General features: G+C 54.7%; 9 protein-coding genes and 1 long non-coding RNA gene across 21 annotated transcripts; 4 read left to right on the top strand and 6 right to left on the bottom strand.

Annotated features, from left to right (window-relative positions):
* The first annotated feature begins 26,070 nt into the window (after positions 1 to 26,070).
* C9H15orf39 (chromosome 9 C15orf39 homolog) lies at positions 26,071 to 36,838 on the top strand. Of its 2 annotated transcripts, XM_054213868.1 has the most exons (5): positions 26,126 to 26,185; positions 28,848 to 28,968; positions 30,382 to 33,562; positions 34,085 to 34,118; positions 34,338 to 36,838. In XM_054213868.1, exons 3-5 carry the CDS (start codon positions 30,442 to 30,444, stop codon positions 34,339 to 34,341), a joined length of 3,159 nt encoding a protein of 1,052 aa, XP_054069843.1. In that variant the 5' UTR covers positions 26,126 to 26,185; positions 28,848 to 28,968; positions 30,382 to 30,441; the 3' UTR covers positions 34,342 to 36,838. The 2 variants fall into 2 exon arrangements, with proteins under 2 accessions (XP_054069842.1, XP_054069843.1); XM_054213867.1 differs by lacking the exon at positions 28,848 to 28,968 and having other exon boundaries at positions 26,071 to 26,185; positions 34,338 to 36,837.
* Positions 36,839 to 39,052: 2,214 nt separating this feature from the next.
* Positions 39,053 to 42,888, bottom strand: LOC128914632 (uncharacterized). The gene is made up of 3 exons (XR_008468368.1): positions 42,645 to 42,888; positions 42,119 to 42,261; positions 39,053 to 39,114 (listed from the first exon to the last, which is right to left on the bottom strand). It is a non-coding gene; the product is annotated as an uncharacterized LOC128914632 (long non-coding RNA).
* Positions 42,852 to 44,527, top strand: COMMD4 (COMM domain containing 4). The gene is made up of 8 exons (XM_054213883.1): positions 42,852 to 42,971; positions 43,055 to 43,126; positions 43,219 to 43,284; positions 43,512 to 43,551; positions 43,626 to 43,745; positions 43,893 to 43,973; positions 44,050 to 44,226; positions 44,336 to 44,527. The coding sequence occupies exons 1-8, from the start codon at positions 42,969 to 42,971 to the stop codon at positions 44,374 to 44,376; spliced, it is 600 nt and encodes a 199-aa protein (XP_054069858.1). The 5' UTR covers positions 42,852 to 42,968; the 3' UTR covers positions 44,377 to 44,527.
* A 72-nt stretch (positions 44,528 to 44,599) lies between these two features.
* On the top strand, positions 44,600 to 49,802 carry NEIL1 (nei like DNA glycosylase 1). 4 transcript variants are annotated; one of them, XM_054213876.1, is made up of 10 exons: positions 44,600 to 45,152; positions 45,284 to 45,403; positions 45,574 to 45,652; positions 46,444 to 46,488; positions 47,381 to 47,492; positions 47,627 to 47,751; positions 48,259 to 48,286; positions 48,819 to 48,880; positions 49,049 to 49,262; positions 49,441 to 49,802. In XM_054213876.1, exons 1-10 carry the CDS (start codon positions 44,734 to 44,736, stop codon positions 49,458 to 49,460), a joined length of 1,224 nt encoding a protein of 407 aa, XP_054069851.1. In that variant the 5' UTR covers positions 44,600 to 44,733; the 3' UTR covers positions 49,461 to 49,802. The 4 variants fall into 4 exon arrangements, with proteins under 4 accessions (XP_054069851.1, XP_054069852.1, XP_054069853.1 ...); XM_054213877.1 differs by having other exon boundaries at positions 47,381 to 47,480; XM_054213878.1 differs by lacking the exon at positions 46,444 to 46,488.
* A 377-nt stretch (positions 49,803 to 50,179) lies between these two features.
* Positions 50,180 to 66,268, bottom strand: MAN2C1 (mannosidase alpha class 2C member 1). Of its 2 annotated transcripts, XM_054213869.1 has the most exons (26): positions 66,167 to 66,268; positions 65,630 to 65,755; positions 64,906 to 65,029; positions 64,011 to 64,081; positions 63,589 to 63,766; positions 62,914 to 63,103; positions 62,333 to 62,439; positions 62,050 to 62,160; positions 61,575 to 61,667; positions 61,075 to 61,191; positions 60,216 to 60,311; positions 59,764 to 59,909; positions 59,180 to 59,303; positions 58,548 to 58,669; positions 57,649 to 57,734; positions 56,950 to 57,120; positions 56,574 to 56,656; positions 56,308 to 56,402; positions 56,079 to 56,183; positions 55,732 to 55,888; positions 55,016 to 55,159; positions 54,808 to 54,917; positions 54,108 to 54,187; positions 53,834 to 53,979; positions 50,860 to 50,963; positions 50,180 to 50,778 (listed from the first exon to the last, which is right to left on the bottom strand). In XM_054213869.1, exons 1-26 carry the CDS (start codon positions 66,256 to 66,258, stop codon positions 50,661 to 50,663), a joined length of 3,096 nt encoding a protein of 1,031 aa, XP_054069844.1. In that variant the 5' UTR covers positions 66,259 to 66,268; the 3' UTR covers positions 50,180 to 50,660. The 2 variants fall into 2 exon arrangements, with proteins under 2 accessions (XP_054069844.1, XP_054069845.1); XM_054213870.1 differs by lacking the exons at positions 65,630 to 65,755; positions 66,167 to 66,268 and having other exon boundaries at positions 64,011 to 64,232; positions 64,906 to 65,033.
* Positions 66,269 to 68,651: 2,383 nt separating this feature from the next.
* SIN3A (SIN3 transcription regulator family member A) lies at positions 68,652 to 102,911 on the bottom strand. Of its 3 annotated transcripts, none has more exons than XM_054213863.1 (21): positions 102,783 to 102,911; positions 95,243 to 95,463; positions 93,473 to 93,649; positions 91,936 to 92,042; positions 91,180 to 91,462; positions 88,579 to 88,830; positions 87,937 to 88,089; positions 87,436 to 87,594; positions 86,190 to 86,279; positions 84,608 to 84,726; positions 82,608 to 82,818; positions 80,375 to 80,491; positions 79,413 to 79,651; positions 78,046 to 78,229; positions 77,289 to 77,862; positions 76,588 to 76,757; positions 75,313 to 75,486; positions 74,380 to 74,472; positions 72,900 to 72,994; positions 72,167 to 72,374; positions 68,652 to 69,612 (listed from the first exon to the last, which is right to left on the bottom strand). In XM_054213863.1, the coding sequence occupies exons 2-21, from the start codon at positions 95,429 to 95,431 to the stop codon at positions 69,382 to 69,384; spliced, it is 3,825 nt and encodes a 1,274-aa protein (XP_054069838.1). In that variant the 5' UTR covers positions 95,432 to 95,463; positions 102,783 to 102,911; the 3' UTR covers positions 68,652 to 69,381. The 3 variants fall into 3 exon arrangements, with proteins under 3 accessions (XP_054069838.1, XP_054069839.1, XP_054069840.1); XM_054213864.1 differs by lacking the exon at positions 102,783 to 102,911 and adding an exon at positions 99,250 to 99,426; XM_054213865.1 differs by lacking the exons at positions 68,652 to 69,612; positions 72,167 to 72,374; positions 72,900 to 72,994 and adding an exon at positions 73,001 to 74,256.
* A 4,361-nt stretch (positions 102,912 to 107,272) lies between these two features.
* PTPN9 (protein tyrosine phosphatase non-receptor type 9) lies at positions 107,273 to 121,442 on the bottom strand. Its single transcript, XM_054213871.1, has 13 exons — positions 121,054 to 121,442; positions 115,850 to 115,993; positions 115,282 to 115,371; positions 115,063 to 115,187; positions 114,198 to 114,303; positions 113,490 to 113,600; positions 112,439 to 112,767; positions 110,262 to 110,355; positions 110,085 to 110,154; positions 109,488 to 109,566; positions 109,100 to 109,250; positions 108,783 to 108,990; positions 107,273 to 108,462 (listed from the first exon to the last, which is right to left on the bottom strand). The coding sequence occupies exons 1-13, from the start codon at positions 121,084 to 121,086 to the stop codon at positions 108,236 to 108,238; spliced, it is 1,767 nt and encodes a 588-aa protein (XP_054069846.1). The 5' UTR covers positions 121,087 to 121,442; the 3' UTR covers positions 107,273 to 108,235.
* Positions 121,443 to 122,646: 1,204 nt separating this feature from the next.
* SNUPN (snurportin 1) lies at positions 122,647 to 134,389 on the bottom strand. Of its 3 annotated transcripts, XM_054213881.1 has the most exons (9): positions 134,220 to 134,389; positions 133,922 to 134,072; positions 132,180 to 132,284; positions 131,957 to 132,053; positions 131,336 to 131,433; positions 130,928 to 131,005; positions 129,028 to 129,108; positions 124,475 to 124,826; positions 122,647 to 123,127 (listed from the first exon to the last, which is right to left on the bottom strand). In XM_054213881.1, the coding sequence occupies exons 1-8, from the start codon at positions 134,369 to 134,371 to the stop codon at positions 124,497 to 124,499; spliced, it is 1,092 nt and encodes a 363-aa protein (XP_054069856.1). In that variant the 5' UTR covers positions 134,372 to 134,389; the 3' UTR covers positions 122,647 to 123,127; positions 124,475 to 124,496. The 3 variants fall into 3 exon arrangements, with proteins under 3 accessions (XP_054069856.1, XP_054069857.1, XP_054069855.1); XM_054213880.1 differs by lacking the exon at positions 122,647 to 123,127 and having other exon boundaries at positions 123,151 to 124,826; XM_054213882.1 differs by lacking the exons at positions 122,647 to 123,127; positions 129,028 to 129,108 and having other exon boundaries at positions 123,149 to 124,826.
* A 279-nt stretch (positions 134,390 to 134,668) lies between these two features.
* SNX33 (sorting nexin 33) lies at positions 134,669 to 140,514 on the top strand. Of its 3 annotated transcripts, none has more exons than XM_054213874.1 (3): positions 134,669 to 135,105; positions 135,584 to 137,418; positions 139,482 to 140,514. In XM_054213874.1, the coding sequence occupies exons 2-3, from the start codon at positions 135,978 to 135,980 to the stop codon at positions 139,733 to 139,735; spliced, it is 1,695 nt and encodes a 564-aa protein (XP_054069849.1). In that variant the 5' UTR covers positions 134,669 to 135,105; positions 135,584 to 135,977; the 3' UTR covers positions 139,736 to 140,514. The 3 variants fall into 3 exon arrangements, with proteins under 3 accessions (XP_054069849.1, XP_054069848.1, XP_054069847.1); XM_054213873.1 differs by having other exon boundaries at positions 134,669 to 135,026; positions 135,540 to 137,418; XM_054213872.1 differs by having other exon boundaries at positions 134,669 to 135,026.
* Positions 140,515 to 147,778: 7,264 nt separating this feature from the next.
* CSPG4 (chondroitin sulfate proteoglycan 4) lies at positions 147,779 to 176,108 on the bottom strand. The gene is made up of 10 exons (XM_054213862.1): positions 175,945 to 176,108; positions 162,005 to 162,168; positions 157,381 to 160,962; positions 156,612 to 157,091; positions 156,012 to 156,188; positions 152,422 to 152,620; positions 152,093 to 152,227; positions 151,769 to 151,923; positions 150,710 to 150,893; positions 147,779 to 150,317 (listed from the first exon to the last, which is right to left on the bottom strand). The coding sequence occupies exons 1-10, from the start codon at positions 176,030 to 176,032 to the stop codon at positions 148,405 to 148,407; spliced, it is 7,077 nt and encodes a 2,358-aa protein (XP_054069837.1). The 5' UTR covers positions 176,033 to 176,108; the 3' UTR covers positions 147,779 to 148,404.
* Between the last annotated feature and the right edge of the window lie 36,457 nt (positions 176,109 to 212,565).

Consider the following 212,565-nt stretch of genomic DNA (forward strand, 5'->3'; position numbering starts at 1 on the left):
CTTTAGAAGAGAACGAGGTGTGGGGCGATGAGCGAAGGAGCCCTCGTGTTCAGAACCAGGGCTTTGTGCAGGCTTGGCAAATAGGCGCTGCCAGCCTCGCCGCCACCAAACCGGGACGGCCGGGCTCCGGCAAGCCACCGAGGTCAAAAGAGGTGTCAAGTGATGACTTCCTTGAGGTAGACAGATTGACATCACCGTCCCTCATGGTTTCGTGTGTGTTTCAGATTCATGGAGGAGGCCTGAAGCGCTGCTTGCGTGCTTTTCCTTTTCCTTCAGCTCTCCTGAGTACAGGGACACTACCTCAAAAGCAGCGTGGGCAGCAGGGCGAGGGGGGGATTCTGCCCCTCTGCTCTGCTCTGTGAGACCCCCCTGCAGTGCTGCCTCCAGCCCTGGGGCACCAACAGCAGAAGGACACGGAGCTGTTGGAGTGGGGCCAGAGGAGGCCCCGGAGATGTTGGGAGGGCTGGAGCCCCTCTGCTGCGAGGAGAGAGCTGGGGGGGTTCAGCCTGGAGAAGGGAAGGCTCCAGGGGGACCTTCCAGTCCCTGAAGGGGCTCCAGGACTCTGGATCAGGGAATGGAACCATAGGACGAGGTGGAACGGTTTTAAACTGAAAGAAGGGAGATTTAGATGAGATATTGGGAAGAAATTCTTTGGTGTGAGGGTGGTGAGACAGTAGCCCAGGTTGCCCAGAGAGGTGGTAGATGCCCCATCCCTGGCCACATCCCAGGCCAGGTTGGACGGGGCTCTGAGCAACCTGGTCTGGTTGAACATATTCCAGCTCATGGCAGGGGGGCCAGACTAGGTGACCTTTAAAGGTCCCTTCCCACCCAAACCATTTTATGAGTCTATGATTCTCGGATTCTTTGTAAGCCGCCTGCTGATTTTTTTGTTTCGCTTTCCTGTGAAACTCTCTGATGACCGAGGCAGCATCCCCCGTGCAACCTGCTGCGTTGCAATTTCATTCATCCTGCTTAAAACTGTTTCTCTCAGTGGACAAACAGCTGGGACAAAAGCTCAGCTAAGGCAGCACCCTCCTCCTTTTCTGCACCGAGACCGAGCCTCGCCTGGGCTCGGATGTGGCCCTGAGCATCTATTTCTCTGGCTGCTTCCTCCCTGCATCCCAAACTTGATGTGTGATCCCTTTGCTGCTTGGCTTCGTGACGTGGGGGAGGAGGAGAAGGAGGGAGATGCCGTGGTGCCATTTTGCATCCAGATGGTCTGGCTCCAAGCACGATGCTTTGGTCAGGAGCTGGCTCCCAAGATGTCAAGTCCCTCTTCTGTCACTTGGGAGGGGAGGTGCATCATCCCATCCCATCCCGACCCATCCTGTCCCATCCCAACCTCATCCTACCACAGCCCCATCCCATCCCAACTTCATACTTCCTCATCCCCATCCCAATCTAACCTCATTTTACGCAGGTCCCATCCCACCCTGGCCCCATCCCATCCCAACCTCATCCTACCCCAGCCCCATCCCATCCCACGCCTTTGTCCTGGGAGCTGTACATGAACAGATTGCAGAAAAACTCAAAAAAAACCCCAAAACCAAAACCCAAGTGACAAAACCTCCCCGCTTTTTGACTTTAAGCAGTCATGTCTCTGTGACGCACCTGGTTTTGAGAGCCTGTGTGCGGCGGCTTCGCACCCCGGGGCTCCGGATTTGACACCCGCCTGCAGCGAGCAGGGTGGTGGGGTTCGCACCTCCACAGCCCGCCTGGGGAGCGGGGACACCGCCTGCTCCCTGTCTTCGAAAGCGCAGGGCGGCAGGATGAGGGTTTGTTTTCTTCCCTGACCGCAGCGGGGCCAGCTGCTGGGTGAGGGCGGTGGCCGCCGGAGGGTGATGAATCGGCGTTGGCAAGTGAGAACGTGGGGTGCTCACGCAGGTGGGCTTCCCCTGCCCTGGCAGAATTAAAAAATACCCAAAGAAAGCCCTGAGAAGCAAATCTTCATGTTGATTGTAAAACTGATTATAGGTTATATAGAGATTAGAGTGGGGGATTACTGTTATACTCGTGCAGGGCTGGAGCCTGGTGTGGTCCTGCAGCCCCCAGCCCTGCCTTGCTCCCCATCCTCACCCTCGTGACCCCCCTCTGAGTGATGGGCAAGTGCTTTTTTTAGTGGAAAAGGGAGGTGGTTGTTAGGTCTCGGGCTCCAAACTGCTGCCGTTAGCAAAGGAACTGCTGAGCCACCTGTTTGTAACCCGCTGTGTCACAGAAAGTCGGGCTTTGGGGTTTATCCTGTTCACCCCGGGCTCGCAGTGTGTCCCATTCAAAGCCACAGGGCCGGGGGGCTGAGAAAGGTGCAGGGTGAGCACCGGGTGTGGGGCAGAGATCACTCTGAAGTCACATATATTTGATTTTTAACCTGCCCAGGGGCAAATCGGGGCCTTTGGAGAGCCTTTCGCAGCATCAGCCACTGTCTTGCTTCCCCGTCACCCCTCCCTTGACGCAGGCGTGCAGCAGCATGTGGGTTGGTGTCGCATGGATGGCTGCTTGCATTGAACAGGGGACGATGCCCCCATCTCCCCAACGTCTCGTTTCCCAGCCTAAACCCTGGGGGAGCCGCAAACCCTGCTCCCCGTGAGCCTCTGGCGAGGTTCAGCAGGTCCCGTAGCCCCGCGGGTGCCGTCGGCAGCCCCGAGGACCTCCTGGGCTCTCCAAGGGCTCAGCGCTGTCCCTGCCAGGGGGATGCTTTGAGGTTTGTGGGTTCAGTCTCTTTTTCTTCTGGCTCATCCAGGCTCTTGCTCCGCTTCCCCCCAGGTGCCAGCTGTTTCTGCTTCAAGCAGAGCCGGAGGAGGGGTTCCGAAGGGATCCTGGCGGTCCCAGCCTCTGCCCTCCCAGTTTTCCTTTCCATTCACATCAGTTTTCCTGCCTCTCCAGCCCTCCCGAGTCGGGAGAGGTTACAAAGCGGCTGAGCCGCCCTAGCCTGCGATAAGGACAGTGCCGAAGGACCCGGCACAGACTCCTTGGCACCAACACCGCCGATAGCGTGGCTTCGGCGGTGACAACCTTGCAATTAAAACGTGCAGGTGCAGCGTTCTTGCCCTGGCCAGCAGCTTTGGTGGACAGGTTAAAAAATTGTTTCGGGGGAGTAATTGAACTTAATTAGAAGCTTGGATTCCCCGGGGCTGTGATGCTCAGGGTTCCTCTGCTTGTCGGGAGTCGTGCAGGGGCTGAGGATGCTCGGAGATGCACAGAAGGGGGAGAGAAGTAACCTGAGCGGGGCGGTCATTCCCTGCTAGGTCTCACCCTGCTTGGCTTTTTTTTCACGGGATGTCCTGTCATCCTTCAGGTGGAGACGGGGGTCTGTCTCTGCGAATCCCAGCTGTGGTGTTGGACCTCGCTTTTCCAATTCCAAGGATAAAGGGGGGCAGAACAAGGGTAAAGCCTTCATGCTGGCCAGGGAGGTGGCAAATAAAGGTGACTGTTAGGCACGTAGTCATCGCGGTTAAGATAAAATCCACCTGCTCCCAACCACGGGCTCCTGGGCTCTCTGGAGGCAGTACGGAGAGATGGGCTTTGCTCTGGAGACTCAAAAAATGGGTCTCCATCGCGTGTGATTGCAAAGACCCTGCAGCCCGGCGTGCTTCCAGCCCCGGCACCCATGGCTCGCAGCCTCCAGCGAGTCACCGACGGCTGCTGCCAGCTCCAGGCTGTGGATGCCAGGGGCAGCCGGGGGTAGCCAGAAAATACCCCCTCCCCGGCATCCTCCCTCCGGCACCGCCGGCACAGCAGGCAAGCGTGCCAGGACAGGCAGCGGTGCTGCCCCATTGCCGAAACAAGGGAAATCTGTGGCCTTGGCGGGGACCGAGTGCAGCGAGAAAAGCTTTATAAAAAGGATTTCTTTTTGCAGGGCTCCTTGCATGGCTGGAAGAGCCTTTCCCCAGGAGAGCTGTGCCCCCGGAGCAGCCCAGTCCCCCATGCCTGGCTCTGCTTTCCGTCTCACTTGATTTACACAGGTTGCTTGGGTGGTTTATAGCTTTGGAGAAATATGATTCACAAACTCAAGCATGATAAGGCTGGGGGAAGAAAGAAAAGCCACGTCAGCTTGAAGGAATGTGGCCGGTAGAGAGCTCAGCCCGCGGCTGGCAGAAACCCCAGGAGGGGCGGGGGGGGATCAGGCATAAAACGGGGCAAAACGGTAACACGTGCCCGAAAAAATAGCTGGAAACTACTCATTCCCGCTGCAGGAAAGCACAGCTTGCTTTTCCTGGGCTTTTCGTCCCCCAAATCTGCTGCCGCTCTGAGGCTGTGCGACAGCTACGGGCACAGCTCAGCCGAGCAGGGGGATGCTTCGTAACTGGAAATAATTTACAACCCGAGCTGCTGTTGTGTTTGCCCAGTGCCAACTGTACTCCAGACCCTCCAGACTGCTGTGCCGCTTCCTCAAGGATGAGGAAGGGCTGGGAGCAAGCTTGCATGAGTGGGAAGCGAGGGGAGCGTCATCCCTTTGTCCCCTGGCTCTGCTGGGCGGTGCCATGTGCCTGCCGGGTGTGTGGACGGGGAAGCTGACGCTGTGACGAGGTTTTCTTCCCCCACGGTGGTGGTGACGGGGAAAGCCCTGACCCGGTGGCGGGTCCCTGCTGCCCTCGCGAACGTCGAACCCTCTGCCTCCTGGCGAACGTGGCTCCTTTATAAAGGCAGCAAAATTTGGCTGCGAGGGGAGATCGCGGCTGATAAAGCCGGGGATTTGCATGTTGGAGAGACCTTTGGCTCCGGGATGGGGGTGCCGAGGTGCGGGCAGACCCCTGCCCCTTGCTCCACTCAGGGATAACCTCTTGATTATCCTGCCTCCAGCCTGCCCTCGCAGCAGCCCCTGGGAATCACTGCATCCAGCACATCCCCGGGGGAATCCTTGCGTCCTGTGCATCCTCAGGGGAGCTTCGGCCTTCAGGTGCCCCAGGGAGGCGGGACAGACACGCCGCGTTATTCATGGCAGCGTTTTTGCATTGGTATGAAATTGCTTTGAGGGTGCGGGCAGGGTGTGGACCGCAGCGAGGTGGGGGCAGCTGGAGCGCCCGTGTGTCCCCAGTCGACGAACCCTGCAGGTTGCTTCAGCAGAAAGTCAATATTGACCCTTCGCCTGTGTTTGCAAGCGTCGGCACTAAAATTACCGAAAGCAGAACAAAGCCCTGCGCTTCCCTGCAGCGCCCGCTTTGTTCGCCAATTCTTTAAAAAAATAATAATTGCATTTATTAGGGCTATATTGGAAGTCAATGGTGTGGGAAAAGCCATGGAGAAGCAGAGCTCTACCTTCTGCTCTGCTTCTTATTTCTCCCCCCTCTCTTCATGCCCTTGCAGAGCATCCATCCTCCCCCAGAGCATCCACCCGAGCAGGGGGGGAGATCCCGGCATGGCTGCAGCATCATCCCCCATCCCCACCCTGTTCCCAGCTTCTCCGAGGGGACCACAGCTCGGGAGCCGGGCAGAGACCAGTGCAGGACATGGGAACCAGTAGCACCCCTGCGGTTTAGAAACTGGAAATAAAAGCTGAAGTGGTTTGAAGGCTCAGCCTCCAAAGGGGGAAGGTGGTGGGGGAGCGGAGGGGAACCAAAACCCATCAGTGGAGGAACAGGCGGAGGGGCAAAGGAGAAGTGAAAGCAGCTGCAATCACTGAAAGGCCCGATGTGAAAGAGTGGGAGCGCTATCTTTGGGGCTTTCGCTTCCCTGTCTGGGCAGGTTTTCTTGGCTTTGGTCTATTTTTCCCCCTCCCCTGGTCTCTGCTCATAAATTCCTCCCTGGGGAGGGTGGGGTTGGTGTCACTGGAGGTGGGCATCCCATTTGCTGTTGGGGCTTGGAGAGGAGCGAAGCTGGGGGCTGCTGAGCATCCCTGTAGTGGTGGGATTTGGGAAATACCACTGAGCATCCTTGCAGTGGTGGGGTTTGGGGGGTACCGCTGAGCATCCCTGCCATGGTTGGGTTTGGGGGGTACCGCTGAGGATCCCTGCCACAATGGGGTTTGGGGGGTACCAATGAGCATCCCTGCTGCGATGGGATTTGGGGGGTACCAACAAGCATCCCTGCCATGGTGCGGTTTGGGGGGTACCAACAAGCATCCCTGCAGTGGTGGGGTTTGGGGGGTGCCAATGAGCATCCCTGCCATGGTGGGGTTTGGGGGTACCAACAAGCATCCCTGCCATGGTTGGGTTTGGGGGGTACCGCTGAGCATCCCTGCTGCAGTGGAGTTTGGGGGGGTACCAACGAGCATCCCTGCTGCAGTGGGGTTTGGGGGGTACCTCTGAGCATCCCTGCCATGGTTGGGTTTGGAAGGTACCGCTGAGCATCCCTGCTGTGGTGGGATTTGGGGGGGGTACCACTGAACATCCCTGCTGTGGTGGGGTTTGGGGGGTATCCACTCCCTACCACATCCCTGCCGAAGATGTGGCCTTCAGCCATCCCTATCACCGCAGCCCCCATGCTTAGTTTTGGGCAATGAAAACCCACAGGTACAGGGATTTAAGCCCAATTAGCAACCCTGATTAAAACAGTGTGTTCACACACCCACTCCCCCCGCCCCCCGTAAAGGGTGAGTATAACTCGGCCATGACCTCGGCTGGGGTGTTTGACCGCTTTCTGCCTGGGGAGAAGCCAGCTGTCCTCTGCGGGACCCGAAACTGGGTTTAAAGTTAAGCCTGGGATTAGAGGCTGGGCTGAAACTCTCCGGGATGAGTTTCCCCTCCCCGTCCTGAATCAGCAAAGTGGTTGCATGGGGGATGCTGAGAGCAGACGAGGGGTCTGGTGGCTCACAGGGGGCACAGTTTTGGGTGCTGGGAGGAGGGAGCTGTGGCTGTGGGCCTCAATGACCAGCCGTGAGATGATGCCCTGTATCCATCAGCTGAGCTGCAGGGGGACAGAAACATGGTAAAACCTGTAGGGTAAATCTTTAGGATGGTGTCACCCTTCACAGGGGGCTGGACCAGGTCCTTGGTGATGGAGGATGCAGCGCTCCAGAGGGTCAGGTTTGTTTTCTCTCCTGGGTGCTGGGGAATTAGTATGTATTTATTATTAAATACCCCTGCTTGCATCGCAACAAGCACCTTGGAGGGAGCCGGAAGCTCTGAGCCTGGACTCTGCCCCTCACCTCCCAGCACGTGGCTACTAAACATCACCTTTGGCTACCAATGAAGTGCGCAGTGCTCGTTTGGTCCTGCTGTGATGGGAGCTGTTTGCAGGCTGCTCACACCGGCCCTGTCATTGGAGAGGGGGGTGCGGGGAGGGGTGAGCAGCTCTGGTGAGGATGCTCCAGGAGGAGTCTTGCAAAATACACTGCTTTTCCTTGGTATTTTTCCTGGCCCCTGGTTTAGACAACAGCTCCCTGCTCATTCTGGCCTGCTGGTGTAAGGCGTAAAGGCCAAACCACCCTGAATCTTTAAGGCAAAGACAAGCATTCGCCGAGCACAGGGTCTTGGGGGAAAAAAAAATTAACATCCATCCCAAATATACCCGTCATTTTTAGCCTACTTCAGGATTTCTGAGTTTAAAACACCCAGGGCCTGTCCTGCTGTGGAAGGAGCATCTTCATCCCTGCAAAATCCCTCCCCAGGGATGTCTGCCCTCCATTTAAAGCCTTGCTTTTCTCTTCCCACTCCTCCATTAATACTGCTGGATTAATCTGGCCTCTGCATTCCCTATATACCAGCCTTAAATTCCATAATTAACAGGTCAACACAGTCAATCCCATTCCAGAGGCGGAGGAACCAAGACGGGGCGGGAGGTAGTGACTTGCCAGGTCCCGCTCCGCATGGGGAAGGGGACGAAGAAGGAAAGGGGTTGGGGGCTTTCCCTCTGAATTCAACCAACACAAGAAAGAAAGAATAATATAATTAAGGGGGGGGGAAATGGTAGAAAAGGTGAAGCCACTCCCTGAAACTCAACCCCTTTCATCCCGCAGGAGCTCGGCAGCTAGATCACAGGCGGCGTCGCTGGGTCAGATGCTCTGGAGCTCTTCCAGCCCTGGCCGGTGTTTAAATAGAAAGGTTATGTACCTGGGGAGATTTATTTCATCTTTTAATTGGTTGTTTGTTTACACGACTAGGGAGCTTTTTGCTAATGTTTGCTTGGCTGGCTCACTCGGCTGCTGAAAATCCCGGCCGGCTGCATCCCAGCTGGGCCAGCGTGCCGGGGCCGGCTCCCTTTTGGCTCCGGCTCCTCGGCTTTTCCCGGTGAGCCCCGGTGCTTCCCCAGGAGTCCTTCCCACCCCCCCCTCCACAGGAATCACCAAGTCCCCTCCGGAGCCAGCATCTCTCCCACTGCACCCTCGCAGGTGTGCGGGTGGGAAGGTTCCAGATGGGGGTCCACCACCCCAACATCTCCCCTCCCTTCCCTGCTGGGCAGGCTGGTGGAAAACAGGAGCAGGGTTCCTTCTGGCCGTGGAGGTGGTGGAGATGGCCCCTCCCAAGCTGGGCTTTGGGGCTCCCCCTCTCCCGAGCATCCTGCCAGGCCCAGCAGAAAATGAAATTGAAAATACCGTGGTGATGGGTTTGGTTTTTCCCAAGCGTGTGGTAAGGTCTTGGTTCTCCGCTGGTCTCAATCTGCGCAAAGCTTTGGAAGAAAATCAGTTTTCTTAGAACTGTCGAATCATGGAATGGTCTGGGTTGGAAGGGACCTTGAAGATCATCCAGTTCCAACCCCCCCCTGCCCTGGGCTGGGACACCTCCTACCAGACCAGGTTGCTCCAAGCCCCGTCCAACCTGGTCTCTTCCCCTTCAGCTCTTAAGAAAAGGGTCTTCGGAAACAACTGGTGAGGTGCAACACTCCTCTCGTACCTTCTTTGTTGGTTTGATCCCATTTTATGCTCATTTTTGCCTTTCCATGAGCCGGGGGACTGCCTTGGTAGGCATGCCCAGGCAATGGGCGCCCAACAGCCACGTAGGTGGGGAGCTGCGGTGTGAGGTGCCCTCAGGCTCTCTGGCAGAGTGGGTGTCTGATGGCAGAGGTTTCCTACACTTCATCCTTGGGGGGCAGTCGTGTGGTTCGGGGCGGGGACCCTCTTTCCTTCCCCATCCCAGTGTCGGAGCCAGCGGATCCTTATCTCCTTTGGCACGTCTCCCCGGAGGGGAGAAGGGAAGCAATGCTCCTTGGTCCCTGACAATAAGGAGCAGCCACCCATCCAGATCAGTGGCGCGAGCTTGGAAGCGGTAGCCTCGGGGGTGATGGGGAAGCTGCAGACAAAGGATGGGGAATCACCCCCACGGTGAGGTGACATTGGCAAGAGCCCCCTGAAACGCAGAAGGCAGAGGCGAGTATTTCTAAGGCGGGCAGGTTTGCTCGCAGCTTCTGCGGCTGATGGCCATCTTCCTGGCAGGGCAACTTGCCAGCTCCTGCCTATGCTCATGGAACCCGGGTCAACGGTGGCCACAAATGTTTGGGAGGAGCTGATGGGTGTCACTGCGGGAATGTGGGGGTCTGGTGTATTTTCTCATGGTTTTTGGGGGGTTACAAATGTGTTAACGTCTGTTTTGCACAATCAATCCATTTCTCAAACTTTGCTCCCTGCAAACAACTGGAGATGAACGACTCTTGCTTAACCAGGTAAATCAGAGCTACCTCTGCTCCCCCAGCCTCACCAGCCCCTTGTGGCCAGCTCTTTTCTCCTTCTTCCAATGAAAGTCGACATCAATAATGATTATTAAAACCATGTTTCAGAGCAGTTTATTGATTTCTCCTCTGGGATTTCTTTTTGCTCATGGACTTCTAACTGCTTCTCACAGGTGGTACTCAGATGTGTTTCCAGGTGACTTGGAAGAGTTCTCCAAGTGCTGCCCGCAATTTTTTTGGGGAAGGAAGATGATGGGGATATTAGGGAAGGTGATGGTGTCTCCAAGCTTTGGTCCGTATGGCCATGGAGTTGGCTATAGGGAATCCTGTGCTGCCTCCCCAGGCCATCCCAAATCCCCCAGAGGTGAAGCCAGCAGGACACAGTGACCCAGCCCCAGGCCACCTCCTGACCCATGTGGCTTGGCACATGTGGAGCATCAAGGAGGTCAGACCGGCCATCCAGGAAGCCTCTGAGGTATGGTAGGAGGACCAAAAGCTATGGGGAATTCTCTTTTGCTGCAGGGTGTTGGGGAGGGGGCAAATATATCATGAAGTGGTGGTGGGACGGCCACTGCTACACTGGGCAATGGAGCCTTCTCCAAAAAAATCATCATTGCTCTGGGATGAAAGGTCTTACTGGGGCTAAAAGGTCCCATAGAGACCGAGGTGGGCTCCTGAGATGGGGGTTACCTTCTGGAGAGTAGATGGGACCATGCACTGAGTGTAGCTCTTCTGCCAGTGCTGCGCTTTGATGGGAAAGCGCTGGGTTTTGGGACTGTGGAGAATGGGGAGACCTCAGCCAGGATTTCTCTGAGCTGGGATTTACATACACCACTGACCAACTCACGAAAGGTCTGGAAAGCCCAGGACCTGCCATGCCTTGCAGAACCACCAGGCTTCTCCAAGCAGCATACGCAAAACCCAGCCCGCTAATTGCCCACCTGGGGACAAAGCTTGGCATCTGGTCCATGGAGGTCCCCATCCCGCGTGGTGTTATGGTACCCAGGAGTGCCCCGGGGAGACCTGGTATCCTGGTGGCAGGGAGGGGCTCTGCTTTACGTTTTAGCAGCCAGAGACGAGGGGCTGGGTGTACACCATCTCTCCAAGGCTTTGCACCTGATTTCTTAGGTCAAAGGCATCTCCAAGTCCCCAAGGGTGATAGGGATGAAGCTCCTGGTGGTGGTAGCTGCTGTCCATCAGCCATGGGTGAGAGCAGAGGTGGCTGCAGCTCCACTGCCAGATCTTGGTGTATCTCCCACAGCTTTGCTTGGTTGCTTGCTGGGGTGACCACAAGGTGTCCCGACACCCTCATGGGGCACCAAAACAGCAGCCCTTCCAGCCAGCCATGGTCCCACGTTGTTTAGCCCTAGGTGACACCTTGCCAGGGCCTGCACGCAGCTCCTTATCAAGACTACAGTTAGCTCCAGTGCAGACATCCTGTGACTGTGATCCTGCAGACATCCTGCGACTGTGATCCTGCAGACACTGTGATGGGGAGGTGGGGAGGACCAGTCAGGAATATAATGGCAGAAACAAAGAGCGAAGCCAAGGCTGGTCAAAACTTGCCCTCTCCAGTACATCTCTCCAGCAGCTTCTCGTTGGGATGGTGCAATCAAAGTACTTGACCAAGAAAATACCTGGTAAGTGAGTTTGTATTGCCGTGAAAATCAAAGGCAATGTGTAACTGCAGGCGACGTGCAATGGCAAAGAGAGATAATAAATAAATAGGGGAGGTAATTAGAGATCAGGCGTTCCTGAGTGCTCTCAACGTGTGGATCTCGCCGTGGATGGTGGGAACATCACAGTCAGGTTCTAGCTTTTACAGGTGTGATTATGTCACTCACCCTGCTGCAGGGCTGCCTTAGCTGCGCCTTGGAGGACACGGGGTTGGGATAGTCTCCACATTTCTGGCTGCTGAACAGGACTAAAGGAGAACAGGCAAAGCAGGAAAAGGTCATAAGGAAGCAAGAAAAGGAGGAGGAGATCCCTGGGTGTCATCGGGGCAGCTTCTCCAAGCCTCGTCGATGCAACGTGAGCCCTTTCAAAGGCTGCCCAGCCCCACTTGGCAGCTTTTGCTCAGCTGCAAGCCTGGTGGGGCTGGACGCGGTGGGGGCAGCCCTGGGAAGTCCCCAGGGACTTCAGTGGCATCAAGGCTGGCTGCCAGCTGGGGCTGGGGAGTCACCCAATCCAGGGAGAGATGCTGAGTCAGGGCCAAGCTGTGGTTCCCTGAAGGGATCGGGTGGGAAGGGCTGATCCAGCTGCTGGAGATCAGATGGCAGCGGATATCCCCCAGGGAGGGCTCAGCCATGGGGTAAACCTCCTTGTAACAGGTTTCCATGACCTGTAAGATGATGAGGACATGGGTACCATGAGGGGGAGATGCAGGTCAGAGGGTCATTTCAGCCCTAAGCCCTGAGCAGCCATCCCTCTCCATTACCTGGGGTGGTAAAGCCATCCTGGACCAGGAGCATGGCGTGTCCCTTCACCACCTCATTTCCAACCATCTTCACTGAGGGTTTTAGCAATAAAAGCTCTGCTGAGCGGACCAGAGGAGCAGCAGGTAAGCCCTAAAATCCCCATCCCAGAAAAACAGGGATGGATAAGGAGGGCTTGAACTTCAAAGCAGTTGGCTCGTGGGACCTCCTCTCCTGTACAAGGCTGGAGAAGGTCCCACAGCCCCAGCTTTGGGCCCACATCCAGAAACAACGCGGTGGGCACAGCCAAGAGCTTCACTCATTGGTTTTGGTTTTTTTTCCCCTCTCCAGGCATTGAAAATTGCTGTGTGGGTAGAAGGAGATATGGAGGTGATGAATGGCTCTGCTGTGTTTGCCAAGCAGATGTTTTCTTTTTATGGGCACCAAACACCTGGGCTTGCCCTTTCTGGCTGGAAGAGTGAACTCTTCTAAAAAAACTGTTCACAAATACTAGCAAAAACTGGTAGTTTCGGAAGAAAACTAGGAAGGCTGGAGGTGCAGAGCTATGGGAATGGAGGGGAGAGACCGGGCTCTCTTCCTCCAAGGTATGTGATGTCCGTGTGCTGCTTCTGTCCCAGCCGAGGAGATTTTCCAGTGACCTGGATATAAGCAGGGCACCCTTCATCTCTCCCATCGGTCTTGGCTCAACCACCCCACAGCCCTGCAGCACGGGAACTGGGTCGGTTGAGCATCCCTGAGCCCAAAGGCATCCGCTCAGACCTTGCAAAGAGCCCAAGGGTGTCCCACACCTTCCCTGCTGCACCTTCTAATGAGGAAAATGCCTGCAGAGAGGCGTTGGGAGGCATCAAAGGACGCAGGTGCAAGTCCCGCGGGGGACCGCGCTGGGATGGATGCTCCCAGGTCGCGGGGATGCTGCACCCAAACTGAGAGCAACACCCAAGTCTCAGCTTCTCGGTTTGCATGTTGAAATCAGGGGTTTCCCATAACAGGAGGATTGCAATGTTCCCCTCTGAGTCCTTGGAGGAGCAGCGTTTCGGCTGGCTAGCCTTGTGGTCTGTGAATCATGCCCTGGCTAGCAGAAAGGAGATCTTCAGGGCTTGCTCCCTGGTCATCTATCCTTCCATCCATCCACCCATCCCCGAGTCATCACACCAAACCCGAGGGGTTGCTGTCACCCCAAACTCTCTGCCAATGCTGCCTTCCTCCCTCTGGGTGGGGTATTTTATTTCCCAGGAGATGAACCCCCTCTTCTGCAGGAACACCAGCCATGGGCTCACTTGGAAAGCCTCTTGCAAAACCTGTCATTGCAAGTTGAAACTTGAGAGCTTGTTTGCTCCTTGGCTTTGAAGCATTTCTTTACCATTGCTGTTTGCAGGGCCCTTGGTCGGGTTCTCAGGCTGTTGAAGTGGTGGACGTCTTTTGTCTCAGTTTAGCTGCTTCTTTGTGCCATTTGGGATGTATTTGTAGTTTCTCGTGATGCTTCTGAGAAGCAGCTGTTGGGCTGCAAAACCTCTCTCCCATGGGCTGTGATGCACAGATCTCGTCAGATCTGAATTTCTAAGCAAAAATCGATATACTTGGTTTTAATAGCTTTCTGTTTCCTTTCTTAAATGATCTAGCTGCTGCTTCGAGGCATTTCAGCTCCAGCAGCATCCCATGGCGAGGAGTTCCCCAGCTGAACGCGCAGCCTCAGTTCACCTCTACTGGGGCAGGGACCTGGCACCGGAGCATCACCAGTAATTTTCCACCCGACTCCACGCTGGGGAAATACACCCAGGCACGGAAAAAGCCTGGAAGGGAATAAAGAAGACACTTGGCCAACAGAGCTTGGCCATCTCCCAAGTCAAGGAATGGCTTCAGGTTCATCTCCAACTCCCCATCAGCTTGGCAGGCTGGGCTGCCTGGGCTCTGCGTGGGCTGTGGGCTCCCTGCGGCACCCCCCTGTCCTATATAGGGGACGGGTCAGCTGCTATTTTGCCAGGTAGCCACTGTGCCAAATCCCTGAGCGCTCCTGCTCCGACAGCTCCCTCCACCCGTGGACTTGGGGCAAGGTGAAAAGGGTGGAAAAAAATCTCCTTTTTGGTTTTCTTTTTTTTAATTATTATTAATGGGTTCGAAGGCTGCCTTGGGAAGGAGAAGAAAAAACTTGGCTCTTCTCGCAGCCAAACCCCACCAGAAGCCATGTCAAGGGCAGAGGGTGCAGAAAGCTTGGGGAGAGTGGGGATGTGGTGGTGGTGGGAGGGAGGCTGAGAGCAGGCCCTTTATGAGACCGTGATGGCCCCAGCCAAAAACCGCATTAGCCCAATGAGTGAAATGAGGTTTTTATGAGGGCAATAAGGCGTTTCAGCATGCCGGGGCGGTAATTGCGTGCCCGGGGGCTCTGCGAGGAGCTGCTCATTCTCCTCCTGCAATATGGCCCCAGCCTGGGCAAGAGGGTCCAGACCGTTTCCCAACCTCCCCGCATTAATCCAGCTTACCTCACCCGTACGGCAATAACCATCGGGACCCATCCCCACCTCCCGTTGCCAGCAGCTGGAGAGCACAAGATGTTCCCAGACAAGGCTCCCCACACCCTGTGCGTTCCCCTGGCAAACAAGGGAGGCATCCCAAATCCCACAAGCATCCTTCCCCTGGCAGCTCCCCGTGGCAAACGCCCTTGGAGAGCCGCTGTCCCCTGCCCGCCTCCGTGAAAACTCTGTGCAAAGGGTGATGAAACAGGCTGTGAAAGAGATACCAGGGGCAGACATGACCGAGGTCTGTCATATCATCACGAGGAGTCCAGAGAAGATAAATGAGGGGTGATTACTCACTGCCTTTTGTTGTGTAAAAACTAGGGCCAGCAAACACATCCAGCACCCGGCAGGTTCAAAGCAGCCCAGAGATGCTTCTCCACACCATTAAGCTGTGGAGCCCTTTGCTGAAGGGCAGCATGATGCAGAAGGCTGAGGATGGCTTCAGAAAGCAAATCCTGTAAGAGAAAGCCACCCAGGACACAAGGCCCATCACTGGCTCGCTCTGCTGGGTGCTACAAGGGGTGCAGAAGCAACTTCTGTTCGCCGCCGTCTTATGTTTTCCCTTGGTCATCTGCTCTGGGTTGGGGAGCAAAAAAAACCCACCGGTGAGGTGGGTGGCACATCTGCTCACCCATGCTGGTGCCCTGGTCCAAGACACAGAGCAGCAGTTGGACACATTGCCAAGGGTGGGCTAAGCCCCGGGTCAGGGCTTGCAGCCCTGAGCCGGGTCAGGAGCAGGGGAGGGTTATTCGCTGCTGGTGGAGATGAGGGAAGGAAGATATTCCCATTCCCAAGGTGGCCGGAGGGAGCTGGAGCTACTAGGATTTTACCCCATGGGAGGAATGACTCAGTAGGAGCCAGTCACAGGAGCAACCACAAAGATTGGTTATCGGTGGAAAATCTGTCTCGTGAGGGCATCAAAGCAGCTCCTTGTGTGCCAAAACGAAGGGGGAGGGAGAGGAAAAGAGGACAAAGAGCTACTGTGCAGGGTGAGGAGGGGTTGGCGGCCACCAGCCCCCAGCTGGGACGGTACAGAAGGGGATTGAAAGTCCCATGTCCTTCCACTGAAGAGCTCCTTCTACCCATGCTGACAACCCAAGGGCTGGGTGAGCTGGGAAAGGAAGGTCTCACTCTTCGACAGCCCCACTGAAGTCAAGGCAGAGCCAGGCTACGTGTGTGTTATTCACCTTGAAACTATGTGAGTAAACAGAGAAGTCTCCTCTTCCTGGTCCCACCTTGGCAATTAAGCTGCGTTTCTGCAGGCTGGAGGAGACGAGCCCTAATCCACCCCCAGCAGATAAAGGGGATGGTCTTGCCCTCTCCTCCGGTGAGACCTAGAGCCAAACCACCCAGGAGAGGAAAAACATGTAGCTCCAGTTAGTCTCCTGCGACATCCCCTCCTGCATGGAGCTCCTTGAAGATGTCACACCAGGAGGAAGGCAGCCCTTTCCTGCCGGCTCTGATGGTTTTATCGCCTGTATCTCACTCAGTTTTTGTCGCTCAGGAACAGCCATGCTCACAACTAGCCCTGTGGTAGGAGTGTGAGCGGACCAAACCAGCTGAGAGACCCAGCACCAGCCAGGAGGAAGAAGAAGAGATGGCCTCCCCAAGAGAGTGACCTCCCTGCCAGCACAGCAGAAGCCTCTGAGCTCTGGAGTCTTGGTGGACAACACCGCAGCCATGAGTCCCGTTGGATGCTGCACCCTGACACCCTCCACCCTGGCCCTCGGGGTTCCTGCAGTAGCTCTTGGGAGGCCTCCAGACCCGTGGCTCAGTGCTGCTGGCAGCAGCTGAGCTTGGCCCTTCTCTAGAAAACCTTCATCCCTCTTGGTGTCCTCTTCCCTATCAGTGCCATGTGTTGAGGATTCCCAGTGGAAGAGGAGAAACCACCCTGCTCCGTCCTAGAGGAGAGAGAGCAACCCCCAGAGTGGGGCGGGAGCCAGCCCAGAGCTATGAAGCCTTGCAGAAGACTTTGAAGGGTTTCCAGCCTTCCTGAGACAGCAGTTTCTGGAGGCAGAACTAGAGAATAAAATGCCCGAACCCACCACAAAGCCACGCAGCTGCCTGTCCTCCAACACCGGACAAAGGAAGGTGGGAGACATGGCAGCAATGCCATGGGAACACCCCAGAGAGGGGAACCCACCTCTGACTCCAGCCGGGGGGGGAACCAACAATGGTTCAAAGACTTTGGGAGCATCTTGATGTATCTGCGGGATACCCGTGGAGGCTGGATGGGCGGGAGGCAGCTCACAGGTGGGGGTGGGAGCTGCACATGGGTTCACAGATGCGGGCTGGCCCCAGTGAGCACCCAAGCACACAGATATCAGAGATAACTGGTGGAGAACGGAGTCTCCTAACCACTCTCACACTGGGAACCACGCAGAAATAAATCAACAAACCGCCCACGGCCTTTAGGGATATGCAGCAGCATACGCGCCACCCGCTGTGGCACAGACACAACTCGGCATCCTCGACCTTTGCTGCTGGAAACCTCTTCCAAACCTGACCCGTTGAACGAGTCCCACCTTGTGGGTCTGCTGCGCCAGCTGCAGACTGCACCGGAGCTGGGAACTGGGTGGCATTGGAAACCAGGCCCTTTTTTCTTTTATAGCTATTGCCAGCTGACCTTTCAGGCGGATCTGTCCCTGGGCATCTTCACTCCCTGATCTCACCAGTTATTGTCAGTGGAAGGGAAAGGAGCGGATGGGCAAAGGCGGGTTGGAGGAGGGAGCGGGGCAGATGTCTGGGAGGGTCTGGAGCTACAGGGAAGCAGCTCCTGGGTTGGGAAGCGTAATGCCCAGGCTCTTGGTCAGCCCTCGGGGGCTGTATTCTACCCTATCAACTTCTGCCTCGGTCTCCGTGTCCCGCGGTTCCCAGTGAGCGGCTCCGTGTGAGGTGCCATCCCCTGTTTCCCCCAGCTGTGTAAGCCGGGTTGCTGGGGGGCAGAAGGCACCGTGATCCTGCTGCTGGCTGGGAAGTGCCAGAGATGTTTCCACCTCCTCCATGCCCCTCTGCCTGCCTTCCCAGAGGAGGTATCACCAACCCCGGTGCCCTGAAGGCAGCAAGGAGCTGAAAAACCTCCAGCCCGGCTGGCAGAGGCCACCTCCATCCTCCATTCTCCATGGAGAAAGCAACCAGCTGCTTACTGTGGACCCTTGTAAACACTTTTCTCCTTGCACTGGGCAGCAGTCCTTGCCTCCGTTCTCAATGAGGACCGTTTTGTGCCATGTCATGGGGTCTGGTCCAGGTAAAGGGGGGCTGTTCAGCTCCATGGAGGGGCCAGTCCCTCAGTCCACCCATCCTCTCCCAGCTCCTTCAACAGCAAAAAAAGCCCAGGGGGCCGTGCAAGCCAGAGCTGCCTCCTTACTCATCGCATCAAGTCCACAGGTGGCATTTCTGAGGCAGCCAAACCACAAGTTTAGCCAGAAATGCAACCCCCAGTTGCTATTGAGAGCGTGGAAAGCGTCAGAGAGGTCGAGGGTTTCTCTCCGGGAGCGAGCCAGGCAGGCAAGCTGCAGCCACAGCTGGGAGGAGGAGGGCAGGAAGGTCCGCGTGTTGCTGAGGTTCAAATCGGGTGACCTCAACCAGGGTGGGAAAAAAAAAAAAAAAAAAAGAGGTAAACAAACTCAACAAAGACTCTGTAACTTCCTCGGGCTGATCTCTTGCAAGGCTCACCCAGAGTTACATCATGGTGCTCATTAGGTGCCGGCAGCAGGAGCCCGCAGCCCTCCTGGGACCCCCCTAGCCTCTCGGGGTGCTCTGCCTCCTGCCCCTCGTCCTTCCACTGCCCGGGGGGGGCTGAAGCCAGCAGGGGATCCCGTAGGAATCGGTCCTCACCCGAGCCCTTGGGGATCCCATGGAGAGGAACCCCCTGCTCCTTTGCCCAAGGGAGGCATGCACAGCACCCCATAGCCACTGCACAGCACCTCATAGCCCCCGCCTCAGCACTCCATGGCCACTCCACAGCACCCAGTGGTCCTCCCTCAGCACCCCACAGCCACTGCACGGCACCCCATGGCCACTCTACGGCACCCCGTAGCCCCTCCTCAGCACCTCATGGCCACTGCACAGCACCTCATAGCCTGCCCCCCCAGCACCCCATAGCTCCCACGCAGCCTGGCCACTGGTGGCCACTAGTAAGTGAGCCCGTTTCCCTCTGGGACAGCAGGTCCCTGGGGATGGCTGTTGCTGTGGGAGGATGCTCAGGTCTCCACACCGCTCGCTGTGGTGGAGAGCCGGGCACCAGGGCAGCTCTCAAGCATCGCCATGACCCTAAACCACTGATGCGGAGAGCACCGAGGGGTAAGGGATGATGGCTGGAAGAGCCTTCAAAGGTCTGCACCTTCAAAGGACGCAGTTTCTTAGCTCGCTGAGAGCCTCCCTGGCAGCTACGGCTCCAGAGCCCTCTGGGGTGTAGAGGGAAGGGGCTGGGCAGCCACCGTCCCCGGGGACGCGGGGACCCCACAGCCAGGCCAGGAGGGGATGGCACCCCAATCTCAGCAGGCACTTGCAAGCAAACAGCCATCACAGCTATGCCAGAGAGGCCGGCTACCCCAAAAAAAAGCCGGAAAGCCTGCAACCCATCGTCCCTGCCTGGCCCCGGGCAGCCCTAAATCAGGCTGGCTTGGGCGCAGGGGCACCCCAATGCCGTGCCAGCCAGCGACGGCTCGCTGAGGTGCTCTGCCCTGTGTCACCTGCGTGGCCTTAGGAAACAGGGCCGGATGGGAGGGATAAAAGACCAGTGCGGTACTCAGGGCAGCACCAGGGGAGGATGGGGAGGTGGCTCTGCTGACTTGTAGGGTGCAGCAGAGCAGAGGCAGGGTGATAGGCGGAGCTCTGAAGGGAGGGTTTTTCGCCCGGCTGTGGGGTCAGGGCTTTGGGAGGCTGTGCTGGCCAGGCTGCTTCCTGCTACGGGAGGAGGAGAGGGGTCTCCCGCTCTCTGGGGGCTTTGGGTGACAAGCCCAGGTGTCAATCCCTGAAGGACGTCGTGCTGGTACATGGGAGAGTGGTGGGAGCAGGTCCCCCAGGGGGACCTGGCTTGATTTTGGAGCCCAGGCAGGTGTGGGGTGCTCGGGCGTGGGCCTGGCTTCTCTGTGTGGGTGCTCACCCTTGTGCCCCCATGGCTGGGATCTGCATGGCTGCTGCTAGCGAAAGCAGAGGGCGGCTCGGCAGCTTCCCCGGGCTCACTTCTTGCCCACATCCAAGCCTTTTGCAAGACCACAGGTGTCACCACGAAGCGCTGAGCAAGTTGGTTTCCCTGCCCTGCCTGCTTCCCTCTCCTGCCTCCTAAACAGCCTGGGGGTGTCCCCGGAGGTGACGGGAGCTGGGTGCCCAGGGGACAAACCCGGGCAAGGGGGCTGTGCCTCCAGGCTGGAAGGGCAGGTCGAGGAGGTGGCAAAAGGAGGGGAAGTGCGCAGGAGAACCCCCAGACCAGCGACCTCTGCTCCTGAGTGTGGGATTCCTGTGAAAACCCTTTCCTTATGACCTGGGAGGCTCCTCCTTCTCCCAGTGCTGGGGAGATGCCATGCCGTGGGGCTACCTTGGCTACGTAATGGGTGGCTGGGTTTGGGGTTGTTCCCTTCCCACAGGAGGGGAGCGGGTGAGCCGCCCCAGCACCCATGTCCTGCCCTACAAAGGAGCAGGGAATGTGTCTGGAGCATCCCCGAGGCTGTCCCAGCCCCAGGACATCCCGCGGTTGGAGCATCCAAACACACCAAGGTCAAGCCAGAATGGCTGCCGGGCTTCAGCACTGGAGCCACAGGCTTTCACGGCCCTGGTTGTGTTGCAAGAGTGATTTTCTTTGGCTCCCGACGAGGCTTTGGATGGGTTTCGTCAGCCTGTGAGCCCCTCTGAGGGGTGGGAATGGCCTGGGGACGTCCCAGCAGGAGGATTTTGGGCACGGCGCTTGGCAGCCTCATCCCATCACGGATGCAGCCGGGCTGCTGCCAGCCCCGCTCCAGGAAGCCTCCCCTCCACCGAGGGAGCTGTCAAGAGCCCTAATTCATCGCCTCTCCAACTGCCAAGTGGTGGCTTTGTGCTTGCCCTGGAGAAATCAAAGAATAAAGCAGGGGAGAGGCGGTGCGGTGCAGGACCCGTACAACAATCTCACCACAAGCTCCTTCACCTGGGATGGGTGGCAGTGGTAGGACCCAGGGGCTGCTCGGCCTCTCCCTCCCCATGCCCTCCCCAAGGGTTTTCCCTCCTTTACTGGGAAACAAAAGGCAAAAAGAAACACCGGGGCTTTATTATTTAATATTTTTTTTAAGCTGAGGAACGGGGTGTGAATGCAGAAGCAATAACTCAAGCCAGGGACGTGGAGCTGGAGAGCTTTCAGCTCCCAAACCTGACCCGAGCCTCAGCAGTTTGCTTGGGGCTGCTCATTCATCCGTGGGGTTACGTTTGGTTTTCTCCCCCCTTGGAGAACAGGATTCATTCTGTTTTCAAAGTCCCTTGGAGAGCAGCTCGCTGAGGAGACAGTTTAGCAGAGAAAAACCCTCTTGGCTTGCTCCCACCCTGGCTGGGGCAGAGAAACAACGGTGATTCCACTGCCGGCGCGTAGCTGTTGCCCGTCTTCTGGGTGTGAAGGTGATGTTTTATGTCCCTTGGGAACTCGTACCCACTCCACTGTTGCTGGGGTTTGGTTATCTTGTTATCTACAGATAATTATCTACAGATAATGAGATACCTACGTCTATGGTTTGCCAGGTCTCGTCTTTATTGCTTTCCTGAGGCAGTGAGTCGTGCAGGTTGTTTTATTTTAGTTGCAAATAACTAGAGGCCCTGGTGTGACGTAAATCAAAGTTTTGAGGAAGGTGAAGCTGGCACAAGGTTGGGCAAACAACTGGACCTGCCCATGCCTTATTTTCTGCTTAAATCATCCTAAAACATCATCGCACCCTGGGTGGGAGAAGGTGTAAAGCCATCCCCTGCCACCAAACAACACCCCACCCACTCCCCATCCCCCCACCCAGGGCATTTCCCAAAAAATCCCAGCCCTCAGAGCATGGGGTTTGACTTCCAGAACTGAGAGAGATGCAGGAGCAGGTGCTTCGGAGGATGCTCAGGTCTCCTCCCCTCTGGCTTGGAGGGAGCTGGCAGCTCTCGAACCTTCAGTCCCATCTTGGCACTGAAATAAATGCTCAGGAGGAGGAAACCCTGACCTTTCTCTCTCCTCGGTGAATGTGTTTTAAACTCAGATGCCCTGGAAAGCTGTCGGGAGCCTTCTCTTACAACCCTCCGTCCTCCCCCCGCCACAGCTCCCTCCCTCTGTCCCTGTTTTCCACCGCTCGCCAGAGCCAGGCAAGACCCAGCTCCTCTCCTCTGTCTGGTCTGAGCGTGGGGAACCAGCGAAGTGTAAATTAAGACTGTCTGTACAGCTCCCTTACTCCAATTAGCTCAATAATTAGAGCCTCATGAAGGACGTGGCTGCCTCCAAGGATATCTCCAAGGCGAGAGCTACTAACGAGGCTGGGGCGTCCCTGGCGGGAGCCCTGGATACCATGGGATGGGGTTGAAGCCACCTCTTGCCTGCTTGGACAAAGCGATGGGTGTCCCAAATTCCCCATGGTACCCAGGGGATCTGCCTTCATCCCATCCGGGACCTGCTCTGGATGCAGAAGTGGACCCCATTGCCCTCTCCCCTCAAACGGCTCCCTGGCCAAAGAAGAAATCCAAAACCTCCTTGGGCTCTTGACGACACCAGGGACAACAGCTGCCGAGACCCAGAAAAGGTGGGAGCTTCTCTGCAGACCCCACAGCTTCCCCCCAGTGAAGCATCTGCAGGGTCACTGGTCCAGCGGGCACCTCTCGTTATCCACCTGGGCTTTGGTGGGATAATTTGAAGGTTGCCAGAGGATTTGAGGAGGTGAGAGGGGGGTTTTCTCATCACCACATAAGCAGCTAGTGCTGTTCCAAAGCCTGCCCGGGTACCTGGAGTGAACCTGGGGCATTTTTGGAAGGATGCTGTATTTAAAAACTCGGTGGCTGTAGTGTTTGTGGGTGACGGATGACCTTTAAGCCTCTCCGTGTTACCAAGAGATTAGCTGAAGCCCACCAGCTCTCTGAAAACTTGGGCACAACTTTCTCAGGAAGAAAATCAAAGAGGAAAAAGAAGAGGGAAAAGGAATAAAGGCAAGATGCTCCTGGACCCAGCCGCCACGGGAAGAGGAGACGGGCCGGGACCTTGTCCCCTGGACACGTCTTCGCTGTGTCCGAGAGCTGGGTACCCCAAAGCCACCCCTCACCCACCTTCCCCATCATTTGGACCCCTCTTGGTCTGCATCACTCTACTGCCCTCCAAAAGTGGGTTAACTCCCTCTGAGAGGCTTAATTAGCTCCAGGGCAAATTGGGGAGCATGAGCTGGGCCAAGAATCGACCCTTTTTGGGGTACGGGCAAGGTGGCGCGGCTAGGGAGGGAGCCAGACACCCCCATCCCCGTGCCTGCAAGGGGTGAATCCCAAGGGTGGGGTGCCCCACCTGGGGTTGCCGGCGTTCGGGGGCCCCGTCCTGGTAATCTGCAGGCAGCAGGTTTCCTGCGGGCTGGGAGGGAGCCCGAGCAGGGCAAACCGCAAATGGAATCGCCCGAGCGATCAACCCGGAGATAGGATGCTGTCACCGCCAGGGCTGAGAAGCCTCAACCAGAAAACTGAAAACCACAGGGCCAAAATTTGACTAATTCAGGCTAAACCCTTGCCTGCCCGGGTCAAAGCCCCTGTGGCCGCAGGGCTACCTGTGCTGGTCCCCATCAGCCGGGCCCCAGGGTGCTCGCCCACCACGGAGGACGCTGGAGGGGCAAAGAGTTTCAGCCGTGTGCCCTGGCTGCATCCGAGCTGGGAATCGCTGCACATCTTTCCCCAGAGGCCATTTTCCCAAGTGCTTACGCCTGTAAAAAAGATTTAAAAAAATTCAAAAATATTTAAAAGAAAAACCAGGAAAAAAGTGTTTTCTTTTGAGGCCAGCGTCCACCGCGCTCGTGGCGCTCGGCAAGGAGCGGGTTTGTTGCCGCTGGGCCAGTTTTGGTGGCTAACGAGGAGATGAATCACGCAGGAAGTCGAGAGAGAAGGAAATTTGCAGCAAAAAGAAGAAACCAGAGCAGGTGGTTGCTTGGAGGACAGGTAGAAACCTCCCTCCCCCCCCCCTGCCCCGGCTTCCCTGCTCTGGGGAAACGTCAGCCCCTGAGTTATTTCAAGAGGGAAACAATGAGTGTTTTAAAATAAGTCATCGTAAAAACAAAGCACCCTCGAGAAACTAGAGGAGGCTGCCATGAAAACCTCACGCCACACGTCACAGCGTTTAGAAGTCTTTTTAGGAGGAAAAGGATATTACAGAAATTACAGATTTATTTTTTTTAAAAAAAAAAAAAAAGCCCCATCAGACCGAAAACCGGGGAGATTTTGGTGAGATTTGGCTTTAAGGGTTCGGCTGACCGACTGCCAGCAGAGGTGTCTCCATACACAGAGGAGGAAGGGTGTTTCTGGCGCAAAGTTGAGCGCGTGCATTAACCAGCTCAAGCTTAAAGGGATTATCTGCCGCACAGAGTGAATTGCACTTCTGTCCAGAGAGGGAAAAATTAACGCTGATACGTTTTTATGACCGTGACTCCAAATAATTAGCTTTACTATCCTCCCGCATGCTCCTTTTAATCAATAATAACCACTATCTATTACATACTAATGTAGAACATTGAATAAGTACATATATAATAATTATTATAGAATTGCCTTTCTGTTTGACCAAAGAAAACAATCCAGCAGCTCATGACCGATGGGCTCCAGACAAAGCAATCATGGGTAAATACCAGAGCTGAGGGACTGGAAATTCAGAGCCAGCTCCTCCCAACTACTTATATTTTCTTTGCAGGAATCAACTGCTGGTGCCACAAAACTGCTATAAATTAAATAAAGACGTAAGGGAAAAATAATGGTTGTGAGGCCGAAGAGAGGAGAATTCAAACACTGGCTTCTTGGTCTTTGTTCCGTAAGGTCTTTAATCACCTGTATTTATAATTAGGCACATTCCTAAACCCGGTGCTGAACTGGGGCCAAAAAGAGGGGGAGCGGCTTCATACGCCTCAGTGAGCTGGGCCTGGGGGAGGTCCCTTATTAAAATAATCCACCTAACCTGATCAATAATCGTTGCATCGCCTTTACGTTTAGTAAAGGTAAAGCTCATTCTTTTGGGGAACCTCCAAAAGAACCCTTTTCCTCCCCTTTCTCCTGCCATCTAAACGTGCTTTGGAGGGCTCGGCTTCCAATAAAACCATGCCCAGATGATGGGGTTTTGAGGCACCTCCCTGCCGTGCAAGGAGCAACTTGGACTATATTGGGAGAAAAACCTATTCAAAAAGCAGGAAGCTTAATTTCTCACTTGGAAGGCTTGATTTTTCCGCTCCCGAGCCTCTGCCACTGCTTCACTCCGTGGCCCTGGGCACCTCACTTCATCTCGCAGCATCTGTGTCACTGGGTTAATCGTATTTACGGTGGCTAATTATTAACTGGGGAATGTTTGCGCAGACCTTTTCAGACGCGACTCCTTGCATAAATGCTCAGTGTTAACACCGGCAAATAGACTTGGGGCTGGACCCTTTGTGCCATGGGGGGGTTTAAATCCAGGAGAAGAGGCTTTTCTTTGGGCTGGGGGGGCTAAGAAACCATCCCCGGCCCAGACCATCAGTGGGTACCTCAAGTGTCCCTCTGTCCCTGCGTAGGAGATGGGGAAGAGTTTCTGTGTGGATGGCCGGACTTATGTCTGGCCGGACCCAGACCCTGCGGCTGCATCCAGCCCCCCCACGCCAGTGGGGTCAGGTTGGGGGGACATCCCTGTGCCGGGGCTGCTCTGCAAGGGTGGGGTGTGTCCCTGTAATGGGGGCTACTGTTTAATAGGGATCCCCACGATGCAGGGACTGCCTGCAATGGGGGCTCTCATTAATGAGGGGTCCTCCCTAATGGAAACTGCTGAAATGGGGGCTCTCCTTAATGAGGGGTCCCCTCTAATAGGGACCACCTGCAATGGGGGCTCCCCTTACATGGGGATCCTCGCTAATGGGAACTGCCTGCAATGGGTCTGCCCTTCATGGGGAGTCGCCCCTAATGGGGACTGCCTGCAGTGGGGGCTCCCCCCTGGTAGGGGCTCCATACAATGGGGGGGGTCTCCTTAATGGGGGGTCCTCCCTAATGGGGACTGCCTGCAATGGGGGGCTCCCCTTAGCTGGGAGTCCCTCCCTGCGTACAACGGGGACTCCCGTTAATGGAGCTTCCCTCCAGGGCAGGCTCCCCATACGGCTACTCCACCATAAGGGGGCGGGGGGGGGGGGGGGGGGCTTGCTGCAAGGGGAACCCTTCCATAACAGGGGTTCCCCGCCGCGGGGGTTCCCCGTAACGCGTGTGGTGGGGGATTACCCTGTACCGAGGGTCCCCGTTCCCAGCGCGACGGGCAGAGCCCCGAGCAGCTCAGCGCACTTGTGGCGGGCTGGGGCTGGGCTGTCCCGTCCCGTCCCATCCCGTCCCGTCCCCTCCTCCAGCCAGCCCACACGCACCACCCAGCCCATCTCCTCCTCCTCCTCCTCCTCCTCCTCCCACTTCCTCCGCACAATGCGGGCTGCCGGCCGAGCGGGGTACCGGCACCAGTCGCCCCCCCGCCGCCGAGCCCCGCGCCCGGCCCCGTAGAGATGCTCCGGGGGAGGCTCCACGCCGCCGCCGCAGGTGAGTGCGGGGCCGGATCCGCTCTTGGAGGGGAGGGTTGCGGGACGGGGCAGGGGAGGACATGCCGGAGCCGGAGAGATGCGGGGCGGCGGGGAGGGGGGGTGGTTCCGGGGACCCCTGCCCGCACCGTACCCCGCTTGCCTTTGAGCTCCCCTGGGAGGGTAAAGCTCCCGGCCGGGGGTACGCACTGCGGGAGGGTGGCGCCCCCCCCCCCCCCCCAGCACACTTTCCTGAACCCTCGATTAACGCAGCTCATCTGTTTCTCGTTGGGCGATGCAGGAAATAATGGGCTTCAGGCTCCGGTTCCAGGGTGTTGTTTTTTTATATCCATTTATGGACGCTTTAGATCAGGCGGCTGATGCACAACGTGTACGCGGGGCCAAACGCGCCTCCAGCCCCCCCCCCCCGCCGTGCAAGAGCAGAAACTTTGTGCGAGGGTTATTTTGGGGGTGAGGATAACATCGCCCGCGCAGATGGGGGGGTGGCTGGGGCCGTGCGGAGGGGACAGAAGGACGGACGGTGGCCGTCCAGCCCCCAGCCGGCGGGTGCCTCGTGGCCGGGCGGGGGTGGGGGGCCATGCGGTGTGCCCGGGGTCCGCCAGCACCGGGCTGCGTGTCCCTGTCCCACCGCGGCGAACCTGGGGTGGGACGCTGACGGGATCGGAGTCCGATGGGTGCGTTCGTATCGCTGCATCCGAGGGGTCTGAAGCCCTAAATATCCAGATGCCATTTTGGAGGCAGCGGCTGTGGCCTTCTAGTGGCTGCTACATGTTTAATTAAGTTTTCTTTTATATATATATATATTGCTGGGGAGGGGGTGTGTGTGTGAATAACAAACCGATTTGCAGTACGAGCGATGGCTTGCTGCACGTGTTCGGTGAGGAGACTGTCCCAAAAAGCAGCTGGCTTGGTCCGAGTGGAGGCTTCGGCTGGGCTTTTGCCTCCCTTCGGAAAAGCTTGGGACCTGCAAACTTTTTTCGAAGAGGGATACGGTGTGAAATGAGGGAGCTGTAATTGCTGAGGCCTCTTGGTTGCTCCCCTAAATGACCTCAATGTGGGGGGGGGTGGGGGGGGCGGGAGCCTTGCCGGCGATTGCATCCAAACCCACCAGAGAAATGGGAAAGGTGACCTCCTCGGCAGGGACCCAAGGTCCCCGCAATTGTGAAACTGGTATTACAGCCAGACAGGAAACCTCCTTCTTACCGGGAGAGAAGTCCACCCGCCTCAAGGTGACACGGGGAAAGCCCCGTCCATCACCAGCCCCCTGTTGCAGGACCCCGGGGGGGTGCCTTGGGGGCTGCGGGACAGTTGGAGACGCCCCACGCCAGCGAGCTGAAGAGGCTTTTGAGTTTTATTTCTCGATTCCTGCCGGCTGGCTGGGAGTTGGCGGCTGTTTCTTCACATCACGTGGCGATTGAGGAGGCGGGAGGCTGCGATGAGAAGCTCCGGCTTATTACCGCCGCGTTTAGGGCATCGCATCCTGGGGAGGAAACGCTGGGGAGCCCAGTGCGGCGCCTGACTGCCCCGGCAATAACAGACACGGCTGCACTTGTTCGGAGCTGTCGGAGCAAAAAGAGTCGTCTGAGCCATCCCCGGCGTCCTTGGCAGGCCAACGAGCCCCCGGTGGAGGGGGGGACGGGAACCGTTCCATGCCCTTTCAACATCCCAAATGCGGCAGATAAAGCTTGCTGTGGCCCGCCAGCGCTTATCGGGGAGGTTTCACCTGCGCGCAGCAGGGTGGCACGTGCTTCTTTTCATTTGGTTGTACTTTTTCTCCCTCCTGGGCCAACCAGTACCTGCTGGGAAAAACCCCTGTAGTGAAGAGGGGAGGGGAAGAAAAATACAAAAAAAAAACCAACAAAAAAACAACAACAAAAAAAGAGGAATAAATCGGTTGTGTTTAATCCACCCACTGCTTTCCCCAGCCGTGGGGTTTCAGTATCACGAGCACTGGCCACACGTGGTAGTGTTCACCCAGCCATCCTTCCGGCCGTGATTCCTGGGTGCCCCTTTCGTCCCCACGGACCGCGGCGGGGTGGGGAGAGGAGAGAGGAAAGGAGGGCATCGTTGCGCTGGCTGCAAGGGAATAGTCCCAGAGGGGAAGGGCTGATGGTGACAGCAAATGCAGAGCTCTTTTCTTGGGTCTCGGATGGCGCAGGTGTAGGGACGGCCCCAGAGTATTTCATAGAAAGAGGGAGCCCATTAGTGCCTTCACCCTAATGAGGTTCATGAGCTCAACCCCTATCAGACATCAGAGAATCCATGCGCCTGGCTCTGGCAGCCACTGTGGGATGACTTACTCTGTCCTGCATCCCTCCAGCAAGGCTGGAAGTCGGAGCTGGCCGCCCGCTTTCCTATTAAATGGGTGAGAAAGGGTGTTCCCGAGGGGAAAGGTCTCCCTGTAAGGGGGTTACGAGGACTTTTCCCTCCCTTCCACCCAAAGAGGGGTCTCCGCTGCTGCGGTTGCAGGCAATTTGGAAAGGCCATGATTGCGTTGGCACTGCTGATGTGCCCGGAGGCATAACCCGGTCCCGCGGTGACAGCGGGGCCGGTTGCACAATGACCCCGACCCCGCAGGTTTTGTAGACTGGTGCATTTCGGGGAAAGGGGAAAAAACAGCGAGGAAATACCGGAATTCACAAGAACCCAGGTTTCTGTCCCAGCTTGTCCACCCCGAGCATCGTCACCACATGGAAGGGATCCCACGCCTGCATCTCCCGCGCAGCATCTCCCCAGGGGATTGATTCAAACTCCACCCTCCCGAGAGATCCCTCTCGGCCGCTGGTGAGTGGGGAGAGCTGGAGGGAGGGGAAAATAACCCAGTTTGGGACCCCGCTTCTGCTTCGCATTTTCCTAGCCAGGGTGTAAGGAAAGCCCTTGGCTTCTTTTGGCGGGGAGGATGACGTGGCAATGTGCAGCCGGCTTTTCCTCCTAGGCACAGACCCCAAAATATCTCAGCCAGCAGCTTCACCACCGTGCCGGGGCGAGGAGGGACGGTGTGGTTTGACCTGTTTGGCCATGCTGGGGAGAGGCTGGGTGGTATCTGGCCAAGCTGGGGGGATGCTGGGTGATGCTTGGCCGGGCTTGGAAGGCGCTGGGTGACATTTGGCCATGCTGGGGAGATGCTGAGCCATGATCCAGCGGTGCTCAGGCAGGCTGTGGGGCTTGTTTGGGTCATGCCCATGATGCTCAGGTGATGCTGAAGGGATGCTGGGTGGTTGTGCAGTGATGCTCTCGGGGCTCAAGTGATGCTCAGGTGTCTCAGTGGGATGCTCAGGAGCCACTGGGCAGCACTGGGGGGATGCTGGGTGATGCCAGGAGATGCTGGGGGGATACTTGGGATGCTGAGGGGACGTGGGGCGATGCCGTGACGGTCTGCCAGCTCCACCTGCTGGCATGCACTGCCTGGCACTGTGGGCCAGCACCCGAACCCCACTGCAGCAGCAGCAGCCCAAAATCCGAAGAGACGCCAAGGCAGAGGGTCCCCCTGAGCTGCAGGCTGCTGCATCGAGGGAAAAAGCCTCAAAGGAGCCGGAAAGGAGAAAGTGGGGCCAAAATTTGGGGCACTCTGTGTTTGTGCCTTGCCATGGGCTGCCGGCTCTTCACCTGAGCTGACCCGGCTTGGTTCCCTGCTGCCTGCAACAGCCACTCACTGAGGCTTGGAAACAAGCACTGAGAGCTTTTCAGGGCTTTTCCAAGGAGCCGGACAGAGAAATGCTCCGCCAGCCTGCCAGGATCCCACCTGCTGGCTTCGGGCTCCCCCCTGGCTCGTGCAGGGCTGCAGGGCCAGCACCAAGGGAGGGGAGCGCCTGAGCAGATCCCTGACTTCTACGCCGAGGATCGGATGTTGCTTCTCAAGCAGGGTGGGTTGGGGTTTTTTGAGGATCTCTGCCGGGTGCCGGGAGGATTGGAGAAGGGAAGCACGTCCCTGTTGCCCTTGGCAGAAGCTGCCTGGGAGACGAGCAGGGCTTTCCATGGCTCCCCTCCTCTCCTTTAGCCTGCCAGTGGGATGCTGAGCATCACAAATGAATACGGAAAAGCTGCCCATGAAAACCAACACGCTTTCTGCAGCCAAGTGGACTTTTGGAGAGCTTTCAGCAGACCCTGTCATCCCACGCCTTTCCTCCATGGGCCGAGTGCTTTCCGTGGGCACTTGCTTTGTTCACGATGTATTTTCTCTCTCTCTCTCCCTTTCAGGAAGGCCAGCTCACCTCTCCCGTTGCACGCCCTGGTCGGGACACCAGCAGCAACGTATAAATGGCCTCAAAACGTCACGTGGAGTCTCTGGACCCCATGATTTTCAACAAGCTACCTCGGCTGGAGATGGAGCCTGCCGCTGGCTTTCCTGTTGGCCTCTGCAAATCCAGCCCTGTGCCCAACCCTGGCTCCGAAAACCATTTCAACTACAAGGGTTCCTACTTCGCCTGCCCACTGCAGAGCCCCGACGGCCCCGAGCAGCCCCTGGGGCACTGGAGCCCAGTGTCCGCTTACCTGCACTATGGTCCCAGTGCTGGCAGCCAGCCCGTGCCGGCAGAGGGGCCGCTGGCGAGCTGCCTGCTGTACCGCCCCGAGAGCCTGGGCACTGGGCTGCAGCCTCCAGCCACCCAAAAGAGCAAGGACAGCCTGATGCGGGAGCTGCTGATGGCGAGGGAGAAGCTGCCCAGCCCCTCGCCAGCTGCGGGACACCCTTTCCCGGTGAAGAAACCAGTGGCGGTGAACAAGGCGGCCCCCCTGGCTGTCCCCAAGCCTGTGTACAGAGCCCCCGCCTGCTTCATGGAGCCCAGGGTGGCCCTGCCGCTGGGAGCCAGCATGGAGAGACTGGGGGATGCAGACTGGGCTCTGCCGGCCACCGCCCCCGCCAGCCACCCCCTCCAGCCCGGTGAGCCCCGCGGCAGCGCTGGTCTGCACAAGAGGGGTCCCCGCTCTGAGCCCAGCCCCCTGCCACTTCACCCCAGCCTGGCGCTGCCCACGAAGGAGAAAGTGGGCTCTCCGGTCGCCTTCTCCCCCTATTACGCCGCCTTTGAGAAATACAGGAGCACCCCCTTGCTGGAAGTCGGCTGCCCCGCTGCCCACGGCCAGAGGAATGTGCCCGAGGTCCCCAGCCTCAGCCTGGACCCCCGGCCCAAGCTACAGCCCCCCGCCACCAGCATGGCATACCGGGAGAGGCCGCTGGCATGCTACCCGCACACCCACTACCCGCTGCCCCTCCAGAAGGCACCCCTCCTCTACCACCCCCCGCCTCCCACTGTGGAGCCACAGCCCAGCGCCTACAAAGGCTTCAGCTTTGCAGGGAGTGGGGAGCCCTTTCCCAGCTCTTACCTTAAGCCCCAAGCCTCACGGAGCTTCTTCCCCAGCCCCTTGGACACCTACGTGCCGAGGGCAGGCAGTGCCAGCACTGTGGCATCACCGCCCACCAAGCTGGAGGTGCTGCCAAGGGATGCGAAGCTGCCGCAGCGAGCTGGCTACTTGCCAGTCCCTGGCTTTGCCTTCAGCCCCAGTGACACGGCCGTATTGGGCACCTCCTTCACCAGCATGGAGCCAGGCTGCGAGCGGCACCCGGTGGAAAGTCCTCATGGGCAAGTGGCAGCGAGGCACAACAGTGCTTTCCAACCTGTCTGTGCCCTGGAGAAGGTCGCCAAGGGCTCTGGCGAGGCGTTTCCTAAAGGAGAAAGAAGCTGGGTGAACCAGAGCCGAGGGGAGCAGGACCCCCCTTACCCTGGGAGGAAGACGAGCAGCCCGGCCCCCCAAGAGACCACCCGGGGGAAACCACTGGCTCCCATCGTCGTAGGGAATGGAGATGCCTGCAAGGTCAAGGATGCAGCCAAGGACCTCGTTCCCCCTTCTCTGGACGCCTCCCCCCCACAGGGGCTTAAAGCCCCCAGGAATGGCGAGTTTTCTCCTTCCTCCCCACCCATGCCAGTGATCAACAACGTCTTCAGCCTGGCACCTTACCGAGATTACCTGGAGGGGACGAAGGCCTCAGCCCAGGTCCCCTTCTACAGGGAACATCTGCGGGGGGACCCCCCAACCCAAAACACGGGGGGCCGCCAGGATCCTGCAGCCCTTGGGGATGTCTCGGTGACGTCCAGCCTGCTGCCTGCAGGGACAGTGTCTGGCCAGGCGCTGAAGACGGGCAGTGGCATGGTCCAGAGCCAAGAGGAAAGCTGTCATGGAAAGGTCTCCGAAAAACCAAAGCCTGTGCCCCAAGAGCTGGGGTCTCGGGAGGGCAGCCCTGGTGGGGTGGGGAGCGGGGAGCCAGCCGCTGAGGACATTGTGCTGGACCTCAGCTTGAAGAAGAAACTGGTGAAAGCTGGGGAGACCCAGGGACCTGCTGGCCATGCAGAGGGGGCACCAAACAGGGAGGATGCAGAGCAGGAGAAAGAGGGTCCAGGGGGGAAGGTGAGGGCGGGAGAGGGGGCCAAACTCGGGGGGCTGCCCTTGCTGATTGAGGTGGGCTCTGGGGACAAGAGCAACTTCCAGAGCTCAGCCACGTTCATGTTCAAAAAATACAAGATCCTGCGCTCCCGCCCGCCCGACGCTGTGTCCCCCCAGCCGGCCAGCAGCCCCTGCGCCCCCCAGACCAGCCCACTGCCACCAGCCCCCTCCGGCAGCATCCCTGCACTGCCGCAGACCCTCCCCGCCTCCCCGCCAGCCAGCAGCCCCCCAGCCCCACAACCCGGCCCTTCCGCACTGCGGGGGGCTTGCCCAGACCCGGAGCAGCCCCGGTTGCCCGAAGCCCGCCATGTGCCGGGAGAGGAGAGCGTCTTGCTGGCCGGGCAGTGCGAGCCCCCTGGCCCACAGAGCTCTGCTGGCCAGTATTTCAGCAGCCTGCACGCCTTGCTCTGCAACGTTATTTCATGCTCAGTGTCCAGGTCCTCCCCGGAGATCCTGCGGGAGTGGTTGAAGAAGGCAGAGGTGGTGGAGGAGCTTGGAGAGATGCCCAAATCCCCTCCCAAACCCAAGAATGGCTCCAGGATCCCTGAACCTCAGAAGCCCACGAAAGGCAAAGAGATCTGGTTGGCTTTCCAAGATGTGCCCACCCTCCTCAGCAACCTGCTGTCTCAGCTGGAGACTTTCATGTTTGCTCGCAAGTGTCCTTTCCCCCACGTAGTCCGAGCAGGGGCCATCTTCATCCCCATCCACGTGGTGAAGGAGAAGCTCTTCCCCAAGCTCCCCGGGGCCTCCATTGACCAAGTGCTGCAGGAGCACAAGGTAGAGCTGCGCCCCACCACGCTCTCAGAGGAGAGGCACTTGAGGGACCTGGAGCTGAAGAGCTGCACCTCACGCATGCTGAAGCTCCTGGCCCTCAAACAGCTCCCCGACATCTACCCAGACCTGCTGAACCTCCACTGGCACAACTCCATCAGGCAGCAGCTCGGTAGGTAGCCTGTCATCTCCCATGGAGGGCTGGTGACACCAGTGGGTCCCTGGGACTCTTTCAGGGAAGGTCCAGCCACATCTGCCTCCTGGATGCTGCTGTTTGGTGGGAGCATCCATTGCTTGCATGGTCCCTCAGCACCCTTGTTCTATGAAGGGTTCTGGGGAGCAGAATATTTAGCTTTTCTCCGTGGGTTGTCGAGGGACAAAGCTTGAGTTGGAGGTGGTGATCGAGCTGGGGGTGCTAGTGGAGCTGGGGGGATTGTCATTGCGCACCAGGGTGAGAACAATCATCCGTGGGATGTTGAGGAGGTGGTGGTCACCTCCAGGCCACCTCTCCTCCTCCAAGGGCTGTGGGCCCGGGTGGCTTGGGAACACGCTGGGAGCAGGGCAGCACGCACCCTACGTGCTGGACCTGCCACCCACGGCTGTCCCGTCCCACCAGTGACAGTCCCACTGCTGCTCCCCATCCTGATGCCCTTTTGCCGCTCAAGGCCATTGCCAACACTTTGGTTTCTTACAGGTTCAAGCTCGCAGGCCGGCCAGCCCCCCTCCAAGTAGGTAACTCTCCATATGTGTGCATTTCTGTGTAGGTCTGTGAAGGTGGTTATGTATTTGTGTCTTTGGTGTGACAACGGGAAGTTTGGGGAGGAGCACACGTGTAGCCTCGCTGCCTGGGCTGGGCTGGAGGGGGGATTTGTGGCCGGGGACTGGGGGTTTATTCGGGATGGGGAGGTGAAGACCCTGCCGTCCCCAACCACTCTTCCCTCTCCCAGGTAGCCCTGGCGTGAAGGCACTGAAAGCTGATGGCAACCGATAGCCATGGATCGCAGGAAGGAAAAGAAGGCACCAAGGAATGCGGCACGGGCAACAGCTGAGCTGCCCGCCCACAAGGACAGGAAAGGGAAGGTCCCCCTCGCCCCCAGAGCGGGGTCCCCTCTGGCAGTGACGCAGATGCCAAGACAGAGCAGGCCATCACCAGCAGACCTGCAGGGAGATGCTTGGCTCCCAGCGCCGGGGCGGCTGCTCCCGAGGATGGGGACAGGGGACAGGTCCTCCCAGGATGCTGGTACCTGGAGGCCACCGACGCCGCAGGGACCCTCTGAGGATAACGCTTGGTGGCAGGGCCACACGAGCCAGAGATGCTCCACAGCCGCAAGCAGGGATGGCCTGCATGGTCCACTGGCCCCAGCATCCCAGCTGGGATGGGCTCAAGCCCATTTCGGGGCTTCGTTTCTTTTAATCCGTCATCTTTTAACGCGTCTCCCATCTCCATCCACAACCAGCCAGGCTGGAGCCGGTGAACTGGGGAGGGAATGGTGGGAGTCCCAGCAGAGCTGGAGGGCTGGGCCAGCATTTGTGCCCACAAGAGGAGCATGGAAATGGCCACGCCGCCATCCCCAGCCTTAGAGAAAGGCTGGCTGCTGCAGGGATGCTTTCCCACATCCCCTCCTCTCTCCTCTGGCTTGCCTCTCCCACTTTATACACGCTGTTCCCAACAAACGAACCTTCCTCCTGGTTTTTAATCTTCATACTTAACACAACGTTAAGGGTCAAGGGAATCACAACTTCTGTCATTACAGGACTGATTTTTTTGTTGTTTTACATGAAGACATTTTAAAAATGTTACAAACTCACCTTTATAAGGAGCTGCTGCCTTCAGGTTATGTGTTGTTTTTTTTTTTTAAAAAAAATATATAGTAATTTATACTTTTTTTTTTTTTATTTAAACTCAACAGCTTCACCTGTTTACTGTGCTGGACCAAGGCAGTGGGAGTGATGCTATTCAGGTGGAGAGTTTTGGTCCTGCTTGTAGCTGGAAGAGGCTGCAAGAAAGATTTAAAGACTGTTAAAGAAAACCAAACCACTTGACAACACAGACGCCAGCCGTCCCAAAGGAGATGCTCATTTGGGGACAACCCGTGATGAGTGACAAAGACATCACCCCGGCATGACCGGAGGGGCAGGAGAGGGGAGCAATGTGGCAAGACCTTGGAAGGAGAGATCCTTTCCGTCCTGCAGTCCCTGAAAGGCTGATGGGCATCCCGGGAGGGATGTGGCAGCCAAGGACAGACAGACGGACTCGCCTGGTTTGCAGCAGTGGTTCCAGCAGAGGCCTTACAAACTTGACACTCAGGTTTTGTTTTTTTTTCCAGCTGATGCAGGGTGTGGAGGAACAAAACGAGGATTATTGCTATTATTATTATTATTATTATTTATTTCACTACAGGAAATATTTATTTTAAACTAAGAAAACATGGAAAAAAGAGGGGGAAAAAAAACAAACAACCCAACCCGAACCATACCATAGACTCTTTCTAGCCCAAAGGTGTGTTTGCCAGCCCCAGGAGGCAGCAGCTGCCGTGTCTCCTGCGGGTGCCTTTCTGGTTTTCTACTGGGATGTACTGGCCGTGCAGGGGACAGAAAGGGGGGACTCCGTTGTTCTTGCTCTCCCTTGCCATGCTGGCTCTGCGCATAGTGTTGCAAAGCAATTTGGAAAGCAGTGTTTGTTAATAATACTGTAATTTTTAAGGTTCCAGGGAAGAAAGTTCCTTCGCTTTATTTAAAATTTTGTAAGAATACGAATTTTAAGCAGTGCCTCGCCTGATTAAAAGGGTTTGGCTCATTTTCAAATATGCCGTGCTTCAGTCTCTGCTCACCGGCATGGCCACCACGGCACCTTTCTGGGGACGGGGGTTCCCAAATTGGCACCCAGCACCTCCTGGCCGGCTGCAGGGAACCAGACCCCGCTGGAGATGCACTTCCCTGCTTCTCCCTTAGCAAGGCTTTTGACACTGTCTCCCATAACATCCTCATTAGGAAGCTGAGGAAGTATGGACTAGACGAGGTGACAGTGAGGTGGATCGAGAGCTGGCTGAGTGACAGAACCCAGAGGGTTGTGATCAGCGGCACAGAGTCCAGTTGGAGGCCTGTAACCAGTGGTGTCCCTCAGGGGTCAATACTTGGACCAATTTTGTTCAATATATTCATTAATGACCTAGATGAGGGGACAGAGTGTATCCTCAGCAAGTTTGCTGATGATACCAAGCTGGGAGGGGTGGCCGACACTCCAGAGGGCCGTGCTGCCATCCAGCGTGACCTGGACAGGCTGGAGAGCTGGGCAGAGAAGAACCAAATGAGGTTCAACAAAAGCAAGTGTAGGGTCCTGCACCTGGGAAGGAAGAATGCCAAGCACCAGTATATGTTAGGGGCGGACATGTTGGGAAGCAGCTCTGAGGAGAAGGACCTGGGGGTCCTGGTAGACAGCAAATTATCCATGAGCCAGCAGTGTGCCCTTGTCGCCAAGAAGGCCAATGGCATCCTGGGCTGCATAGGGAAGACTGTGGCCAGTAGGTCGAGGGAGGTCATTCTCCCCCTCTACTCTGCACTGGTGAGGCCACAACTGGAGTACTGTGTCCAGTTTTGGGCTCCCCAGTTCAAGAGGGACAGGGAACTACTGGAGCGAGTCCAGCGTAGGGCAACCAAGATGATTATGGGACTGGAGCACCTCCCTTATGAGGAAAGGCTGAAAGAGCTGGGACTCTTTAGCCTGGAGAAGAGAAGGTTGAGGGGGGACCTGATTAATGTTTACAAGTACCTAAAGGGTGGGTTTAAGGAGGACGGAGCCAGGCTCTTTTCAATGGTTCCCAGCGACAGGACAAGGGGCAATGGGCACAAGCTAGAACATAGGAAGTTCCGTTCAAATACACGGAAAAACTTCTTTACGGTGAGGGTGACAGAGCACTGGAACAGGCTGCCCAGGGAGGTTGTGGAGTCCCCTTCTCTGGAGATTTTCAAGACCCGCCTGGATGCAGCCCTGAGGGATGTGCTTTAGGCAATCCTGCTCTAGCAGGGGAGTTGGACTAGATGATCTCTAGAGGTCCCTTCCAACTCTGAAGATTCCGTGATTCCCTGCAACACGCCATGAGGAATGTTCCCAGCTCCTCTGTCCCATCATCCGAGGGCTGGATCCGGTATTCGACCTGCCACAAGTATCCAGGGGTGGAGGACCCACATCCCGGCGCCCATGAGGGGTATGTCCTGAACCTCCCAAGTGACAGCCTGGGAGGAGGGTTCTGCTGGACGTGTCCGTGCATCCATCAGAAATGGGGCAGGAGAACGGTGGGGTACAGCAGGGCTGGCACTGGTCCCTGCCTGCGGCTGGGGTGGCGTGCCCTGGGATGATTCGTCCCCGAGACACCCTGCCCCCTCTGAGCCTCCATCAGAAGCACAAAATCCGCCTGGTCCTGAGAGCCAAACATCCCAAGTCACGTTTTTCAACCCAAATTACTTGAGCCCAGCAGGAAAATGGCACTGCCACGACCTGTTCCCTGCAAATAGGGCATTTTGAGGAGCATCCGTGGTGTTTGTTTGGGGCTGGTGCTTGGGGACAACCTGCCTGGAAAAACAGGCGTGCTCCCTCCTTCCTCTGCCAAGGGCTTAATGAGGAGCAGAGGGAAGATAGGACCCCTCCACCTGGGGGAGTGCTAATTAGTTAGTGTGCTAATTGGAAGCAGCTGGAATGGAGCCATTCCCCTGGGAAATGGGATCAAAGTGGAGGGGTGGGGTGGGTGTTTTAGAACTCTTTTCTCTTTGGGTCCTGGTGGGTGGAAGTCTTGCTGTCTCTGGTGGGGCTATCTGAGACAAACTGGGTGCTTTGGATGGGGAATGAGGTCATGTCTGAGACCAAGGCTGGTGGGAGCAGGAGCATCCCCCCCGGCACAGAACATCCCCTCACATGAAGGACATGGACCTGTTGGAACAGGTGCAGCGGAGGGTCATGAAGATGCTCCTAGGGCTGGAGCCCCTCTGCTATGAAGACAGGCTGAGAGGGTTGGCGGGGGGGTTCAGCCTGGAGAAGGCTCTGGGGAGACCTTATAGCAGCCTTCCAGTCCCTAAAGGGGACTACAGGAAGGATGGGGAGGGACTCTTGATCAGGGAGTGTAACGATAGAATGAGGGGTAATGGTTTCAAACTGCAAGAGGGGAGATTTAGATTGGATATTAGGAAGAAATACTTTCCTGTGAGGGTGGTGAGCCCCTGGCCTAGGTTGCCCAGAGAAGCTGTGGCTGCCCCATCCCTGGAGGGGTTCAAAGCCAGGCTGGACGGGGCTTGGAGGAACCGGGTCTGGTGGGAGGTGTCCCTGCCCAGGGCAAGGGGGTTGGAACGAGATGATTTTTAAGGCTCCTTCCAACCTAAACCATTCTATGATTCTATGACCACTGAGCCATTCCTGGGAGGGAGATGAGGTGATGGGCAGCCCATCACCCTTTTGGGAACAGCTTTAGAGCCCTATCCTCCTCACGTTCACACCTCATCCAAAGAGAGGTCTCAGATGGCTTTATCTGGAGCTTCAGACGTTTTCAACCAGGGATCCCCTGGGACGATGACCCTGGGGAGGGAGCAGAGCCCCTCACAAGACCTGTCCGAACCACTTTGCTAGGCAAACCCACCCCTCTCCATCTGTTGCCCCAGGGCAGAGCTGCATACTCACATCAACTTGAGGACATTTGCCTTCAGGAAGGTCTCATGCGTGGGCAGCGTTTGGTTTAGCTGGAAGAAAGAAGCATCTGTTAATTGAGAAGCTTTTACAAGCTCCCCTATGTGAAGGGGGCACGTACAAGGAGGCATGCCATAAATACAGCATGAATTCGGCTCAATTTGATGCAGGGAGCCAGGTTTGCCCATAGTTGTCAGCTCAGCTGGGGTGAAGGCCTCTCCAGCAGCTACAGGGAGGTGCTCTCTGGCTGTACGGGGGTGCTGGGAAAGGACAGAGTGAATGGAAGTGGACTGAGCCATAGTCTGTGAGCTGAGCATTTCACTAGCCCTCCATGGGAGATGACGGGCTACCTACCAAGCTGCTGCCTGATGGAGTCGTGCCAGTGGAGGTTCAGCAGATCCGAGTGGATGTTGGGGAGCTGCTTGAGGGCCGGGAGCTTCAACATGCGCGAGGTGCAGCTCTTCAGCTCCAAGTCCCTCAAGTGCCTCTCCTCCAAGAGCGTGGTGGGGCGCAGCCGGAACCCTCGGGCCCCTTCTCCGAGGCACAGACAGGTTGGAAAGCACTGTTGTGCCCCACTGCTGAGGACTTTCTGCTCCATGCTGGTGAAGGAAGTGCCCAATATGGCCATGTCACCAGGGCTGAAGGCAAAGCCAGGCACTGGCAAGTAGCCAGCTTGCCGTGGCAGCTCGGCATCCCTTGGCTGGGAGTGATGCAACAGTGGCGGCACTGCCTGCCCTGAGCACGTAGGTGTCCAAGGGGCTGGGGAAGAAGCTCCGTGAGGCTTGGGGCTTAAGGTAAGAGCTGGGAAAGGGCTCCCCACTCCCTGCAAAGCTGAAGCCTTTGTAGGCGCTGGGCTGTGGCTCCACAGTGGGAGGCGGGGGGTGGTAGAGGAGGGTTGCCTTCTGGAGGGGCAGCGGGTAGTGGGTGTGCGGGTAGCATGCCAGCGGCCTCTCCCGGTATGCCATGCTGGTGGCGGGGGGCTGTAGCTTGGGCCGGGGGTCCAGGCTGAGGCTGGGGACCTCGGGCACCTTCCTCTGGCTGTGGGCAGCGGGGCCCCAGCAAGGTGGTGGAACAGTGGAACTGCAAGGAGTGACATGGTCCACCAAGAGCCCAAAAGTTCCCTTGCCCATGTGCTGGCTGCAGAAAGCGTGTTGGTTTTCATGGGCAGCTTTTCCATATTCATTTGTGATGCTCAGCATCCCACTGGCAGGCTAAAGGAGAGGAGGGGAGCCATGGAAAGCCCTGCTCGTCTCCCAGGCAGCTTCTGCCAAGGGCAACAGGGACGTGCTTCCCTTCTCCAATCCTCCCGGCACCCGGCAGAGATCCTCAAAAAACCCCAACCCACCCTGCTTGAGAAGCAACATCCGATCCTCGGCGTAGAAGTCAGGGATCTGCTCAGGCGCTCCCCTCCCTTGGTGCTGGCCCCGCAGCCCTGCACGAGCCAGGGGGGAGCCCGAAGCGAGCAGGTGGGATCCTGGCAGGCTGGCGGAGCATTTCTCTGTCCGGCTCCTTGGAAAAGCCCTGAAAAGCTCTCAGTGCTTGTTTCCAAGCCTCAGTGAGTGGCTGTTGCAGGCAGCAGGGAGCCAAGCCGGGTCAGCTCAGGTGAAGAGCCGGCAGCCCATGGCAAGGCACAAACACAGAGTGCCCCAAATTTTGGCCCCACTTTCTCCTTTCCGGCTCTTTTGAGGCTTTTTCCCTCGATGCAGCAGCCTGCAGCTCAGGGGGACCCTCTGCCTTGGCGTCTCTTCGGATTTTGGGCTGCTGCTGCTGCAGTGGGGTTCGGGTGCTGGCCCACAGTGCCAGGCAGTGCATGCCAGCAGGTGGAGCTGGCAGACCGTCACGGCATCGCCCCACGTCCCCTCAGCATCCCAAGTATCCCCCCAGCATCTCCTGGCATCACCCAGCATCCCCCCAGTGCTGCCCAGTGGCTCCTGAGCATCCCACTGAGACACCTGAGCATCACTTGAGCCCCGAGAGCATCACTGCACAACCACCCAGCATCCCTTCAGCATCACCTGAGCATCATGGGCATGACCCAAACAAGCCCCACAGCCTGCCTGAGCACCGCTGGATCATGGCTCAGCATCTCCCCAGCATGGCCAAATGTCACCCAGCGTCTTCCAAGCCCGGCCAAGCATCCCCCAGCATCTCCAAAGACCACAGAGGGACTTACTACAGTGGGATCTCGTGTCTGGTCTTCACCCCCAACCCTGTGTTTTTTGGTTTGGGGTTTTTTTTTTTTTTACGTTTTGTGGCAAGAGTTAGCAAAGAAGCAAAGAAACGGAGGAAGAGAGCATGGAGATAAGATAAAAGCCTTGCCCACAGAAGGGGAAACAGAGCAGATGATAACTGGGGAGACTTGGGAGGGTAGATAAGGGACTGGAGTGTGGTGGCTCCGCTCTGCAGCATGACCACAGTCCAGAGCTGAGCTACACACAGCCCGCTTTGGCCAACCCCATGCTGTGCCCTGCCAATTCTCCCAGCTGTGCAGGCAGAGCCCTGACAGACCATCTACAGGCACAAATGGGGGGCACACCTCACCCAGCCAGCCAGGTGGGAGAGCGGGTGCCCCCACCCAGCTGCAGCTCTCCCCCCACACCCCCAGACCTGCCTCTCCCCAGGCCCAGCTCAAACCCAGTGGTTTCCCCCCAAACAGCAGCTCTGGTCTGATTGAGCGTGCTGCACCCCTCTGCCGTTCACTCAGGTCGGGTTTCTTTTCCAAACTCCCCCAGTTTCTCGCTTTCCAGGGAAGATGCCACTTTCCCCAGCTCCTCCGCACATCAGAGGCTGCAGGATGAAAACCTCACTGTAGGGTTGGTGCTTCCCTGGGGGCAAGAAGGACGCTCACCTCCCCGCTTGCGCACTGAGCAGCAGCTGCATGGCTGCCGGATGAGATATTTCAGGGGCCTGTGCCCAGGAGGAGAAGCCGGCTGCACGTTGCCATGTGGCACCCCCAAAACAATCCAAGGGCTTTCCTTATACCCTAATTAGTATGCGAAGCGGGAGGGGGGTCCCAAACTGGGTTATTTTCCCCTCCCTCCAGCTCTCCCCACTCACCAGTGGCTGAGAGGGATCTCTCGGGAGGGTGGAGTTTGAATCCATGTCCCCGGGGAGATGCTGCGTGGGAGAGAGATGCAGGTGTGGGATCCCTTCCACACGGTGATGATGCTCAGGGTGACCTTTATGGCTGGGCTGGAGGCCTGGAATAATAATATAATTACACATAATAAAAACATTATTTTATTATATTATTATTAGCATAATGTACAATGATAAATTAAACCCAGCAAAGTGTAAAAAAGTGCGCTAAAGCCTTCCCGGGGTGGGTGCTGGCCCCGGGGCCGGTTCCCCTCACCCTAAGTCCGAAACTGAAATAAATATGGTAGGGCTGGAGCTGCAATGAACATCGCGGGGCAGAAATACGGAGCGTTGGGCTGGAGCTGACAGGACACAGAGCTGGGGCTGAAATAAAGGCACTAGAGACAGGGCTGGAATATATTCTGTGGGGCCGGAGAAGAAACGACACTATAGCTAAAATAAAGATACAGGAGCTGAAATCGGCGGTGGAGGAGGAAATACAGACCCTGGGGCCGGGGCGAGGCGATGCCGGGCTGGAGCGTCCACCGGCGGGGCTGGGACAGCGGGAGCTGCACTAGCCCGTGGGCGAGCCGGAGCTGTGCCGGGGGTGGGGGGGGTTCGCAGGGCCAGCACTAGACGGGAAGCCCCCGCCCAGCCCGCAGCCGCCCCCTCCTGGCCCGGGAGGGAGGCAGGAGCTGGGCTAGCCGTCCCCTGGAACCGCTCGCCCGGGCTGTTGCCGGAGCGGCCCCGGCCGAAGCACCACCCGCCCGGCCGGGAGCGGTTCCGGGTCGCGGAGGCGGGGTCTGCGGCGGCGGGGAGCGGCGGCGACATGGTGGGACGTGGGAGGGACGGGGACGGTAGCGGGGACGATAGCGGGGTGGCGGCGAGGTCTGACCCCTCCTTCCCCCCCCGCAGCGGTTCCGCTTCTGCGGAGACCTGGACTGTCCTGACTGGGTCCTGGCCGAGATCAGCACCCTGGCCAAAATCGTTAAGTGCCCGCCTGTCCCCCCCATGTCCCCCCCCCTTGCCCCGGGCACAGTGCTCACCCGCCCTTTGTTATTCCCCCCCCCTCCCCGCAGTCCTCGGTGAAGCTGAAGCTGATCTGTGCCCAGGTGCTGCGGGACCTGCTGGGGGAGGCCATGGAGGTGAGTGGGACCCCCCCCTCCCCCGTGTTGTCCGTGCGTTATAATTAGCAATATTACCGACTTTCATACCCTTAACACAAGCCTTAGCAGTAATAATGCTACCAGCCAGCCCTCGCAGTAATAAGATGGATGTTAATTGTTGGTAGTTTTAATACTAAAGTAAGAATTGTTAGTGTTGGTAGTGCGTTACTTCACTGCGGTACCTGGTGTTCGCTCCTCTCCCGCAGTATGAGAAGATCCTGAAGCTGACCTCGGATGCCAGGCTGGGTGAGCGGTGCTGTCCCATCCCCGAACAGGGATCTGTGCTCTGGAGACGGGAGCTGACCCTCCCTCCCACCCAGAGTCGGGGGATGTGAAGGCCACCATCGCTGTCCTTGGCTTCATCCTCTCCAGCGCCGCCAAGCACAATGTGGATGGCGAGTCCCTGTCAAGCGAGCTGCAGCAGCTGGGGCTGCCCAAAGGTAGGGAGTGGCCCCTCAGGGTGGTTATCGCCGGCTGGGCCTGGTGGGATGGCAGCTGTGCTGTCCCCTCCGTCTGCGTTACCGGGATTTGGCTGCAGCAGCAGCGTGGGTGGTTTTCTTGTCTTGTTTCTCATCCCCATCGTGCAGAGCATGCCGGCGGGTTGTGCCGGTCCTACGAGGAGAAGCAGAGCTCCCTCCAGGACAGGCTGAGGGCTTGCAGCCTGCGACGTGAGTGTGGCGTGGGGGGAGGCTGGGGGGGTCTCAGGGTGGGGGGCCCGGCACGCTGACTCCTGTCTGTCCCCAGTGAGCCGGCTGGGCTCGGTGGGCTGGCGGGTGGATTACACCCTCAGCTCCAGTGAGCTGCAGGAGGTCAACGAGCCCCTCGTGCACCTGAGCTTCCACCTGCGGGATGGGGAGCGCGGCGGGACGGCGGCCGTCCCCATGGCCCTCTCAGCCTACAAGTTCAGGGTGCTGCTGGCAGGTGAGGCTGGCGGAGGGGTGGCAGCTGGGAGTCCTGGCCCCCGGGGAGGCAGGGGCGGCGGGGGGGGGGATGCTGGTACCCCCCCACTGCCTTTTCCATCCCTCCTCAGAGCTGAAGCAGGCCCAGGCCATGATGAACACCCTTCTCTGAGATGCCAGCAGAAGGAGCAATGGCGGCGCAGGACCCAGTGGGCCCGAGCGTGCCCTGGCGCTGCCTGACTGGGGAGGGAGAAGCCGGGGGCAGCCCGTGGTGAGGCTGTGGCCCGGGGGGGAGCCGCAATAAAGGTACCGGTGACCTTGCCGAGCCGCGTCCCGCCTGTTTCTCCCCTCCGCCGGCCCTGCCCCGCAAGCCGGGCGGGCCCGTCGCTGTGGCGACGCGGCGGGACTACAACTCCCGGCGTGCATCGCGTGCCCGCGCGGCTAATGGGAGGGCGGGGGAGGGGCCTGGGCGTGTCCCCATGCGGCGGGGTGGCCGGTCGGGCCGCCCGGAGCCCTCCGGTCGGCGGCCATGCCCGAGGGCCCGGAGCTGCACCTGGCCGGTCGCTACATCAACGAAGCGTGCTGCGGGGTGGTGTTCTCGGGCGGCGTGGAGCGGTCGGCGGTGAGCAAGAACCCGGAGGTGCCCTTCTCCAGCGAGGCCTACCGCATCTCGGCCACCTCCCGGGGCAAGGAGCTGCGTCTGACTCTGGCCCCGCTGGGCCCCGGAGAGCCCCAGGACCTCGTCTTTCGCTTCGGCATGTCGGGGTCGTTCCGGCTGTGCCCCGTCGCCCAGCTCCCCCGCCATGCCCACCTCCGCTTCCTCACCCGGGAGAGTCCCCCACGCGCCCTCTGCTTCGTTGATGCCCGTCGCTTTGGCTCGTGGCGGCTGGGGGATGCCTGGCAGCCAGGCCGTGGGCCCTGCGTCCTCTCCGAGTACCAGGCCTTCAGGTGAGCACCCTGCCAGCCGTGGCCCAGCCCGCGGGAAGGGCCTCCCCACTTTGTTTTGGCCGCTTTTACTGTGTGGCAGTAGGACGGCCGTGCCCAGGTGAACCTGCCTGATGGCCTGTGCCCTGTTGCAGGGAGAATGTGCTGAAGAACCTGGAGGACAAGGCTTTTGACAAGCCCATCTGTGAGGCCCTCTTAAACCAGAAGTTTTTCAATGGAATTGGGAATTATCTCCGCGCTGAGATCCTGTACAGGTAAGGTGGGTTGAGCACCAGCTGACCTGCTGTGGACGTTTGGTCTTCCAGGAGTTTGCTAGAGCTTGATAGCTCCTCAGCTAAGCCAGCTGGGCCTCCTCCCCTGGTAGACACGGGCAAGTGCCAGAATCGAGAGTTCTGGCTTGTGTGTAATAGATGGGCTCTCTCAGGTTGAAGATCCCTCCCTTCGAAAAGGCTCGGACTGTGCTGGAGGCCCTGAAGGATCAGGAGCAGGCGAGGAGGAAGAAGGTGAGGAATACCCGGTGCTTTGAAATGGGCTCGTTTCCAGACAGATGCCATACCAGGCATTTGTTTAGCTGTGGCCCTGCAGGATGCCTCAGCAGCTCCATGGGGTCCCAGGAACCTCTTGCCTTCCATGCAGGGAGTTTGACTGAGCTGAGAAGTCTTCCTGAGTCCAGTTTGGGCTCAGCAGCAGTGGAAGTGATTCAGTTTGCTTCCAGCCCCTAGTCTAGGCTCAGCCCGGCTGCTCTGCTCTGTCTCTGCTTTGGGCTTAGTTGGGTGCAAAGCTCTGGTTTGGGACTGCAGTTTCAGGCTTGTTCCAGCCCAGGGTTCGGGGTCAGTTTCAGTTCGTGTTTGGTTCCTCGCTCTGATGGGGCAGAACATTGTCACGAGGCCCTTGCGGAGCTCGCCTAGTCTCTGCTCGCGCTGCTGTTGGGAGGTATTTGCTGCAAACTTGCTGAGGGTGCACTCTATCCCTTCATCCAGGTCACTGATGAATATATTGAGCAGGACTGGACCCAGTACTGGCCCCTGGGGAACACCACTCATCACTGTCCTCCAACTAGACTCTGTGCCCCTAATCACGACCCTCTGAGCTCTGTCTTTCAACCAGTTTTCAACCCACCCCACCTCCATTCATCTAACCCATGCTTCCTAAGCTTCCCGATGAGAAGGCTGTGGGAGATGGTGTTGAAGTCATGCCATCGTAGCAGGCCATCAGATTAGTCAGACATGATTTCCCCTTGGTGAATCCATGTTGACTACTTCTGATAGCTTTCTTTTCCTCCACATGCCTTGAGATGATGCCCAGAACAAGCTGTTCCACCATCTTTCCAGGGATGGAGGTGAGGCTGACCGGCCTGTAGTTCCCCCGCTCCTCTTCCTTGCCCTTTTTGAAGACTGGAGTGACGTTGGCTTTCCTCCAGTCCTCAGGCACCTCGCCTGTTCTCCAGGACCTTTCAAAGATGATGGAGAGCGGCCCGGCAATGACTTCTGCCAGCTCCCTCAGCGCTCTCGGGTGCATCCCATCGGGGCCCATGGACTTGTTGATAGCCAGTTTACTTACAGGATCCTTCTCCTCAAACATTTTACTGTCCTTTGCCATAAACACTCATGTCTGAGCACGTCTGCCCCTCCAACGGAGCGGCAAATGGGGTGCAGCAGTTCTGTAAACTCACGTGTGTGGCATTTGTTCACACGTGGCTGGGCTGATGAGCTGTGACGGCTCCCCAGGCACATGCCCACGTGCCGTGCCAGCACTCGGAGGCACCTGGCTTCTGCTGTCTTAGGATGTATTTGCTGTGGGTGAAGAGGAAGGAGCGAGGGAAACAAGCACCTTGCAAGTTTAAAATCTCTGGGGAAGGCTGTAGTAGAGCTCATGGCTGATCTCGCGGCCTTGGGGGAGGGGAGGTGGCTATTTTAAAGGAGGCTGAAAACAAAACATGCGACTTGAGGGCTGTTTTTACAAACTGCCGGTGTTCCCATGTGCTACCCTGCTTTCATGTCTTTATAGCTGTGGGGAATGGGCTAATGCACAGTTTGCAGCCTTGGTGGGGTCTGTGGGGTGAGCTTAGGGCTGTCACATGCTGTGGCAGGGCACTCTGTGGGGAGTGTGGTAGCTCAGCCTCGGGAGGACGAGAGGACATGGGGAATTGGGCTGCTGTTGGGGAGGAGAGACCCCAGTGTGGCTGGGGCTGCTGACAGGTGATTTCCCTCCCCTTCTCCCTGCCCCTGCAGAATCCTTCCCTGACGCTGAGCAAGAAGCTGAAGCTGATGCGGGAGAACCCAGATCTCCTGGAGCTGTGCCACACCGTGCCCATGGAGGTCATCTCGGCAGGTGAGGCGACAGGTAACAGGGACAGCTCAGGGTGGTGGGGAGGCCTGGGCTTTGTGTTCCCAGCAGCAGGAGGCTGGGGAGGGCACCCTGACACCATGGTCACTGCTTTCTCTCTGCTCCTGTCCTTTCCTTCTCTCCCTTCACAGAGAAAAAGCTCTTTGACCCAGACAATTCAGATAACTACGCGGCTTTCAAGAACTGGCTGCAGTGTTACTTGGTGCCTGGCATGAGCTCCCTGCGTGACCGCAATGGCAGGACCATATGGTTCCAGGTGGGAGTCTGGTGTCACTGCCTGGGGCTGGGTGCCCCTCAACCACTCCCCCAAGGGGACACCAGCCCATTTTTCGCTTGGCAAGGACCCCAGCATTATGCTGTGTCACTGGGGGTCTCCCTCTCCTCCAGACTGCTGGACGTGGAGGGGACAATGACCTTCTGTGTGGTGGCCAGCTGGTCGAGGGATGGCGGGCAGTCTGGAGCAAGAGGGGCTGATTGTGGGAGTGGGGGGCTTGGGTGGTCTGGCAGCCCTGTCCCTCCCTCCTGTGCCCTGCGTCTGGGTGAGGCACTGTGGTGGGGCCTTGCAGAAGGAGCAGGGGCTGATGGGGGAGTCCCCACGGCACAGGGCAGGCAGAGCAAGCCTGATTCTCCCGGCTTCCCAGGGAAAAGTGGCTTTTTTCCCTATCACTGTCACGGCTGTCGGGTAGAGAGGGGGCATAGATTCTGCTGCCACTACTTGCAGAATGACTGTGCCCCAGTCACTACTCTGTCACCTTCCTTGCAGGGAGAGCCTGGCCCCATGGCTCCCAAAGGTGAGTGTCCTCTCTCCTCCCCGCGGGACTCACTCTTGCTCCAGGAGGGCTGGAGCCTGGGAAGCCCCATGCTTGTTGCTCAAGGGCACGGGGGCAAATGCAGGAGCAAAGCCCCTCTCCCTGGGGCGCTGGCAGGCCTATGATGGCCAGTGGCACTCGGGGACAGAGCCCGCTGTCCCCAAGGCTTCCTACCAGCATAGTTGCCTGCCTGGGCACAGCCATTGCATCTGCAGGATGATTTTCCAGGCCAGCACCTACGTCCCCTTCCATGCCTGCCAGGCTGGGAGCCGGAGGGTGTGCTCTCCCTGGGGCTGCGAGCCTGAACTGAGCAATGTTTTGGCAGGGGTAGGGGAGAGGAGTCCCCCTCAAGCCATTCCTCCACCCCAGTGCCAATTTCTCAATGCTCAGCTCATGCATCACCTGGGACAGCATTCCTGAAAGGTCACCGTACCGCAGCCTCTCCACTGAGGTGCAGGCACTCTGACACATCTCCTCCTCACCCCGTCTAACTTGGGCGCGTCTTCTCACGCAGGGCAGGCATCCCGCAAGAAATGCGCTCAGATGAAGGCAGATCCCAAGGCTCCGATCCCCAAGGTAAGAAGCTCTGTGGTTGATGTGGCTCCTGCTGGGTCTAGAGGCTGTCCTGTTCCCCAGCTCAGGCTGCTCCCGAATTCACCATGGGGCTCCTAACCTGGAGTTTCTCATCAGCCGGCAGTCCAAGCACATTTTTGCTGCTAAGGTCCGGCTCTCATGTCCACCCAGGTGACCATACATGCCTCGAAACGGCGCCCTAGGGCTGCAGCGAAACCCCCGGAGCCGGCTGCAGCGGAGGAGGAGGAGAAGGTGGCTGACGGGCCGAGGAAGGGACGTGCTCCTCGTGGGAGGAAGAAAGCGACCACCACTCCGTCCTTGTCCAAGCCTGAGGTGCTGGTCAAAGCCAGAAGAAGCCGCCGGACAACTGTGCGCACAGGCAGAGGTGAGGCTGGCAGTCTCTGCAGCTTTCAAATGCACAGGCAGGGGCTGTGGGAGTGCTCCCTCGTGTCAGGGAGATCGCGGGGATGCCAAAGGGCAGGAAAGGGCGCAGCAGGGCTTCAGAGGGCAGGACCAGGCAGCCCCTCACCCTCTGACTTCTCATTTTCCTCTCCATCTTGCAGGTGCAGCCCCTACTGTGTGAGTGCCGCACGCTGCCCTTCTCTACAGGGGCACTTTAAGAGCCACAGGAGGAGCTTGGGTTAGCACTGGGGAGAAATGGGGCTGCGCTGTACCTGTGCTCACGTCCGCTTGCTACCGCTGCGTCCTGCCAGCGTGGGAAGAAGCTGGGTTTGGTGATTGGCCTGATTTATCCAGCGTCCTCCTGCTGTCCCTAGGCATTTGACGGGCATAAGGGCCATGGACCCTCCCCCTCTGCCTAAAAGCGGATTCCCCCCCTCCTTTCTTTCTTCCCTTTCTGGCTGCTGCCTGCATCCCTGAGAAGGCTGTGTTTTTAGCTGACTAATAAAAGTATTTTCTGTAGAAATCACCATGGCCTTTTTGTGCCAAGGATAACCCCACTGTGCCCAGCCTCTTCCCCAGAGGGGCTGGAGCAGGCTTCCCCTCCACCTTATCCCCACAAAATTTATTCAAAGTCAGGCCGAACAGGGCCCTGAGCAACCTGATCTAGCTGAAGATGTCCAGCTTGTTGCAGGAGGGTTGGACTAGATGGCCTCAAAAGGTCCCTTCCAACCCAAAGCATTCTGCAATTCAAAACACAGGTACGCTCTGCCTCCCCAGTCCCAAGAGCGAGATCCTGTGAGGAGGACGCTAAGACAGCTGCAGCTACAGTAGAGCCCCTGGGAAGAGGCAGATCAGTGCAGTTATTTGGAAATAAATTAAGAAAACAGGCTGGAGCTTGTTTTTGTGTAATTCTCCTCTTTACTTGTGTTCCTCTTCCACAAGGGCACGACGAGAGGCAGGCGAAGGGAGAGGGAAATGACTGTAGTGTGCTTTTACAGTTGCTGCTAGAGTCTGGACAAGATGAAGGCCATGACGCAGGTGCCACTGTGGAAAGCTGCTGCTCCCCAAACCCCCCGGGGCTGGAGCAGAGCCCAGGCAGGGACAGCCAGCCTGTCCCACAACCCTAACCCACACTTTGGCTAGCTGGGAACTCGCTCCTCTCCAGTTAGGCAGGCGGACAACTGCCCTCTGTTCCTGAAGAACGTGGTTGTTCTCAAGCGCTGCTCTCCAATGGCTGTGGGGGACAAGGGGGAGACTCTTCCCTTCTCTGGAACCACCGCCTCCTTGCAGAGCTCTTGGGACAGGGGAAGCCTCAGGCTGCAATTTGAGCTCAGGGTGTTGGTCCAGGTCACTGCCGCGCTAGCAAGGGCGACTGACGGCGTCACTGCCTCAAGACCAAGAGGATGGAGAGCACATGGAAGGGTGTGAAGGAAAGCCTGACACCCCGCTGCTCCAGCGGCAGGCAGCCTCTTGCAGCCGGCCGCTCCAAGAGGTCACAGCTGGGGAAGAAAGCAGCCAGTGAGGCCAAAGCGAGTGATCTCCACTCCCCCCACATGCCCAGCCCTCTAACGTGGACTTACAGCATTGCCTCCTTAACGGGGAGGGAGGTCTGGAGCCAGGCGACAACTGTGCTGCCATGTGCCTCGTACAGCCGCACCACCACAGCTTCAGGTCTGTCCTCAGCCTTTGGGGGACACAGCAGACAGGAATTCAGACCAACAGGACCAGGCGCATCCCACCCTGCACCTTGGGGTACAGCCAGATGCCGGAGATGGCGGCCAAGCGGCTCTGCCCGTGTGCACGTGCCTTCCCAGCCTGCCACTGTGCAGTGCTGACAACTGTGGCTGCAGCACCCACGCGCGGATCTGGGTAATACTGTGATCCCTGGTGCGAGTGCCTGCCCAGGCTGGCAGAGCGGGTGCTAAGCCCCCTTCTCCTCACTGAGCAGGACATGCAAACCAGAGGGTTTCCGCTCAGCTGAGCCTCCCCAACACAGCTGCAGAGGAAAAAGCAAACCTGTGTCCTGGTTTCAGCAAACCGGGACTAATTTATCTTCTGTCGCTTGAGAAAACTGCACTTTTAGAAGACTCTAGTGTCTGAATTTGTGATAATATTCACTTTATAGCTAGCTGTAGCATGCGGGTTTCAATGTCTCGGTGTTTTTGAGCTTGCCAGGTGCAGGGATGAGGAGGAGCGAGACCCGGGCACTTGACCCAAGCTGCCAGCAGGGTTATTTCATACCATGAACGTCACATTCAACAGTAATTAGAAAGTTTGCTGAGAAGTTCCCCCTCTCCCTCGATGGCTGCCATCCTGAGCACTCCTCACCCCGGTGCCGGAGCCCGGAGCCCTTCCCTTCCTCCCGAAGCCACAGTGCTCGCCATGTCCCACATTTCACAGAATGGTAGGGGTTGGAAGGGACCTCTGGAGATCATCTAGTCCAACCCCCCTGCCAGAGCAGGGTCACCCAGAGCAGGTGGCACAGCAACGCGTCCAGGTGGGTTTGGAATGTCTCCAGAGACGGAGACTCCACCACCTCTCTGGGCAGCCTGTGCCAGGGCTCTGCCACCCTCAAAGGAAAGAAGCTCCTTCTCATGTTTAGGTGGAACTTCCTATGCTCAAGTTTGTGCCCGTTACCTCTTGTCCTGTCCCTGGGCACCACTGAAAAGAGCCTGGCCCCATCCTCCCAACACCCACCCTTTACGTATTTATAAGCGTTGATAAGGTCCCCCCTCAGTCATCTTTTTTCCAGACTGAAGAGACCCAAATCCCTCAGCCTTTCTTCATAGGAGAGATGTTCTGATCCCCTAATCATCTTGGTAGCCCTTTGCAGTCCCCTCTCCAGCAGTTCCCTGTCCCTCTTGAACCAGGGAGCCCAGCACTGGACACAGCACTCCAGGTGCAGTCTCACCAGGGCAGAGCAGAGGGGGAGGATGACCTCCCTCCACCTGCTGGCCACACTCTTCTTGATGCCCCCTAGGATGCCATTGGCCTTCTTGGCCACGAGGGCACATTGCTGGCTCATGGTCATCCTGTTGTCCACCAGGACTCCCAGGTCTCTTTCCAGGTCAGCCCCCAACTCTCCAGCCTGTCCAGGTCTCTCTGTATGGTGGCACAGCCTTCCAGTGTGTCAGCCACCCCCCCCAGCTTTGTGTCACCAGCGAACTTGCTGAGGGTGCACTCTATCCCTTCATCCAGGTCACTGACGAATATATTGAAGAGGACTGGGCCCAGTACTGACCCCTGGGGACACCACTTGTCACTGTCCTCCAACTAGACTCTGTGTCCCTAATCATGACCCTCTGAGCTCTGTCTTTCAACCAGTTATCTATCCACCTTACTGTCCATTCATCAAGCCCACTCTTCCTAAGCTTCCCGATGAGGATGCTGTGGGAGACCGTGTCAAACGCCCTGCTGAAGTCAAGGTAGACACCATCCACTGCGCTCCCCTCATGTATCCATCCAGTCATGCCATGACAGAAGGCCATCAGATCAGTTAGACATGATTTCCCCTTGGTGAAATCTGTGTTGACTACTTCTGACAGCTTTCTTTTCCTCCACATGCCTTGAGATGATGCCCAGAACAAGCTGTTCCACCATCTTTCCAGGGATGGAGGTGAGGCTGACCGGCCTGTAGTTCCCCCGCTCCTCCTCCTTGCCCTTTTTGAAGACTGGAGTGACGTTGGCTTTCCTCCAGTCCTCAGGCACCTCGCCTGTTCTCCAGGACCTTTCAAAGATGATGGAGAGCAGCCCAGCAATGACTTCCGCCAGCTCCCTCAGCACATGTCTCCGTCTCTGGAGACATTCCAAACCCACCTGGACGCGTTCCTGTGCAACCTGCTCTGGGTGACCCTGCTCTGGCAAGCGGTTGGACTAGATGATCTCCAGAGGTCCCTTCCAACCCTACCATTCTGTGATTCTGTGACTTTTGGACATCCAATTGACCTAACTGATCTCTCACTTGATCCTCCTCCACCCAGGGGAAGTCTTCCTCTTTCCCCGTTACTTTCCCCAAAGCCTGGGACTCCTGAGGGCTGGGCCGAGCAGTAAAGACCGAAGCAAAGAAGGCATTCGGTAACTCCGCCTTCTCCGCATCCTCCATCACCATGGCTCCTGTCTCATTCAACAGTGGGCCCACAGCTTCTCTAATTTTCCTTTTGCCTCCAATATACTGGTAGAAGCCCTTCCTGTTGAGTTTGACATCCCTTGCCCTTTGCTGTCACCTGCTGGGAGTGCACAGCTTCCTGCTGATGGAATGGGCTGCGTATAACCCTTGTATGTTTTATATTGGTATTGCGATAAATATTGGTTCTCAGTGTTATTATACTTAATTATCTAGTCTTATTCTATTACATCTGCTTACATTTCAGCTCTCGGGTTTCCTTGTTTTTTCCCTAGTTCCCCCTCCCGGGTGAGGAGGGGTCATCGGATGATAGAATAATCGTCTAAACGACAACAAATTGTTGTGGGTTCCTCAACCTGTAACACCACGCTTAACAACAACAGCAGCAGCTTAACCCGTCTGTCCTTCCCGCTTCTGCCCCGGGGACTTGCCTGCTTGACAGTCTCCAGCACAACCGCAGGTGAGCTGACAGAAAAGGCGCTCCAGGCTGGGCACTGAGCGGAGCTGGCTGTGACTGCACGGAGGGGGAAATTCAAGTTGTAGGCACACTGGATCACACCAGCCTCCTGGAAGGAACCTGCAACACAAGAACCTCTAGCCAGGCTCTACGCAGGCACAGCCAGATGTGCTCACCAGATGTGCTCACCAGAGCATCCCCCCCGAAGCTGCATGTCCCCACTGGACCCAGCTCTGCCCATCGCTCACCCTGGTGAGGCATCACGGCATAGGTGAACTGGTGGTGCGCAATGTCTGCCGTGGCATCGGGGTACTTGGGTGCTCTCAGCCTAAGGCAACAAGATGTAGGTGAGACCGGTGTCTCAGCAGCACCTTCTGTCAGCCCAAGCCTGACATTGTCCCTCTGTCACCCAGCACTGTGACAAGACAGCTGCCTCCCTGTGCTACCTCAAGACTGTGCCCTGAGGTGGAAGCCAACGTGCTGCTGGTTTCCAGCAAAAGCAAACAGACCCCGGACAAGGTGTCTTGGAAACTAAAAATCTACGTTTGAAGGGTGTTTTCCTGTGAAACTTGTGGCTGATGGACTCAAACTGAAATACAGAGAGTTTCTCTTAGCTTTGCACGAATCTGTAACTTTACCGTTTCTTCCCTCTCCTCCAGTCTCCCCTCCTGGGCTGTGTTTTAGCCAGCAACAGAAAAATTACACGGTGCAAATGATCTCTCTGATCTCTCCTAAATTATCTACGAACATAACTCATAGCAATTGCATTATCTTAGTCAATTGTAATTAAGTCAGCCAAAAGTTCTCAGACAACAGCTAGCTACTAAAACCAGACCATTTCCTTATTAACTACGATCACGTAGGGCCAGGCGTTGCCTTGACTTCCAAGAGACACTTCAGAAGGCAAAGTGACTGCTGCAGCTCCCCCCTCAACCCAACCCTACTCACAGTGAGAGGCTGAGGACATTCCTGTGGGCAGATGCCCCGTATTTGCAGTCATTCAGCAGCGCCACCCCGAAGCAGTGCTCGGAGAGATCCAGCCACTTGTGAGCCCACACCTGGAAGAGGTACCAAGGGCCATCTTCACCATACAGAGCGACTGCCTGGGAGCAAACACAGCCCCACCGCAGGAGGACCAGACCATTTTTCCTCTGACCTCAAATCGGGCCCAATCCCATGACGTGTTATAGTGTGTTGGCCGCTGCAGGTGTCCAAACTGGATCTCGTAGGTGGCGTTTGTGCTCCGGACCTGCACAGGGAACTCCACCTTCAGGAACTTGTGAGCCTCCTTCCACTCAACCTAAATGTTGTAAGAGAAGGGCATCATTAGAGGGTAGATTTAGATTAGATATCAGGAAGAAATACTTTCCTGTGAGGGTGGTGAGCCCCTGGCCCAGGTTGCCCAGAGAAGCTGTGGCTGCCTCATCCCTGGAGGGGTTCAAGGCCAGGCTGGACGGGGCTTGGAGCAACTGGGTCTGGTGGGAGGTGTCCCTGCCCATGCCAGGGGGGTTGGAACTAGATGATCTTTAAGGTTCCTTCCAACCCAAACCATTCTGTGATTCTATGATCACTATGAGGGGCTGACAAGCAGAGGCTGCACTCATCCTTCCTTGGTGTGCAGCAGCCAGCTCGCACCCAGGCTGGACCGTGTACAATTAAAATCACAGTAGAGTCTGAACACAAATGAACTGGCGGGTCTCTCCAGCCCTTGTCCCTCAGGCTGCCTGTCCCTAAGGCAGCGGAGGACAGGCAGTGGGGGGCTCCAGGGAAGAAAACAGGAGGGGGAACGTAATTCAGACGCCAGGTTCAGCTCCCCAGTGCCCTGCCTGCACAGCACAGATGTCTGTATTGTGCAGCAGCCGCTGGCCAAACCTGGGTCAGGAAGCGGAGGTACGGACACACGGCATCCAGGATGATCTCCTGGGTTAAGGTGCTGCTTTTCCCAATCCGCAGAGAAAAGCTCGCACTTCCCCGCAGGCCCCCAGCCAGGGTGATTTCCAGAGGCTTCAGCAGTGTTGTCGCTGGCTTCCTAGAGAAAGGGGTAAAGGCAGAGCCTAGCAGATCCAGGTTCACAAATCCCAATCCAGCCGCCCACAGAGCGGGCACTCCCTTCGCTGGAGTGAAAGCTCTGTTAGATTTTGTTACAGCAAGGACTGACGGGGAGGCAAGAAGCTCAGAGCAAAGACAAAATCAAAGCGTTGCATGCACTGCTCCTCTACCTGGTTTCCAAGTGATAATCCATCACATCCCAGGCATCCCAGTACAGGGGAACATCATCAAAGAGTGCAAACTGGTTGGCATAGCAGCCATCTGGGACTGACTCTCTGGAACAAAGTGGAACAGAGAAACAGCAGTATAAGAACTGGCAGTGGAGAAGGGCATACAGTGAGAAGACGATCCGAGAGAGGTTTGAAGCACCCAGTTCCAGTAATCGGGTGAAAGACACACCTCTCAGAGTCCACCAGCCGAAGCGAGGTCAGATGCCCCATCGTGTCCAGGCAGACTGCAATCATCCCATTCTCCATGGTAATGGAGCCATCCTCCTGGAGGGAAAGGACAGAAATAGATTTCACAGACCTATACCTGCAGGAGCTGAGCATCCCAATTGCAGATCTAGTGTGCGGACTTGCTGCGTGCTGGATTCTCTAGATTTCTCCCCAGTCAAGCTTTGATGCAGGGTACACCGATCTGAGGACAACAGCCATTGTTCTTACCTGTTTCCTCACGGCCACAGGCTGAGCGGGCAGCAATGGCTCCCTCACTATAGCATAGCCCATGCTGGGGACTGTCACCAGAGCTGGAAAGCAAAGAGGTTCTGTTCCAACATCTGCCCCAGACCTAACCCTAAATCACACCATGCTGCCCTGCTGCTCTCACATCAGACCTACCGCCTCCTTTCATACCCTCCTCTTCTTCTTTATCCATAGCTCAGGGAGAACTTGAAGTGGGGTAAAGTCCCAAGGAGGGATCTGACAAGTCAGTAAACCCTCCCCAGGCCAGGGAGCAGCAGAGTATTTCTTTGACAGCTGTCTCTGTCTCTGCCCCTGGAACAAATTCTGACACATGAGTCACCCCCCGAATTAGACATACCTAAAGTCTCTGTTCCAGCTGGCCCAGTCCTGGAGATCACCTCGGTCCGCTCCCAAGGCAAGGTGTTTAACACAAGGGTGCTCTCGGCACTCCCTGCCTTGGGTTGCAGCAGGTCCCCGCATAAGGACTGCACAGCTTCCTCCTGCAGCTGAGCACCAGCCCTGCGTATCTCTGAGCAATAAAAAGGCCTGAGTTAGATCCAGCCAGGCCATTTCTCACATCTGAGAGAGTTTCTGGAACTCCCATCCAACGCACACACACTTTAGCTACTTCCAAGATACAATTACTAATTATTATTAATTATTATTATCTATTAGTAAATAATTAAAGTTTATAATTATTCTTAACTTTGTCGTTACAAGATTACAATGAGCTATGCCAGCTCAACTGGAAAATCGTGGTGCTATAATAGAGTAAAGCTACTGCAAGTGCCTGTGGGCAGGCAGGAGCAAACCTTTGCTAGGGTCTACCCTGGCATGCCAGCAGCAAGCAGAGAAGTCAGTAATTCGGGATGTTTTTTAATCCCTTGGCTCCCCTGCTAATTCCCTGCTGAGTTAGCGCTATTACAGACACACACCTGCACAGGTTCAACCCATAGCGCCTGGCAGTCCAGGATTGAAAACCTCTGCAGCCCCACAAGGCAGGAGCCAGTGTGTGCTCTCACAGACAAGTGCCCTCCTAACCAAACTCCCTGCTCACCAGCGTAGTATTGCAGGGCATCCTCAACCACGAGCTGGATACAGCTGCCTGGCAAAACATCATGGAATTGGTTCAGCAGCAATAACCTAAAACAGAAAACAGAAACCAGGTGAGGAAGCAGGGGAGAGCAGCAGATTTGTTCTGGTTTACTAAGCCCTGTTTGCAAGATGGACAAACTTAACAATTGTTCCTTATCCCCTCGTTAACAAACACTTGAGAGAAAAGGATTTTTATCTGTAGCATCCTCTAAATCCCTTTATGTTAGGACTTGTCAACTGTCATTTTAGCAAACCACAACCATGGGGAGTTAAGAGCTATTTTTTTTTATCCCTTGGGGCTACCAGATATATTGTTGCACAAGTTCAGACAAGTCCAAACTCAGAGGAATATGCTTAGATCGGAAACAAAGCTTCCAGCCAGCACAGTAGTGTGGCTTCAGAGCTATCTTCCAACAGGAGAATCAAGCAAAGCACTGAAACACTTTCCAGGTGGAGCCCTGATCAGTTTATGGAAGGGGTTGTGTACACACAGCACGGCAGTACCGAATCTGCAAAGGTCCCTACACCCTAACTGTGCACCACTCTTTCACTCAATCAAGAGGCAGCTCAAATGAAGACAGGTTGTGGTCAGTCAGCCTTCTGGCTCCAGCTGAATGGGGCTGAGAGATAAGTGACCAACTCCCACCATCAGACCAATAACTGCCCACAACAGTGCGGTCCGACTGGTCCAGGCTAATTTTGGTGCACTGATAGTAAGGATTTCTATCCAGTCTCAGGCAGGGACAAGGAGCTATTGGGGATGAGGACTGGTACCTCAAGAGCACCCAGCTCTCACGTTGAAGTCCCCAGCCCTCACCACATCCTCCCCTTGGTGCCGCGAGTGCTTCCGTACACCCTCACCTCCAGAGCCGCTGCAACTGGCTGGCAGGATACTGGAACGTTCTGCTCCGTGCCAGAGCCAAGGTGCTGAGCACTTCGACATCGTGGAGAATTCGCTCGCACTCCCGATTCCCCTTCTTTATCTGGTGTCAAAGCAAGGAGAGGAGAAAGATGCTTAGGAAATGGGTAGCTAGGAGTGGATCTCTCACACCAGCAGCAAAAGCCCAGCTCCAGTGCAGGAAGGTTGGCTGTTGTAAGTGTCATGAGTTTGCCACTACCAGTGAGTTATATTTTGGCACAGATCAAGCTGAAACTCCCAGCACAGGACATAGCTTTCCCTGTCCCTTCCTCCCTTTCTTCTGGCTCTTCATCCAAGCTCTGCAACTATCTATCTATCTGCTGAAGTGAAGGATGTGGCAGCTATTGACCAAGGGAAGCCCTGCTGTGTCCAGGCTTCCTTCTCACCCCTTCAAGAAAGTCCAACAATAGATTTGCCTTTTGGAGTCCTGGCTACAAGCTGGCTCCCACTGTTGAGACCTAAAGGGCACTGCCCAAACCCTGGAGCCACCTGAGCAGTAGCAAAGAGAACTAGGAATGACCACCTTCCCTGGGGGCCGAGGAGACCGCTGTCCCCATCCCACACGTGCAGTCACCTGGGCCTGGGTGGTATACGTGCCGTTGTGCAGCTCAAGGAAGAGCTCTCCCACCCAGGTGCACAGCTGTGATGACTCCTTCTCCAGGACAGAAAAGAGTCGGTCGGGAGTTGAGATCTGAACCCTGCAGGAGAGACGCACAAACAGCCAGGGGAGAAGCCTGTGGCACAGCTAAAGGTGCATCCCAACCAGAAAGGCAACAGCCACAGAACCGAGGCCTTGGAAACCCCAACACAATGACACACAACCTCCTCCTACCCCTCTCCCACTCCACGCTGCTTGCCATGGGGACAGGGACATTCCCCAGGTAGGGACTGACTGCCAGGCGCCGCTGCTGTGCTGGCCACTCACCCCACGGCTCTACCGAGGGCTCGCAAGTAGTCCACAGCTGCCCCACATACTTGTTCTTGCAGTCCTTCATGACGGAGAGACTCTGTCTCCCTGACAATCCTTCCTAGCGCCCTGCTCACCCCGCTTGCTCCCTGCCTTCCTTCGCACACCTGTTCCTTTGGCCGTGCTGAAGGCCAGGCCCGGCTCAAAACAAGTGCTCCCGCAAGGGGGGAGGGAGGGAGCTCTCCTCTCACCTTGGCAGCCCATCTGTGTCACTCATTCTCTTTATCCTGTCCAGCATTTTCTGCGTGGGGCCCCCTCCTCCATCTCCAAAGCCGAAGAGGAGAGCGCTGTGGTTCACACGTCCTTTGTCCTTGTTGTTCTTCACCGTTTTCAGCATCTAGAGGGAATTTTGGACAGCTGCAATCCCCTGGTGCCCAGCCCCAGCTCCACACAGAAAGCCGGGTCAGCCCTTGGGGTGCAAAGACCAGTCCTGCCCCTCTTCCCCAACCCAAACTGCCAAAATGAGGCACAGATGCATCTCAGAGGCGGTCAATTGACTGCCAGGCACCCAAACAGCCTCTGACCACCAACGCTGCCAGCTATCCCGCTCCCTTCCCAGGCAGTGCCCTCACCTCGGAGCCTCAGATCCAGCCCTGAGGGGCTAGCGCCGCACTTCAAACACGGATCTGGCAACCTCACTTACCTCCTCCACTTGCCCATGCATCTCATAGGAGTCACCAGGGGGAAAATGGGTCAGGACTCGGGAACCATCAATGCCTTCCCAGAAAAAAGTGTGATGCTAGAGGGGAACCAAAGGAAAGCATGGTGTCTTGTACAGACCCCCTATACCACACAGTGCCAAAATGCTGAAGCACAGCCCCATTATTCCCAGGAGTTCCCAAAGAGAATCTCTGGTCATGCTGGTATCAGAAAGAGACAAATTCACCCTTAGCTCAGGGTTTCAAGGCTCCCAAACTCATCTCCCACAAAAACGTGTGCATGGAGGGCACACTTCAACCACATCAGCACAGAACTCGTGCACTTAAAGCCCATGTTTCCTTGCAAGCCCTGTCAAACACAAAGCCCAGCACCTTCATCACCAGGGAAGCGCACAGGGGACAGGCACCTCTGAGCCCACTGAGGATTCAAACTGGGCCTTCACTTTCTCTCCACAGGGTTGCAGGATGCCCTGACAGATCAGTGCAAGAAGACAGTTGCACAAGGATAAGGAATGCCACAAGGGCAGGGGACAGCAGAGGAGAGGCTGGATTTGCTGTCTGTTAGACCTACACGCAGGTCGCAGCTTCACATCCGAAAGCAGAAGGAATTTGTAGTCCAGGGGCCCATCTGAGATCTCTAACCATGTCCTTCCTCTCCCCTAAAGCCTGACAGGACATTGCTACCACCACAAACTGCCCACGTCTTTGAGCTTCTGGAAAAAAAGCCTGTGTCAGCTGAGTGGGAGGACTGGCTCGACCTGTGCAACCAACAGGCCCAGCCCTGCAGATGGACTCCAGCAACCGCAAGTCCATCCCCTTGGCAAGAAGGGAAGCACAGCTCACCGGGAAGGTGTTCACCAGGTTCCAACTGAGCTTCTGCGTGAGGAACCGCCTGATCCCACAGCCACGCATCAGCTGGGGCAGCTGGGCTGAGTATCCAAACGTGTCCGGCAGCCAGAACTAGGAGCAGAGGTGACAGCAGCAGAGACATACGCATGAGTCACAGTGGTCGCACACCACAGTCTGAGCTCGTGGAAGTTTTCTCGGTAGTCAGGCTCTGAGCCCTTCTTGCAGAGGGAAATGAAGATGTGCTAGACAAGGAGCAATTCTAGAGACCTGCCAGGGACCTACAGGCAATATAACCAAGGCCTGGGCCTGTGCTAACTGCCATTATACATGGGGGAATCCGTATTTACTCAGCACAGCTTTAGCTGCAAGAAGCAGGCCAACGTGAGGCACCTGAACATCACATATGGAAGGCAAACCAGGGAGAAACCCTCACACATAGCAAGAGGTGGAAGGAGATGGTGAACAAGGAAGGTGTGCTGGAAAAGAGCAAGTACCTCTGAGCAGATCCGGCCAAACTGCTCCTGGAAAAACTGCTGTCCCTGGAGGAACTGCCGCACCATGGACTCCCCACTGGGCAGGTTACCATCCTGGGGGGAAAGCACGGGGAGTCAATGCAGCAAGTCAGGTGCCGGGGAAGGGGAGGTCTTGCGAGTGCCCCATTCCCACCGTCATCCTGACCTGGCAGATCACAGGGAGGATCTGAACAGAGCTCTGCAGAGGGCGAAGGGAGGAACAGAGCTCAGCCAGTCCAGACCAAAGCTCCTTTCTCAGGGAATGAGACAATTTGGGGGAGGGATGGTATTTTTGCTAGGCTAGACACTGCAGACAGCTACTGTTTTCTGGGCTTGGAGACATCACCAACCAGACAGGCTCAGCAAGGGCTCTGCTCTGCCCCTTTCAGTGTCAGGACTGGTTCCAGAGGGATGGCACAGGGAGGATGCAGTGAGCCAGGCTCACCATGCTTCTCACCATTTCCACCCAGGTGCCTCCGACGGGAATGAACTGCCCCTTCGCCACGAAGTCCTGAATCTGCGCGTAGAGTCCGGGATACCAGCTCCGCACCCACTCGAACTGCTGTGCCTGCCAGAGCGCACAGATCTGCCTCAGCTCCCACCACAGCTCCACACTCATGTCCCTCCCCTCTGTGGCTACACAGGATGCTCTCAGTGAGCCCCCCATCTCGTTTTGAGTCATGCTGGAGAAGCAACAAGCCACGAGCAGAAGGAGAGCTCCCCAGAGGGAGATCACTCACCTGGGAGCAGGTGAAGGTGAGCTCTGGATTGCACTCCATCAGACGGACCACCGTGACCCAGCTCCGAGCGCACTTACGGATGGTCTCCTCATATGGCCACAGCCAGGCTGTGGGGACGGAGTGGTTATTATTCAGCATAAGCTCCTCTGGGAATGGGGCTATGCTGCCTTTCACAGATCAGCTAGGGAAAATGCTAGGGCAAAATGCTGTCCTACAACTAAGTGTCTGACAGCAACACGGCCTGGGGCCTCCAACTCCCACTTCTCCTGCTGGCTTTCTGCTGAGATTGAAGCCCTTCCAGGGACTGAAAACTGAGGGGTGAAGTCCAGCAGGTGGAAGGCAGTGGTCTGTAATTCATCCCTCATCACCAGCGCGGCATCAGTGCTCCAAATGGCGCAGCTAGCCAGACACACGTTCCCCTGCCTTGGTGACAGATCAGCTCTATGGCAGCACAGAGGTCCCTTTCCCTTCCCTCGGGGCACAGTACCCAGCACCTGGAGCCTAACGGCAGCCAGCTCTCCCCTTAGGCAGCGTGCCCTGACCTCCAGGTCAGCAGAGAGGGAACGCTGTGCTGCTCTCACCAGAGTCAATGTGGCAGTGACCCATGGCATGGATGGTGTGCTGGCTCTCGCCATTCCTCTGGCTGAAGATCGTCGCAGCCAGGTCACGGGCAGCAGGGAAGGTGGAGGGGTCCGTAACATCACACACGTTGATCATCTGGTTGGCCGTGTACAGTGCCTGGAAACTCCTCTGGTTTTCCTCCCCGAGGAGCTGGGGTTGGGAGTGATAACAGCTTGACTCTGAGCTCAGCACATCCTCTGGCTCAGGCCAGCTCTCTGTACCAGCTTGGATGCTATCTGCCCAAGGGAGAACCTGCTACCTCCTTCCAACATCTGGCTCTGCCAGTGGTGACAGGTAAACACCGTGTCCCTGCTTCACAGTTACAACCTTGTTTCTTTGCTCATTTGCCTTCTAAAGCCAGGTTACACACACGCCCATCTCAGGGGGTGCTGGTCTAACAGATCCTGCCCTGGAGCAGAAAGTGGGTGAAAAAACCCACCTGTGGCTTCTCTCTGTTCAGTTGTCTCCTACTATAGACATTGTCAATTTTGCTAAAGTAGCAGGACCAAATATTTCCTCCTCCAGGGCCTCCTGGTGGGAGGGGACAGGTCATGGAATGGCGGCAGAAAGGGTAAGATGAAGTTGTGGAAGGAGGTGGAAATGGTGAGATAAGGGAAGAGAATGAGCTCACAGACCTGGGCCATGCCCAGCAGTATTTCCAGATCCACCAGCAGCTCGTAGACATCCCTGTTGAAGACGACCAGCTCAGCCTTGCTCAGGGTGAACCTCCTGTCAGGGTCCGGAGGGGCGATCATACTGCCCTTGCCAGCCCCAAAGAGACCATTGCAGGCCAGCTCCACGTACAGCGTCAAACTGCAGAGACCAAAAGGAAACCACTAGGGAGCAGATCACAAGGAGCTGGGAGATCAACTGGGAAAGTCCGTTTCTCTCCCTGGGGTGGGTTCGGCCCAACCTGAACAACGGACAGAGCCCCTGAACACCGGACACTTCTCAGAGCACCAGGGCGCAGGCAAGAATGTTTCACCCCATCCTCTTAGCTTCAAACAACACCAAGCTCCCCCAGTGGAGAGGGGCTCCGGCAAGGCTCACCACCCACCTGTGGGGCTCTGTCGCTTTCAGGCTGCTTGTCAGGATGTAGCTGGTCTTCTCACCTTCCTTCGTCAAACCCTGCAGGGGAGGGTGGCACATTTAACACAGGTCTTCAGAGGTCCACGATGGGCAGGACAAAGCCCAGCTGGATAGAGGAGTCTGGTCCCATGTCTCATGGGATGGAACAACTGGCTTGGAAGCTGCTGCTGCCCCAGCAGTAACACAAACCCTGTGGACGCCACCATAGAGCAGGGCAGGGCTGCAAAAGGTCACCTGAGCCATTCCACCCCCTCAAAGCAGGACTGAAGTTGACCTGTGTGACAAGAGTCTGTCCCACTGCTCTTTACAGCAATGGAGACTTAGATCTCAGGCCCAATGTTTGCCTACCCTTCTTCCAAGACAGACTTGCTAATGTCTAAGCAAGGGATTTTCAGCTGCTACTGGTTGGCAGACCAGAATTTTAACTCCTGGCGGGGGGCAACCTCTAGAAAACAGACTCAGACCCACTACTAAGGCTTGCCTTTCTGGGACGAACTTTGGAAATAGCCCACAGACCCTCTGTGGTCCAACAGCACAAACCACGAGAGTAGTCCTCTCTCCCACCCCACGCATCAGACTTTTCACAAACACTACCCTTCTCTGCACAGCAGATTTTTCCCATATTTAAAGACAGCTCTCCTATTGCCTCAGAGATTACAACTCGAGGCTAAAAAACCTCCTCATGTCCTCCTCCTGACCTGCAATTGTTCTTGGTTCACATACAGACATTACTCCGAGAGTGCATAATAAACAGGAGGGGGTTTCTTCTACTGCCCCACTGCAGAGAGGTAAGGGAGATAACCACTCTGCACATAGCTGAGCGCCTGGCACAGCTGGCACACCCCTGATCCACACCTCCTTACCTGGACAGGCTGGGCGTCGCGCCACACCATGCCCTCCCCATCGCTCTCCCAGATGAAGTGCACTTCCCGCCCTGCCCATGCCAGGGGGATGCTCAGCTCTACCTTAAACCAGCACGTCTCCCACCTGGAAGAGAGCAGGCAGCAACCTCAACCCACCCCATGGGAAGCCACAATTCCTCAGAGCCTCCATGGAAAAAGCAGAGTGAGGACTGCTCACAGCCCTTACGGCAGGCTGGTGCCCAGGCTGCAAGGAGGCACAGCAGCCCCAGTGGGTGAGTAAGCTCAGAAAGCAGCACACAAACCCCGTCGTGCTGGCCTCACACCAGCCTCTTCTGGGACTCCAGAGAAATGGACAGCAGCATCGTGTCTTTGACAACAGCTAGGAAAAAAAATCCCAATCTTCTCCCAGCCCTGAGAAAGCACACAGGTCCCACACAGAGGCAAATATTAGTCACAACCATGGCTACAAACAGGGGCTCTCAGCAGAAAGAATCAGTGAACCTGGCCTTTCACTTTTTTTGGAATCATACACATCTCAGTCAGTTCCCTCATGGAATCTCCCCAATGGCTTCTAGGCAGACACCTACCTAAAACACCAGCGAAGAGGATTATCATCTCATTTCTTCGCCATTGAGAGCTTGTGAGGAGCCACACAAACAAGTAGCTCTGAGACGTGAGCTCCAACCCCACCGCTGTCATGGTACCCCTGAAACGTGGTACTTACGTGGGCCCGAAGGAGTCTCCCACTTTAGCTGGTGTGAATTCCTGCCTGACAGCCTCATTGTACGGGATGCGCCGCGGGGTCTGGAAGCAGGAGAGCGATGCCGGCGGACAACGATCCCCAAAGAGCCTGCAGTCGGAGACCATTATTAAAACCGGTCCTGTGTGGACCAGCCCACAGGGGGTGTGTTTGGGGGGGGGACTGGGATCACTCTTGTTTCCCCAGCACGGCTGTATCACCCTGCTACCACTTAACACCCTCACAACATTAACTGAACGACACAGCAATAATTTGCCCTGCTGAAGGGGCTTGTTGGAGCCACCCCAACCACGAGGGCTGGGGGCAGAGGCGACTGTGCCAGCGACACCCTGAGGCAGAGCTCTGTGCTGGCCCGGGGCGTGTGTGTGCTTTGCTCACTAAGACGCCCGACCAGCAGCAACCCGGGGCTAGCAGGCCCGGGGACGGCGCGGCCCACCCCCACCTGCTGCCAGCGCCACGGAGAGGTGACGGAAGGGGAGGGGAAGCGATCCCACGGCCCACCTGCCCCGCAGGTTGCAGTCGGTGAAGTAGGTCTCGGAAAGGAACTTCTCCACCCGCTCCAGCGCCGTGCGGCGGTGCTTCAGGGCTGCCATGACGGCGGGCGCGGCGGGCTCTGCGCAGGCGCGCGGGGCGGGGCGGCCCTGAGGCGCGCACGGTGTGGTGGGCCCTGGAGGCGGGGGGCGAGGCTCGCTGCCCGGCATCCCCACTTCCAGCGGCGGCCGCCTGCCGCGGCTCGGGGAAGCTCACCGGGATGCCTCGCGGTGTCAAGGGGCTGTCCGGGGAAAGGGCCGGGCCCGCCTAGCCCCGCCGAGGTGAGCTCGGGTGACAGGGCCTCGACCGGGCCCTGAAGGACGGCCGGGCCCAGTCCTTCTTCCAGCGGGCCTGGAAAGGTGCTCCCGCGGATCGTTGTTACTCACTCTGCCGGCTTCCTGCCCTCCCAGCTTCTGGAGGAAAATAAACGGCTCGTTACTGCCTCCCGCCAGCACCAAACACCGCACCTTTTAGTAAATTAATGGGAAACGGGAGGCAGAACCCGAGCAGAGGCATCTCGTGTCTCTCTCCTTTGGCCTCAGCGATCCTGCACCCACCTCTTGTCCTCCCTACCCCCTTATTTTCCGTAAGTGCCCTGAAATTTCATTGTGTATGATCAGGAAGAAAGGAAGAATCTGTACACAATGATTAGCCCTGATATTTTAATGGAAATACTGCACTACAGTCAAGTTTACAACATTTGTATAGAAATCACATGGATTTGTGGGCCGAGGATCACATTACAGAATACAAAAAGCAAGTTCAAATAAAAAGAGAAAAAAACCCCAAACCTCTGCTATTGTACAGGCTGGGAGCAGAGCTGGGATGTCAGACGGAGGCAGAGGTCTCCCCACACGTATCCCGGGGATCCGTGCCAGCCCCCCTTGCGCTCATTGACATGCAGGCACAGACTCCTGGGACAAGACACCCACCAAGTAGCAGCAACTGGTACTTCCAAGCTGGTCAAAAGTCTAAATTACCCCAAGATTTTTTGCTTCCAGATCACCTTGAGCATACAACAGGGAAATAAGGGGGAAACAGAGAGCAGAGGAGTGTGCCTGAAACCTTAGAAGTGGAAGAGGACACGCAAGAGCCCCTTCCTGCCCGGTTACAGCAAAGGAGGAAAAGCAAGACAGGTAACTTATTGCTGGCAAACTGTGAGTATTCCCCACTGGGCTCTTCCCTCTCTTTCCTTCTCTCCATAGGAGGCTCCCATTCAAGATCTGCCTGCTGCACATTGGCTGCCAATGAGTAGTGGCCCCTCAGGGCTGTGCACTTCCAGCCCATCTCTCCCAGCTGCGGAAGGGCCAGTGAGGCACGCATCCCCCTCCACACCTGCTCCCCAGCCTCTCCCCGAGGAGATGACCTGCCGTCTTGGAAAAAAAAAAATAAATCCTTGGGAGAGGTTTAAGCAACGGCAAAGCCCTGCTCATGTCTCCCCAGCTGTCCCTGGTGCCGTTTCAGGTGCCTTAGGACTGGCAGCATGGGTTTGTGCAAAGGAAAGCTGCCTCCTTTGAGGAGGAGAAACAGTGCAGTTGTGTCTGTCGTGGCTTACGAAGTCCGTGGCGACTTCTTTTTTTTTTTTTTTTAAAAGCGGAATCTTCCCCCGTGTTTTAAATATCTGCCAGCACTAAACTTCTATACTTAAAAAAATATATATATCCCATAGGTGGATTTCACTAGCGAAACGCAATGAGACCCGCCCCATCCCCTCACCCTTCTCTTGCACGCACACATGCACCGCACACAAACACACACGCAGAGCAGCTCTATCAAATACTGGTTTGGTACTTCAGATGATGTTTTCTCCAATACTGAGAGGGAAAAATACATCAGCACAATCAACCCCAGCTAAGTAGCTCAGCAACACTTCCCAAAAGTGAAGGTCCTTGGAGCTGGAAGACTAGGTGGATAAAAATTACCCACCAGGAAAAGCAAAAATTAAAAAAAAAAAATTAAAATTATATAATATATATTTATATATCTTAACAGGCTACCTATACCTCGGTTGTGTTAACCACAAAACGCACACACTGCCTTTGCTTTTTCCTCTCAGATTGTGAAGCCAATCATACAAAAATGGTTGGATGCACCATCCCTCCCCTTCCCCACCCCAAAAACTGCATGCTGCACGGTGCCTTTCAGACCAGGAACAGGGCTGTGGGTGAGCGAGTGTCTTTCTCCAGTTAAGAACAAAGACATTATTTTTATTTACAAAAAAAAGGAGATAAAAGTTTCCACACAAAAGCACTACAATGGTAACTCCCTTTGGTAAAAAGTGTAATAAATGTCTCAGTCTGTCTGTCGGTACTAATTCTCAAGCTACCTGGTACTATGGTACACAAGAAGCTAGTACAATTATGCTAGCACATCAAGCATACTTCCTTTAATAAAAAAAAAACCAAAACAAACCAACAAAAACAGAAACCAAACCAACAAAAAAAAACCCAAAAAATGGACAATTTGTACATTTATTTACAAAAAAGGAGGGGAACATGTTAAAATCGTGTTGTTCTCTGTTGTGTGTGTGTACGTACATGTGTGTGAAAAGCTGGTGCATGGCACTAGGAGAGACTAGTAAACAAGCAGGTACAAAAAAAAATAAAAATAAAATAAACAGTTCCACTGGCACTAGAAAGGACAGACCAATCTGCACGGGGTGAGTCCAGCCTGGGAGGGTGGAGAGGGTGGCGAGAGGAACCCAGGGTCAGCTCCATGAGGTGGCGTGGGGCTGCCCCATGGCCCCACGCAGGAGCGTTGAGGGAGGAGAATCCAGTCGCGACAGGCACCTGGGGATTTAGGGACACATCCAAGAGGTCCGGTGGTGGAGAGCCTCCAGTTTTCTCTTCCCTTGCCACCTGGGGCCTCTGGGGAGTCAAAGCCTCAACACTGCTGGTGTGTACGAGCTCATCGTGTTTCTCTGGGATGGCTCAGTTCAGAGAAGGGTCCTTCCTGCCCTCCGGGGACACACGCTGAAGTCAAAGGGCCAGTGGCCCGTGGTCCCAGCGGAGATCCGTGTCCCTACAGGGAATCCCGCTGGTGACAGGTTGTACCAGCCACGCACTAGTCAAGTGGCCACGTTACGGAGATACGCAGTGAGGGAAGAAAGGCATCTTCCTCCTTTCCTTGATGCGCGCACACACACACACACATCTCCCGGGCTCTTCTCTCACCCCGGGGGAATTTTACGGTGTCTTGAATATCGTGCCATATTTGACGCGGTACTTGTTAATGCTGACAAAGTGCAATGTCTCTGTGTCACAGGTGGTGGTGCAGGGCACCAAGCCCTCCAACCCTTCACCCATTAGCCACTTGTTTGTCTCGGCTGCCATTTCGCGGGGCACATGCTCCTTGGTCCATTTGTCCACCCAGGCCTGGAACCGCTGGTGCAGCCGCTTGCTCACTCTTTCATGGGACTATAGAAATAGAAAGAGATGTTAGAAAAAGGTGTCTTTGGACCCCAAAAATGCAGCTTTACGCAAAGCTTGGCTGCCAGTCAACACAACCGAGGGGATCAATGATCAGAAGGAATTTGTAACGCGGACATCATCCCTTGCTAACATCAGAGGAAAAGCTCTGATAAAGGCCCCTGGGTCTCCTCTCCAAGACAATTACAGTGGCAAAACAATCTCAGAAATACTACCGAAAAGTTTATGCTCTTTGTTTAATATAGTGGCTGTCAGGCTGGGGACACAGAACATGCCCTGCAGGAGCCCGAGAGCTGCACGCCCAGCACAGAGTCCCTTCCGCACTGCCTCCTCCTGCTGCTCCTCCTCAAGCGACCAGGAGCCAAGGTAGAACTGACCAGGCAAGGCCCGCTCTTCCCAGCCCTCAGGGTCTGCCTCCAGCCCTGCATGGAGGGGCACGCTCTCAGGAGAGAGCAAGCTCAACGTTACACATGTCAGGGGAACCAACTACAGAAAATTACGAATCAGGTCAGGTCTAGAAGGTCTGAGAACCGCTGGCTTAACGGAAGCATTGGGAGAGGAAAAACTGCATGCATTTTTGAGTAAGAGCATCTGCTTAAGGAATGTAAAATTAAGGACAGATGGCTTAGAGCCATGGCTTGAAAACCATGGCTACAGTCATAATTGAACAACATTAAATCTCAAGATTAAAACTTATGTATTTTATTATTTGTTTTGTTCTCCTCCCAAAGGCGGACTGCTGCTCAGTGTTAACTGCTAAATCCAATAGATATGTAGTTCAGCGTAGCTTCTGCAGCTCCTCCGGTGTGCTTCAGTAACCAAGGGGCTGTGCTGCATGCTATGTATCTAACAGTTCAATAATTTGACTTATGTTCAGATTCTCTGTGATAACACTGGCATGCAGTATCCTCTTATGAGATAACTTTTCCTTGAGGTTTGTGGCAGTTGAATGGGATAGATGGAATTCAACCAAATGCCTCAGTATCGGCATTTCAGAGAGTCATTACCGAAATAAAACACTCTCATCTGGTGTGAACACAAGTTTAACAAAATTACTTTACAACTAAATAACTAACAACGATAAAACCATTATTTGTACTTCATCAGCAAGAAACAGATGGTAAGTAGTTGTTTTAGGAGTCTAAATACACAATTAAAAGACAGCCGTGCAGGATGATTTACTGGGCAGGAAGCAGCGTGCACCTCTCTCCCTCACCTCCCAGTGAGTTTCCTCAGTGCTTCACTCAGGAAAGTGAACAATTTAATAAAGTGAACACCATCTCTGCAGCTATAGAAAAGACTACTGCTGGCATAGCCTCTTGGGTTCCTCTGCTTCTAGTTGGTTCAGAGAGTAACTTTTGCCTGAATCTAACAGGTTTCACTTTCTTTCGCGTTCTAAGCAATGGCATTCTGCTTAACGTTGTGTTTTAAATAGATTATAATAAAAGCGTAGTGAAGTATTTCAAACCTCAAGCCTAAATAGCCAAACTATAACTGAGGTTTGCTCTTAGAGCTCCCTGGTTTTCTATATTGGATGGAAATATTCCCATGGGATGAGAAAAGTAACAAAGCGTCAAAGCTTTCAGAGGACAAAATCAGCTTTCTCCCACTGAACCCTTCTGAATTTGGCTGATCTGGAGTCACAGGCTCTTTTAATCTTGAATAAACCCCAACTTCTACAGCTCAAGAACAGCCGGAGAGCCAACACTTCCTTCCCTTTCTGCATCTCTGCTCCCCTGCCTCCCAACTATCCCCATCACATCCTCCTTCCCTTGCCCCAACAGTTACTTTTGGGCACAGAGAACCAAAGGCAAGTTTAAGTAACTTCAAAAAGTCAAATTCCAATGTAAATCAGCAATCATGAGCATTGACTGCTAAATGTGAAATGTCACAGACCCTGAGGTCCAGAACTTTCAAGCCCTGGAAATATACCCATGGGGATTCTTCCGTATGGGCGACCTCACCACTCCCATCCTTGCCACAAAACCCAGCTTTTCTCCAGCTACTGCCACATGTTGACCGTGGGGGGCGGGGAGCAACCTGAGAACTCCCACTCTCTGTGACTGTGGGGACATGACGAGGGGATGGTAGCCAGAGGGATCCAGGGGGACAGAAGGCATTTGATGCCCTGCACTCCGATTCCTCTTTGGGGAAGCCCTGGAAGAACAGGTACTCTCACATGTCACCCACAAGAACACGCAGAAAACAGGTCTTCCCTAAAACAGGGAGAACACCACCCATGGGAAGTACCTCCTGGAAGAAGTTGGAGAGCTTACGGTTGACACCACTATCCTACCACAATAAAACTCTGGAGAGAAGGGAGGAGAGATGAGAAAACAATGAGAGAGACTTAGAGGTGAAAGAAGAAAAGATTACACCTTAGGAACATTCAGAAAATCTTTAGTGCCTTGGAAGGACAAAACAGCACACCATCCTCCTGGCAACACAGACTGCTAAATGTTACCAACTGGGATCCCCGAGGACGTTTCATCTGTCCCGGGAAACACCAGCTGCCCACCCCAGTCCTTCCGCTCACTCCTACCTGCTGGGCTCGCAGCAGAGCTGTCCTCCTGTACATGTAATCCTCTGATTTGATCACATACACCATCTTGTAGGAGTTCAGTTTGAATTTACACTCCAGCTTGTCCAGGCTCTCCACGTTCTCCATGGACTTCTTACTGTTTCCCTCCTTCCCTTCCTTCTCCTGCTGCTCCCGACCACGCTGACACTTACGGATCCGTCGCAGATTCCTGCAAACCAGAGAACCTCTCTTGGAACTTGTGCTCACTCTCTGGCACTACTAGTTGGACATAGCTGGTGGATCTGTGCTGGCTCCTTGAAAGCCTGGCAAGCAGCTTGGAGCACAACTGCCTGATGCAGTCATTCAGGCTCAGACCCCTACAAGAAGTCAGCTCGCTTGGTTTATCTTATTTCTGAAAATTTTATTCCAACTCCCTGCTCATGCAAAGCCCTGATGTGGCACCTGCCGTTTTCAGGTAGAGGGTCACTGTAAACCAAGCCAGGACTGCCAAAAAACCCCAATGTGGCAAGTCACCAGCCCTCCCCCTCTCCCCAACCCGTGGACCATGCCATCTCTTAGGATGAAAAGCGGCACGGTACCTCTAAGCCACGCTGCCAGGGTAATGGCTTCTGTCATAGCACTAAAATAACAGGCGAGACTGACCACCAGCACTGCGACAGATCACAGCTGCTCTGCCCTCTACGGCCAGACACAGTCCACCGCGTAGGGTTCACGGCACAGACCAGCCACTCACCTCGGCAGGAAGACCGGTTTCTGGGCCAGGTGCTCCCGGAGCTCAGGGGAGGTAGAATCGGAGTTGACGTACCGCTCCACGTAGTCTGACCAGCGCTGGAAGCGAGCACAGAGCACAGATCAGCCACTGCCTTCCCACCAAACAACACAGGATGGTTAAGGAGGCTAAGCTGGAAGTTCTACAGACAAATACAAGGCTGCTTTTGAAGGCTCTATGCATCTTATCCCCCAAAAGGCAGGTACAATGTTCCTCTATATGGTTTTGAGGGTTTGCTAATTGTCCTGGTTTGAGGTAAAACAGAACCAACTTTCTGTTCAGTAATTTTACTTCTTAGCTAGGCCTCTTGTAACTCTCTGAAATTAACAGCATATCGGGCAGAAAAGTGTCCGTTCTCAGAGGGATAAGACCAATGTTTACAGTTCATGCCAAGGAATGAACTCTACTCTGCCCTGGTGAGGCCGCATCTGGAGTGCTGTGTCCAGCTCTGGGCTCCCCAGTTCAAGAAGGACAGGGAACTGCTGAAGAGGGAACAGCAAAGGGCTACAAAGATGATTAGGGGACTAGAACACCTCTCTTACAAAGGAAGGCTGAGGGACTTGGGTCTTTTCAGTCTGGTGAAGAGAAGGCTGAGGGGGCATCTTATCAACACTTACAAATATGTAAAGGGTGGGTGTCAGGAGGATGGGGCCAGGCTCTTTTCAGTGGTGCCCAGGGAAAGGACAAAAGGTAACGGGCACAAACTTGAACATTGGAAGTTCCACCTAAATTTGAGGAGGAACTTCTTTCCTCTGAGGGTGGCAGGGCCCTGGCACAGGCTGCCCAGAGAGGTGGTGGTCTCCGTCTCTGGAGACATTCCAAACCCGCCTGGACGCGTTCCTGTGCCACCTGCTCTGGGTGACCCTGCTCTGGCAGGGGGGCTGGACTAGATGATCTCCAGAGGTCCCTTCTAACCCCTACCATTCTCTGATTCTGTGAATGGTATGCAGAGAGGCTCTTGCTTATACTTATTGCTATAACAACCAAGGTCAGCTAATTTCGTTATCTGCCCTGTTGGAGGGTTGGAAATGGAAAAGCATAGAGGGGTCCCACCTGTGGGAAGGAGCGGACAGGACAGGTGACCCAAAATTGACCAAGAGGGGTATTCCATCCCATCTGCCCAATGCTCAGTATAAAAGCTGAGGGATCAAAGGGTCAGCTCTCTTTCTTCAACGGCTGATGTCCGAGGAGGACCCTGTCTGTTCATCTGCCTTTGATCCCAATCCATGTTCCCGACTCCAGATCTGGAATCCGGTTCACATCCGTTGCTGAGTCCAGTCTGGGACTTCCCCAGTGCCTGACGGTGATGCCATCCTGGGAGCTTAATACAGTTTTGTATATACTGTGTCTATTTCATTATTTTCTTTTTATTTTATTATTAATATTTCATTAAAGTAATTTAGTTCCTTCTCAACTCCTAAGTCTCTGCACAAGCAGCTCTCACCTCTGCTTCTACAGGGTCATCCGAGTTCTCCTCTTCTGTGTCCAGCAGTTCAATGGTTAACTGAACTTGACCTCTGCTCTGAATGAACATCAGCTGTAAAGAAAAGGCAGAAGGGACTTCAGTAAGGGTTTCAAATAGAAAAAACAACCTCCACTTCTCACTGGGGCAAAGGAAGAATGAAGGAAGCTGGCACAGTTTTAAGGGAAAAAAATGCTGCTTCCCACATGCCTGACAGCAAACGGAAAACACTAGCCAAATTGCAGTCTTTAAGGAACAGAAAAATTGTAAAGCTTTCCGAAAGCCTTCCTTTTTGTTGTTGTTTATGGGGCGGCGCGGGTCCTTCTGGAGCCCCCCAAATAAGTTTGAAGGCAAGAGAAGAGAAATTATACAGGCAGGCTTTTATCCAAAGTACTTCATTCGCTCAGAAAGGGGCTGACCACTTCCCGCACCTCAGGCGAAAGAAGTATGGATTTGATTAGCACAGCGTACCAGGTTTATTTAGCAATGTATGCAGTCAGCAATGATTTAACGCCCCATCAGTATTAGCAGATCTTCCCACAGTCAACAAAGGTTGAGACACAAGCTAAACGGGAGAGTTTGAGTTAACAAATTAAAACCAGTGACAGCAAAGCGGTCCATATGATACAACTCAAAGATGTTATGATGCACAAGGAATATTCATTGCTGTTCCAGGAAATGTATTTCTGCTTGAAACGTCATTTCCAAGGGGCCCTTACAGAAGCATTAACCTACATGCCAAAGGCTGGGAACACGCCACCAAAACTTTCAATTTTCAGAGCTACAGAAAGTCCTCAGGGTTCTTGGGTGCCTAAACAAGGCTCCTTTTTTAAAGGACTGGTGCCTCTCCCGTCTTAAAAGGCATCCCCCTCGCTGCTTGCTGCTTTTACACCACGTTTCACAGCCCGGCTTTACCTTGAAACAGTTCTCCTCTGACATGAGCTGCTCAGCTTTGCGCTGGTAGGCGGCCTCCAGAAGCGTACGAGAAGACTGGGAAGCGAGAAGACCTCCTGTTGCTCCATTGTTGTTCTCCGACAGGTAGAGGTCTGTTACCTGCACGCAGATCTCATCGCTCACGATGTGCTGGAGCTGCAAAAAGGAAGAACACAGGGAAGGTGTTCATCAGGGAGTCTGCTATGGGTCCATCAGCACAGAACAGAAAGAAACAAAGATGTAACCGCGGGTTTAAACCCAAGCCAAAAAAAAAAAAAAAAAAAGGCTGAAAAAGCAGGAGTTTAAAGCTACATTTTTCGTAGTTTCTTACAGTTGCAGATGATCTCTGCTGCTATGTAAAAAACACAGTATATCTTTAAAAATATTAGCAGGTGGCAAAGTACAGCTAACTCGGACAAAACCTATGGGCAGGGAACAACCTCAGCAGCAGGGGAGGAAGGGCTAGAGCACCGTGACATAGTATATCTCCTCCACAGCAAGGTGCCGCTGCTGTGTCTGAGCAGAGATGGGAGGATTAATATCAAATCCTTATTTTGTACAAGTTTAAAAATCAGAAGTCACTCGACTGTCTTTCAAATTCAGTTCATCTCTGGACTGAAATATACAGGGCTTCTGAAAAGTAGCACTACCCATCTGAAAGAGGAGAGGCCTTTCAAGCCATTCCACTGCCGGTCCCTTGTGTCTGTTTTTGTTCTTTATGCTACAAAAAGGCACATGAAGAATTTTTTCCCTTGGTCACACATTCTTCCTACCAGCCCAATAAAAGAAGTAGAGTTGAACAGCCAAAATGAGCTACTCAAACAGTCAGATAAAAGAGACAAAGCTTTTCAGAAAAGGCATGCACGGCTCCTACAACACCAGTGAAAAGGAAAGAAATTACGTGAAAAAAGAATTAAATGGCATTTAAAGGTAAAGCAAGATTAGCTCTGGAGATGCTTTAAAATTGAATAGTGATATCCTAAAACCTCTGGAAAACAAAGGGAGAACTCTCTATGCAGAGAGAGGATATTCTCAGTAATTTAAATACAGCAGAAATTACCTTTTACCGTATCTCATTACACCAGCGTTAGAGCTGTGTTAAAAAGACACCCAGAATTTACCTGTTTACCCCTGAAATTACCCATTTAGGCATACAACATTCCCCTCCAATGTGGGTCTGGGCTCTCACTGCAGCAAACATCCTGGCTACTTTCTGTACCTCGGACCATCCACCCTCCAGCCTTTACTGGCAGTCACCTGTCGAACAATGCTCTGGATCAGCTTGTCCATGGTAAAGGCGATATAGGCGTGAATGGTGAACATTTCGCGCAAGGAGTCCTCGTACTGTGATGAGTCCATGTTCCCATCCAGGAGATTGCGCACCATGTCCAGGAAGGCTGGGTAATAATCCTCAACATCAATGTCCACTGCAACGAGAGAGAATGGGAGAGATGAACACACCATCCCCAGGAAGGGTCGCTTTGAGTTTTGGTCCTCAGACTGCCCAATCAAGCTGAAGAGTTACTGGAATAGACTTAAGTTTGTCTTTTATAGACATTTAAATGAGTTCTTTTAAGGCCACAGGTACTTTCATAATCTCTTGGTTTCTAGCTCTAGCCTCCTCCATGAGGCCTTTACTTCTGAAAGACTTTTAAAAAAGTTTTTAGTTAATGAACTCAAGGATACTTTAGATACCAAGTGTAAAATGAAAGCTCTTACGAAATAACTGCTGTATATTACCATTCTGCTATTCCAGCCCCATGTACCCCACACCTTCCCCTCTCCTCCCTCAATTCAGTGCTACCCAGCGATGATAAAAGGCGATGTAGGCATATCAGAGATACCCTTGTCTTAAAGGGCAACTGATGTAACATGCCTGAAGATGCCAAGTAAGCCCTGTCAACGCACTACGACTAGAAGTATGTTTCTTCCCCAGCCTCCCACCAGAAGGCACTCACTAGGCTCCTTCAGTCGCAGCTGGATGGCAGGACTGTCGCTCTTGTCTCGCTTTATGCCCAGCACTTCCCTCTCCCACTCCCTTTCCCGTGTCTCCTCTTCGATCTGCCGCTCGGCCTGGGTGCAGATCCTCAGCAGCCGCAAGCACAGGATCTGATGCAGCCGCATGAATATGTACCAGTTGCTGTTCACGTAGAAGAGATTGTAGACCTCATCCATGCCCCGCAGCTTCTGGGCTGTCGTGTTGTTGAACATCAGCTTGGTTTTAGGAGGACTGCCCCCAACACCATTGTGCTTTTTTGCAGCCCCAGTTGCTTCATCCACATCCATTTCCTCCTCTTCCTCCTCTTCCACATCCGAGAGTTCACCTCGCTGAGCAAACAGCAGGTCTGGAATGAAGTGATACATGATCTGCTTGATTTTGTACTTGTCCTCTTTCTGGATTCCCGTCTGCCGCTTCACATGGTGGATGATGAGAGAGGCAGCGTCTTCCAGGATCTGCTTGTCTTCATAGGCTAGTGATAGGTGTGGGCCTGTGGGGACTCCAGCATTGTCTTCTGAAGCCTGCTCTTGCCTCTACAAGTGAGAAACACAGCACGAAAATTAGTCCCAAACACCTCTCTCCACACAGGACCCTTTCAGAAAGCTCTGCCAGTGATGCAGACCTCCTCTCTCATCAAGTGGTGAGGAACAGAAACTGAAACTGAGCTTGAAAACTACAGAAGCTTGAGGGAAGGAAACTACTGGTGACCTTCTTACCTCATCATAGATGCTTTCAATCTCATTGAGGAGACTCTTTGACCTCAGGACCTTGGTATCATTCTGCTTGAAGTTGATGCCCTGGTGGTCCAAGGATTTCAGGTAATACTTCTCATTCTGCTCTCGCCAGACTTTATTAAATCCTCTCTGGGCTTCTCGCCACTCTTCCTCTTTCATCTTTAACCTTGGATCAAGAAAACAAGAGTGAGCTAAGAGGTCTACTCTGAGCATATAAGGAAGACCTAAGCCGATGGTTCCTGGCCAGCGCTGAGAAGAGCTGAACTCCTTATGAAACAGGGATAAATGAAAGCTGTCCCACAGAATGGAGCTTCACAGGAGGGGCACCCTGCACACGCTCTTCTGAATAAACCCCTCTGGGCTTCTCTTGTGTCTAAGTAACACAGCTCAGGAACAAAGTAGCTTCAAGGCTTGTGCTTCCCCCTGCGGCACACCAGGACAGCTAGAAGGTTTAGTGTCCCTCTAATCCCGCTGTCAGGAGCAGGGAGAGGGGCTGAAGGGTCAGGAGAGCCACAAGAGCTGTCCCAGCTCACTCAGAAATCCCAAGAAAGTCGTGTAGCTTCAGCTGCTGAAAAGGAGTGACTTAGTTTGGATGATTAAAAAAGTTATCGCCTTGCAGCAACACGAGGTTCCTGGGAATGGACTCCTGAACCTCAGACTCGGTATCTCAAGCAAAGCAGCCCTGATGCAGCTCAAGACCCGTCTCACAGGAAGAGTGTCCCTGCAGCAGGGTAGGGAAGCTGTGACCTTGCGGGTATCCTGGGTCAGGCTGCTACCCCCACCTCTCACAGCCCTGAAACACGGGAGCGACAGCCCCACAGAGGCGGGAAGACTATCTCCTCCTTACACGTCTCCTCGAGCTTCCCCAGGGAGCTGCAGTATCCACTCCTTTTCTTGACCAAGGAAGGGCAGGTTGACAACAGAAACTGGCCTGGGAATCTGCGGGCAACACAGCTACCGCAATCTGAGCCCACAGTCATGTCACAGCTGCGGGATTCGGAAAGGGATCAAATTTAGCCCTGGATCAATCCACACAATACAGTTTCCTCATCTTATACATGATGCTGACATCGGGGAAGAAATAAGGTTTAAGAGGAGAAAACAAAAGCTCAACATCCCTCTGGCTGAGCTGGTTAGGTTTGTTTCAGAGGGGTAATTCCCTCTTTCCAGATGATTATTATGAAATATAGCAACTGACCAGAACATAAAATGCACTTCCTAAATTACAGCCTCGTGGAGGTCACACCCTTTAGGGGCTGGAATTAGCTACTTTTACATAAGTCTGAATCACATATAGTGCATTATCCTTCGGCAGAGCCCCTGGGACAGAGTGCTAGAGCAGTCGGTACCTTTTCAGTACAATGGGAACAGCCACAGATGGGTTCTTTCGAAGTCCATCAATGATGTCGGCTGCTTTGTCAGCATATATCCTCTGGAGAGCCTTGCGGTGGATCACCTCCGAAGTGCCACCCAGAGTGTTGTCCAGCCGGAATTTGGCCTGCTCCTCGGCAGACAAGCGCGAGAGTTTCTTTTGGATTGCCTCAAGGACGCGGATCGTTGCCAGGTTGGTCTCCAAGACAACATCCAGCTGAAGTGAACAGTGCATTAGCCATTGTTGAATAGGTAAAACATGATACTTCACAGAGGCTAACATTTAGGTGACACGAAATAAAAAGCCATGCATGTTTAACAAAATGTTCTCAAGCAGCGGTTTCCATGTTCAGCTGCTCTAAAATAATCCAATTATATTTCATCTGCTACCTAGATAATACCGCGTAAGAATTTAAAGGCTACCAGAATGATAGTGTTAGGAAATTACATTTTCCACCTGGGAATAGAACACAATTGACAGTTACTCTACAAAAGGATGGGCTGAATCTGAGCATATTCAGGTAATTGCCAAGCTAACTTCCATTTCAAGTCAAAATGTCAATCATTTAACATCCTGAACGTATCACTTTCCGGATTATAACAGGGGAATGCATGTTCTTGCGCGCTACATGGGCAGTAAGAACAGAAAAGATGCATCAATTATATGTTGGCCATTGAAAGATTTCATCTGGAGCAGTGTGAATGAAGAGCTATGCACAGAAAGTGAGGGGCAGGGTCAGTAGCTTGGAGCGAGAGGTGGTTACGCAGCCGCTGCTTCTTGCATTAAGAGAACACAAGCTTTTATGCAAAGAACAGGTGACAGACACACAACAAATACAGATTCTAAGAAGCAGTATTAAAGGTATAATTATATCAAGATCATTAACTGTTCACAGAACCCCAAGCTTTCCAAGGCATGAATCAAGGAAAAACAATTTACCTCGAAACGCTCATCCTCACACCTGTAGATGTGCTCTTCATATTGTGTCTTCTTGGAGCTCACAAATGTGGAGTCTTCGGACCAGGATGGGAAGGACACCCAGGTGTCATTTAAAACCTTTGAGGGAGAGAGGGGGAGACAAGATCAGCCTTCCAAGGCGCTCCACTTGGCTGTCTCTGAGCCCGGTCTTCTGACATGAGGATCTAATTCCCTCGGAAGTAGATCCTCCTGTCAGAAGGATTCGGAAAAACTGTGTGTCCTTTCCAAAGCCCAAACACCACCTGGCATCCTCAAAAGAACCCCAAACAGCCAGAATCAAGATGTCCAGGCAGCCTGAAAAATTCATTAGCTGGAGCTGGGAGAAAAAACTGGCAAGCGAAGAGAAAAAGAAAGGTGAAAGGAGCTTTTCCATTACTTCATATTAGTCAACTGCAACCAGCTGGTTCATCATGTGTGTGATTCACCACCGACAGCACTGGGTGGTCATCATGTCAAACACAACCATTAGACAGTACATGGTTTCTACCTCCAAATAAGGCTAATTGGGTATATAAATCCATACCCCAGCAACACCTTTCCTGACAAAGCGGCTGAGCACCTGCAGCTTTCACCACCTCCAAAACAGGAAGAGAACATTCAGGAAAGCCTCAAAGAGGTCAAAGGCAAAGAAACAGAGATTTTGGCAGGCAAGTCAGTCCTGGTTTTCTAAACCTGAAGCTTGAACAACTGAGTCATTAGATTCTCACAGGAAGAAAAGTTCATAACTGCATCACACAAGACACTTTTGAGAGATATGTCAGGACTTAGATTAAAACAAACCCAAATTTACAATTGTCTCTTGCCCAGGTTGTTTTCACTATCTTGCCACCACTGCAGCTGAAAACACTTATCACCACTGCTAGCTTTGCAACTCAGTCACCCACATTCATCCTCCTCACGTCTCAAGGAGTACAAGGACACAAAACCCACGATGATCCCAAATGGCAATCTCCTCACTACTTGTTGCAGGTGCCACTGCTGACTGCAGTCGCCCAGGGAAGGGATTTCTGGGGCTTTCCCCTCCCCCAGTGAACACCCTTAACCAACACGTTAATTAACTGGCATTCAGCTCGCTCACTTCCAAAACATCCCCTTCAATACCAGTGAAGGAACAGGATCAGCCAGTACCGTTCCCACTTTGATCAAAAGGTCATTACAGTACATTAATGACAAAGTACATCTGATGCTGCAGCCCTTTGTCAAGAGACCAGCACTGACTCTTGACCAAGAAGGCTCCCCTGTAGGGAGCGCATCTCCCAAAGCAAGGCACCATTTCTCAAGACAAAAGGTCGTCTTTGCTTTTCAGGCAGAAAGAAAGAAGCATGCGAGGAATATGTGGGAGAATCTGCCTACAGAAAACGTGATTTTAAGGTTAACCTTTTAAGGTTGGACCAGAGACAACTCTGAAAGGAGACTAAGTGGGAATTTGGGTAAAAAGGTAGCAATAACCTTGAATTAGGTACTGCCTTGTAAAAGATCCCCAAGATCACATTAAGATATACAGAAAACTAGTTCTTTCACTTCCTACTTCAAGTTCTTAAGTTTGTAATCTTCATGTTCTTTTCACACATTACACTACATGAAACATACATATCTAATGCTCCTACATTTTATTTAAGTAAACACCACGACTATTTGGTTGGGTTTTTTTCCAGCTGTTCCCCCTGCAATGCTTTATGCAACCCTTTCACAAGCACCACTGGAGAAGAGCGGATGCCAACCACCAAAGCTGTGTGGGTATCGCATCTCCCAGCCAGCTTCTGGCATAACCCATTCCTAGACTGACGCCCAGCCCTGTGCAATAGCTTCTGGCCACGATCCAGATGTTTGCAGGAGTGCCAAGCACTTGCTCACCACGAGGAACACTTTGGGGTGTACTCACCTTGGGCTCCAACACATATATGATCCCGAGCCAGGACAGTACGCCCGCACACACCTGGGTGCAGGACCGGAGCTAACCAGGCAGCTGCCTGGCCCCAGCTCCATGCCCAGCGCCAGTTTTGGGGCACAGGCAGCAGCACAACTCAGCTGGACGAGAGCAGAAGTGTCCCAAAACCCCCTGGAACCTTTTCAGCATAACGCAGGGATACAAAATAAATTCCGCATCCTGTTCCACTCCTCCTTGCTCCATCCCTCTGAGAAGGCCGGGAATAGCCTTCCTCTATCATGCAACTCCCAGCCGAGAGCATCTTACCTCTTTACACAGTGGAGTCCGCCCCGTGCACTTGGGTTGCTGGTAGCTCTTGGGTAAGGCTCGATAGCTGGAGCCCAGTCTTTTACAAGAGGCATAGTCTATCTCCATGGCAATCCCCTCGGTGGCCCGTTCCTTTGGATACGTCTCGATGTGAACAGACTCTTTATACCCCAGAAAGTTTTTAAACCAAGTGAACAATTCTGGGAATTTCCTAAAAATAAAATGGATGAAGTGAAAAAAACTAGCTAAGCAGAAATCAAACAGTGCTGAACTGCAATGCTGAGGCTACAGTTGATTGCTACAGACAGCCTGTGTCCAAGAAGACCCTCTGAATGACCAGTGTGGGGAGAGAGGATCCTCTCTGCTCAATCCCACTTGCACAGAGCCCGATCAAATGGAAAGCAAGTACCTGTTTGTTGATCAGGTGGTGGATTGCTCTCTCAGTGCAACTAAGGTGCTTTAGAATTACCTCCTCATATTGCCAGGGATACAGAGAGAAGCACCGATATACCCTCCACATGCCTCCTGCATACAGTCCCCGCGAGACAACTGACAATCAAGGCAGAGCAGACATAGCTTTCACTCCAGGGGCAGCACTTGTTGCAGGATCCCATCTGGGTCTCCCAAACTACCCCAGCAGCGAACGCAGGCCAGATGCCTACTTGTTTGCCAACATCCTTAGCCTTAAAACAGACCTTTCCTTTCCAAAAGCAGCAAGAAGAAACTGAAAAGCGCTTCCATAACTACCCGGCAAAACACTTCAGTGCTGAGCAATCGCTTCGACCAGCGCTGCCTCCCCCAAATACACAGACCAGCACGAACTATGAAGAAGCCTTTGCCTGCAAGGCCCAAGCTCACCTGCTTGCATAGTTTCCTGAAGAATTTATTAGTCTGCAATACTGCATCTGTTCAACTCCTCTTATCTCACGCAAAGCTCCGGCAATATGAGGAACTGAACCTGGTACTGAGGCTAATTGAATCACCGCTCATTTATTGCTTTTTCATTACATGACAGAACGTAACGTCCAACTTCAGAGTAAGAAAACTGTATTATACCTTTCGCAATACAGATATTCATCCTTACGGCTAGGAGTACAGACAGTAGATGGGAGAAATGCAGAATTTTTTGTCAAATATTTCGCCTATCATAGCTAAACACAGCATCTTGCTGGTGCCTGACTAATTCCAGTGGAGCTACGGAGAAAGTGGAAGCTCCTTGGGGCAGTTTCTTTGCACAGTAGCCAGTGTAATGGGGTCCTGAACCCAAATTTATGTTGCTATTGCCTTCTCCCTTGGAACCAAGAATTCAATTAGCAGGAAGAAGGAACATTAATCTTGCTGCCTAAAGTTGATGAGAGGATATCAGTTGGTTTTATCTGATACAGAGTTGTTCTGTACACTACTAGCAATTATGGAAGTCATAATTACTATTTAAACTAGAGTATTTCTTATTTTTGGCTTCATGACATAATTCAGCTGCTTTTGGGAAACTTTAGTGAGTTTATATCAGCACTCTTTTTTTATATGACATTTTGTATGTAATTAGACAGTCAGTCTTTTCTCAAATTAAATAATCTGTGATTCTAGAGTAAGAGACTGCACTAACAAGCTGCTAAATAATTCTGGCTGCTCTTCTGAAACAGGAAGACACAGAGCAAGCAGTACCAGCACTGCTCTTGAATGCCACCTGCCGAGACACAGCTAGGAATCCCTCTCTCACCTCCTCTCAGATAAGGAATAGAAAAGGGAAGTGCGGAAGAGCAGGAAGTTGGAAAGAAAACTGAAGCAGGGCCCTTATTGTCTCAGATGTACTTTGCAGCCCCAAGAAACCAACGCCCGTCTCCCTGAGTGGTGTTCCTCCTCCTCCGTGCCACGCACCCACACGATATGCATTCCCCTGAATGACCACAAAGGTTAGCGTTTCTTTCCTGGCTTTCCAACTGAAACAGACCAAGCAGATTAAGCTTCTCACCTCACGTAAGGAAATGGGTTCCACTTACCCCAGGAATGGAGAAACGAGCTGCACGAGCTCAGCCCGGGAGATCACCTCCTGGTTGAAAATAACCAGGCAGCGAAGGAAGTTTTCATACGCTTCTGTGCTACGCAGAGCTTTGCGGACCTTACAGAGAGAGGAAAAGAGGAACACAGTTGCCGTCAGGGTGAGATCAAGCTGTGTATGCTATTGCTGTCCAGGAGACCTGGATTCAACACTGTGCTTCCCACCAATGCACAGAGATTATGCATGGAATAGGAACGCAAATCTTTAAGTGAGCTGAACAGAGGGTAACTTGCCCCGTACACAGGGCCAGACAAACAGGTCCTGATGTGAGCCACCTCTGCGCTGGGTATGCCCTGCACTATCAGCACCCAGAGCTGAAGAAAGGAGTTAAAAGTGAAGAATGAAATCCCTCAAAAAAATCCCTAACAGATGGATTACAAAATGCTTGAATCATGGACAACGTCAGTCGTAACTGCAGCACGACAAAACCCCCCAGGCTGCCTTTAAACGCTAGAGAATATTGCAAGTAGGGAGCAGGGGAGAGAGACCTGTGCCCTGGGTAACACCGCTCCAGCCCTTGCCTGTGTTACAGCTTGGGTTATCACACAGAATGCAGCTTCTGTATCCCTTATCTCGACAGTACGAGGAAACCGAACAATTCATCCCAACACCATTACCTTTCCCACAAGAACAAAAGGCATATACGCATCAGACGGAGATCTATCATCATTAAGATATTCGTCATCACAGTTATAATTCTGCAGCAGGGATTTCTAGGTTTACTCATGTTAACACCTACACATCTTCTGAGCAATAGATTGGTTCCCAGTTACTACTAGCTGGTCTACAGCATGCTGCAAAACGCACCACATCACCAGGGAGCAACCAAGACTTTCACTGACACATGAATATTACTTAAAAGGCCCGTTTACATTCACTATACACTCCCCTCTGACCCATAAGGAAATGTATGGACATCTTAGGGAAGACACCAAGGTACTACTTGAAAACATCCCACACATCCTTTGTTTGTTCTGTGTGGTAAACCAGCAACAGGTAACAACTGTGCAATTAATTAAGATTCATCTCTTAGGGAAAAAAAACCAAGCAAAAAAAAAAAAATCATCGACATGAATCAGCTGCTTTGTAAACTGAGCTCCCACGCTGCAGGCAGCTGGTTGCGGATGGGTACAGCAAGCTGTGCCAACGCAGTAAGACACGCCACACACATCAGCGCTTATAGACAGGGATTTCATAAAGGTGAAAAAAAATTGGAGCGTGCCTTACAGGAAAAAAAAAAAATCCCATTCCTGCAAATAAACGGCATCGGCAGTGAGTGAAAAGCTGAAGAGTCACCTCTGGGGAAAAGACACAAATATCCACGTAAAAAAGATCACCAGTTGTCTTAAAAAATTCAACAGATCTGACTTAGAGGTCACACAATACATCTGAGGTCGCGCTGACAAATGTTATCAGGGTGATACATACACCACATACTTGACTGTGATAAAAATCCAAATGTATACACGCTAAGAATATAAATCAATGACACGAGATGGCTTTCTCTGAACCTCGCTTCTCACCTTCTCAAAGAAGAGAGATTCTGTCCCCACACCATGTTTGCTGGCTTCCGCCAAAGACTGGTCTTTTAAACCAAGCAGCTTTGGTTTCTTCTGTTAACAAAAGAAAGAAAGGCAAGAAAAATTAAGAAAAAAGGGCTGTTCAGCAGAGCAAATTGCTATATTTTGATTATCTATCACACAAGGCTTTTCTCTTCCTGACCCCACCTTTTGCTTTCAAAGAAAAGAAAGGTGGCTTTTTTTTCTTTTTGAAGGAAACTTGCATGAAAGTGTGTCTCGCAAGTTAATCTCTTAAAGGTTCATCAGTAGCATAGAACTCCAAATATTTTTAATACACTGTTGCATCCTTTTCTGTAACTAGTTGATTGAAACAGTCACTGTTTGTAGCGTATCTCATTTTTCTAACTAGATTTCAAAATTACCAAAATAGATCTGTTTTTTTTCCTATCACTCACCCAGTTGGTTAAGTCTTACACCTCCCTAAAATTAGCATATTTCTTTTTCTCTCTTGCATTCCACTGCAAGAGCCTTTATTTTCCCCATACCATACTCCACACCCTCTGAAAGCTGCCTCCAAAATGTGTTTCATTTAAAGGGGAGCAGAAAGTGCAGAAGGGGAAGTAAATCACTGGATTTAAATGATATGATCAGGCATGCTAATGCTTTTCATGACAAAGCAAGATACACCACCTTCAAAACAAGCAGGCCAACTTGCCTCTAATTCACAAACACTAAACCACCTGGCCACGAGACCATTTGTATTATGCTACAAAGCCTCGCTCTCTCAAAATGTGCTGGATCTGCTCCGAGTTCTACTACAACAAAGCTTTCAGGCACACCTTTATCTTTCCCTCAGCTTATCTTCCCACGTGGCTGAGAAACACCACTATGAGTTTTGGACAAATTTATTTTGCGACTTTACCGAGACTTTATGCACCAATACAACTCCTCCCAGACATTCTGCAGCACCCTAATAAAGGGGGGAAAACCGTATTTTTTCCAAGCCAGTAAAGTAACTATCGCTACCCTTAGGTACAGATAACACCACCAGTTTGTGAAAATTCGAGACAAAGCCTTGTGCTTAGAAACAAGGACTTTAAAAGTTTTCTTTAAAGGCAAGCGTTAGTTTCTCTGTTCTCAAGCTGCAGCCTGTGCCACAAAAAATTGCACAGACTTGTAAAACGCATCCTGCTCTGCCACAGGCTCCTAGGAAAAACAGGGCTGTGGAAGGAGCATCGCATGCTCTTACCTTCACCGGAGGGGTTGCTCCAGTTCCTGAGTGCCGTCGGATCTGACAGCCATTCTGGTTGGGTCTTTGCTGTTTGTTGTTGAGCTGTGGCTTCTTCACCGTGCCACCGTGATCATTTCTTACCGATTCCACTTTCTCTGCAGTTGTCTTACTTAACAGCTTATTTAGAGACAAACCCATAAGATCATTAGAGCTGAGTTCCACACATCCAGGCAAAAAAATATGCCTGCTCCTCCTAGCTCTAGATGACCAATGTATTTTACTGCAGTTATTGCAGTCTTAGAACAACCCTTTTAGGCAAAGGGATTGTATTTAAAAGACAAGTTATGGCCAGAAAACAGTGTCTATCACCCTCACCCCATTCCCACACTCAGGAAAAGATCACTCCAAAAAAAACCCAAGAAACAAACAGCAAAAGCACATTTTTGTGAACTCTGGCTAGATACCGAAACAGCTTTCCGCTAGGTATTTCAGTTCCAACCTATCTCCAAGACAACTCACCACAGAGCTGTTGGCATCGGGCAGGAACTGCCCAAACTCCGAGAGCAGATCCTCCTGGTTCTTGAAGAGGCGAGCCACCTGCGCGTACACCTCCTGCTCCGTCAAAGCTGGCGTGTAGTTACCTCCTGCCTCCTTGGCATTACGCTGCTCTTTCTGTCATAGGAAAGAGGAGTGGATTCAGAATAAAGGACGCAGGAACTACTTCAGTGACAAAGGAAAAAAAAAAACCCTCAGTGATATAAAGAATGAAATAGCAAAGGTCTCAGCATCCTAATTAAAGAATCATACTAAGTGCCCAGCTGGCCATGGACTAGTAGGACACTGATCAAGAAAGAGGTTTCTTTACTTTTAACATAGTACTATGGGCACATTGTCTCTTCCTAATCCATGCTCATGGAAAAACAGCAGATGTGACTTTTAAAAAGGCATTTCAGATGCTTTCAAGTAAAGATGGTGGACTGAAATGTATTATTTCATGCTGCTATGCCATCTCCTAATTTGCAAGAACTCTGCTTAGCTTGCTGGCCAACGCTAATCCAGCAGGAGACCTGAATGCAAGCCTTGGAAAGGCAGAGTTAGCTCCCATGGCAAAGAAAGAGAAATAACCACACATATACTCCAGTCTGCACTGTGAACACCCACCTGATATGTATGGAGGATCTCCAGGAAGGCTTTGTAGATGTCTGGCTGTCCCTGGAACCGATTCTTTATCTTGTTGACATAGTTGATGGCATGATTAAATTCGACGGGCTGATTGTTCTGCAGGGATGGTGTGGTTCCCAGAGAGATTGTCACAGGCGTATGAGGTTGAACCGGCGGTGAGCGTGGCGATGCATATGGTGGAATCGGGGGAGTTTGCTGGCTGGCAGGAGTATGTGCCTGCAACTGTGATGGCTAAGAAGAAAATAAGCCATGTTAGAAATTAGCAGATTACTTTATGTTTGGAATAGAAGCACTTTTATTCCATTTACGGACCACATCCAGAGGAAATAACCCAGCATATAACTGTATCTGATGCCAACGGTGGAACAACATGGATTCAACAGAGATATCTCTGCGTTGGAATACCACAACTGGATTAAATCTCCTGCTACCACATCCAGTCAAGCAATTTCTTCCCATTTACTGGCCCTGGACAACTTCTGCTGCACTTCCTTAAAAGACTGACCTTTTTTACCTGCTACTAAACCATTATTCCCTTTACTGGTCTAGGGAATTTTAACAATATCTTTCCTAAACTCAACATTTCCTACTGGTTGTCTAAGCAGAAACTGCTGTTAAGAGTCAAAATTAAGAAGTACCATTTCACAGTCAGAGCTAGGTTTTCAAGATTAACAGAAGCACAGGTAGACTAAGGAGAAGAAAACCATTATCCAAAGCAAATGAATAGATAAATATTTAGTGGGCCAGCAGAGACTACACTTCATCAGGAAGACAAAACACCAGGCCCATTCAAGCTGTTGTTATTAACAGTTGATTTTCCTTGCTAATTGCTTTTGACTGAAATCTGATAAAAGACACGTACTGTCTCAAAAATTTAACAGAGCCAAAATGCATAGGTATGGCTTACTCCAACACTGCAAGTTATTTTGCTCCTAGTGAAGAATTCTGGGATGTATAAAGACAACAGCAAGGGAAAACTGGAATTTCTTTCAATATTAAGACAAAGAACAAGCAGATAAGGCTCTCAGAGTAATTATTTTGCATAGCCTTAATAGACCCCTAACAGCCACAGGAAAATTTAGCAGCAGTTCTGAGGTGGCAATTTTAAATGCAAATGGAAGTACTCGTTCCTGTCACCTTCCAAACTTTAACTCTGCATAATACATGTTTTATCTACCCTGCGAGTAGTGAAAATTGTCTTAGGATGGCCTATTACAAGATCCTGCCTTTCCTTATCTGCCTGGTAAGGTAATCTCACCTCAATATGTACCACGTCCATGTCCCTCAGGTTCATTTTAAAGTTTCAGCAAAAAAAAAAGTTCAACTCTTTGCAGGCTGGTGACACAGGGAGAAAACCACTTAGCCCACAGTGATGAGAAAGAGACTGCTACCTCTTGCCTTGAAAACAGCCTTGAAATATGGCACAGGTAAGTTAATTCTGGAATGTCTTCGCTTTGCAGTTTTCAGCTTTGCAAATCTTTTAGCACAATTTTTGTTTGCCATTTCTGAACAGGAGGTTGCAAGTCCCACCAATGTTTGTCTAGAGATCATCTAATTGCCACGTTTTAAATCCTGCTGCTTTCTAACCACATCATGTGTCCCCCCACCTTTTCTTTTTCTTTTCCAGTCAATTGTTAGCTAATGGTACAGTTTAGACATTAACCCTTGACTTTGGGGATTCTTTCCCTCCCTATGGCTCTCAAATCTTTCCACATTTAGAAGCTAAAATACATGACATTTTATGTAGAGTGAGGTCCTTGAACACCTATTATCCTATTCTGTTTCCAATTGCATAAAATACAGGACTGTAGCATCTGGATTACATGCTAGAACCAAGTCAAATTCCCTTAGTTATTGGAAGGTCACAGTTTCAGGTGCACAAACTGATACCTAAAGATATCACGGTCATCTTGCCTGAACTCTTGCACTTTAGATTTTGCCAATAACTCCTGTACCCACTTGGGTGATGGCTGAACTAGACTCTTTTACAAAAAATGTCAAATCTGAAAACAAGACTTCAAGCAACGCAGAATCTACCAAAGAAGTAATCAAACTCTTTTATACTAAAGGCTTCATTGCCCCAATTATCTGAAACCACACACACACTTTCACCACAAGTGCAACATCTTTCTCAAGGCCTCTGTTTTATGGGTAATTTCTTGGGACTTCAGTTATTCTGAGACAATATACACAAAAGCAGGCAGTTCAACATGTGCCCAACACTCTAACTAGGAAGCCCTTCTTGCAAAGTCACATGCATTTCAGGGACCTTTTTCTCAGGGCTGCTGGATCACTTCCCAAGTAATGCACGTACATCTTTCAGTTCCCCACTGAAAGCAACGAGGCTTTTCCAAACCCTTACGGTGACTTATTTGAATTATTGTCAGATCAACCAGGATGCATCTGGAAGTTTGAAAATGAGAAACTAACCCAGCATCAGAAGCGCTACACACGCAGGTTCACAAATACTATGAAAAAGCAGTGTGGGAGCTCCTTTTTCACCCTCTAGCTCCATACCAGTTTCAGCTGGAGGCAGCATGATCTCTGTGTTATCAGTGTATGTCATTCAAAGCCTCTCACCTTACTGATTTTGGCCGGCGGTGGCTGTGGTGCTGGCTGTGCTGGTGTTGGGGTTGATTGCGCTGAAGGCTGCGACTGATGCTGTGCCTGGGGCTGCGGCTGGGGCTGCAAGCCGTGAGTGGGGATCTGGTGAACCTGCCCTGGTGTTGTCACGTTCACCATATCATTCGTCTGCACCTCTATCTTGTAACCAGGCGGCAAGAAGGTGTTGAAACCCATGATCAAGTCTGGGTGGCCCTTGAAGAGCTGCGATACACGGCTGATCACTCCTGGAGTGTCAATACTGAAGAAGGAACAAGATCAAAACGTCACAGTCCTTTAGGATCCTTTCAGTGGCACACTGAATTCTCTACACAAGAATTTGCCATTAGAATTTTTACTGTATCATCTCTAAGGGACAAAATGAAGCAAAACTGATTCCTATAAATACACTGCTGAACTTAAGAATGACATAAGAATTATGCTACTAGCCCAGACAGCATTTCATATCTATGAGATCTAGTTCCGAGTCTGACCATTATTAATGGGCAGACAACCAGACAAATCAGCTATCAAGGCTGATACTTGTGAACTCCCACTCTAAGCAGAAAATTGAGTAGAAATGAAGGTACACATTTAACTTTCAGAAAAGGAAGCACAGAACTGCTTTTATACTACTGCTAGAGCTGTGTTACTTTGCACATGGAAGGACAGAACTCCCATGCCCACATACACTCTTTCTAACCTGGAAGGAAGAAGCAAAATGCAGCTTATTACCTTTGAGATTTAAATTCTTTCATAATATCCAAGAAGTCATTGTAGACCTGTGGCTGGCTACCAAACTGCAGCTTCACCTGGTCAAGATAAGACAATGCATCCTCCACCTGGGGACAGACCAGACAGGTTTTATGAGCAGAGAAGATTTTATTTCACCTCCCATTGTTCTGCAAAGCACACATTATTTGAAAACACAGCTGTTAGCCCTGAGCCTGGGCAGGGAATTAAGGAACAAGAGATCATGAGCCTGGTTAGTGTACTACCAGCACCATCTGAATAAGAGATACTCACTCCCCGCTCCTGGCTCACAAGATAAAACTGTGCCAAAAAGAAACAAAAAGGAAAAAAAAAGCAACACAGATCAGCAGAATTACTCAAGAGAAAGAAAAAACCATACTCCAAATTTACAATCACTGAAGTGACTGCTAGGATAAACAGAACTAGACTGAGTATTTTTCCTGCATTCATATGTGGAAATTATTATGGAAGTCTAAGAATAAGCAGAAAGTGGAAATGACATATTCAGTGTAGTAGATGTCTGCCAGGTACACGCTTGCACTTTTTTCTAAAAGCCAGACATTTCAGTTCAACATATAAGGATTTCAAAAACGGCAACTGTGGGCGGTAAATTGTTTTACACCTCAAATAGCAAGAAGTTTATGAACCGTTCATGTACCAACATCCAATTTGCAGATGTACTGAAAGAGCAGCCACAGAAAAAACAAGAGCTCTGGGTCCCCATCACCTCTGACAGCCAAGCCACACGCTCATCAGCTGCAAAAGCTACACACAGGACCTCTCTTTTGTCTGAAATTAAACGACAGCAAAGGCAGAAAGACTATCACATATTGCCCCAATCTCGCATCGGCAGAAGATTTGCCATCAATGTCACTGGGAGAAAGAACCACGCACTATGAAACCATTTTCAGAGGTCTCTAGAAATGAAGCATCCTACATTCTGCAAAAGGAAAGGGCCTCTCGCCCAACCAGGCAGTGGGTTCCAATCGAAACTGGAAGAGACTTGCGCCGTATTTGGAAGAGACTAAGAAATAGGTGTCAATTTATATATATGTGCCTTCTTGCTAGAGCTAAACCAAATGTAGTCACTTCAATGGGTTATTTTTGGTGGTGTTTTCTCTTTTTTTAAGGCTTTTACAGCACATAATCCGAGAATAGAGCCTTCCTTACTCCCAAATTACTCCCACGCAACCACCCACATAAGCCATGTGTTCAGAAAAGCACTAAATGATTTGGCAATTTAACCCATTCATATGAAAACCCTGATCAATACTTCCTCCTTTTCCTTCCTGACCCTGATCTTTTCCTAGCAAGTCCATTTTTTATTACAGTATTGAGACAAACACTGTAATGAAAGGGGGTAATAAGGGTTACAGCAGAAAGAGAAGTCCCTTTCTGCATTCGGTCCTATGAACAGAAGGAGCCTTGCCAAGAAAGCTTTTAGGAGATCACCAGCTGGCTTTGCAGGGAGGTGTCCCCTAAACACCATATAGAAAAAGGGAGCAATGCTTGGCATTACCTTGAGCCTCTGGAACTGCTGCTGTCCCTGCACAGGCACGGCCGGCGGGGTGGGGTGAGCATGGCTCTGCACCACCTGGCTCCCATGGGGCTGCACCGGCGCAGTGTGGTGGTGGCCGCTGTGGACAGCCGCGATGGCTGGCCCATGGCTGCCCGAGCTCTGTGGCACGGCCGACACCTGGCAAGGCAAAGAGGACATCACATATATGGCTGCAGCTTCACGGCCGCCTCTGCTGGCTGCACGGGACACAGCAAGATCTTCCCGGACCAGGAGACACAAGTGAAACATTACGGAAGCAGAACATGGTCAGTTTGAACTTAAACCACAGCATGAATGCTGAGACTTACTCAAAAAATATGTTTTGTTTTCTTTAACAATGGCCTAGAGAGATCTAAAACCAAAAGAAGACAACTCTCATCCTACACTCCAAACAGAGGAGAGTCCTCTCTGCAAACACATTACAAACGCAGGTTCTCACCAGCCTGCAGAGTCACTGCTCGTCTAGTCACTAACACTAACGTAAAGACCTGCAAAAAGAGCATAAAATGGGATTTTCAGTTTGATAAAGGTTCTCTATCTTCTCTAAAAATTAAACCACTTAGCATCACAAGCAATAACTGGAATGAACGACTCTTAAAGAGCTTCCACTCTCTTGAAGTCAAACTGAAGCTCTCTGGCCCCAGCAGACTCAGGGGAAAACTCAGCTTGCAATCTCACTTAGAAAATCAGGGAAAGGAAGAGAAGGCATGCAACTTTTCAGGCCTCCTTCATATATTAAACCAGAAAAGTTTCAGTCTGGAAAAATCCATTAAAAGAGCCTGTAATTTTTTTAAAAAATTACTTTTTATTTCATACAAACTTAGTTTTCCATTCAAGCCTCTTTTAGATGGGATATACTTTTTTAATCCTTCTCGTGAACAAGAAAAGATTTGCTTGCTGGTCCATTCAAGTTCTTTTTAGGAAGGACCGCCAGCATAAACACACCCTCTTCCAGTCCCTGCCTGCAGGCTCTTCAGCTCTGCGGCTGCTACTATCAGCATGAACATCCCTTCTGCAGAAATAAGGAAGAAGCTGCATGTAAAATTAGGCACCAGACAGGGAGGGCAGCTCACCAGCAGCACAAGCATGGAAGATGCAACATGACAAAAACATGGCAAAGACAAATAACACAGGAACTGCTTTCCTTGGGATGTATCTTCAGTGCACTCTTAAAGTACATTTTTTTCTCTCCCCAGCTGACAGCTCCTTGCAAAGAAAGCAAGAGAGGGAAGAGTACCACCTGATGACTCTGGGGTAATGTTTTCTGAAACATTTCAATTTTACTGAAAGTCTCCAGTCCAAATGTGGGTCCAATCCAGTCTGTTAAGCTTAAGATCACCCAAGATACCATATGCCAGTGACAGAGCAACCATAAGAATAAACTCTTTACTGGTGGAAAAAAAAAAGAAAAATGGAGAAAGAGCCCTGCACACACTTGCCTCTAGGAGACCAAGATCTGAGAGAATCATTAAAAGAATCATGTTCAAAAAAGCACACCACATGTGGTTCAGGTGGCTCTGAACGTGAATGAAGCCAACAGTCCTAAAGTAAGTGCTTAAAATGAGATGTACGCTAAGCACATTGTCCAATCTTGGTTTCTCTTTAGGAAACCCTGGTTACTAAAATAAAAGCTTGTCTCAAATACAGAATTCTGTGGTGAAATGACACAGTGCTGGCTGGTCACGCAGCAGGACTGCAGCCAAGATGTGGCTAAGGGACAAGGGCACGCACCTGGTAGCTGGGAGTTACGGAGTACTGGATGCCCGTGGCAGACTGCATGGTCTCCGAAACCGCCTCATATACTGGAGGTGCTGGGGCAAGCACACGGTGCTGGTGTTGAAAAGCTTCAGTGCTGCTGGTGATACGCCTCTGCTGCGACGCATACACGGCTGACTCCTGCTCATCCAATCGCCGCTTCATGCTGAACTCATGCTCGGGAAGCACTACAAAACCTGTTAAAAACAGACCAATTAACAAATGCAATTGATTCATCGCTCCCTGCCAGGGCTGTGGACGCGAAGTTCACCAAGAGCAGGTAGGGCAAGTTTCTGGATATTCATTTAGGTTACTGATATCTTGAGATAGGAGAGTGGAATTAAGATTCAGCTTTCTACATGAAACATACAGCTGTGTTTTATCACAAATAATAGAGCCTTATTGTTAGAAATAAAGTACTCTGCTTAAAAGTTAATTATTTTTTCAGTCTCACTTCAAGGATGTTGCTAGCATGGGCACCATAAGCACATGCAACCGCTGAGCCCTGCAAAGGTGACTGAACGCAGTATTTGAACGCAACAGACTAGGTTAAGTTGTGTTACCTACACACAGCCTGGACGAAGTTGCCTACATTTAAAGCAGAACCTCCTGGAGAGTCTGGGCAGGATGACAGCCAGCTCTGAGAGATGCTTTAAAAATGTAGGAGGAAGAGGAAGGAGGAGGCAAAAAGCAGGATGCGTAGTCAGCTTTTGAAATCACAAAGCCCCATAGTAAAGCGTTCACCATTTAATACACATAAGACTGGTGTAACCTCAGGGAAACCCACAGACTCACTACACCGGGAGTATTTTGGATACCATATGCCACACAGCCGTAGTCCTCCCAGCATCCTGGCCCGCTCACCAGCACCAAGCTGAAGAGTGCACAGGAGAGCAGAGCTCACAGGCTCCATGGCATCCTGCGTGCCTGCCAGGGCTGCTGGCAAGCACTGATCAGCAGCTGTCCCACTTATGCTCCAGTACTTTGTCTTCTCCAGCACGCAGGCATGTTCCTGCCCTACTCCAAGTTGTCTTTATGCAACTTAATTTCACTTCAAATCTGACAGGTGGTTTTGACACTGTCCCACTCCTAAAAGCGCCATGAATTCTTTGCTCTGATTGAACTACTCACCTACTCTTTTCTGCAAGCAAATTCCAGTGCTGTTTTTTTATGCATCAACAGTTATTGCCATCCTTGAGATCTTATCTGCTTTTCATGAGAGCATTAGGTGCTCAAAAGCACCAATTTAAGGTGCTTGATGGACAGGGAACAGAGCAAAACGCACCCTCTTCAGCCTCTAATTCACCAGGACCTCTCCAAAGCAAGTCCTTTTCAGTTCCAGTGCAGTTAAACATTGCTAACGTGAACATACAGATAAACAAGAGAGAATGAAGGTCCCCCAGAATAATGATACAATAGCCAACTGAGCCAATTCTTATCCACCAAGTCAGGACAGCTCTTCACAGACTAAATCCATCATTAACGAAATAACCCAAAGATCATCAGTGTGTATGAAATATGTAAACGGGAACCGGCAGGACAGAGGTTCAGAATAGATCAAGGTGGGCTTGAAAACACAGGCTTTGTGCAACGAAACATTTTTCACCTCTGCGTACGTCTCTACTAGTCTCTACTTTCACTTGGAAAGGGCTGGACAAGAGGGAAGATGACTTCATTTCTTTTTGGAGTTGCTTTTCAATTTTAAGCTCTCCGAACAGAGTCCTGTACCAGGTCCCCAAAGCACTGGCACGTAGAAGACAGCTGGCAGAGGCAGAGGAGGACTCCTCACCCCAAGGAAAGGAGAACGCTCGCTAACTGAATCTTATTTACAAGTTACCAAGCCAAAGTAGGTCTGACTTACAGCATTCTATGATTCTATGAACTCCGAAAGCAGAGGAGCACACTCCAGGAGCTCATTTTGCTAATGGTGCCTGCATTGGTTGTCTTTTCATTCAGCTGGTCTCTGCTGACAAATAAAGAGCTTGACAGGTTAACCTGGAGCTGCTCCCCTCCAGCACAGCCCACGTTCAGCTTTGGAAAAACATAGAGTTTTATGCTAATAGGGCTGGGACTAAACTGAGCAATGCCGGCAAATCTGGCCACGCACCATCATCCCGCAAGCAGAGCTAGCCAGGATTTTGCATGACAATGGCTGACTGCATGAGTAAAGTCTGGGCAAAGCTTTGGTGGCATCTACTTATAACCCGCTCACCAACTCAGACACCCTTCTGCTCTAAACACTGGTCCCCCAGCCAGTCCTTCCACTTTCTTTTGATGTCCCAGGCTGGTTTGCCCCTTACCCTCTCAACGGTGCAACTGCTTTCCTTCCCTACAGGAGCAAGCAAGAGCTGCTGCTTTGCAGTCACCTACACGCAGTATCCCCAAAGCAGGAACATTCTCGAAAAAAAAAATCATGTGTGATTTACTATAAAGAATAAACAAGTTAACTGATTCCAGCAGGCTTAACACCTGTCTGCAATAAGGGGTGTGTGCGTATATATATCTGTCTATGTATACATGGTGTATATGTGGTGTGGTGCCTATTAAGTGTCCCAGTCTTGTGTCTTACTTCCCAAAACAACACTCCACACTTGTTGCTTTGGATGGACTAATCAACCTTTAACGCAGAGGCTGTTTGAGGACAGAAGATGGCTGGAAGACTCGTGTGCCCTTATGAGGATTAAAATGCCACCTTAGGCTGACTGAGAAGCCTTTTCCCCACGGAGCCACTGAACAGCTCAGCCCTGTGAGGCTGTGGAAATGGTGGCAGCACTGAGGATACATTACCACGTACACACCAGCAGCATGAACATCAGTTTTTGAAGCTCCTAATTCTCACAGACCAAGTGAGCAATCTTCCAGAAACCCAGCTTGTTGTACAGTCAACATTAAGCTTCTGTTTAGTGAAAATTAAAGCTCCTGTAGGTTTTTCTTCCCTATGAATTCCCCTCACCTCCGCTAACAGAGCTTGAACTCTGCTTCTATCCAAGCACTGTACCTGCTTGAACTTTAAAATTTCATATCATAGTCAATATACATATAGTAAATATTATAGGCAACAGTCAATAGCATTAGTCAATATTCCTAGGTAACACCTTGCTAAACTCCTTCTTAGGGTCTGCACCCTCTGTGTAAGAGCAGCTCGCAGCAGATGACCACTTAACAAAGATTACCAATTCTCAGGCTTTTTTAATCCTAGTAGAGATGACTTCAATACTCTGCTGTACCTAGACAAAAAACTAGTGACCTTAACTCTGCATCCACCACCAGCAAAACTCTGCAGAGAGGGGGAAAGCTCTGAGAGACGCGCAAACCAGCACCAGAGCAGAAACTTGTCTGCATCCTGCAGAAGAAAACACGATAGTGAATGCTCCAAAGGTCTGTTCATTTCCTCACTGAGGTCCTGCTGATCTTGCTATGGCATCTCCCAGGGATCCTCTCCATTCAAAAGCTGGAGAGATCTGCTGTCCGGCAAGTCTTATGCCTCCTACCTCCCGCCAGACGGCCGATATGGAAGACAGACTCATATCAGCCAGCCACCCTCCACCGAAGGTACAAACAGTACAACGCTTATTTTATGTTGTCTTCTCGGAAATATAACACACACCTCTGGCACAACTTTATGGCCTTTTGACTCTAAGATCTAGAAAGCCCCAATTCAAATTGTATCATCTGTAATCTTAATTTGGGGGTGGGGAAGAAAAAAGGTCAAAAAATACAGCAAGGACTGCACAAGACTTTCCCTGGTTAAAAGCGTTAACCCAAGGCACACAGGAGAGATCAGCAATAACTGAACAGACTGAGTCCACGGAAAACTGCACCCCCTTTCCCCAGCACCATTTCTACCCAAACTATCTTTTAACTTCAGCCAGAGTACACCACATTCTGCCTACAGGAGGATGAAAAATACACACTCTTTATTTATTCTTCCAAGGTTTTTAGTGTTCCCCCTCACCAGGAAAGGACACCACATAGGAACACACCTCTGATCTTCCCACCCGTGCTACCTCCCAGCTCACCAGCTGCGCTCAGTGCTACAGGTAGTATGCATCAGGCAGACAAACCACAAACGCATACAGGATCCTTGGCTGGTAAAACAAGAAAAAAATTTTAAAAAGGTATGCTGCACCTCAGTAACGCCACGAGGATTATGAAATTCTCTTCCCGCCAATCTCGTCAGAGGATTTCCCCATCCATCTGCCTGGCGTAAGCCAGTGGGACCAATAAACGTAAGTGGAGCGCATCCTTTCCCCTCTGGTACCGCAGAGAGGAGAGGAGCAGCAGCGCTGACACAGAAAGAGAAGGAACAAAGCAGGGACAAGTCTGGATTCAGCTGATGGAGCAGGGCATGGCTCCCCTCCCGCCAGCTCACCCCCTCACGGGAGAAAGAGAGCCCAGGGACTCTCCTCATCCCTCGCAAAACTGCCTCTCTTGTGGCAGCTTTCTACCAAATAAGATGGCAAAAATCTGCATTTTTTTAATTTCAGGTTTTCCAATCAGATAAGCAGGGTCTCTGGCAGTAGAGATCAGCTGTTAAATAGGTGTCAGAATCAAAAGCAAAAAGAAAAAGGCAGATAAAGATTAGGAAGAAGGCAAATCGGGAAGGTCTTTTGCCTGGGCACCTGTTGGGACCACAATACGCCTGTGGATAAACACCATCTTCAGGAACAAGCTGTGAAAACACTGGTCAAGATCATTTTGGTCCATGCAGAGTGAGGACCCTTCTGAAAAAGGGCAGGGAAATCCCATAGCTGCAGACAATGTGTTTAACGCACGCGGGGGCTTTTTAAAAGGTTTCCTTTTGAGGGAGAAAGGACTCAAGACTTGGGAGCAGCAAGTATAAGTCTCCGCTACAGCTCCAGACACTGGAGCCATCACGGATATCCTGCAGGACAAGCCTCCCATAGGATTTTGATGCTGTGTATCACGGTGCCTGCTAGAAAGCAGACAGCTTTGGTTCTGGCAGCGCTGCTGGCTGTGCACTAACCCAGCCACACGACTTCCAGAACATCACCCAGCTTGTTCAGCACTCGCTGGTATATTTTTTGCACAGTGCCACACAGCCCACATCCCTCGCCTGTAACATAGGAATAAGCCCCCAGCCCCGCTGCAGAGCGCACATCTGTGACTGGAGAGCCATTCCAAAACGAAATGAGAAGTATCCAAAAGAAAACGATGCTGGGAAAGCATCACACAAAACTCTCAGCGCAGTTAGGAGAGTTTTCTGCAAGATGACACGGTGACAGCCTGCAGATTACAGGCCAGCAGCCACCACAAGGCAGACGGGGCAGGAGGAAACCTGACTTGTGTTCATCCAGAGGGGTCACAAGTTGGTAGGAGACTGATCCATGTTTGCTAAAGCAGCACATGGTCTGGGCATTCAACTCCACTGCAAAGAGACACTCCAAACCGAACTTTACACTTAATACAGAAGTTAGCATCATTTTGCCCAGTTTCCCCGAGTATCCTTTCTCCGTGCATGGAGAGAACTATCAGAATACTTTATTTTTTTTAATAACAAAAAAAAAAAAAAAAAGAGATGAGACCCCACAGGAGCTGAAAAAAAGCAGCATGTCTCCAAAAGCACACCCCTCGCCTACCAGGCTGAAATGACAGCTATTACGGGATTCTCTTTTCTGTTCCAGCTTTAACAGCCATAAAAGCTTTCCAACACTGGAGAAGACCAGAACAGCAATCTGGACAGAAAACGATTCATAAATCCTGGAAACGTAAATGATCTGCCTGCCAATTCCAAGGCAATGATCCTGGCTCCAAGACCCACACGTGCCAGGAGCCTGCGCGGAGGGCTCCCCCTGGCAATCCAGACTGGGGAAGGCGGGGGGGTGGGAGTGGAGAGCATCCCCCTTCCCCACCCTGCTTCCAAAAGCAGTCTAAATCACACAGAGTTTCCCCAAACTTTAGCAACTTACTGCCATTTTATTAGGCAAACTACCACTTCGAAGCTTTTCAAACCAGTTCATGCCAAGACTGTGTGTTTTAACCAGCCGGGTGGGTGGGAGGGAGGAGGACAAGACACTTTGGGGTGAGAAAGCGTGTATTCCTTTTGCAAAGAGCACACCGGCCTGAAAAACCGCTAACTTCACCCGGGAAGGGAAGGAAAGACCCTATAACGTGGTATTTCCTTCCCTGGAGATCCACCACGGGCTGACACTAGGCTGCCAAGGCACTGTGATGCAATGAAGGAATTTTACAGGTGCTTTAACATCACTATTGTGCCATTAATACTATATAATAAAATGGCACAATATTTTAGAACAACGTATACCTCTTTGAAACTGTATTTAAAAATAATTTTACATGCTAGGATGGGTAGACTGAAGTGCAGATAGAGCTGTACCAAAATAAGTTGGGCATTTCCCACTTGTTTACTGACCCCAAGCCTTTTAGCACAGCCGACAAAAATAAAAGCAACCAGTTAGAAAAGCATCATGCGGGGTCAGGTCACCCTTAAGCGCATGAACTATGTTTTGATTCCTCCAAGCTTAAAAACCCACGCAGAGCTCGAGGCGCCGAGATGGCTATTTTAAATAATTTCTTTTTTTCTTTTGAGTTTTGTAGCATTTTAGTGGTGCGAATCAACGCCTTTCTCCTCGGACGCACCCTTACCCATCAGTGCACGGCCAGGAAAACAAAAAAAGGCACAAATACGAGTACACGCCGGGCAGGCTCCTATTTTTAAAGCTCTCGGGACCCTTCCTGCAAACCCGGGAAAAACCCGAGCTTAGTTTCCATGGATGTAGAGCAGTCTGAAGAATGACAAACCGGAGCTGGAATATCAAGCGCAAAGTCTCCGACAGGGTTTCCAGCCAGGGAGAGGAGAGGAAGAGTCAAAAAGGACTACTAAAAGGGGTTCAAAAAACTTAATGCGGATCCCGTATATATTTCTATATATATTGCTCCGGCCGGTCCTTACGGCTCGCTGCGGATTTAGGATGAAAAACTGCAATGTTGAGGGGGTGTCTGAAGAGCGACGGGGTGGGGTGGGGGGCGGTCCGGCGGCGGAGCGGGACCCCAAAAACCCTTTTCACCGCAACTTCTCCGGCAAGTTGGGGGCTGAAGGGGCGGGGGGAGGCGGGACCCATCGCGCGCTGCGACCGGTACCGGGAGGGCAGGAGGAGGAGGCGACGGAGGGGGGGAGGGGGGCGGTTCCCGCCGCAGCACCGGGGCGGGAGGAGGAGGGAGGAAGGGGGGGTGGAGGGGGAGGGAGGCGCCCGCCTCGCAGCGCGCCCAGCGGCCACCGCCACGCTCCGCCCGCCGCTCCCCGCCATGCCGGGGCCGGGACAACCCCCCCCCCCCCGCCCCCCTGCCTTCCCGCCCGCCCCCCTCACGGCGGGGCGGGGCACGCGGCGCGGACACCGGGAGCTCCCCCCCTTCCCGCCGCCGCCCCCCCCCCCCGTCGGCCCCCCTGCCCCTCCCCCTCCGCCGCCGCACGGGCGCCAGGCCCCGCCCCCCACGGATCGCACCGGGCCTGTCCCCCCGTCGCCCCTTCCCTTACCTCAAAGCGGGGCCCTGTCTGCGGCCGAGTCTCCCTCACCGTGAGGGGGCGGCGAGGCCCTCCCGGGCGGGTGGTTCGCTGAGGTAAATAAGGGTGGGGGGAGGTGCCCCGCGCCCCTCCTCCCGGGGGGGGGCGGGGGGGGGGGGCGGCGGCGGAGGCAGGGGCCCGGTCGGGGGGTGGTGGTGGAGATGGAGGGAGTGGGGGGGTAAGATGGAGTAACCGTCGCTCGGCCGCCGCGGCGGAGCGCTGCCCGCTTCTCTGTTCCCCGGGAAATCCCGCCCCCCCCCCTCCCCGCGCAGGGTGGTGGTGGTGGTTGCGGGGGGGGGGGGTGGGAAGCGCTCATTGGGCGAACAGCACGCCCATCAGCCCGGCGGACAATCGGCGCCTCGGTCCCGCCCACCTTGCCCGTTCCTATTGGCTGCCGAGGCCAGGAAGGGGATGTGGAGAGGGAAAAAGGGGGGGGGAAGAGGGGGGAGCGACCGCCGAAGAAAAATGTCCGTATAAGCAACGCGCCCCGCCTCTCGTCCCGCCTCCTCCGCCACCCGATTGGCGGAGGACGAAAAGCTCCAGCCAACCAGCCGGGAGGAGGGGGGGAGAAGCTCCGCCCAAGTCCCCGCCTCCCAACGGCTAGGCCACGCCCCCTCTCTGGGGAGGCCTTTTGTGGAATGTTTACATCGGCCGTCTCCCGCCCGCGCGCTCTCTCACGGTTCCCCCCCACCGCGCCTCCCGTCGCCGACTCCCCCCGCCTTCTCCGGCGGCGGGGAGTGGGGGAGAGTCGGCGGCGGGAGACAGCGGGGAGGGCGGGGGGGAAACGGCGCTGCCTTTTGTCCCCGACCCCTTCACTTCCGGGATGGCAGCGCCCCACGTGGGGCGGGTCGGTTACACGTGCGGGGGGGGGGGGGGGGGGGGGAAGACACACACGCACGCACGCACTGGGGGGGGGGCTACCTCCGTGCCAGCCACGCCTCCCTGGCGCCCCATTGGCCAATAGGAGCGTGGGGGCGTGGCCGCTCACACACTCACCCTCCCCGCGCTCCCTCGCGCGCTTCCCGCCTTCCCCCTCAGCGCGGTGGCGGCGGGGCCTCCCCTCCCCGGTGTGTGGTGAAAGTGAGCGGAAAAGCAGCTGTTACCTACCCTCAATACGCAGGCGAGGAACCCTGAATGGAGGGGGAACTCCCCCTCAGGGGGACGGATTGGCACCCGCCCTAGTTATCGTCACGGCCGAGCCGCCCACCGGGGGCGGGGGGGCGGTGGCGGCTGAGGGAAAGACCTCACCGTGGAAGGCGGGAGGGAGCTGATCCAGCCCCTGCCGGGGTGGGCGAGCGCTGCGCCGTCCCCTTTGCCGTTGCTAAATCACCAGCTTGAGGTAGTGGGGTTTTAAATTATTATTTTTTAGTTATTATGAAATATTTTTTTTTCTAGAAAGTTTTGGAGGGAGTTGCTGGCTTCCCCTCGGCTGCGGGCCCCCTGCCTGCCTTGAGACCAAGACTAGAAGAACCAGGCCTGGCCTCAGATTACCTGTCATCAGACCTGCTGGCCGTCCAGAGCACATGGAGGAGGGGGAAAAACAAAAACGCACACGCTCTAAGCTTCTATTGAAATATGTATTTCAAGCATCTTTACTCAAGCAAAGTCTGAAACTCTTGTGGTTTTTTCCTTTCCAGCTGCTTTTCCCCTTCTCAGCTCTGCTGAGAGGCCAGGACACGCAGCCACAGCAGGGATCTCTCTCGCCTCTTTGGCTGGGAGCTGCAGCTCAGTTTGGCTGCTAAAAGGTCTCTGGCCAGGGGCGTTTGAACCTGCACGGGCTGCAGTGCCCTTGGGGATTGTGCCCAAGCCCAGGATGCTGGTGGCAAGGAAGCAGGAGGGCTGAGAAATGAAGTGCTCCGGAGCCAGGCTGTTGTCGCAGGGCAAATTACAAGCACTAAAGCAGCCATTAGTGAGGCAGTGTGCATGCAGCCAGGGAACCCAGAAAGCCACATGAGACAGGTGGGCACAGGGATGGCATTGTCACTTTAGGGTTTCCCTGCCATGGGAGGGATATTTCCACAGAAATCTGTATTTCTGCTGCCAAGCAGGACCTGTGGGCATGGGAAGGAGTGAGTGCAACAGAACCTCGTGTTGTGCAAAAGGCCCGCAGGGGTGTGTGTGTCTGTGAGCTTTTGGGTTGTTTTTCCATGGAAAACACTTAACAACCCTTTCCTCCACCTCTGACACAGATGGGATCTTCATCCCTCCTCAGAGGACACTTGGCACCACCTGCAGCTTTTGGCTCCAGACCCGACACCCTTCTGAAAGTCCCACTGAGCCAGGGAGAGCCACTACTGACAGTGCAGGCTTGAAAAGAAACCACAAACACCCCCTTTCTGCATGTGTGTCAACAAGAAAGCCCAGCTGGGGTGAAGAACATATTAACAGTGAGGATGGAGGGCACCGGGATCCTTCCTCCCGAGGATGAGGGGCTCTCTCGGATGCTGGAGCCACCCTCCAATGGGTGCAGGGAAGAGAACTCGAGGACAGCCTGAGCCGGAGGAACCACTCTGCAGGTTGGACTGCGTGGGCTGATGCTGCTCAAGGAGCACAGCGGGGCAGAAAATGGGACCTAGAAGAATGGGACACTCCGGCTGAGACAAAACTGCTCCACAAGCAGGACAGTCGCAGCTCCAGGGATGTTCAAAACAGCCAACTCTCGCAGAGCCACGGGCGCTGGGGTACACAGCCCTTGGAGACAGATGCCCTGCTGCCTCCTGTTCTTTTCCAGCCATCCAGCCCCCACGGTTGGGCACAACCGAACCTGTCCATGCCTGGAGTGCAGGGGAAAGCATCCCCCTCTGCCATTCCCAGGAAGGCGCTGGCCTCCTTGGCTTTTTCAGACTCCAGCTGAGCAAACACAGGTGTTGCTCTTCCCACTCACCAGCATTTCCTCTCCCCCAAGAACCTTGCTGGCAGTGGCTGCTCTGCTCTGAGGCACATGCTCTCCCACTGGCTTTAGGGCTTGATTTGCACCAAGCCGCCTCTTTTTTCCCTAGCTGCGAAGCCTCAGGCTGCTCCGAGACTGGCATTGTTTGCACCTGAAGGCACTGGATAGGGCTGTCAGCCCAGGAGCTCACCAGCAGCCCAGCCCTGCCCAGGTATTTTTGTGCCCCAGATGCTTGCTCAGAGCAGGTCTAGGCAGCACGGGAGCCATCCCATCCCCCGCCAAATCCAGCAGCAAAATGTCTTTTCCCAACTTGTTTTATAGCATTTATTGCAGAATGCTCCCAAACATGGGAAGACAGCGGATGCTCCCCCAACCACAGCTGTAGGTGCCAAGGAAATACCGCCAGAACTGCCCAACAATTCCATTCCTTTAATCTCTGCTACCATCCCTTGAGCATTACACGTAGCAGCAATAGGACCAAGAGTGTCTTCTTCAAGTTAGCAGCCGCCCCATCCTTTTGCTGTTGGCAGCATTTGCCTTGGAGACGAACCCTCCCAACTGCCCTGAGACCACCGTGAGGCAGATCCCCCATCCAGGACACAGCACTGTCCCCCCAGCTGGGACTTGGGAGGCTCCTTGCAGGCAGCGGTTTGGTTTCCTGGCCTTGGCAGACAACAGAAGCCCAGGCACTTTCTAAATAATTATTAATAAAAAAAAATTAAAAAAATTTTAATAAAAAAAACTGGAAAAAGGGACTATGCAAAAAAAGAGCAGGCTCTGAAGAGCCCGTCACTGGGAGCAGGACAGGAGATTGATGCTCTGGGGCTCAGCCAGGCCCTGGGAAAAGAGGCAGGAGCTCAGAAAGGGGGTGGCTTGTGTCCCCCTGCCCCAAGCTGACAGGGCTGCACATCTTGCTGCCCTCCCTCCTGCCATTATCCTGCCCACCCAGGAAAGCTGCCTGCAGCCCCGTTATCTCTCGCAGGGCCTCACCCAGGAGCCGATGGCTCTGGGGTCACCTAGACAGTCACTCAGCTCTAGGACGGCTCTTATGTGCATGTCCTACCCACAAAGTGCTGGGGGGGGGGGGGGCTGCGGCAGGTCCCTGTGTCCCCAGGGATAGACAAAGCCCTAAACTCCCTCCCTCTCCTATCCTGACCTGACCAACTCCACCACAAGAGCTAGGAGGGACTGGTCACTGGAAGTAGCATATTTATATATCGTTACAAATAAGAACAAAACAAACCCCAAAAAGTTAACAACGGAAATGTTTCTCTGAATGAGAGCAAAATAGGAACATTTACAAATACTTCTGGCTCTGACTTAGATCAAGTTAATGATAAATACCAAAAAAAAGAAAAAACAAAACCACCAACTAAACAAAAATACCCAGCCCCCCTCAAGATTATAAAAAAATAAGAATATACACATTCAAAGAGCTTATTACAGTATAAAGTTACTGAGGCCCAGGCGCTGACAGTCCCACTCCCCAGGCAGCACAGAGGGGCAAGGGGACAGGGCCACTGTCCCCAGCAGGCACTGCTGCCCCAGAGGTCGGCTCACCGCCTCCCCAGGGTTTTGGCTTTTTTTTTTTTTTTTTTATTGTTTTGCTCAGCACTTTTCCAGCCCGTGACTCACCACAGGGCTGGGCTGGCAGGTTCCCACTGCCAGCTTGGGAAAACCGGGCAACCCAGAGAGCTGGTCGGTCCCCATCTGTCCCCATCGTCTCGTACCTAGTGACTCCTGTGGCTGCACCACGAGGGGCAGGGGACATTGGTGAGCTCCTCGACTCAAACCAAAATTCTCCAGCTCCTCCTGTGGCAGCACAGCTGCCCTCTCCCAGCAGGAGAGGAGGATGGGGAAGATGAGACATCCCCGTGCCTCCCACAGGATGGGTACCAGGTCCCAACACTGCCCATGAGGAGCAGGAAAGGGAAAAAGGTGAGGGGGGGAAAAGACAAGACAGAGCCAGGACCAAACTCACCACTCCAGGGATCACAGCGGTGAGACAACAGGAGAGCACGGACCCCCAGGAGCTGCTAAAAGGGGGGGCTTGTATATATGTATCTATATAATAGGCGGGGTTGGGGAGAGCGAGGATATATACACACATACATACAGACACACAGACTTAGTGGCAGGTAAGACTGAAGTAGACACCTCTTCCTAAGCACCAGGGCAGGACTGGAAATACATTTTCTAAGGCTTTGCAAAGCCCTTTCTCTAGATACATTTTAGGTGGTCCCAACAAAAAATAAAAACAAAACAAAACAAAACAAACTCTTAGAGAAGAAAAAACACTTCCCCAGCCAACCAAAGACTCTTCCCGCGCCGTCCTCCACCCCCCGGCAAGCGGCGGCCACTGGTAGGTTTGGATAAGGCACAGTTTGTTAGCAGTGCTGATAGTCGAGGAGAGGTGGTCGCCTCCGCGTTCTGGCACCGTCGCTCCACTGAGTCCCTGCAGGCTCCAGCAGCCCCAGGAGGATGGAAAAGGCTAGGGTGGTGGTGGGGGGGTGGTTCCATGGGGAGATGGTGGGTCTCAGTGTCCCAGTGGGCTTTTCTCCTGGCCGGTGTGGCTGTGGTTGGCAAGGAGCAGACCCTCACGCTGGGCGTGCTCGAGGACGGCAGTGTAACAGAAGTAATACTGCTCGGGGGTCTGGATGCTGAAGGCGCGTTGCGTCCGCATGCGCAGCACCGTCTGGTAGATGTTCAGCGTCCCCACGTCCTGCAGCTGGGACAAGCAGATGTCCAGCGCGCAGAAGGTACCTGGGGACAACGATGAGACGGACGTTGTCAGCCACCAAAGAGCCACCACTGTGAGAAATGGGGCAGTGGTGGCCCTCAGCCCCCCACCAACCTCCTGCATGGGACCACCAGGAGTGGTGGTAGTCCTCCACCCAGTGGTGGTCCTCACCCCTCACCTCCCAAGGACCATTGGGAGAAGCAGGTCCTGGGGACACGCATCCCCAGTCAACTGGCTTCCAAATGCATCGTGGGTCCCCAAGACGGAAATGCCACAGGGACAGGCTGGACATGCCCCACCGCCACCAAGACCTCCACCCCCTGCAGTGGCATTACCCCCTCACCTGTCCTGCCAATGCCAGCACTGCAATGCACCACGATTGGGGGCCCCCCGGGGTGACCCTTGAAGCGAGGTCCCAGGGCACTGACTGCCACCCTCTGCTGCTGCTTCACAGCCCCCAAAAAGTCAATGAGAGTGGCTGCAGAGGAGGGGACGCCGTAATCCGGCCAGCTCAGGTACTGGAAGTGGGACACCAGCCGCCGCTCCCTGGTCTGGGGGAAAGCAGGGGGTTAGACCCTCTCCCCTTCCATGCCCCTGGCCACGGAGGACCCCCAGTGCCCCCCCAATGCTGTCCCCCACCAGGCAGCTGTGGACACACACCTCCGAGCTGTGGATCTCCAGGATGGTTTTCTTGTAATGGTTGAGGTTCTCCACACCCAGGTTGGTGATGGTCAGGGCCCCGAAGCACACCTGGAAATCCTTCTCCAGAGGCCAGTACTGGCCGCACTTTCTCCTGCCTCCCTCCTCCAGCCTGGGAGCAGGAGAAGGAGAAGCTGGTGATGTCCCCCTCACCCTGCTAGGGACATGCCCCAAGCCCCGCCAGCCTCATCCCTTTGGTCCATCCCTGATGCAGTGTCCCCACCCTGCTGGCACCACAGCTGCAGAGTCACAGCAAAGCACCCAGCGCTGCTCATCCAACAGCAAACACACCCATTTTTCAAAAAAACACCAAAAACCCCAGGGCTGTGCCCTCCCCCAGGGCACTCACCGGGTCGTCATCACAATCACCAGGACGTTTTGCTCCCACACCATGCACCAAAAGTCACCGTAGGTGTTTTCCAGAGGCCCTGTGGGGGACACCCCCCAAAACCTGATGGGTTTGGGCAATCCTCTTCGGCCAGCAGCCTCTGCCAGCCCTCCCTACCCCAGGGGACCAACCCTCGTGTGGTGCCACCAGCCCTGCCTGGAGCTACCACCAGTTTGGCCCTCCCAGCACTGAATGAATCCCTGCAGCTCAGCACCAAGCCCCGCCGCCTCCCCTCCCCTCCCCCTCCCCGCTTGGTGCTGCAGATGCTTGTGGGGAGAAGCCAGGGGCTGGCTCAGGGGCAGGAGGAGGGGGCTGCCATCGTTGGAAGGGGATGGAACTCTTGCCTTCTTCCAGGAGAAGCTCTACTGCCTGCTGGCTGGGGACTGAGAGGGGAGTAAATACGCCCAGAGAGGAGGGGCACTTGCCAGGCAGTGCCCTCCTCCCAGACTATTGCACTCCACAGCCAGGGGCTGATGCTGGGCAGGGAGGTGAAGCCCACACCTGCATCAGGAGCAAAATAACCCTGTTGGTGGCTCCCACAGGGGTTCAGGGCCATACCCTGAGTCCCAATGTAAGCGTTCCTCTGCTTGTAGCCATCCATGAAGCTCGCGTTGATGTAGTCAGTCAGCTGGGGGGAGAAAAGCACACACAGCATGAACCCTCCAGAGCCCCATGGCCAGGATGGCTGCAAGTGGCTCCAGGCAGGACCCAAGTTTCCATCCCAGGCTGGCTCACCTCTGGGCGGCTGTATGGCTTCGCCAGCTTGACGCGGGTTTGGTCCAGGCAGGGCACATCCCCGTACCGGTTCTTCTCCTGGTTGTAGGGTGCCCTGGGAGGCAGGGGAGAAGGAAGCAGGGTTTGAGAGCAGCCCTGAGGAGAACAACTTTGGGATGTTGGTGGAGGAGAAGCTCAACATGAGCAGGCAATGAGCGCTCACAGTCCAGAAAGCCCCCCGCATCCTGGGCTGCATCCCCAGTAGCATGGCCAGCAGGGTGAGAGGAGGGATTGGATGGTCACATCCAGAGGCTTGATGTCCAGATGGAGAGGGGTGACAAGTACTGTCCCTCATGGATCCGTACGGGGACTGGTGCTGTTCAAGATCTTCATCAATGACTTAGACAGTGGGATCAAGTGCACCCTCAGCATGTTTGCAGATGACACCAAGCTGAGTGGTGCAGTTGACATGCCAGAGGGACCTGGACAAGCTAGAGAGATGGGCCTGTGCAAACCCCATGAAGTTCAACAAGGCCAAGTGCAAGGTCCTGCACTTGGGTCGGGACAATCCTCATTATCAACATAGGCTGGGGGATGACGTGATAGAGAGCAGCCCTGTGGAAAAGGACTTGGGGGTCCTGGTGGATGAAAAGCTGGACACGAGCCAACAACGTGCTCAGAGCAGCCCAGAAGGCCAATTGCATCCTGGGCTGCATCAAAAGAAGCATGGCTAGCAGATCCAGAGAGGGGATTCTCCCCCTCTACTCTGCTCTGGTGAGACCCCACCTGCAGTACTGTGTCCAGCTCTGGAGCCTCAGCACAAGAAGGACATGGACCTGTTGGAGCGGGTCCAGAGGAGGGCCACAAGATAATCAGAGGGCTGGAGCACCTCTCCTATGAAGACAGGCTGAGAGAGTTGGCATTGTTCAGCCTGGAGAAGAGAAGGCTCCGGGGAGACCTTATGGTGGCCTTCCAGTACCTGAAGGGGGCCTACAAGAAAGCTGGGGAGGGGCTGTTTGCAAGGGCATGTAGCAATAGGATGAGGGGCAATGGTTTAAACTAGAGCAGGGCAGGTTTAGATTAGACATTAGGAAGAAGCTCTTTACACTGAGGGTGGTGAGACACCGGCCCAGGTTGCCCAGAGAGGTGGTGGAGGCCCCATCCGTGGAGACATTCAAGGCCAGGCTTGATGAGGCTCTGAGCAACCTGATCTAGTTGAAGCTGTCCCTGCTGACTGCAGGGGGGTTGGACTAGATGGCCTTTAGAGGTCCCTTCCAACCCAACACATTCTATGATTCTGCCCCTCTGCTCCGCTCTGGGGAGACCCCCCTGCAGCGCTGCCTCCAGCGCTGGGGCCACCAACAGCAGAAGGACATGGACCTGTTGGAGCAGGGCCAGAGGAGGCCACAAAGACGCTGCGAGGAGAGGCTGAGAGAGTTGGGGGTGTTCAGCCTGGTGAAAACAAGGCTCCAGGGAGACCTTAGGGCCCCTTCCAGTATCTGAAAGGCCTACAGGAAAGCTGGGGAGGGACTTTTTACAAGGGCATGTAGTGGTAAGACGAGGGGTAATGGCTTCAAACTGGAAGACGGGAGATTTAAATTACATATTAGGAAGAAATTTTTCACTGTGAGGGTGGTGAGCCCCTGGCCCAGGTTGCCCAGAGAAGCTGTGGCTACCCCATCCCTGGAGGGGTTCAAGGCCAGGTTGGACGGGGCTTGGAGCAACCTGGGCTGGTGGGAGGTGTCCCTGCCCAGGGCAGGGGGGTGGGACTGGATGATCTTTGATGTCCCTTCCCACCCAAATTATTCTATGATCCTGTGTGTTCCAGGCAGGAAGGGAAAGCCAGCACTCCTCCTGTAGCCTGGGCTCTGCTGCCATCACCTGGCCAAAGCCTGGGGAAGCGGAGTCCCGGCCAGGTCTTGGTCCCTGCCGTACCCTGCCCGGCTCCCTCCTACCCCCGGGGGCTTCAGGAGCTGCAAAGGGGGCTAGCAGCATCACCAGGCTGGGGGGGTCTCCATTGCTAACCCAAAGCACTGCAACCCAAAGAGGCGGCTGGAATGCCACAACGCAGCAGAAGTGCGGGGGGGGGGGGTGGGGGGGGTGGGACACCCAGCACTTCTTTTGGAAGTGAGAATTTTTGGAGCAAGCGAGGGGACCCCCCCGCTGGCCCCCACCTGTCTCCTTCCTCCCCAACTCACAAAGAGCAGACGAAGGTGCCGGCCGGGCTCCTGCGCCGAATATCTTCATACTCTTCATAGATGCCCCGCTTCTGCTTGCGGCTGACGTGATCCAGCAGCTCCTGGAGGGTGACGGACTTGGGCCCGGGGACGTGGACGGAGCCGTTATCTTTGGGGGCCGCGAGTGGCACCAGGATGAGCTCATCCAGGGGATCGGGGTGCCCGTTCTGCTGGGGCAGGAACCGGCAGTTCCAGCTCAGAGGGTCCAGCTTGAGGGATCCCCCCAGGTACTCAGGGAGGCATTCCTGGGGCAGGTGCTCCTTCAGTTCTGACATCTTCACCATCTGCACCTGCAGGACGAAGAGGAGCAGGGACAGATGGAGAAGGGGACAGGGACAAGGATGCTAACGGTCTGGCGCCACCCTGATGGAGCCTGGAGACTTCTCCCAACAGCATTGGGGGGTCTTCCCCTCTCTCCCCTGCCCCAGGAGGACACCTAGGGGAACATCAGCAGTGGGGCAGGAAGTGCCCCCCCCGCCCCCACCACGTACCCCACCCTGACACCCAGCTCCCAATTTACTTTTGGGAGGAGCTTGGAGCCACTTGCAAAGGGGTAAAGTCCAGCCCAGGGAGACGTCAGGCTGGAAACGGGCTCTATCAGCAGCACTGCTGATACTGAGGCAATTTTTTGGGGGGTATTTTTGGCCCTGCCAGATAGGGCCTGAGCACAGGTATTTAAGTTTCCCTTTTCTCCCATGTGCTCAGCAGACATTTCATTTCCTTGTAGTTATTTATCATCACCTCCGCTTTGCCGCTGCTGGCGGCCTCACTGCAGAGGAAGAAATTGTAGGCGATTTCCAAAGGGGTTCAAAGATATTTGTTGAAAACACCAAAACAGGGTGGCCCCTACAAAACAGGCTACTGCCCAGGGATTCGGGCTCAGCAGCTTCCAGCAGACGGGGACGAGGGGCACAGGGTGCTGACACCACTCTGATCCAAAGGGAAAACGGCCTCAGCCCTCCTCCTCGAGAGGTCCCATGCCGGGGGGGGGACAGGACACCCCCACACTCACCCGCTCTCGCAGCTTCTCCTTCAGCAGCAGGCTGATAATGGAGTAGGGCACGCGAAACCACATGGGTGCTCCCACGATGAAAACCTTCTTCAGCCGAGCTGGGAAGGCACCCTGCAGGCAGCAGGGGGGGGTCAGATCCACACTCTGCTGGGGTTGGGGGGTGGGGGGGACACGTCCCAGCAGAGGTGACGACCAGCAAAGGGACCCCGACGTGGCAACGCCACATCTGAAGTGTGCTCCGCATGCAGACACCCTTATTTTATGCTCCGATAGGGAAATAAATTACTTCCTTGGAATTAGGTAGGCAGAGGGTTTGGCTCTGCAGGGGAGAGAAGTGAAGCCTGTGAGCAAGGATTTGTGTGGAGAACACACCCTGGTCAATATTTACTATTTATTTTTTTTTTTTCTTTTTTGCAGAAAAGGGAGGAGGCACGAAAATGCCAGCACAATTAAAAAATAATTTGCATCTGTTTTCCCAAAAACCCTGCCAGCAGCTGAGAGAGGAATCTGGCGCGGGGACAGCTGATCCCCTCCCACCCATGGGACAACAGCCGGGTCCAGCCTGGCAGGCTCCCAGCACCTTCCTGAGGTCCTGGAGCCGGTCCACCTCGGCCAAGACATGGTCAGTATGGTCTGGCGCAAGATTTTACTCAGTGAGCGAGTGGCCTGTGTGACATCCCCAGCCAGCAGGTCACCCCCAGCCGTCACCTTCAGCAGGTTGAGGATCTTCTTGCTGAGGTCCAGCTCGAAGTTGGTGTACTGCGAGCCTGCCATGTCGTAGATGAACACCAGCCCGTTCCTCTGGGTTTCAAAGCTGAGAGAGGGGAAAAAGAGCAAGAACAACCCTGGCAACGTCCACCTGGCTCGGCTCCTGCCCCATGCTAACCTCATCTTCAGCTTGCTGACCCCCCAAAATCCCCTTCTGAGCTTCCAGAAGGACTCACAGACCCCAAAGCTCACGTCTGCATTTCCCAGCTGCTCCACCACCTCTTCCTACAACCCTTCTTTAAGCCTGGCCCATCTCTTAAGCCTGTCTCAGCTGCACCGCCTGTGATGGATAAGTTCAGAAACGGAAAGAGCCCAGCAGGGTGAATGGGATGTCTGGGCTTTATATTTTTGGCAGGGCACACGTTACGCCTTGCTGGTGGTGGGGGCTGCCTTCTCCTCGGCCAAAGGCTGCAGTAATTGGGGGGGTCTTTGCTAAACTGAAACTTGGACGTGGGCAGGGAAAGGCTGCAAAGGGCCTAGTTCGGGGCTTGGGGGATTTGTTTCCCTTGCTGCACGCTTCCACAGGAACAACTGGCTTGAGTTCAAACTGGGGGGAGAAAGGGAATTTCAAGCCACAGGGAGCTGTGACACCCTTCTTCCCTCTAATGAGAGATGGGACATCTGGTGACGTGCAGACTCAGCCACAATTTCCCCTTCACAGGGGAGATGGCACATCTTTTCCCCGCAAAGCCTTTCGGAGGGATTTCACGAACACCTCAGGAGGCAGCAACATCTCCCCTCACCCCTGGGAGGGAAGGGGCTCCTAGGGGACCCACCACCCCAAGACAGGGTCCCCCCGACTCACCTCTCCACCGCTCGGTCTAGCAGGTAGAAGAGCGCCTGGAGCACCACGTGCTGCACGCTCTTGCTGGGGTGATGCAGCTTGGCTGTGAAAAGGGCGATGGAGGCTCCCGAGGGGTCCCGCACGCTCTGGTGAGGAAACAAGGTCAGGCTCCCGTGTCACCTGAGTACACCCACGTGGAGCAGGTAATTTGGGGTGGGGGGACGGGACACCTCCACGTACCAGAATGGTGAACTTGCCACTAAGCAGCTCCGAGCGCAGCGGCTCCTCGTGCGGCTTCAGCTTCACGATGCCCTCCTTCAGCCGCGTCTCCTGCGGGCAGGGAGCCAGCGTGACAGCAGGCACGGCCACTCCAGCCCTCCACCAACCACCACGTCCCCCATGGGGCACACCAGCCCTCCCACGGAAGCCCCTGTGAGGAAACTTCTGCTCCATGGCTCTATTTTCGGGCAGGGGATTGCAACCAGCTGCAGCACCATAGCTCCCAGAATGGGGAAAACCGTGATGGGAAAGGCATGTGTATATATCTATTATCTCTCTCCTTTACATAGGAGCGGATGCCCTGTGAGCGCGCATGCTGGGCTCGGTGTTGGGGAAGAGATTGGGGTCAGTGAGATCTCCATGGTGACTCGCCTTGGCTGAACAAGGATTTTTCCAGCTGGATAAAACCCATAAGGGAGGGTGGGGAAAACAAAAAAAGCAAGGGGACGGTCTTCCTTGGGACCAGAGATTGCTGGCAGAGCAGGGAGCCCTCTGTCAGGGGTGGGGAAACCCGGCCCTGCTCACTTACCCGGTAGGAGTGAAAGAGCTCGATGGCCCGCAGGACGTCAAACTTGCGGGCCATGAGGAACTTGACGGCCACGTTCCAGGAGAGCGGGGACACATTGTACTGGCCCGTCCACTTATTGATCTCTTCCAGGAACTGCTTGGTCGCCTGTGGGAGAGACATGAGGGGCGTGCAGTGAGATGGGAGGAGGAGGAGGAGCAGCAGCACCGAGGAGCAGCAGCACCAAGGAGCATCCCTGGTCACCACAGGAGCTACATGGTCCTCGGGGTGAGGGCAGGGGCCGACCACAGCTTGGCAAACCCAGCAGCTCCTTGGGGAGAAGCAGGGAACTCTACAGGAACAAATGGTAGGAGTGTTGGCAGAGAAAAATTGGCTGTAGACTTTTAGAAGGGAGACAGGGAGTAAAAGGAGGATTTTACATGTGGCAAATGCCTGTTCAGACACAGCAGCCCGGGTGCAGCAGCCTCCCGGCAGCAAACCCAGCCATATGAACGCGGGTAATGAGCAGGACCGGCATCGAGGGCTGACACTCCGATGCGCTACAGGACATGGACCAGCTCCCCCAGTAAGGCCAGTTTCACACGGCCACAGAAGACCAGATGAGAAGGGTTTAGCCCCGAGTGGGTCTCAGGACAATCCTGCTGCTCCCCACCATCCCATAACACGCCAGGGCAATACCACGCGAGCATGCATCCCACACCGCGCACACCCAAAACTGTGAGAAACTGAGAAAGAAACTCCTCCAACGCTAGCGCTGACAGAGCAGAGTCGCAAGACCCAACCTGTAACCTCCCAGCAGGCTTAAAATCCTGAAGGTGCACGAGAAAAAAAACCAACCCCAAAACGTGTCACTTTTTACAACCTGGGGGCAGCGCAGGACTTCTGAATGCTGTGCTAATGGAAGCAGCTTTGCTTTCTACTGTGTATTGGCCGCCCCCCCGCCCCCCCCCCCCCATAGAGGTGCCCCAGGGGGGACAGGGCAGCACAGAACAGCCTTCCACCAGGTACCGCTCAAAGGATGCGGGCAGGATGCAGGTCGTCCCTGAAACAGCCCAGACAACACCCCAAAACAGAGGAGTTTCCACTTCAAAAGAGTGGAGGATGGCAATGACAGAGCGAGGAGGAGGGACAGTGAGGGCTAAAGGCTGGCTCCTGGAGCACGGGCAGGCGGCGGTGTTGGATGTCAGGCAGCGGCACAGAGTTACAGGGAGCTATTCAGCCAGAAAAAGCTCGTTGGCGTTAATGACTTCCGACGGGAGGAAGCGAAGGGCTGGGATTTATCTGCAGTGGCGAGCCCCTCGTGTGAGATGAGCCGAAGGAGCCCTGCTCACCCAAGGGGTCTCTGCAGCCCACCTGGCACCCCAACAAGCATTTTTGGAAGGGACACCAGCTTGCCCAGCTGCTGGCAGCCACCAGGGGCCAGCCCGGATCCCCAGCACGTCGCAGCCAGGAACTCCCTAACTGGGTACCGGAGCCCCGCAGAGCAGCCAGGAGAGCACCAGCTGGGAGGGAACACTTGTAATTGGGCTGGATCCACTGCCAGCAGCACTGGGAGGGATCTGAAAGCAGATTTCGATAGCTCAGCTCCGAGCCCTTGCAAAAATCCCCTTTAAGCATCACGAGCCCTCCCAGCACAGCGGCGTGCCATGGTCAACCACAAACCAGATTGGTCCCCCCATGTCCCCAGTTGCTGGGGGCAAGGGGCTGGAAGAGAGGAGCAAAGCAGGCAGCAAAGGAGATGTGGCGTTACGCCCCCCCACCTCGTGTTCCCATCTCCCAGCCAGCAGCCAGTGGGAGCTTTTCCTGGGAGCACTACTTACGGGACGCCTTTATCCCCACTGCTTCATCTCTGAAAGCCTCCATTTTGCCAAAACAAAAGCAACTCTTTCCCAGCCCAAATTTCTAACGATTTCTCCTCTGTTGAAGGGGGGCAGGAAAATAAACGGGTCAATAGAGAAACCATCTTAAGCCTTAAGACAACACACATATCCACACATACGTATACAGAAATATATCCCAGCCATAAGCTAAGGTGGGGAGCCTCACCAGGGGTACCCCCGCTTTGCCAGGGACTCCCCTGGGGCCCCCAGCAGCCCAGACACTCGAGCTGGAGATGCGAATCCAAAACATCAGCAGAGCTGCTCCTTCCCCAGCACCCGCAGGGTAGCACGGGGATGGGGACAAGCACCAGGCACACTCCTCACTGCTCTCGGGCAGAGACCGGATCCGACACCATGACTTGGGACGGGAAGGACACCCTGAGGTGATGGGAAGGGGCACGGTGGCGGCAGGGAGAGGATGTAATGTGTGGTTCAGGTCTCCTTTCTCAAGATCTAACCCACCACGCTTCATACAATCCATTTCCAGCCCCCAGCAAGAGGGATGCTGCGTTGGTTGTTTTTTTTTCCCCCACGAGAACAAAAAACATCATTTCTGGCCCCAACCCCATAGGGATTTGTCCAGGTGTTGAGCCAAGCACAGCAGGGATCGCTCCACATGCTGGAAACAAAGCCCATGGGCCCAAAACCATGGCAAAGGGCCTCATTTCTGCAAAAAAACCCGACGGCGCTGTGAGCAAAATGGTCTGCGGCCGGGCGTTGGGAACAATGCCGGTCTTTGGAGCGCTGGTGTCATCGAGGTCCTCACTTCGCCGCGCCAGGGCAGGGTGGTGAGAAAGCCACCGCTGCCGGAACACAGGGGCTCTTCAAGCCCTCCTCCCCTGGAGCAAACCCACCCTCCTTCTTCAGCCCGGGGCGGGCGGGGAATGTCCTGTGAAAATTGCAGCTGGGCCGAAAAATCCTGAGGAAAATCAGTTTTGTTCCTCCGGGACAGTTTGGGAAGGGAACAGCAGAGATCCCAAGGAGCAGAAGACTGGCAGGGAGAGGGGTGAAGCCCGGGGCCGGGCTCCCCCATCCCATGGCAAGCGGGGATCAGGCAGAGGAGCAGCTCCTCCCGCTTGGTGTCAGTGACAGGGGACACCAGAGCAAGCGGAGGAAATCCTGACGGTGCCAAGAAGGGCTAAGAGGTGGCGGGAAGGGGACCTGGAAGAGGATGTCCCAGCCCCAACCACCACTTACTTACCCATGAGGAGAGAGAAACTTTTCCACTATTTTGGTTCTTCCAAGCCCCCACGTGCAGCCTTCCCCCCACCCCAGTCTGACGATCCAAACCTGAAACCTGCAGCTGTTATTGCAAATATCCCTTCATCTTCTCCAGCCAATATTCCCCCACAAACCAAAACACCTTGGATCCCTCTCCGGGATGCTGCCTCTCACTGCAAACCAAGCCTCCCCTGCTGGAGCAGAGTCTTCTAAAACCCCCTTTGCTGGAAGCTTTGCCCCTTCTGTGACACAAATCCCAGGACAGAGGGCAGGAACACCCCCATTCCTTCCGATTTTTATGACCCTGGAGACAGCAGTATCACTCCTGGGAGCGGCACTGATAAGAGGGAGGTGTGGTGGAGGAGAAAGCCCGGGAGCGCCGCGTTTCCCCGGTGTGGGACAGACTCCTCCACTCGCTGACGTCTCTGTACCAACCCTCCTCAACCTCCTGGGAGAAATCAAGGATGTTTTAAAAAAAAAAAAAAAAAAAAACCGAAAAAAACCCAAAAACCAACCCAAACAAATAGAAAACAGACTCTCTGGTCCTTTTTGCCTTGTAGCCCCCACCCCAAGGCCAGCATGGTGGCCAATGTGACGCCGTGCCCTTGGCCAGCCCGAGCGTCGCCATGGGGAGCTTCGAGGCAGCCTCCGGCACCCAGGCTCCACATCCCCAGCTGGATGCGGGCCGGGGGCGGGGGGGATGGGACGAGGATGAAGGAGGGGACGAGGAGCGCTGGCTGGTTTATCAGCCCCCCGCTCCCTGAGCCCAGCAATATCCTCCCGCGGTGACGCAAGGGCCGGCGGAGGAAGCCAGGACGTCACGGGAGGGCTGGGGCGTGGGAAGCGCGTGCACACGCATCCCCACGCCAGCCTGCCCATGGCGGGGGGGGGCGGGGGGGGGCTGCCAGGAGAGGCCGTGGGGACACACACATCGGTCTGGGGGTACACGACCCCAGTACCGCGCTTTGGCACCCCCGCTCGCCCCAGCGCCCACCCGCACGGGTCCTGCAAAGGCCTTTGGGATTAGCGCTGTGCGGGTGGGGGGTGCACAGATGGCGGGGAGGGGGGTTGCCCAGATTGGGTGTGAGGTCTTTCAGGATGGAGCTTTCCTTGGGGGAGAACTGCTCCGCCGGGAAAAAACAGTGCTACAAACGGGGGTGGCCAAAAAATGGGGTGACGGTGGGGACAACACACACAGCACAGGGAGGGGAGACAGACTGCGAGGGGGGGGGACATGACACAGTGTGGGTGGAGGGGGAGCAAAGCAAAGATGGGGGGGGGGACGACACACGCAGCGCAAGGTGGAGGGGGAGCAAAGCAAAGATGGGGGGGGGACGACACACGCAGCGCAAGGTGGAGGGGGATGCAGAGCCAGGCAGGGGGGATGGGGACGACACAGAGCTGGGGTTGGGGGGAACGATGACAGCAGAGCAAAGGGGGGGGGGGGAGACAGAGCAAAGGGGGGGGGGGGAGACAGAGCAAAGGGGGGGGGGGAGACAGAGCAAAGGGGGGGGGGGAGACAGAGCAAAGGGGGGGGGGGGAGACAGAGCAAAGGGGGGGGGGGGAGACAGAGCAAAGGGGGGGGGGGGAGACAGAGCAAAGGGGGGGGGGGAGACAGAGCAAAGGGGGGGGGGGGAGACAGAGCAAAGGGGGGGAGGGAGACAGAGCAAAGGGGGGGGGGGAGACAGAGCAAGGGGGGGGGGAGACAGAGCAAGGGGGGGGGGAGACAGAGCAAGGGGGGGGGGAGACAGAGCAAAGGGGGGGGGAGACAGAGCAAAGGGGGGGGGGGAGACAGAGCAAGGGGGGGGGGGGAGACAGAGCAAGGGGGGGGGGAGACAGAGCAAGGGGGGGGGGGAGACAGAGCAAAGGGGGGGGGGAGACAGAGCAAAGGGGGGGGGGGAGACAGAGCAAAGGGGGGGGGGGAGAGCAAAGGGGGGGGGAGAGAGCAAAGGGGGGGGGAGAGAGCAAAGGGGGGGGAGAGAGCAAAGGGGGGGGGAGAGAGCAAAGGGGGGGGGGAGAGAGCAAAGGGGGGGGGGAGAGAGAGCAAAGGGGGCGCCCTGCCCAGCCCATCCAGGCCCGGGGAAGCGGAGCCCGGCGGGGACCTACCTGCTCCTCCTCGGCGCTGAGCTCCGCGGCCATGCTGCGCGGCCCCGCTGCCCCCAGCGGGCCGGGCCGGGCCGGGCCGTACCGGGCCGGGCCGGCCTAGGCGGCGGGCGCCCCGCCGGAGCCCATCCCCGGGGAGCGGCGGCCGTGCGAGCACCGGCCCCTCCCGCCCGCCGCTGGCTCAGCGAGGGCGGCTCCGCCCCGGGGTCCTCGCCAAAAGTGCCGAAAAATTTAAAATAAATAAAAAACGTTCAAAAAAAAATATATATATATATATTTATGTATTGCGGCTCCCCGGTAAGTTTCGGGGGCGGCGGGGGAAGCGGCGCGCGGCGGGGCCGGGCCGGGCTGAGCTCCCCGCCCCGCTCCGCTCTGCCCCGGCGGGGGCGGCGGCAGGAAGCGGCCGCAGCCCCCTCCCCTGCCGGGGGGAGGCAGGAAGCCCTTCCCCGGCGGGGGAGGGGGCGGTGGGACGGAACAGGGACGGAGGAGCCTTTTTCCCCGCCTCGGGGGGTGGTGGCGCGTCCCCCGGCATCATCCTTCCCCCGCCCCGCTCCGGTAGCATCGCTAAAATGGTGGCGGCGGCTCTGCCCGACGAAGAGGGAAGGCAGGAGGGGACGAAGGGGCAGCGCTGGAAAAGGGGCGGCTAAAGACCCCCGCCAGGGCTCTGCCTTCCAGCCTGGGACTCCTTCGCACCCAAAGCCAAAGGCACAGTGTGTTCCTGCGAGCTTACCACCGAGGAAACATCCCCAGAATCCCAACTCAGCCCTTTTAAAAATTATTATTATTATTATTATTATTATTATTATAGATGTGTGTTGTACCCCCGAACTCTGCAAGCAGCGACCCCAGGATGGGAGCAATCAGCCTGCGGGTCCCTCCTCTCCCAACACCCCTCACAGCAGCAGCATCCTCCCTTCCCGGTATTCCAGCCTGTGCTTCCCAGCCTTTCCCCGCGGGCAGCAGGGACAGGCCCACGGCTTCCCGCTGCCCCAACGGGAACCCGGAGTTTCCAGTGTTTCTTTTCTTTTTTCTCTTTCTCCGCCCGCCATCCCCAAATCGCATTCTCTGGCCTGGTGGACAGCCCCCAGGGATGCTCCTCCAGAGCAGGGAACCTCAGGGAGCCACCCCACCGAAAAGCCAAGGCCTGGGACAGGACGGGGACGGGACGGGGGACATTTTGTCAGGCTGTGGAGGACAGCGTTGGCACAGCGCCCATAGCCAGAGCCTTTGCACCTAACTGGGAGAAAATGGAAGATAAGGCAGAGGGAAGGGGCCGAGCCCCAAGCTGGATGGCCATCCGCCCATCCTCTGAGCTGGATGGCCAGCTGTCCATCCTCCAGAACCCCAGGCCACCTCGGCAGATCAGGCTGCCCACTCAGCTCTCCCACCCCAGCCTAAATTTCAGCTTCCCAGGAGGGTGAGCCCTCCTCGGTCAAAGCTGCCACCAGTTCCAGTTGGGAGCAGGGCATGGAACAGCTGGGAACCGGATCACACCCAGCAAATAAAATAGTCACGGCAACAAACTGCGCCGTCCCCGGCAACTTCCGTTTAACACCCTCTCTCCAAACACAGCCTTGGGTTTCCAATAGGAATTGGAACGCAAATATTTATTTCTCCAGCCCCAGCTAATGCTTTTAAAAGGGAAACTATGCGGCATCATCTGGAGCCAGCGGGAAACGACAGTTGCTTCCCTCCTGCTCTCCTCCATCGACAGCAGCAAGCAGTGGAAGGCTACAGGCCCTCTTTGGCTGTGTTTTCTCCCCCTTCCCGCAGCTGGAAGACCTTGGGAGGATGCTGTAGGGCAGCAGTAACCTGAACTGCGGCTTTCTCTGCCCTAAGGGATGCACAAATTGTCCATCCAGCTGCCCACCTCCGGGTTTAATTGCCTGATGGAAGGAAAACTACACTGACTAAACTACACTGGGATGTGGTCTCCCAGCCGGGGCTCTCCCTGCTGTCCTTTGCCAGCCGGTGAGGTCGAAGCACATGGGGAATCCGCAGCTGGAGCAGCCCAGAGCCTTCAAGGGATGGGGCAGGATGAGGCAGTCCAGGTTTTTGTCCTCTTTCCCCAGGCAGGCTGCTTCCCATGATAAAAAAATAACAAAAATAATAATAAAATAAAAGTCTGCAGCAGGGTCGGGGTGCTGCTTCCTCCATTCTTGGGGAGGGGGAGCCAGGGGCAGCCCCCTCCCACAGCCAGCTCCGGCTGCAGTTCGGCCAGTTCCTGCTGCCCGCTGGTATAATCAATAGCGGCTGCAGAGTCAGATGATGACAGGCTGCCCACACGCTTGGCACAGAAACAAGTGTTTTTTCTGGGAAAAACGGGGGGGTGTGAGGGCGGGATACAAGTACCCCTGCTATCTGCAGGCAGCCACCCCTGCTCTCCGTATCTCCTCCTGGATACAGGCCCTCCTCCAGGGGGCATTTCCATAGACTGCTATTTCAACCCCCTGCCCCCCCCGGCTCTGTGGCAAGAGCGGCCCCGCTCTGGCCTTTTAATTTCCCTCTGGAAAAGGACCTGGGGATGGTGTACGATCCTTTCACCCCCACTAAATCCGGGGAAAGGCAGCAGCCGGTGCTCAAAAAGCGGGTTTGGGCTAGGAGGGACTGAAGCACTTCAGTGCACAGAGGAGAGCGTTTCCTCCGCTCCAGTTAATGCTGCAACCGATTTTTTTAATCCCTATTCAGGAGGCATAGCACACTTCCACCCTTAGGCAGCAGGAAGACGTTCGAGCATTTGTCTTTATGAGAAACCTTTTATTTGGCACAATCAACGTGATCATTTTTTCAGAGCGAAATCGTTCCTTCCACCCCCTACTGAGAAAAGCCTCGAGTACGGGCAAAGGAAATTTAGGGTTTTGTTTTTCTTTTCCCCCTCAGTAACACGTGCGTGTGGAAAGCCTGGCCTATTGATTTACAGCAGCCCTGCTGCAAACATTTATTTTTCTTGTTACTAGAAGTGGACTGACCACAAAACTTTCATTGAGAAGGTCTCAGTAAGCAGCTGGATCGAAGGCTGCAATACGCTGGTTTCCGCGGCTGCCGTCGGGGCTGGGGTTACCAGCAGCAGCTGCACCTTGGAGGTCTGAGCACTGTTCCTAACACTGAGGCCTTGCCAGAGGCTTTAACAGAAGCAGGGTCAGGAGCTGAACCGGGAACCCTGCAGCGTGGGGACAGATCATTTAATTTCCCAACACATGGGCCGCCTTAGTAAAGAACCAGACAATACTGTTAAGGCCTCACAGAAGTCCTGGGAAAAATATAAAAAAATAAAAATAATAATAAAAAAAAATCCAGCGGCACTTGGAGGAAGACATTCCACTTCCATGCCCTTTAAACAAAACCATCCTATCATTACCTTTGCCCCACGCTCCGGGAGCGTGAGTGACAGTGAGAAGCGGGGAACCTTTTGCTTTCTCCTTACCCAACCGGTCTGTCCCAGCAGCCTAATTCTCCATCTGGCTCCCTGCTTCCTCCTGGCCCTTCAGAGAGCTTGCTGGCAGAGGGGTAGACAAGTGTTCCAGCTCGTAATGTCCATTCCTCGCAGCCACCGCGCTGCTCGGCTGACCTGTTTCAGCTGCCAGCTTTTTACTCTTCTTGCTCTCAATGATCTGCCGGAGCTGACGCCCAGCATAGTCGGGTTTGGCAGTGAGCGCGGTGGCGGGCATGGTGAGCCCCAGGATTTCAGGTACCATGTACGGCCGGAGCCAGCCCACCAGCGGGGTGCTGCCGGGGGTGTAGTGGGTTTGCTTGTGATAGAAGAGAAGTCCATCGACCTGGAAAAAGGAGAGAGAGACAGAGAGTGAATGAAAGGCCAGAGCTGGAGCAATCGCAGGTGGGTGACAGAGCGCCAGACGGCACCACTCTCCATTTCCAGGCCAAAACTACCAGCTGGATCATTTTTCCTCAAGCAGTGCAATAAATGGCAGAAGGGAAAGAAGAAACCTGCAGAGCTCCTGTCCTGAAAGATCAGTGCAAGCCCAGCGATTGCCGGATGGCTTTAAATCAGTGAAGACAAACAATTTCAGTTTGATGTCGGCACCGACCAGCACTTTTCCTCTGGTTGCTATGATCCCATTCTGCAGAAAAGCCATCGGGTTTCTGAATAAGGCAGTGCACAGAAAGGCCACTTTACTGGATTAAGGTTATTTTAAATAATACATTTAGGGAGTAATTAGTCAGAGCGCGTGATGCCAAGGAGCCCTGATTCGTAACGCTGCTCCAGCTTTTTCAGCTGGCTTATGCAAAATAAATTCTTAATGTTTCCCACGAGAGAACTTCTCCAGCAATCAATGACAGTTAAGGGCACTCAGGACTTTGAAGGTTTAGGCCCTAACTCTTGTGCTGCTATTTCCACACTCTGCAATACTGCAGCTGGCTGACGTTTTCCCCGCTTCCCCACCACGCTAAGGGATTTTCCCCACCCCCCAACCCCCTCTTCCCACGCTTCACAGGGGCGTGCTCTGCAAGGTTAGATCCTGCTGCGAGCCTGACTAACGCTGGAGGTGGTGCCCCTCTTCGCTTAGCCTCCAAAGCTCTTAAAAGGCCATCTGCCTATGAGTAAGAGGGGCTGAGTGGGCAGAAATTATGAGAGTCCACCTTGGACTGAATTGAATTGGCTCCCAGGCCCCTCCCTGAGCCTACAGCCCCCACAATATATAGGGCAGAGCAGCACCTATATGGGCAGTGAGATGAGGCATGGGTGAACCAAGCAGATCAAGGTGATTTTTTTAATTGTTTTAAACTGAAAGAGAGGAGATTTAGATGAGGTATTAGGAAGAAATTCTTGGCTGTGAGGGCGGTGAGCCCCTGGCCCACGTTGCCCAGAGCAGCTGTGGCTGCCCCATCCCTGGAGGGATTCAAGGCCAGGTTGGACGGGGCTTGAAGCAACCTGGTCTGGTGGGAGGTGTCCCTGCCTAGGGCAGGGGGGGTGGAACTAGATGATCTTTAAGGTCCCTTCCAACCCAAACTGTTCTGTGAGTCTGATTTCTGCTACGTGCTGAACTGCAAGGCAGATGGAGCAAAGAGCAGCATCCGTCCATCTCTGCTCCATGGATGCTAACGTCCAGCAGAGCACAGAGAGCTTCTTACACTACTCCGTCCATAATTTTCAGTCGCTGTTAAGATCTTGCAAAATAATCCCAGAAAAAAGGGGGATTCCTGTGCTAGGAAAACATGAAACCAGAACAGCAAACATGACGACGAGCTTGTGTAACCCTCTGGATATAAAGTACAAAGCTTCTCCCTCCCCCTGCCTCCAAGGAAGACTTGGGAAGAGCCAGATTCTGTGGCACCTCAGCACTGCGCCTGCACATCCAGCCCTTGGTAAGCAACACTTGGTAAGCACTTGGATGCACAGCACTTGGTAAGCAATGTGGATTCCCCGGCACCCACAGGAATGTTTTGGTAAAGATCAGAGCCTGGAAAGGCTTCTGCCTTCCAGACAGCTCCAAAGATCTTCCCCAAGCTGGAGAATTCAAAGCAGTTCAGCCTGGTGGAGACTTAGGTCATGTTTTTCCTTCCCCTGATTTCTCTTAAGTTACTGCAACTCCCGTTTTCCTTCCAGTTCATTTAATTTGCTGGCCAGATCCCTACCCTGAGTCACCGCACCGACACCAGCCACATCAGAATAAGGGCTAATACTGTCCCTAAAGGACCGAACCTGAAGAGAAACTGGCTTAGCAAGATTTCACGGCCATGCTTTTCAGATTTTAGGTGCTTAACAGCATGCCCGTTCCTTTTCACTAGGGTTTCTCAGAGGCTTTGGCTCCCCCTGCCTTTGTGGAAACCTGAATGTTTTTTACTTGGATCTGCGAGTAGGACAGTAGCTCTTAAGATCCGCTCCAAAAACACTTCAGTGCCAGTCAGCTGATCCAAAGTCCACTGAATTCAGTGGAAAAAAATTTCCACTGAATATAACATATCAGGTCCTAACTCTAAGGTTACAGATTAACTCTGAAGAGCCAGATCTGAAAGCACTGACTCTGTCTGTTGCCATCACACGCACGGGATCCTTGTAAGGCACAAGAAGCTGGGCCCAGGCATAAGGAAACCTCTATCACACTGCACTATCTAGAGCAAGGCTGCATTTTGCCTTCTCCAAAGTTTATGTACTGCTGGTGGAAGCTATTAAGGGTTTCTTGGGCTCCCTCTTGCGGCACGTCACGAAGGGACCCAGGGCTGGAAGTGGCACCACTGTTTCTGCGGGGTTACTGGCTGCCTTTGAGCCAAATTACACCACAAGTGTGACCACTTGCTGGGGTGGCACCCTGATGTACTGACCGGAGAACCCGAGGGGCAAATCACAGCTGTATTACAAGGGAGAGTCCGATCAACCCCATCTCCCTCCCCCAGCATTTCGCAATGATCTCCTTTGCGGGCTGAAACGTTTCTGCTCTGACCACGTTGCAGTGGGGCAACGCTCCTCAGCCATCTCTCGTGGGAGCAGATGCCTCAGGAAGGAATGCAATCAGCAAAGACGGGAATGACTGTTTCTACAGAGGCACTCAGAGCATTCATAATTGAGCAAGTCAGCTGCAGGAAACCTGGGATGTCTTCTCAACATTCCCTGATCTGCGTTCACAGCAGGGTCTGGCAAGACCACCAAGGGGCTGGGACTTCCCGACTCTCTCTAATGACTGTTCCGGCTTTGACAAGCAGAAGGCAAAGTCAGCCCTCGCAGCCAAATTAGCATCCCTTAAATTTAAACCTGCACGTATGTTAATCACTAACTGGGGCTGAGAGCGCACAAGCAGCACAGCCGAATCAACATGGCTTTTGGCTTAGCGGGACAAGCAACCTCTGTAGAGGCTGTTTCTGATCTAGGGCTGAGACTGGGCACTCCGCAGGAACTGCTGCGGCCACCAGAAGAGCTTCTGGCTCCCAGATGTTTATCACTGACCCTGTGCCGGAATGCCACCACCTCCTCCATCCTCTTCAGTGCCAAGTCAGCCAGGATCGCCACCAAAAGCAACCTGAGCTGTTTCATGAGGGCCTCCTACTCTCTGCTCACGCAGAGCTGACCTGGGCAGCACACCGAGTTGCCGGCCCTGCCCTTCTCCCACAGGTCAGCAGAGGGTTGAACAGCACGACAGCACCAACTTCTAAAGCTGATGAAGCGAACACAGGGGTTCTGTTCAGCCGCTCTTGCTGGGGGAAAGGCCACCTCGAGCAGCAGGAGCCAGATGCAGGAAACTGCTGGTTCCGACTGAAGCAAAAAGGAGAGCTCGCACTATCCCCTCCCACAAGATCCAACATTAGTAGCAGGAGGACAGACTCCAGCACATCTCAGGCACCCATCACTAACACCTGAAACCTTCAGAAACCATCAGGAGCTTACTACCACCCTTCTCTTTCCTCCCCAAGACAGCTGTGTGCCTTCCACATAGAGAGATGAAAATAACTAGACTAAGGAAACACAGAGCCCGTGACAGAGGTCAGAGACACCACTGCCCACCCTGCAGACCTCTCAAGAACCACCACCACATAAGGGAGCACACTGCAGAGATGCTCATGCCTGTACAGGCGCTAACCCACCTGGGGCAGCCTGCAGTATCAGCGCTGGCCCTAAAAAGGTCAGCCATCCATCACACTGCCATGTGAATGTGAGCTATGCTGCTTCTGGAGGCAGTCTGGGTGCCCGCCTCAACACCCTCCTCCCCAGGGCTCCTTCAGATGAGAGTCAACAGCAGCAGAAAACGCATCCCAAGCACAGGGAATGCTAAGGTTTAACTCTTGCTAATTAGTTTGGTTGGACGCAGCCTGTACCTGTTGACAGGGTAACAGATCAGCCACGTGCGTAAAAGGCATCCATGCCCCATGCAGAGAAATAACAGCACAGCTCAGTAAGCTTCCTGCGGGCCTCAGGAGGGCACAGTTCCCAAGTGAAGGGGATGCACCTCTCTCCAAGCAGCGGCAGATGCAACAGCAGCGCTGTCTCTAAGGCTGAGGTCCAGGCCCCTGCCTGCATGTTCTCACCTCAAAAGGGAAGTCCATAGCCAGCACCTTACACAGGCTGTCCGAGGTGCAGGGGAAGTTCTGCAGGCCCACAAATCTGAACTGAAAAAGTAAGAGGGGGTTAGAAGAGACAACTGCCTAAAGCAGAACAAGTCACTGAATCAAGCACTGGTGTGGAGGCAACTAGGAAGGAAGGGTTTCCCCCAGTGCAAGATCCAGCATAGGAGGGGCAGGGTGAGGGACAGGCATCAGACGAAGTAACCAGAGGGAAGATCTCAAGCAGGCACCACATCATTAAACTGCTGGCCTTCCTGCCACAGGCTACTGGCAGCCCAAGAGCACAAACAGGCTCAAAAGAGGATTAGACCATCTCCTGAAAGGCAGGTCCCTGGTGGCCGTTAACTCCATGGTCCAGGTACAACCACAGGCTGACAAAGTCAGAGGGAACATGACAGGTATCCTCAACTCCTTACTCTTGCCATAGCGACTGGTCTCTGTGATTGCTAGAGGTTATTGGGGCAGACAGCCCTCTGACGTGGTCCAGAAGCAAACTCCAGATCTAGAGACAAAACAACAGGACCAAGCTGTCCATCGGTGCTAGTCACACCCCACTGGAAGTGCCTGCGTGAAAACCTATAAAAGTCACCCTAGTCAGCAAAGAGGGTTGGGAAAAGCCTTCAGGGATAATCCCTGCCATCTCTCCAGCAATGCTGTATAAAGCACGTACGTTGCTGCAACTTTACAAAACGCATTGCGGTAACAAGTAAGACCAGAGGATTGCCACCACAATGCCCAGCCGGCATGGAATCTAGAGGGCCCAGAAAGACCTATTTCAGGTATTTTATCATGCCATTTCCAAATGACACCTTCTCTGGCATTTAATGAGAGGTGGACGGCAGAGACTCAGCACACAGCTCCCACATGCTCCCAGTACCTTTTTTCCAAGCATCTAAGGCTGCAGGAAGGACTTTTCAGGACAGCTGACCCTGAGATGCTCTTTCAACCAAAATAGAAAATGATGACCTCTGGGCAGGATGCAAAGCAGACAGACATCTGCTCCAGGCTGCTGGCTCAGCCAAGCGAATCTTTCCACCCAGGAAATGAAAGCTGAAACGACCCCCCGTTCATTAGGTAGCTGTCTTCTGGATATTACTGTTGGGAGTCAGAACAAGATGTTTTTCAAATACAGATACCTTCACTGCTGGCAGAGGAGCAGTCATCTTCCTTTATGAGATGCTCTGCTTAGCTGCATCTGAGCACAGTGAACAGGTCCCGCTTTGCAAACTGTGGTTTGGTTTGGCCAGGCCGCCAAATCTCTTATGTCTGTCCCCAAAAATCACTTTCCAAGCTGCTGTGGGTTCTAGGTCTGACCTCCACGGGTTAAGTCTTTAAAGGAAGACTTTTTATCCTTGCTTAGCAGGGACTCCAGCTCGCAATCTGGCATCCATCCCGACAACTTCAATGATTAGTTTAAGCAGGAGGGAAGGCTAAAGCTTTATGAGCCTTTCCCCTTGCCTTGTGAACTCATAATACTACACAAGAATAAATCCCATTGTAGTCAGGCTGCCCCTGTAGAAACCACACTGGTTTTCCATTCTATTTCAAGGGAAAGCTAAAAATGGCATGGAAGTTAGCTGATACCCTGCAGTCTGATCTCCCTCAGCACTTTGTCTGGAAAAAAAAAAAACAAACCCCAAAAAAACACAAACCCACACTCATTTACAAGACTCAGTGGTTCTATTTACATCCTGAACATGGCATTCCATTTCATTAGAAGTGCATTTTGAAGCCTGATCTGTGAGGGGCGGGGAGGTGGGGGGGAAGGAAAAAAGCTTCCGCTTGTGAAAGAAAATGCTGAAGCCTGCCGAACAGGAGAGCTTACCCCCCAGCCGCCTTCTCTTCCAAGTACAAAAGAACTTACTGGATTAATCCTGCTTTTCTCTCCTAGCCCTTCCTCCTCTTGGATCTTTGAGAAAAGCCAGAAGAATCTGAAGTCGGTCTGTGAAAAGAAGCAGAGACTTAATGACTATCCACCACACATCACCGATCAGCACCTGCCAAGCATCTCCATTCCTCTGCACTTGCCCAGGAGATTTACAAACTCGGCTTCACCTGTGGAACGAGCCAGCACCCCAAACTCTGCTGTTTCCCCAGATATCCACAAAAGATTTACACAATTATTCCAGCAGCCCACAAACTGTAGAGATGCCAGTGCTTAGATGAAATATCCATCCTATTGCGCAGTGGGCTACGCCCAGTGCTGGCTGCAAAGCAGCTGACAGAACAGGGAACAAAAGGGAGGGCAGGGCAGAGTGGGGGGATTCAGTACCTGGCAGTCATAAACAGGGTGTCCTCTCCAGCACATCACATCCAGGATATAGTACGTCTGCTTTACCTCGTTGTAGATGCAGTCCAAGATGGAGTACACTGCACACACACACACAGGGAGGTCCAGACATGCTCCACGGACTGCCCAACCCAACAGGCAAACACCAGATCAAATCTCTCCTGTATTAAGCCTTACCCTGACGTAAGGCCAAGAGATGCAGAGGGATACCCTTCTGCTAACAAAAGCTGGGACCACAGAAAGCCTTTAGCTTGGAGTCCCACAAGGCTACAAAGGTACTACCAGAGGCACATCAAAGGCATGTTTCAGAAAGAGGCATTTACTCAACAGTCACCCCGCCTCAGGACACGTAAAGCAACTGCAGGAGGTATTAAGAAAGATGGCACTATACACAGCTCTCTGTCGGAAAACAAGAGAAGATGTTGAGGTTTAAGAGTGCCAATTAACCAGGTAGCTAATTAAAATATGTTCTCATATAGTATAAAAGTATCGGAGATTATCCGCGTCTAGTTATCCCCAGGGACACACAAACATGCCTGAAGCTAATGTCCCCCCTGGCAACAGAAAAGGGCACAGAACCCAAAAGCCTCCTCACAACATTACCTTTCTCGCTCGTTGAATTGTGCCGGTTCCCCCCCGGCAGCAGGGATGGGAACCTGTTGACACAGAAGCCACTCTTGGTATAAGCTGCTGTTGTGCCCTATGAGGAAATGGGATAGGAAAAAAAAATAATTCAAGCAAGACAGACGGGCCGGTCTTATGTTGGTGGGGAACCAGGTACAGGTCCTTTACCAAATGGTGAGACATCACCACTGCTGCCGCTTACCCTGGACGCCACGACCAGTGCCCTTTTCCCAACAGGACACACCACTACAACCCACTCCTGCTCCAGGTCCAAGGGGACATCGACCAGCCATTCAGACAGCATCAGCTATGGAAAAATCCAGAAAAAAAAAAAAGCAGTTAGCAACAACTCTCCCGAATTTATGGGAAACTCACAGCAAGTAGGTTTTACCTTGGCTTCTACAGGTACACTGGGTGCTTCAGAGACAACTTGCATTGCTCATCACCCTGGGTTACAGCACCAAAGGGGCTCCCTCCCTCTCTTTAACCAACTTGCATTACAGACTCTCCCTGAGTCCTTGTCTTGCGTCCCAGCTGCTGACTAAGCTTCAGACTACAGCATGGGGCTCATACTCCTCCCCTGGGCACCTCTGTACATCGGTCCTTGCTCCAGCACCTTAAATTGATTTATTTATAAACACATGGCAGAGCCTATAGATTCCTGAGTACTAGGAGTGAAGAGCCCAGACAAGTTGACCTCTTCAGAGACTGTGATCATCTGAAAGGCTGTATATCTTTTAGGACCAATACGGCAGCCAAGGCTGACAAAACACATCAGCTGAGGTTTCTTTTCCTTCCTGGTGTCTCAGACATGGGGAGAGATAAAATTCTGTAACCGACTGCTGCACAACGGAATACAAATGCTGCTAGCTGAGCTGAAATCATAGAATAGTTTGGATTGGAAGGGACCTTTAAAGGTCATCTAGCCCAAACCTGCTGCAATGAGCAGGAACATCTTCAGACCAGGTTGCTCAAAGCCCCATCCAACCTGACCTGGAACGTTTCCAGGGGTGGGGCATCTACCACCTCTCTGGGCAACCTGGATATTTTCACCACCCTCATGGTAAAAAATTTATTCCTTCTATCTAGTCTAAATCTCCCCTCTTTTAGTTTAAAGCCATTACCCTTTGTGCTATTGCAACAGGCCCTGCTAAAAAGTTTGGCCCCATCTTTCCCACAGGCTCCCTTTAAGTACTGAAAAACCGCTATAAGGTCTCCCTGGAGCCTTCTTTTCTCCAGGCTGAACGCCCGCAACTCTCTCAGCCTGCCCTCACAGCAGAGGGGCTCCAGCCCTCAGATCACCTCCATGGCCTCCTCTGCACCTGCTCCAACAGGTCCACGTCCTTCTGATGCCGCTGGCCCCAGAGTGGAGCAGAGGGGCAGAATTCCGCCCCCCCGCCCCGCCTTGCCCTGCTGGCCACACTGCTGGGGACGCAGCCCAGGATTTGGGGGGCTTTCTGGGCTGCAAGTACATGTTGTCAGCTCATGGCCAGCTTTTCACCCACCAGTAAGCCCAAGCCCTTCTCAGCAGGGCTGCCCTCAATCCTTTCATCCCACAGCCTGTACTGATACCAGGGGTTGCCCCAACCCAGGTGCAGGACCCTGCACTTGGCCTTGTTGAACCTTATGAGATTCACACGGGCCCACTTTTCAAGCTTGTCCAGGTCCCTCTGGATAGCATCCCATCCCTCAGTACACCGGCAACCCACCTCTGCCTGCCCTCTGTTTGACCACAGCACATCTCATGGGCAGAACCGAGGCACGGTTCCTCACCAAGCCAGGCAGGCCACGCTATTCTCAGCCCCGAGGCAGCCATCACCATGGCCACTCACCACGCCCAGCCCAGCCTCAACCACCCCACATCCCTCACCCTGCCCGGTGCTCACACCCGCACCCCATCGCGGGGAGGCAGGCGGAGGCAGGCAGAGGCAGGCAGCTCCTCACCTGATTGGCATAGCGCTTGGGCAGCTTCTTGCCAGCATCCACATCCATCTCCTCTTCTTCCTCATCTTTCTCCTCCTCGCCTTCGCTCTCCACCCCTGCCCAGTCGTCCTCTGCCAGCCTCCTGGCATGGTTCACGTAGTCCAGCCGCCTCCTGGGAAGGGGAGAGGAAACAGATCGGGTTATTTTCGGCGGGAGGCATGCCACCGTCCTCCCCTCACCCCGCCTCCACAGCCCAGGCCTGGGCTGGGCCTGCCCTTCCCGGGGCGGCAGCCCCAGGGGTGTTCGTTCGTTCGCTCACTCTCTCTGGAGGCGGAGGAGGCGCTGGCGGCGCTCGGCCTGCCCCGGGCCGCCGCGGGGCTTGTACGCGGCCAAGCGGGGGTGCGGGGCCGCCGGGCTGTTGGGGGCCGCCAGGGAGACGCCGGCCAGCAGCGCCGCGCTCAGCTCCTCCATGGCAACGCCCGCCCGGCGCCATGACGCACTTCCGCCCGGCGGGAGGGGCGGTGCCGCCGGCGCGCGCACAGTCCGCAGCACCCCCTCGCGGCGCGGAGGCTCCGTGCCATCACCCCACCCCCCCCACCCCCCCGGCCGAGACTCAGTTTCCCCTCCCGCCGGGAGCGGGATGGGGTCAGTCAGGGCACGGGCGTGGGGACATTCAGGGCGGGGACGGAGGGGACACGGTGGACAGGGATGGAGGGGGTCACGGTGCGCGGGGATGGAGGGGGTCACGGTGCGCAGGGATGGAGGGGACACCCCGGGCAGGGGTGGAGGGACGATTCCCGATGAGGGAGGCGGGAGCAGCCGGTGCCGGGACCCTGTCCCCGCGGTCCGTGCCCGTGCCGTGTCCGTGTCCATGGGCGGGATCGCTGCTCCCCGCCGCCGCCCCGGGCCGGCTGCCTGCAGAGGGCAGCGTGCGCCCCGCCGCGCCGCTCCCCGCGGCTCCCCAGCTGCGAACCGGCGAGCTCGGCGCTGCCCTGCGTCACGGGAGGCTGGCGGCCACCCTCCCACCGACACCGACACCGGGGCAGCCACCAGGACCGCCACTGGGACCGCCACCAGGATCGGCACCGGCACCGGGCAGCAGCACCTACAGCGGAACCGGACGGCGGTACCGAGAGCGGCCCCGGGCCCCGATCCCGGGCGGTGGGGTGTCCCCCCCCACCCCCGGTCCCCTGCCCAACCATGCGGTGAGGGCGGCCCGCCGGGTCCGCCGAGGGGCGGGAGGCTGCCATCGGTTCCCCGGTAGCGGCGGCGGGCCGGGCTCCCCCTCCCTCCGCCGCCCCCCTCCTCCTCCCTCGGTGCGGTGGGGGGGCTGCCCCCCCCCCGCCCCCCGGTACCGGCCCTGGTGCTGCCCTGCCCGCAGGGCCCGGCCCCTCCGTCCCGCGTGAGATTGGAGAATTTCAGGGGGAAAAAAAAAAAAAGCCCAACAAAACAACAACGAAAACATCAAATCCCGGGAAAGTCGGGCCGGAAAGGAATTGCAAAATCCCCGGGCCGGGATCACCGGGAGGTTGGGCTGGGTTTGGGGTCGGTTCCCGGTGCTTTCCCGGAGCCCACCGGCTCTCAGCCTCTGGCGGGGGTGGGGGGTGGGAGTGGGAAAATTGGAGTGTTTTATCCACAGGAGCCCCGAGAAAAGTCGCTTTGAATTTATTTCCTTGCTGGCAGCTGGATCTTTTCCTCCCACAAAGTGAAGCTGCAGGATCAGCGTCCCAGCAAGATAAAACCTGCGTGGACATGGCAGAGCCCAGCTCTTGCTCCGGCCGGGGTTCATATCCCGTAGGAAACAGGGAAATGCCACTCGCTTGACCAGAGAATGTTGTTTTTAACCGGGGCGCTGGGATCGGGGGAATCACTTGGACACACAGCCCTTGGCCTCACCTCGTAGGGGATTTCTTCTCCAGTGTTTTTTTTTTAGTTTCCTGAGAAACCAGCCAAGCCTTTTCCCACAGTGCGGGGCGGCCCTGGTGCCGAGCGAGCCTGCGGTATCGCCATCGGGTTGGTTTTTGGCTGCAGGGATTGCGTTCCGCTGTGACCCCCCCACCCCCCTGGGAGACTAGCCATGGCGTTAAAAGCCAGAGCGCTTTACAACTTCCAGAGCGAAAACAAAGAGGAGATCAGCATCCAGGAGAACGAGGAGCTCGTCATCTTCAGCGAGAACTCCCTGGATGGGTGGTTACAGGGCCAAAACAGCCGTGGGGAGACTGGCCTCTTTCCTGCCTCCTACGTTGAAATTGTCTGCGCCCGGTCGGGATCCAACTACACGGACTATTCCAGCAGCCCGGCTGGCTCCCCCGGCCATGACTCCTCCTTGTACACAACCCCCTCCAACCCTGGCATCTCCTACCAGGGCAGTTTTGAGGACGATGATGACGACGACTGGGATGACTGGGACGATGCTTGCACAGTGGTGGAGGAGCCCCGGAGTGCGCCAGGCACCAACGGGCACCCTTCGCCCAGCCTGCAGTACCCGGCAGCGTACGGCCACCACCAGCATGCCGATTACTGTCCCAAGCCGGCACTGGAGAGGCAGGACAGCATGAGCTCCTCCAAGAGGGGCAGCGTGGTGGGGAGGAACCTCAACCGCTTCTCCTGCTTTGTCCGCTCGGGGGTGGAAGCCTTCATCTTGGGTGACGTGCCCCTGATGTCCAAGGTCGCCGAGGCATACTGCATCGAGATGGGCTCCAAAGGTCCCCAGTGGAGGGCCAACCCCCACCCCTTCATCTGCTCCGTGGAGGACCCGACCAAGCAAACCAAGTTCAAGGGCATCAAGAGCTACATCTCCTACAAGCTGACCCCCAGCAACATCAACTCACCTGTCTACCGGCGGTACAAGCACTTTGACTGGCTCTACAACCGCCTCTTGCACAAGTTCACGGTCATCTCGGTGCCCCACTTGCCTGAGAAGCAGGCCACTGGGCGCTTCGAGGAGGATTTCATCGAGAAGCGCAAGCGGCGGCTGATCCTTTGGATGGACCATATGACCAGCCACCCCGTCCTCTCCCAGTACGAGGGCTTCCAGCACTTCCTCTGCTGCCGTGACGAAAAGCAGTGGAAGCTGGGCAAACGCCGGGCAGAGAAGGATGAGATGGTGGGCGCCAGCTTCCTCCTCACCATCCAGATCCCCACGGAGCACCAGGACCTGCAGGACGTGGAGGACCGCGTGGATGCCTTCAAGGCCTTCAGCAAGAAGATGGATGACAGCGTCCTGCAGTTGACCAACGTGGCGTCAGAGCTGGTACGCAAGCATGTCGGGGGCTTCCGGAAGGAATTCCAAAAGCTGGGTAATGCTTTCCAAGCCATCAGCCACTCCTTCCACATGGACCCCCCCTACAGCTCAGATGCCCTCAACAACGCCATCTCCCACACGGGCAAGACGTACGAGACTGTGGGGGAGATGTTTGCTGAGCAGCCCAAGAACGACCTGTTCCTCATGCTGGACACTCTCTCTTTGTACCAAGGGCTCCTCTCCAACTTCCCAGACATCATCCACCTCCAGAAAGGTAAGGATGGCTTCTTCTCCCCTGGTGATGACCTCTCCCGTGTGATGGCCCCACGTGGGTGGGAGTAGCATGGGGTGCAATGAGGATGCATGAGGATGCAATGAAGAAATCCTGTACTGTGCAGTGATGGGGATGAGCAGGAGAATGGGGATGGGGATGAAGGTGGGGATGGGGACCGTTGCCTGTGGCTCCCAGGGAGGCAGCATGGTTCCCTCTGGTACGACTCCCCAGTCACCCTAGCCCAGAAGAGGCTGCTCAGGCCATCGGGTCCAGGATCAGGTTTTGCCTCAGGTGATGGTGTGGACTCCATAACTACTGCCCAAATTGCTGGCTGGGGGGGTCAGGGCAGGCATCGCTCCCCCTGAGTCATGAGCTGGCACTTGTTGCTGTTGGCTCCAGGATGGCCTGCCTGGCACTTTGTGAGCAAGGGGCTACATTGTGTCCCCACCCGCTACTGCGTGTCCCTGTTCATCCTCCCTCTCTGGCCGAGGCAGCAGTTCAGTGGCCAGCGAGGATGCTCGGGGCTGGGACGTGGCCTTGGGTCGGTCAGAGGAGCCGGGGGGGCTGCGATATGGACATGTCCCTTCTTCCCACCAGCCTCACTGCACTCCTCTGGCTGGGGGACACACACTGGACCTTCTGGGGACAACCAGGGTCAAACTCTTCAAGAGTGCACCCCTGCCCCTCCAAACCCAGGAGGGGTGGGATTGGCACCCCCCAAGGCATCAGGGATCCCTGCATCCCCTTGTCCTTGCCAGTCCCCTGGGTATTTGGGGGACATCAGGAAGGAGGAGAGGTCGGCAAGAGGTGTCTGCTCTGCCCTTCCTGGGGCGGGCAGCAGGCAGGCAGGGCTCGGTGTCCCTTTGCACCCCAACAGTGGGGTGTGATGCAGCCGGGGAGCCGGGTGTGGGAGCGTCAGTCCAAAGTTCACGCACTCCTCCCATGCCGGGTGCCTGCGGTGGGGAGGGGACACCCACCCCTTGATTATGGGGGGCAGGGAGTTTTCTCCTGGTGTGAAGCCAGGGCTGTGCATGTCTGAGGATCCGGAGGGCGTCCAAATATCCCGGGGGGGTGTCGGTGCATTGCTCCACGTCCCTGGGGGAAGCTGGGAAGGCAAAAGGGGAGGAAGCAATCCAGCCCTGGCTGCTTCCTCGCCTTTCCCTCCCCGCTTTGTTTATGGCGGCGGGTGAAGAAGGGCTGGATCCCATCCATCAGCGAGGCTGTGTGGGCAGAGCGGAAGGCAGGATTTGGCCTCCAACCTTTGCTTCTTCCTCCTCCTCCTCCTCCTCCTCTCCACTGGGAGCAAGGCTGGTGCGGTGGGAGCACCATGACCCCAGGTCCGGTGCTCCCAGCAAGGGGCAGGGAGAGGGGGGAAGAGAAGCCTGGCGAGCTGCGGGCCAGATCCTGTTTTTAGGCAAACAGTCTCTCTGCTAATGAGTGGGGAGGAATGCAGGGCCGGAGCCAGGCAGGATTCTTTCAAAACCGAGCTGTAAAAATAAATGGAAGGAGGGGGGAAAAACTGGTGTCAGAGCATCAGCCGTCGCTGGGAGGGGGAGATGCTTTCCCAGCTGTCACTGCGCGCCCTTCCTGCACCCCGATTCACTACCTTGGGCTTGGGTTTCCTGCGCTGGGTCTCCCAGAGCTGCTCCCAACCCCCATCCATGGGGTGACATGGAACATTTGTAGGGCAGGCTTGGCTGGGGTCCTTGGCTGTAATAACCTTAGCTTTGCACCCCAAGCCTTGAGTCTCACCCCTCCAGCAGCCTGGAACCCCGAACCTCCTGCTAAATATGTGGCTGCCCCAGGGATGGGGCAGAAAAGGAGGTGGGGAGGTCAGAGTCCAGGGGGAAAAGGCTCCCGGTCTTTCCCTGCCTGGAGGAGAGGAATGGGGATTGATGCGCACGGGGAGATGATACTCCAGGAGCGCGTGGATCCCTCCCTTATTCACTTTGCACCTCTGGTGTCCCGATGTGGACCCGATGGTGCTGGCCTGTGCCAGGGGAAGGGGGACGGAGCGTTCACACGGATCTGTCACCCTCTCACCCTCGCCCCTGCCTCGCCAGGTGCCTTTGCAAAGGTGAAGGAGAGCCAGCGGATGAGTGACGAGGGCCGGATGGACCAGGAGGAGGCAGACGGGATCCGCAAGCGCTGCCGTGTGGTGGGCTTCGCCCTGCAAGCCGAGATGAACCACTTCCACGAGCGGCGTGTGGCCGATTTCAAGAGGATGATGCAGTCCTACTTAAAGCAGCAGATCATCTTCTACCAGCGTGTCAGCCAGCAGCTGGAGAAGACGTTACGCATGTACGACAACCTCTAACGCCTCCGCTTGCTGCCCTGCTGGAATCACTCACTCCTCCATCCGCAGCCTTGCAGACCTCCTCTGTTTGTGACGGGTTGAGAATGAACAGGAACTCGTGATGCTAGTGACCAAATACCTTTGGGCTTTTTTCCCCCTTCCCCGGGCGGGCAGGCTGCCGTCCTGCGGGGAAGGGTTTGCCCCTGGGCTGGCCGTGCCACTTCTTTCCTTGGGGACCTCCCACCCTGCTGCGGGTCTGGCGGGGACACGGGAGGCGGGGGCGGTCACAAGAGAGACAGACGTGGAGGTAACGGTGCTGGTATCTTTGCCCAGTGATTTTTAGCTTTCCGAAAACCCATCCTCCTGGGGCAGAGAGGTGGGTGCATCCCAGACCGCTGGGAGAAGAAATCAAAGCAGTCGACATTTTGCACACTAAAAGCTTTTCTGATGGGAAAAAAAAAAAAGAGAAGAAAAAGATCTTTATTTGGAAGAGACTGATTTATTTTTTTTTTTGTCACGAGGTATTTTCAATATTTTCCATTTTTCGCAAATGTTTCTGCAGCATTTTTACCAATCAGTTTTTAAGTAGACACACAGAGGCGAAGGGAAATCTCTTTCTCAAGCATGGCTGTTGACTGGGAAAAGGGAGGGGGGGGGAAAAAAGGAAAACCAAACAAAAAAAAAGCCCCACAGCCTTTTCAATAAAATCGTTGGTAGAAAAAACACCCACCTCCTTCCCAGAGATATCTGTGGAAAACGGAGCCGCTCCAAGATCCCGGGGAAGGCTCCGCATCCGAGCATCCCCTGGCTCCCAGCCAGCTTCCGAAAATCCCCGCACTGTGGGCGGCAGGGGGCTGAGGGCTGGTGGAGGGGGGGTGACCTGCACTGTCCACCCTCTCGCCCTCCAAACTACCCACCTGGGGAGGGCCAAATCCTGCCCCGCTTTGCCCTGCTCAGTGGGGCAGGACCCGGGGCAGCGGGTCTAGCACGGGGGCGGCGGGGGACGATGACTTGTTTTTGAAGGGAAATGGCTTGGATAAATCACAGCGAGGAAAGTTAGGGCCGTTTTGGCCTGGCTCCAGGGTTAAAATTAGCCCCGGCATGCAAGGCCGGCGGGGTATTGTTAAAATAACGGCGGCGCTGGGAATGTGGCGGGCTGCGCTCTGTCCTCCCGGAGCCCTTCCCGGCCCCGGCCTGCGGGGACGAGCACATCAAAGTGCAACCGGAGGCGTTGCGCAGCCTCTGCCCAGGGAGGACGTGCTTCCTCCTGCATCCCGCGGCTGGGGGGGGTCCCCTCCACCACGGCCCAATCCCATCCCAACCTCATCCTACCCCAGCCCCATCCCACCCCGGCCGCATCCTACCTTGGCCTCATTCCACTCCACCCCATCCGTCCCCCCGTCCCATCCCACTCCATCCCTCCCCAGCCCCTCCAGCAATCCCCTGTACCAGCCCCGCAGGGGTTAACACCTCGTCCCTGGCCCCGCTGGCCATGTGCTGCATGACCTCGGTTGCCTTGGCCCCATGTTGAGGCCAGATGCCGTGTGGGATGGCGCATCCCCTGGGAGCACAATGGCCACTGGGTCTGAGCCTGCCACCACCATCCCCGGGCGGGCAGCCAGCCTCCGGCACGGCACGGCCAGCAGGCCCCGGAGATGTGCTGGCACCCAGCTGTGGCATTCCAGCTCCCCTGGACGCAGCTCAGCGGGGGATGCCCTGCCTGGGGTCCCTCTTCGTGGGTCCCTGGGCTGGTCACGTTCCTGGTGAAGGCTGAACGCTGCAAAGAGCCGCCTCTGCTGGTCAGGTGTGCAACCAGAGCAGGGAGATGTCCCAGCACCCCGGGAGCTCATCCTCCGCTCCTGTGTCCCGAAAAGGGGACAGGAAGAGGACAGGGTCCCTGGGGGCTGTGTGCGCCCCCTCTGAAAGCTATGCCTCAGTTTCCCCAAGGGTGGACCTCTGCTGGGTGAGCACCCCTGGGGCGCAGGGTAGTGATGGGGAGAGAGGCTTGGGGTACACACGGTGCTCCCCATGGTTTGGGTTGCTGCCCTTATCCAGGACACAGGCTGTTCCCTGCTCCTGCTCAGGGTGACAGCAAATAAAAAAAAAAAAATCCCAGGGCACACGGGGCCGAGAGGAAACGCTGGGAACACGCGGCAGGTCCGCTTCCTTCTCCTGCTTCCCGAGGCTGCTCTCGCGTGGGAAAGCCAAGACAAGGCACAGCCACGAGCCCCGCCGCCACGATGGCTGGGTGGGGAGGTGGCAGCAGCGGCCAGTGCATCCTCCCCAGGGAGCACCGCAGACAGCACAGGATGGCTCCATGGTTGCCTCCGCTCCAGTGGGAGGCTTCCAGTGGTCTCGTCTTGCCTCTCCCCACGGTGGAAAGAAAATCCAGCACCCGTGCTGGTTTCTGTTTCGTGCCATGAGGTTTGTCCCCAGGGGCTGCGGCTGGCAGGCAAGGGGTCCTGGGAGGTGGGAAACAGGGGAGGTGGGAGCTCCAGCCCATCCTCATGGATACCCCAGACCAGCAAGGCTTGGCTTGGTGGCATGAGCCACCTCCACAACCAAACCAATCCTCCACCATGCCATGAAGGTGTCTCCCCCACAGCATGCCCCCCAGGCCCGGCTTAGGGATGGATGCTCTGGGGTGGGAGAACCTCCTCCTGGATGCAGAAGCAGCTGTGGTCCCACAGGGACCAGGCGAGCAGCTGGAGGCTGAAGGCTGGGGACGTGCTGGGTGCCTCCTGCCCTGGCAACTGGGACAAGCTGGGCTTCAGCAGCAGCAAGGAAGTGGCAGCATACCCCCACCAGCCTGAAGTGCTCAGTAATTCGGGAGATCAGACACCAAAGCAGCCCAAAGGCCTGACTGGGCTCCTCCCCACGGCAAAGGCGAGCACAGGGTGCAGCTCCCGGAGGGGTGGCCGGGCAGGATGAGACCTGCTGCCGCTTAGCAAAAGTGTTGGAGAGGCATGGCTGCCAAGGGGAGCAGGGAGCACAGTCATGCCTGTTCCTCGGGGCTGGCAGCAGCTCCGGGGCTGCGTGTGCAGAGGATGGAGCCGAACTGGGATTTCACCACCCGAAATGGTGGCGAGGTGCCATCCGGACCCAGCCACGTGCCTGGATGCAGCAAGACTGGATGGATGCACGCGGGAGGGCACTGGCGTTGCGCAGCAGCAAAGCAAGGGCAGAGGGAGACAGCCCAGACTGCCAGCTCAAATCTTTTAATCGCGGCATTTCCCAAATATTTCCGAAGCGTGACCCTGACTTAGCTCCTCACGGCAATGAACCCCAGCTTCTTCCCCTGGCTGTGGCTATAAATGCTTCCTCCTGCTCCCAGCCCAGAGTAATTAGCGGGGGTGGGGGCAGGGGGGACATGGTCAGCAGTGCCTTTGCTGGGGGAATTAGCTGGGAATCACCTTTAATTACGGCTGGGGTTTGCCAGCCCTCCTCATTCCCTTGGTGCTTCGCAAAAGGCTGGTTCTCCCCCCAGCCGGAGCTGGAGTGATGCTGGGGGCAGACGCTGTCCCAGCGTGGATCATCTCCCCGGTCCCTGGGTAGGCACTGAGCCCAGGGAGGCAGGTCCTGCGCTGTTGTGGAGCTTGCGTCTCTGAGCTTGTTGTTTTTGCAGGAGGGGTGGAGAACCCAGGCCGTGGGATGTGGTTGTCCCTCTGTCATTGTCCTGTCTGTCTGCTTTGGAGTTCCTGGGTGTGGAAATGGAGACTAGGCTCAGTCTGCCTTGAATGTAAGTCTGGAGTGCCACAGCAGCTGCCTGGGGGACGCTTTCTGCTGTCCAGGTCCCTGTGTCTGCATCCTTTCCTCTGCTTGCCAGGGTGTGGGGAGCTTTATCTGAGGTGGTGAGGGGATGCCAGACTCCTGGGGACAGCCTTGTCCTTGCATGGGCTTGTTGTCCCCACCTCCTGTGAAGTGCTCCCAGGGAGATATGCTTGCAGCCTGCTCTTCCCCACCCCAGGCTCTGTACTGTCCTGATGGGCTTGCTGCCAGTTGAGCCTGTTCTGCGGGCTGTGGGCATGGCCTGCTGAAATGGGGCAGGGAGGGAGGGCTCCTGGCATCCCAGGGCACTAGGCACAGGCTGAGTGGAGATCCTGAGTCTTGTTAGACAATGCAGCAGCCAGCCTGAGGTCTGGCTCTGAGGTTCCCATGTGGGGCAGCTCCTAGGAGGACCTGGCCACCTCTGGTCAGGTCCTTCACCTGCCTTGGGAGAAATAGATGTCCTCCTGGCCTCCCAGGTAGGGTGTCCTGGAGACCTCTCCTTATCACCTGCCACCCAGGAGTGTGACCTGTGCTTCCTGAGGAGCCCCCAGAACACTCTTCCTGGCTCCCAGCAAAATCCAGAGCATCTCCTGGGGCTGGTGAGAGCTGCCAGGGTGGTTTTGGGAGGCAGGAGCTCTGGGACTATGTTTTGTCCCCCCGAAACAGAGAGGGGCTGCCTGCATGGGCTCAGGGGGTTCGTGTGCTTGCTGTGCCTCTGTCCCCGTGAGCAATGTGGACAACGCTGTCACAAGGTCCTGCAGCCTGTGGTGGTCCACAGCAGTGGAGGATTTTGAAGGCTGGGACCGTGATGCTTACGTGGGTCCCAGTCTGCTGTGCAGGGCTTGGATGTCCTGGCCTGAAGCCTGGCTGGGAATAAAGTACCTCATTGCTTGAACCCCTGCATTTGCATGGCTAAAGCTTGCCGGGAGGGTTTCAAAGCCAGATGATCCTATCTGCCCTGGGTCGCTGCTGAAAGAAACCTGTTTGGCTTATTGTTTGTTTGCATTTGAATCGGTGCCTGGGAACTGGTTCGTGTCACTGGAGCTGTGACAGACTCTCTTCCTGCTGTGTGTCCATCCCTACCTTCCAGTCCCAGTGTCGCCTGCTTTTGCCAGGAGTGCTGGCCTTCCGCGCTGGTATCATTGTTAACATGGGAGAGGTGTCAGACCTGCCTTCTCCCTGCTTGTCTCTGCTGATCTGAGCTCAAATCAGGACGTTAACCCCAGTGCCGGGCTGAAATCCCAGCAGGGCTGCAGGAACTTCCTGATGGAACTGGCCCAGGACGCGTCCTGCCCTGGGATCCGGCTGCGGGGGCTTCCCAGCAGAGGAGGAGTAAGTCCCTGCTTCTGGGGCTTATAGAAAGAAAGGGTGACTTAAAAACAAAATAGAAGTGAAACTCATTGGCGCTCTTGCAGGACATGTGAGCCCCTGTGTCCACTCAGATAGTCTGGTGGCCAGGCACTGAGATGCTTGTACCCAGGTGATCTCCTCAGGGTGTCTGGAGGTGGCAAAGAGGACAAGGGACAGCAGCTATCAAGTCCTGACCCCTGGGTGGCTCTACTTGTTGAAGTCCTTGCTTTTGCTATGCCTTTTCCTACCATTGAGGAGGTGTTAGCAGGTCTGTCGTCTCCATCTTGTCACACCTCTGTGAGTCACTGTCCTTTGTCTCTGTCTCTGGGTGTCTTCTGGCTTCTAGTGGTGGCAGAGGCTTTGCTTTAGCCTGTCTGCAGGCTGGCTCTCCTCTTGGCCTGCCTTTTAGTCCCTGACCCAGGTGTTCTCAGAAGCTGCAAGTAGACGTACAGGGTGTCTTTGTGACCTGTTGATCCAGGTGCCCTCAGCACCTTCTTACAGCCCCTCTTCTGTCCTTACTGGTGTTCTCGTGTCTCATGTCCCCACTCCACCCCAGCCCTGCGTTCCTCTGTGCTCACAGGCTGGGCACCCTGCCACCAGGAGCAGGGACTTTGCCCTCCTGGGTAGCACCCACCCGTGACCCCCTCTCCCACGCCCGGGCTGGGGGAGATGTGCCACCCCACCATGGGTGCGGGTTCTCTGCCTGCAGCTCGGGGTTGGGGTGCTGCAGAAGAGGTGTCCCTGTCCTGGGACAGGGGCTCCGTGGAGATAGCGGTCTCGCTCTGTGTGACTTTCTTGCTTTAAAACCGTGGGTAGAAGGCGGAGGAGGGATGTAGGTGTGAGACACCTGGGGAAACACCAGAGGCTGTAGGTGCTGCAGGGAGATGGGCTGCCCGGGAATAGGGCATGTGAGTTCATGGGGCATGGCTGGCTCGTGTTAGGCAGCTGTGCACATCTGGCCTCCCCTTGGGGAAGGACACACAGCACATCTGGCAGAGCAGCTGTAAGCATCTTCCCTGAACCACTGCAAGCTTTATAACCCGCTCGGCAGGGAAAGGTGCAGCCCAGCTCCTGTCACCCCCAAAACATCCCAGATCAGAGTGGTTCTGGCCCAAACTGGGGTGAGGAGGTGGGGCTGCACTTCCACGTGAGCAGGCAGCTTTGGTGCTGTGCCCTGGCCGGGCGTAAAGCCCAGGGGGCTCCAGAAAAGGCATAGATGATGCTGTGCCGGCTCCTGATGTAAGGAAGTCAAAGGGCCTGGCCAGGAAACTTTAAAGCTTGTCCGGGTTGTGGTTTGTCTGTTCTCTCCCCGCCTCCCCCCCCACCCTCCCAGACCCTCAGCCCTTCCCCAGGTGGGTGGTGGGCAGCACCAAGGCTGGGCCTCATCCTGCCCCCGCCATCCTGCTGCAAACCCTGAAGAACCCAAGCGGAGCCAGTAGCTTTGTTCGGGATTTAAACCCTGCCAGCAGAGCTTGGCCCCGGAGAACCGCAATCCATGCTGGCGTTTTCCAGGTTACTGCCTGTCCTCCCCTGACCTTGGGAAGTGGATGTTTCCCAGCAGCGGGAATACAACCATAAGCCTTAAAAATAACTTGCTTAGCTTTCAATGCTCCTTCACAAAAATAGGCCATGTTCCTTCTATTTAATCCCTGGGTGCAAGGTGAAAAATCATTTGGAAGGAAAACACCGCGGTTGCTTCCAAGGAGGCCCTCGGTGGACGCCACCGGCTTTGCCTCAAACCTCCGTCCCTTGCTGGGGGGGTATGTATTTAGCAAAGAGAATAAATGTGCTTGTTTGAAGGCGATGGGTAGGGCGCAGAGCTGGGGTTAATCTGGAAGAGGGAGGGAGGCAGTGGCACTCCCTCTGCCTTGAAGGGAGAGGTTGTCCCAACCTTCTCTTCTCGGGGCAGCACCGCTGTGGTGTGGGCAGCCTGGTGGCACCGTCCCCATTTTACAGAGGGGAGAGGACGCGATTTATCTCTGAGGAGGAGGAGGAAACATCATTATTTTTTTTTTTCCCCATGCTGAATAGGGCAGGAGGAGGGTTTTGGAGGCAGGGAGGTTGCAGCAGGGAAAGGCAGCGCACAGGTTTGGCACCTACTGCCAAGAGGTGCCAGGGCTGCCTCTGCTGTGCTCTGTCTCGCCTCTGCTATGGGGCAGGTGGGGGGACGTGGGCCTGCCTGCACCCCGATGGCTGTGGGGTGCCTGGTGGGACGTGCTGGCACCCGCCAGCTGGAGCCGGGCAGGTGTGATTTACCGCTCGGCAAACACTTGGCACCGTGAAGGCAGTCAGGAAAAGGGATGGTGCGGTCCAAGCAAATATCCTGGTGCTGCCGCAAATATCCCAGCTTGGTGTGGGACAGCCACAGGGTTCTGGTTTGGGGAGGGATGGTGGGATGGATTTTACCCTGGGTGAGGGTGGCGCAAATGTGAAACAGCCCCCTTGGCTCCAGGGAGGGGGGTGACTTCGGCTTCCCATTGGTGTTGCAAGAGCAGGATGTGCCCCGTGATGAGCTTCCCAGCTGTAGCAATGCAGGGTATTATTTTTGGGTCCCATCCTGAACTCCATGCTCAGTTTTTCCTCTGCTTGTCTTCAGATAATTTCTATTTAAGTCTTTAGGACTTCGCACTGGGGAAAACTTGAGCAAGAGCCCAGAGTTTGGTCCATTCCCTCCAAATGTCGCTCGGCAGCTTGCTGGGCTTAAAACTGGCCTGGCAAGGAGCAGTGACGCGAGGGAGATGGCTTATGAAAACTGTGATGCACCTCAGAAAAGGCACTTTATTCTGTTTACTTCTGCCATACTGGAGTATACAGTGGAAAACGGTGCTGGCTCCCGGTTCTCCGCTCTCCAATCTCATGCTGCCCAGGTGAGCGTCTGCCACCCTCCCTGCTGCCGAGGGCACCCTACCTGTTGTGCAACTCCCCCCGCCCTCCCCCCACCCCCGGGCCCGGTGCAATGTGCTTTATGAAACACGCAGCAAGCGCGCAGAGAAAGAGCAAGGCGGGTTTTCTTTTTCCAAGTGGGTGGGGACTCCTTAAATTCCCCTGGCATTGGCCACAGATTTTTTTCCGAGCCTCTGCTCCAGTGTCTGAGCCCGCCTAGCCCTGGGGAATTTGGGCAACTTCATCCCCCAGCCTGACTCAGCCCGAGACACTCCTCATCCTCCCTCGTGCACCGAGAGCTGTGGAGAACACCCCTGTGGCGACTGGTGCTGCCCTCTGAGAAGCCATCAATGACTTTGTGGGGACTGGTGCCATCAGGTCCCCTCCAGCACCATGGCCCCTGTTGGGTGGCCCAAATGAGCACCCAAAGTCAGTGTGTCCCCAGGGATACTCAAGCATTTTGCCTGCACCCACTTGCCTATGCAGTGCCCCCTTCCCTGCCCAAAGCCACCTGGAGATCTGGGGCTCCCGGGTGGGCTGGACCGGCAGCCCCTGTATCCCCAGGGTCCTCCTGCATCCGTGGGGCGTCAGCTCCCAGGGAGGAGGAGGAGAGCTGGGAGGAGGTGGCTGGCAGTGCTCTGGGAGGGTCTGGACCCCCAAGTGGTCTTGTGCCCCCGCGCCTGAGCCCTTCACACCCAGTACTGGTTGTTTTTCAAGGGCGGGTTGGAAGTCCGGCAGTACTGGAGGAGCTCAGGGTCCGGTGGTGCCCCAGGACCTGTGGCCTGGGGTGGGGGACCTGTGCCCTTGCCCTCCAGGGCATTGACAGTCGTTAGGGGGATTCCTTGGTTGGGGTCCATCCTCCGGAAGGTCTCCTGGTCTGGCACGGCCCCATTCTTGGCCTTGGAGGAGGGGGTGCCCTGGACGTGGTGCTTCCCTGTCTTGTTGCGCTTGTGCAGGTAGAAGAGCAGGGGCAGGATGAGGGCCAGCAGGAGGAAGATGAGGCAGATGGGGATGATGATGCTGAACATGTTGGCCTCAATGAAGCTGAGGAAGGTGCCTCCCTCCATGGGGCTGGGGCTGGTGGTGGCACCGGGGCCTGGCCAAGTGGTGGGGGGCATCCCTAGCTCACTGGTGTCGGGGGTCCTCCATGCTGTGCCCTGGGGAACTGAGGGTGAGGGTGCCAGGGGGGCTCTGAGCAGGGTGACACCGTAGGCTTTTGAGGCTTTGTAGGGCTCAATGCTGTACTCCAGGGATGACAGCGCTGGTGGCACATTGCTGGCTGCCAGCTCAAAGACAAAGCTGTCACTCTGCAGGGTCTGGTCGGTCTCCCCAGCATCCAGCACCTCCAGCCCAACCAGCCCTTGCTCCAGCTCGCTCTGGCTGAAGGTCTCGATTGGGGTTGGGGTGGTGGGTTGTCCCGGGTCCCTGGAGATCCTTACGAGACGGCTGCCACGGGGAGCCCTGTGGATCTTGAAGACTGGGATGCTCTTGGTGCGGTTGGCCAGCTCACTGGCATCAAGAATGCTGGTGTCCAGGAGGGCAGTGGTGCCCCTGGGCCACACGCTGCCTGGCTGAGCCTTCACTGAGGCACGGACAGTCACATTCACCACCCCAGTCCTGTTCACTGCCCTTGATATGGCGAGGAACTGGAAGTTGTCCTTGGGAGAGGTGAGGTTGGTGAAGGTGAAGGTCACTTCCCCATGGTCCAGCTGCCTCTGTGAGAAGCCCCACACTGGCTTTTGGTTGACCTGCACTTGGCCAAACCTTGGGTCCCTGGTGATCCTGTAAAGGGCATTGCCTGTCCCCAGCTGCACGGCTCCCAGGAGGTGGTGGTGGGACACCAAGGCTCTGTTCAGGTGTTGGGGCACTTCCAGAAGCACTGGGCTGGCAGCAGTGCTCACTACAGGCAGCACCTCAATCTCCAGCGAGGTCAAGGTGGGTGGGTGGTGGCCATTGGAGAGGCTCAGGGCTAAGGACCCTGGGGCATGGCTCCTGGTGGCAACAAACACCACATGGCCTGCATTGACATCCGCTTGGGTGAAGCGGTTGATGGGCTCCTGTGGGATGTGTGCATTGGCCAGGTGGCCAGAGAGGGGTCTTTGGAGGACGCTGTACACCATCTCCTCTGGGGAACCTGATGGGTCTGCCACATCCAGGTAGTCCTGGGACAAGGTCACCACAGAGTCTGGTGGGACCCACAGCACTTCCTGCCGCTTCACCACCTGCGGTGGCTTGCTGCTGCTGCTCATCAGTGTTATATTGAAAGCTTCAGAGATGACCACCCCTTCCTGCGGAGGACGGATGGACTGCTGTGATTGGGGCCGCAGCCAAGCCTTAAATCTGAAACAGTCTTCAGAGATGCCATCTCCACCGTGAGCATACACCAGGCGTCCTGTGGCCAGGTCTGACTGCAGGAAGAATGGCCGTGACCGCTCCAGGGGCACACCAGCCACCAAGAGCTGCCCATGAGCTGGCAGCCTCGTCACCAGGAAGACAACATCATGTGCAGCCCTCTCAGGCAATGGGATTTGGCTCAGCAGGTTGGAGGCATCCAGCACTGAGGTGTCGATCTCAGCCTTTTGAGCCCTTGCAAGGTGGATACCTGAGGGAAAAGGGAAAACCCCAAAGTGTCATCTCTGGGAAGAGCCAGGATCTGCTGAAGAGGAGAGCAGACCAAGGCAAGGACAAGTCAGAGCAGAAAAAGGAGGATTGTGAAGAAATGGAGAGGGATGAGAATCAACTGGGACTTCTTAGATTGGTAAGATGATGGAGGAAGGAATTATGCAGAGAGCCAGCAAAAGGATGGATGCAATTTTAGATGTTGCTTGACATAATATCAAAGCTTGTGCTTGAGCGGTCATAGGAAATCGGCATGGTGGTGTCTTCTTCAGACAAACAAGCCCTCATGAAATTTGCATAATCTCCCCCAAACGGAGGGACTGTGCAAACTTCAGGAGAGCTTGTTTGTCCCTTGCTTTTCCCTTCCTTCTTTACCTGCATTTCTCCATAGCTGCGTCGAGCGCTGAGGACACCTGGCCTCAAAGGAGATGAGCACAAGAAGGATGAAGGAATCGGAGATGGTCATGGGAGCAACCACGCGGAAGCGGATGGCATCTTGGGTGAGCCAGAAGGGCTTCTCTGGCATCTCATGCTGGTAGAAAATCAAACCGCTGTCCACCTAAAAATAAAAAAAACCTCAATGAGTAAACTAAATAGCAAAATAAGTACCCACATTGGGTGATGCCATGTGGGAGATGGGTACACCTGTCTTATCTTTGGTGTGACAGACACTGTAGCACTGAGGGGAACCCTGGTGATACTGTGCTAGAGCCAATGTGTGCACTGTGGTCTCTTGTCTTGGCTGTAGGAGGGAGCAGCCAAGTCCTAATTAGGTAAGAAATTGGGATCCTCACCAGCCGTGGCACAGTAGCCACCACTGAGAGCTCACGGTGCCTCTCGGACAGGATGTTTCTGTCCAGCAAGTGGGGAAACTGAGGCTCAGAGGAAGGGCTGAGCTTGCTCAGCATCCTCCAAGAGTTGGGCCGGGCTGCCTCTGAGGGTGAGCACAGCACAGGGTGTCTTGCAGGGTGGGCAAACCTCCGTGCTTCTGAGGGACAGTTAGAAACAAGCCCTTTACCACGCTCTGCAAGAGCCTGACTGTGTAGGACAAACGTGGTAGCACAGATCTGCTTGGAGCTGGGGTGAAAGCATTGCACTTGGCTCTTGCCTTAGGCAGCAGCCAGGATGGCTGGGTCTGCGGCAGGGAGGCAGCCGAAGAAGAAAAAGGGGATTATCACTCCTTGAGCCTCCGCCAGCAATAAATCCAAGGCTGGTGGCCGTGGCAAAGCCAGTGTTGGGGTGGCGGTTTGTAATCCCTCTTGACAGCTGTGGGCATGGCTGGGAAAGTCACAGCGTGGCTGCAGCCCTGCTCTGCCTCCTGCCAGCGATCGGGTCCCTCTGCCTGGGGTTGGGCTGGGACCCCTGGGCTGCGGTGGGGGGTGATGGAGGGCTGTGCCTTGGGATCCTGGGGGGCTGGAGAAGGCAAAAGCTCACTTGGGCTTGGCTGAAGTTCCGTATTTCCTCCCCCCAGGGGGTGCTCAGCCTGCCCAGGCGTGGTGCTTGCTCGATGCTATAGTACAGCGTGGTGGAGCTGGCGGGGCTGTTGCTCACTGCCTGCAGGTTCCAGCTGGTGATGGGCTGGAGGGCACCTGGAAAACATGTCAAGGATGGACTTCAAGCTGTGTCCTCACTACCCACCCGCAGCCTCTGCCATGGGCATCTCTTGACAGCACCCAGACGCGGGCAGAGGGTGGTGGACGGGTCCAAGGGCCCTGTTTGCCATTGAACTGGGAGAATGGGGAATATGCCTGTACCCACCTGGGCAGACAGTGAGACTCTGCTTCTTGGCCAGGCTGATGAGGGGCTCTTTCTGGGCCCTGATGAGGAAGAAGTGCCCAGGAGACAGGTTCTCACCATCCCACAGGTCAAAGGCGAAGCCTCCATCCAGGGGCCCTGCAGAAAGCACAGAGCTGGCCATTTACCAGGGGCAGAGGGGCTGCAGCCCCCTGTTAACCTGGCATGGTTTGGACCAGGGTGCTGTGTGATGGCGCTAGCGTCCACCTTGGTGGTGGTCCCCTCTGGTGGCGTCCCCTCCCTCAAGTTGGGGGTGATGCTGGGGGTTCAGGGCACCCTCAGTCCTGCCTTACCTTGGTGCACGAAGAGGATGAGGCCGTTGTTTATCTGGGCCTGGGTGAACCGTCTGACCTCAGCGCTGGGCGCTGACCTCAGCACAACCTTCCCGTTAGCTGGGGCCTGGATGGAGTAAGTCACCTCCTCCACCGGGGAGTCCTCATCCTCGGCGCTCAGGACTTGGGGCGTGATGGCAGCTGTGGTGCCTTCCCGCAGCTGGAGAATAGGGAGAGACTGTAATCCCCCTGGGATGCCCCCAGCTCCTCCCCCCTCTTTCCCCAACCTGCTCCGGACCCTGTCCCTGCTCAGATGGCTTTGCTGGGTGCCTGAGCACGTCCCAGCCCAACAAGGGTGCCTTGTCCACGTGCTGGGTGATGCCTCCATCATCTGACTCCTTCCCAGCCCGGCATCACCCTGCACCACTGCTGTGTTTGCCAGCACATGCCGTGCTGTTGGGTCCATGTATATGCACCACGCATGCAGGACAGAGGTGAGGGCGCGCTGCTCTGTGCCTCAGTTTCCCCAAGCACTGGAAATGGAAGAAGGCATGGGGCTGGGACAGAGGCTGCGCCTTTGATGCCTCTCTGCCTGTTGTTCTGCAGGAGAAGGGCTTTTTGTAGTGTCCCCTGGCCCTGAACTTGCTCCCTGAGCTGCTGCTGTGTACGCGATGGCCTCGTCTCTCCCTGGTGCTTCTCCGTGCTCCTGGCAAAGCTCCTGTCCCACCACCTACTAGCAAGGCTGCAGCAAGGCCACCAGCCGCCCCAGCAAACCCTCCAGGAATGAGAAGCATGCAGCTGAGCTCAGGGCTTGCAGCATCCCAGGGCTGCTTCCCCCCAGCCAGCGGTGCCCACCGGCCCCCTGGGATGCTGCCACCCCAAAGCCCTGACATCTCCCCTCTCTGGCTCGAGGTGACAGTTTTCCCCTGCTCCTAATCCTGTGGTGTATTTTGGTCTTGGCAGATCACGGGGGTGACTCCTGTGCTGCCAGACAGGTTCTGTGCACGCACCCCAGAGCTGCCTTTCGCCCTCAGGATGCCCTGAAATCTCAGGGTGCATGGACCGAGCCTTCCTGCAGGGCAGAGGGGCAGGATGTGCTGCTGCATCCCACAGCATTGCAAGCCTGGCCCCATGTCCTGCAAACCCACCAGACAACACCCGGGTGCTGGAGGAGCTGCTCAGCTGTCTGGGCTGGGTTAGATGAGCTCTTTTCTGCTGTTTTCAGCTGGCCTAACCCAAAACATTTCTTGAGTGGGTGTGGGTGCTGTCAGTGAAATTGAATCCCTCGGCAGTCCCCATGGGATGGCGGGAGGCAGGCCTGAAAACACAGCTTTGGAGACAGGATGGGGGAAGTGCTGGTGCAGGAGCTGAAGCCCTCGCAGCAGGATCTGCCGCTCCGCCACATTTGTGCACAGCGTTCTTTGGGCTGCTCCCCTTCCCCAGCGCCTGCAGCTGTGTCACTTTGGCACCCAGTGAAATTGCAATCATACCCAGGGCTCAGTGCCAAGGAAAAATCCCCATGGTCAAAGCCTGGAGAGGTGTTTGCAGGCAGGGGGGACCATAGCAGCCCCGGGGCATCGATGCCTACTGTGGCCGGGCACAGGCTTTGCTCATGGAGAGCCCTTGCCGCTGTAGCTGACCTGCTTCACCACGCTCACAGCCCTCTCTCAATTATTAAAGCCTTCCGCTTGGTTCCTGGTCTCGCTTACTCGGCTTATTATGTTTGCTCAGCCTCTGTGTTGCCTCTGCTCTCTGGGAGAGCGTGCAGGGAGGCATCAAAACAGCGCTGGGATTGTGGCCCTGTGTTTTGGTTGCAGCAGTGGAAGCCTCTCTTTTGGTGGCATCCAGCCATCCTTTCTCCCGATGCAACCCAAAAAGCGGCTGCTTGGGGCGTATCTGCCTGGTCCTTTCTTGGGGGGGCTCTTGTTTCAGGGTCTGAGCCCTGCCCGTTGTCTCCCCAACCCTGCATGGACTCTGCACCCCCGGCACTGGCAGGCAGCAGAGGACAGCTTTGTGCAATCTCTCTCCTGGACCCGGCCTGACCTTTAAACGCTGAAGTCATCTCTCCTCAGAGCACAAACACAGCAGAGCCCGGCCCCTCCTGAGCCCTGGGTTGCTTTGTTGCTCCTGCTCAGAGCAGGGAGGTTTTCCCAGCTCTAGAGTCCCTCCTGTGGGCAGCCGGGGATGCTGTGGTTACTCCTCCTAGGGCCAGACGGGGATCCCAGTGGAAAGGCGGATGGACTCCTGCCTTGGAATTTATGTTGTGAGCTTTTTTTCTTTCTTTTCACCCTTTTTTTTAGCATGATGGCTGGGAGGGAAGGACTTCCCTAAGCGCTTTGCGATCCCTGAGCTAAAGGACTGGCTAAAAATAAGGCAGGGAGGGAGTGGCCTCCTCCCCCCCCTCCTGGAGATGCCCTTTCCGGGTGTGGTGGTCCTCAGCGAGCAGAGGAGAGGAGGTTTTGTGCCTCCGGACTGGGGGCTGCGGTGGGGCCAGCAGCCAAGGGGTTAAACCTGTCTCTGGAGGGAATACAGGATTTCGGCACAGCTGGGGCAGATCGTGGAGGCACCACTTAATGTGCTATTAAAAGGGATTTGCTGGGAGGGAGCTGAGCTTCCTGGTCTGGAGGTGGGACAGAGTGGTGTGGGTGGGGACAGAGCCCTGGGAAATGGGGGCACCCCCAAAACTTTGCTGGGACTCCTGGTCCTTCTCCCTGTCTCTGGGGCTGCCTGGGTGATGACCAGCCCATCTACTTTCCTTTGGGTGTCTCCTCCAGAGTCCAGGCTCTCCTGGACACTGTCCCAAAGACACTGTGATGACCCTGGTGTGATAATCCTGCTGGAAGATACTGCTTTCCCTGCGGACAGCCTGGGAAATCCTGGGATGGGTGAGGATAGCCTGGGGGGTGGTGGTGGTATGATCCTGCACTCCTGCATGTTTTCTAACAATTTCTTTGCTGCAATTTTGTGTTAGTGATCCTGAAGGGGGCAGGGGGGTGTCTGAAACAGGAGGTGGAGCTTCCAGCAGCTGGTGAGACTTTGGCTTCGGGCTTTACTGTGATGGGCATAAGGAGAGGTGCGAAGGCTGCCTAAATAATTAGGTCTTTCCAATCTGTGCCGATGGAATTTGGGCAAAGCTGCTCTTTTACGCTGCCAGAGGTTATCCTGGGGAAGGGGCGAGCAGGCTGCCCATCCTCTGAAGAGGGGAGGTGAGGAGCCTCTGCCTCCCCAGCAGTCGGCTGCCCGCCGCCGTGGCAGCCCGGCTCCGCCGAGCCCAGGGTGCGAGAGGGGAACCGGGCGCTGCCGCGGGGCGATGCTGACATCTCGCGGACGGTTTCCGCATCGGCGGCGGGGAGGGACGCGGTGGGGTGGGGGGGGGACAGCCCGGTCTCCGCCTTCCTGCAAAGCCTCGCCGCGCCGGGAAACCGCCTGCCTTTCTCCGGAGGCCATCGCCCGCCTCTGGTCTGCACCCCGGCTCTGCTGTGCCCGGATTCCCGGAGGTGCGTGACCAGGCTCGGAGTGGGTCCCCTGGGGTCCCCAAGCTGGGCTGGCCACCGCTCAGGTGTCCTAGTGCTGAGCACCCAGGTTCCCCTGGGGTGGCGTCCCACCCTTACCCGCAGGCCGGTGTTGATCCTCAGCCGAGGCCCCTTGGATCTGCGGGGCAGGATGGTGATGAAGAGGGTCCTCGGCTGGCTCTGCCGGTCCATCTCGGAGGCGTTGGCCAGGAGGGTGAAGCTGTCGGCTTGGGCCCAGGGGCCGTCCTGCCTGTACTGGATCCGCTGGTTCTCCACCTGTGGGGCAGGGTCTGGGTGACCTTCCTGGGAGATGACAGGCCACCAGCCCTGCTCGGGAGGGGACCTGTGCACCAGCCTTGGAGGAGGGAGGAGGCTGGGTGCCTGCCAATTGCTGTGGGGGATCACTGTGGGATGGATCCAGCCCAAAGAACAGGGAGTGCGATGCCCATGGGAATCTTTGCCTGCATCCCCACCCCATATCCTCAAGGCCATTTAAGCACACCTTGGGGGTTGATGCATGCCTTGTCTGCAGGGCAAGCCCACCATCCCAAGGGCAGAAGGTCTCTGATGGGGAGCGGAGACCCCGCAGCCCTCCCTGGCCTCCCAGTGCCACTGGGGGCTGGAGGCCATGCCTGGGCTCTTCCTAAACCTGCTGGGAAAGCAGCGTGGTGGGCAAGCAGGAAATGTTGGCTGCTCTACCTCGCTCCAGGTGAAGGTGTACAGCCTGCCATCCTCAGGCCGCTCGCTGTTCAGGAGGGTGCCAAACCGGGGAGGCTCAAGCACCTTGAACTCCATGCTGAGCGCCCTGTAGTAGGTGTTGGGGATGTTGAGGATGCCTGTGGAGATGGTGATGGAGCCACCTCCTGGCACTGTGATGTTGCGGACATCCAGGGGGACGGTGATGGGGAGCACAGCCAGGCTCACCACCACCCCCTCCAGTGGGTCCACACCACTGGCCGTGACGTCTACGACAAACCGGTCATGCTCCTCCTCCAGCTTGGAGTGGAGGTAGAGGACTCTGCCATTGTTGATATCCTCCTGGGTGAAGGACTGGATGGGGTCCAGGCTGGGCTGCTCATTTGAGTCTTGGCTGTGCTGAAGCATTGCCAGGAAGCCAGAGGCCGGGGGGCTTCTCACGAGGTAGACTATGTCCTGGGGAGAGATCTCTTCATGGGCCACCTGGGAGTGTAGGGGAGACAACGCATGAGTTGAGGGCTGGTGCCTGTGAGGCTGGGCTGCTCCACAGCCCACTGCTGTGCGATCCCCCAAGGCTTTGCTGTAGATGGGCTGTAAGAGTTACCTTGTTGCTGAGGTCATGCCTGAAACCCCCCTCTGCCCCTGGGTGAAGCCTGACATGGGTATGAGTGGGCAGGTGGGAGTAAAATAGAGTCCCACCTGTGGCTGGCCTGGTTTGGTGGCCAGGGAAGTGATGCAGGCTTGGGGAATGACCAGAGATGGGGATACTCACCAGTAAGTACTTCTCCTTGATCCCAGCTGCTTCCCCCTGGAAGACGTGGATCTCCTTGTAGTTGACTATGTGCAGGGGGCTGGGGTGGGTGTCCAAGAACACACTGATGGCCAGCATGTCCTCCACTGCCACCTCGTTCGCTTCTACAGTGAACTGGAGCTCATCCCGGGTGTTTCTGCTCCCATTGTGGTGGTAGGAGATCTCTCCTGCTAGCAGGTCCCTCTGGGAGAAGGCCATGACCGGCTGCTCCCTTCTCAGCACAGTCCCCCACCTTGGGGGAGCTGTTATCAGGAACCGTATCTCTTCATCTGACCTGATGTCCATGTTGGTCTCCAGGCTGAGGACAGAGGAGTCAATGGTCCCTTTGCTGCCCTGGTGGATGACTAGTCCGGTGTTGTTGACTATTTTGATGTAGGGGTCTGATGCCTGTACTTCCAGGAGGGCTGTGGTTTGGTGGAGGCCATCTGAGACCTGTAGCTGGATCCAGCCTCGGTCAGCCCCCGAATGGACAAAGAGGATCTTCTTCTTCCTCAGGTCATCCTGTGTGAACCGATAGACCTGGTGGCTCCTGTCATCGACGGACACGATGCTGCCAAACAAAATGTCCTTCCTCGCCAGCACCAGCTGCATGTCAGAGAAGCCAGAGTCCTTGTCAGTGAAGGCAATGTTGTCTGTTGTCAGCAGGTGCTGCCCATTGCGCACCACATTGAAGACCTTGTTCACCACCTGGACTGGGGTGTGGTCATTGATGGGTTGGATGGAGACCCTGAAAACACCTCTCACCTCCTCTGCATCGGGCTCAGCGCTGCTCTCGCCCTGCCTGATCGCTACGAAGGGGATGTCATCCTCCAGTGTCTCAGAGTCATCGTGCTGGTACAGCAGCCGGTGGTGGAGGATGTCATCGTTGGTGAACTCTGTGATCTCCTCTCTGGAGGCCCAGCCATGGGATGCAGCCCAGGCCAACCTCCCATGTGCTGGCCCCTCAATCACTTCATAGAGGTAGTCCATGCTGTTCATACTCTGTACAAACAAATGGTCCTTGGAGATGATGGCTTGCCCCCCTTCTGGCACAGTCAGGAGGACGTTGGTCAGGGCTGGTGCATCAGGGTCCCCACCAATGCTGATTGTGTAGGTGTAGACAGGAGAGTGCTGCTCGCCAGCGCGGACGCGGAACTGGAAGGTGTCCTCGGCTTGCTGAGAGTTCCTGATAGTCACGCTGTAGCTCAGGTGGTTTCTTTGCAGGTCATCCTGGGTAAATCCAAAGCCTTCAATCAGCCTGTTGCCAAGCAGCTCCAGGTTTCCCTTTTTGGGAGCCTGGATTATCACATAGTGGAAGGGGACTGGGGCAGAATTTGGATCTTCCAACATTGCCTCCAGCTCCTTACTGGTGATATTTCTGTGCCGCTTGTTCTTCATCTGGAGGGGAACTATGGTCCTCATCTTAATGGTGGCTCTTTCAATCCTTATGAGAAAGGTGTTGTTTTGCAAGACCTTCTGCCCCACTTGGACTTTGAATTTCAGCTTCTCTGCAACATCTTCCAGCCGGTGCTCTGGGTCTGTGCTGAAATACTGGATGCGCCCTTGCTCCAGGTCTTGCTGGTAGAAGGACTCAACTTTTTTCCATTCCCCTCCCACGCTTCCTTGCTTCTGGACCTCACCATACCTTAGGGGCTCTGTGAGGACATACAGGATGGCGACCCGTTGTTTCACAGCATTTGTCTCCACTGACAGGTTGGCTGTGGTAATGAGTGCAGCCTCCCCTTGGGAGATGGAGAGGCCAGTGTTGTTGTGCAGGTGGATGTCAGGGTCAATGGCGAGGATCCTCAGGGTGGCAATAGGGCTTGGAACTGTCCCATCACTCACCTGCAGGGTGAGCTGTAAGTTTGTCCCACTCTGGTGCACGTAGACTACGTTACCTGCTTCTAGGTCCCTGCAGGAGAACCCTTCAATGGGCACTCCAGAGTGGAAGTCATACTCAACGTAACCCTCCTCCATCTGCTGGCCACTGTGCAGCTGGAATTCGAGGTCATCACAGGATGTGTCATCATCTAGGACCTGCAGGATGTCAGTGGTCAGGTGTTTTCGTGTGTGCTTCAGGATTGTCATGTGGTTCCCATGGGGAAAGATCACCTGTGGGGGATCATTGATGGGGTTGATCATGATGGGTAGCAGGTACATCTGTCCCTGCTGCAAGCACTCTGGGACCCCTTGCTGGGCAGTCACTGTCATTTCCAGCATCAGCTGGTCCATGGGGCCTTCGGAGCCATCGTGGATGTATCTGACTTTCCTATTCACAATGTCCAACAAGGTGAACTTCCTTCTGCTCCTGGACCCAGGAATATCCAGCTCCAGCTGGCCGTGCCTAGGGTCATTGATGATGCTAAAGAGGATTTGGGACTGCCGGATGTTTGCAAGGCTCAAGTCTACTATTGGCTGGGCGTGTTTCCACTCCAGATAGGTCATGCCCCCTTCAGAGACAATGAGGGGGCTGATGTGGAGCAGCCTGCTGATGTTGGCGAAGGCAGGTGGGAAGCTGTTGTCTGGCTGGCACGGTTCCACCACCAGGCTTGGTGCTCCTGACCAGACATCTGGAGGTGGGGAAGTGTGTGCCTCATCCTGCTCGTACATTTCGTCATAGTCCCAGTAGTGATCTTGCTTTCCACAGCCTGATGTGATGTCCTTCGTGATCACAGCATCTTGCAGACTCCTCCTCTGCAGGTTTATCCGCAGATCCTCTAAACAGCCAACAAACGAGTTGTTGGTCATGGTCCACACTGAGATGAAAGCAAGATGGTGCTCCCTCAGCCTTTGCAAAGCTTTTTCACTCATACCTCCAATGAAGAGGTTTCCCTGAAGGTCCAGGTGGTTGTTGATGCCCCGGTTGGATGTGGATGAGGCATAGTAATCAATCAGGATCTCAAACTTGTGGATGTCTGTGTAGACTTTGACATAGTGCTGCTGTTCGTCGCTGATGAAGACGTTGTTGTGCAGGATGATGATGCCATTCCCCTTCTCAACAAACCCTCTCAGGCGCCCATTGGAGATCTCCAGGTAGAAGAAGTCATTCTCCAGCCCTGCGTGGTAGGCGAGGGGTGCCTGGGTGATGCTTGTTGTTATCACGAATTCGATGGTTGCTTCCTCCCTTGCATCCCACGTGGGAAACGCGATGTAGGAGTGTGGCCCCAGGAACCCAAAGGGGTCGTCAGGCTCCGCAGAGAATTGTGTGCTGCACCCTTCCTGGACCTGGTGGAAGATCTTGGAGCTGCCGTCAGAAGACAGTGGTGAGAGGACATCCAGGCCGTTGAATGTCACTAAGTGGAGGCAACCTCTGAAGGGCGAGCTGGCCTCAGCGAGGTACGGCAGGTCAAGGCTGCCTGTCCCACCAGCATAGAGGCCGTACTGGATGTCCAGCTCCCGTATGGGTCCTTTGATGTCCACAGAGCTGTTGAAGAGGCCGTCGATGGTCAGTGTCATCCTGCCATCTTCCACCAGCAGCTCCACATCATGCACCGCCAGGTTATTGAGCTGCAGCTCTGCTGGGGACTGCAGTGTCACCTCCTCTGAGCCCAGCTGCAGCCTGGCCTGAAGGAAAGGACATGGAAAGTGCTCAGTTCAAGGTGTTATCTGCAGCAGAGGAGACACCTTTCCACCTACCAGAAATACTTACTGAAGCATGGACTGTTTCCGGGGGCTCACAAGTGGTTTGGTCCTTCTGTTCACTACTGTTTGTCCTGCCCTCTGTGCATGTTCCTCCCTCCTCAGTGAGGTCCCCCTGTGGACATGACTTCTCTGTCCTGCTATCTGAATTTCTCTCCTTTTTCACTCTTCCTCAGCATCTCCCATTCCTGCTGCCCCATTGCTGGGCTTTCCCTTTCCCTTTCCCCCGGCGGAGGAGCCCTGCCAGATGCTGGCTCCCCTTTCCCTGCTCCATTCTACCTGCTATCCTCCATCCCTGCAACCTAGGCTGCTTCCAGCCCTTGCCCTGGGAGCTGGCAGGGGAAATAGGAGGCTTTGCTCCCCACAGGCAGCAGCCTGGAGCCTGCCTAAGTAGAGGGTTAGCTGATGGACCTGAGACGCGCGGTCTGCGTTAGGGAGACCTCTGGTCAGATGTGTGCTTGTTCTCCTGCTTTCCTTTAGATGTGGTTGGTGGCCCAGCCCAGGCTGTAAGAGAGGCAGGATGTGTGCCTTGGATGCTCCCTGCTCTTTTCCTTCATGGTGGATGCCAACACCATTACCACATGAGGGGAATTTTATTCTTCTGTCCTGATCCCTTCCCATGCCCTGGCTGGGCTTGGCCTGTGGAGACCTCTCCTTTCTCTGGACCCTCTCAGCTCACCTCTCCTCTTCACTAACCCCTCACACTCCCAGGGTGCTATGCACCATTGCACCATGCAATGTACATGGGATGTCGGTGTCTGGGTGTCTCCATGATGCTCCTGAGGCAGGGGGTGAGGAGCTTCCCCAGCTGGAGCCTGTTTCTGCCAAGATTCTCCCAGGACTCTGTCCACTCTCCTCTTGAACTCTTAACATCCCCTGGCAGGGGTCTTGACAGATTTTGCCCCTTCATCCTTGCCCTGGATGAAGCCCTGACCCATGGACCCCAGTCTGCGGGGGGGGTGCTGACCTGTAGGGTGCTGGCTCGCAGCTGGAGCAGGAGGTGGTCGGGCTGGCCGGCAGCCAGGAAGAGTAGCCCACTGCCCTGGCTGGTGTACAGCTGCAGGTGGAGCCGCACCGTGCGGGAGGCATCCGCCAGCGGCATTTCCACATAGCCATCCCCGAAGAAAGAGGCTGAGGAGAAAAGGGAGAGGGTCAGACAGGGAAGGACACCCCTTCCTCCCACCCCAAACCCCAACTGTGTGGGTGCTGTGAATCTGGAGCCTTCCAAACCCATCTATCAGTCCTTCCCCATTTGCTCTGGGACAGGGAGGGGGAGGAAAGACAGCTTGGAAAGACCCTCAGAGGAGTCTGTTTTCTGATTTTCATAGGGAAAGGGTTTCTAGGGTCTGGGTGGTGAGGCAGAGGTGGTGTTTCTCCTTGCCCCTGCGGTATTGAGAGGAACCTCTCGGCCAGGGCAGATGCAGTAGCGCCTGTCATCAGGCCAAGTTCCCGAGTGTTAGGAGGCAAGACGTTACCCTAATGAGTCTTTCCCACTTCTGCCACAGCCATCTCCCTTTGGAGTAATATGATGCCTTCCAGTGTCACGCCTTGGCTGGATGCCCTTTCTGGTCCCAGTCACTGCTGAACAGAGAGACGCTGCACGGGAGTCCTGGGGATGTCACCAGGTCAGACAACACCGCGTTCTGCTCCTCTCCCTATTTTACATCACTTCCTAACAGCTCTCCATATCACCCAGACATTGCTGACCTTCACCTTGAAGGTGGCTGCTCCGTCAGTGCTGGAGGGAAAACACGCCTGTGCCTGCGCTCCATATGTGGATGTGAGACTGTACGGAAACCTCAGCTCAAACTGGGTGCCTGAAGCTGCAGCTGGAATGTGTTCAACGCCCAGTATACACCAGCCTTACAGGGACTCAGCGCAATGGCATGCGGTCGTGAAATGAAAGACTGTGTCACAGGGCATATGTGGGAGAGGGCAGAATTAAAAGCACAGGGAGCGGCAAGGCTTAATTTTAGAGCACTTATGCTTTTTTGCTGGCTCAGTATGTGCATTGCACAGATGTTATATGTATGTGTCTGGGATGCACTGCCACCCATTCCTGTTAGCTCCAGAGCATCCTGTGGCAGAGTTAACCCCATGCTTGCAGGGCGAAGCATAAAGGTTCGGAAGACCTGTAAGTTGTAAATGTTTGGCGAGGATATGTCAGAGGGGTGAACACACGCATTTTCAGCCCATATGTAGTCAGAGGCTGTAAAGCCTTCTGTGCTTGAGTTCATATGTGTGGAGCTTGCCTGCTATGCTTCACTATGGCACTTGTCATCGCTTGGATTTGGGGTCCCACAAGCACTTTGAGGTGCTATGGGGCAACAAAGATGAGTCTTTGGCTTCTCCTAGGGTCCCAGCCCAGCCCCTCCTCTATTTTGGAGGAGGCAGGGATGGAGGGTGGGTGCTGGGATGAAACCAGCCTCCTGCATGGTGAGGTCGGGGTGTAAACCAGTCCCCTCTGCTCTGCTCTGGTGAGCCCCCACCTGGAGTATTGCATGCATCCATCTTTGGAGTCCTCAGCACAGGAAGGACATGGATGTGTTGGAGCAGGTCCAGAGGAGGCCACAAGATGCTCCAAGGTTTGGAGCCCCTGTGCTGTGAGGACAGGCTGAGAGAGTTGGGGGTGTTCAGCCTGGAGAAGAGGAGGCTCTGGGGATACCTTATAATGGCCTTCCAGTACCTAAAGGGGGCCTACAGGAGAGACGGGAAGGGACTCTGTCAGGGAGTGGAGTGATAGGATGAGGGGGAATGGTTTAAAACTTAAAGAGGGTACATTTAGATTAGATATTAGGAAGAAATTCTTTGCTGTGAGGGTGGTGAGCCCCTGGCCCAGGTTGCCCAGAGAAGCTGTGGCTGCCCCATCCCTGGAGGTGTTCGAGGCCATGTTGGATGGGGCTTGGAGGAACCGGGTCTGGTGGGAGGTGTCCCTGCCCAGGGCAGGGGATTGGAAGTAGATGATCTTTAAGGTCCCTTCCAACCCAAACTGTTCTATGATTCTAAACACCCATGTGTGCTCTTACAGCTGCTTTTTTCCCTATTGCCCAAATTTCTGTGGGGCTGACCAGGGTGAGAAGGGATGGGAACAGGGCAGGCTCCCCCCTGCTCCACCAGGCAGGCTTTGCTCATGGGTTGGTGCAGCAAGAGAAAACCCAACCCCAGGCAGCCACAGTCAGGGAAGGTTTGAAACCAGCCTATCGTTAGAGGTGATGGTGAAGGTTTACCTGGCCTGGGCAGAGTTGGAACACTGTGCTTTTGTCTTTTTGCATTTTCTTCTAAACCGAGCTCTGTGATGTCCTGCCTAGAGCAGGGAATGATTTTTCTGTGGGGTCTGGGCAAAGAGGTCTCTCCATCCCTGAAGGGCTCAAACTTTCACTACCCATCGCTGGCAACAGAGAAAGCGCCTCATGTTTTTCCTGGGGTCTGGGAGAATAACGTGGGTGTTGCAAGGACCATCACCACACCCATTCCAGGCAGGGAAGTGATGGCAGCATGGAAATATCTAGCGCTTGCTTTAACAGTAAGCCCTTTGCTCAGCCCATCGTTACTCAAGCCAGCTCATTTCCTGGCCCTTGTGCCTGCCCTTGGCATGGGGCACTTTGGCTTCCTTGTCCTCTTTGGACTAGTGACTCAGAGGAGCTTTGCTATTCTTCACAGGGTCATGAAGGGCTCTGTCTTCTCCTGACCTGCTCCCTCCTTCCAGTGGTCCCTGCAAAACCATCCAGCTCCGGCATGCCTTGCTTGGTAGCTGAGGGTGGTGGGTGCCCTGCCTCGGGCTCTCGGCACCACCTTGTCCCAGTGTTTGGGGAGCAGGAACAATGGGGCACATTGGGAATTTTCCTCTCCCTCCTTGCACGGATACAGGCAGCCGTGCTCGTGCCCCAGCGAGGCGTGCACACATATGTGCAATATATCGTGGTCCCCGGAGACATCGCATGCATGTTTGTGCTGGCTCCCATCGAGGTTCTCCCCATGCGTGCATGTCTGTGTTCCAGCTCCTGCTGGGATTTTGCTTTTCTAGCTTCCCTTAATCCCAAAAATGTGCTCTTCAGATGGGCACCGAGTGGCTGCTCTCATGAGGAGGGAAAGCTTTGCTGGGGCCAGACCCATCAGCAGTTCCTCGGCCAGCCCAAAGGCTGGGCAGCATCTCCCATGGGTGCTGGGAATCATGTTTTGGGGCTGAAGGAGCCAGTCCAGCACAGCCAGCCTGTTTTCCGGTGTAACAAGGGGCAGTAGCTCCTGCAGCCAGCACATTTTGTCCTGCCTCTGTTCTCCCAAAGCTGCCAGAGATGCTTTTCTTCTCTTTCTCTCATAAAATGCTACTAATAAAAAGTTAACAGAAGTGCAGATGCCCAGGGGAGCAGTGCTGTTTGCTAGGGGAGGGAGGAGGGACCCTTGCCCGGCTCCAGGAGACATGGATTTTTCTCCGGCAGCAGCATGGTGTGAGTTACTGCTGTTTGTCTTCCCAAATTCCTGCTTTATTTCAGGGCCACGCTCTTCCTCGGCGCTGCAGCCTGGCCGGGATGGGAACACTAAGCTGTGGTGTTTCTCTTTCCCAAGGGAGTTGCAGCTTTTCACCTCCTTCTTCCCTCTTCCTCACCTCCCCCCCCACCCCATGTTGCAAAAGATGCAGAAAATACAGCTTGATGGATTTTGTGGTTGGTGTTTTTTTTTTTTTTTTCAAACGCATTTTGCCCTGGAGGAGCCTCTGTGGGGCAGGGTGCACCATCCCAATGGATTGCTTGGGTGGCAGCTCCGATTTGCGCATGCACAGAGAGAGCAGGGACACTTATCCCACTCCCCGGGGTACCCAGACATGTCCGAGGGCTGGCTGTGACTGAGCATCCCGGGATTACCCCATGCAGATGCACTCCCATGCCCCAAAAGCACCTTTCCCAGGTGATCTAAGGATGCCACGATCGCACCATGGGCATGTGGTGCCCCAAGCCAAGCCTCATCCATCCCTGGATGGGGATGCCCGAACTGGCCCTTCATGGGGAGCAGCAAGTCCCCATGTCCTGGCTGTAGGTGGGGATAGGCACCCCAGCCATCCTGCTGACCTTGGCTAAAAATAATCAACGTTCCCAGCTTGCCGTGTCCCACAGGAAATCGCTGCCCCTGCCTTGCCCAGGCAATGGAAAGGCATTGACAAGGCGAGAGGGGCCTCCGTCACAGTTTCCGAGCAGCCGGCCAGCAGCCAGCAGATTATAGGCTGCAGTGTCATTTGGAATTCGTTGGGTTTTTTTTTTATTTTTTATTTTTTTGCTTTGAAAAAAACAAGGAGACAAGCCAAAAGCTCTGAGCGAGGCCCTGGGAGTGCTCAGCTCTTCCCGGGGCCGGCAAACAAGCGAGGGCTCTGTGTGAGCCAGCGCTGTCCCAGCACCCGTCCCGGCACCAGCCTCAGCCACCAGCCATGTGCCGGGGCCGGGACGCGTTGTCCCCTCTCCTCCTTGGTCCTCCAGTTGAAAACATGTCATGTTTGGCCTCTCTAATTGCTGGTTTTTGGTGTTCAGGGAGTTTTTTGGCACCCCAGCCCCAAAGCGAGCCGGGACCAGCAGCCCAGGGAGCAGAGCCTGGTGCTGGGCAGCACCGTGGAGGGGAAGAGATCCACCTCCGCCCTGGGGGTCTCCAGGCTGGGGGGCTCCCAGGGAGCTCTGAGGCTCCGCAAAGCCAGTTTGGGATCTCCTCCATGTTTTAACATCTCAGCACACAAACTTTTCCCACCTCCTCCTCAGCACGTAGGAGGACAGAGGAGCCAAGTCGCAGATCAGGCGAGGGAAAGCGCTCGCAGGACTTGGCAGGAGGGTTTGCGGAGCCGACCGGCACTGGATGTGATGGTTTTTCAGAGGGGGAGACAACTCCTCGGGGTGCCGGGGCAGTGAGAAACGGTGGATGGATGCTTTCCCTGCCAGCAGACTTAACGGCATCCCCAGCCCTGCCTGTGGGATGGCTGGATGTGTTTTTGGGGTGTGCATGAGGAGGTGCAATCGGGGCATGGGGGATATAAACGAGTCCCCAAGGGGCTGCAGGGACCCCCATTGCTCTGTCCGGAGCGGGACGCTGACGCTGAGCAGGGAGGAGTGGAGCACAGAGCAGGGAGCATGGCACCAGGGAGGGGCTGGCTGCTCAACAAGGCTTCATTCAGGCTGCGGTGGGGGCCAGGTGGGGGCCAGGGCTGGTGGCCCATGTGTATTTGCAGGGAGGGGACTGGAATTCATTAAAACAGCTCTTTAATTACTGGAGCGGGTGCCAGGAGAGCCCCATGCGAATGCACAAGCCCCCCCTTGAAAGGCTCTCTGTCTTTGCAGCCGCTTCCCGCCCCAGACACACCGGTTTTCTGACAGTGGAAAAACAGCCGGGGAGTGAAGGCTCCTTGTTGCCCGAACAGCCCCAAGCTTGTTTGGCCGCCAGTGTGGCCCATCCCGCTGGCTGCCCTCCTTCCTGCCCGCTGGATGATGCCAACATGCAGCCCCTCTGTCAGCAGCATGCCCGGTGCTGCTGAGCCCCCATCACCGGCACGGGGTGATGGCCAGCCGGGTGCATTCCTCCTCCACAGCGTCAGGAGCTTTGTTTCGAGGCCCTCTAAGTTGTTTGGGGTTGTGTTTTCTATTTTATTTTAATGACTTTATAAGGTAGCAAGCTTGCCTGTCTCCAGCTGAGCTGCGCCACACCCCCCCGCTGTGCAAACACTGGAGGGACTGGGGGGGATGCAAATATTGGGGGGACTCAGGGACAGCCACCCAGCCCTGGGGTTGCTACTCAGCAGCTTGAGCCCCTCCTGCTTCCCCCACAGCATGTCCATGAGGTCCCATTCCCACTCCAAAACACACGCAGGGTGGGCAGGACCAGGCCTCCTACCTCCGCTGTGTGTGGCCCAGGGTTTCATTCTCCCTAATCCCGAGCCGGGCTCTGCAATTCCCAGTGGGACCTGCCGCCCACTGCACCCTAGCTACATCCTGTCTGGTGGTGGGGCTGGGCTGTGCCCCCGTCCTCACGCGGGGCAGAGGGCCTGGGGGGGGTGGGGGGGAGGAAGGGATCCGATGGGGCTTTCTGAGAAAGGCTTCATTATGTTACACATTCCCTTCATTTTACGGTGCTGTTTTATTTAGGGCCAGGGAAGGAAATGAGCAGCTTGAGAGGCAAGCTAAGGCAAACACAGCCACTGTGTAGTGGCCCTTGGGTTTGGCTGGAGCTTTGCTGGGAGGAGGGGATGCCAGGGGGACACACTGGGGTACCGCCGCCTTCAGGGATGCTCAGAGACCTGAGTGGGTGTCTGTGAGGAGGGCTGAGCACCCACCTGGGTCTCCGCAGTGAGGAAATCCCAGTGCAATGGAGACGGGTCACAAGTGAGCTGGTCTTGGGATGCAGCGATGGCATCTGAGCCTGGTGGGGACCTTGGGTACATCCCATGGTCCCCCTTGTGCTGGCAGGACCCTCCTCTGCAGGCAGCACAGAGTTGCCTCCAGGATGGGCTCAGGCATTTGGGACGGGGCAGAACCAGACCAGCAAATGGCCCCTGCCCCGGAAAAAGCCTCTCCCCACTCCTGGGGTTCAGCCCTGAGATTTACAGGGTGGGTTGTCACGGACACAGATCCATCAGAGGCACAGAGCGCTTTTTCTCTTTAGCCCCACCTCCAGGTTTTATCCTCCGTGACTCCAGACGGTGATTGCAGCTCCCACACCCCGAGCCAGGGCTACGCATGCTTTTCAAACCCCGGCGATGAGAATGAGAGCTTGGGTTCTCACCTCCCACCATCCACCTGGCCCTCCATCACAGTGGCGCTCCCCAGGGCCAGGGCCGATGCTTTCCAGGAGTGCCGGACAGCGGAGATTGCTGGAAAACTGCGCCTGAGAAACTGCCAGCAAAGCCACAGCCCATCACTCTCCTCAGGGTGGCTGATGGCTGAGTGCTTGCCAGAAGTGGCCATCAGCCTTGTTTCAGGTGCAGAAGGAGAGCCCCTGGGCTGGGGTGCTCTGCTTCATCCCTGTCCCTATCCTGTCCCGCTGGCCCCTGCTTCCCGAAGATCATCCTCCCCTACCTCTGGCTGCACTGTGTCGCTTTGAAACCTCCGCCTGTGTTTATAAATCCAATTCCTCCCCCCATTCCCCTGCCAGATGTTCTCCCCTGGCTCCTGCCTGACAGCTTCAGGCGGGGTGGGGGGTGGGGGGGAAAAGCCTTTTTGCAGCCCACAGACTTTGGGGTCAGGGAAAACATGCCCCCTGCTAATTCTGCGATGCTGGGGTGGGGGGCTTGCTTGTACCATCCCCTGTCCTGCCAACCCTCGACCCTGTGCCCAACACACATGCCCACTCCTGCCTGCCTCCCCCATCCTTACAAAGCAAGCGTGAAGGAGCTGCTATAGCTGGAGGCCATAAAATGGGATCCAGGAGGCTTGGCTGGAGCTCTGGAGCTCCAGTCCTTGCTTCTCAGGCGTGGTTTTATGATGATTCAAGCAGCCCTAAAGCTGATGGTATTTCCTGCGCTCTCCTGCTCAGCCAGATGCAGAACTGCGGAGGGGAGGGCAGGGAGCGGAGAGCTGGCACTGCCACTGCCCCAGACATGCATTGGCTGCACCCCGTTACAAAGGTCGCAGAATTGCTGGGAGTGGGGGGCATCCCTAGGGCCAGAACCCCAAAGCCCATCGCGAGCCGGAGGAGGGATGGAGAGCTTTTAATGACATGTGGCACAACGACTCTTGAGGGACTTTGAGGAATAAGCCCGTGCTGAAAGTTGGAGTTTTTGCCCTGAGAAGCGAAGCCAGGGGCAGGGTGGGGGAGAGGCGGGGAGACAAAGTGGGAGGTTTTGGGGAAGCAGGAGGCTCAATGGGGCTTTTGTGCCGTCCCCTGCAGTGTGACTCAGGCTCACTCTGGCTCCCACTGCCAGGAGGAGTTGGCCTGGAAATACTGTATCAGCCCCAGAGGACGTGGTTTCCAAACCAGCCCAAGTCAGGTTTTGTTCTATTTTTTTCCCCCCTTCTCTTTCTTCCTTTCTTTTTCCTTCTCCCAAGCTGTCTCCCCCTCTCTTGCTGACTGGCAGCTTTTCCAGCTCCACCCTGCACATCCCAGCCTCCGCTCCCACAGTTTTCCCTGCCCCAGCTCCGCGCCAGCTGCTTCCCACCCGGTGAGGGAACTGCTTGCAGGAGGGCACATGATGGCGTACAAAGGGACAATCCTGGCCAGCCCAACACTGGAGGAGCAGGGGGACGTTGGGGGAAGCCTGGGCTGGAGGCTGGGATACAGGGGAGCGGGGCACCCAGGGTGCACATCCCACCTGCAGACCTCCAAATCCCACCCCTGCCCACCCAACAGAGCCAGTCCCTGTTCCCAAGCCCGTCTCTGGCCCCAGCGGGGGGAAGGAGCCTTCCTGGGAGCAGCAGAGCTTGGTCAGGGGATGCTCACAGGCATCCCTGGAACAGCTGGACGTTACCGGACAGATCCTCAACAAACATCGAGGCCGCCGCTGGAGAGGGGCCCGTCTCCAGGCGCCTCCACTCAGATGTTTCCCAGCCTTGCTTGTCTCAAACGGCTCCTGAAGTGCCAAGATGGGGGGGAGGGGGCGGAATTATCGGCCAAAGTTGAGGCAAGGTGGGGGGGAAGGACAAGCACAAGAGGAGCATGCAGCCTGGCACACGGAGGGAGATGCTGAAACTCTGCAGGAGCTACCTGTCAGCTTTATTTTCGGCATCCAGGGGCAGGGAGGGAACTTTTAAAATGTGCAGCTCAGGGTGATCTGGCAATAGCCGTGCTGGCAGGGCAGCACCCACAGCACCTCGTGTCCTGCAGGGCTACAAGGGCCATGGCCAGAATAGGTTTTTGTCAATGCTGGATGCTATGAAGGGGCAGAGAAAAGTGTCTCCACAGACAGGGAGGGGTGTTTGCAGCATGGAAGGGGAAAGAGAGGATATTTTTTGCTCATCTGGGGGTGACACGCTAAATTGTCGGTCTTGCAGTTCTAACTGCAAAGAAAATGAATATTTTTTTCCTTTTCTAGACTCTAAATTTCTCTTCCCCCTCCTCTCCTCTCCTCTCCTCTCCTCTCCTCTCCTCTCCTCTCCTCTCCTCTCCCCATCCTGCCTCCCCTTCCCCACCTCTGTGATCCCGCCCCGTCTTTTCTATCTATGAGAAGCAAGTAGCAGGGTAATGTTTATAGAGAAAACAAATGCCTGCGCTATTTCTAGCATGGGGGGAACATATAGCTGTCCGCGGCGAGGGGTGTGGGGGTGTGGAAGCGGGTGTGCACATCCCCTCCCAGGGCTGCGGGGCAAGACAGGAGGCTTTTTTCAGCTGTGTCTACCTCAGGCCAAAACTTCCCTCACTCCTCCCCAGCTCCCAGAGGAAATGACCCCAGTGGGCCCAGAAATTTCTGTGGGATGGGATGCAGAAAGCCTTGAAGCCTGGTTGAAGCCCAGCCAGGGGCTGGGAAAGGGGATGGGAAATTCCTCCCGACCTCCCCTCACTTTCTGCTTGTGCACTGGGGGAATGTGGGGAGGCTTATGGCATGATAACAGATGGGGAGCATCCATTAACACACGGCAAGCAAATAGGGCCTCTGAACCCAACCCCCCCCCTACCCACCTTCCCCCCACCCGCCTGCAGCAGGGAGGAAAAACAACCACCAGAAAGCCAAGATTTGGACAAAAGAAGCAGCAGGGATCCACAGGGGCCATCCCGAGCTGATTCATAGCCCACAGCCAGTGAGTCAGGGTGACGGATGAATGTTACTTTTCTGTCTCCTTGGCATGGAGGCACATGATGGGACCGGCCACCTCGAAACCGTGCCATGAGTTTCTCCACTCCCATCAGTTTTTAGCAGTATCCCTGGGATGCTTTCTGTTTGCTACCGTCTGTCGGGCTGTCAGGCAGCCAAGAGCAGGCGCTGGGCGCAGGGCCGCTCCCAGGGGTATTGCACGGAGCCGTGCTCAACTGGTGCAAGCGACACACCCGAGGAGGAAGGACAGAGCATGGGAATTTATCACCGTCTTGGATCCAGGGCACGGGGCACAAACATCTTTCAACCCACCTCGCTGCTTGTTGGCGGGAGGATGCTCAGAAGCCCTATTTGGTCTGTCCTGAGGATGAACAACAGCTAATGAATGACAAACCGGGCGGGAAAGCTGCATCCTCCCCATCCTGGGGTTGGGAAGAGCTGTGGCAGCCCATTCCTCTGGTTTTAAGCCTGGCTTTGCAGAATCCAGGGCTGCCCTGGCGCTGGGCTCTGCTTTGCAAAGCAGCCTGCGACTTTGCAACAGGGCAAAGCAGGTTCTCCGGTTGTGCCACATTAATAAAAAGCCTAGAGTCCATTTACAAACTTCACAAGTAAAGTGAGCCTCACGCAGGCACGTCTACTCCCTCTGCAGCAGCTCGGGGAGAAAGATTGTAACACATTTCTCTTGATCCCAGTTTTTCTATTACATTTACCCTGGAAAAACTCTACAGGGCATCTCATCCATGTGCAGCGTGGCAGTGTGCAACCAAGTACCGGGCATGATGGAGACCGCTCAGGGAAGGGCTAGTTTGGGAATGAGGGGGCTCCAATGGGCACCTTCCTTGCTCTGTGTCTCCAGGAGGTTTGGAGATACGGGGTGGCGAAGGGGGTGGTTGCAAACTGGGCTGTGTTCCATGCAGACCTGCCGTGTACCTGCTAGGGTGACTTGGGCTCATGGACATGGCCTGGGATGCCCAGGCAAGACCTAGGAAGTGTACAAATATGAGCCAGGGAGTTTCTAGGACTTTCCTGTCTGAAGGCTGGGGGTGATGCTAACGCTTGGGGAAGCTGGCTTCCCAAAAAGGAGGAAAACCAGAGCCTGGCTCTTCCAGGCACCTGGAAAGGGCCGAGGGAGCGGTCCCTGGGAGCTGAGGCTGGGCTGAGCCAACGCCTGTTGCGAACAGTCTGTGCTTTGAGCTTTATTTAGGCACACAGACAGCATTAGCCTACTGCTTCCAAAGTCCTGTTACTGTCCAGCCTTCAGCCTGACGTTAGTTCCTCCGGGTGAGCTTAACCCTGTCCTGCGATCTTGGAGGAATGTTCTTATTATATTTTTGCCTGTAGCCCTCTGTTGCTAAATATAAGAATAAGACGAGAATATTCCTCCCCGATTCCCACGATACCAGTTTGCATTCTCCCCCCTTTTCAGCCTTTTTCCTGTTCTTTCTCATCAGCTGGAAACTTTTCCAGCTGCTTGGAGCTATGACCTCAAAACATGTGGTGCATTCACAAAAAAGAAAGTTTGGTTGGATTTCCAAAAGTGGAGGAGAGGAATAGCTGAGGCGGCTCCCTAGAGCCGATAACCCCCGCATAAGGCAGGAGGGGGCCCAGATGGGTACCCTGGGGCAGACAACCGTGGGTGCAGGTACCCTACGCAGGGCAGCCATGAACAAGTCGGGGTCACTCTCACCCTTCCGGGACCCCAGTCACTGGTGCTTGGGGTCCCCACCAGACTTGGGGGTCGCATGTTTGGCACACCCTTGCTGGAAGCTGTGGGAGAACACTGCCCACGGGGACCCTACACATCTGATTCCTTCTTCCCGCCCCACATCCCTCCTCATTACAACCCCCAGGGGAGAGGGTTTTTGGGGAAGGGGGAGCTCAGACTGGGTGACCTCACTGGGAACTGGAGGAGAGCGGGGATGGCTAAAAACAGTTTACTAAAGCTTCACACTCAGATGTCAAGAGGACAAGTTTCATGAGTGTTTTTCCTTTTTGATAGAATCTTTTATTTGTTGATGTGCACAGTGACTCTTTCCTTTTTGGGCTGGGCAGAATGCCCGGGCCCCTGAACCTGGGCTTGTAGGCAACTCAAAACACAGGCTTTGCCCCTAAAAATGAGCCTGTCCCCAGCCCCGTGCCCGTCGTGCCACTGGTGGCTGGTATGGCTCTCCCTGACAGAGATGGAGGCATGTCCCAGGGCAGGCAGCCCATGGGATCACCTGGGACTGGCACTGGTGGTCTCAGCAGGGATGGTCCTGAGGGGATGGGACTCCTGGGAGGCTGGTGCCCAGACCCAGGATTGCTGCTGGCTTCGGCCGGGCACAAAAATAGGTCCCAGCATCAGGAAATGGGTGTAAAACCCCTTTCCTTTCCCTGCCCCATGGGTCCATGCCAGGCGGATGCCCATTGATCCCTGGAGCTGTGCCTCTGCCATGGGTGGTGTTACCTGGGCGGGATGGTAGGTACCACATGCTGGTTTTAGGGGCTGCTCCAGACCATTCACCAAGAAAGAGCTCGGGAGTGCCAGGGCAGCCCCAGGAGCCACCCTGGACACCTGAGCGGGTAACAGCTCCGCGTGGTTAAATCCCTGCCTGGGATGGAAAGGTCAGGGCTGGAAGGAACACGACCACTTTGTTCATTAACAAAAGGCATTTTTTTCCACTCAGCTTGCCAGGCATTGTCATATTTTGGTGAATGGAAAATAAAAAGAAGGAACAAGGCGGGAGGGAAGGAGAGGCGTCGCATCCCTGGAGGCCACCTGCTCTCTGGGGAGGGAATGGGGGCAACAAGGGATCTGCGGGGATCTTGCAGGTGCTGAGGGCCACAGAACTGGGCCCTGGGATCTTCTTCCTCCTCCTCCTCCTCGCACCGACACAAGCTTGGAGGCAGAAGATAGTTGGGGAGCAAAAGACCAGAGGTGGTCAGTAATTCCTTTGCAAACCACTTGGACAAAGAAAGATCCTGCCCCACTGCTCGTCCCAGTCGCAGCACGCACGGGGAGGGTTGGGGAAGAGAAACTGCTCGGTGAGATGTTACATTATTTTGGGGGTGAGTTAGGGAAAAAAAGTGCTTTTTAAATCCCCTCCACTTCTGAAGCTGTGGATGCCACTGACTCAGTGGAAATGGTTGGTTAGACTCTGAGCGCAGCTTGGAGGGTCAGGCTAAAGTGCAGACCTGTCCTGAGCAGGATGAGACCCATGTCCAGACCCTGCAGAGCCTGCTGAGGCTCAGACCGTCACAGGTATATGCATCCCGCAGCAGGGGAAGGAACTGGAGGAAGAAGGCACAGGGAGGAGGCGCAGGGTGGGAGCGGGGCTGCAGGGATGGCCGTTGGGATGATGAGGCCAGGCACACCGCCATGCCACGAGCTGTGTGGTCAAACCCGGACACTTCTTGTGGAAAACTGGGTATAAATCACTGGCTCTGCTCCCTGCCCAGCCCGAGCCCTGCAGTAACCCCTCTGCCCAGCTCTATCCCTGTGCATCAGCCAGTGTCTCCTGCCCTCCCTCCTGCCTGGGATCAGTCCTGCGGCACTGTGGCTCCTTCTCCTGGGGGAGACCCTCAGCCCTGGATGGCCCCTGGTGCCCCATCACCCAAGGGGCAATCCTGCATCCCTCTGGGGCCATGCCGGCAGGAGAGGTGAGCCGTGGGAGCACAGGACAGACAGACAGACGGAGCAGAGCTGGAAGGTAACACACAAATGCTGCCTAGCTCCTTCCTTCCCACCGCCATCATCCAAGACCTCCGCTCCTCGGGTGAGAGGGGCTGCCCTCACAGAGAACTACTGTGGCAAGAACAAACACAGACTGGGAGGGCTGGCTCTCCCTGCCAGGACCGCGGGACATACTACGGCACAGGGCTTTGGTGTGCACACGGGGAGCAAAGCCCCATCCCACCCAGTATCAGAAGCAGCTGGGGCACGCTGCACCCCGAGAACCATGGAGGGTGAGCCACCCTGCTCCCTCCCTTGGTTTACCCCACAAGGCAACCTGGCCTAAACACCCTGACCGAAAACAGGCAGCTGCCTCTCCTCACTCCTGCTGGCTTTGCAACAGGCCCTCCTGCACCTTGGGGAGGGACAGCTGGGTCCCCATCCCTCCTAGCCCATCCTGTGCACCCAAACCCAAACATTTCCCCCCCCCCGCCCCGTTTCTCACTGCTCCATCCCTTGGGTGGGCTGGTGGGAGGGGGCTTACCTCCAACCAGGGGTCCTGCGCAGAGGGGCTGCGGGTGGCAGGCCAGCAGAAGCAGCATCAGCGTGGCAATGCCCCCTTGGGCACCCATGGTGTCCCCTGGGGCTGGAGCCACGGCTTGGGCTCCAGGCACGGCACAGCCTCCGCCAGCGCCTGCTTCCAGGCGAGAGCTGCTGCTACTACTATATTTAATAAAGCGGAGCGAGGGAGGGACCCGTAACTTCTCCCGCCTTTCAGATAGGAGGAATTCGCTCAGATTACAAAGTCAATTTTGTCTCTTAAAGGGCTAGAGGCCCCCGCCTGCCCACTACCCACCCGCCGCTCAAAGAACCCTTGTTCCCGCCAGGGCAAGGCGAGGGACGAGCAGCCATCAATGCTGAGGGAGGACAGACCCTGACACAGGGTGCCATGGGTGGTTCCTGAGGCAATGCCTGCTCCGGGCGAAGCTGGGCATCCATGGTTCTCCTGGCACTAGGCATTTTTGGGTTAGCACAACTGTCTCCTGGTGTCCATACAGACCCAAACAAGTGGCTGGGTGCCAAAGCCATGTTAGCTGTCCCCAGCCATCTCCTGTCGCTGTGCTGCCTGACAAAGTGACTCTACGAACCTCACAGCTCTCTCAGCAGGACTAAAGGCAATCGGGACAATCCTCAGCCCTCGGGGTTCATGACAGTCCAACCGTGCTAGCATGGCACTGGGAAAAGAGCTTCCTAGCTCCTCTCCCTGCTGCAAAGCCAATGCCACACGTTTGGGGCAAGGTCACAACCTTTCGGAGACACAGCATCCCACCTGCTCCTGGCACAATAGAGCCCTGGTGGGTTTGGGGGCTCTCCTTGCTCACAGTCTAGCTCGTCTCCCATCTCTCCATCCCCTTCCAAACACACTCCCAGCCTCCCACTTGGATCTTGTGCAGCACACCCCTCCTTCATCTTGGATGTCTATATTTCAGGTCCTTTTTCCCCTGTGCTGTGTTTCGCTGATGGATTATGTGCAGCCTGTTTCCTGCTGGTTTATTTCTAACCTCTTTAGGGCCCTTGGTGTGACTTTGCTGCCTTTGACAGCATTTGCAACACCTTCCAGCTTACAGTCATCTGCAAACATAATTAATTTGTTGTTTACTCTTGCTTTCAGCTCATTAATAAAGACATTAAATAAACCTGGGATGTGCTGTTTTCTCAGTAAGTTTTTATGAGCAATTATCAGGGGCTTGATAAGTTCATTAGCTAATTCTATTTAGTTTGGGGGTTACATGTTACGTATTATCCAGACTTGCTGATTTGTACAGATTCAATTTTGCCAAGTATTCCCTTTCCTGCTCTTTATCTCAAGGTCTGCTGAGGACCTCTGCGTTGCTTCGCTTTCTGTCTGTCCTCAGCAGTCCCCCCTCTCTTTGCCTTCTTAAGGGCTGATTGAGGGTTACAACATGCAATGCTTGGCCCTTTGGGTGTGTGTTTGACCTACGTTGTTTTTCGTGGGTAATAGGCAGGCTGAAAGTGTCCGGCCCTCTCCTGCCCACTTGGCACAGGGGGTCCCACTCCCCTCTCTGGAAGGATGCATCAGGACTACCGCTATCCCAGCAGAATCACCTCCAACCCAGCAGGACGACCTTCAAGCCACCAGCAAGCATCCCTGGGTTTGCTCCTGGCTCCCTGTCCCCATGCTTGCTCTGTTCTCTGTAGCACTGCGGACAAGCTACCAGTCACCAGGGGAACACCAGCCTCAGGCAGGGCTGGGGCAGCGGGTACGGCTCAAGCAAGGAGAGGATGGCTCCGAGCACCCTGAGCATCCTCCACCTCGGGGATACTGGCTGGCCCTGCCTCTGCAGGTGGGATTTTCTCTGCTCAAGCAGCAGGACACACACCAGTCGCAACTGGAATGGCCACTTGCTGGCCGCACTGGCTTCAGTGTCACCCAGCACTGACTGGCGGGAAAATATCAGAGACAAACCTGGCCAGGGCGAGGACAGACTAAAACCATCACTGCTTTTTTAATTATCATTTTCTCCCTCTCCAGTAAGGAAATTAAAATCTCTGGTTGAAACCTCACATGTTTTCCAGAGAACTGTCCCCACCAAGTCCACGGGCCAGCCTGGGTGCTCTTGTCACAGGCTGCTCTGGCCACCCTGGGGATGCCCCCCTCACCAGAGCCCGGCACCACAGCCCCATAGCCCACGTCTGTCCAGCACATTTGCTGTCCCTCAGACAGGCCCTGGTGGCAGCTGGGGATTTGTTTTTCCCTTTCCCAGCCAATATCTGGCCAAGCAATAGAGGGGTAGAGTCAGCGTGGAGCAGTGCCTTCGCTCTCTGGGCACTCGGACAGCCTGGCTCTGCACCCAAACCCGTTCTGGTGCTGGGGAGATGATGCCTGGGTGTCTCCATCTCGATTTGCAGTGGTGAGTGCCCACCATGGGGAATTGGGGGCTGTGGGCTCCAGGAGCCTGCCAGGGGGTTCTTTGAGGAGGGCTGGGGGGAAAAAATATGAGAAGTTATATTCTTTCCTTCCCTGCAGCCCAGGGACTGGTGTTTGAGGCGGTTTCCGTCCCTCCGGGCTGCTCCCCGCCTCCTCTCGGTGCTGGCTGAACCATCAGCCTCCGGATGCATTTATTTATCCAAGCCCAGCTTTTATGTGGGATGTGTTTCCAGGGTAGCTGGTGTGGAGGGAGGTAGGTGGAGGGCTGTTAGGGGGGCTCCATGGCCGCAGCCCCTGACCAACAGCCCTGCCATGCCGTAGGGCACCCTGCTCCTGTGGGCACCCCTTGGCCACCCCGTTCCAAACCGTGCTTTGTCCCCTCCATCCAAGCCCAGAGCAGGCTGGCCAAGCTGGAATCCCTTTCCCTGGGGAGCAACGTATCCTGTTTGCTTGGCATAGGCAAAGCTGCCCATGGCATCTATTTCATGGGCTGCTTTTTGCTGTCTCCTGTGTCCTGCAGCCTCCCTGCAAATAACCCAGGGCGAGCTAACTCTCTGGAGAGCCTTTCCAACACCACTACCTGCTCCATTTGAGGCTCAAGGGACTAAGATCAGGGGCACGCTGGCGTCCACCTGTGGGGAAGTGATGCCCCACGCACCCTTCAATAAACAGAGCTCAGCTTCTGTGCTTGGCTTTTCCCCCTCCTGCAACATCCCACAGTCTGGCTGGGCTTCACCCCAGCCCCGGGCTCCCACCTCACCACCCACTGCTGGCAGAGGAGGGGGTTGGCCACCTGTGGAACAAGGATTGGGGTTCCCGACAGCAGTGAGGAGCTGCAGCTGGGGAAGCAAGTCTGTCTGAAGGAGGAGAGCAGCAAGCGTACTTGGAACATACCACGAGTGTCTGGAAGGAATATTCCATCTGGTGCTGGCAGGAGGGAGCACATTCATGAATGCTGCTGGGATTTAGCTTCTCCGCATCTGCCTTCCTGAGCACAGGAAACAAAGCAAAGCCTTTGAATCTGACCTGGCCAAAGCAATGCTCCTGCTGGAGGTGCCAAAGTCCCCAGCCTTGGTGATGCACCCATTCCCCCAGAAGAGGGTCTTCAGCTGGGTGCTCTTTCAGCAAGGCTGGAGCCTCTTCTGCCTCGACATGCACGTGCCGTGCAGAGTATGGTCACCTTGAGGAGGTTTCTTCTCCATTTGCCCAGGGAGAAAGCGATGTGAAGCTTGTGACTGTGGTTTGAAACAGCTGGCCAGATGTGCAACATCTCTGTGGCTGGGCTCACCCAGGGGAGTAGAGAGGGACATCACGGGGTTTGGTCAATACGTCTGGCATGCCCTGTCTTGGTGTGAGGGAAAGAGCTTTGAGGACACTGCAGGGAGCTGAGGATGCTGTGGGGAGCTGGGGCTGCTACCTGCTGCATTAGGCAGGAGAAGCGCAGCCCCACATACTCCCAAGATTTTCTCTTCTCTCTTTGCAACCACCAACAAAACAGTCTTTTTCCAGCAGACACTTGTGGTACTGTTAATTTAAGGAGACAAACAGCTCTTCCCAGAGTTTTGGAACCCTGAGTGCTAATTGCCCTGACAAACCCTATCCGAGCTCACACCCACACCCTCCACACACCCTCCCCCGCTTTCCCCCCCACACCCCCGGGGCTGCAGTTAGGCTCAGGTACCCTGAGCTCTTGCTCCCCTTCACCAAGGATGTGCTGTGACACTGGGCTAGTGCTGGCCCTGCCTGTCTTGGGCTATGTGGGATGGACCCCTACCTGCTGCTCTTGGCCCTGGCGGAGCAGCAGGCCCCAGTGTCCCTGAGTAGGGGGGCTGCATCCCTGACCTGCCTGTCTGTTCACCTCTCCTGTGGTGATTTGCCCTCTGAGGACCAGGATGAGGATCAGGATGCATCTGCAACAGGGTGACCAAACATCTCTCTCTTGACTTGGTGGTATTTTGGGGTGTTCCCACCTGTGGCACACCACATGCAGCCCCTGCATGGGGAGGGATTTTTACATCTGCAAAAAACAACCTGCTGGGGTGACCCTGGGCAGTGCTGGGGGGCTGCCTCTCTGCTATGGCCTTGCAGCCGTGTGGGACCATGGGTCAGACCCACGGCTCAGGCTGCTTTCCCCAGGTCTTGTGCAAGTGGCTTGCTGTGAGATGGGCTTTATTTGCACCCCTGTGGTGTTCAGAGTGCTGTGACTGTACTTGCCTGTGACTAATACCCTTTGTTCTTCCATGAGCACTGAACACATCACTCCCCGCTGTTAGTTTAAAAAAGGAAATCAATAAAGCCCATTTATTTTTGGCCTGGATTTAGGGTGTTTTGGAAGAGGAACTAAGCTGTGAGCCAGCAGGTTCACCGGCTTCTGCAGTGCTTGTCAGATAGAGGAACTGGCTTTTAACTCCAGATAAATACTGACCGATGTATTTTCAAGGCGCTCGTTCCCTGCCATGTGAGTGGGGAACTCTCTGCGGGCATGAGGAGGGATGGGGAAGCCCTTGGAGCATCCAGGGGAGTGGTGGCGAGCTGTGCTGTCTACTCAGGCTGACTTTGAGCATCCAGCATGGTTTCAGGATCTAACTGGGCTGTGACAGAGCTGCGTTTGGATGCAGAGCCTGCTTGAAGAAACACTCTTTCTCACTGAGGACCATCTAGACTTAAAGCCCCATAAAACCAGCCCAAGACCACGGCAGGCTCTGTCCGGGGGTAGTTTGGGCTGGCAGGGCATTGCCCGGCTGGCACTGGGAGCAGGGTGAGCTTCAGGGCAGGGTGAGAGGTGAGGAAGATGCTGGCCATGCCGGTGTGGGAGGAAGGCTGGAGCAGCCTGCTTGGCTGTGTCTGATGCTGAGATTCTGTCTGTGCCATCCCGTTGCTTATTTACTCCATTCTGCAGTGGGCTGAGCCCGGGGCCATTCAGGAGATGGCACCAGTGCACTGCATTCGCCACCCGTGGCCAAGGAGATGGGTGGATGAGTGCTCCCCTCCCGCAGCAGGGGACGGATGGATGGGTGCTCCTGCGGCAGGGGGTGGATGGGTGCTGTTGGGGGATGGAAGGTGGGTGCTCCTCTCCCAGGGTGGGGGGTGGCCAGGTGTGAGCCCCCACCGCTGGGCTGGGGGTGCTCACCCCTCGTCCATCTGGGAAGGAGTCCTGCTGGGGGCTTTGGGATGGGCAGGGGACATGCAGGGCTCTGTTGCCAGGCTGTGCCCTTTGCACTCTGGGGGCTAAGCAGAAGGGAAGACCCTGGGGGCTGATCCCCACCTTGCTGCACTGGCCCCTGTGCTGATTTGCGAGGGGCCTTCCCCCCAAGCAGTGTGAATGTAGGTCCTGGAGCCTCCCCCGTTGCTGCCTGGCTACTGCCCTGCAGCAAAACCCCCTGGGAGATGGGGAGGGGGAATGGGAACAGCTCTGGCAGTTCCAGCCTGCTCCAGAGAGGATCCTTGTAAGCCCCGGGCTCCTGGTGCCCCTGTTGGTCCCCATCTCTTGAGCAAGCAGTGGGGCTGCACAGGCTCCAGCTAGGAAGGAAATCAGAGGTTTGGGGGCCCCTCAGTGCTGAGGGTCTGCCTGTGCTATTCTTCCAGTAGTTCCTGGCTACTGGTGATGGCTGGAGGTGAGACGTGGCTGGGGAGGGCAGGAAGTGCATGTTTGCATTGGGATGTAGGACTGAGTGATGGAAGTCGTGTTCCTGGCAGTCCATCCCAGCCGGGACAGCACCTTGGTGGGGGGTGAGATGTCCTGTAACTTCCAGGGGTGGGTGACAAGCAGCCTCAGAGCCCTTGGGGTCACTCTTGTCTCTGTTCTGGATGCAGGTGCCCTTGTGGCTCCTCCACCTTGCAGGTGGTGATGGCAGCTTCCCCCAAGGGAGGCCAGTTAAAAAGGAAAGACATCTGTTTCCATTCAAATCCCTATTTTGCTATCATGTGCTGTTTTTCTTCCCAAACAGCCTTCCTGCTGCTTGGCCTCTTGTTGTCTGCCTCTGGTAACACCAAAACAGACCAGGCAAATGTCTCGCCACACTGACCTTCCCTCCTAAGCATGCATTTGCAGACTGCCAGGAGCACGCCATGGAACAGCAGCAGCTTGAAGCCTTTTGTGCCTTGACCCTGGAGAGCCCCAGCTGCTTCTTCACCTGGTGCTCACTGAGTTCGTGGTGCGAAAGGCACAAGAAGCTGCCCCTCTCCATCCAGCTTCTCAGAGAAAGGTGGGGATGGCTTCTTTACCTGGAAAGGTGGTGGTTTCTCTGGGTGCACTGAGCTGACAGGGTAAGATGCTCATGCTCCATCTTCCCAACCCCAGCCAGGCTCATGGAGCTTGTGGTGGAGATGACACCTGACCAGGGACCCAATTCCTCGCCCCTCCCTTTTCTTTTCCCTTCCTTCACACAAACCCTGAAGCCCCCAAAGCTTTAATGGGGTGGGTGGGAATAAATAAGCAGAGGAAGATGCAATGACCCACCTCCCATCACCCCACCTCCCGGTGCTGTGGTTTCCCTCCCAGTCAGGCTTCACTGGGGGATTTCTCTCCCCATGGCGCAACCCATCTCTCTTGGAGCAGATTAGAAAGACATCACTGTGCTGGCACTGTCATTTATCGTGGTGGCTGGGAAATTAACAGGGACTAGGCAGAAAGGAGGGAAACTGGGTTTGTCCTGGTTGTGTAGGTAAAGGGTTGAGGAGATTTCTAGACTATTTCTAGCTTGGTGTTACTTTGTCCTGAGAAGGAAACCAGTGCCCAGGATTCCCACCTTTGAGTCCCAATGGGTCTGAGAGCAATACATTCTATCAAAATTTATGGGACAAAGTAGCTGGGATGTCTAAAACATTGGGACTACAAATCCCCAGGTTTTAAACAAAAGCTAATATTCTCTTTCCAGCTGTTAATTCTGGGAGTTGGGGTACAAATTAAGCTTTCAGCCTTGCCATGATAATCACAAGGGTGGGACAAACCACATCACCCTGTTGCAGGAGTTACCTGCCCCTTGCTCTGCGTGCACAGGAGCAGCCGAGCCAGACCTGGTGCTTTGCACAGGGGATGGCGATGGGATAAAGGGCCTCAATCAAGAGTTGCCAATAGAGTTGCCATGACAAAACTCACGAAGGGGGGAATGTTATTTTGCAGCTGTAGAGAGACAGTGCCGCAAACAAATGAAGAGTAAAACACAAATTAAAACCAATAAAAATTCCTTGGAAGTGTCCCCTTTAAGCATTATATATTTTCATCTTACTCTGGTTTTATTTGCTGGAAAATGAAATGTAAAGGCAGAAACATTCTGAACAAGCTGAAGCCTCTGAGCTGCGTCACGCTGGTGGCTGGAGAAGGGATGCTGCCGGAGGTCTCCTCTGCACTGTCCCCATGAGGGTGGCTTGGAGCAGCTGGGACCATTGCTATTGCCTCCTATCTGTCTGCTTGCCCACCCCTGTCACAGCCACCTTGTAGCACATGATTGCATTTGCAAGGCAATGCTAATCACCATAGTAATGAGGGCCTTATTTCTGGCACGATCTGTCCCCCTGGCTGTATGGCAGAGCAGGGCCATCTCCTCCCTGGGCTCCATGGAACAAGGCTGGTTGTGGTGGCTCCTCGAGGACATGCTTGTGTTTCCATTCTTTTCTCCTCTGTGCCACCATCCCCACCTTGCCCATCACCTGCTGGCTTCTCTCCATCACCTCCTCCTTCTCTCCAGTGCAGTGCTCACAGGGGACACATGGGACATGTTGATCAAATCCTGCAGTGAGGAAGCCCCATCATCAATCTTCAATCAAATAAAGGTATTTTTGGGGCAGCAACTGCCTCTTCAGCACCATCTGTGGGGCTCTTTGGTGTATGCATTTGGCTAACAAGAGGGAGATGGTCACAGGCTGGTTTTTGCACAGACCACTGCTTTTTCCTTCTGGAAGGTGGGATGTTGGAGTTTCCATGAGAATTATTGGTCTACAAAGATATGCACCAGTTTCTAGATGGCAGAAATGAAGGATGTCTATCAACTGTGAAGCCTAGCACATGCTCACCATTGGTCTTCTTGAACATCTAAATGTGAGAGCTGGAATGTCACTGCAAACATTGAAGTCTGAATATTTCTGATTTTGTACCACGGCCATGTTTCAGTGGGTTTTGGCATTTTTCCATGTATCTAGCATCTGTGGGAAGAGCCACAGAGACGGTCCTTGAGATTATCTTTTTGTCTGCTAACCAGGCTGGGGTCCTCTGAATACCCTTTCTCTCAACTGGGGTTGATTCCCAGCAGAAACTGATGATGTGGAAGATGATGATGGTGGGACTCCCTCACGGAATTGAAGGAAACCAGCTGCTGGCTTTGTCGTGTTGAAGGCACAATGCAGTGGAGAAGATGCTCCCAGAAATACTCGCACCTGTGGGTACTTGACTTTTTCTTCATGGCAAGGAAACCTTCTTCCCTTGGTGGAGGCTGCTGGTTAGCAGTGATCGTGACAGGAGCACTGTGATGTGGACATCTGTCTCCTCTCATAACCAGACTGAGACCAATACCTTATTCTCTGGTGGGCATTCATTAGTTGCCAATGACTTTCTGTCTCTACTGACCCAGGGCTGGAGCTGAGACATGATACGGAGGTAAAAGGGTCTATTTACCCATGAAATATACTCCTGAGTCATCTAGAGCCTCTTCAAGCTTCAAATACTGGGGAAAACAAAGATGTGCTGTGACAGGGGAGATGCCGTTGGGACTGGAGCACCCAGCAAGTTCACTACTCACTGAATCCACTGGTGTCAGTGCAGGTGATTGTCCTGGTTTGAGGTAAAACAGAACCAATTTCCTGATTTTTAATTTTACTTTTTAGCTGGGCCTCTTCTAATTGACTAAAGTCTGAAATTAACAGCATATTGTTCAGACACTGTTCACTCTCAGAGTGATAAGACCTGATTATACCAAGGAATGGTATGCACAGAGGCTCTTGCTTAGACTTATTGCCATAACAACCAAGGTCAGCTAACTTCACTGTTTGCCCCGTTAGAGGGTTGGAAGCGGAGAAGCGTAGAGGGGTCCCACCCGCAGGGAGGAGCAGATGGGACAGGTGTCCCAAAACTGACCAACAGGGTATTCCATCCCATATGCATCACGCTCAGTATAAAAGCTGAGGGATCAAAGGGGCAAGGGGCTCTGGCTTGTTTTTTTTCAATGGCCGACGTCTGAGGAGGACCCTGTCTGTTCGTCTGCCTTCGATCCCAACCCGAGCACTCCTGACTCTAGTTCTGGAATTCAGCTCCTGTCCATCGCTGACTCCAGTCTGGGACTTTCCCTGTGTCTGCTGGTGACGCGATTGTCATCCTGGGAGCTGGATACGGTTTTGTATATATTGTATACTTTTTTCCTTTAATTTTTATTATTCTATTATTATTTACTATTTTCTTATTTCTTATTATTTTCATTAAAGTAGTTTAGTTCTTTTTCTAAACTCGTAAATCTCCTTATCTCTTCCTCTCCTCTCTGAGGAGAGAGGGGGTGAAGGGCCATCTGTCGTTCTGATCGGCCAATTTGGCCAAAACCATGACAGTGATGCTCATGAGATATGGAAGAGCTGCTTTCTGAGCATGGGTAAATGCTGCAGTGATGGAAGAAATTTAGGAAGGTGCCTCTTGTGCCCCCGTTCCCTCTTAGCTCCCCGCTGGGCAGAGGGGAAAAAAACAAGCGGCCATGAGGAATGTAGACATAATAAACCCAGATCCCTGGTGTGAAGGGTGTAATGCACTCAAGAGAAGCTGCTCATCAGGCAGTGGGTGGCGGGTGCATTACAGAACTGGGGATAATGAGAATAATATAAAAAGTATTAGGGAGAGTGGCAGCCTGGTAGCCCCAGGTCAGGCTTGCCACCCACTGGCAGCTCCAGCAGTGCTGCTGAGCCCTGGGAAAACTGTCGGCCACTGACACAGCGCAAAGAGAGAAATTTCCCCCCAAAAAATATAGCCTCTGTGTGAGCAACAACTTGATGTGTTGCTGCTGGTGCTTGGTGAAACCCCTTCCTAAGCGTGCTTGGGCACACATGTAGGCATCTTGTGTCTGATTGGGGCTGGGGAGACGGAAATAGAGATGATGGGAAAGGGACAATATTTTTTAAAAAGAGGAAAGCCAGGAAAGAGAAGGAGAATGGAGAAGGAAAGGGGGAGTGGGGGAAGGACTTCAGTGCAAGCAGCAGGTTGCAGCGAGTACCCAGACCCTTCTCCTGGTGGAAAGGGATGTACTTGCACATGGTGTGCACAGGTTAATGATCTGTCACATCAGGTGGACAAGTTGCAAGAACCAGTTAAAATGTTGCACAGTATCAGAAGAGCTGAGACACATAGGTGATTTCACAACCATGTTCCTGTAGCAGACGCTGCTGAGAACGAGGCACCTTGGACCCTGGTGACCCCCAAAAGCAGGACTCTGCTTCAGCCTCTCACCCTCCAGCATCACAACCAAAACCACGTATGAAGCTTTAGCAGCTATAGACACCCAGGAGCAAGCTCCGACAGGATGAACCCCACCAGCAGCACACAGTGGACACTGTTGAAAATGACAATGAGTGCTCATAGTGTGTGACTCTCCATTAGAGCGCACTGAGGTGCCCATCTGCTGTCCTGACAGGGAGTCACAAGAGCTATGCTGCCTTCCAGGAGCTAAGGTCTGAGGCATTGCTGAGAGGGTGCCACAACTAGTCAGGAGCACGGATTACTATCCACTCTTTGTTACTCTTTCATGTGGGCATGAATGACACCGCAAGCCACAATATTGGCTTTTTTGACAATTAAATATTCTTTGATGAACATGGCCTGTTAGAGAGGGGTGGAATCCACCAGTCTAGAAGAGGCAGGGGAATCTTTGGCAGCAGGCTGGCCAACTTGGTGAGGTGGGCTTTAAACTGAAGTAATCTGGGGGAGGGTGGGGTGGGGAGTGGGGGCGGTTCAAGGTGGCAATGCTCATGCCAATTTATCGAAGTGGAGAATAAGTCAGGCCAACAAGTGGCCTTAGCTGACTCAAGATGAGATCCAGAAGGCCAGTCACCTCAAAGATGAGTATGTCAGTGGCGGGCTCAAAAATAGCAAATGTCTGGAGATTACTCCCACACACAAAGGTGCCAGAAGGGAAAACTGTTGCTTGTTCTCACTCTCAAGGGGAACTGCTTTCATTGCCCCGCAGACCTTGGGGCTCCATGCTTTTCTGGTGATGTCATCCTGAAAACACACCTTTTTTATTCTCCCCCGGGCCAAGCTCAAAAATAAGAAATGTCCAGAGACAGCTCCCACAACAAAGTTAGTGCTAACAATCTCCCCAGAGACAGTTTAAAAACCAGCAAACTTCAAGAGATTGCTCCCATACGGAAGGTGCCAGGAGGGTACAGTGATGCTTGTTCTCACTGTCTCAGGGAACCACATTCATTGCCCCACAAACCTTAGTGCTAAACCTCGGTCCGGTGCTGTGAACATAAAAAGTCAAAGTCTGATGCTTCTCACACATGGAAGGTCCCAGGAAGGAACAGTAGTGCTTGTTCTCACTGTCTCTGGGATCTGCTTTCATTGCCCCAATAACCTTCATTCTCACTCTCTGCCCAGGGCTGTGATCAAAACCAGCAAACGTCTGGAGCTTAGTCCCACATAGAAGGTGCCAGGAGGGACCAGTTGTGCTTGTTCTCACTGTGTCTGGCATCCGCTTTTGTTTCCCCAGTAACTTTCATTCTCACGCTCTGCCCAAGTTTGGCCTCAAAAAGAGAAAACGTCGAGCAGAGAGTGACAATTGGGGTTACTGGTGAAATGGAAACTGTTCCCAGAGACAGAGAGAAAAAGCACCACTCTTCCCTCCTGGCACCTTCCATGTGGGAAGAAGCTCCAAATTTTGATCTTTTCTGTTCCTGGCACTGGAGAGAGTGATGGCACCAAAGTCTGTGGGGCCATGAAGGCGGTAAGATCAAGCACCAGTCTTCTCTCCTAGCACCTTTCATGTGGGAGCAAGCGCTAGAAGTTTGCTGATATTGAGCACCACCCTTGGGACAATGTTAGCACCAAGATTAGTAAGGCAATGAAAGCCTTTCCCAGAGACAGTGAGAACAACCACAAATGCTCCCTCCTGGCACATTCCATGTGACAGTAAGCTCCAGACGTTTGCTGTTATATAGCTCAGACCTGGGCAGAGAGTGAGAATGAAGGTTATTGGTGAAATGAACATGGATCCCTGTCCCAGTTCCAGTGGAGATGGGGTCAATTTTCCACAGGCTCTGTCAGGGACACAGTTATCCCATCCCATGTGAGCCATGCCCAGTCTGAGCTGCCGGGGGAGGGGGCAGGAAGTTGCGGCTTGGAGCAGGCTGGGGTGTCCCGGGTCTGGTCGGTGAGCGGCAGTTCTGTAATTGTGTTTGTATATTCCTCTATCCGTGTTATTGTTGTTGTTTTCTTGTTACCTTTGCTGTTCTGTTAAACTGCCTTTGTCTCAACCCACGAGTTTTGCCTTTTTCTTCAGTTTCTCCCCATATTGGGGAAGCTCGAGAGAGTGGCACGTGGTTCTTTGTTGCTGTCTGAGGCCAAACCACGACAGTCACTTTTGGCGCCCAATGTGGGGCAACAAGGGTTGAGATAACGACAAAATCCAACTAGAGCGTGTAAAAACAAATTTGTTGTGTGCATTTATTGTATTTCATAAATAGTCACTGGTCACCATGTTGCTCAGTTTGTTCTCGTGCTTGTGTTATATAAATTCCTATATCGTTTGTGTACTCCCTGCAATGCTATTTATCATCTCTGGAAGAGGGATCAGGATTATCGCTTTGCTGTCCTGCATGATATCAGCTTATGATATGATAATACCACTGTTCAGACAGTTAGTTCGGGGTGTTTATGTGGTATTGCTGTCCTGCCCATGCCTTGGGCACCATCTCGCGAAATTTATTAATAATCACACCCAGTCTATGGGGGAAACAGGAGGGGGACACTTTCCCCAGCTCTTTTGCCTCCCTTTTCTCCTTTGGGCCAGCTATGACAGCTTTTGAGAATTTTGAATATCCTTGGGATGCTCAAACAAGCATGTTCCTAGTGTTATGTCTCCTGAATGTGTTCCAGGTCTTGTTTAGGGTTAAATGACAATTTAAGACTACCACCCAGAGATCTGCCCTGAGGCTGGATAGTCAGGGGTGGCATGGCACGTGGGAGAACACGGGCAGGTACCTAGAGAACTTCTCACCTCCAATGGTCTGGGACTTCACCGCTGAACAATTACAGGACCCTGATAAAGTGGTAGAATGTTTGAAGGGAAAATGTTGTGGCTATTCTAGAAAGGCACAACTAACCGCACTGTGCTGGGTCCTGGCCAGTATCTACCAAGCACTGCTCAGTGTTATGCAGCACCCTCAGGGGGAAGAGATAGAGAGCAGACCGACAGACACCGTGGCTACTGCAACCCCTGCAACAGATACTATGGCTGCTGCAACTCCTGCGACAGACACTCTGGCTTCTGCAACTCCTGTGGCAGCCACTGCAGCTACTCCAGCCCCGGTGGCAGCCACTGCAGTTGAACCAGAAAACCAACCTGTGCCAGTATCAGTTGCCCCTATACACAAGAAGTACACGAAGAAATCAATTCGCTTAGTAAGGGATTACAATGAACCAGGGTCATCATGAGAACAGGAGGAAGAGGCAGAACCAGAGATAATCACATGATCCCTATCCTTGAGTGAGCTGCAGGATATGCGAAAAGATTTACGCATATGCGTCCCCACTCGAAGTCTATGGGGACGAGCCAGGGGCTCCTGAGGAGATAGGAACCAGGGAGTCACAGATCAAACACTCCAGAGGAAGACCACCTGAAGGGCAGCATGAAGGAAAAGCAAACGCTCCAGCCAGTGAGACAGCTTCATTGGGCGCCCAGCTGAAATGACTTTACGCAAATGCACGCAGCATGGAAAATAAGCAAAAAGAGTTGGAGATGTGCGCACACCTCCAGGGCTACAATCTTATTGGCATCACAGTGATGTGGTGGGATGGCTTTTATGATTGGAGCATTGGAATGGATGGATATCGACTCTTCAGGAAGGACAGGCTGGGGAGACGAGGAGGGGGCGTTGCCGTCTATGTCAATGAACAGCTGTAATCCATGGAGCTCCACCTGGGCATGGATGAAGACCCAACGGAGAGCTTATGGGTCAAGATTAAAGGGAACGCAAGGACAGGGGACATTACAGTAGGGGTCGGCTACAGGCCACCTGACCAGGACAACAGAGTGGATGAGACCATCCATATACAGATAGGAGCAGCATGGCATTCACAGACCCTGGTCATCATGAGGGACTTCAACCACCCCGATATCTGGAAGAGCCCCAAGGTACATGGGGCCATGAAAGTGGTTTTGAAGATGAAGTCACCAGGGAAGTGTACAGCTCCAAGGATTCTGGGGCCATGGGGTCTGTTCCCAGAGAGGGTGAGAATAAGCACACTTTTCCCTGCTGGCAACTTGGGTACTAGAGCAATCTCCCGACGTTTGCTTTTTTTAAGCCCAGCTCTGGGGAGAGTGAAAAAAGATGGTTTTGAGGATAAAGTCACCAGGGAAGAGCACATCCCCGAGGTTTGAGTGGCCATGGAAGCAGTTCCCAAAGAGGACGAATAAACACCTCTTTTCCCTGCTGGCACCTTGGTTGTGGGAACAATCTCATCAGGGAAGAGCACAGCTCCAAGGTTTGTGGGACCATGAAATTAATTTCCAGAACGGATGAGAATAAACATCACTTTTCCCTGCTGGCACCTTGAGTGTGGGAGCTATCTGTGGACATTTGCTCTGTTTGGATTCCAGCCCTGTGTGGAATGAGAAAAGGTGGTTTTGACGATGAAGTCCCTAGGGAAGCGCACAGCCCCAAAGCTTGTGCTGCCATGGAAGCGGATCCCAGAGAGGATGAGAAGAAGCACCACTTTTTTCCTGCTGGCAACTCGGATGTTGGAGCAGTCTCCCGACGTTTGCACTTTTTTGAGCCTGGCCCTGGAGAGAAGTCGCCTCTGCAGACTTTTCCTCTTTTTTAAGCCTGGCCCTGGGGAGCGTGAAAAAAGGTGGTTTTGAGGATGAAGTCACCAGGGAAGAGCACAGCCCCAAGGTTTGAGTGGCCATGGAAATGGTGCCCAGAGAGTGTGAGAATAAACACCATTTTTCCCTGCTGGCACCTTGGTTGTGGGAGGTATCGGCAGATATTTGCTTTTTTTTTAAGCCTGTCCCTGGGGAGAGTGAAAAAAGGTGGTTTTGAGGAAGAAGTCTCTAGGAAATTACAGAGCTCCAATATTTGTCAGGCCATAGATGTGGTTCCCGGAGAGTATAAGAACAGAGAGTATTACAATAAGCACCACTTTTCTGTCTGGACAGCTTAAGTGTTGGAGTTATCTGTGGACAATTGGTCTTTTTAAGCCTGTCCCTGGGGAGAGTGAAAAAAGGTGGTTTTGAGGATGAAATCACCAGGGAAGTGCACAGCCCCAAGGTTTGAGTCGATATGGAAGTGGTTCCCAAAGAGGGTTAGAATAAACACCACTTTTCCCTCCTGGCAACTTGGGTGTGGAGGTATCTGCAGACATTTTCTCTGTTTTGAGCCCGGCCCTGGGGAGAGTTAAAAAAGTGGTTTTGAGGATGAAGTTGCCATGGAAGCTCCCAGCTCCAAGGTTTCTGCAGCCATGACATTAGTTTCCAGAGATGATTAGTATAAGCATCACCTTTCCCTGCTGGCACTGTTAGTGTGGGAGCAATCTCCCGACGTTTGCTCTTTTCTAAGCCCGGCTCTGGGGAGAGTGAAAAAAGGTGGTTTTGAGGATGAAGTCACCAGGGAAGAGCAAAGCCCCAAGGTCTGCGTGGCCATGGAAGCGGTTCCCAAAGAGGGTTAGAATAAGCACCACTTTTCCCTGATGGTACCTTGGGTGTGGGAGCTATCTGCAGAAATTTCCTCTTTTTTAAGCTTGTCCCTAGGGAGAGTGAAAAAAGGGCAAGCCAACCAATTGTGGGTGCCCCAGGTGGGGTGCTGCAGCTGTTTGCAGCTCATTGGGCTGTTTCAGCTGCTGTTTGCAGCTTGTTGGGCAGGACACCAGGTGCTGCACTTCACTCAAGGAGTGATGGTGGCCATTCGGAGGAGGAAGAGTGTGTTCCCAGCACCCACCCGAGTGGATATTGGTATCCAGGCCAGAGGCTGTGAGCAATGCCACAGCCTTTCACTGTCAGTGGGCGGCAATGCTGACTACGGCTGCGTGTGGTGTGAGCAGGTTGATGACCTTCTCAGCCGGGTGGCACAGCTCCAAGGTGAAGTGATGGAGCTCAGAGAAGAGGTGAGTAGATTGAGGACCATCAGATCAGAGAGAGCGAGAGGGAAATTGACCATTTCCACAAACTGCTCTCTGCAAAAACGGAATGGGAGGTAACTCTTAGTGGACCAGAGGATTCCGTATCCTTTCACCAGCAAGCCCCCCAGCTGTCCCGTAGTAACCCGCATGAGCTGGGTCAATGGGAGCAGGTCTCTGTCCAATGGAACAAAAGAAAGAAGCGGAGCAAGCAGGTTCCTTTAAGAAGCACACCACGTATATAGTGCCCTTGCAGAACAGGTATGGGACTCTGCAGGAGGAACTGGTTGCAAGCAAGGAAGAGGGCTCTCAAAGGCCAGAAGAGGCATCAAGGCCAACTCGCCTCGGGCCGGCCATCAAAACTGACCCTGAAAAGAAAAATCGAAGGGTCATTGTTGTAGGTGACTCCCTGCTGAGGGGAGTGGAGGGTCCGATATGCAGACCTAACCCGCTTCATAGAGAGGTCTGCTGTCTCCCTGGTGCCTGGGTGAAGGACACTGTAGGTAAACCCCCCACCCTTGTGAGCCCTTCAGATTATTACCCACTTCTGGTTTTTCAGGTGGGAAGTGATGAGGTAGCAATGAGAGGCTCACAATCATTTAAAAAATATTTCAGGGCTTTAGGGCAACTGGTAAAGAGATGAGGAGCTCAAGTTGTGTTTTCCTCCATCCCTCTGACATCAGCAATGGACGAGGGCATATATAGGAGGAGCCAACAGGTCAATTCATGGCTCCGGGACCGGTGTCGTAGACAGGGCTTTTGGGTTTTACGATCATGGCTTGGTATATGAGGCACCAGAGCTGTGATTAGCTAATGGGATGCACTTATCTCAGAGGGGGAAAAAGATTCTGGGGCAGGAGTTGGCAGGGCTCATTGATAGGGCTTTAAACTAGATCTGAAGGGGGAAGGGGTCAATTTCATGCTTGCCTGTGACAAACAGTGGGGCAGCACATCAGGGGCAGAGGCATGGAGTCCTAGTAAGGGCTCTCAACTTGTTGCCCTAAGGCGAGCTGGAGACGATGCACCGGGGCACCCCAAGGGAATCAAGGGGGATCCGCACAAGAGGGTGACACGGCCAGCCCAGCTGAAGTGCCTCTATGCGAATGCACGCAGCTTGGGCAATAAACAGGATGAATTAAGGGCCACTATGCTGCTGGAAAAATCATGACATAGTGGCCATTACTGAAACTTGGTGGGATGATTCCCATGACTGGAATGTAGGGATAGACGGGTACAAGCTCTTTAGGAAGGACAGGCAGGGTAGGAGGGGAGGAGGTGTCTCTACATCAGTGACCAGCTAGAATCTATGGAGCTCCACATGGGGAAGGATGAGGAGCTGGTTGAGAGTGTATGGGTTAAGATTAAAGGGAAGACAGGGCAAGGTGATGTTACAGTAGGGGTCTGCTACAGGCCACCTGACCAGCAGAGCCAAGCAGATGAAGCCCTCCATAGGCAGATAGAAGTGGCTTCGCGTTCACAGGCCCTGGTCCTTGTGGGGGATTTCAACCACCCTGACATCTGCTGGAGGGACAACACAGCAAGGCACCAGCAATCCAGGATGTTCCTGGAATGCATTGATGACAACTTCCTCCTCCAAATGGTAGAGGAACCAACAAGAAACGGTACTATGCTGGACCTCATTCTCACCAACAGGGAAGGGCTGGTGACCAACATGAGGCTCAGGGATAACCTTGGCTGCAGTGACCATGAAGCGATAGAATTTAAGATCCTCAGGGCAACTAGGAGGATATATTCCAAGCTTACGACCCTGGACTTTAGGCATGCAGACTTTGATCGCTTCAGGGATCTGCTGGCCAAAGTGCTGTGGGACAAAGCTCTAGAGGGAAGGGGGGCCCAGGACAGCTGGTCAGTATTCAAGGATCACCTTCTCCGTGTCCAGGAGCAAACTATACCGACAAAGAGGAAGGCAGGAAAGAATGCCAGGAGACCTGCCTGGATGAACAGGGGGCTCCTGGACACACTGTCACGCAAAAAGAAACTTTATAAGGAGTGGAAGAAAGGACAGCTAGAATGGGGGGCATATAAGGAAGCTGTCCGAACAGCAAGAGACCTGGTGAGAAAAGCTAAAGCTCAGTTAGACTTAAATCTAGCCAAGGAGATCAAGGGAAACAGCAGAAATTTCTATAGGTACATTAATGGTAAGAAGACTAGGGAAGGTGTGGGCCCCCTCAGAAGGAAAACGGGGGAGCTGGTGAGAAGTGATATGGAGAACGCTGAGGTTCTCAACGACTTCTTTTCCTCAGTCTTCACTGTCAAGGGCTCCAGCCACACTCCTGGAGTCACGGAAGACAATGGCAGGGGTTGGACAGAACTGCCGATCACAAGTGAGGATCAGGTTCGTGACCATCTGATGAACCTGAAAGTGAACAAGTCCATGGGACCTGATGGGATACACCCAGGGGTACTGAAGGAACTGCCAGATGAGGTTTCTAAACCACTCTCTATTATATTCCAAAAGTCATGGCAGTCTGGTGAAGTCCCCACTGACTGGAAAAGAGGAAACATAATCCCCATTTTCAAAAAGGGAAAGAAGGATGAACAAGGGACCTATAGGCCAGTCAGTCTCACCTCTGTGCCTGGTAAGATTATGGAGCAGATCCTCCTGGAGGCACTGACGAGGCAGAAGAATAACGAAGAGGTGATTGGGTATAATCAGCACGGCTTCACCAAGGACAAATTGTGTTTGACAAACCTGGTGGCCTTCTTTGAGAAGGTCACAACATCAGTAGACAAGGGGAGAGCAACTGACGTCATTTACCCTGACCTGAGTAAAGCCTTTGACACTGTACCACATGACATTCTGGTCCCCAAGCTGATAAAATATGGGTTTAATGGACTGACAATTCAGTGGATAAAGAACTGGCTTGACAGCCGCACCCAAGGAGCAGCTGTCAATGGGTCCATGTCCAAGTGGAGTCCCTCAAGGATCAGTACCGGGACCGGTCTTGTTTAGCACCTTCGTCAACGACATGGACAGTGGCATAGAGTGCACCCTCAATAAGTTTGCTGATGACATCAAGCTGTGTGGGGCAGCTGACATGCTGGAGGGAAGGGATGCCATCCAGAGGGACCTTGACAGGCTGGAGAGGTGGGCCCATGCCAACCCCATGAAGTTCAACAAGATCAAGTGCAAGGCCCTCCACCGGGGTCGGGGCAAGCCCAAGCACTGATATAGGCTGGGCAGCGACTGGCTTGAGAGCAGCCTCAAGAAGAAAAGGACTTGGGGATGCTGGTGGACAAGAGGCTCAACATGAGCCGTCAGTGTGCACTAGCAGCCCAGAAAGCCAATCGTATCCTGGGCTGCATCAGGAGAAGCGTGGCCAGCAGGTCGAGGGAGGTGATTCTCCCCCTCTACTCCACTCTTGTGAGACCCCACCTGGAATACTGCATCCAGTTCTGGAGCCCTTACTACAAGAGAGATATGGACGTGCTGGAACATAGCCAGAGAAGGGCAACGAGGATGATCAGAGGGCTGATCTCCTATCATAGGGCATGGTCTCCTGTGAGGACAGACTGAGAGAGTTGGGATTGTTCAGTCTGGAGAAAAGAAGGCTCTGAGGAGACCTTATAGTGGCCTACCAGTATCTTAAGGGGCCCTACAGGAAAGCTGGTGAGGGACTTTTTAGGATGTCGGGTAATCGTAGGACTAGAGGGAATGGATTAAAACTAGAAACAGGATGATTGAGACTGGACGTTAGGAAGAAGTTCTTCACCATGAGGGTGGTGAGACACTGAAACGGGTTACCCAGAGAGGTGGTGGAAGCCCCATCCCTGGAAGTTTTTAAGGCCAGGCTGGATGTGGCTCTGAGCAAGCTGATCTAGTGGGAGATGTCCTTGCCCATGGCAGGGGTGTTGGAACTAAATGATCTCTAAGGTTCCTTCAAACCCTAACAATTATATGATTCTATGATTCTATGATTTTTGAGGCTGCTCCTGGGGCAATTGAGAAAGTGTGGTTTTGAGGTTGAAGGCGCCAGGAAAGCCCAGAGGCCCAAGGTCTATGGGGCGATGCAAGTGGTTCCCAGAGAGCTCTACAACAAGCCACAGTTTTCCCTCCTGGCTCTTTGTGCGTGGGAGCAAACTCTGGACATACGGAAATTTATGAGGACGGCCCTGGGACAAGTGGGAAAGGGTGGTTTCGAGGCTGAAGGCACCAGGAAAGCCCGCAGCCCCAAGGTCTGTGGGGCCATGCAAGCGGTTCCCAAAGAGCTTTAGGAGAAGCAACAGTTTTCCCTCCTGGCGTTCATGGGGCGTGGGACCAATCTCCAGACATATATGGAAATTTTGGAGGTCGGCTGTGGTGAACTGAGAAAGGTTGGTTTTGAGGCTGAAGGCGCCAGGAAAGCCTGGGTCACCAGAGTCTGTGGGTTCATGCAAGCAGTTCCCAGAGAGCTTTAGAAAGAGCCACAGTTTTCCCTCCTTGCCCTTTGGGTGTGGGAGCAATCTCCAGACATACGGAAATTTTTGAGGCCAGCCCTGCGGCGTGTGAGAAAGTGCAGTTTTGAGGCTGAAGGCGCCAGGAAAGCCTGGATCCCGAAAGCCTGTGGGGCCATGCAAGCGGTTCCCAAAGAGCTTTAGAAGAAGCCACAGTTTTCCCTCTGGGCTCTTTGGGCGTGGGACCAATCTCCAGACATATGGCCATTTTTGTGCCTGGTGCGGCGCCAAGTTGGAAAGGGTGGTTTTGAGGCTGAAGGCAGCAGCAAAGCCTGCAGCCCCCAGGTCTGTGGGGCTACGCAAGCGGTTCCCAAAGAGCTTTAGAAGAAGCCACAGTTTTCCGTCCGGGCTCTTGGGGCATGGGAGCAATCTCCAGACATATGTAAATTTTGGAGGCTTGCGCGGTGCCAAGTGGGAAAGGGTCATTTTGTGGCTGAAGGCAACAGGAAAGTCTGCAGCCCCAAGGTCTGTGGGGGCATGCAAGCGGTTCCCAAAGAGCTTTATAAGAAGATACATTTTTCTCACTGGTCTCTTTGGTAGTGGGAGCAATCTCCAGACATATGGAAATGTTGAACTCTGGCACGGCGCCATGCGGGAAAGGGTCGTTTTGAAGCTGAAGGCACCAGGAAAGCCCACAGCCCCAAGGTCTGTGGGGCCATGCAAGCGGTTCCCAAAGAGCTTTAAAAGAAGCCACAGGTTTCCCTCCTGGCTCTTTGGGCGTGGGAGCAATTTCCTGTCGCCGGGCAGACAAGCTCCACTGTAGGTAAGGCCTCACTGGGTAAGGGGATCGCGGCGGGTAAGGCCGGCAAAAAGGCTCTTTTCAGGGCTTTCGTGGCTGGGAAAAGCAGCTGCCTCGTGGCGGAACCGGCAGCTCGGGGGTGGGTTGCTGACGCGGCAGGGGCGGAGACAACGACTCACGCGGCAGTTCTAAACAGACTGTAAACACGCCAACGGTCAGTCGCCGAGGAGACCAGCTCCAGTGCAGGCAAGGTCTCACTGGGGAAGGGCATCGCGGCGGGTAAGGCCGGCAAAAAGACTCTTTTGATGGCTTTCGTGGCTGGGAAAAGCGGCTGCCTCGTGGTGGAACCGGCAGCTCGGGGGTGGGCTGCTGACGCAGCGGGGGCGGAGACAACGACTCACGCGGCAGTTCTAAATGGACTGTCCCGGAGCGCAGCGGCCGGCCGCTGCGCACCCAGCACGCAGGCAGCTGGGCGGTGTCACCCCGACGAGAGCAGTCGTATAGGACGAAGCTCCTTGAACAGTAAGTTACTGGAAGCCTCTCGACCTGACCAGGACGTCATGGTAAGAACTCGGCAGAAGGCCATGGCATCCCTGAGCTCTGCACCGAGCAGCTCCGATGTGGCCACTCAGACGGAGCTTGCATGGGAACATGCTGCCACCCAGGTGTCAGGCTGCAGGGTGTGCCCTGCTCTTGCGCCTGTGTTGAATGGCAGTGGTGAGCAGACCTGTGGGAGGTGTGCCCAGGTAGAGGAACTCCTTCACCTAGTGATGGAGCTCCGTGAGGAGGTAAGTCGTCTGAGAAGTATAAGGGATTGTGAACAGGAGATAGATAACTGGAGTCGCATCCTGCCTTCCCTGAAAGAAGCACCTCAGGCAGACAGAGCTCCACATATAGAGCACTCCCCACCCTCTAGCAGCACAGCTGAATGTGGAGATTCAGAGGACAGGGGCCAGTGGCAACAAGTCCCTGTCCGGCGTGGCAGGCGTGCCACCCAGGTGACCCCCACACCATCCGAGGTGCCCTTGCAGAACGGATATGATGTTCTGCAAAGGGAACCGGAGGATGAGAAGGACAACAGCTTACTGAACTTGGAGTTGTCACTGAGGCCGAGATGGATTAAGCCTCGTATAACAGCATCTTCGGTTAGGAAAGAAAGACGGGTCCTTGTAGTAGGGGACTCGATTCTGAAGGGAGTAGAAGGTCCCGTATGTAGACCAGACCCACTGTGTAGGGAGGTCTGCTGTCTCCCTGGGGCCAAAGTTAAGGATGTCCAGAAGAAACTCCCTACCCTAGTTAAGCCTGCTGACTACTACCCTTTATTGATTTTTCAGTTAGGCAATGATGAAATTTCAGGAAGAAGCCTGAGGGCAATGAAGAAAGGCTTCAGGGCCCTGGGACGGATGGTTAGGGGATCAGGAGCACAAATAGTGTTTGCTTCTATCCCAACAGTTGTAAGGATTGATGAGAAGATTAATAGGAAATGCCAGCTGTTCAATGCCTGGCTCAGAGACTGGTGTCATCGGCAGGACTTGGGGTTCTTTGATTATGGGCTGCTTTTCAAGGCGCCAGGCCTGCTGGCAACAGACGGCAAAAGCCTGTCTCAGAGGGGGAAAAGGGTTTTAGGGCAAGAGTTGGCGGGGCTCATTGACAGGGCTTTAAACTAGATTCGAAGGGGGATGGGGATAGATCCAAGCTTGCTAGCAAAAAGCCTGAAGGTGGCATGCTGGCACTAGACTTGGAAAAGATAGGGGGCGTAACCAGGCTCCTTAGGAATAAGTCTGGGGGTGGCAGAATTTCGGCTCCCGCCAGTAAAAAGGAGAAAGGACCTATAGTCCAGCTGAAGTGCTTATACACTAATGCACGTAGCATGGGCAACAAACAGGAGGAGCTGGAAGCTATTGTGCAGCAGGATAATTATGATGTAGTCGCCATCACAGAAACGTGGTGGGATGACTCACATAGCTATAGTGCTGCCATGGATGCCTATAGGCTCTTCAGGAAGGATAGGCAAGCAAGGAGAGGCGGGGGTGTGGCCCTGTATGTTAAGGAGTGTTATGAATGCTTTGAACTTAATGATGGTGATAATGAGACTGAGTGTTTATGGGTAAGAATCAGGGGCAGGGCTAACAAGGCAGATATCGTAGTAGGAGTCCGTTATAGACCGCCCAACCAGGATGAGGAGGCAGATGAAATATTCTATAAACGGCTGGGAGAAGTCTCAAGATCGCGAGCCCTTGTCCTCGTGGGGGACTTCAATTTGCCGGACATCTGCTGGGAATACAATACAGCAGGGAGGGAACAGTCTAGAAGGTTCCTGGAATGTGCAGGGGATAACTTCCTGACGCAGCTAGTGAGAGAGCCAACTAGGGAAGGTGCCCTGCTGGATCTGTTGTTTGTAAATAGGGAAGGTCTTGTGGGGGATGTGAAGGTTGGAGGCTGTCTTGGGAACAGTGACCATGAAATGATAGAGTCTTCGATTCTGCGAGAAGCAAGGAGAGGGGTCAGCAGAACTGCTACCTTGGACTTCCGGAGGGCGGACTTTGGGCTTTTCAGGAGCCTGGTTGACAAAGTCCCCCGGGAGGCAGTCCTCCAGGGCAAAGGAGCCCAGGAAGCCTGGATGATTTTCAAGAAGGAAGTCTTAAAGGCACAGGAGCAGGCTGTCCCCATGTGCCAGAAGACAAGCCGTCGGGGAAAATGGCCAGCCTGGCTAAACAGGGAGCTAGTGTTGCAACTTAGGGAAAAAAAGAGGATCTATGGCCTCTGGAAGGAAGGGCAGGCCACTCAAGACGACTACAAAGAGGTAGTTAAGCTATGTAGGGAAAAAATCAGGAGGGCCAAAGCCCAGCTAGAGCTAAACCTGGCTTCTGTTGTCAAGGACAACAAAAGAAGTTTCTATAAATATATTAGCAATAAGAAGAGGACTAAGGATTATCTCTGTCCTCTAGTAGATAGGGCCGGCAACATAGTGACCAAGGATGAGGAAAAGGCTGAGGTACTTAATGAAGTCTTTGCCTCAGTCTTCAGCAGTAGGACCAGTTGTTCCCTGAGCACCCAGACCCCTGAACTGGAAGACAGGGATGGGGAGCAGAATGAAGCCCCCGTAATCCAAAGGGAAACGGTGAGGGACCTGCTTCAGCACCTGGAGGTGAACAAATCTATGGGGCCGGATGGGATCCACCCAAGGGTATTGAAAGAGCTGGCAGAGGTGCTCGCCAGGCCACTTGGTATCATTTATGAGCAGTCCTGGACAACCGGGGAGGTCCCAGCTGACTGGAGGTTAGCAAATGTGACACCCATCCACAAGAAGGGCCGGAAGGAGGATCCGGGGAACTACAGGCCAGTCAGTCTGACCTCGGTGCCTGGGAAGGTCATGGAACAGATCCTCCTCAGTGCCATTACACGGCACATGCAGGAGAACAGGGTGATCAGGCCCAGTCAGCATGGGTTTGTGAAGGGCAGGTCATGCCTATCAAACCTAATATCACCACTATGATAAGGTGACCCACTTAGTGGATGAGGGAAAAGCTGTGGATGTTATCTACTTGGATTTTTGCAAAGCTTTTGACACTGTTTCCCACAGCATTCTCCTGGAGAAACTGGCTGCTCATGGCCTGGACAGGTGTACTCTTCGCTGGGTAAAAAACTGGCTGGATGGCCGTGCCCAGAGAGCGGTGGTAAACGGAGTTAAATCCAGTTGGTGTCCAGTCACAAGTGGTGTCCCCCAGGGCTCGGTGCTGGGGCCGGCTCTCTTTAATATCTTTATCAATGATCTGGATGAAGGGATCGAATGCACCCTCAGTAAGTTTGCAGATGACACTAAACTGGGCGGGCGTGTTGATCTGCTTGAGGGTAGGTTGGCTCTGCAGAGGGATCTGGACAGGCTGGACCGATGGGCTGAGACCAATGGTATGAGGTTCAACAAGGCCAAATGCCGGGTCCTGCACTTGGGTCACAACAACCCCATGCAGCGCTACAGGATTGGGGCAGAGTGGCTCGAAAGCAGCCCGGCAGAAAAGGACTTGGGAGTGTTGGTTGACAGCCGGCTGAATATGAGCCAGCAGTGTGCCCAGGTGGCCAAGAAGGCCAACAGCATCCTAGCCTGTATCAGGAATAGTGTGGTGAGCCGGACTAGGGAAGTGATCATCCCCCTGTACTCGGCACTGGTGAGGCCCCACCTCGAGTACTGCGTTCAGTTTTGGGCCCCTCGCTACAAGAGGGACATTGAGGTGTTGGAGCGTGCCCAGAGAAGGGCTACAAAGCTGGTGAGGGCTCTGGAGGACAAACCTTATGAAGAATGACTGAGGGAGCTGGGGTTGTTCAGCCTGGAGAAGAGGAGGCTGAGGGGAGGCCTTATCACCCTCTACCTGAAAGGAGGTTGTAGAGGGATGGGGGCTGACCTCTTCTCCCTCGTGACAAGTGATAGGACGAGGGGAAACGGGTCCAAGTTACATCAGGGGAGGTTTAGATTAGATATTAGGAAACATTTCTTCACTGAAAGGGTTATTAAACATTGGAATAGGCTGCCCAGGGAGGTGGTGGATTCACCATCCCTGGAGGTGTTTAAAAAAAGGGTAGATGGGGCACTTAGGGACATGGTTTAGAGGTGGCTCTTGTCAGGGTAGGCTAAAGGTTGGACTCGATGATCTTAAAGGTCCCTTCCAACCTCAACAATTCTATGATTCTATATGGAAATGTTGGAGGCTGGCGCGGTGCCAAGTTGGAAAGGGCGGTTTTGAGGCTGAAGGCGCCAGGAAAGTCCGCAGCCCCAAGGTCTGTGGGGCCATGAAAGCGGTTCCTAAAGAGCTTTAGAAGAAGCTACAGTTTTCCCTCCGGGCTCTTTGGTAGTGGGAGCAATCTCCAGACATATGGAAATATTGGAGGCTGGCGCGGCGCCAAGTGGGAAAGGGTGGTATTGAGGTTGAACGCAACACGAAAGCCCGCAGCCCGAAGGTCTGTGGGGCCATGCAAGCAGTTCCCAAAGAGGTTTAGAAGAAGCCGCAGTTTTCCCTGCTGGCTCTTTGGGCGTGGGATCAATCTCCAGACATATGGAAATTTTGGAGGCTCTGGCAGCGTCAAGTGGGAAAGGGTGTTTTTGAGATTGAATGCAACAAGAAATTCCGCAGCCCCAAGGTCTGTGGGGCCATGCAAGCGGTTCCCAAAGAGCTTCAGAAGAAGCCACAGTTTCCCTCCGTGATCTTTGGTAGTGGGAGCTATCTCCAGACATATGGAAATGTTGCAGGCTGGCTCGGCGCCAGGTGGGAATGGGTGCTTTTGAGGTTGAAGGCACCAGGAAAGCCCGCAGCCCTAGGGTCTGTGGGGCCATGCATGCGGTTCCCAAAGAGCTTTAGAAGAAGACAGAGTTTTCCTTCATGACTCTTTGGGCGTGCGAGCAATCTCCAGACATATGGAAATTTTGGAGGCTGGCGTGGCGCCAAGTGGGAAAGGGTGGTTTTGAGGCTGAAGGCAACAAGAAAGTCCGCAGCCCCACGGTCTGTGGGGCCATGCAAGTGGTTCCCAAAGAGCTTTAGAAGAAGACACAGTTTTCCCTCCGGGCTCTTTGGCAGAGGGGTCAATCTCTAGACATATGGAAATGTTGGAGTCTGTGGCGGTGCCAAGTGGGAAAGTGTGATTTTGGGGCTGAAGGCAACAAGAAATCCCGCAGCCCCAAGGTGTGTAGGCCCATGCAAGCGGTTCCCAAAGAGCTTTAGAAGAAGACGCAGTTTTCCCAGCTGGCTCTTTGGTAGAGGGAGCAATCTCCAGACATATGGAAATTTTGGCGGCTGGCGGGGCACCAAGGGGGAAAGGGTGGTTTTGAGGCCGAAGGCAACAAGAAAGCCCGGAGCCCTAGGATCTGTTGGGCCATGCAAGTGCTTCCCAAAGAGCTTTAGAAGAAGCCACAGTTTTCCTTCATGGGTCTTTGGGTTTGAGAGCAATCTCCAGACATATGGAATTGTTGGAGGCTGGCGCGGCGCCAAGTGGGAAAGGATGGTTTTGAGGATGAAGGCAACAAGAAATTCCGCAGCCCCAAGGTCTGTGGGGCCATGGAAGCGGTTCCCAAAGACCTTCAGAAAAAGCCGCAGTTTTCCCTCTGGGCTCTTTGGTACTGGGAGCAATCTACATACATACGGAAATTTTGGAGGATGGTGGGGCACCAAGAGGGAAAGGGCGGTTTTGAGGTTGAAGGCAACAAGAAAGCCCGCAGCCCCATGATCTCTGGGGCCATGCAAGAGGCTCCCAAAGAGCTTTAGAAGAACCACAGTTTCCCCTCCGGGCTCTTTGGTAGAGGGAGCAATGTCCAGACATACGGAAATGTTTGAGGCTGTGGCGGTGACAAGTTGGAAAGGTTGATTTTGTGGCTGAAGGCAACAAGAAATTCCGCAGCCTCAAGGTCTGTGGGGCCATGCAAGCGGTTCCCAAATAGATTTAGAACAAGCCACATTTTTCCCTGCTGGCTCTTTGGGCGTGGGACCAGTCTCCAGACATATGGAAATTTTGGAGGTTAGCTCCGCGCCAAGTGGGAAAGGGTGGTTTTTGAGGCTGAAGGCAGCAGGAAAGCCTGCAGCCCCCAGGTCTGTTGGTTTATGCAAGCGTTTCCCAAAGAGCTTTAGAACAAGGCATAGTTTTCCCTGCTGGCTCTTTGGGCGTGGGACCAATCTCCAGACATATGGCCATTTTTGTGCCTGGCGGGGCGCCAAGTGGGAAAGGGTGGTTTTGAGGCTGAAGGCAGCAGGAAAGCCTGCAGCCCCCAGGTGTGTGGGGCTACGCAAGCGTTTCCCAAAGAGGTTTAGAAGAAGGCATAGTTTTCCCTGCTGTCTCTTTGGGTGTGGGACCAATCTCCAGCCATATGGCCATTTTTGTGCCTGGCGCAGCGCCAAGTGGGAAAGGGTGGTTTTGAGGTTGAAGGCAGCAGGAAAGCCTGCAGCCCCCAGGTGTGTGGGGCTACGCAAGCGGTACCCAAAGAGCTTTAGAACAAGCCAGAGTTTTCCCTGCTGGCTCTTTGGGCGTGGGACCGGTCTGCAGACATATGTAGATTTTAGAGGCTGGTGGCACGCCAAGTGGGAAATGGTGGTTTTGAGGCTGAAGACGCCAGGAAAGCCTGCAGCCCCCAGGTGTGTGGGGCTACGCAAGCGGTTCCCAAAGAGCTTTAGAACAAGGCATAGTTTTCCCTGCTGGCTCTTTGGGTGTGGGACCAATCTCCAGACATATGGCCATTTTTCTGCCTGGCGCAGCGCCAAGTAGGAAAGGGTGGTTTTGAGGCCGAAGGCAGCAGGAAAGAATGTAGCCCCCAATCGGGGGGGCTAGGCAAGCGGTTCCAAAAGAGCTTTAGAACAAGGCATACTATTCCCTGGTGGCTCTTTGGGCGAGATGTCTGGAGATGGGTCCGACGCCCGAAGAGCCAGCAGGGAAAACTATGCCTTGTTCTAAAGCTCTTTGGGAACCGCTTGCGTAGGCCCACAGACCTGGGGGCTGCAGGCTTTCCTGCTGCCTTCAGCCTCAAAACCACCTTTTCCCTCTTGGCGCCGCGCCAGGCACAAAAATGGCCATATGTCTGGAGATGGGTCCCACGCCCAAAGAGCGAGCAGGGAAAACTATGCCCTGTACTAAAGCTCTTTGGGAACTGAATGCGTAGCCCCACAGACCTGGGGGCTGCAGGCTTTCCTGCTGCCTTCAGCCTCAAAACCACCCTTTCCCACTTGGCGGCGCGCCAAGCACAAAAATGGACATATGTCTGGAGATGGGTCCGACGCCCAAAGAGCCAGCAGGGAAAACTATGCCTTGTTCTAAAGCTCTTTGGGAAAGGCTTGCGTAGCCCCACAGACCTGGGGGTTGCAGGCTTTCCTGGCGCCTTCAGCCTCAAAACCATCCTTTCCCTCTTGGCGCCGCGCCAGGCACAAAAATGGCCATATGTCTGGAGATGGGTGCCACGCCCAAAGAGCCAGCAGGGAAAACTATGCCTTGTTCTAAAGCTCTTTTGGAACCGCTTGCGTAGCCCCACGAACCTGGGGGCTGCAGGCTTTCCTGCTGCCTTCAGCCTCAAAACCACCCTTTCCCTCTTGGCGCCGCGCCAGGCACCATAATGGCCATATGTCTGGAGATGGGTCCCACGCCCAAAGAGCCAGCAGGGAAAACTATGCCTTGTTCTAAAGCTCTTTGGGAACCGCTTGCGTAGCCCCACACACCTGGGGGCTGCAGGCTTTCCTGGCGTCTTCAGCCTCAAAACCACCCTTTCCCACTTGGCGCCGCACCAGGCACAAAAATGGCCATATGGCTGGAGATTGGTCCCACGCCCAAAGAGCCAGCAGGGAAAACTATGCCTTGTTCTAAAGCTCTTTGGGAACCGCTTGCGTAGCCCCACACACCTGGGGGCTGCAGGCTTTCCTGCTGCCTTCAGCCTCAAAACTACCCTTTCCCACTTGGCGCTGCGCCAGGCACAAAAATGGCCATATGTCTGGAGATTGGTCCAAACGCCCAAAGAGCCAGCAGGGACAACTATGCCTTGTTCTAAAGCTCTTTGGGAAACGTTTGAGTGGCCCCACAGACCTGGGGGCTGCAGGCTTTCCTGCTGCCTTCAGCCTCAAAACCACCCTTTCCCTCTTGGCGCCGCGCCAGGCACAAAAATGGCCATATGTCTGGAGATTGGTCCCACGCCCAAAGAGCGAGCAGGGAAAAGTATGCCCTGTACTAAAGCTCTTTGGGAACCGAATGCGTAGCCCCACAGACCTGGGGGCTGCAGGCTTTCCTGGCGCCTTCAGCCTCAAAACCACCCTTTCCCACTTGGCGCCGCGCCAGGCACAAAAAGGGCCATATGTCTGGAGATTGTTCCCACGCCCAAAGAGCCAGCAGGGAAAACTATGCCTTCTTCTAAACCTCTTTGGGAACCGCTTGCGTTGCCCCACAGAGCTGGGTGTTGCAGGCTTTCCTGCTGCCTTCATCCTCAAAACCACCCTTTCCCACTTGGCGCCGCGCCAGGCACCAAAATGGCCATAGGTCTGGAGATGGGTGCCACGCCCAAAGAGCCAGCAGGGAAAACTATGCCTTGTTCTAAAGCTCTTTGGGAACCGCTTGCGTAGCCCCACACACCTGGGGGCTGCAGGCTTTCCTGCTGCCTTCAACCTCAAAACTACCCTTTCCCACTTGGCGCTGCGCCAGGCACAAAAATGGCCATATGTCTGGAGATTGGTCCAAACGCCCAAAGAGCCAGCAGGGAAAACTATGCCTTGTTCTAAAGCTCTTTGGGAAACGTTTGAGTGGCCCCACAGACCTGGGGGCTGCAGGCTTTCCTGCTGCCTTCAGCCTCAAAACCACCCTTTCCCACTTGGCGCCGCGCCAGGCACAAAAATGGCCATATGTCTGGAGATTGGTCCCACGCCCAAAGAGCGAGCAGGGAAAAGTATGCCCTGTACTAAAGCTCTTTGGGAACCTAATGCGTAGCCCCACAGACCTGGGGGCTGCAGGCTTTCCTGGCGCCTTCAGCCTCAAAACCACCCTTTCCCACTTGGCGCCGCGCCAGGCACAAAAAGGGCCATATGTCTGGAGATTGTTCCCACGCCCAAAGAGCCAGCAGGGAAAACTATGCCTTGTTCTAAAGCTCTTTGGGAACAGCTTGCGTAGCAACACAGACCTGGGGGCTGCAGGCTTTCCTGCTGCCTTCAGCCTCAAAACCACCCTTTCCCTCTTGGCGCCGCGCCAGGCTCCAAAATGGCCATATGTCTGGAGACTGGTCCCACGCCCAAAGAGCCTGCAGGGAAAACTATGCCTTGTTCTAAAACTCTTTGGGAAAGGCTTGCGTAGCCCCACAGACCTGGGGGTTGCAGGCTTTCCTGGCGGCTTCAGCCTCAAAACCACCCTTTCCCACTTGGCACCGCGCCAGGCACAAAAATGGCCATATATCTGGAGATGGGTCCCACGCCCAAAGAGCCAGCAGGGAAAACTATGCCTTGTTCTAAAGCTCCTTGGGAACCGCTTGCGTAGGCCCACAGACCTGGGGGCTGCAGGCTTTCCTGCTGCCTTCAGCCTCAAAACCACCCTTTCCCACTTGGCGCCGCGCCAGGCACAAAAATGGCCATATGTCTGGAGCTTGGTCCCACGCCCAAAGAGCCATCAGGGAAAACTATGCCTTGTTCTAAAGCTCTTTGGGAACCGCTTGCGTAGCCCCACACACCTGCGGGCTGCAGGCTTTCCTGGCGTCTTCAGCCTCTAAACCACCCTTTCCCTCTTGGAGCCACCCCAGGCACAAAAATGGCCATCTGTCTGCAGATTGGTCCCACGCCCAAAGAGCCAGCAGGGAAAACTATGCCTTGTTCTAAAGCTCTTTGGGAACCGCTTGCGGAGCCCCACAGACCTGGGGGCTGCAGGCTTTCCTGCTGCCTTCAGCCTCAAAACCACCCTTTCCCTTTTGGCGCCGCGCCAGGCACAAAAATGGCCATATATCTGGAGATGGGTGCCACGCCCAAAGAGCCAGCAGGGAAAACTATGCCTTGTTCTAAAGCTCTTTGGGAACCACTTGCGTAGCCCCACAGACCTGGGGGCTGCAGGCTTTCCTGCTGCCTTCAGCCTCAAAACCACCCTTTCCCTCTTGGCGCCGCGCCAGGCACAAAAATGGCCATATGTCTGGAGATGGGTGCCACGCCCAAAGAGCCAGCAGGGAAAACTATGCCTTGTTCTAAAGCTCTTTGGGAACCGCTTGCGTAGCCCCACACACCTGGGGGCTGCAGCCTTTCCTACTGCCTTCAGCCTCAAAACCACCCTTTCCCTCTTGGCGCCGCCCCAGGCACAAAAATGGCCATCTGTCTGGAGATTGGTCCCACGCCCAAAGAGCCAGCAGGGAATAGTATGCCTTGTTCTAAAGCTCTTTGGAAACTGCTTGCGCAGCCCCACACAGCTGGGGGCTGCAGGCTTTCCTGCTGCCTTCATCCTCAAAACCACCCTTTCCCACTTGGCGCCGCGCCAGGCACAAAAATGGCCATATATCTGGAGATGGGTCCCACGCCCAAAGAGCCAGCAGGGAAAACTATGCCTTGTTCTAAAGCTCTTTGGGAAGCGCTTGCGTAGCCCCACAGACCTGGGGGCTGCAGGCTTTCCTGCTGCCTTCAGCCTCAAAACCACCCTTTCCCACTTGGTACCGCGCCAGGCACAAAAATGGCCATATATCTGGAGATGGGTGCCACGCCGAAGGAGCCAGCAGGGAATAGTATGCCTTGTTCTAAAGCTCTTTGGAAACCACTTGCGTAGCCCCACAAACGTGGGGGCTGCAGGCTTTCCTGGCGCCTTCAGCCTCAAAACCACCCTTTCCCTCTTGGCGCCGCGCCAGGCACCAAAATGGCCATATGTCTGGAGATGGGTCCCACGCCCAAAGAGCCAGCAGGGAAAACTATGCCTTGTTCTAAAGCTCTTTGGGAACCGCTTGCGTAGCCCCACACACCTGGGGGCTGCAGGCTTTCCTGGCGCCTTAAGCCTCAAAACCACCCTTTCCCACTTGGCGCCACGCCAGGCACAAAAATGGCCATATGTCTGGAGCTTGGTCCCACGCCCAAAGAGCCATCAGGGAAAACTATGCCTTGTTCTAAAGCTCTTGGGGAACCGCTTGCGTAGCCCCACACACCTGGGGGCTGCAGGCTTTCCTGCTGCCTTCAGCCTCAAAACCACCCTTTCCCTCTTGGCGCCACGCCAGGCACAAAAATGGCCATATGTCTGGAGATTGGTCCCACGCCCAAAGAGCCAGCAGGGAAAACTATGCCTTGTTCTAAAGCTCTTTGGGAACCGCTTGCGTAGCCCCACAGACCTGGGGGTTGCAGGCTTTCCTGCTGCCTTCAGCCTCAAAACCACCCTTTCCCTCTTGGCGCCGCGCCAGGCACCAAAATGGCCATATATCTGGAGATGGGTGCCACGCCCAAAGAGCCTGCAGGGAAAACTATGCCTTGTTCTAAAGCTCTTTGGGAACCGCTTGCGTAGCCCCACACACCTGGGGGCTGCAGGCTTTCCTGGCGCCTTCAGACTCAAAACCACCCTTTCCCACTTGGCGCCGCGCCAGGCACAAAAATGGCCATATGTCTGGAGATTGGTCCCACGCCCAAAGAGCCATCAGGGAAAACTATGCCTTGTTCTAAAGCTCTTTGGGAACCGCTGGTGTGGCCCCACAGACCTGGGGGCTGCAGGCTTTCCTGGCGCCTTCAGCCTCAAAACAACCCTTTCCCACTTGGCGCCGCGCCAGGCACAAAAATGGCCATATGTCTGGATATGGGTCCCACGCCCAAAGAACCTGGAGGGAAAACTATGCCTTGTTCTAAAGCTCTTTGGGAACTGCTTGCGTAGCCCCACAAACCTGGGGGCTGCAGGCTTTCCTGGCGCCTTCAGCCTCAAAACCACCCTTTCCCACTTGGCGCCGCTCCAGGCTCAAAAATGGCCATATGTCTGGAGATAGGTCCCACGCCCAAAGAGCCAGCAGGGAAAACTATGCCTTGTTCTAAAGCTCTTTGGGAACCGTTTGCGTAGCCCCACAGACCTGGGGGCTGCAGGCATTTTTGCTGCCTTCAACCTCAAAACCACCCTTTCCCACTTGCAGCTGCGCCAGGCACAAAAATGGCCATATGTCTGGAGATTGGTCCCACGCCCAAAGAGCGAGCAGGGAAAACTATGCCTTGTTCTAAAGCTCTTTGGGAAGCGCTTGCGGAGCCCCACAGACCTGGGGGCTGCAGGCTTTCCTGGCGCCTTCAACCTCAAAACCACCCTTTCCCACTTGGCGCTGCGCCAGGCACAAAAATGGCCATATATCTGGAGATGGGTACCACGCCCAAAGAACCTGGAGGGAAAAATATGCCTTGTTCTAAAGCTCTTTGGGAACCGCTTGCGTAGCCCCGCAGACCTGGGGGCTGCAGGCTTTCCTGCTGCCTTCAGCCTCAAAACCACCCTTTCCCACTTGGCGCCGCGCCAGGCTCAAAAATGGCCATATGTCTGGAGATTGGTCCCACGCCTAAAGAACCTATAGGGAAAAATATGCCTTCTTCTAAAGCTCTTTGGGAACCGCTTGCGTAGCCCCACAGACCTGGGGGCTGCAGGCATTTTTGCTGCCTTCAACCTCAAAACCACCCTTTCCCACTTGGAGCCGCGCCAGGCACAAAAATGGCCATATGTCTGGAGATGGGTCCCACGCCCAAAGAGCCAGCGAGGAAAACTATGCCTTGTTCTAAAGCTCTTTGGGAACCGCTTGCGGAGCCCCACAGACCTGGGGGCTGCAGGCTTTCCTGCTGCCTTCAGCCGCAAAACCACCCTTTCCCACTTCGCGCCGCGCCAGGCACAAAAATGGCCATATGTCTGGAGATTTGTCCCACGCCCAAAGATGTTGTACGTCTCTGGGCAATGCAAGCGTCTTAGCAGAGATATAGGCGGGGTAATGAGAACAATTCTGAGAGACACTGGGAAGAAGCCCTAGAATTCACTCCTGGCTCTTTCCATGTTGGAGACACAGCAAGATGAATTTTTGATTGTTTTGCACCTGTCTCTGTGAAGAGTGTAACCATGGAGATAAGTAGGTGACTTGAAGCAGATCCTATCGAGTCTAAGAACAGTCCCCATTTTTCCCTGCTGGCACTTTCCATGTGGGAGATATAGCAGGATGCTTATTGGTTTTGAGGAAATCTCCCTGGAGACTGTGGGCAGGAAAGTTTCTGGCACATTGAATGCCGTTCTTGGAGGCACTGCGATGATTTCCTGCAATTCTCTCCTGGCTCTTTACATGTTTGAGATAGCGCAAGATTTTTGTGTATATAGGGCACAGCGCTCTGCAGGGTGAGAGACACTGAGAACAAGATCGACAAGTCCCTCTTGGCACTTTCCTTGTAGGAGATACCGCAAGACGTTTCTGTATATTGGGCACAGCGCTCTGCAGGGTGTTAGCAGAGACTTTCCCGGGACAGTGAAACCCGACATCAGAGACACTGAGAAGAAGCCCCAATGTTCCTTCCAGTCATTTTCAGTGCGGGTGCCTTCTCCACGTGGTTCCTGGTTTCACTGCAGCTCTGAAGAGAATGTTAGCAAAGAGGTAACCGGGACAGTGAAAACAGTACTCAAAGGCAGGGACAGCAGGCTCTACATTACTCTCTTGGCACTTTGGATGTGGGACATACAGCGAGATGTTTGCTGCTTTTGCGTTTGGCTGTTGGGAGATTTACAGCACAAAGATATCTAGTTGATTTGAAGCAGTTCCGAGAAAGTCTAAGCATAATCCCCACTTTTCCCTCCTGGCACTTTCCATGTGGGAGATATAGCAGGATCTATATTGGTTTTGAGGACAACTCAATGGACGGTGTAGGCAGAAAAGTTCCTGGCTCCTTGAATGCCGTTCCTGGAGAGACACTGCGATCAAATCCTACAATTGCCTAATAGCACTTTCCATGTGGGAGATATGTCAAGGTGTGCTTTCGTTTGGAGCACAACTCTCTCGAGAGAATTTAGCAAAGAGGTAACGGGGAGAGTAGAAAGTCGTACTCGAAGACAGGGAGAACAAGCCCTACATTTCCCACCTGGCACTTTCCATGTGGGAGATATAGCAGGATGTATATTGGTTTTGAGGAACTGTCCCCAGGCAGTGTAGGCAGAAAAGTTTCTGGCTCCCCGAATGCCGTTCCTGGAGATACTGCGATCAATGTGGGAGATATGTCAAGATGTGTGTTGGTTTGGAGGACGGCTCTCTGGAGAGTCTTAGCAAAGAGGTCACACG

The sequence above is a fragment of the Rissa tridactyla genome, chromosome 9, assembly GCF_028500815.1.
Source record: "Rissa tridactyla isolate bRisTri1 chromosome 9, bRisTri1.patW.cur.20221130, whole genome shotgun sequence".
Lineage (NCBI taxonomy): Eukaryota > Metazoa > Chordata > Aves > Charadriiformes > Laridae > Rissa > Rissa tridactyla.

Coding starts and splice junctions, on each gene's coding strand:
- C9H15orf39 (XM_054213867.1), top strand. CDS start 30,442: ATGGCCTCAAAACGTCACGTGGAGTCTCTGGACCCCATGATTTTCAAC. Junction 33,563..34,084: donor CTCCATCAGGCAGCAGCTCG/GTAGGTAGCCTG, acceptor GGTTTCTTACAG/GTTCAAGCTCGCAGGCCGGC.
- COMMD4 (XM_054213883.1), top strand. Junction 43,127..43,218: donor TCAGCACCCTGGCCAAAATC/GTTAAGTGCCCG, acceptor CCCTCCCCGCAG/TCCTCGGTGAAGCTGAAGCT. Junction 44,227..44,335: donor GTTCAGGGTGCTGCTGGCAG/GTGAGGCTGGCG, acceptor ATCCCTCCTCAG/AGCTGAAGCAGGCCCAGGCC.
- NEIL1 (XM_054213876.1), top strand. CDS start 44,734: ATGCCCGAGGGCCCGGAGCTGCACCTGGCCGGTCGCTACATCAACGAA. Junction 48,881..49,048: donor CCAAGGCTCCGATCCCCAAG/GTAAGAAGCTCT, acceptor ATGTCCACCCAG/GTGACCATACATGCCTCGAA. Junction 49,263..49,440: donor AACTGTGCGCACAGGCAGAG/GTGAGGCTGGCA, acceptor TCCATCTTGCAG/GTGCAGCCCCTACTGTGTGA.
- MAN2C1 (XM_054213869.1), bottom strand. CDS start 66,258: ATGGCAGCCCTGAAGCACCGCCGCACGGCGCTGGAGCGGGTGGAGAAG. Junction 65,756..66,166: donor GACTGCAACCTGCGGGGCAG/GTGGGCCGTGGG, acceptor CTCCGACTGCAG/GCTCTTTGGGGATCGTTGTC. Junction 64,082..64,905: donor GCGACGCCCAGCCTGTCCAG/GTAAGGAGGTGT, acceptor CCTCCCCTGCAG/GGTTTGACGAAGGAAGGTGA.
- SIN3A (XM_054213863.1), bottom strand. CDS start 95,431: ATGAAGCGGCGATTGGATGAGCAGGAGTCAGCCGTGTATGCGTCGCAG. Junction 88,090..88,578: donor AGATCCTCCATACATATCAG/GTGGGTGTTCAC, acceptor TTCCTATGACAG/AAAGAGCAGCGTAATGCCAA. Junction 72,375..72,899: donor AAACCGGTCTTCCTGCCGAG/GTGAGTGGCTGG, acceptor TCTGGTTTGCAG/GAATCTGCGACGGATCCGTA.
- PTPN9 (XM_054213871.1), bottom strand. CDS start 121,086: ATGGCCGCGGAGCTCAGCGCCGAGGAGGAGCAG. Junction 112,768..113,489: donor AGGAGAAGCTGCGAGAGCGG/GTGAGTGTGGGG, acceptor TTCGTCCTGCAG/GTGCAGATGGTGAAGATGTC. Junction 110,356..112,438: donor GGCACCTTCGTCTGCTCTTT/GTGAGTTGGGGA, acceptor CCTGCCTCCCAG/GGCACCCTACAACCAGGAGA.
- SNUPN (XM_054213881.1), bottom strand. CDS start 134,371: ATGGAGGAGCTGAGCGCGGCGCTGCTGGCCGGCGTCTCCCTGGCGGCC. Junction 129,109..130,927: donor AGAAAAGCAGGATTAATCCA/GTAAGTTCTTTT, acceptor TTACTTTTTCAG/TTCAGATTTGTGGGCCTGCA. Junction 124,827..129,027: donor CTATGGACTTCCCTTTTGAG/GTGAGAACATGC, acceptor TCCTTTTTCCAG/GTCGATGGACTTCTCTTCTA.
- SNX33 (XM_054213874.1), top strand. CDS start 135,978: ATGGCGTTAAAAGCCAGAGCGCTTTACAACTTCCAGAGCGAAAACAAA. Junction 137,419..139,481: donor CATCATCCACCTCCAGAAAG/GTAAGGATGGCT, acceptor CTGCCTCGCCAG/GTGCCTTTGCAAAGGTGAAG.
- CSPG4 (XM_054213862.1), bottom strand. CDS start 176,032: ATGGGTGCCCAAGGGGGCATTGCCACGCTGATGCTGCTTCTGCTGGCC. Junction 160,963..162,004: donor TGCGAGCCAGCACCCTACAG/GTCAGCACCCCC, acceptor CCTTTCCTTCAG/GCCAGGCTGCAGCTGGGCTC. Junction 157,092..157,380: donor TCAAGGAGAAGTACTTACTG/GTGAGTATCCCC, acceptor CTACACTCCCAG/GTGGCCCATGAAGAGATCTC.